General features: G+C 43.8%; 1 protein-coding gene across 1 annotated transcript; it reads right to left on the reverse strand.

Annotated features, from left to right (window-relative positions):
- Positions 1-21196: 21196 nt before the first annotated feature.
- On the reverse strand, positions 21197-186251 carry HMCN1 (hemicentin 1). The gene is made up of 107 exons (XM_054285795.1): positions 185993-186251; positions 155323-155393; positions 150933-151091; positions 150264-150386; positions 142648-142819; positions 141394-141500; positions 138763-138883; positions 138025-138288; positions 137622-137766; positions 133947-134068; positions 128872-129147; positions 123863-124004; positions 123344-123471; positions 122524-122637; positions 121714-121872; positions 120866-121060; positions 120086-120184; positions 118568-118695; positions 116793-116937; positions 115373-115485; positions 114024-114183; positions 113112-113286; positions 110780-110907; positions 109206-109478; positions 108242-108337; positions 107679-107873; positions 106558-106688; positions 105788-105935; positions 105195-105321; positions 104048-104202; positions 101826-102104; positions 100744-101025; positions 99710-99818; positions 98979-99148; positions 98525-98679; positions 97673-97796; positions 96269-96370; positions 94310-94462; positions 91090-91241; positions 90231-90354; positions 86211-86386; positions 85856-85952; positions 83701-83823; positions 81779-81940; positions 80860-81147; positions 80266-80433; positions 77628-77741; positions 75108-75194; positions 74508-74699; positions 73599-73772; positions 72557-72670; positions 70338-70483; positions 68623-68773; positions 67737-67940; positions 66049-66162; positions 65047-65237; positions 64522-64618; positions 61476-61637; positions 61174-61287; positions 60866-61068; positions 60549-60630; positions 60299-60430; positions 59932-60081; positions 58744-58903; positions 58056-58180; positions 56468-56651; positions 56199-56296; positions 55331-55609; positions 54495-54685; positions 53765-53846; positions 52741-52877; positions 49703-49844; positions 48564-48708; positions 47722-47849; positions 46917-47073; positions 46618-46739; positions 46275-46439; positions 45989-46096; positions 45711-45848; positions 45443-45577; positions 44944-45213; positions 44270-44460; positions 43703-43916; positions 43099-43233; positions 42432-42622; positions 41863-41944; positions 40593-40862; positions 39923-40093; positions 39219-39389; positions 37199-37369; positions 36404-36574; positions 36066-36236; positions 35511-35681; positions 35141-35290; positions 34833-34970; positions 34392-34513; positions 33362-33599; positions 32266-32328; positions 31098-31217; positions 30697-30831; positions 30221-30334; positions 29837-29962; positions 29040-29168; positions 25493-25843; positions 24074-24193; positions 23586-23712; positions 21197-22483 (listed from the first exon to the last, which is right to left on the reverse strand). Exons 1-107 carry the CDS (start codon positions 186249-186251, stop codon positions 22117-22119), a joined length of 16896 nt encoding a protein of 5631 aa, XP_054141770.1. The 3' UTR covers positions 21197-22116.
- Between the last annotated feature and the right edge of the window lie 94914 nt (positions 186252-281165).

The following is a 281165-nucleotide window of genomic DNA, read 5'->3' on the forward strand; positions in this document are numbered from 1 at the left end:
AAAGTAAATCTTCTTTCAAAAAGAAAACTTTGGATTTTCTGTCCCAGTTCCTGTTCTCGTACTGAAGAAGAGCTCTGGGTAGAGACAGGTATAGCACTTACCTAGCAGAGAGTGTGTCTGCTCCCAGGGCTGTTCCAGAGTCCTTATATATTGCTTTGGAGCTGTGCTGGGGTCAGGTAATTAGGCAGTTTGTTAAACACACCACCAATGACAGCTCATGACAGCAAACTTTCCACAGGGCTTGGAAGAGGGCCCGGATGACTAGACTAACACAACATCTGGAAAATACTCCCATTAAGAAAAACGATTACAGAAAAACTAAATAGGGACTTACTAGTCAAAACACATTTTGATTACTGAGAGAAATGAACAAATTGTCCTCAATGCAGCTGGAAGGCATTAGAGAGTATTGCAGAGTAATAAAAAATCATCACAGGCAAATGCTGAGTGTATTTTCTTTCCTGTCAAATGGAGCTTAGGTGACAGTAGCCTGAAATGATGCAGTTTTATCTGCTACTGATGGTATATCTTCTCCAAAAAGTTGTGAGAGCTAATTCATACAGACATAAGTAATTCACTACTTGCACTGAATATTTTGTACTTTCGCCTGAAGTGAAGGGAAACGCTGCCAAGGCATTGGCTAGAAATCAAAGAATTGAGTCAAATCACAAAGTTATTGAACATATGATATGTAAGACATCAAAAATGAATGAAAGAGTCCTTAATTGTTTTAATGGTCTTTGTGTTCATTGGTTCCAGATTTGGGATAGTGGAAATGGTCATTTGTAACTCTCAGAGACAGAGGAGGTTTTAACTGAAACTTTTACAGTCCTCACTGTTGGTCTTTAGGAGGGATCTTTTATTCACAAATTACCCTAAAGGCCAGGAAACTTTATTACGCCTCCTTTATTGTATTACTTGAGTCCCAAAGTAGTTCTGTTAACCCCAAAAATAAATTTGGCATAGTACACACTGATCCCAGTTGAGGAAAGCACTTCAAATGAGAATAAGTCACTTAAGGAAAATAATGCAGAACAGGAGTGGGTTTAAACATGTGCTTGAATGTTTCCCTCACTTGATTTATTGACTGAACAGCTTTAGTAATTTTATGCTAGAATTTCTAATTTCTGTATTATCACAATAGAGAGATTTCTATTCAGTCTTTCTGCGTGGAATAACTATTTATTTCAATTAAATGGAGTAACTATTACTTTGTGGGAAAGAGGAGACTGAGTTATTATGGAGTTTATTCAAGGTCATTCAAAAAGAAATGTATATTACATGTCTTATAATAAGAGTTTCAGGGATGTCTTTAGTGAATTATAAGCTTGATAAAGAAATCCTGGCTTGGGTAGAATAGTACCTGTCTATGATTATTTGAAGCCTGGGGAAGAAGTACTTGTTAGAGTAGCCAAATAGGATCAGCAAGATGAGAAGTTTCCTAGAAAAGTACTGAAATACTTATAACTTAACTTATCATTTGATCAAGCAAAACATTTAAGACCAAATTAACTGAGTGTATCCTTACTTTGATATCCATGACATTGAGGAGATTTGTTTTCTTTTCCATAAATTCACAGCTGGTGCAGCTGTGAGTCCCAGTAAATACTGGCTGGCTACCTGAGGTGAATATATGTGTGTGTGTGTGTATGACTCAATCAAAAAACTCAGAAGATCAAAATTATTATCATTTTTCTGTTGAGCCAGGGCTCAACTGAGTCATACAATTGGGAACAGACACACTTAAAAAACAGGTAGCTGTGACTGGCTGCCACATTGTGTTATGGATGTTCCTTTTGGTAGGATTGTGTTTTTAATTTCTCTTCTGAATTGAACTTTTCAGTTGTTAGAGGTCACATGGAGTTGCAAAGTTTGTGTGTAAAGAATTTCATAAGTGGATCAACAGGCTGTGAAGAGCACCTAAGTCACCTTAAACTTGTACTGTCACTATGGCATTGAGATGAGTGGGCAGATAACATTAAGGTAAGGGCTGATCCTGACCAGCTTTTGCTGGTCTTCCCTTTGTTTTTAGGCATGGATTTTGAAATCCTGTTTTAAATTATTGTTATAGATTCTCATAGGTGGCAAGAAAAGCATTCAGGGCACACGTGCTGGGCAGGGTGTGCTCCTGCTGCTGTGCCCAGGTTGGAGTGCCAGGGAGAAGGGCCCAGAGAGGAATGGGGAGCTGCATGGGCAAGGGAGGGAGAGCTCCATCCCAAACACAGATATAACATAGGGTAAGTACAAAATGTTCCATTTCCTTCTTTTGAGTTCAGCTGCCTTTAGGGAAACAAGACTCATTACATTTGCTCATCATCCCTGATGAGTAAATAAGGATACATGGCTTCATCAGCATTTTATTTTGTCCTAAAGAAGCACTTGGGACCTAATATTGTGGTTAGTCACTCCAATTAAAAAGAGAAAACCTTATTTTTTATCTGATTTTTATTGCTTCACTTAATATCAACTGGCCGGTCATTAATTTGGCAAGGCTTTCAAGGCAACGCAAACCCTTCATCAAACCTTGGCATGTGTATCCAAAATCTTATCTGTACTTCCAACTTCTCTAGTAGATTGCATTTTGAAAAAAAGAGGAGGTAAAAAAAAAAAGCCCTTCCTTTGCCTGTGTACTGCAAGGATCCCAATTACAGCACAATTGCTGCTATTTTTTATTTCTGGATGAACAGATTCCTTACGCTGGTACCCGTGACCTGGCGGTGCCTTTTCAGGCCTTGGCTTTTCCACAAGCTCATCAGTCAGTCACATTTATGATAGTGGTTTGGGGATGTGATCATATCCACTGGGATCACATGGAAAACAGAAGTCAGTGAAATCCCAGACAACAGTTGTTGGCATGATCTGAGCCTGGTCTGACAGAGACCTTACTGCTTTTTCAGTTCCATCATTGGTCCCCTTTGTAAACCCGTCAGGATCCTTAGAATATCCCGTGACTTTTGGATGGACAAGAAGTTACCTCGGGTGCTCTGAGTCCCTGTAGGACTCAGGAAGAGCTGCTGGGCAATCCCAGCAGAAGTGATACAAACTGAGCTGAGCAACAGGAAAGGGAAAAGGTATTTGGAGTAGTGTTGGCCTGTTAAATATTCACTGATTGGTGAATGCTTATTTCACATAAAAGGAATAATAGAAGGAATGTAATAACAAGTTAAATGAGAATGCTGGAGGTCTCACTGAAGTTACTAAGAAAAATTATCAAGAATCACAGAAAAGTTTTGGTCTTGCAGGAAGGACTGATAGACTTTCAGGGCTGGGGTCTTGGTGGGGCAAGGAAGGGGATGGTGTAGAGGAGGTAGAAGCCTCCATGTGGGATGCTCATGGGATTGCAATTCTGGGACAACTGATAATTGATCAAAGGTGCTTCCTTGTCTTGCCTTCTACAGTCTGTCACTTTCTTCTGTGCACAACTGGCTAACTTTCACTGGGATTTTATCTGATTGTGGGGGGGGGGGGAAAGAGTTAATTTGAAAGAGCACCTCTTGCTTTTAAGAAAAAGGAGTACCAACACCCTAGCTTTTCTGTGGTTTACAAGTAGCAGTAGTACTGCCATGAATTCTGCTGCACCAAGGCTCAAAATGTTCCCATACATCTTCCAGTTGATGTAAATACAGATTTATTGTATTTCCAATTCTGAAAAAGGTGTGATTTATTTTTAAAAGTAAGAAGTGGAGAGTGATATTTAAATATTACTTAGATACCATGTTTGTTCTCACAGAAATCTCAGGCAAGCCCATAATGATAGGTGGAAGACTCGTAGAATCCCCAGGTCTGTATTATTTTTATAGTACTACCAATATCAGTAGCAGAAATCCTTTTATTCCAGAAAAGCCTTTAAAATCAGCATAGCTGCAGACATTATGGAACATCTTGAAGAGCAGTAGAAGAAGCAGATTTGCTGGCTGGTTACATCTGTGGATGTAATGGACTTCTCTGGAGCCTTGGCTGTAAGTGCATCACTTTATAGATGTCATGATATTTCTCAGTGGGTCCTCACAATTTTCTATAAAATAATTTTAAAGGTTTTTATCCCAAAGCTAGAGCATGGATTTATCTGAGCTAGACTGGAATCTCATTTTATGTGGAATCTGTGCTCTGATTCATACAACAGGGCAGACATAGTGGCAGAAAATTACTGGGTGAAATCTTTTGGGGAATGTCTGTCAGAACAGGACCTCATTAAATAAGAAATGTTGAACTTCTCTTTCTCTTCAGGAATAATTCTCTACAGGAATTATTTCTCTCTGAACCTGGGCCTTGTGAAAGGGTTAAAGATTTGAATACAGATAGCTGATAAAAATGAGTTTTATTTCATAAAAATGCCTCACAAAATGGAATATATTCATATTGTTTGTCCTTTTTTATTCATACTAGTTCTACTGAATCATAGCTGCAAGAAAACAAGAGATTTAACTACAGGAAGAAAAAAAGTCAAGCAGCATTTCAACATGAAGGCCCAGGATCAGAAGAAAGAAGAAAATTACCACGAGAAAGGTAAGGAGAGTAAGAAGTTCCATATATGTCTGTCTGTAATGTAGGAAATTATGTTTAGCAGTTAAACCAGAATTCTCAGTTCAACAGTAGGAGCTGAATTAGCACTGGCTCCTGGAAATCTTGGAATGAAAGATGCAGACAACTCTTTCAGTTTAGTTATGTCATTACTCCTTCAGGACAGATGGTAGAGACTCCCAGAAAGAGTCACCATTTTTCATATGGCTGACAAATAACACCCTCAGTTTGGCAAAAGAGCAGTGAAAAGGTGTCAGATGGGGGTTTTCAGGCTTGGTGTGAAGTAATTTTCTTGTAACATGAAGAATCATGTTTCTTAGACATCACACTCAGGCGACCATAAATAATTCTTTTAACACATTTTCAAGCTTTCACTTCTTATGTATTCATGCAAAAATAATCTGTTTGAATGTGTATATGCAAGGGGGGAAATCCTCCTGGATTAGCATAATTGTATAGAAGAGTGATGAGTAGATTTTAATGTATATGGCTCTGAGAAGAGGTTTTTTTTTCTTTTTTGGAACTTTTCTGCTGTTGTTTGACTTCAGAGTGAGAACTGAGCAGTAACTTCTGATGCACATTCAACAGGAAGCTCTCAAAGGTCAAATATCAAGCTCCTGTACAAAAAAATTCTCCTGTCACTATTGAATACTGTATATTAATGGTAGTGGAGAAAGCTTTGGTTAAAGCTGCCAAAGGCTTGTGGGACCTGCTTTCTTTCTTACTGTAAACATTGTTTTACAGGAATCTGAATTATTTCTGTGAAATGTTCAGTACTTCTGTCTATTCAGATTCTGTTGTTTAAAAGACACCTACAGTGAACAAGGGTTACCTGGGTGTTTGGCAGAGTAACTTGTCTCAGCATGATAAATCCCTTTTCTTTGGCAGAGGTAAAGGTATTTAAAACAGGAGAAAATGTTCATTTCCCTTTCAGTTTCAATGACCTTTGAAATTGTTGTATTCTCTTTTAAATACTTTCAACATGAACTATGCCTCTAAAAAATCAGTTTTCTTCTCAATCCTCCTGTAAGAGTTGCACAAGCACAGCATGACTGCAACAGCTCCAAGCAGGGCACTGAGGCTCAGCAGCTCTGAGTTTATACTTCAAATATAACAGGAATTTATGTCTACAAATGAAACTATGGCAAATATGTAAATTATTCAGCAAGGCTATGTTATATCAGAAGTTGTGCAGTGTTGATCTGAAGCAGGAATGATCTGCAGCAAAGGCAAAATTCTTGACCTTGACTGGTGAGGAAAAATAAAATTCAAAAAACCCCCAAGCTGTAGTTGTTATCCAGATATCTTTCTGATATCAGGAAATTTCTAGGCATTGGCTTTTGTTTGTCTATAATTAAGTCTGGGGTTAGAGCTGAGTATTAGGTTTTAGAAATCTAAAACTGAAAGCCCCTGTAATTCCCTGTTTCTCAAGGGCACCAGCGTGGGAGCTGGGAGCTCCCTTCTGGCAGGGAGCTCCTTACCTGTCCTAAGCAGGTCTCCTTCACAGCATGGGCTGCCAGCACTCACAGCTGTTGGGGCTGGGGATATAAACTAGTCCCCGTATCCCTCCTGAGGGGTGACTATGCTGGAGGCTGGGGTCAAGGTTTAGCTTTGGAAAGATGAGCCTCTGTGGATTTAGAAGTCCAAGGAGTTAAGAGGGCTGGCAGCTTTTCTGTCTAAATGATTCATCTGCCTTCTAGACTTCAAATTAATTTTATGGTTTGAATTAAAGTTAGATTATAAGTCAGTGATTCAACTTTGTGGTGTTCAGTTTTAGGGAGGTGCCTGGCATGGCCCTGCTGCTCTCATTTACTGTAGGGATTGATCAATATACTGATATTACTAAGCATTTCTTTGGGCTCACAGCCAGGGCTTCTGGTGTTGGAGCTCTGGCACTAGGAGGTTAAAAGGAGGGCTGAGAGCTGACACAGATCAGCCTTCTGCATTATCATAGGAATTGGTCTCCACTGTAAAACTTAATTTGGAGTTTTTATGATGTTAAAATTTATGGCTAACATTCAGTATATGCTTAGTAATAGCATTTCAGTGTATTTTATTAAAGTTCAATTTGTATATTTCAATTTTGGTCTAAATTTTCAGAGATTTGTGTGTTTTGGTTGCTTTGCGTGTTACTGTGGGGATTTGCCTTATTGCGGTTAGCCTAAGGGGGTGGGCTGGACTCAATATTTAGGCTTCTACAGCCCAAAAGATGTCAGCAGATATGATCCACAGCCACGTATTTTACTTTTATAGAGAAACTGATCTCTGCCTATAAGGAATATTTGATTTAACAATTCAGCACATAAATATATACATTATCTGGGGATTGCAGAGATAGGATTAGAGTTAGGAGAAATCTAATCTGGTACTTAAAATCAGGGTTAGGATTTCAAATTAGGATTATGAAATTTGGAGCCCTCTGTGGTATAGGTATTTGGCCGTTGACATGTCTGTTTTTAGTGGGGATTGCCTTTGTGTTCAGAGTCTGGAGTCCCATAACTGCTTTTCTGGTGTACTTTACAGAGCTATAATTTGTACTGATGTCAACCTTTGGCTGTAAATATTTAAATATTTATTGTATTTAATATATTTAAATATATAAAATATTTAAATATTACACATTTAAACATGTAATAATATTTTTAACTGCATAGATAGGTATGTTATAGTCTGGTTTACCATTTAGGAAACTACACTGTCAGAAACGGATTTTATTGATTGCTGTTATTGGTATTACTTATCCTACCAGGGCTTAGACTAAACCCATCACAAACTGTAGCCTTAATAACAGCCAGGGAGCAAATCCTTGTCATGTTCCCAGGAAGAAAAAGCAGAAGCATCTCTCCATCCCAGTTCACTCACCCCCATATAGAGTGTATGAACATGATGCATGTCTAGAAGAATGTGGGCTATCAACTGCTGTGCTCTGGGACATGTTTAATCACCAGTCAGCAGCAGGAAAAGGCACTTTTCCCTTCCCCAAGGCACAGCATGGCAGTGCAGGTGCATCTGCCAGGCTTTTGTACCTTTATTGGCATCACTGTCGAGGGAAAAGGAACACCAAAGTCTGGCAAGAGTTTTTTGTATTTTCTGTGACTGACACCTGAGAATAAGTTGGTGTCACCACACATGGTCTGCTCTGTTTCTGTCACAGTGTTCTCTGTGCTGATGGCTCTTTAACTCAACTTTTTGAGGGACTCTGAGCTGTAATGAGGACTTAAAAGGAAAAAATCTCTGCAGCAGAGAACTGAGCAGTTTGCATCACTCTGTGATGGGCTGACAGGTTTATAGATAATACCTGCCTGTAATAAAAGCCTAGTTTGAAGAAAGACTCTTTCCCTTGGCTGGACTGTGAAGGTTCCCTTTCTAGCATAGACAGGGAAGGACCCACTTTTTATCTGGTTTTTTTTCCCCTCTTATCCCAAAAGATTAGAACAGGATGTCAGATTCTGACGTGAGGAGGGAGGTGCATTTGTAAAGGACATCACAGGAGAAGGTGTTTAAGGGAAGTAGAAGGTCATCCCTAAAATCTTCTCCCAAAGGAAAAGGAAAGTGCTTGGCAGACCAAAAAAGAAAAAGTCCTTTCCTTCAGCACTTAATAATCTTGTTTCAGTACATCACCAGAGATGTATCTGGAGGATGGGACTTTTTACAGTCAGCCTTCTTTTATTCACTTTGCAATGAGTCATATGTTTTTGTGACCAAAGCAGTTGATTTGAAGATGAAAATTATAAATAATGCACCACCCTTAAGACAATTCTATTCCTGTAAGATTGAGCTCAGGGTATTGGCAACATTCTTTGTTCAAAGTTAGTTTTCAGAAAATAAGAGAAAATCCTGGGGGTGCTGGTAAAGAATATGGGTTGACATAAGCATATTCTTACAAGAGAACATAATTTATCCCGTGTTTATGGGTGCTGTGCCTGAGAAACAAATATCATAAAGGCTCAATCAGATTGGAAAGAAAAGAATTTGCATAACTATGATAATATACAATAACTGCTGCTTAAAAGCATGGCCTTCCAGAAATCCTGTCAGTAACAAAATTACATTGCTAATTGCTTCCTTTTCTACTGAGGAGTGAAAACCTTGAGCATGGGATGGAAATGGAGGTGCATGTGCCAAAGTACTGATAATAAACATTAGTGCCCCTGCTCTGCCTGAGCTTTAGTAAATGATTCAGGCCAATTCTTGCTGCTGTTCAATGCAGGACATTGTGAGAAATGAGCAGGATAGAGAGACACAATTGATGGGAAAGCTCAGTGTAACAGCATGCCAAAGCCAATCCCACAGGAGCTTCATGACTACACTGTGATGTCAAATAGCAGTGAAAATGAACTCTCAGATGAATGTGGGGCCACGTGAGGAAAAACAGCCCAAAGAAAGATCCTACCATGGTCCTTTCCTGGTACCTGATCCTGGGTCCTTGGTTGTCCTGAGTACACTGAAAGGAAAAAGAAGCTGGAAAGGGAAGCATCTTGCTCAGCCTTCCATGCCAAGCTCAGTGGAAATTCAGATCTCTTGATGTTTTAATTATTTTTTTTTTTCTTTAATTCTTCAAGAATATAGCATACATTTCTACTAAGGATATGCTCCAAACTCAGGAGAACAGCAAGTTTCTGAGTGTTTAGCATAACTCTTAGATTAGTGTTTAGCATAACTCTTTTATTAAAGTAATTTGATGTAACTGTGATATGAACATCACATTTTCCTTAGAATCCATACAGTGGACATCTACTAGAGGAAGAATTGCTAGAAAAGGTTTAAGGATGAAGAAGCTAAAGCAGTGGGACTGCAGGCTATCAAATTCTAGGAAATTTATTTCAGAATGCCCAAAAAGATGCAACTTTTGTTTTCAGATAAAGAGTTCCTGTGACGACACTGTATCTTGTATAAAAACGTTCTCATGTGAAAATATAAGATGAGTTTAAACTAGAAGATCTAAATTATAAATAGAGATAAGGTGCTTCTTGTGTCTTGGGCATGTTTGATCTTTTTAGTTGGGTTAATGTGCTACATAGTCTCATCTGTTTCTGTGAATATCTTTTAGCTCCATTAAGCCTAGAAAAAATAAATTAGTAACTTTGGCTTGAGTAAAATTAGTTGTATAAGCTAAGTGTTCCAGATATCAGACATAAGTGTTTAAATTCCAAATGTATTTGAGGTTTACTTTTAATTCATTACAGTGATTTTTATATACAAATACTAGAGCTGTGAGCATAGGCTAGGTTAAAGGGGTTTATTTCTAAAATAGAACATAGATAATACAGGATACTTTTCCAAGCTTATATCAAGCTCTGATGAAGCTTGAATATAAATTGTGCCTGTTTTGCCCAGAGTGAAGACCAAACAGAAAAACTCAGTTATTTGCAGTACTTTATAAATGTGAGGATAAATATTTCCTTTAGGCTCTTGCAACAAGTAGTTACTTAAATGATCCTAAGAAAGGATCATGTAACTAGACAAATTTCATAAATTAATTATTTATGTCAGTAAAATATATACATAAAATAATAGATGTTATTGGAATGTATTCCAGCCTATTACCTCTAAGTGAAAAGCCACAAAACATCCAAGGTTTTTTCCCATCTGTATCTAATAAATTTTAAACCTTAGGATGCTTTTAAATTCCCAGTTTACAGTTTCGCAGTGGTTTCAGAATATGTACAAATCCTGAATATTGTCTTGAGGCTTTGCTGAGATGGTTGTGGTGTTCCTTTGCAGTATTCCTGATGTGGAAAACACGAAGGATAGACTGTTATTGGGCTATCCTGGTTCGTAGGTGGTGTCCATATGGGATGAACCTTTTTGTTTCACCTCAAGTTTACTGAAATACAGGTGGCTAGAGGGTGCACTGTGCCAGGGGTGGCCTTGTGTTTTAACCAGCTGCATTATTAGATCCAGTGAGAAATGGGGCCAGTTCAGGTGAATTTTAAAGATGGCATTAACGAGAACTTAGCAGGAGGCAAGCTGAACCCGGGCAGTGAAGATCAAGGGGACTCTGGAAGGCATAAGCAGAGACTGAGAGTCCCTGGGCACTCAATGAGTCCCTCAGTGTTGGTGGAGATGATGTGCTGGCTTGTTTGGCCAGCGGGGCGTTGATGGGAATGGGCTGGGCTGCAGACACAGGACATGAGAGCAGAATGAGGATTTGGCGTCAGTGAGCAGCTACCAGGCCGTGGGCCGCCAGCACTGCCTGGAATTCTCACTCATGGAGGGGCTGGGAATAGCCCTCCCTGACAGCAGATAGGCTAAAGTGTTTTTGTCTTTGGGAATCCTGAGGGATGGGGGAGATGGCTGTGGAATTTGCAAGGATTGCAGAAGTTTGGCACCATTTTCGGGTTGATGTTATATTCATAACATTCTGTTCCAGGGCTCCGGCTGGGGCTGATGACTCTGCCTTACCTCATGGCAACGCCCTGGTGCTCTGCTCCTCAGGGCTCAGGTTACTCAGTGAGCTTCACTGTGTGGCCAGATAAAACTGCCCCATTATTGTGACACAGTGTTCTGGTGACATTTAGACCAGCACAGTTCAGAAATTCAGGGGCCTGGATTCAGTGAAAGCAGACCATGGGGCTTGGTTAATATTTTTATACTGATATGGGATACTGTAAGCAACTTTGGCTGCCTGAGCACAAGGTACTGAATGTAAGACAAATGAGAAGAGGCTGCAATAATAAATAAAGTAATGGAAAGATGCAAGAGGAAAGCATGGAGGAGTTCAGTTTGTTAATTCTAGCAAAGAAGGGCTTTATTTCTGTGTATAAATACCTCCAGGCAATAAGGATATAGGGCACCAAGAGAAGAGGATTATGTGTACCTTTAGTTTAATAAAGCCTTTAGCAACAGCAGCCAAAGTCTAATCATTTTAAGCACTTTGCAAGTAAGATTGCAGGAAATTAGAACAATGTTCTTAAGCATTATATCACTGAGACTTGGCAACAGCCTGATGACCAAATTTTAAGATGGAGTTGGATGCATTTTTGAATGAGGTGGGAGAAGGATCTTGGTGGCAGGAGTTCCTTTCCAGCGTCCCTCTCTGGCTGCATTGCTGTAAGGGTGCAGTGAAGCTGAGGCTGGAACCTGAGGTGATTTTGGAAGGCTCTTGCTGTAGGACAGCAGAGCAGGGACAGTTCTTTTGGAGACATTACTTCAATGTAAACGGATCTGATGTTTTTCCATTTACTAAGCCGTCTATCACAGCCGTCTGTCAGTCTTCTTTGGGCAGCCAGTGAAACCTTGCCATTTCATCATTAATGGAGAGGCAGCAACACTCATTTCCCAGCTTCCTGCTGCTGCAGAGCAACTGCCAATGGCCCCAAAATCTTACTTCAGTCCTTCCTCTGCTGGGGTATTTCTGCTTTCTCAGTGGCTTGGGGTGAGAGGGGAGAATGCCTCAGTCACCCTTCCGAAATTTGTCCTTCCATGTCTGTGAGCTCTCTCATTCAATTATTGGTTTCTCTTGCTAACTGTGATATTTAAGCAAATTTTGATGATAATAATAGTCAGAAAAATCACTCAGTAGTTGTAAAAGATAAGGTGTGGAGCATCTGCAGCTTTCTGTGTATGAAATTGTGAAAAATTTTAATTCCTGCTGCTCAACAGTTTCCCAACCAGTGGTTTGTTTTGGGTGTTTTCACTTTCAGAAGCAATGTTTAAGTAGATGATTGTAGCTGCTGTTAGAGCATTTAGATCACAGTACGAATTTGCCTTTTAACCCCGTTTTGAAACCAAAGCTAAAATTTAAACTTATACCTCAATGACAAAGATGATCTCTCTGAAAGACTACTTTAGGTTAATGCAAGATAATTTAAAAGCAGCTTGTCTAGTTTGTAGCAAAAGCACATCATTAAATAGTGAAGAATGAGAAAGTGTAGATATTTGCCATTAATTCCTCCTTATAACCTTATAACTCATGTACTAATGAAAGGAAATATTATTATTGGCCTAATGATAAATAAGAGTATGATGATGTTCTTTGGAAGTCCATTCCAACTTTGCATTTGTTAATGAAAGCAGTTTAATTCAAAAGTATCACCCTTAATTGTCTCAGTTAATCTATGAACACTCCCTTGAACAATTGAGTTGTCCATAGAACATGATAGTCTGTAGGTTTTGCTCCATTTTTCTCTTTTCTTTTCTTTCCCCCATGAACATCATGCAAATTCCCCTTCTGGGACCTTTACTGTCCTGCCAAGACAGTAGTCTGCTTGTGATTCATATGTGAACTTCAGAAAACAGGGACACTTGCTGATGATTTCAGGGATATGATGTTACTCCTATCCTTTTAGGCTTTTTACATTTTTATTATCACTTTATCTGGCATAATATTAAACAGCATTACAAACGACATTTATTTGGAGCGATTACTCTTGCACAAGACTGTCTGGCAGATTGCAGGCATTTACAGATGTTCTGATTTACAAGTACTGTTGCTCATCTTATTAAAATAAATGTATTTAATGCAGAACCAGAACAGCTTAAAAATAAGCAATGACTGCATAATAGATAGATGCAAACAAAGATTATGTTTACTTTCAAAATCTGTCTATGGAAAACTGAAATAGGAAATGGACTGAATAACTGACATATCAGTTCTGCTGCAGACACAGAAATTATAACTCTCAAAATATTTGATGTTTTGTTGTTGTTGTTGTTGTTAAAACACAACAGATTTAATCTAAAATCTCATTATTCTGAGAACATCTATCAATAGAAGAGGGCTATCTAACCTGTGACCATTCAGGCAATAGCAGTGGTTAGTTTTCATGTCAGTCTCTCTCAAAGGGGATCTACAGATCACTTGGAACCTGGGAACACAGAATATAACAATCTGGGTAGTAACTAATGAAAAATAAGAATGCATGGCATGTAGGCAGTGCTTTTTTCATGTGTAGGGAGCTTTTTCCATCTCTGTGTAAGAACATTAACTCTCAATTTATTAATTAATTTGTTAGATTGAGCTTATTAATATAACCATATTTCTGCAACAGTCTTGTAAACACTACAAGTACATATTGCTTTTGTGCTAGAGACAATACTGAATGAAATAGAATTTCATCCCAGAGATTCAGAACTATGCTCAAACCTGTAACTGCAGGCTTGCTTGCTAAATAGCAGAGCTTTTTGATGTTCTATGTTCTGCTATCTTAAGAAAAATCAAAACAAAATAATGAAATCCCAATTATATTTACAAAAAATACCTTTGCACTGTTTCAGCAGATATGGATCTAAATTCTGGTTTCTGGTTTGAAGTTGTCCCAGTGTGCTGTGGGCTTGAGGGTGCATTGATAAGTGCTCATGTACTCCAAGTAGCTGCTCAGGATGTTGTCGGGAGTTGGTGACAGCTCTCACTTGAACTAAATCCATACATCCATGGTGTACAGGAAACATGACCTGGTGTTTGTGGCTGCCCTTTCTGATTTAAATGTACCACAGGTGTGTCTGTGACTCCTGGGGGTTTGGTGCTGCTGAGTCCCTTGTGTTCATGGATGTCTCTGACCTAGGGAATTCTTGTCTCTGTGAGCAGCATTTGAGACCTGCAAGTGCTGGTGGCAGCATCTGATATTCATGGCAAGCCTCACTGGGTCACCTGCAGTCCAAGACTTCTGATGCCAGTGGATCCTTCCTTTGGCACTGCTCTGTCACTGTCCCCTCCCATGGAGCAACAAGGGCTCCTCCAGTCAATCCTGCCAGCTAAAACTCCAGCTTTTTGGTAGCAGTGTTCATATGTTCAAGAATATTCTCCATCATGGGTTTTGGTGTGGTACCAGTGCATTCCTTGTAAGATAATATATAAGATTGTGAGCCAGAGGAGCCCCCTCTTCCTCCCCCATTGTGGAATAGGTCCTAAAATCCAAGCACACACACCTTTGTAGTGGAATGGAGTTTGTCTGGACAGAGTTTGTAAAACTGGAAAAAACAGCTCAGTAACCAGCCCTCTTATAAGGGAAATCATTGTGAAAGTGCTGTTTACCAACATGATGTTATACTGGAAGGTGTTTAATAGCTTCCAAAACTAATGTTTTAGATAACTGGTACAGAAAATGGTGTTGGACTCATTTCCTGTAGTTACGCATTTTGCTATCTTTCTTGCATTTATCTCCAATGACAGCCCACAGAGGAGGACTCTGGAGAAAGAGTTGAAAGAGCAAAATGAAGTTGTTCTGTGCAAGGAGCAAACTGCTGCCAAGTGAAAAAAGGCCAATTTGAGAGGAAGAGCAAACAGATCTGTAAGTGTAGCAAGACTGATTCCTGGCAGTAAAGACAGTCTGGAGAGGACTTGAAAGGAAAGGAGTAGCTGCTTGTGTTTGTAGACTAAGATCAAGGTCTGTAGCACCACTAAGAGTTATTGTGAGTGGGGGGGAAAGGATTTGCTGTAGTCAGAGGAAAGGTTATTGCTGTAATTGAGAGGTGGTTGAGAAGCTGATGCTCAGGTACATAAAGCTCAGACTTTGACTTCAGTGTAATTGGGACCAAATATCTAATTTGAACATGTTGTCTGCATGTATATCTGAGTATCAGAAGCATTTGTTGAAAGACACAATTGATGACAGAAAAGTGAGAGAGTTTGGGGTTTGCCAAGTGGAACAAGCATCCATTGTATTTTTCTCAGTTCAGGTTTAGGTGATCAAAGGACTTTGTCAAAATACTGAAAAAAACTGTGGAAATGGGCAATTTACTCATGCAGCTCTAAATCATGAAAATGTCTCAGACTTTAGCATGGCTGGTTTAAATTCCAGTTTGAGGATGGAGATTTATTGATTGTTATTTTCTATTGATTTCTTTCTAGTACACAAGATGGGAGCAAAACCAGTGCTGTGTGATTTATTTAGATAACCAGCAGGGCTTTGTAAACAAATGGGCTAATCCCGCAGTGCTGAACTTCACTGTGAACCTGACTGCCCAAAAACCAGCTTTTCTTCTCCAAAAAAGATTCTCAGCTGGGTTCAGCCTGTTGCCATTAGCTGCTCTGCTGGTGTGTTTTTACATACTGTGGTAATTCATTTTGCAATGGGCCCTTCTGTCCTGTTTATCCGTTTCAAATCTTTATCAAGACCATTGGGTTTATATCAGCTCTAAGTCAAACCGAGCTTTTGCTATTACTTGTAGTATCTGCTGAGACCTTTTCTATGATTAAGAGAGATTTTGATTAGCTGAGATGCCCAATTTGAAGGCAGTTGGAGTTTTTTAGGAAGGCTGTGATTGGCTTTCATTAGAAGTGACTTTTTGGTAATTGCTGATGGCTCTTTGCTTGTCTGTAGTAAAGCTACTACAGGTGGTAAAAACACCATGATATTACCTTGCTGTGCATTTGGGCTAGTGAATACAAACCACTTCTGTCTTAGAGCCTCATCTTTTAAAGGACAACATTGTTTATGCATCCAAAAAATTTTCAAAACATGAGCTGTGAAATGTTAGCAGTAATATTTTGGCACAGGCTTTGCAGGGTTACACCCAACTTGAGGTTCTCTATCAGTCTCTGCATCACTGAGAACATCGCAGAGTAACCAGTAAGAAAACCACCAATATTTCCTTTTCAACAAGACCACAGCAGCTGAGAAAAGCAGGCTGGCCTGAAGGGTTGGTAAATAGTGAATACTGGTGAGCTAATTCTGCTTGCAGACAGATGAGGAAGGATGAGACAGATGAGGAAGGATGAATAAATTTGATGGAATCAGAGTTATTTACAAGGTTTATATTTAAAGTCCAGTTCTTTTCAGTAGAAGAGAAATTGAAGAAGTGATGGTTTTGTTGCAGAATTTTTCAGCTCGTCTCTTTCCCATAAGCTCTCAAGCACGGGACTTGCTAGGACATCTCAGCAAAACCCATCTGGTTCTGGTGCAAGGAAGCTTTGTCCTCCCCTGCTTATCACTGGGGCTCCTGCAGTCCCTTCAGTGTATGTTTTAATGTTGTCTTCTCATGTTATTTTTGCTTCTTCCATTTCAGTCAGTCATGCAGTGGCACCAGAGACCTCTGCATTTTCCTCTCTGGACATGGGGAAGTCCTGTTCCTTTGCCTGATTTATGTGAAGAGGCAGTTGTAAAGGAACCTTGATGCTGTTTGGAACTCGGCTTTTTTACATGCCAAGTAAATACCACTGTGTTTATCAGGGACAGTGGTAATGGGGAATACTCATGGGATTCTTTACTTCAGGGATGCTGGTGACCCAAATAAGATACATTCCTTTTTTGAAGTTTTTACATACAACTTTGTGTTTGCCAGTTTTTCTGGTACAGTTTTGCATAGCAAGAGTTTGGCCTTGCTTGAATTATGGGCTGTGCAGTGCAGATCTCTTGGTATCTCTCAGGTGCTCTCTATGAGTGGAGTCCTTGAGACACTTCTTGTGATGGAGCAGGGGGGTAGGACTTGATTTGTGTGACTGCTGTGCAGTAAGCTGTTCAAAGGTGTGGAGGGGAGCTTGTCTCAGTCCTTAGCAATGAGAAGTTATTAATAAGGAAGCCAGCTGCATCTCACTGCATTGCAAGACCACTGAAGCTATCCAGAACCACAGGAGATGTGCAGTGCTTATATTTACTGAAAATTAACAGATCCTCTTCTCCTTGCACAGCATTACTTCAGAGCAGTTCCTAACCTTTGCTGTGTACTCTGAGCAACCCCTTGGCTTGGTGATGTTTGGGATGCCCCTATTATTTAGCTATTCATAAACTATAATCTGAATCCATGTTAGTGCTGAAATGTGCCTTTTTTATCCATATGCCTTTATCTGTAAGCAAGTCTCCTTTGCTTCCCTTTCTAACACTAAACTTTATCAAAGCAGAATAATCTGGCATCAGTTGTGCACTGAAGATTTGAACATTGAACCCAATGATCTGAGAGGTGAGTTGTGCTAAGTGTGTCTAAACATGCAGATGTGTTTATAAAAACCTGCAGCCAGCTAGGGATTACATTTAACCCTATTCAGAGGGCCTGGCTGGATGCACTGCTTGGATCTTGAGATGATTAGAGCAGTGCTGCTGAAGGTGTGATGTTTGAGGACCCATTTAGCTCTGGCCATCGGCTGGCACTCTCTGGTGTTTCCTTGCTGTCCCAGCTCACACCCAGAGGCCTGTGCCTCTCAGTTTGCCCAGGCTTACAAGGGGCAAATGAAGTAATTCCCTAAGAGTTCTTTTAGTCCCTGTGGAGCAGCAGCTCTGCATGAATGGGGAGCTTCTGCATGTGCAAGAGCTGAAAATGTCTCTGATTTCTCCTCAGGAGCTGCACTTAAGCCATTTAGACTCTCCAGCATTAATGGAGGTTGGTGAAGAAGGTGCTTTAGGTTTCCAGACTTCATTGTGGTGCTGAGTGATGGCAATGAGATCCATCTGGTTTTGGGCTGAATTAAAGCTCTCTGCTGGATTAGAGACCAAAGCCCACAAGGCCAGAGCAGCCTTATCTGCCTGCAGGATTCTCCACAGAAACAAAGCATGGCAGCCCTCACCCATCCATGCATTTGTACATCCCATATCCTGACAGGTAAGTGGAAATGTGCCAGGTGCCTCCTCTGCACCCCGGCCGGGGGATCCCACAGCCAGTGCTGTGTGTGCTGCTCCCACTCGTGGGCGACAGCGGGGCAGGCGCTGGGGTTCCAGCCTTGTAAAATAATCCATGGATTTCAGCTGTTGCACTGTGCCAAGTTTTTATTGGCAGCAGCCCTGGATTTGAGCTGCCAGAACTAGAAACGCCTCTGAAGGCAAAGGGCTCCAGAACTCCCCCCCGGACCCTGGGAGCAGTGTCCTGCCTGGAAGTGCCCCGCCGATGCGGGCAGTGACGGCTGCATTACTCAGCATCCGCCTGCTTTTGCACCCACTGTCTGGATCTGACTTGGAAGTGGACATTTCCAGTCAGGCACAGCTGCTCTGGTCTTTGCTGAGCATCCATCTCACCTGATGACATGTTTTCCCTTTAGCCAACAGCGCTGTGCATCCAGCACACGCTCATTACTGTACCCATGCAGTAGCTTTTCACTTCGGCCAGTGTGTGAAGGAAAACAAAACCCCAGTGCATTTCCTCTCTCCAGGGGCTTGCAAGCTGGATCCCTGCAGAAGGTATGATGGGCATTCCTTACCTGCCCCTGGTTCCTGAACACCTCTTATGGTGGGTGTGAGATACCTGATGCTGTGGTGGGGTAGGCATTAGGGCATCAGTCACCTTTAACAGATGCTGGTTGTGAATTTTCCATCCTTTCTGGCCCCAGTTGGCCTTGGTTTCATCCCTGAACTCCTTTTCCTGCCTTACTGCTCTCCTAGACCTTAGACTTGGAAGGAATCACATGGGTTTCTCCAAAGGGCTGTATTTAACATGCAGTTTCTTTTGGCTTTACCAAGAAAGGATTGTTTTTGGGAGGAAGAGTGAGTCTGGTTGTGTTCTGGCAAAGGCTGGGGTTTAGCAGATGTTTTCCTGGAATACAGGCATGGGCTGAGTGCTCTGGGCACTGCTGCAGCAAGCAGGTGGCTGGGATCCAAGGTGTGCCCACCAGGAGGTGAGCTTCAGGAGGCTTGTGCCACCAGCTGTCACCCTGAAACCACCCCTATGTACCAATTCCTCACCATGGGAGATACACACCGTGGAAGATGGCAGAAGAGGATTTGTTTGATCCTGGTAAGTGTAGTTAATGAAATGTTGGTATGTTTGCAGAGGTGAGGGCCAGGAACAGAGGCAGGAGCCTGTGGCACAGGACAGTGTTTCAGGGAAAAACAAGCCAGGAGAAAATGCTGCTCCAAGAAATCCACTAAGCAGGGGGAACAGTAGGCTTGTGCAGAAGGAAGGTAAGCACAGGCCTGAGGTAGCAGTGCAGCATTGACTATCTGTTCATTAACTGCTCCCCCTAAGACCTCCCTTTATTTTTTAAGTATTATTTTTCTGGTGGTATTGCTCTGAGGATGCTGTTATTAGAGAGTTATTAAGTTGTCTGTGATAGGAGGGCATTTGCAAATAGTTTTGTGACAAATGATGTGGTGACCATATCAGCCTTTTATGGAATGGTAGTGAATCGTTAACAGTGTAAATATTGCTGCAGACTAATAGAAGGGCTTGGACAAAGTGACTGCACAGCCCTGGGACACTGAAAATTGCATCTAAGGGTTGGGCAGCCTTCTCCAAAGTGGTAATATACACAGTAGAGTATTTGTTGTATTTAAAATTTGGATTTATGAAAGCAGAAGTTTTAACCTTGAGCAAACACCCAAGTTCATGGGGGCACATAAACATGTACTAACCTGCCTCTTAAGTTAGACTAGGAAAAGTAATGATAAGCAGCAGCTTTTCCAGCCTGTCAGCAACAGGTCTATGGAGATGGAGCAGCAGCAGGTAGAATTGCTCTAATTTAACATATTGCAACTTTTTTAATAGCACAGAAATGAAATTTGTTACACAGCTCAAGACGTCCAAAGACAAGAAGGCCATGGCAGAAGTTCTCCTTTACTCAGCACTTCCCTTCTGAGGCCCTGAGTGAAAACCACCACACCCACAGTGACCCACATCTCACTGGTCCCTCAGTCCTGGTGTCATCTCAGGGTAAGGAACACCTTCCACATGGACAAGCAGCTCCTCCTTGAGCTGGCTCCTGGAAAGCCTGGATGAGAAAGCAAACTTGGAGCCATGGCTGTGATTAAGTGCCGTCCACCTGGTAAGTGACTGTTACTTCTTTTAGGGTCAGATTGGTCAGAAAGGCTGTCAACGCTGTTGGGGTTTTTTCACTTCTCACAAAATATGTCAGAGTAGAAATTTTTGTGTTCTGGAAGTGGAATTAGATTTGCTTAAGGACATCACTTTCAGTCTGATTCTCATTCCTAAAAGACACTGAGCTAATTACCTGTACCTATTATAACTTACTCTCATTTCTCCTTCCCTCACGTCTTTTCTATGGGATTTATCTTCTTTGAGCTGCTTTTATTTTTTGAGTCAGGTTTCAAAGCAGCAAGCCCTTTCAGTTTAAAGTCTATAACTCAGATAAATCTGTATAAAGTGCAAAGCAATTTGAAGTCATCCTGGTTTTGCAGGACGGTAGGGGGATAAAATATAAGAAAATAAAGATAGTGTAGAAAGTAATCTCAGCTCTAAAGAGTTGCAGCTGGGCCAATTATCAAAGATTAGGAACAGGCCTGACTTTAACAGGCCACAGCTGTAACCAATGAGAAGAAGAGTGCTATAAAAGAGTGGGGTGGCTGGGTGAGAGGGGAACTGGGGTCAGTTGGCTGCTTTGTGAAGAAGAAAGTGTCAGTGCTCTGAGGAGCTGTCCACCAGAAACACCAAGGTATGGAGCTTTTGTGGTAAGGAGACAGCAGTATGGAACCCCTGCAATAAGATGACAACACAGGACTACTTCACTTGGTGCATTGGAAAGGGAAGAAAAAGCAAGGGGACAACAAATGGGGATGTCTAACATTAGTTAATAATATACAAGAATAGAGACAAAGTTCTACTGGAAGACAATTTGTTCTTGTGGCTGAAAACCTACTTTAAAGCTGGTGATAGTCTCTTACTACCCCAGAGTGCCGAGAATAGGAAAAAGAGCTGCAGCTATTGCTTGGTTTGCTGGGCATGGTACCTTCTGCATTGTCCCCTGGCACTTAGGGAAAGAACTTTAGAAATGGAAAATTTTTCAAAGATAAAACTCCCAGCAGTCTCAAAGTTGATGGGAACCTTTATTTTGATTATTTTCATTGTACTGACATTGTCCTTTTATGCAAGCTTAACTGTAAAACTCTCTTGAGATACTGCATAGAAAATACACATAGGAAAAACCACATATATACATGTCCATAAAAATAGAATACATCTTGGCAAAATTACTTGTGTACAGTGTATTGACATTATTGAACCAAACTTACATCACCTTTGGAGAAAAATGTTCCATGTGCGTAAAACCCCAAACCATTTACTGAGCTGGGAGTATGGCAGTGGATATGGGTTTGGGTTAAATAAATGGCTACACCAGAATGGCAGAGTAAAAACAAGTTATAAAATACCTGCTCTATAAAGTAGAAGAAGCCATTTTGGTTTTTTCTTCCAAAAAATAGCAACATCTCTACATTTGCATGGAAACCAAAGGTACCAGTTCCAAATTCTCCTGTAGATTCGTTAGCTGCAAACAAACTTTAATGTCATTCATTTCAGCATTTGCAACCCTTGGGCATAGTGGCATTTGCTGGGTTGGAGCACACAACATAGCATAGCACAGCCCTAATTCTATTGGGTAATTGATAAGGAAAAAAATCTAATAGATATAAAATTTAAAACACTTAGCAACCTTTAAAATATGTAGATCACTTGAAATTATGGGTTTATTTTCTTCAGTTACTTTCAGTGGAGGCTGCTCCTTGCTTACTGCTTTGCCTACATGGATTTCTCTGCTGCTTTTCAGAACATACTGTGGAAAGTGACTATTCCAGTGTAATAAATAAAGCAAGTGGTAACAGGTCCTCAAAGCCATGGATCTTCCTCTTGAATTGGAACAACAGAACTGGAGAGGCAGCCTCCGGGAAGCAGGGGAGGAGAAAAGAGCACAGCACCCTTTGAAGTGAGGTGGTTGCCCGTGTGGGGCAGGCAGCAGAGCCGGCTGGAGCAGCCCTGGCCCTGGGCAGGAGGCTGAGCTCAGTAGGGGAAGGCAGACACAGCGATGTAGATGATGAAGGTGGTGCGGTACTCGACGCTGCCGTCGGCGCTGTAGGACAGGGCCCGCACGCCCATGCGGTACGTCCGGGGCTCCCGCAGCGCCCGCGTGGTGAACACCACCCCCTTCCAGTTCTCATCCCGCAGGGCAAACGGCACGGCAGGGTCCTCCTCCGCCATCAGGAAGGTGGTCCTGGGGTGCATGACTCGGTCGTGAGTGTAGGCCACCAGCCGGATCAGATCCTGCCCCGCAGCGATGCCGAAGGGCAGCGACAGCAGCTTGTACTCCAGGGCGTAGGTGCTCAGGTCACACTCCAGGTCGTTGGCCGGGCAGCTCTTGAGACAGAACCTAGGAAGGAGCAGAACACTTTAGCCCAGGGAGAAGGCACAGTATCTTAAGTACTGAGATAGGTCTTAGAGGAGAAATTCTTCCCCTGTTTACCCTGCTGCAGATTAAAACGTCTCTAGAAGTGCTCATGCATTCTTCATCCACTGTTCCTTTATCCACTGTTTCCTTATCCACTGCAGCCCAGTTTAATGTCCCTTTTTGCCTCAACAGGATCATGTCAGAAAGATGGCTGGACAGCACTGATGTCCATAGGGTAAGTTTTAGAGACTGTGTTCTTAAACATTAGAATAGTTTCAAATGTTCTGGGCAGCAGCTGAGGTCTGCGTCTGTTAGGTCATAAAATAAAGAATTTGGAATGAAGGGCAGAATAAAATTTACTTCTATTAATCGAAAGATAAGTATTAAATCTTTGCTAGTGCAGTTTGCCAGTGCTAATGGAGGTCGAAGAACGTGACCTCCATGTCAATGTAGATGTCATTGCAGTTGAGTTTGATCTCAAAAGATGGTTTCTGACTATAAAAAAAGCTATTTTTCTTTGAAGATATTGAAAGATTAAAAGAAATCAATATGGGATTTCTTCCCAGAACAGGGAAATAAAGCTTAACAGGAACTAAGAATTATTTTCATGACTTAAAGAATATATCTGATGCTTTGAAGCTGGTTAGCAAGTCAAGCCATTAGAGAGATTCAGATTAGATTTTAGGAAGGAATTCTTCCCAGGCAGTTAAGGCAGTAGCACAGATTGCCCAGAGAAATTGTTGCTGCCCTCATCCCTTGGAAGTGCCCAAGACCAGGCTGGACAGGGCTTGGAGCACCCTGGGATAGTGGAAGGTGTCTCTGCCCAGAAGAGGGTGGAACTGGATGTTCTGTTAAGGTCTCTTCCAACCCAAACCATCCCTGGAGTATAGAGAGTCCCAAGAGTACGCCCTGGAGTACAGAGAGTCCCAAGACTCTCTGACTCTATGACCTCCAATGTCAATGCCTTACCTTTAGCTACTGTGAGCTCTACTAGTGTCAGGCAAACTTAAATTTTCTCCTTTAACAAGCACAGATTAAGGAGCTGAGCTTGGGACAGGTGAGAAGGGGCTGAAATAGAACATACCCAGAATGTGGCTCTCGCTGGTAGCTGGGTGGACAAGGAGTGTCTATGCACTGGTAGCTTCCTCTCATGTTGAAACACATCTGATTTGATCCACAATTTATGTCCTCTTCAAGACACTCATCAATATCTGGATGGAAAAACATGCAAGGGATCAACTGCTGGTAGAAGAATTAAAGGGTGAAAATCAAAGTAGGTAAAGGCTGAGCAGGGCTCAGAATTTGCCTCTGTTTGACCCTAGAGCTTGAAGCTCATTGTGTAATGAGAAAGTCACAGGGGAACTGCAGAGGATTAGAAGTTGCAATTGTCTAGTTTGCTGATGTTTTGTGAAACGTTAAGTGTGGCATGTAAAAACTTCTGAAACCTGAAATTTGGAATGCAGACTCTCACATAGCCAATCCAGAGAGGTGGCTCAGCCCTGTGCTGGGGCTGGTTGGTGTCAGGTTTCTCTGCAGAGCCCCCCCAGAGCCCTGCAGGGACGGCTCTCCTACCTTGGCAGGTTTTGCCGTTGGGCATGAGGCGGTATCCGGCGGGACAGACACACTGGAAGCTGCCCAGGCTGTTCCTGCACTCGTGCTGGCACGTGTCTCTGCTCTCACACTCATCAATGTCTGTGGAGAGAAGCACCAACACCTCAGCATTCCCTGAGCCTGCCATGAACACAGGTACTTTTCCCCATTTATGTACTGCAAGTGTACAGACAGAGCTGGTGGGAGCTGGCTGGAGCTCTTTTTCTGATGGGGTTGAACATCTAAGACCACAGTGTCCTCTTCCCTTACCTGTGCCTTGTAACTCTGCAGGCACTAAAGTCAGCTTTGAGGGGCTCCTTATGTAAAGTTTTCAGAGCACATTAGCATGATTTAGACACAGATAATTTGTAATTACAATGGCTTTTGAAACATCTGCCTAGTTCAGGACAGCAGTAAAGCAATCTCAAGCAGGAGTTCAGACTTGCACGGCCAAATCAGTGGAAGGAAGGTCTTTGCTCCTCTGTCTGACTGGCAGGGGTTGCATTAGATCAAAATGCAAACAAAGAGAAACATATGTGATTACAAACCTCTGTGCTGTCAGCAAATCCTGATAGTTGCCTATTGAAAAGATTTTCTTTAGCAAAAGCATCATTTGGGGGTATTTTTCATATTAAACAATAATTTTAAAATTTAGATTTATTTATTCAATAATAGCTTCATGGAATATTAATATAATTAATATTCATGGCATATTAACTAATTCCAACTGGAAACTGGGATGAAGATCAAAATTTGTAACAAACCCTTCCTTCCCTCTGAGTTGTATTCCTGAGTCTCTCAATTAAATTCCTATACCATAACAATCCACATGGATGTGACTACTGAAACCCCTCTGTAGCTTAAATACAAGGTTTGATGTCTTCTCCATGCTCACTGAATTACACTGCAATCCCTCTTCTCACATAAAATAGTAATTTCTCTGCCTGTTGCCTGTGTGACAGTGGCAGTGCTGGCAGTGGCCCTGGTGTGATCAATTCTAAAATATTTATTCCAAATCTTTCTGACAAAGATTACTGTTGCCAATGGGAGTCTGACAGAAGCACTGTAACTAGGCTGGGGCTACTGGTGGCTTTTGGAGTGTGAGAAAATTCACCAAGGTGAGCTACCATGATCAGAAGAAAGACAACAGAGGGAAATACTTTGCACACAGGTAATAAGCAGCGCAAATAAAACAAGAGGTTATAAGGAGGTTTGAGAACATTTTTGCTACAATGTGAGCCAAGACAGCAGAGACCAGAACATGCAGAACCCTCTGAATATTGACCAGGGTAATAGAAAACACAACCCCAGCACCACAAACCCTCAACCCCTGGTATATATCACACAGTAACCTAAGAATAAGGCCCAAAACAGAGTTGCATAGATAGGACTGACATTTACCTACACATCTGGCATTTCTTGCCTCATAGCCTTCAGGACAAGTTTCTCTAAGGTTCCTTCTAGTCCTGGAGAAAGGTATTCTGCTGTTCCTATACTCTGAGAAGGAGCTGTAGAGATTTGAGGAGTGCCTGTAATAGTGCTGCAGTTGCTGGTTGTCTCTCCCAGGGGAGAACTGAGCATAGTTATAGCTACTGTAAAAGGCACCCGAATTTGGCACCCTCTCCAATCCGGCGCAAGATTTCCCATCACCCAGTAACTGTTGCCCAGGTGGACAGAAACACTTGAAGCTGCCGGGGGTGTTGGTGCAGTGAAGTGCACAGGGTTTAGGCACTTGTTCACATTCATTAATGTCTGCTCATGTGACATGATCCAGAGCCCCAAACCATGTGGAAAGGAGAGAAAACAAACAAACAACAACACATAACTATACGTATATATACACACAGATACTTATCTCAGTGTCAGGAAAAAGCTGAAGACATAAAAGCAAGGTTTGGAGGCACTAAACAATGGAGAACACAAGGCCAAGCAGGCAGGATGCACTGTCCTGGACTGTAAGAGACCTTCATTCTCCCACAGGCTGATGTGACTGTGCTCACCAGGAGAGGAGCCCTGCTGAAGGTTTGTTTCAGCCTCAGCTGCTCAATACTCTCTCAGTAATTGGGGTTTTTCCTTAAGTGCTCCACAGATGAGTGGAAGAAGCTGTTGGTCCCTTCTTTAAAATACAACTCTTAGGACAGAGCATTCCAGAGAAGTACAGTGCTAAAATTCCTTACACCCCACACTAAGGGATGCACAACAGGCTCTGATGTGGTTATTGTGCCTTGTGCTGGGGGAATTATAGAATCATGGAATGCTTTGGGCTGGAGGAACCTTACAGCCCAGCCAGTGCCACCCCCTGCCATGAGCAGGGACACCTTCCACTAGCCCAGCTTGCCTCAAGCCCTGCTCAGCCTGGCCTTGGACACTTCCAGGGATGGAGCATCGGGCTCAAGAACATGTTACAAGGCTTCTGGGGCAAGAGGTTGTGTACCTTCTAACTTTTGATGCTGTTATTGGTCATTCCAGCTGTGAAAGGTTGGAGACTCAAGAGGTATTTAAATAGTATTTAAAAATCAATACTGTCAGAAATATAGTAGAACATTAGGCTGCATTTTTATGAAGTGGTTAATGTTTAATACATTTAAGGTTTTAAATGGATAGGGCCATATTAATATTTAAATGCTTTAAGAGTTGGAAATCCAGAAGTAGTAATTGCAGTGTGTTACAATATTTTCCAGCTGTTATTTGGCAAACACACAACTGAAACTTCATATTTGTGGAATTATCCTTAGGGTAGAATTTTCAGGTGTTACAAATAAGAATTTCACTTTAAGTATGACAATAACTAATCTGAATTTTAATTGTATTTATCTCAGCATGTGCTTAAGATGAAAACATTATTCATATACATGTAAAAGAAAACTAACTCAATAATTTCATTAACACTCAAGTGCTGACTTTTACATTCTGTACCTACCTAAAATAAATTAACACTGATGTCTTTATGACAACCAATGTCCGTGGAACAAGTTGTGGATAAGCAATAGAAGATTTTAATAGAAATTATGAAAGACAACAGGTGAAAATTTGAGCAATTTCTTTTGCAAGAGCAGCCTGTGCAATACAAGCAGAACTGACTGCAGGGAGTCACCAGTGCTGGATCCAGGGCTGCCCCTGCGAGAAGAGGCTGCTGAGGCATGGGAACCCTAATATTTATAAGAACAAGGTAAAATTACTTTGAAATTGAAATAGCTACATTTTCAGGCTTTCTCTAATTTGAAAAACAGTACCTGATTTTATATTCTAGCTAGCCTTGCATGTGTAATCTGCATTGTAGCAGCTTTTAGCAAAGCCCTTCCACCTATGTGGAAGGGAGAGAAAACACCACAGCTCCCAGAAATACTGTAATTCAGGTAAATGGACAGACAGAGCTCTGTGGGGGTCACAAAGGAGCATCTTATCCCCATCCAACAAACAAAAAAGGGAATTGTGGCACAAAGGGCTTTAGCCAGGGTAAAAATGGCACAGGCAGGAACAAAATTCACTTCTTCTGTTTTAGTCTGAGCCCTGCTTAGTTTTCAACTCCTCCCTGTGCTCACTGTCAACAATGACAATAAAAACTGAATTTTATTAACAAACTAATACTTTGGATGAATTTATATTTTAAATACATTTTTAGGAACATAAAAATTCAAAGGATAAAAATACATTAGGAGGGAGCTTTTAGTGGCCCTTGGTCAGAAGGCAGCTTTAAGGCTGCTGGTGTTTTGTGAAAACCTACAGTCCTACACTTTACCTGGCTTTTTCCTGTCAGAAGTTTAAATGGCTTAAATATAAGTTAAGAGTCTGGGATTGGTTTTATTTCAGTACAGAGGCAGATGGCAGAAGTAATATAATATCTTATATAATGTAATGGTCTACAGCCAAACACTTCTTAGTGCAATTTAATCTCTTTTAAAAAATCCCAAACATTCTGGCTTTTGACAATCCAAAATCTTAGGTTGTTATAAAAAACAAAATAAGAAAAAACTATTTATCACTCAGGAAAGCTATCTTGATGTAGTCATCCGGGAGGAATGCTTTTCTGACATGATACGTAACAGCAACCAAAACCGACCTCACTTGGTGGCACAAACTCACATTCAGAAATCCTCACTATCAGGGTAGGTCAGCTCTTACATTTGAAATATTTGACATAAATGCAGTAAAGGTGATTCTAAATAATCCTACTGCCTTCCTGAAGTCTCTTAAATGCCAGGGGAAGTGCTTGTCCACTTGCCCTGGCCCTACATATTAAACTCACTTGCCCCCCACATCAGAGCTCTGGAGTCTTCCATGATGTGGGAGAAAACCCTGGGTGGCTTTATGCCAAGATGGACAGGGAGTGACTGCATGGCTGGCATTCCTGTGAGTGCCAGGGATCCTATTCCTTCCCTGCTGGGAGCCACCCATGCCAGGAGGGGAGCACTGAGGGAGAAATGCAGATCAGGTCCCTGTGCTCTGCCTGCTAGAGAACACCCCTGGCAGTCCTGACTGGGGGGACAGGTGATGTTCAGGAGCCAAACTGAGTTCTGGGTCTGCTGGGCCTCTTGCAGCTCCATGGGGTGTGCTCCCTAGGGTTACCCACATGACTCCCTGTGTGACTGCCTTCAGGGGAGAGCCAGGGCATGATGACCCAGAGATGAGCACAGCCAGGCACATAACAAACCCCACCTGATTTGTATAACCAAAGCCTCCTGTGGAGCGGTCATTTGCCACATCCATCCACGAGTGCTCTGAGACCCTCTTGCACCTTGTTTTCAAAGTACAGCCCCAAACCAATCTGTGTTTGGAACCATTTAGCTCCGACTGTTTGTCTAGAACGGAACACTTTGTTTTAGATGGTCAATCTGGAGATGCAGAGCAAACATGTCTCTACAGCACGGTGTCGCCCAGGGACAGCACTGCTGGAGTTCTGCAGCAGAAAGCCAGGCCAAGCAGAGCACAGGAGTGAGTGGCAGCTTACCCACGCAGGGCCTGGCGGGGCCCTGGGCGCGGAATCCTCGCGGGCACACGCAGCGGTAGCTGCCGCGGGTGTTCTCGCACAGCTGGTTGTAGCGGCACTGGTGCGACCCCGAGCGGCACTCGTCAACATCTGCGGCACACGGCAAGGCAACAGTCACAGCTCTGCAACAGTCACAGCTCTGCAACAGCCCCACTGCAGGAGGAACCTGGGGCTGCTCCAGTCCTGCACGTGTCCGAGGACAGGCTGGCATGGGGCTTGGAGCCACCCAGGATGGAGGATGGTGGCCTTGCTTGCAACAAGGGGTAGAAATAGGTGATTTTAAGGTCCCTTCCAGCCCAAATCATCCCATGATTTCACTGGAACAAAAGCTTTGGTACCATCTACAACATCAGCTGTGCTTAAAACCCTCCCTGATAAGCAGCAGAGACTTGTGATCTTGATTGAGTGCTCCTAAGCCAAACTCTTAAGAAATCATGCCCACAGAGCAAAACAATTCAGTCAATGAATAACTGAGAGAAATTAAGGTTCTGACACAGAAAAGACACCAAGGGAAATCTTACTGTTCTTGCTTAAGAACAGTGGAAAACTAGAGGCGGCAAGGATGCATCTGCTTTTTAATACCAACTACAAAGAAAGTTAAATACAGATGCTCCATAAGCAAAAAGAAGTTGGTGCTTTACTATGTACAAATATTAATAACTGGAGATGGACAATCTTCAGGATTATTTAAAAAAATAATTATCATCATTGTCCCTGTGTTTCCCATAGCCACACAGTGCATTAATGCTTCTACTCACCAATGCATGTGCCATTCTCTGCTTTGGTCATTCCACTGGGACACAGATCAATGCACTTATAGCCACCACGGGTGTTCTTGCAGAGCTGATCAGGCCTGCACACATTCTGCCTGCACTCATTGACATCTTATTAAAACAAAATAAAAAAAAAAAAAAAGCAAGATTGGACTCAATTATGTAATGAAATTACCCTGTGTCCACACATTGAATCATTTCATGCACATAGATCAGTCAACCCAATTCTTGCTGCGTTTGGCTTTCAGTACTGCTTGACAGATTCCAAAATGTACATCCATAACAGCATTTTCTTTTATAAGACAACAGAGCAGCAAATAAATGTTGAACTTTGTCTACTGGAAAGAGGGAATGGACATTCATCCCTACCTACACACTTTCTGCCCTTCAGCTGGAATCCTGGGTCACAGCCACAGTGGAAACTTCCTATGGTATTGAAGCAACGCTGATGGCAGGAGTTGGACTCTTGACACTCGTTAATGTCTGTGGAACAACACAAATCCTTGGCACCAGGGCTGGGACTTACCCTGTGGGCACTACCTGAGCAGGCTTTGGCTGAGTTCTGCTCAGGAGTTTGCTGCTCTCCCATCTTTACACAAGAAAATTCACATGGGACACAAACCCAAGAACGTTAATTTCTTCCCTGACAAGATTTTAAATTTATTTCTAAAGACAGAAGAAGCAAAAGATTCAAAAACAAAACAAACCTAAAAACCAAACCCCCCAAAATCCACAACCTTAAGAATGGAAATGTATAGACAGGTACTTGGAGGCTCCCTCTAAAGTGAGTTTCAGCTGCAGAGAGCAGCATTTCCAGCTGCAGAGAGCTGACCCCTGAGGTGTACCTTGGCAGCTGAAGCCGTCGGGCGTCCGTCGGAAGCCGCTCCCGCAGCGCAGCACGCAGCGGAAGGAGCCGGGCAGGTTCTCACAGTCCTGTCCTGCATGGCAGCTCTGCCCCCCCAGAGCACACTCATCAATGTCTGCAATGGGAAACAAGCTGCAAACCCTGCCCAGCCAGCAAGGGACACACCAACCTGTGCCTTCAGCACCACAACTAGAAACACGTCACTGCAAGTACATTCAGCTGTGAAACAGAATATCACCAATAAATTGTGTCCTTGTAATGAGAAAATGGCCTGAATAAAAACTCTCCTTAGCAATTTAATTGCCTCTTAAAGCATTTTAAGGCCTTCAATTGTCTAAGGGGCATTTGTATCCAAGCTGTCCCCAGCAGCACCTTCCTTACCCTGACAGGTTCTGCCATCAGCAGAGATGGTGAAGCCTTTTGGACAGGAACAGTAGTAGGATCCCACAGCATTGTGACAGGTGTGGGAACAAGGATTTCCAACAGCACATTCGTCTTCATCTGGAACAAGAAAATGTTTGAAAAACCAGTGAGACTTCTCAATCAGTCAAATTACTCCAATCTGGTCCTTCCTCAGAGGTGTGCAACTAGTAAAGCCCACAGGACAAAATCAGATCCAGTAATTCCCTCAATTTGCAATCTTTTAAGAGGTAATGAAATAAGTCCACAAAATTATCTCAGATGATTTCTCCCTAAAACAACCCTGACTCTTAGAGAGACAGGACTCGTGCTTTTCTCCACCTCCATCCCCCAAGCAGGAACACGTGGGCTCCTGTCTGAGGTGCCAACCCTCAGCTTTTCCTCCACACGTCACCCAAGTCCTTCATTGCTCTGCAGGCTCAGTGTCCTCCAGGTGTACCTGGGGTACTGATTTAAAAGCTCTCTGGGCACTACTCCTATTGTAGCTGAGGACAGAATTAACATCTTCAGCTGCTCTTGGACCTACACCCTTTTAGCAAGGATCACTCACACTTTTTGATGTGCATACTTTGAACTCTAAATAAAGGGGATGTAAGTTCTGGTGGTTTAATACTGTGTCCAGCTCTGGAGCCCTCAGCACAAGGTGGACATGGACCTCTTTGAGCAGCTCCAGAGGAGGCCATGGAGATGTGCCAAGGGCTGGAGCCTCTCTGCTCTGAAGCCAGGCTGGGAGAGCTGGGGGTGTTCACCTGGAGAAGGGAAGGCTTCCTGGAAACTTTAAAGCCCCTTCCAGTGCCTAAAGTGACTCCAGGAGAAGTGGAGAGGGACTTGGGACAAAGGCCAGCAGGGACAGGACACAGAGAATGGATTTCCACTGCCAGAGGGCAGGGACAGATGGGATACTGGGAAGGAAGTTTTCTCTGGAAGGGTGGTGAGGCCCTGGCACAGGGTGCCCAGAGAAGCTGTCCAAGAAGTGCCCAAGTTCAAGCTGGACAGGGCTTGGAGCACCCTGGGCTACTGGAAGGTGTCCCTGCCCATGGCAGGGGTGGAAATAGGGGATCTGTAAGGCCCCTTCCCACCCAAAGCACTCCAGGAGTCCATGGTCACACCCAGCCATGTCAGTCCTTACCTGAGCAGTAAGGCCCAGACGAGTCCAAAGCAAACCCTGCAGGACACTGGTTGCTCCTATCCCCTGTATGATAAAGGAAGCACATGTCACTTGTGTGTATTTATTATATTTCAACACCAAACCAGAAACTTTTAAATCCAGCCTTTAGTGTTTTTTCTACTTTGGCACTAGAAGTCAGTACTGCATGGCTTGTGCTGGTTTGAGTAACAATGGGGTCCCCTCAGAGTGAGCTGCAAGTCCCATCCCAGCCTAATGCATCCTGGAAAGTTTCTTGTTGAAAGAATAGAGACCATTCAGTTTTACTTCACATAGAAGGAGGACAATAGACCCAAACCAAACAAATCATCATGTCACAAATCTTAGGAGGTCACTGTAGAAGAACACAACCATGTACTACAAACTGCAATGAAAAACTCAGGGAGAGACTCCTCAAAGGACACAGGGCTTTGGCTGCTTGAAATCTGAAATTTAAAAAATGAAATTTAAAAAAATCCCAAACACCAGCATCTTAATTGTTGAAGGAAATAAATGCTAGTTCAGTAAAGGCTTAGCCAGATCTAATCACAGGCATATCTTGACCCAGAGACTCCCTTTTATCAGAGCTCTTTTTAAATTAGAAAAAATGTATTTGGTTTTCAAATTGTACAATGAGCCCCTAGTCTGGCAAGAGGGAAAACCTTATTTTACTTAATTTAGAATCTTGTTACTGAAAAGAAAGACTGAGGCAATCCCTCTGTTTCTTTTACTTCCAAACCAGAGTAATTTCCCTACCACATTAAAAAAAAAAACAAACAAACAAAACCAAATAGCGTTAAAAGAAGTAACAGGCCAGTTTGCTCATTAGAGCTTCTCAAAGGAAAATCTGTTCACACAAATCCCTGCCCATCTCCTTTGGTCACTCATGTTCATAAAAGCCAGAAGTTATCAATGCTAATTAAGAGTTACATCAACAAGACTGTTAGGTGCTGGGATCTACACTAAAGCTACCCAAGTTTCACAGAATTTCCTTTTGAGATTATGGGTGACTCAATGAATCCTAGGAAGAGAGGACAGTCTTTCCCCATAGTTTGATTGCTGGGAAGGCCTAGAACAATACCTTTTGCAATGGAAGCCTGGATTTTGAAAGCCACGGCCTCCTGCAGCGGGTGGTACTCTGTGGTGATGGAGGCAGCATGCAGGGTCTGCACCAGGAAGGGCATCCTGCCCTTGGAGGGGTCGTAGGTGATGGAGTGGTTCCACGTGTAGGGAACGCTGACCCCGTCTGCCGCGAAGAGCCGCGTGGAGTGCGCGTACAGCTGCCCAGGGCCCGTCTGGATGTAATCCTCTGTGTAATCCTGCAACACAACCCTGGCCTTCAGCTGCTCCCACACCAGCACCACCTGGGCCTGGGCTTCAGAGCTGGGAGATGTGCTTGGAGAAAGGGGCTCCATCTTAACTGCTGAACAAAGGGTACTGCACATGCACGGGTCCTTTTCACCCTTATTTTAACTTTTGAATCTTAACACTGCCTGGTCTGTTACTTTAAAAAAAGATACAGACTGATGTATTGAGGATCCTCATAGTGGAAGCCACAGCAGAGGATTTCTAAAAAATATCTTGCTCCTCAATAACAATCTTTTGAGGTCTGAATATCTGGCTTTTATTCTAAGTCAGATGCTGAAAAATGTGCTAAATAAACAAGTGATGGAGAGAAATCCTGCCACTCAAGAGGGCATACTGGACATACTATTATATTGGACATACTTCATATTGCAGTTTTCCAAAATATCAACAACTTCTGGTATATTTATTGCATGGTGGGATTAATACAGTAAAATACTGTTACTAATTACTAAGAGAGGCTGAAGATGCACCTTTCTAGCTCTGCCCAAAGCAACCCTCAATAACTGCCCTGTAGACCCTCCTCAATACTACCTGCCAACACCTCAAACTCTTGAGAGACCAACACCACCCTCCTCATGAGAACTTTCTGCTTTCAAAGGCAACATCAGCATCATCAGTTCAACCAGGCCCAAAAGAAGTCACATACAGCACAGCAGGCTGCAGGACTCAGTGTTTCCTGCTTTCCTCTGGGTGAGAGAAGTACAGATGCACGAGGGCAGGGGTGGTACCTGAAGCAGCTTTACCTTGACACTGACATCAGCCACCGACTGGAGCTGCAGCACGTGGCCACTCACAACAACATCCAGCAGCAGGGCCCCGTCCGTGTCCAGGCCCCGGGCGACGTGCGTCATGCGCAGGATCTCACCTGGCGGTTTAACAGCACACTCATTTGGCACACATTCCCAACAGTGACTCCCACATGGAATCAAAACTGGAGTCCCCTGACCAGTTATTTCTACTTACATTTTGTAACGTGTACTACGCCCATGAGAAAAAACAAGACACATTTCAAAGTACAGCTCTAAAAGGTGGAATAAAGCCTAGAAGGCTACAGTCAGTCTGAAAATATTAGTGTAAGCACAAGACCCAAATCTCAGCAATGGTCCTCTGCTGTCTTTTCAGAAATGCAGCCTCTGTCTGGCTTACTGGACACAGAAAGAGCTGATCTATGCCAGGCAACTCACCAGTTGCAAATTCCACTTGAGTTTCTCTCTTGAAGACAGCGTCAGTGAGTGTAAACCCATTCATTGCTTCCCCAATTTCTTTGGCAGTTGTCCAATAAACCGGGCTGAGTATGGAAACAAGCTTTCTCATCGCTGTGCCTGAAGGAAACATCACAGAAAATCAGGGAGCTTTGATCTCATCACAGACCCACATGCACAGGAGCTGAATATGAAGATCTAGAACTAGTGTAACCCTTCAGATTTAAAGCAGAAGACCATAGGTATTGGTGCATTCAGAGAAAAAATTGATCCAAGTCAAAGAGGCCTACCCAGGGTCCGAGGGACGTTTGTGATCTCTGCCTGTATCACTCTGGTGTCAGAATCTGGGCTGTCCATTACTGTGGCGTTCAGGAAAGCAATCCCAAATTCCACATCATTGATATTGCCAATGATGCTGCCCTTGGCACGTGCAGGCCCACCTGTGCAGGGGATAGAGGAGAGGCAAAACACAAGCCCATGTGATAAGGTCTGTTGGGTATTTTAAGGGAGAGAGAACTGGGCTTTAGCTGCAGGGCAGATTTAAACCCAAAAAATTAAATTACCCAATCAACTGGCCAAGATGAGAGCTAGCACCAGTGAAATCAGGAGTGCCACAGGCTTTCAGCACACTGTCACTGCATGCAGGCTGTAAATACTCACCAGGACACGCTTGGGTGTTGCACCTGGATATCTGGGAGGAGTCCCCAGGGCAAGGACGGCCACGATTCAATGGGGCTGGGCTGCTGCACAGGCGCACCCGGGTCTGCTCTCCTCCTCCACAGGAAGCAGAGCACTGGCTCCATGATTGCCACTGCCCCCAGTTTCCATCCACTGCAGAATAAAGAATGAAGAAAGGAATTTTTCAGTTTAAATGCTTCAGGCTGCATTGGTTATGCTGAAGTCAATTCCTTCCTTGGAGGAATCAAGGTTCTAAAGGAATAGGTCAAAGGACAACAAAACCATTGTAACAAGCAGGTGTTGAACACTCCTGCCATCAGAAACAATCCCAGACTGGTTTGGGTGGGAAGAGACCTTAAAGTTCATTCAGTCCCACCCGTACCACAGGCAGGGACACCTTCCACTGTCCCAGGTTGCTCCAAGCCCAGTCCAACCTGGCCTGGGACACTTCCACAGGTGGCCTACATTCGTCATGTGGCATATCCCCTGATGCCTTCCAGGGAAAGCTGCAGTGCCGCTGCTGCTGTGAGCACTGACCTGGACACAGGTCCGTGCTGCACCTCTGGATCTGCACGTCAGCCCCAGCACAGGCCCTGCCGCCGCTGGCCGGCCGTGGGTTGTCACAGCTCCGGTACCGCCTTGTCTGGCCCCCATTGCACGTCCGACTGCAAGTTCCCCAGCTGCTCCACGGGCCCCAGTTGCCATGAACTGCAGGAATAAGTCAGATTTGATCTTCCACAGGGATTTAAAACCAGTGGAAGACAGCCAAGCTGGGAAAGTATTTTTTTTGGAGAGTAACTTCTTGGGGTTTTTTCCCTCAAAAGAAAACAACCAAGCCCAGAGAGTGGGCAAACAGCCCAACTCAAAGCACTCACCTGGGCAAGGATCACTGTTGCAAAAATCCATTTGTATGTCACTCCCCTCACACTTATGTCCCCCAAACTGTGGGGCCGGGTCAGAGCAGTGGCGCGTCCTCTGCCTGCTGCCTCCTCCACAGGACACGCTGCAGGAGCTCCAGCTGCTCCATGGGGACCACTTCCCATCCACTGGGGAGACAGGCACAGCAGTTACAGCCCCTGACTCCAGCAGCAACACAGCACAGCAGTGCTACATTGGGGAAAGCTGAGCATGGATGGCTCTGCCTCTCTACAGCATCTCAGCTACTCAGGGATTTCTCCCCAGGGACCTGGGGGTGGGAGAGAGCTGGACCAGCCCTGACCATGTGAGGTGGAACCAGAACCTCCCATGCCCTGGGCTGATCCCCCAGTGTGGGTAGCAGGGGAGAGAGAATTCTGCCTGTCTGCCCTTCTCAGGTGAGACCCCACCTGCAGAGCTGCTCCAGCCCTGGGGCCAGAAGCAAAGGAATGGAGCTGCTGCAGAGGCTCCAGAGGAGGTCCCAGAGCTGCTCCCAGGGCTGGAGACTCTCTCCTCTGGAGCCAGCTTAGGGTTGGAAGAGACCTTAAAGCTCTCTCTCTGGGAGAGTTAAGGGTGTTCACCTGGATAAGAGGTGGGGTCCATTTGCAGGGTTTATAGCAGATGCTATGCAGTGACAGTCAGTGACAATAAAAAGCTTGAAGGGGAGTTTTTTCAGGGATTAGACTTTTAGAACCAGAAAGCGTTAACCACAAGCGAAGCAGAACGGGCAAAGGGAAGGAGAAGTTCGGTCTCACCTGGGCAGCGGCGGCGGAAGCAGAGCTGGAGCTGCGTGTCGGGGCCCGGGCAGCGGGGGCCGCCGTGCGCCGGGGCCGGGCTGGTGCAGAGGCGCGGCCGCGTCTGGCTGCCCTTCCCGCACGTGGTGCTGCACGGCCCCCAGGGGCCCCAGGGGCTCCACTCGCCGGCCACTGCAAGGGCAGCACAGCTAGGTGAACACTGCCCAGAACGGGCACACAGCCGGGATATCCCTGATCCCATACACTGCCCCAGAACGGGCACACAGCCAGAATATCCCTGATCCCACACACTGCCCCAGAACGGGCACACAGCCGGGATATCCCTGATCCCACACACTGCCCCAGAACGGGCACACAGCCAGAATATCCCTGATCCCACACACTGCCCCAGAACGGGCACACAGCCGGGATATCCCTGATCCCACACACTGCCCCAGAACGGGCACACAGCCGGAATATCCCTGATCCCACACACTGCGCCACAACAGGCACACACCCGGGATATCCCTGATCCCACACACTGCCCCAGAACGGGCACACAGCCGGGATATCCCTGATCCCACACACTGCCCAGAACACACAGCCGGGATATCCCTGATCCCACACACTGCCCCACAACAGGCACACAGCCGGGATATCCCTGATCCCACACACTGCCCAGAACACACAGCCGGGATACCCCTGATCCCACACACTGCCCCACAACAGGCACACAGCCGGGATATCCCTGATCCCACACACTGCCCCAGAACGGGCACACAGCCGGGATATCCCTGATCCCACACACTGCCCCAGAACGGACACACAGCCGGGATATCCCTGATCCCACACACTGCCCCAGAACGGGCACACAGCCGGAATATCCCTGATCCCACACACTGCCCCAGAACGGGCACACAGCCGGGATATCCCTGATCCCACACACTGCCCCAGAACGGGCACACAGCCGGGATATCCCTGATCCCACACACTGAGCCACAACAGGCACACAGCCAGGATATCCCTGATCCCACACACTGAGCCACAACAGGCACAGCCAGGATATCCCTGATCCCACACACTGCCCAGAGCACACAGCCAGGATATCCCTGATCCCACACACTGCCCCAGAACAGACACATTCCTGGGATATCCCAAATCCCCCACAAAATGCCATGAGCAGTGGCCCAAACAATCAGCACTTTGACAAGCAAAGATTGACCCTTCCCTTTCTGTTTTTTAGCTGCACCACCTCACCACCATCATGAAACATCAGAACTGAACACTTAATTAAATCTGGAGTTTCCCAATTCCCTGGGTAGGATGGAGGCCTGAGCAGGGCCAAGGCAGCCTGGCTAAAAGCTGCCAGAGAGCAGCAGCCAGAGTTGATTTTCCTGCCAAAACCTAGAGAAATGAGTCTCAGGCCTATGGATGAGTATTTGGCATCACAGTGGCAGCAGAGTCAGGGAAAAACAGAAAAATCAAACATTGCAAATTGTACAGAAGGGAACATGACAGTGGTGAAGGCTCTGAATAAACTACAACCTGTAAAATGTGGGAGATACTTATGGGACAGGAAGGAAATTTGAACATTCAGGTAGCTGGGAGCAAAATGTAGCTAAAAATTATAACAATAGAGGAAGATACACAGATAAGGTCTTAAATTATTAACAATCATTTTTACATAGCTTTAAATAGTTGGTGGTTTGGGTTTGGTTCTTTTCTTATTTTAACTGCCTTTGCAGGATAGGTTTAGAGTAGAGAAAATTTACATTGTGAGGATATGGGTAACAAGTACTGGAAAACAGTAAAATACAAATTAATATTTTTAGTGGTGTAAAAATAATTTAAAGAAAGAAATTGCTGAGATTTCTTACAATTACTTTTGTGATTCTTATTTCCAAGAACTTGTGCCATTCAATTTCAAAAAAACAAATAATGAAAAACTAAAAAAAAGCTGAGATAATTTGGGTTTGGAGAAACAAAGAGACCTGTATGTGAAGCCCCTCATGCAAATAAAGTTAAATTACTCTTCTCTTACCTGGGCAAGGCCTAAGGTTGCACATGACTGACTCCAGAGCGCTGCCCTCACAGGGCTTCCCTCCATGCTGAGCTGGGGGGTTGCTGCAGGTCCTGCTCCTTGTCCTGTTCCCTTGGCCACAGCTCCTTGAACACTCATCCCACAGCCCCCACTCCGACCAGCTCCCATCCACTAAGGACCAGAAAAAGCCCAGTTTTCATTAAACAATATTTTTGCAGTATTTATTGAACTTTTCTCTTTCTTTCCAAAATTAATTACAACTACTTGGAAAAACTAATCTGCCATCAAGATCCATGGTGATAAAAGTTCATTGTTTGGGCATTTAATGCAAGGCACATTAAAAGTGTCAATTCATTGTGGTTTTTCAGGACTCAAACGGGGTTTACAAAATAGAGGGAGGGAGACTTAGATGGGCAGACAGCAATAGGACACGGGGGAAAGGTTTTAAATTAGAAGAGGAGATATTTAGATTAGGTATTTGGAAGGAACTGTTCCCTGTGAGGGTGGTGAGGCCCTGGCACAGGGTGCCCAGAGAAGCTGTGGCTGCCCCTGGATCCCTGGCAGTGTCCAAGGCCAGGCTGGATGGGGCTTGGAGCAACCTGGGATAGTGGAAGGTGTCCCTGCCCATGGCAGGGGTGGCACTGGATGGGCTTTGGGGTCCCTCCAACCCAGACCCGTGTGGGACAGTGTGTCAGCAGCAGTACCTGGGCAGGGCTGGCGGTGGCAGCTGCGCCGGTCGCTGTGGGGCCCCTGGCAGCCGCGGCCCCCGTTGGCCGGCACGGGATTATCGCACTGCCGGACGCGCTCCTGCACACCCTGGCCACAGGTGACGCTGCACGCCTGCCATTCCAGCCAGCTGGAGAACCCGCCGTGCACTGCAATGGGAGCAGGGATGCTGCTGGGCACTGCCGGGGCCCCAGCTCCCTTAGGCCGGCACAGAGAAGTGAAATCTGCACCTCCTGACCCCTGGAAATCCACCTCACTTCATGTCATTACTGTGCACAAATCTCTGACCATAGTTCAAAGACAATTACTGGATATGGACCTATTTTCTTTAGAGGCACAGTTCAGTTATGACCTGTTCTGAGGACAGGATCTGATTCAAGATCCTTTAGTTATAATTTTTGTCTCTCAGCCTTCACAGCCTCTATCTCTCCCAGCTGGACGAGTATAATAGAATAAAATTTAATGAAAGAGAACCCCACTGACACTTTAGACTAGGCTTACCCTAGACTTAATGCTTATAAAGAAAATATTATAAGATCAAACATCTCATCCATAAAACATGGGCAAGATGAATGTTGACCACATTTGATCCAGATTAATGCTGTCATCTCCCAGCTTGAAAGTGACTCTGCTGTTTTGTGCACTTACCCTGCACAGTGAGGGGCACTGTGACGAGGACAGAGCCCAGGAGGTTCCTGGCCACGCACTCGTACTGGGAGGTGTCCTCCCTGTGCAGCGCGGCGATGCGCAGGGAGCCGTTGGGCAGCAGGGTCACTCTGTCACTGTCCAGCAGGGGCTGGCCCTGGCGGGACCAGCTGATGGCAGGAGGGGGCTCTCCCCTGGCCTGGCAGTCCAGCACCGCCGTGGCACCGGCCTCCAGCATGGTGCCCACCGGTTCTACAGTGATCACTGGGGGGCCTGAAGAGAAAGGGCTCTTTGGGTGACAGCACACGGGCACAGGCCTGATTGATTTAGTACTGAAGTGAGTGCAGAGAAATCCCCAGTCAGTTTACTTTGACTAAAATTATTATTGCTGATCCCCTGCTGGCTAAATAGAAACACAGAATCCTTAAGGCTGGAAAACAGATCATCAAGTCCAACTATCAACCCAGCACCACCACTGATATTCACCACTTAACTGCGTCCCCAAGTGCCACCAAACAGACACGCTACAATGCCAACAAGCTGGTTTGAACATGCAGCAATCTGAGGACTAAAGCAGAGATTAAGGCCCAGCTATAAGAGCCCATGCTCTTCTGTATTGCTAAAATGGGTTGTTTTTCATAAAACCCACAGGAAGATGTTATTATTCATGTCCAGAGTCAACCGAGGGGTAAGAAACAGACCCACAATGCTTGAGGCTACAGTAGGAAAGGCATGTTTAGAAATTATCCCACTAGCAAAGAAAAACTCTAATGCATTTTTTTTGCCAAAACTAAAGTATTGTCAATGAGAATTAGGATTCACATCATATAAGTTGAGAGTTTAGTTTATTCTAATTGTATTGAGTGAACTAAGAGAAACAGGCCCTTTCAGAGAGTAAATCAGTTCATTCCACACTGGTTTCTACGATGAGGCTCAACCACTCTTTACATCCCTCTCTTCTTTGACTTCAATCACAGCTTAGACCAGACTCTCACATATTCATAATGAAAGATGCCCAGAGAAGCTCTTGGCTGCCTCATTCCTGGTAGTGTTCAAGGACCAACCAGCTCTAGTGGAAGGTATCCCTGCCCACAGCAGCTGATCTTTAAAGTCCCTTCCAACCCAAGCCCTTCTACAATTCCGTGAAAGAGGAGATTAGTCCAGGCCTCCAGAGCAGTGCCCAACCTGAAACACTCCCCCAGGAGCTGCCTGCACCTCCCCACAGGCAGTTTTCACTCCCTTAAGGGGCACGAAGCCTCCCTTTGAGCCTTACTCTGCAGGGTCAGTGTCAGGCTGCGCTCCACCACACCCACGTCATTGGTTGCCACGCACTTGTAGTCACCAGCATCTTCATTCTGAGGAACAAAACAGGGGCTCAGTCTTCAAGGCCCCTCCTGGCAGGGAATTTTAATCCCAATTCAAAATACAGACATGAGTACATGGGGAGAAATAGGAGTCTTGCTGTTCAGATTAGGAATTTAGATTTGGAATAAGAGATTTGCACAAGGAGAATGCAATTGCTTTTCAGATGACCTGTAGAAGCCAGGCTCTCTTAAGGCCAGGAGCAAAGGTCCCATTAACTGGTCATGCCCAGGATCTCACACGCCAACAATTAGTATGTAAATTCAGTCCTTCTGACAAGCAGGGAGAACTCTGACCCTGTCAGAGGGGATTTTTGCCTCAACAATTTGAATCTAATTCCAGTCTGAATTAAAACATTTGTTAAAGGTGAAAGCAAAAAAGGATAAATGTCTAGCCTGACTCCTTCAAACCAATATGATCAGGAACACCTTTATCAATCAAGTTCAAAGCAGGCACTCACAGTACAAGGGCAGGACTCACCACGGTGCCATAGATAGCAAGGGAACCATTGCCAAGCTGTTGGATCCTGTTGCTAATCTGAACTCCCACTCCTTTTCTGCTCCACTGGATGGTTGGAGGGGGATCTCCCCTGACTTCACAATTCAACATGGCATTGCCACCCAAGGGCTCAATTCTGCTGGAGTGATAATCCCCTTTGAAGACTGGAGGCTCTTAAAAAACAAGAGACGGCAGAGAAATAGTAGAGCCAAAATAAAATGTGCCTAATTGAGAACTGCTGGCAGGGATCACTCCGCTCTGACTTTCTGAATCTGAAAACCTGTTCAGATTTTTCGCATTTAGCCATTGGCAAGGTATTATATACTAGGGGGAATGGCTTTAAACTGACAGCAGGCAGGTTCAAAGTGGATACTAGGGGGAAATTCTTCCCTGCGGAAGGTGGTGAGGCCCTGGCACAGGTTGTCCAGAGAAGCTGTGGCTGCCCCTGGATCACTGGAAGTGCCCAAGCTCAGGTTGGATGGGGCTTGGAGCAGCCTAGTGGAAGGTGTCCCTGCTCATAGCAGGGGTGGCACTGGATGAAAACCTCATAAGGTCCCTCCCCACCTGTTCCATTCCAACTCCACTATCCAAACCCAGTGGGTTACATGGAGCTGTCCAGCAACAAGCACAGCTGCTGAATTTCATGTACCTTTGACATACACAAAGCCAATGGCCTTGATGGAGCCCACAGTGTTCTCTGCAGAGCACACATAAGTCCCAGAGTCCTCCTTGGACACCCTCTCGATGAGCAGCTCACTGTGCCCGTTGACATCGTCGTACTGTGCTGGAGGGAGAGCAGGGAAAGAAAGGGTCATTGCAGGGATTGACATGTACACAGCTCACAGACTGCTTGGATCTGTGCACTCTCAGCAGCACAGCCATGGGGTCTTGTGCATCCCTGAGGCACTCCAGGAATGCACAGAAAGTCACTGCTGTGACATTTGCCCACATGCACCAGTTCGCTTCAGCTACCCCATGATTTTGAGCATCAATTGCTGGATGCTGAGTAAATACCATCAGATAGGAATGTTTTTAATGTGCTACATTATTGGCTACGGAAGAGGGATCATCTTTTAATCACCTTACAGCTCTGTCTCAGAGGCCGTTTAATTACATAATTGCATAACACTAAAGCTATTCCTCACACAATCACTAACAGTTTATTCCAGCTACAGTTTTCTTCTTCCCTGCCCTAAAATGCAATGCTGCACAGGGGAAAATAATCTGCAGCCAAATGGCCATCAGGGACTCACCAGGAATGATGTTATTGTTAAAGGTCCATGTTATTCTGGGGACAGGTACCCCAGTTGCTTTGCAGGTTAACCTGAGCTGTTCTCCTTTGGTCAAGGCTACATCTCCAGGAAGTTCAGTGAAAGCTGGGAGCACGTGAACTGTCAGGGTGACCGTCTGCGTGTCCTCCCCAGCAGCGTTGGTGGCAATGCAGGTGTAACTCCCAGAGTCTTCAGGCTGGAAGGAAACATGGTGGGGAAATTTCAGCTGGGATATATCCTACAGCACATGCCACTTCTATCAGTAAGATAATCTTGAAAAGCTTGGAGCAAGCATTCAGCCAAAATGCTCAGCTGAGTTCTTCCACATCTCTAAATCTGAAGGATGACTAACACTTCTTTTTACCCTTCCTCTAGATTTACCTACAAATTCTTCACATATTTTACTCCCCAGTGGAAAATGAAACTTCTGTAATTATTTTGGAACATTAAGAACAAGAAATAATAAAAAAAAAAAACAATGACTAACCCAGAAGTGGCTCTTATCACTGCCAAATGTGTCCAGTAATAGCTTAGATGCAGGGAGCTTACCACAACACTGTCCAAAATGAGGTCTCCACCAGGCACAGTTTGATATTTTCCCACTGTGTCCTTTAACAGCATGTTGTCCTTCCTCCAGTTAATTGTTGGTGCTGGGATTCCCTCAGCCACACAGGACAGAACAGCCTGGGAGCTCTCCGTGACCGCATACTGCGTATCCGTGCTGCGGATCCTGGGGGGAACTGTGGGGAGGTCATTAGAAACATTTCCTCCGGGCATTATCCAAGCACAACACTGGACTGAAGCAATCCCTTGCCTGGACATCCCGGATTGTCCATTTCCATCAATGACTGTGTGCTGAAATTCAAGCAACTTGCCAATATTACAACTTAGTAACACTCCGCTATATTAAGTAGCACAGTTTTCTGGAACTCCCCCCTGTACATCCCTAGCTCCTTACTCCCTGTGGGGTCACAGTGGAGTCAACACACATAATTTCCCTACAATCCCATTTATCATAGAATCACAGGATGGTTTGGGCTGGGAGGAACCTCAGAGGCCATCTCATTCCAACTTCCTGCCATGCACAGGAACACTTTTGACTATCCCAGGTTGTTCTAAGTCCCATCCAACCCGGCCTTGGACACTTCCAGGGGTGGGGAGTCCTCAGCCTGTCTGGAGCAGCTGTTGCAGTGCCCCCCATCTTCCCAGGAAGAGCTCCTTACCGTGCACAGCCAGCTCCGTGCTGGAGGTGCTGGATCCAGCAGGATTCATTGCTGTGCAGGTATAGCGGCCGCTGTCCCCGGGCTGCACAAACAGGATCTGCAGAGCTCCTGTGCTCAGCATTCTCCTTCTCATGGACTCTGTTATCTGCTGCCCATCCTTGTGCCAGCTGATCTCTGGCCCAGGGTAGCCTTCAGCCTCACACTGCAGAGTGACAGACTGATCAACAGCAACAACATATTCCTCCACGTGGGACTTGATAACAGGAGGAACTGAAAGGAACAAAGACAATTAATGAAAGAATTAGATGATATAAGAAGCAAGGAACTCTTTTGTTATTGGTGAAAATAAATGTAAAAACATGCCCTAAAGCAGCCATCGAACTAAAGGGAATAAACCTCCTGAGCTTTGTTCAGCATCACATCAAGGAAAGCACCAGGTCCCTTTCTATCGCTCAGAATTGTATTTGGACCAAAAGAAGGAGTTTAAAAGGTGATTTACCTTGAACTTTCAGCTTGATCTTCCCCAGAGCAGTGCCTGCTGGATTCTGAGCAACACACATGTAAGTGCCAGCATCTTCCACAGCTGCTCTGGCAATCTGCAAACTGCCACTTGGCTGGACCATGTAACTGTTCCCTAAAACAGGTAAAATTGAAGTATGACACTTCTGGTTTGGTGAACCAGAGGAGAAGAGAAACACAGATTCCAGAAAAGAAAATGGGTGTCTGTGTCACAGGAGCAGGCAGGGTCCCAGGCTTTGGGAGGATACCTGTGGTGATGATGTTGATGCCCTCCTTCTGCCATGTGATCACGGGCTGAGGCGTGCCCATGGCCTCACAGGGCAGCACAATGGGATTGTCCACGATGACATCCAAAGCCCCCGGCTGGGCCTGGATAACGGGTGGCTCTGTGGAATGAAAGAAAAAGGGAAAAGCAAACATTCAAGGCTAGGACAATACAAAAGAGCACTAAAACTGTACAACCTGAGCAGGCTGAAGTGGCAATGCTGGCTGCCAGGACAGCCTTGCTCACCAGCCTCCAGCTTACCCTGCACGTGCAGAGTGACGTGCCTGTGGGCAGAGCCCGCGGCGTTCCGGGCCACGCAGGTGTACCTGCCCCCATGGGCCAGCTGGGCAGAGGGGATCTCCACAGCTCCTGGGGCAGAGAGAGCACCACAACATGCAGAGCATCCTTCAGGCACAGGTGCTCCCTTACAGCATCCCTCATTTAATTCCAAGCCATCATAGAGGGAATCTCTGGGGGATTGTTTGCATTTCTGTAATTCATTACTTATGGATGTGCCTGATTGCACTGATTTCCTGCAGCACGTTACCTGAAGAGAGAATTCTGTAGCCATCTCCTCTGGGAAGCAACTTGATGCCATTTTTGGTCCACTGAACTGAGGGGATGGGAACACCAGAGGCGGTGCAGGAAACCACGACTGGAGAGAGCTTTGTCACCAGGAGCTCTGTGGCTTCATCAGCTATGGATGGGGGCACTGAAAATCAAGAGCAGGGCAAAGGTTATGCACCCACATTCATTTGTTAGAAATTCTTGGAAATACCAGAGAGTTATGGATATGAGCATCAAAGAGGAATGAAATAAAAATCTCAACACCAGAACACCCCAAAGAAGTTCTGGGTGGCACACACATGTAATAGCAATATCCCCTCTACCTTGAACAGTGAGATCAATTGCCCTTTGATCTTCTCCTGCCTCATTTGACACAAAGCATTCATAGACAGCAGTGTCATCCACAGTGGGAGAAATGATTACTAAGGAACCTGAAGACAGAAGTCTGAACAAAGGAAAAAAGAAAGTAAAAGCCATTGAAATACTTCTTTCCTTCTCAGGTAATCAGCACATTGCATTTGCTGGCTTGGCAATGTAGTGTTTAAGCACAGATAGATTTTTCAAGTCCCAAAATCATCCCTGAAAACTTGAAAGCCACAATGAAAAAGAAAACACCTCTCACCTGTATGTATTCTGGTTCTGATCAACACTAAGCAGATGTCCATTCTTTTTCCAGCTAATTGCTGGTCTGGGAATTCCAGTGGCTTCACAAGGCAAAGTGGTTTGCACATTTACAGTAACTGTGATATTTGTCTGCCCAGGAGCAATAGTTGGAGGAACTAAGAACAAACAAAGCATAATTATTTAGAATATGTATATGTGTGTGTGTATATATATATATACATACATATACACATTTCTTGTGAGAAATGGATTTGTAAAGGATTCTCAAAACCTGACTGAAAGTTCACATGGTCTTGTACATTTGTATGCAAACTCTGAGATAGAGTGTGCTGACTTAGAAAGGCCATGGAACAGAGATGATATTGTTGAGAGACTGAACTAAAAACAAGTTTCAAAAGATGGCCTTGCAAAAAGACCAGATATTTTAGAGAATTAGAGCTGTGAAAGATGCATTGTAGGAAGACCATGTGGGGTAAAATAATAGGTGATTGGTGTTAGAAGTATTAGCAGCACTGTGTGCCAAAGGTAACAGGCTGAAAAACATTTATAAGGTATTGTAACCAGGAAATAGGTTGGCTTCTGATAGAATGGTGTTAAGTTTTACATCTCTTATGTCTCACCCTTCAATGAGACTGATAGTGGAATAACACCTTTTAAAACACCTCTCAGTTGCCTCGTCTCTGTAAAGCTGGGACTTTCCAACTATTTCTCCCCTTTTTTTTTAACCAGAGCAGCTAAGAAGGGGCTAAAGTGAGACTGCCTGTGTCAGCAGCAGCCTGCAGCCCGTGGACTGGCTGCCCTACCGAGGACGTGCAGGTCGAGGCGCTGGCGCTCGCTGCCCGCAGCGTTGGTGGCCATGCACACATATCTGCCCGTGTCAGCCACCTGAGCCCAGGGGATGTGCAGGGAGCCATCCTCCAGCACCAAATACCTGCAACAGAGCAAACGGGCCTGCCCACCAGCCATCCACAGGGCACCCTGCCAGAGCACACAAGAGATGACTCAGGGGACACAACCAACGGCCCAAATAAAGCATGCATTAATTGGGGCACAGTTCTCTCACTAATCTCACTCTTTCCCAGCACATGCATTTCCCAAAGAAATGATGAAATCTGGCTGACATGGTGATGTCACATAAGTGATACTGGATTTACAGAAAACAGCCAATCTCCTTTTGTTTTGGATTCTGATTTAACCTTAAAAATCTTAATGCCTGTATTTTTCTTTGCAATACAACAGAATTGCTTAGTATTTGCTCAGTTCTAGAAAATGCCAAACTTCTTCCTTCTAAAACAGTCAGGAGACAGGAACCATTCACTATAATAAAAGTTGATACTAAAACATGCATAAAAATTTTCCTCTATTAGAAAATACAGAATAGCTTTTGGTCTGCATTAAATTGCTTGGCTTCATCCCAAAACTCTGTGTATATAAAAATCTAAAGATCTTCCACATTTACTCTTCAAAATCTCTAATGTCAGAATAATTATATTTGGTTGCCAAAGGCATTTTTTTTATCTTTCTTAACAACAAAAAGGTGAAATCTTAGGTGCTGCTACTTTTCTGTAGAACAATTTTATTTTCTGTAATAAATACATTCTTAAGTAGCAATGAAGAATATTTATGCTAAAATTCTGGACAATACCTGGAATTGTTTCCAGTAAAAACAGCCCCATCCTTCCTCCAGGTGATCCTGGGGGCTGGAACTCCTTCTGCAGCACACTCCAGCAGGGCAGAGGTGTTGATGTGCACCATGACAGTCTGGGGGCTGCTCCGGATCGTGGGAGCCACTGCAAGGGAGAACTGCTGATGACATAAAGTAGTAACTCTACACTGCAGTGATTGAAACTGAACACATGAAAAGAGCTGCAGCAGTGGGTCTGGGCTCACTGCAAAGACAGGAACAAGTTTCTTACCATTCTGGGTGATGGTAATTGCCAAGGTGCAGCAGGAAAGGAGAAAGAAAGTTTGGCTGAAACGCATTGCAAAGGTCAGCTCTGCAAGTTACTGCAAAGGGTACCACTGAGCTAAAACAGCAGGAGTTCAGCACATGGAATTCAGCAAGCTAAGGCTGTGGGGATATCCTTGCTTCCTGATTACACACTAAGGAGAAAAAAGGACTTTAGCTGGACCAGGTAAGGCCAGTCACTGGGGGCACAGGGTAAGGCAGGGCCCATGTGACTGGGCTGGAAACAGAACAGAAAAAGGGGGAAAAGTTCCTTCCAGTCCCCTGAGTGTGAGAGTAGAATAACTTCTCATCAGACTAGAGGTGAGAAAATAAAAAGGTTTAAAATGGAGCTCAGGGCTATGGTAGCACAGGACAAGTATCAAGCATAAGGCCCCTCAAGCCCTGTCCTCTGCAGCTGCAGAGAAGCTGCCACAACTCTCAAGCCAGGTGAAACCTTGTCCCCAGGGTGCCAATCAAATGCTTCAAAGAATTGCTCTGGGTTTGTTCAAGAGCATTTGACAGTGTTCACTGATAATGTGATGTCAGTGGATATGGGTGTTCACTCTGGATGTATCCTGACTCTGTGTCAGGATGATGTCTGGATGCAGCCTCTGCATCCAGGAAGCACAGACAGATGGAGAGTGAGACATTGCAAGTGCCCAGTAGTTCCCTTGCTCTGGGGCCAGCTGTGGGCTCAGCAGTGGGACATGAGGCCATGCACATGGCCCTACAGTTTGGGCATGGCCTGAGGGGCCAACGCATCGCTGGAAAGTGACCACAAATGCTCAGTTCCTGCCGCCTGAACTGCTGCAAAGCCCAAGGTTGCCCGAGGTTACCGTGCACTGCCAGCAGGAACTCCCTGGTGGTCTCCCCTGCCACGTTCCTGGCCACACAGGTGTATCTGGCAGCGTCCCCCAGCTCGGCGTTGTTGATCTGCAGGTACCTCCCGCTGGACAGGATCCGCAGCCGGGGCCCTCCCTGCGGGCACACAGACACGGGCAGGGCTTTAGCCCTTCACTGCTGGCCCCTCTGCACAGAACATCTGCACTGCACAGCACTGAGAGCCAGCAGAGAAGGGCACCAATGAACCAGGGACTGAGCTCACTCCTGCCTTTACATCCCTGAAGAGAAAAGGGTGAAGAAAGCTTTTAAAACTTAGCATTGCCTACTGGTTCTCCATGGAAACCCCTAGTGAGGCTTGTGCCTGAAGGAGGCAGCTGTTACAGAGCCAAAGGGCTTTGGAGCTTTTATGGAAAGGGGCACCTAATAGCACATGATTAATTTCATTTATCTTGTTATCTATGCACACTACAGGCAGAAGGAATCAAAGTTTCTCTACACTTCCAGCATCACAGTCTGGCTCAGCTAGGAGGCAGCACAGGCTAAGCCAGCTCAGTTTACCAGCCAGGAGTTCACCAGCCAGCAGTCCTGGGCACAGGCTGCCCCTCTTCCCAACCCTGCAGTGACTCCACAGCCCCTGCCAGGAGCCAGTTCAGTGAGAGCTTCACCACACCTAGCCTGGGTTGTGTCTGCATCAATCACTGACAGCAACATCAGCTATGAGTGCTCAGAAACCTGACTGGACAAAAACCAGCAGGAAAAAGAGTACAAATGTAGCTTTTCCAGTATGTGCTGCCCACCCTCTGGAACTAAAGCTGACATTCCCTTCTACTCTTCTGGGTAGAGGGTCTGAGAAGGGCACCCCAGAGAGATGAAACTCTTCTGGCTCTGCACTAGCTAGCACCCTGGTACTCTGCTCTCACCCTAGGCACCAAGGCTGCAGTGCAGGGCTGGAGCTCTCAGGTGACACAATTCACCACCAGGGTGGGTTACTGGCAGATTCTGGGCTATCACTGGCCTTTCCTGTTGAGAACACAACCTGTGTGATGGTTTCTAAACACAGAAACCTAGAGATAACAGAAGACAGAGGATGAAGCTATAACTTAATCCTTAGGCTCTACTCAAAGTAAGCCAGAAAACTCAAACACAAACTCAGAAAGTATTTTAGTGTTTGAAAAAAGCCAGGTTAGGCCAGGAGGCTTCTATTCTTAAGTCTCAATGTGCATTTCCAAAATCCCTCAAGAGTGCCACAACTTCAAAGCTGCTGGAGGCCAGATCTTTCCATAGTTCTGCTGCACAATTCCATCACTCAGCACACAGAGATGGACTAGGGCAGGCCTCACCTCAAAATCTGCCCAGTGGAAGACAACAAAAGCGGGAGGAATGACAACCTCCACAAAGCTGCTTCACAAAACCAGTGATATTTGAATTGAAATAACACTGCAGGCTGAGAACCTGCCTTTCTCCAGCCCTCTCCTGTCACTGTGACACCTCCACTTTTCCAGGCAAGGAGCATGATTTGCCAAGGAGCTCCTCACCTCTCCTCCCACACCCAAGGATACCCATTTCCAGCTGCTCAGGATTAGTCAGCTGTTACATTTCTTTGGGGCTGAGAAAGCAGCTGGACACTGGGGAGAATATTGATTTCTCCTGATGTCTAGCATATGAGCTCATGGGTGGGAAGGCCCTGGCACAGGGTGCCCAGAGAAGCTGTGGCTGTCCCTGGATCCCCCAGGAAGTGCCCAAGGCCAGGTTGGATGGGGCTTGGAGCAACCTGGGATAGGGGAAGGTGTCCCTGCCCATGGCAGGGGTGGGACTGGATGGGCTTTGAAGTCCCAAGAAGCTTCAGCCCTCACATTCTGACATGAGTTTATGAGGCAGGAGGAGAACTAACAGTGCAAAGATAATTCCCAGGTTACCATCTGAGCATCTCTGGCTGTCACAATGTTCCTCTACTTTTGTTTTCTGGTGAATATCTTTAACAGGAGCCGCTTTTCATGGTTTATGTTCCCTAAGCACTGCTTTCCAAACACAAGCTTTCCAATGAAGGCCAAGGCAAAAAGCATTCATGTATTTAATTTCCAAGCTTTGTTCAATCTTGTTTTCATTTAAAAACCTCACCACCCAATTAGAGAATTAACTGTCCAGAAGTAGAATGGTCCTTGTAAATTTGTTTCCAGTTGGTTCCTGGGCTATATTAACATCATGGTCCCTGGCAGCACTTTTTAAGACATGTTCACCCACCAGATCCTTCTTCCGGTTACATGTAATTCTTCTAAATCAAGCACAGAGAAATAATCTGAGGAATGACATGTCAGAGGAAAGCAAACAAGCAAAAACTTGGGTGAAGATTTAGTGATGGATCACAGCTAAAGGAGAAAATTCATAATCTGTTTCTTCTTTATTAATGAGCAAAGGTTGAGAGAAAATTTTTAATTAATAACTGAACCTTAGTGTTCAGCTAAGAAGGACCTGTTCTGTGAGTGGTCCCAAGGATGGAAAGGAAAAAATTCTTTTCTTACAAACCATCCTCACCTTATTAATTGTCTCTCAACCAGCAAGGACTCAAAGACTCTCTGCCTTGCCATGGCACTATGGAATTCTGAGCGGGAAAGATGCACTTGGTACAAAACCCATTTTCTTTTAAAGAACTTCAATTCCTTTCTAAATGCTACTAGAGTAGGAGGATGCATAATATAGCCAAAGGAAACATAGAGTGCAGTCTTGTCTCAGCTACCTTTCCTGGGAAGCCATTCAGGAGTTTACCGAAGGCTTCTACCATTGCTCAGAGGATCCAGGAGGAGCAAGGGATCCCCCTAAAGGAAAAAAGAACAAGTAACAGCGGGATGGCCACTCCACCCACTGGCTCTGGGGGCTCATTGGGGCTGACTGCAGGCACTGGGGCTACCCAGCTGCTCTGAGCTGGGGGTATGTGACTCGGGCTGAGGGCTGCGTGAGCAGAGCAGGACACCTGGAGCACTGCTGTGACAATGCAGCGAGCAGAAGGCCAGCACCAAGGCTGGCAGCTCAGTACCTCCAGCAGCTCTCCATTCTTCAGCCAGGAGATGCTGGGAGGGGGCACAGCATCCGACCTGCACTCCAGAATAGCCTGGCTGTTCTGCAGCACCGCCAGCTCCTGGGGCCCTCCAGTACCAGCGATGTTGGGGGGGACTGGGACAAAAAACAGAAAACAAAATCAACACCACACATATGAACTGTCAAGAAAACTACTGATTGAAAATTTCCAGTTTATCTGAAGCTTAAAATAAATGCAAAGCTGTGGTATCATTAATTAGTTCTTCCTCTCAATACCTGTGTTAAATACAGCAGTATATTTCACATGTCTGTAGAGCGAGCATAGTAAACTTGATCCAACCAATACTGACATCTGTGAGCTTCTTGGATATTCAAAATAGGACTTGGAATTATAACAGAAATCAGGTGGAACCTCCCTTCTTATTGTGTTGTCACCACGATATTTTCTGAAAAATCCTCTTTGCCCAGGATTTTCTCCTGGGAAGGTGAGAAGCCTCAGAGAGGAATGAAAACAATAATTATCTGATTGCTGCTCCTGTGTTTGCTGCTTTGAAATGTGGCTTTGACATCGTTTACCAACAGGTGAATGTTTGATTGGTTCCATGTGAATTGTTCTAATTTAATGACCAATCATGGTCCAGCTCAGCCTCAGTGTTGAGGCTCTGAGGAGTCATGGGTTTTTCTTTATCATTCTTGTTAAGCTTTCTGATGTATCCTTTCTCTTTCTTTAGTATAGTTTTAGTATAGCATTCTTTTAATATAATATCATATAATATCATAAAATAATAAATCAGCCTTCTGAGACATGGAGTCAGATTCATCTCTTCCCTCATCCTGGGGACCCTGACAAACACCACACTGTGTATCACATTCAGAATAACCATCTTTAATGAGAAACACTATTATGATCATATCACAGAATATTTCATCTTTAGGAATATGTGTTTGTTAACTGAGATGATGACATGTACCTTTGCAGTTTAGAGTTTGAGGAAATTTTTTTTTTCCTAAATTAAACTTACCGTGCACTCGTACTAAATACTCCTTATCATCATCTCCTGCGGGGCTAGATGCTAAACATGTGTATCTTCCTGTGTCCTCCACCTGGAAACACAGGAACAATTTCAGCACAAACTCCACATTATGGGAAAAATTCAGCAAAACCAAGAAATACAAACAGAGTAACAACATACAACAGGCAGCACTTGAACACAAGCACAGGAGACACAGAATGCCTGGAAAGAAAGTAATGGAGTTGTTGAATACTTCTTTATTTCGCTTTGATGGGGTTATTCAGAGATAGCTCAGGAGTTGCAGGACTCCTCAAATCTCACTGGATAATGTGTATCCAGCACTGAAGATGGAACTGGCTACAGGGATCCACCTAAGGAAGGCTCAGGTTTGGGTACTGAGGAAATCCTTTTGTGCACACAGTCATTAACATCATCTCCTTCCTATGAACTCCTCATTGTACAGCCCAGAAGTGTTTCTTTTACAAACAAAACAAGCAGCAATCAATCCCAAGCTTTATCTCACTTCTGTCTGGGGAAATTCACCTGGGCATCCACAGCTGGACCCAGACTTAGGTTATTGATGCAGGTTTTTAAAGGTTCTTTGACCTGGGCCCGTCTCTAACCACAAATGCAGGTGGGTGAATTTCAGGGGTTTTTAGGACACCTCTGAGGATGGTCCTAAGGTAGGAACCATTTTAGGGATTGCAGAACTGAGCCTATTTTGAAACAAACACTCTACCTGAGCACTGGTTATTCGGAGGGCTTCTCTTAGCACGTGAATATTGTCAGTCTGCAGCAGTGGGCGCCCATCCTTCATCCATGAGATTTTGGGCACTGGGATGCCAGAGGAGATGCAGAGAAGCTCAAGTGGGTTGTTAACAATGACAGAGAGCTCTTCTGGTTCATCTGAACCATTGATATGAGGAGGCTCTGCAGAAGGAAAAACATTCCAGTTCTTTATGGACTCAAAACACCTGTAAAAACTGACTGATCTTGTGAGTAGAGTCCATAAAATTAGTCTATAGTGAATTATTTCTGAATGTATCATGAACTCACTGAGGAACTCAGGTAATTTCTATCTAACTCTGCCTATTAATTTGCATATTTTATTATTTAGAATTATTAGTTAGAAAAAGTTTTAAAAAATACAGATAAAAAATTATATAATTTCAGCAAATATATTTATCAGCCTTTTAACTGTTGTGCTTTCAGCTGTGCATCTCCCTGTCAAGCTGAATTTCTGCTAAGCAAAGTTACTAATTTATAGCATATAATTATATGAATTATAGCACATTTCAGTACTTGGGAAATACATAGTGTAATTGCACATTCACACATCTTTAGGTATCTTTCATTTCCTTATTCCTCTCATTTATCATTATAAAAATGACCAGGCTGGACAGGGCTTGCAGCAACCTGGGCTAGTGGAAGGTGTCCCTGCTCATTCAGGGGGTCACACTGGATGGGCTTTAAGGTCCCTCCCAACCCAAACCGCTCTGTGATTCTGTGAGCCTATGGAAACGCTCCTTATCCCTGGAGGTGTTTAAAGTGTCATGCTGACAGGTGAGCACTCACCCAGCACCTTGAGGACGAAGTGCTTGCTGCTGTGCCCAGCGGCATTGGAGGCCACGCAGGTGTATCTGCCCGTGTCTGCAGGCTCTGCCCCCAGCACCTGCAGCACCATCCCGCGCCTGCCGGAGCTCAGGCGGGTCCCCAGGGGCAGGGCCAGGCCGTCCTTGAGCCACGACACGCTGGGGACAGGGGAGCCATCGCTCACACAGCCCAGCACGGCCGCGTCACCCCGCAGCACCAGCACCTCCTCCGTGCCCCCTGCATTGTCCAGGCTGGGCGGCACTGCGGGGACACAGCTCAGTCACACACAGGAGAGAGGCACTGCAGGGACAGGGCTCAGTCACACACGGGATAGGGACAGGGGACAGAGCTCAGTCACATGACAGGGGGACATATCTCAGTCACACACAGCACAGGGACAGAGCTCTGTCACATCCAACACAGGGGTATTCCAGGCACAGAACAGCTGGAACAAGCTGCCCTTCTGCACTTCCCCACTTACATAGCTGTATAAGTGTACATATTCATAAAGTGTACATATTCAACAAATTGAATGTTATTGTTTCTAAAAAAAACCTGTGACACATTATGGGAGTTGGAACTAGATGAGCTTTAAGGTCCCTTCCAACTCAAACCACTCTGTGATTTTATGGCTATGGGTAACAATTCAAGTAAGGACTTTCTAGTGTTAAAACACTTCCCATTTAGGAAAACCCCAACACTTTAAAAAGTTAGTATTTTCCCAGTGATCATTTCTAAGATATACTTGTGGCTGTCTCCAATACGGTGTTGGTGAGAAAGAAAACTAAAGAGTAGGTTTAAGAAATCAAGAATTAAGATTCTTTACATAAAACATTTCAGAGACACTCACCCAAAACTTGCAGGTTGTAATGTTTGTTGTGCACTCCAGCCCTGTTAGATGCTACACAAGTGTACACTCCAGTATCAGATATCTGCACTCGGGTAAGCCTAAGGAAAAAGCAATTAAAGCAAGCTGTAAATGGAATACATGGAACATATTACCTTTATTATGGGTGGTTTGGATCAAATTTTACTCTTGCTTCCAAAAATACAGCAGAATTATGCTGGTACTGCAAAAAAGAACAGAAAGTCAGCCAGTTAAAAGAAAAGAAAACCAACCTGAGGATCTGCCCAGCTGAGAGGAGCTTGATCTGGGAGGAGACAGACAGAGGAAGGCCATTCTTCAGCCAGTGGAGCTGTGGTGGGGGGGTCCCAGCAGCAGCACATTCAATATTTAGGGAGGTGTCCAAAAGGGCAGTGAGCTCCTCTGCTTCATCTTTACTATTGGCTATTGTTGGAGGAACTGCATTTTGTAGATGATGGAAAAGAATGCATTAAAACAGGCTCTTGAAACCATTTCACCCTGCAGGAAATCCTGCCCCTAATGCCCCACTGGCAACTCAGTAAGAGGATCCATTTTTGGTAGAGTAAATCCTCAGACAATAATATTGAGCACTAAAAATCCTCCATCTATATATTTCAAATCAGAGGCACTGTATAATGACAGCAGACTTCTCTTTGGTTTGCCAGCCTGCGGCAAGCAAGAATAGCTTAGGGCCTGAAGTTCCTGAGGAGAGAAGGACAGTGCAGGAAGGGATGGGCTGAACCCATCCAGAAGGGCCAGAAGGGACCACTCAAACTCACGGCCTTCAATAAATACAGTGAAATCACAGAGGAGGAAAGTTAATTTACTGGTGTCTGGATGCATCTGCTTATTTCATTCTTGAATGGAGAAAGTTCAAAATGCCTAGGTAAGTATTCTGGATGATGACACAAACTGCTGCTTTGGGGCTCTTTGGGGTTAGAGGTTAGTTTGAAAGCCACAGCCTTGGGGGGTTCACCATGTAAAGAAGCCCAGCCAGGTGTAGCTCCAGGCACTGGCTCAGTTAGAATCCCATCACTCACTGTGACAGTGACACCAACAAGACTTTTAAGTTGGTTATTGCTTGAACTTCAGCCAATGCAAACTGAGCACAAACTCCCTGCTGTTGTGCAGAGCCATTCTGTGCCAAAAAGATGTGATGTGATCATTCAGCACTGTTTTTTATGATACTAAAGGTCATCTCTCACTGCCCTGCTCGTGCCTGTGTTCCCAGTGACTGTGAGTCTGTGTAAGGGGGACAGACACCTACCCTGCAGAGAAACCCAGCCTGGGCAGAACTCTCCTCTCCTCCCTCCACTTAATGACCACATTTTCCACAACTTAAAATATCCACTCTCTATGCTGCTAAAGGATTACACTCACTAGCCACTGGATGTCAAACTGTGCAATTTCCTCCAACACTCCCTCATTTTTAAACTCTCGGGACCTTTAACTATCAGCTCCCTTCATACCACTCTGCTCATGGCTGATGTGCTTTGATTGGAATTAGGGAAGACAATACAACAAAACAGCAGGGTCACAGGAAATCAGCACAAATATAATCTTCCCCACAAGAAATTAAAAAATCCCCACAAGCAGAATCCCTCTATTATGAAATCCACCCAAGAATTAATTCCTGTTTATCGCAAAACACATTTACCAGCAATTTCAACCCTTTTGTCATTGACAGAGCATCCTGTGTAATATCTACAGCAGAGGCAATTGGAAACATGTGCATGCAGGATTCCACTGCAGACAGGCATTCCTCCCTGGGCTCTCCCTTGGGAGCACTCCCAAGGATGGGATTATGGAGCAGGCTTGGGTTTCACATCTGGCAGAACTCACCATACACATTCAGGTTGAAAATCCTGTCCTCCTCTCCTGCAGGGTTAGTAGCCACACAAGTGTATTTTCCTGTGTCTGAGGTGAGAGCTCTGGAGATGTTCAATGTGCTGCCATCTGGAGTCACTCTACAAGGACCATCACAAAGCACAGGGAGTTTGTTTACTGTTCCTCTGACCTAGCAAATAAACAATCTGCTCTGGACATTTCAGTAACTACCTCTATCTTCCTGGGAGCTTGATGAGAGAAGCATTGTGTTTTGCAAAATATTTCTGTTAGAGACAGGCTAAGAAGTTTTTCCTAAACATGTCCTGTTTAACTTGGTTTTAAGATTCAACTCCAGCCAGGCTTCTGAAGGACCCATAATGATAAGCTTTAAGTGAAATACTTCCATGCCTCAGATCTTTCCCCTCCAAAGGAACTAAATGACCTTAATAAACTTTCATGAAGCAAATAAATATTTATGGAATTCATTAACTGAGAAAGACATAAATATCATGAACTTATCTCTGTTAAGAAAATGAAATTTTTAAAAATCAAAGGAATAACAAATTATACTTAATTTATAGAAGCTGAGGAGGGAGATGATGTTCTTAACCTGGCTAAGCTCCAGTTTAGGCTCTCCTCATATTCCCCCCTTAGGGCCCTTAAAATTATTGAAGAGAATGCAGTGTCTGCTAGTTTTTCTTGCCTTATCCTCTGTAAATCATCGCTGGCAACTGTTTTTCCATCCTTCAGCCACTGCACATCCGGGGAGGGCACTCCAGTGGCATTGCAGAGCAGCTGGACACTCTCTCCCAGGAGGACACTGACCTCGCTCGGCATCTCAGAGCCTGCAATACTGGGAGGAACTGGAAATGCACCACAGAAGGATGAGATTCAGCAGCAAGAAATGTAACCTGAACTAGAAACAGCCTCACTGCAGTAGCTCATGGGCATCAGCAGTTAGTACAGCACCTGGGGCAGGCTCTCAGCAGCTGTGGCTGCTCCTGGACCCATGGAAGTGTCCAAGGCCAAGATGGACCGGGTTTGGATAGCAGAAGGTGTCCCAGCCCATGGCAGGTCCCTTCTAGCCCAAACCAGTCTTGGATTCTGTACCCAACACCATCATAGCCCTGTGAACAGCCACCCTAATTCCATCCTAATCAAAGCCATTTCCAGCCTGCATTCCCAAGGAACAAGGATGAAAGTCCTGCTATCCATGAAGTCAAGACTGTCAGTTCCACTAATAAGTTCTGAGCATTTCAAGCAATTTCAGACACATTTGATCAAACAACCAGCTTGACATTCCATTCCTAAACTTAGGGAGAAACTGGCAGGCAGGGGTACACCAGTGCAATTAGTGGGGATGAGTCATTAGGAACAGAGGAAAACACAACAGTTGCAGATTAAGGGTGATTCACAGCAAGGCAGGAGGCAATTCCATAACAAATAAGGGTTTGTCATTTGAGGTGGGGGTGGGGAAAGTATTCCTAAGGAAATTCTGGCAGTAGGTCTTTGCTAACTCCTGCCATAGCACAACGGTACTACTGCTCCTGAATCCATCTCTGTGCGCTGCTCCACAACCAACCAACGCAGCTCCAGTGCTCAGCAGGAGGAAGGATGTGACCAGCAGCAGACACACACACACACACACACACAAACTGCAGAACTCTGTTCAAGTTCCACAGTCAGGGCTTAAGGATATTCTTTTCCATGAAAATTTTGGACTAGAAGTATTGAATTCTCCAACCACTCTCCCCTCTGGTTACAAAAGTAACAGTCCAAATTCTCCACTTTTCTATGTGGTTATGTGATCTGAGAGTCCCCAGCACAGACAGTGTCACATTTACCTGATGTTCCACTAGCTGTGTTCCCTACATCCTCCCCCATCCCTTACCTTGGATGGAAAGCACATAGGATTTCTGAGCTTTCCCCTCTGGATTGGAGGCAATACACGTGTAGGTGCCACTGTCCAGGAGCTGAGAGCGAGCGATCTGAAGCTTGCTTCCACCAGATAAAATATGAACTTCAAGGGAATCCAAGTTTTCTGAAATACATAAACAAATCATCATTCCAAACCAACTACAGGGAGCAAAAGTCTCTTTTGGGAGAAACTGTTCCATCAAAGTTTCTAAACAAAGATTCCAATCAGTTCTCATAAATGTCTAGAGACAAATAAAGAGGAAACACAAACCAGACAGCAAACAGCAAAGTGGTGCCTCAAAGAGGGGAAGATGAGGAGTGAAAAGCATGAGAAAGGTTACCTATAGGTTTTCCATTCTTAAGCCACACTAACGTGGGTGGAGGAATTCCAGTGGCATCACACACAAAGGTGACAGGATTACTGATGGATTCACTGACCAGCTCTTGCTCAGAGCCTTCTATACTTGGAGGCACTGTGAATGGAATGGAAGCAGTAAGAATGTTATGTAAACTGATTTGGAAGTGCCTAATCTGCTAAGTTAAGTTTGTGTTATTATAAAAACTATTGTAGATGATGCAGAGGGTGCTTACCATAAACATTGAGATGGAAATTTTTATCATCTCGTCCCGCAATATTTATGGCTTTGCACACATACTGTCCTGTGTCAGAAACCTGAAACAAAAACAAGTTTTAAAAGAAATCATTATGGATTCTTATTTTCATGCTACAGTTTAGAGACATTAACAACCTGTGCCTCTGCCAACTCAAAGTGCTTCTCACAGGATGAAAAGCCTCCAGGAAACACATGTCCCATGTACAGCAAGTAAAACACACCACTAAAGAGTGAAATAATTGCTTGGCAGAGGCAGAGCAGTGGCAGATGCAGCCTCCCCCCAGCCTGGCCCACCTCTGCAGCCTTTATCCGCAGGGTCTGCCCGTCTGCCAGGACCTCCAGGGCAGCAGAGTCGGGGAGGAGGCGGCCGTTCTTGTACCAGGTGATGACGGGGGCAGGGATGGCGTTGGACTCGCAGTCCAGGGTCACCGGGGTGCCCACGCGCACGGTCAGCGCCGTCACCGACGCTCCCCCCTGCGCCTTGATGCTCGGGGGCACTGGGGAGGGAGCCCACAGTCAGCTCTGCATTGAAGCAATGCAGATAAACCTCCCCACACTTCCCAAGCAACAAATACTATTTCAGAAAACAGTAAAACACAAACCAAGGACAGTTAGGAAGCTCTTCTTCTGACTCTCCCCAGCTTGGTTCCTGGCAGTACAAGTGTACTCGCCACCATCCGACAGCCTGGCTCGGGGAATCTGCAGCGTCCGAGCACCTGGAGTGAGGAGAGAAGGCTGGAGTTTGCTCTGTGCTGACTGTGCCAATCCCAAAGGCTGGTTTAGAATGCAGGTGCAACAGGCTGAGCACAGGCACTGTGCTCCACGAAGAGTGGCCATGGGCCCTGTCAGGACAAACCAGACAGAAGCTGAGCCCAAAGGCTGCAGAATAGCTGAGATTCCTCACCAGGCACAATGAAAGTGTTGGAATTTGAACTGATAGGCTTTCCATTCTTGAGCCAGATGAGATCAGGAGGTGGAAAGCCCGTGACCTCACAAGTCAGAGAGATGAAATTATTCACCACCACGGTCAGATTCTCAGGGTTAGTCCCAACAACACTTGGAGGAACTGTGGAGAGAGAAACACATTAATAGCACCTATTACTGCATCAGCACCTATTAATCATTAATAGCACCTATTACTGCATCAGCAAAGGATTTCCCACAAGATCATGATTTACTATATTAAAGCTGAATTGCTGCATTTTGCCAAAGGGCTAGGCTGCAAAAATCTTTCACATCCTATGAATGGATTCACTGCTTTTTGGATGCATCTGCAAATAAGACTGAAACAATCTGAAAAATTGTCGTTCCTGCTCCTGTACTTCACAGCAATGTCAATTACTCCATTTGCAGTCCTCCTGTGCTGGAGGCTTGGGAGGGCTAATGAACCTACAGGAGATCCTGGCAATGCACTGCCAATTTTCTAACACTGCTCATGGACATTTGCTGTGTGAGGCAGGACAGAGCAAATTCCCACTGTCAGGATATGTAGGATGACTATCACTTCTTCCTGATTCCTTGCTGCTCCTGTTCTCTCTGGAACAATCAATTTTCCACCTACAGAGACCCCAAACTTATTCCTCCCAACACAGTTCAGAGTGGTTCTGTCAACCAGACAAACCTGTTGCTTAGCAGTGAGCTAAGCACTGGAAAATCCTGGCATGTAGCATTGCTCCAAGGGGTGCATTCCTTAAGCTTACAAGTCCCAGAATTTTTAAATCAAGAATAGTTTGACATGTGACCTTTCTACAAGAATGATTTAGAATGAAAGAACTGTAAATCTCTTCCTTTTAATAACCCCCAAGCTCCAGTTGCCATGTTTTTGCAGTGGGGATATATAAAACACTTAAGAGGAAGGCAAAAGCATGTTCTTGGCTTTATTGGGTGGAAAAATCATTCCAAAGAACACATGGAATCCTCCTCTTCAAAGACAGAAACGCTGAAGTATTTTGGCCCATCTCCCCCTGAAATGCTCCAGCTGTTTGCTGCCACTTGAGTGACACAAACCAGTCATTAAGGCAACTTTATGGCTCCTCTGGGCACTGCACAAACAAGAGCAGCCCATGTAAATGGGGAATTCAGCCTGTATTTTTCAGCTTGGAATAACTGAAGAATATTTCCCTGATAAAGAGGATAAAATGGTTCACCAGAGCAAGTGGAGAATTCTGATGTGACGGCATTTGATAGTTATTTATATTTATTTACTTTTACAGTTCATCTTCCACAGATGTGATTATTGGCAGTGGGTAATTTAATGTACAGGGCCAAATCTCAGCAGTCTTTAATGGAAATTGCTTAAATTGTGGCAGTGTTGATTTCAATTTCTGCAGCAAAAAGCACCCACAAATGTACCACAGGTAATCTGCTTATGCAAGTGTATCTGTATGTGCATAAAGTCACAGTCAGGGGCTCAAATACAGCACTCAGCATGAAAATTACCTATTATTTCCCTACTATTTTAAATCTGGGTGCTTATTTCCTATGTTTTAAAAGGTGTTATATTTGTTTTATTATTCAGATAATCTTCAGTATTTTATTTAAATTTATGGGAGCAGTTCTATTAGAAACACATAAAAATGCTGGGAAACAGTCTTTTGTGACATTGACAAAACACAGATCCTGCTGCTTACTGATAATGCATTTTCCTTAGTGCTTCACCCTGTGTGGTCTTTTCCTGAACAGCTACACTCTAATTTTTCAAATTAAACTGCATTAAGAAAAATAGACCTAAGTTGCTAATACTGTTGAGTTAGAATTGAAACTTCATGCAAATATTTCTTTTAGGAGAATAGTATTCAGCCATAGTCACTAAAACCAGATGTTTTTAAGACAGAAGTTTAAATTTAAACACAAATGTCATGAAAAGTGAAATATTTTGATTTAAATGCAAAACTCACACATCAGGAAATCTGGGCAGACTCCACTGTCTGACCAGAAAATAATTTCTCAGAGAGCAACTCTAGAGCAAATTCTTCCCACGACAACACTATTTTTGGCTAAGTGCATTACTGAGTAGCAAAAAGTGTTATAAATCTGTGCCATGTAGTAGGTAAATTTGCTGCATGTGTGACAGAGGAAAAAATTCAATTATTCTGGGTACAATCATTTGACTCCTCACTTTCCTGGGATGCTGGTACTGTCTTTAAATGGGAGAAAGTACAGCCCTTGTTTTCTATCAGATAAAGCAGAAAAACATGTGGCTGCCAGTATTCCTTGTTGGGTTGAAACATGGAATGGAACAGAAGAATTAGTGGGAATGATACTTCTTTTCTCTTCAGGATGCAAATCTGAAAGTGGGCAGAAATAGAATGGGAAGTCTGGGTTTTCTCTGAAATGTTAATTAGAGATGTCTTGATTTTCTGAAGTTATCGGGAGAGGGAAGGGGAGGTAGTGGAAACTGTTTTATGAAAAATGCCCTGATTGTATTTTTCGTAGAGTTCTGATGCCTAAAGCCAACATTTACTTTGACCCTATTGTAACTTCACAAGAAAACCAAAAATAGAGAACAGAAAGGAACCTCAAAGGGCACATTTCTAAACTCCAAGCTTTTACAAGCTATGTACCTTTGTTTGATGCTTTCTATCATTTATTTCTTTGAAAAAATGCATTTTCTGAATATATCAAAACAGGCTATAATCCAACCTACTTATAATTCATGATTCCAGGGCTCAGCAACTCCACCTGGGTGAACACAGCCACCACACAAGGCTCCCTCAATTACAATTCCCACCTTTCTGGAACACAAATGAGGAGCCAAAGCCACATGGTATCAAGAGCCATATGTTTTCAAGGTACTTTAAACTGATATTTGAGTTCTGGTCTGTCAGAATCTCCATCACACCCAGTATGGCTCACATGAATGAACCTGAGGGGGTCTGAGCAGTCTGCTAAAAAATAACACACCCAAGCTGAACCAGCATTTGACAGAAGTTATGGATGACCGTACTTACCGTGAACATTGAGGTTAAAATACTTCTTGGCACTTCCAGCTATGTTTTCTGCAATGCAGACATACCTGCCAGTATCTGTTATTTGGGAATTCAAAATCTAAGGCAAAAAAAGACAAAATACAGCTTTGGAGCTAATATATAGACAACTCACTGCCAAAGAAGCAAGTGGAGAGGATTAAGCCCAGCTCTCTGCTTTCACTGTTTTATTCAATTTCGTTCATCAATGGGAAGGGAAGTTCTTCAGCATACACTATTTTCACTATTTGCTCAAAAAAAAGTCAGTAATATTTAAAAGTTAGTGATTTCAAGTGATGTGGTTCATAGCACGATCCCACAAATGGTTGGATCTGAGGAATTACATGACAGTGACAAGCAGCAGGTGAGGGACAGGAACAAAGGACAAAAACTCCTAAGGTGCTATTTGCAGTAACTTGTAGAAAGAAGAAAATACTTCCTACTCAGCAAAACCAGACAGTTTTTTGTTGCCAACCCCCAGTTTTTCCACTACAAAAAAGATGACACTACCTGTAACCTCCTTCCATTGGACAGCAATGTCATCCAATTGTCATCCTCTGCCAGGAGCTGGCCATCCTTCTGCCAGGTGATCCTTGGGGAAGGGCTCCCAGTGGGAATGCACTCCATGGCTGCCTCCTTGCTCACCAGCACAGTCACCTCCTCAGCCAGGTCGCCGTCAGCCCCACTGATGGATGGGGGAGCTGCAGGGAGCAAAAGTGAGGAGAACACTCACTCAGCACCTCTCAGGTGGTTGTGAGATTAGAATGAGTTTGAAGGAGGAAAGAGTGAAACCAGTGACAGATAAAGCCATCCCATGAGTAGTTCAGCTGGAACAACTCAGCCTAATTCCAAGGACTGCAGCAGAACTACACTTATTCACAGCATACAGAGAGAAAGAGAGGTGAAAATGTATCTTCCAAATATTCCACTGTGTTCTTTGCCATCAAAATAGAAGATAATTTCCAAGGCAGGACCCCTTTGTAACAATAAATCAGTATTTTCAGTGGTATAACACTGCCATAAAAGCAAAGTGTTACCCAAGGCTAAAGCACCGACACATCAACAGACATAAAAGGTCATCCAAATGGTTGTGCAGGCATTCATTAACCTAAATCCTCAGTTCCCTTCAGGCTTTGGGAGTTCTGCAGGAATTGCAGAAAATGATGGCCAAAATAAAGAAAGAGAGAAAAGTCTTGGTCACAATTCTCAAATGGGAAGCTGAGGAGAGAACAAGAGATACCAAGATAAAACCTGGACTTTTACCTATGCTTTTCTTTCTGGTGAATGGTGAGAGCTGTAACACAACTGAGCTCCTGTAACAATGACCTACACAGGTGGAACTAAAACCATCAACACTCTGTTCACACAAATCAGTACAGCTCCAGCACCCTAAACACATTAACGTCATCGCTTACAAACACACATTAAAACACTAGGAACTCCTGGGCTGTAACGGTTGGTTATTTTGCACAGAACCCTTTTTAGGGCACTCAGAGGGGAAGGGGAGCTCACAGAGCACTCGGACGTCGTAGTGGATGGAGTCCTGCCCCGCCTCGTTGACCGCCACACACGTGTATCTGCCGGCGTCGGCCGCGCGGGCCCGCGCGATCTGCAGCACCCGGCCTCCTGCAAACAAAAGGCCAAGGCAGCATCAAGCACTCTCCATCATCTCCACACCACATCCCACCAGAGGCCTGAGCAAGCAAATTTATGAATGGTCAGCATTTGGTCTGAATTATAAGTAGCTGACGGTTTTTATTTGCTGGCTACTTTTTCTACAGGCAGATAGTTGGAGTGCAGCCATGCTCATACTGAAATGTTAGAAAAGAGCAATTAATTCCACATAAAGGAAGATCATGCCACAGCAATACGTAGCCAGGCATTATTCTTCCACCAAAAATAGAAATATTTCTCAGTAAGATGGCACAGAACTAATAGGCAAAAGGAAATACAAGCACAGAATATTCTGTTCCAAACTGAACAGATATTCACTTCTGAGGCTTAGAGGTACTTTTCACTCTATTCTTCATAAAAGCACAGTCATATACATATCTTCAGAAGGAGAGGAGTTCTTAGGAATACACTTAGGGAGTATTTGTCATTGCTTTCTCAAGAGATGAACAAGATGAAGAAGCAGGTGCTTCCCTTTTACCACTGCCCTTCCTTAAACACTCCATCCCAAACCATCTCTGCATAGCAACACTCATGACAGTAGGCAGCTCTTTTCCTGCCCCACAAGCTTAACTACAGGATTATGGTCATTTTTCTGCTGCGAACATGCTTTCCATGCCTCACTCCTTGGTTAAGAGGCTTTTCTACTCCAATTATCTTTGTGTCAAAGCAAATTTAATAAGGACATAAATCAGGAACACATCAGAGAGAAGGTATCATTGATGCATTTCATCTTGCAACACACTGAAGTGTCCAAGGCCAGGCTGGATGGGGCTTGGAGCAACCTGGGCTAGTGGAAGGTGTCCTTGGCCATGGCAGAGGGTGGAATGAGATGGGCATTAAGATTCCTTCAAACCAAACTGTTCTGCAATTCCATGTTTCACTGTGAGAGTTCAATGATGACATTCACACCATTTTAGGGACTACTTCTTAAATTATAGAAAAACAATTTAAGGCCAAGGACTGGAGAGAAACATTTCCAGCTAATGAAGTCTGAAAAAAACATTAAAGAAACGTTCTGAAGGGGAGAAGTGTGTCATCACTACACAAATACCAGCACTAAGGCCACTTCTTAATCACAGAATCATAGAATGGTTTGGGTTGGAAGGGACCTTAGAGATCATCCAATGCAATCCCCTGCCATGGGCAGGGACACCTTCCACTATCCCAGCTTGCTCCAACCCGGCCTTTCAGGGATCCAGGGGCAGCCACAGCTTCTCTGGGCACCCTGTGCCAGGGTCTCCCCACTCTCATAGCCAAGAATTGCTCCCCAATATCCCATCTAAACCCATTCTCTTTTAATTTGAGTCCCTACCCCCTTGTCCTGTCCCTCCATCCCTTGTGAACAGCCTGTCTCCATGTTTCCTGTCAGCCCCTTCAGGCACTGGAAGGCCACACTGAGGTCAGCCTGAAGCTTCTCCTCTCCAGGCTGAACAATCCCAGCATTCCCAGCCTTTCCCCACAAGAGAGGGGCTCCATCCCTCTGATCAGCTCAGTGCAGGGCCAGCGAGTGCCAGCTGGACACCCACCTGGCAGGATGAGCACTCTGTCACTGGAGCTCAGGGGATGCCCATCCTTAAACCACGTGAGCACAGGGGGAGGAACAGCATTGGTCTCACAGTACAGTGAGAGGGGGTTGTTGACAATCACATCTTTACTTTCTCCACCTCTTTCTGCATCCACCATGTTCCCAGCTTCCCATTCCCTGTAAGACTTTTGGAAGCTAGGAGGAACTACAACAAAGAAGAGGAATAATGTTAGCATTTTGCAGTAGAAGTAGCTCATTTTGAAGTAAAGAAATAAGAAGGTATTGTAATGTTCAATAGCAGCAATAAAAATTAAGTGTATTAAATAAAACCCTCCCCCACATTAAGTTACCCAGGAAAACTCTAGTTCTTCTAGAAGAAACAATTGAGCAATTTACTAAGTATTTTTTGAAGAGTAATAAATAACAGTGTAAGATGACCTGGTAACAAACACAGAGGGTATTCATCAACAAAAATACTTAAACAATGTGGTATCTGGTTTCACTCAAGCTCTCATTTAGTCTAAATTTTCAGAAATTATTCATGATTGTTTCCTTGTATTTACACACAGTAGGCCAATAGGATGCTTATGTCTGGGGCCTCTAAATACTACTTGAAACAGAAAAGTAAAGTATGTCTTAGTTCAAAACAAATGAAAATTTTTCATGGCATTTAGAGGAAGATCAGAGTTCCTATGTCCTTGCACTGATTTCACAAACACAACTTAAAAAAGAATAATCAACTACATGTCAGCAATTAGCAAAATATCCCTAAAAACACAAAAGCATTGGGTTTGACCATGCAAGGGTAAAGGACCTAAAATTATTAATTCCAACATCCCAGAACACTAAAAAAGCAGGCTAACAGGAGATTTTTATTACCCTTTTACCTTGAATATTTACATCAAATTCCAGCTCATCCTCCCCAGCAATGTTGGAGGCCAGACAAGTGTAGCGCCCCGTGTCTGACACCTGGGCCTCCTTGATGTGCAGGGTGTGGCCACTGCCCTGGATCAGCACATGCTCATCTGCCTGCAGTGGCTGCAATGTCAATTCAAATGACAATTAATACTCAGCAAAGAACACACCAGAAATAGCCACATTTGTGGCGGTGATATGAGTAAACTCAATCAAGCTCCAAGTTCCTGGAGACAACTTTCTTTTCATGGTTGTCAGAAACTCTGCATCTTCATCCTTCCACTCGTGGTGGCTGGTCTCCTCAAGGATGTGATTTTCCATCACTCCTAGCCCTAGTATGCTGCTGAGACGAGCAATGCCATCCCCATCAGGCCAGTGCTTTTGTGGCATTGGATCCAATCCCTGACTCACTGGCCAAGCTTCCAATACCTGGAAAATTCCCAGCTTTCTGTGAGGTGAACAAATGGATCTAACCCATCCTACAGATCCGCTGCCAGCAAGGACAGGGTTTGAACACAGAATGGACAAAGCAACAGCACAGAGAGACACAGGGTTAGATATTCCTGTGCCCAAATGTGGCCCACAGGTGACAGCAGAGGCTGCAGTGACACAGCCTGTGTGTCCAGAATACATTCATTACATGTGCTCATCTACATCAGCAGCCTGGTCTAGTGGGAGGTGTCCCTGCCCATCGCAGGGGTGGAACTGGATGGGCTTTGAGGTCCCTTCCAACCCAAATCATGCCATGACCCCATGCTTCCATGATTAGGGAGTCAGCACTGGACTCCAGTCCTGCAGGAAAGAATTCATTCAGTCCATGGACAGGATTGAGAGCCTTTCACCCAGGGCAGCCTAAGGAGGAGGAGCTGCTGTGCCAGTGGCCGTCAGGTGTGCAGAGTCACTGCCTTTGGGAACCTCTTAACTCCCCAAATTGAGTTGTTCTTTGGCAATACAGCCAGGACTCCCAGAACAGCAGGGGACACCTGAAACAGCCAGTGGGTGATGATCCACGTTACTCCCACATGCTCATTAAATCCAGGAAGAGCTGTTCCACAATGAGTGCCCTACCAAGAATAGCTCAAGTAAAAGATTACACTCTCCTTTCTTACAGAAGAGCAGCACAGTTCCTTTTTAATTCACCCCCTGTGCTGTATTTCAGTGTGTCCCCGTGGCCCTGCCTTTCCCAGCTCCCCAGACAGATCCATGGAGCGCTGTGTGTGGCAGGACTTGTGCCTCAACCCCCCCGGAGCAGCCAGATGCTCTTGTGGCTTTGTGAGCTCTGCCAGGACCAAGGGGGAGGCTCTGCAACTTCTGCAAGGGCAGCACTTGAGAGAACCATCTGTAAATAACAGGGCCTTTGGGGGCTTTACACAACAGCCACAGCCCTGTGGTCACACCATGGGATGCTCCTGCCAAGAAGGGCACTCCCTCTCCCAGCACAGGCCAGTGCCAGGCCCGGAAACTCCAGCCCTGGTGTCCCAGGCACTGCCAGGCACCCAGCAAAAGCCAGAATGTTGACTGGCAGAGGTCTGGCTGCCAGCAAACACCCCAAACTGCTGGGCAGTGCTTCTGCCAGCAGCAGGGAGTGAGAGTGACTCCCTGCATGGATGCTATTTCCAGGGACAGGGAACAACAGCTGTTCCTGTCCCACATCTCCTCAGAGGAAGGAATTGAGTTTGTGACTGGCCTGTCCATCCTTGTACCAGCTGATGGCAGCAGCAGGAATGGCATGAACTTCACACTCCAGGGTCAGGCTGTGGTTCACTTTGATCTTCACCTCCTTGGGGGACAGCCCTGTCCCTGAGACATCCCCTTTGGCAATGGTGGGTGGAACTGCACACAGACAAAGGCAGAGAGGGGAGAGACTGTCATGGCTTACCGACTGCTGCAGCATTTCAACATTAACTAAGATCATAACTTCCTGGAAAGCAAGTGCATTCCCCCAACAAACTGCCTCTGGCCCATAGCCAAATGCCAAATGATTACTATATCTATATATCTATATATCTATGTATCTATATCTATATATATATATATATACGTATGTATTTTCAGCTATTTTTAGTACAGTTATTATGTACAAAAATACACAAAATTGGGTTCAACACTTCTAAACATGCTGGTTTTTAAACAAGCAAACCTGACTACAGCCCTACCTAACTACAGCACTTCATTATTACATGCCTGGCTTCAATTCTATCAAGTTCAGGGTATTGTAGTCATTAAGGAGCATTTTAATGGAAACTAATATTCCCAGAAACATGTGTTTGATCACAAGTCCACACTCAGGGTAACTAGTCAAAACTCAACATTTCCACTGAAATCCCAGTGTTGCAAAATCCTGCTTCTTTCTGAATCAGAAGGAAAATAGAATGTTTCAAAATTCTTCAGCTGCCCCCCAGCTTGGTCTTTAATATTTTTGAAATTATGTAAAATGCTTTCAGAGAATTTTCAACTCATCTTTTCCACTGGGAATTTTTAATTTTTCCCCTAATACTTACAGTATCCTAATAACAACTGGCAGTTGCAATGGCATTTGGGGGTGGAGGGCATTACATTCCCACATAGCCATGCATTAGTAATGAACTCATTTGTCACCTTCTCGTTATTCCAAATCCAGAGGGGGCTTATTAAGGACTTGGTGTAATTAAATAACAGTATGGGTACTGTAAGGGAGAAACCAATTCCAAATCAGACTGGGAAATTTAAATAAAGTTAAAAATCATGCTTGATGGAGCCTATAATGAAGAGTTTGTGCATTAAAATTGAGTAGGTAGAGATTCTCAAAGGAAAATGTGCTGACAGAAAGATTCAAATAGGAAAACTCTTGCACATATGAGATGTTATGGAAGGATATTAAAATAATATCCTTCTGTTTTGCCTTCCTCAATAAAGCGTCCCATTAGATGTTAGAGGCCCTCTCCTGTTTTTCCAAAATGGTTTCTGTGGGATCTCAGCCTCTCAGGACTGGGGTGCAGGGTGACCAAGACCACCCCTGGGGGGCTCGGGAGTCCTGGAATGCTGCCAGAAATGTCTGGTGGCTAGACTTTGATCCCACACGAGAGACGACATCAGTATGAGGATAGGAGGATTTCACTGAGGTGAATGGTGAAAGGATAAGTTAATTGGAGTGTGAGATACAGGGTTTAAGATTTCTGTACAGGGGGGTCTAGAGAAGTAAGATGGAGGAATTGGGGCATGCCCTTCTCCTTCTTCCTCTTGGCCTCCATCTTCTGTGGTGATGTTGGCACTTTGAGATTGGTCCTTACCAAAAGTGCACTAGTTAATAAAAGTAGAAGGTATTGGAAGAAAATGATAAATATTGTATACGTAACTCCGAGTATAAAGATAAGTGACCGCCCCGAGGGCTCGCAGTGTGTGCCCATGGCTGACTGCTGAGCAGAACTCTGTCAGGCCCAGAGAAAATCTTTTAGATAAGCATTTAATAAACACCGAGACCGAGAAAAGATCTGAAGTCCCTTCTCGTCCTTTGGAGCGCGGGCTGCCCAAGGCCACCTCGGGCCTTCCCAGACCATCTAAACAGCCGAAAATCCGACAGGTTTCTGTGCTCAGGAGATTCTCTGCTCACATCTCTCATTGTGCTGCACTCATCTGACCTGAAAATCAGCTCCAAAAGAAGCATTTCAGAGGAAACTGGAGTTCAGTGTTTCTTAAATGTCCTCCCCTGAGTGACATAAAGGTTTTTAGCACAACTGCAGCATTGCAAAGGATGCAACAATCAGCTTTTCTGGTGTCTTTCCACCAGCAACGCCAGAGATAATACAGATGTCTGCTCAGCAAAGCCATTAATAGGAAATCTTGTATTCATCAGGACAGATAACACTGCAATGGGGAAAATGGAAGAATGCAAAATTAGAATTTCAAAAACTGAAAGCATTGCCATACTGTAGACTTTCACTTCATAGTGCCTCAGTGTCTCCCCAGCCTCATTTGTGGCGATGCAGGTGTATCTTCCAGCACTGTCCTGCTGGGCATTCAGGATCTGCAGGGTCCGCCCACCTGCCAAAGACACAACCTTTAACAGCATTCATGCCAGACTCTTGCTTCCCAGTTATTTAAATACTTCCTGCAACATATTTCCAACCCTTTGGTCCAAAATCTACTCTTTGAAGAGCAGAAAACCTGACTGCTTACTATGCTTACTACCATGTGTAACAAATGAGTGCATGATTCATCATGGCAGTGCCGTGGATCACAACTCCTGTTGCTTATGGATTCTTGGGAAATTTCTTAAGAAATTTTGTCAAGAAATTTGTGCAGGGAATTTCTTGAAGATATTTAGCCAAGACTCATTCTTTCTCTGAACACTTGCAGTTAACAAGGTAAGGTACTTGTACATCTACAATACTCCAGTCTTCCCTCTGAAGCTTGCTCCCCTTTTCCACTTCCACAGGTACCAGGGAAAAGTTATTCTACTGACTAAAAATGGCAAACTACTAATAACCTAGAAAAATCCCACCTCATTCTCTTTATTAATTTGTATCTCTCTCCATCTAATTTCCACATTTAATTGCAAGTCATTTATATTCATCATTAACTCATATGAATTTTCCCATCATTTTGCTTGTTGGTACAAAATAATAAATACATAATAAAACACAAATAAACAATCAGTCAATGTGAAGTACTTAAAAATATTGGAATGGGAAGTGCTAGAGAAGTACAGAGAATCTGAAAATGGGCTGGAAGGAACTTAAAGCCCATTCATGGGCAGGGGCACCTTCCGCTAGCGCAGGTTGTTCCAAGCCCCATCCAGCCTGGCCTTGGACACTTCCAGGGATGGGGCAGCCACAATTTCTCTGGGCAACCTATGCCAGTGCATTGCACTTAATAGAAATATATAATTTGATTTTTTTAAAGAAGTCTGTAACAGAAAAACATACAATAAAAGGATCAGGTGTTATTTCTCAATAAGAACAGGGTTTACCTGGCAGAATGCGGATGTTTCTGCTGGACTCTAAGGGATTCCCATCTTTCAGCCAGGTGATGGCGGCTGGGGGGTAGGAATAAGCTTCACAGACCAGTGAGGTGGGGCTGTTGAGGATAACGGTGATATCCTCTGCATTTCCTTGGCTGTCTGCTCCCACAATGCTTGGAGCCACTGGAAACAACAAAATCAGTAACCACAGGGAGGAAAGCCCCTCTCTGAAAAGCCTATTTTGTGATCCCTGTTCAGTCCAGGAATCTGGCGGCAGCCTCAGCTAGCTGGGGGGCAGTCCTACAAGAAGCACCAAAACCCAGACCCAGATAACACTCAGCAGGTTTTATGTTTTGTCCTGAAGTCAGCAATGATCCCAAACCAGTGGAATTCACTCCCACCCGTGCCTTTGTCAAGCACAGCTCCCCAGGAAGCCAGCCACCACTCCTTGAGCAGAGCTGCTGCTTGATGATCCTGGAAGGAGGGATGAGCCTAGGAACAAGGGTGTGGAAAACAAACTCACCATTGTTTGCACTTCGTTGTGCAATAATCCTCATGGAAAAAAAAAAAAAAAAAAAAAAAAAAAAAAGGAGTGCAGATGGTTTCAGCTTTTCTGAAGAGATCACAATCTGAAATGCTCTTCAGATGCTCCTTCCTTGAATCACAATAAGCCAAAGTGCTGTCCTGCCCGTTCCATAGGGACAATATCCTGTGAAGGTTCCCTGTGTTCCAGCTCTGCTGTCTAAAGCTCAGCACTGGTGTTTCTATCAAACCACTATCATCTATCAATTACTAAGATGTAAAACTCTAATCACAGATAGGCAACCTGTGCACTGCTGCCAAAAAAGCCCTACAGAATTCCAACAGGACTCTTTCTGAGCTGCCTGCTCCTGCGGCAGAGGCAGCCCAGCTGCTCACCAAGCACGTTGAGGCTGTAGGTTTTGCTCCTGTCCCCAGCAGCGTTGGATGCCACGCAGGTGTAGCGCCCCGTGTCCAGGAGCTGCGCCTCGGAGATCTGCAGGGATCGCCCTCTGGACACGATCCTGGCATCTCCAGCCTCAGCCAGAGCCTGACCATCCTTCAGCCACATGACCTGTGGCACAGGGTTCCCTTGATGGAGTTGGGAAAATGGCAAACATGAGTTGGTGCGCAACCTCTAGGATATACCAAGATTTCTGAGAAACAGGAAAATACAGTTTCAGGTGTGCTTTTCATGTACATTCAAGAAGGGAAGTTCTGAAAAATGCATTCTGAAGTCTTTGAACCTTCTGAAGTGATATATACCTTGTCTGAAATTCCACAGGCCTTTGAAGAAGAAATATCACAGCAACATCCCCCTTGGTTCATCTCATCCAATATTTACAAGGAGTGCTTAGTCCTGCTCTAAGCACCACTTTTAAATCTAAGATTTAAAAATCCCACTGAACTGAAATCCTGTTAAAAACAGGCTGTGCAGCACCAGTAGTGATCTGACCATGGCTTTGATGAGCAAAGGTAAATCATAACCTGTTCATTTACCTGTCACCTCACATGTCAGGGTAACTCCGTGCTTCTCCTTCACTTTCACATCTTCAAGTGCATTTTCCCCCACAATCCCTGGAGGCACTGCAACAGGCAAGGACACAACATCAGCATGGATTCAGCAACAACGAAATACAACAGGCTGCTTGAGGATGCTGCCAAGAGGGATGAGCCCAGGAACACAGGACTAGGAGAACAAATTTACCATTGTTTGTGTTTGGTTATACAGTCACTGCCATAAAAAAAGAAGAGCAATACAACAGATTCCCAACAAATGGATGCTGTGGCACAGCTGATCAGTGTTCTCTGCAAACAGAGCTAATTCCATATGGGAATGAACACACTACACAGGTCTAAGGCACCTTGCTGTGGGACAAATTACATTTTTCCAGGGAAGTAAAAGATAAAATCCCTAAAATACCTATCCCAGCCCCCCCAACAGCCAACCCAAGGCAAGGAAACTCCAACTGTATGGCTGATGTGGCTGACATGTTTCCCAACTGTCCTGGTCAACTTATGCTTTTGGATGTGGAGGGCAGATCATGAGCATGCTGGGGAGTAGCTGCGCTGGTTAAAAGCTGTGATCAATTGTTTCTTTCAAGGTAGAGGCATTTGTAGATCAGGCCAAAAGAAATTGGCACTACAAGTCAAAGTAGGCATGGAGTGCAACAGTCTGAAAAGGAGACCTGTAGTAATTAGAAAGCAGCTCCGTCTCCAGGAGATATAGGAAATTTTGTAACAAAAACATCAGAGTAAGGAGCCTGATTTGTGTTTTATAATCCTGCAAAGTGCAAACTTTCAGCCTAGATAGAAGACCTAAGAAAAAAGGAATTAAAATATATTTAATATGTTTAACAGCTTGTTTGTGATCTAGCTTGTTGCTGGAAGCAAACGTTTTACAAAAGTAAGAATCATGGAAATATGCAGAATTCATTGTCAACAGAGACAAGAATGTTACATCAGATTTCTGATAATTAATGAAGGGTTCAAACTTGAGTGAAGGAAACAGATGGGGGAAAACAAAACTTAAAATCATAAAGTTCAGCACTTAAGTCAGGCCAAAAGTTACTACTATTCATAAACAAAGACAGCAACTCATTGCTTTGACTCCAAAATAATACAGTAAGTCGTCAACACATCTTAATTTCAAAAATATGGCAAAGCCACACCAAACCCTTTTCAAATATATAAATATTGTGCTTATTCCACCAAGCTCTGCCTGCAGACTGCTGCACCCCCTACAGTAACCCAGAAAAACCCTGGCATGTCTGTGTACAGCTCCCACTGACAGCAACTGGTGAGGATTCTGCACCACTGTCAAGACCCATTCCAGTAACTTTCCTCTAGAAAGACAAATTATTGTGGGGAGGGAAGAGAAGACTGAACAATGGAATAATGGAATTTTCCACTTGAAATCAGCTTCACTGAGCATTTTTCTTCAAGGAAAACAAAGCCTATGCAATAGAGATTCCCAGAACCCTCAAGAACACCCTGCTACTAAAACCCTCCAAAGAAAACAGTCAGACAATGAGTGTTTCCAGTGTTTATCCATCTCATCCATTCTACCACACTTACACTTCCATGAGCTCATCAAATAAACATGAACTGACTTGAATGGGAGTTATCATTTACTGGCTGAATATGCCCAAATCAGCTGGAGGCAAAGGAAGATGAAGGTGCTCAGCACCTCAGAGAAAGGAAAAACAGAGAACAAAATTCTTAACACCTCAGAGAACAAAATTCTACACAGAAATGCTGAGAGAAAACTTGCACTGTGCCAGATCTAACAGTTATTGATAAAAATAAGTTACTAAACCAAAAAGTAGTGTTTTCTGGAGAAAATACTGATTTGCAAAACTAAGCAATACATTAATGGTTCTAAATAGCATCTGAGGAGCCTGCTGGACAACTCCTGGTCTAAGTGCATCAGCAGGATCACCCCCTACCACATTGGTTTATATCCTTTGTCATACTAAAGGCTCTGCTGACTAAAGGTTTCCACTGTACTGGAGCTGGGATTTCTGACCCTGGAGAAGATCCAGGAGAGCTGGAGAGGGACTTTGGACAAGGACCTGGAGGGACAGGACAAAGGGGAATAGCTTCCCACTGCCAGAGGGCAGGGATAGATGGGATATTGGGAGGGAATTTTCCCCTGTGAGGGTGGGGAGGTTGTTGCACAGGTTGCCATGCCTGAAAGTACCCAAGGCCAGGCTGGGCAGGGCTTGGAGCAACCTGGGGTAGTGGCGCTCATGGGGAGGGGGTGGGGCAGGTTTAGAATGAGATGTGCTTTAAGGTCCCTTCCAACCTAAACCCTTCCAGGTTTCTATGATTCTATGCAGAAGAAGCTTCTCTTTACAGCCCAATTTTCTGTCTGTGGCATCAAATTCATTTTTTTCCCCCCAAGGATGTGTGTTTTGGCATAATATTTTTTAAAATACCAGCAAAGTATAGAGAATGCCCTCCCCTTACTGTATAAACCCCTCTCTTGTGCTGCCCCAAACCCAAGCAGGTACTCACCCAGGACAGAGAGGTGGAAGTCCTTTCTGGCCTCTCCTGCAGCGTTGGTCACCACACAGGTGTAATGTCCCTCATCTGCCACACTCACGGGGCTGAGTCGCAGTGTCCGGCCCCCTGAGACAGCCAAAACAGCATCAGAGTCCTGCTCTGCCAGCCAGCACCATCCCAGGGCTGGACAGGGCACACACACCCTGCTCTGCCAGCCAGCACCATCCCAGGGCTGGACAGGGCACACACACCCTGCCCTGCCAGCCAGCACCATCCCAGGCTGGACAGGGCACACACACACCCTGCCCTGCCAGCCAGCACCATCCCAGGGCTGGACAGGGCACACACACACCCTGCTCTGCCACCCAGCACCATCCCAGGGCTGGACAGGGCACACACACCCTGCTCTGCCACCCAGCACCATCCCAGGCTGGACAGGGCACACACACACCCTGCTCTGCCACCCAGCACCATCCCAGGCTGGACAGGGCACACACACACCCTGCTCTGCCACCCAGCACCATCCCAGGGCTGGACAGGGCACACACACACCCTGCCCTGCCAGCCAGCACCATCCCAGGGCTGGACAGGGCACACACACCCTGCCCTGCCAGCCAGCACCATCCCAGGGCTGGACAGGGCACACACACCCTGCCCTGCCAGCCAGCACCATCCCAGGGCTGGACAGGGCACACACACCCTGCCCTGCCAGCCAGCACCATCCCAGGGCTGGACAGGGCACACACACCCTGCCCTGCCAGCCAGCACCATCCCAGGGCTGGACAGGGCACACACACACCCTGCCCTGCCACCCAGCACCATCCCAGGCTGGACAGGGCACACACACACTCTGCTCTGCCACCCAGCACCACCCCAGGGCTGGACAGGGCACACACACCCTACATCCCAGGCTGGGCAGGGCACACACATCCTACATCCCAGGCTGGGCAGGGCACACACATCCTGCTTCACTGCACGGGATTCATAGATTGGCACTTAGGACATGGCAGGAACACTGTGCTTGTAACACACACTGCTAGGCAGGAAATTGGGATAGCACACAGGACCTCAGCAGAGTTTTCACTCACTAAAGTGCTTTGCTGTACTGAGATTCTAGATGAATATTCAGGAAAATTAATAATGCCTCATCGGTGATTATTATGTATGTACACATAAAAATAAGCTTATCTCTATAAATACCTTGTTATATAAATACCCTTAAGGTATTTTCATAGATAAGGAATAAAATTTCACCTCTCCCTTCTAGCATTTGCACTAATTGTGCTATCAATAATAAGAGTAACAGCTGACAACAGCAGTGGTTTACATGCAATGGTTTGAAAGAACAGATTCTTCTTGACTCTGTAGTTGTCAAGTTACCTTTGCACAGACAGGTTCATTTAGAAGGAAGATTTGCAAGTATGTTTAAGGCACAGGCTGCATGGGAAGCAGGTGAGGTACAGTGGATTTTTTTTTTCTTTTTCCAAAAGATAGGCAGGAAGGATCATCAAAAGCAAACATCAGTATCTGGACAATGCTCTCAAGCACTTGGTGGGTCATTGGGGTGTCCTGTCCAGGGCCAGGAGTTGGACTGGATAGTCCTTGTGGGTCCCTTCCAGCTCAGGATATTCTGTGATTCCATGATCTTAATTAACTGACTAAAAGCTGCCAGCAGTGTGTCCACACACTGAAATTATCCACAATGCCAAGTATGTTTTCAGTTAACAGAACCAAAATCTTGCTTTGGCAAAGTATTTAAATCCAAAATTAGAGGAGGATTTTTGTTGTTGCTGTTGTTTTTTACAGCTTTACAAGCACAAATAAAGCTCCAAGTGCCATGCTGGCTACAGTTCACTACCACAACATGTAGCTTTCTGAAGCACAAAGTTTGGAGGAAAACAAAGGCCTGAGCCCTGGCGTGTTTCCCCTCCCACACAGCCAACATCCACAGACAATAAACATCTTTTTGTCTCTCCCTTCCTGACTCTCGATCCGGGAGGTGAGATTAGTGTGGGTGTAGAAAGCAACAGACAGGACAGAAACAATCAAGCCCAGAAGATGTTATTTTTGTTGATTGCAACTTGAAACAGAAGGGAATGCAGAGCAGCTCCCAGAGCCAGGTTCATACAGGGAAATAATCACACTCCCACTCCTTTTTCCGCACACCATATGCAAAAATGGGAAAGCATAGGACAGGACTATCTGTGACATTAAAAGCTGCACTGATTAAAATACCCTGAAGCTTATCAGCTTCAAATGAAGCTGAGCTCTTAAACACCTTCCACCTCTTTACCTTCTGATTGTTTTCTTAGGTTCATGATGCAGGCTTTGTATGGTGGCTATCATAAAACTTCATAAAAAGTTATTGTCATGAGATTTCTACTTGCCAGTGGCAAATCCAAGGTCAAAGAAACAACACAGCCAGAAATGCTTTTACATGCACTCATTTCTGAGGCTGTCTTTGGTTTCATATACAGACCCATAGAAATTAGAGATGTGTTTTGGTTTTTGTCATTTGTTCTTTTAAAGATTTTTCCTCTTTAAATGGTAAAACAACTGTGAAGAGGAAGAGGTGGAGAAAAATAAATAGGAGAGATAATGAAGTGCATTTCTGGGCATGACAAAGTGAGATGCCCTCCACCTTTTGTACCTGAGAGGACTCGCACTGAGCTGTTCAAGGTGATGGGCAATCCATTCTTGAGCCATGTGATTGCAGGCAAGGGGATTCCTGAGGCTTCACAAACCAGGGAGATGGGATTCTTCTCCACAGTGCTGATGTTTTCAGGCAGCTGCAGGTAACCACCGATACTTGGGGGAACTACAGCAAAGAATAAGCAAAAGTCATACTTCAGAGCAAATACAAATTCATTTTGCTCACAATATTAGTGTCACCCAAATATTAGTTTACTGAGGGTGAGTAGCAGGGTGGTCTTGGTTAAACATTAATTACTCTTTCTCCAATAACAGAGTATTTCCCACCATGACACTCACCCCAATATCACGTAAAATTGTACCATATCCTGGTTATCTTGGAAGATGAAGTAATTTGGGACAGATAGATGTTAACAGAAAGAGGGCTACAATTTTAAATTACTCAGGAGTTATAAACTAGGCTTTGAGGTTTTCCTAACGGTGCAACTAGAGCTGCGTGCCCTGCAGCAGATCCAGGAGGTGCACTGAGCTGCACACCACGGCTTGGCCACGCAGTGGTGAATCTCCACGTGCCCCAGGTGGCCCCACTCACCGTGGACACTGAGGTCATATTTCCTGTCGGCCAGCCCGGCGGCGTTGGTGGCCACGCAGACGTAGCGGCCGGTGTCGGACACGCGGGCGCGCTGCAGCCGCAGGACACGGCCCCCGGCCAGCACTGCCACCTCCCTGCCACTGCCACTGCCCAGCGCCCGCCCGTCCTTCAGCCACGTCACTGCTGGCTCAGGAATGCCCTGAGCCTCACACTCCAGGGATATTTCACTTCCCTGGGTGACAACGACCTCTGACGGGTGGGGACCGCTGTTGGATATAGTTGGTCGAGCTACGGAAGAACAAGGGACACAGTCAGTGTAGGAGTCAACTGGGAGCCGCACTTCAGCATCTTCACCTGCTGCTGAGTCAATTTCCAGAGCAGAAGGCAGTAAAAAACAAATCAGCTCCTTTCCCCCTCTCCCACAGCATAAAGTAAAAATGTTTTTTAAAATGTTAACTTACAGGCAATTTTTAAAATGCAAACAAAAGAAAAAATTAAATTAAAAAAGACTGTCCCCACACTATCAATCCCTACAGATTTTGGAAGATTTTCTTCTCTGTAGGACTGTTTAAAAATACGTCCTTTTAGTCCCAACAAAAGTATAGTAAAGTCTAAGGCAATTAAGAGAAATCTAAGTTCATTCAGTTGTCATCACTACTGCAGCTTGGGGACAAGAATAAAGGGGTTACATCAGTGGATTGTGCACTTTCAACAGGGATATGCAATGTCTTGGTCAAGCTATGGGTCCAAATTTCCAAAATTTTAATGACATAACACTCTCCTTGAACTACCTCTACTAGTCCTACAGTCAGCACTCCATCTCTGGAGAGCCTGCAGCTCAACATCACTGCCCAGCTCACACTCCCATAACATTAATGCCCAACTGGTAAACCGTGATCAGAGTTTTCCTGGCACTTACTGTACACTTGCAGGCTGTATTTTTTGGTGGCACTCCCAGCCACATTTGAAGCAATACAGGTGTAAGATGCAGCATCAGATCTGTCAGCAACTGCAACCTGGAGCTGTCTGCCCCCAGACAGCACCCTCACCCTTCCCGATGGCTCCGGCACCACAGGCGAGCCTGCAAGACACATTCTGTCACATAAAACCACACAAGTGGCCAGGAGCAAATCAAAGTCATGTGGTGCGAAGTCCACTGGCTCATTCAAAAGGACTGAGTTGCACATTTGCCTATTTTAGATGTACTCTGTCAGAGTTTTTCCAGAGAGCAGGAACTTGGCACAAGCAGATCCTGATGATTTTTTGTATTAACCACTGATTTCATGGCATACCCTGAGCTAAAGCACACTGACTCTCACTCACACCCATCCAGAGTTTGGAACACCTCCACTGAGCAGACAGCCCAGCACTTGCAGTAAAAGGTGACTCATTTTTCAGTGTACAATTGTCTCACCCAGCACAGCAGTGCTTAGAAATATATAGTTTAGGTTTCACACTATGTGCTGTGTGTCACAGGCTTCTTCTCAGGAAATCTGCATCAGAAACGTGACAGCAAACTCCCACTGCATTCTCTGAGCAGATTCTTCAGTCTTGGAGACCTCAGGTTACCCATTTTCATCTTTCCAAACTGCAGGGAGACTTCCTGACAGAAGGAATGCACCTGCCATGGATACTTCTAACAAGCTGAATCTTCGTTTCCCTCTTGTGCCTTTACAGTCCTCTCTACAAAGTGCACCAAATGTCAACGTGCTGAAAAACAGACTCTTCCTTTCTAACTTCTTTTCTAGACTTTATAGCAGGTTTAAGTCTCCTTCCTGCCATTAAGTGTACACACATTAGCCTTGCAGTGCATTTACATGTCATACAAGGCCTTTCTAGCTTCCAAGAGACAGGGTTCAAAAAGAACTTCCTCTGAAAATGTTATGCATTGGAAAAAGTGTTCTGTAATTAAAACCTGCTCTTTCCATGAGCCAAAATTAATTAAAACAAGTACATACCATATTGAATTGTTCTGCTTAGAAAAACAAAAATATAAGTAAGATTGATTAATAACACAAGAATTACCACACGGGAAAAGTAAATGATCTTATTTTGTCCTGTATTCCCTCTCCAGCAGTGCTAAAAGAAGGTGCTGAAAATAGCTGGCTTTGTCTGCCAACTCCTAAAGAGGTGTTTGGCAATGTAACTGACCCCTAAAGCACAAGATGTGCAGACTACTCTTGAACAAGATAGGAGAGAAAGGGTTTGGTGAATCCCCAAAGCAATGACTACAACTACACCTATCTTCACCGCTTGGCAGGATGCCATGGCTGTAGATTTAAAACCAGCTCAGAGAATCTATGTTATGCAGTGGATCACAGGGCAGAAACTCAACTTCACACCAAGGGACTCCCAGTGACCCTGGCCCTGACATCTGGGATCCACAAACAAGTCTTACAATCCCAGAATGGTTTGGGTTGGAAGGGACTTTAAAGATCATCTCATTCCAACTCTCTGCCATGGGCCCAGACACCTTCCACTTGCTCAGAAGACATCTACCCTGGTCTGGAACACTTCCAGGCATGGGGCACTGTGCTGCTGTCCTGTTGCTCCATGGTAAACAAACATTTTAAGTGCTCCACAGTTCATTTTTGAGCAATCTCAGCGCTGCACTTCTCTTGCACCTTTACAAACACCTAATCCAAGCAGAGGTGAGATAGACAGAAGGGAATAATCTACTCCTGGAGCTCACGTTACTTAATGCCAGGATTATGCAGATATATCTGCACATTTGAACTCCTCAGAACACACCATCCAAAATATACACAAGATGAAAAGCAAACCCAGAAGGTCAGAATTATCCCATTTGCTTTATAAAACAGACAATTGGCAGTTACCCACCATCCTTTTTCCAGGTGAGGCTGGGTGGTGGGATGCCACTGGACTCACAGATGAGGCTAATCAAGCTCCCTTCATTGACTGTCAGCTGAGAGCTGTCATCTGAGCCAGAAATACTTGGTGACACTGCAAAGAAAAGCCAAATAAGTGCAGTCTTTGAAACAATACTTTATTAGCCAGCAGTAAACCCCAAGTGACCCTCATGCAAATCTCTCCCATTCAGCTCTGAAGCAATGACAAGGATTGTCTCCTCAATGCTAATCAGGCCCTGGGTAGGGAACAATACACTTGGGAATGACTGCATCCATCCTTCTGGGCACTAAGGGCTGCTGCATGCACAGGCTTTAATTTGGGCTGCCTTTAATGGACTTCACTGAACAAAGATGGTTTGGGGAACTTTGTCAAGTGACTCCAGCTCTAAGAGCCTGCCTCATTCATGGCCTCAGCTAATAAACCCACAGAGATCATCATCATCAGTGACTTTTAAAATTCAGCCTACATTTTTCCTTTGAATGTTTCCTGCATCAGCACGCTGGTTGCCACATCCAAAGCTTTGGATCCCACCCCTCTGATCACCCTCCTGCAACAGAAGGATCACTCTGCTTTACAGCTCTGTGACTCTAAACCAGCTGCAGACAAAAGGGACCAGTGTTTTACTCTGATTCTCAGTCTTAAAAAACTTCGGTTCAATCCCTAGGGAAGAGCTAATTGCCTCTTAGGAACCAGGGAATCATTTTCATCAGATGAAAATAGAGTAGGTAGAGACCAAGAAAAAGCAGAGGAGAATGTAGGTTGAACCTGGCAAATAAAACCTCCCAGGTGAGCAAATTATGCAGCACTTTTTTAATGCATGTGACAATATCCAGTTTCTCCTTCTGACACCTCCAGCTCTCCAGCAGCAACCAGATGTGTGGGGTTTGAAACAACAAGGGCATTATGGTACTGTCTGCTTTACCCTTGATTTGTCCTGCTTCCAGCCAGGACAAGCCTGAGCTATTCTCTTCATTTAACTCACAGGCTGGCTCCTGGATCCACACTTAGCTCTCACAGATCCTCTGAAGGATACATTTCCTGGATTTAAAATGTCAAAATATAGCAAGGAGGACTTTGGATGTGGGGCATAAATGAAAGCCATAATTCTAAACAATTATCCACAGATGGCTTTCACAGGCAGCCTGTGGTTTCTATCAAGCTTATCCCATCAAAGCTGCTAACTAGCAAAGAATTATTCCTCCATTCAAATCCTACTGGAAAGGCCCTACTGCACAATGGAACAAATCTAAATCCCTCCAGCAAAGGTCCTGTGCAAAAGTCTGGGAGAAAAAGAGGCAAGCAGAGGCTGACCTGCACAGCAAATGGTATTTGCTTCAGAATGGGAAAATGGCATGGTACTACAACATCCACCTCTAACTCAAATGCCATGAATGGATCTTTTAATAATGTCAGACTTGAAAACTGAACTGAAAAATGTCATTTTAGTGTTACAAACTGTCGTATGTAATTCTAGTCTTGTGACTCCAAAGTAAGAAATTGATTAACAATAGTAAAACAGGCACATTTCAGTTTGAGCATGAGAAGAAAATGATGGTGCAGAAAATCTCCTCAAAAGCAATTATTAAAATAATGTCCTAAGCCATATTCATCATAGAGCCATAGAAAAAACTATTCAAGCTGTTTTTATGATGCAGCACTAATAAGTTTGTAAGGTAGCTTTTATTTATCTGAATTTTCAATGCTTCAACATTTCAGTAAGTGGAAAGTTGGCATGTTACTTTAAACGGAATAAAAGCTATGGATCCAAACCCAGGTAGAATCATGCTCACAGAATGGTATGGGCTGGAAGGGACCTTAAAGATTATCTTGTTCCAAGCCCCTGCCATGAGAAGGGATGCCACTCGCTAGTTATAGTTCTAACTACTCTCATTCCTGCAAGCTCAACAAAGGCCTGTAACTGGTGTTAATTTAGAACTAAATTAAAGCAATTTGAAAAATGTGTGCACTGCCTTAAGCCTGCTCAACTACAGCAAACACAACAATATATCCCTGTACGAGCCTCAGCAGCTGAGTGTTGATGAACTACAGAGGATTTCAGTGTCTCACATCATAATTCAGCTCTGAACCTTGTTCCCATTTCTGGAATAAGCTTAATTAATCTTACCCCAAATATTGACATTATAGTTCTTCTCAGTTTTCCCAGCAACATTTGTCGCTTCACAAGTGTAGCGTCCAGTGTCCTGCACTTGAGCTCCTTCAATCTGGGGACAAAAGGAAAACCTGAGTTTCTTCTTCCTACATAATTATTCATGAAATGTGCAGCAAGAGGGGGCTAAGGTTTCAATTTTATTTTTACATATGTCTCCCAGAATATTAATAATACAGCATGAATCCAGCAAGCTCTGTACCCAGCCAGCTGTGGTACATCTCTGCCATCCCTCCCTCCTCCACACTACTCTGCTGTCCCACCTCCATGGAGGGTGCAGCTCCCCAGGGCGAGCCCAGCCTGCCCAGCTTACCTTCAGCACGCTGCCATCTGCAGAGATGCTCAGGCCTGGCTTCTCCAGCAAGGGCCGCCCGTCCCTGAGCCAGGCGAGGCGGGGCGGGGGCACGGCGCTGCCCTGGCACCGCAGCTCCAGCGCCTGGCCCAGCAGCACTGACACGTTCTGCTCCTCGCCCACGATGTCAGGAGGGACTGCACCAACACAATCACACGCTTGGTTACCTTGGAAAAGCCCTCTGAGACCATCCAGGCCAACCATTCCCCAGCACGGGCAACATCCACTGGTCTTAAACCCCTCCAGGGATGGCAACTCCACCCCTGCCCTGGGCAGATGTGCCAGCGCCTGACCATCCTTCCTGTGAAGAATTTTTCCTAATATCCAACCTGACCCTCCCCTAGCACAACCTGAGGCTCTTTGCTCTTGTCCTATTGCTAAAACCAAGGGACCTTTGGGCACTGAAGATTCCACAGAGCATACATAATGTGGAGTTAAGGGACTTCACTGTACAAAGATAAAACCACATGCCTTCAGCTACACACAAGTTCAGCCTCCTTTATACCACAAAAACGACAATAATAATTTTTGATATTTACAGACTACCTTTCACACAAAATAACACTAGTGAGGTATCAGCTACAGAGAAATCATAAGGATAAGCCAAGAGTAGCAAAAAAACCCCTTAAATGTAGCTAGAAAGGAAAATGCCCAGCACATAAAAATGGGGGAATGCATTCCTGGAAGAAAGAAAAAGAGCTGCTGATTGAAAAAGATCATGAGATAACAATCAACCCCAGAAGTAAAAAATGTCTTAAGCTGTTCCAGACAGTGCCAAGAAGGATACTTAGCTTTAAGGAAAACTCTGACCTACAGATAAGTTGTCCAGAGATGGCCAAATACAGCTGACAGAATAAGTCTCATACAGAATTCATGGTCAGCAAGTAAGTCAATAGGTTAATGACTTAATCGACAAATAATAATCTACAATTAGCTCATGTATCACATTTGTAGTATCTACCAATTAATGCAGTTGTTGGCACTGAGCACTATATTTACATTTTTCCTGCAGTTCAGTGATAACCTCATTATTACACTATTATTTCCAAATCAGACAGTAGAAAAATCTCCTTTTGAAAGGAAAGTTTTCTGTGTAGAAATAAAAAACACCAGAACACCGGACACTTCAATTGAAACCCATTAGCTGTTCTTGAACAGTGCCAGGATTTAAGAAAACACATTTTCCCCCCTATTTTTTAGTTCTGTGTTTCCACAAGCAGAAAAACAAAAGTAACTGAGAAGGCAATTAAGAACTAAACCTTGAACACAGCAAATCAGAAATTTTCCACAGGGAAAGTGTTCATGGCTGGAGTCAAAAAGAACACAGACAAAATACTGCCCCCAAGCAGTTGACCGGGACCAAATATAAGAACCTTTATTGTGACATTTCCTTTGTCCTTTAGTTTTGGGATCCATGACCCCAGACACTGAGGGTCTGAGTGCACAGAACTTTGGGGTGAGAAGGGAGGCAGTGGGGCCATCTGTGAGAACAAGCACAGTAAGTTAATCACACATGGGAGAGCAGAACAGGTCCCAAAGTGGCACTCAGGGGACAGCAAGACAGCTGTCGAGGTGGCCTGAAAGACCAGGAACAATCAAGCTTTGTGTTTCATGCCCAGAAAGTACAGAGCAGAGCTGCTGATTTCACAGATTGGAAATAATTTAGGGAAAAGCCTGGTCCCTGTGGATAAGAAATATAGTAAGTGAAAAAAAAATCTGTTTATCTTTTTATCTTTCTAGAACTCACAAAGGTCCAGATTCTTTATGAGTATTGTGGAACTGAGACTTGGAAGCTGATCCATTCCTGCAGAAGGCAAATTTATTTCCAAAGACTTTTCAACCATTTACTTTTCCTCTCAGCTCAATGAATTGAAATGTGCTCAAAAGGAAACTGAGTTTATGACACAGACACTAAAGCACTTATTTCTGAAGGAACGGGGTTTAAAATTAATCTAATTATGCTCATAGTAACTGTAAGTAACCCAGGTTGTTCCAATTCCTGGCTCAGTGCACATTTCCAACCAACTCAGCTCCAACTCTACCCCACATAATTTTCCTCCTGTGGCTTCTTAATTAGATTGCTCTTATGAGGCAAGTCTGAAGAGCAATATTACTTTTTGGTGACAGCCTCATTCAAGCTGGTCCTGCAGCTGAGCTCAACCCTGGCCAGCTTCTAATACAACATTAATTTTAAACACACACAACTCCTAACTCTTTTCATTTCCTCCAGCTAAAATGGACAGAGGTTCCAGAAAATAAAAGAGGAATAATAAATATACCTATGTCACATTACACAGACATACACACCTGTCCTCAAAGTCCAAAGGAGACCGTGACATTCCTTGCTCTGGACATGAAATGTTCCAGCCTATATTAGCTTTGGCTCACTTGCCACAGCAGAGCCCTGGGTTTCTAACTGCCCCTTCCAGATGCAAAAGTCACCAGGACTTCAGTTAGGAGTACCCTAACCAAGGGAGACATTTCTGAAAGTCAAACTCAGGAACAAATAATTTGCCAGCTGCCCCTTCTTAGAACTCATCAACCGAACTCCTAACTTTTCTTGCAAGGTTTGCCATAATGCTAGAAGATTGCCATAATGCTGGAGACTGGCAGAGTCCACTGACCTACTGAAAGCAGAAGCAAAACCACAAAGGTGCCTCAATTCCAAATGCCTCTCTACACATGTGGAACTGAAACATTTCTAAAACAAATGTCAGATTATTGTTCATCCTCATTTCACTGCTGGACAAGTCCTCTGAGACGTCCAAGGGAACACAAAACCTGCTACAGTCACACCCCCTGGCATCCCTGCTGGCACAGCACCCACGGGCTCTGAGAACACAACATGGGTGACCTCAGGGACCCTTCCAGTGCCTGAAGAGGCTCCAAGAGAACTGGAGAGGGACTTTGGGCAAGGGCCTGAAGGGACAGGACAATTAGAAGTGCCTTCCAGAGGGCAGGGTTAGATGGGATATTGGGAAGAATCCTCCCCTGTGAGGGTGGTGAGGCCCTGGCACAGGGTGCCCAGAGAAGCTGTGGCTTCCCTAGAAGTGTCCAAGGCCAGGGTGGATGGGGCTTGGAGCAACCTGGGATAGTGGGAGGTGTCCCTGCCCATGGCACAGGGTAGAACTGGGTGAGTTTTAAGCTCCCTTCCAACCCAAACCATTCTATGAATATGAAAAGGCATCTGATGCAAGTTACAAAAAACCCAGGATGAAATTCATACAAGTTACAAGAAAGCACAGAATCACAGAATATTCTGAATTGGAAGAGACCTGCAGGGATCACCAAAATCCTGCACAGGATAATCTCAACAATCCCACCAGGTATCTGAGACCATTGCCTGAATCAGAAGGGAGGATGAATTTACACAGGTTCAGGCAAAAAAATTCAGAATTAACTCACTGACAATCTGGAAAACTGACAAACTAAAAAACACCTCTTTCCTGCTCCTTTAAGGAGACAGAGCTGACTGGCTGGACTCAACACAGTGTCACTATTTAGCACTAAAAGAACGCCCTCCATTTAGGCAGGCAGAGCAAGGCTTGGGAATGGCATGGGAACTGCAGAGCTGGATGGAGAACTCCCAGTAATTCCTTCTGATGCAATAAACACAACAGAGCACTGGGTCCAAGAATATCTCTCACCTGACAGATCTAGCTTTACACAAACACATATTTTCTTTTATCCTTCATAAATGAGCTTTTTTATGCGTTAAACTTGAAAATTCACTGCTGTAAATTCAATGTAGTTACATTTCTTCAAGGATACACAGAAGGACACACCTACACACTTTAGTAAATGAAGGTGAATGTGCATATATGTTTTAACTTCCATACACAAACCACTCCTCCTCACTTGGCTCTCCATTACAGGCTGGGACTACTTTTACTCATCACTGCTCAGGGTCTGGGTCCAGTGTGTTACATTAAAGTTTGAAGAGCAGCTCTCAGAGCCAAAAGGAGGACGTTTGTCACTCACCATACACGTGGAGGTCGATGTCCCTCTGGCTCTCCCCCGCAGCGTTGACTGCCACACACGTGTATGTCCCCGTGTCACTGAGCTGGGCACTGGGCAGTGCCAGTACCCGGCCCCCTGACAGGACCTGCAACGGGAGCACAGCACCTTCAGGCACACCCCAGTGCCAAACACAGCTGGGGGAACTCCTAGGGCTCCTTGCAAAATGGAACACTTGTTTTGCCACTGCCTTCCACCATCTCCCTGCACTCCAGTGTTCTCTTCTAATCCAGACTTGCAAAAGCAAAATCCTGACTTCATGCCAGTCTCTAAGGAATTCATGGCATTCTCAAGACTCTGCAGGATCTGGACACCTCTCCATCCCACCAGCTACAAACATGCTATCACACCTTTTGTCTGTGCCCTGAGCACTCCCCACAGAACACAAATTCCCCCTCTTCCCTTTCAGACCATAAAAGCAACTTCCAAAAACCAATCACGGCATCTCATTCTACCGCTGAAATATCTCCTTACAGCAGAGGTTGGTTTCCTTTTCTGAATTACTGTTGTATGTAAGAGCTCTCCAGATCTCTTCAGCAGAGGAATCTGGTCCAATTTCTTCTTCTGCCCAGTAAGTGGAAAATTTTTTGATGCAAATTTACTCAGTATGACATCAGCTGAAAGGACCAGTTTATTTCAATGTATCTCCATCTTCCACTTCACACAGTACTGGAGCTAAATTCACACAACCACTCCAGAGCAAAAGGCCTTATATTATTATTATTCCAAATTATCCATCTTATTCTCTTCCATTAAACTGCCCTGACTTAAAAGCCTCCTCCCACAAGAGGGAACACCATTGAGCAGGATCTGTCCCTGGTACCTGGAGGCCATTGCTGACACTGGACACAGGGCTCCCATCCTTCAGCCATGTCAGGATAGGGGCAGGGATGCCTCTGGCTTCACACTCCAGTCTCACTGCATTATTGACCACTACTGTCACCATGTCACTGCTGCCAGAGATGGATGGGGGCACTGAAAAAAAAAAATACACAGAAAAAGGGCTGTAACAGCTACATAAGCATATTAATCACAATGAAATGAAACAGGCTGCCTAGTTTTGGATGTTATTTCTCTTTTCTCATGTTACTCCTGCTGAACTCTTGTAATGTCTTTGTTCTGTGCCAGATCCTGCTCTTCCCTAGCATGAGCAGGCAGATAACTGCAGTGAAACTACTGTGAGCAAGGTATGTGGGACTGGGCCCATAGCCCAGAGGACAGCTGTGAAACCCAGGAACCACAGCATAAAGCCAGAAAATATTCCCTCAAACTCTTCTACTATTCCATTTAGACCTTGTGAAAGACTTGAGGAGTGGTAGGGATTAAAGAAAGGAGTTTACCATATAGACCACATAAAGCAAATCCATACACAGAATGATGAACTGCCCTGGCACAGCATATGGAAACGTTTATCAGATTAGACTGGAAAACATCTGCCTCTCTGATGACATTGCAAAACATTGCAATGGAACATCTAAAGCATTTACTCTAGGCACACAGTCTAGCAAATGTTGTAGGGCTCTGGTAGAAAGGGAGACAAGAATAATTTAGAAAGGAAGATGTTTCATGCACTAGGAGAATCAAAACTATTCTATTTGCTACTACCACTAATAACTTAGTGATAAAGTTTAAAAGTCAGTATTAGATAAAAACTTAATGTTTAGGTCACTCCTGCAAAGAGATGAGAATGGTGTGAGCTACTCATACATATCACTCTGTGTGAGCGGAGAAAACATGTGAAAATTCTGCACTGAAAATAAGATTCATTAATGAATTTAGCAACTTCTAAGAGCCTGTACCTCAGGTTGTGGCTGCCCCATCCCTGGAAGTGTCCAAGGCCATGCTGGACAGGGCTTGGAGCAATGTGGGCTAGTGGAAGGTGTCCCTGCCCATGGCAGGGGGTGGAACTGGATGGGCTTTAAGGACCTTTCCAACCCAAACCACTCCATGATTCTGTGACTCTCCTCACTCATACATATATTTCAGCAATAGCAGTAAAGGCAGAAAAAAAACACAGGATTTTATCATTTTTTCATCTTTTTCCCACACAATAGCGTTCCTCCTATTGCAGTGCAATGCTATTCATTGTTGTCAAATGCCTGAGAAAGCTATAGTGGGGAGAAAGAAGTGAAAAAAAATTAATGCAAAGAAATCCTATGAATTCAGACTAAACTGGAATTCCACTTAATTCCTTCAGTTGGCCTGCCTGTTTCCATTCAGTGTTAAGCCTGAGGTACCAAGCATTGTTTTTTAATGTCAAAAAGATCTTATAACACTATTAGCAACAGAAACTGGTGAATAAGACCAGTAGTTGACAGAGGCAGATGCTCATGGAAATCTAGAGCATCCTTTCCATAAATGCAGCACAACTTTCAGTACTTGGCATTTGAACCTGCTCTCCATTAAAGAGTCATTACTTCCACTGGTAAAGAGGGCAAAACCTTTAAGTTTTGTCTTCTCAATCTTGTAAACCCTAAGGACAGTGGAGGATGAACCTGTGGATGGTGAATTCCAGCACCTCTCTACTGTAGGCCTGGCAGGACACCAGCTGAATGAAGCAGGCTCATGGACAGTTCAATGCAATTAGTTCTTTTGATGCCATTACTTGTGCCTGTAACCGCATATACTCTGTTCTAGAAGGGCAACCTCTGTGTCCTAGAAAATTTCATTTCCCTAGAAAACTCTGGATGTGTTTGCTGAAATTCTGCCATTACTAAAAAGACACACATGTACTCAAGGGTTATTTTCCATTTAACTAGAATAATGACCTTAGCTCTAAGGATTTCCCGGGAATTCATCACTGGGTGGGGTTAATTGCCTTTGACTGTGTCTTGTGCCATCAGTTTTTCCCATGATGGTCATTAAGTGCATGGAAACACACTGCCCAAGTCATTAATTAACATTAATAGGAACTATATACTGTGTGTGCATCTCAGCTGGGGACACTGTGCCAAATTTGGGCCACAGTTTTGCATGGAAGACTCCCACAGAAAACCGGCTACATGCACATGGATGTATCAAAGGTAAGAATTTGGATTATGGCCATATCCAAAAGCCACTGAAATCAGTGGAAAAGCTCCAGCTGGGCTTTTGCTTAGGTGTCTCATGTCAGCAAACACCCACACACTTCCACTTCATCTTCTTGGACACAGCACATTTTTCTTTAAAACTCTTGGATTATGAAAGAGCATTTGATCTGTGTCCTTTGTCTACTGTGAGCTTCAAAGTCACCTACAACAGATCCCAGCAACTGCCCAGGCCTCCAAATTGCTCAAGTGATCCCTTAAACAAAATCCCTCTTCCATAAATTCATTCTTCCTAGGAATGCCTTCCCTTGGCACATTTTCCACATTCAAAACACGTATTCCAATATCAGCTAGAAAACAGAAGAGTGAAGAGCATGGAGTGCCAGGACAAGGGGGAATGACTTCCCATTGCCAGAGGACAGGGTTAGATGAGATACTGGGAACGAAATCTTGGCTGTGAGGGTGGAGAGGGCCCTGGAATGGAATTCCCAGAGAAGCTGTGGCTGCCCCTGGATCCCTGGAAGTGTCTCAGGCCAGGCTGGACAGGACTTGGAGCAACCTGGGACAGAAGGTGTCTCTGCCTATGGCACGAGGTGGCAATGGATGGGCTGTGAGGTCCCTTCCAACCAGAACCACCCTTAGATTCTGTAATCACGTGATGAAAGACACCAAATCTGTTAAGCAGACTGGAAAAGGAGGAAAGCAAAGGTGGAGTCTGCATGTATTCTTCCTAAGTGTCACAATACAGGGCAAGAGGAAATGGCCTCGAGTTGTGTTAGAGGTAGGGAGGTTAATCTGGATATTAGCACAAGTTTCTTCATGGACAGGGTAGGCAGCAACTGACAAAGCTGCCCAGGGCAGTGGTGGGATTTAAAAGCCGCATGGACGGAGCACTTGGGGACATGGATCAGCGGTGGCCTTGGCACACCGGGCAATGCTCAGTGCTCACTGGGACTCAATGCTCTCAGAAGTGTTCCCCAAACCCCAGGAGTGTCAGTTCCGTGGTTGTGCACTCACCATGCACCTGGAGGCTGTAGAGCAGCTCGGCCGTGCCTGCGGCGTTGGCAGCCAGGCACCTGTAGAGGCCGGAGTCGGCCACCTGCGCGCCCTCGATGCGCAGCACCTGTCCCCTGTCACCCAGCGCGCGCCCGTCCTTGGACCACGACACGGCTGCGGGGGAGAGCGGGGACAAATCACTGACAGCCCCGACAGATGTGGCACCACTGTGGCACGCTGGCCACCTCAGCTTTCACACACACACCAACGTTTAACAGTCAATGGCAGCATTAGTCATGATTAAGAATAACAAAATGGAACAGAAAATCCGGAAATAGGAAGATTTGCTGACTGTGCCCCACAATTTAACAGCAAATCTGACACCATCATCCACATCCCCCATATATTCATGGAAAAGTGTTCTGAAATTGAGAAATTATAACACAAAGTAAATTATAGGAAATTTACTTATCCTATACCAAGGGAAAGAGCAGCTGTTTAAAACCACACAAAAATAAAAGGTGTCCCTGCCCACGGCAGGAGGATGGAAGGAGATGAGCTTTTAGATTCTTTCCAACCCAAACCATCCACGGATACTATAATATACCTAGATATTATAGAGATATATAATACGAGATAGATAGATAGAGGATCTATCCAGGGATTCTATAACATGTACCAATTTTTTTTACCTTTTACCTTAAATTGTCACTACATTAAACTGAACTACCTGGGACAAACAATCAAAAAATAAGCAACCAAATCAAAGGGCAACTGGCAGATCAAAAAACTGAACACAAAGAGCAGAAAACTTGGCGTTACTGCAGAAGAAAATTTTATAGGAAGTTGACGACCAAGAAAATCTGCACATTTTGCATCTCAGCCAAAAGATGGCACCATGCATCAAGAGAAAGGGTCATTGAGGCTTTGCTGGCACCACTTCACTACTCAGATGAAATTACTGCTCATGGAAGGATTATCTGTTATACACATGGGGGTTTTGTGGAAAGACTCACACCCACTAAGTGCTCTGGCCTGACTGATAGATAAGACTTGCACACAGCTTCTCTCTTTTCCAGTGGGATGCTGTGCTCTGACTTTCCTGACTCATGTTATATCTTGACAATAGGATGTACCATTGCATCACACCAGGGGAGACCAAACTGTTCTTATTGCATAAATTATCTGAAATCCATTGTTTTAGTTGTTGATAACTAAAATAACTGAAAATTTGGAGGATAAAGGAAAAAAAAATTAAAAGGAGCATAAAATAGACATAAAATTCTTATGCTTTTATAACATTTTACTTCCTCATGTAATGTAAGTATAAATTATTCTACAAAATAATACCTTGCTGTGAATTAATTTTTAAAAAGGCAGAAAAGGAGAAGCTGGATGCACATCTGAAATGTAATAACACCTTCATCTGAAAACGTTGCTATAATCAGCATGAGAATAATTTGCTATATTAGATATAAGCTCTTATTAACAATTCCCCCTGTTTTGCCCTACAATAATTAATACAGCAAATTACTCTCATAATAATATATCTTTTTATATCTTGCCAGGTAACAAAACCCACACATTAAAGAAATCCTAGACATGAGCACACGTGACAGGCACACTCAATCCATAAAGTATTTCAGGTCTGCCTTACACTAACAAATACTGAATTGACAGGAGATAAAAGTGGATGTGTTTAAAACTCAGTAGAAATCAAATAGTGCTCTTGCCTGTGGACAGGGCATCACAAGGGAATAGATTATCCTTGTGATGTGTTTTCACTCATTTATCAGTGCGGATCACTGAATTCCTCAATCCTTCCTCAATGTCAGCCCATACATTGACATTTCCCATCACACAGTTTCTAGCTGGTTTAAAATCACACAACTAGCTCCACATTCAGCATATCCATTACTTTCCAAAGACACATGAAGGTGATACCCTTGATGAGATGTTCCCCAAGGTGCACATGTATACCTGGCACAGGGTTCCCAGATGCTCTGCATTCAAGATGGATTGGATTATTCACCACCACTGTTTCATTTAATATTTTTCCTGCATCTTCCAGACTGGGTGGTTCTGGGAAGAGACAAAAGCAGCAGGTTTCCATTAATTCAGCCACCCAGCTAGCAGAGCATATGATTACAAAGTCATCAACCCTTGGAGAAACTTTGGGCAGTGAGTTGCACAAGCTTCAGCTGCTGGGTGACCAAGGAATTTCTCCAGAAATTCCATCTCTGAAATGGTAATACTCTCTAATTATATAATCTCATTAGTGGTAAGAGGAAAAAACCATTATTTTTGCTAATTTTAATTTTTTTCCAGGAAAAATGGAACTTAAAGATTTGCAAGTAATGGGTACACAACACAGAACAGCAATTCTTTCTTGTGGCAAGCTCCTCTCACTTCAGTTGGTGATAGTAAACTGAGTAGTGTAGACAGCTTTTACCTTCCTGAAGTTCCAAAATCTGAAAAATGACAGAAATTCCAGATAGTAAGAGCTTGAACATGAAGACTGACAGCAAAGGAGAGATTTATGAGCATGGGACTGACACTGAAGTTGGTTGTGATGCAATTATCACAGTCTGAATGTGGCTCCTCTTTCTAAGTCCCACCCACAGAGACTCTGCAACCTCTCCTCGCTTCAGTTTAACACCTTCCAGTTACTGGCTAGGTTTGGCAATAAAAGTCAACGAAGCCATACTCTGTGAAAATATTGCCACAGTCTATTCCTGCACCTCCTGAGGATTCCCACTCCTCCTTTGAGCACTGGGTCACATCAGCAATGCACAACACTTCATGACCACTTCTAAGCCAAATACATGTAAATCATGGTGAGAGCATTTATTAAATTCACATGCAAACGACAGCTTCTCAAGTTTCCATGATTCTTTTTCTATTGTTTTTAGCTGGAAAAGAAAATTCCTCTTAAACAGGGTGAAAAATCCCTGCACAAGAAAAGATTCCTTTCTCAGAAAAGTTATTCCTGTAACAATTTCCCATTTGCCAGGGTCACGGGGAATACCAATATCCACAAAAACCTTGGATGAAATTAGTAATGACAGCAGTGGTGTATCACAAATTGATTCAGAAACACAGAGTGCCCTTCTGAGGAGTGGGTTAGTAGAAATGTGTTTGACTTTTTGGGATACCTCTGAGCAGCAGAGGTACCTATAAAGACATTCATTCATTTCTGTGTCCTTTGGTATTACAGGAGAGAGGTCAAACTCCACAAAAGCCAGTTTTTGCCCTCACTCCTTACTAATGGAGTAGGACAGAGAAAGAGAACCGAGAGGTGGATGTGCAGAGGCAGGAGAAAAGCCAGAGCGAGGTGAGCCCAGGTGCAAGAGCCGCGTGGACAGCCCGGTTTGGGCGCGTTACCGTGCACGTGGAGCCGGGTGTGCTGCTGGGCCTCCCCCGCAGCGTTGGTGGCCACGCAGGTGTAGCGGGCGGCATCTCCGGGCAGGGCCTTGCCAAGCTGCAGGACACGGCCCGAGGCCTCCAGCTGTTCCCAAACACAGAGAGGAGCCGTGTGACACCACTGCCCCCAGCACAGCCACTCACTCGAGATGAGCGGACACGGCCGGGCTCATCCCCTCCCAACCCCAGCTCATGGAACAAGGATTGCTGGGTCAGAGATTTCAGTGTCCCTGGGACAGCAGCATGAGGAGCTGTACAGGTGTAAGGAGACCTGGCTGGTGAGGGGTAGGCAGGCAAAGGAGACTGCAGGCAAGGTACCAAAAACTGCTCCAGCCATGGGGAATCAAAGCCACTGCAAGCACTCACCCCCGGAACATGCGAGCACTGAGCAGGGCTCTTCATGGAAAGGCAGGATCTCACCAGGAAAAGGGAATTACAGGTAGCTGCTGCAGCGATCACAGAACAGCTCAGCTAATCCAACCTCACAGGGATGAGTGGCTAAGAGGCATCTCACAATCAGCAACAAGCATTTTTTGACCTTGAAAGGCTAAGTACAACTGGAAGGAGACAGATTGTGAATTTCCAGTCATGGACTCTCCTGATATGAGGTGATTAGTGAGATTCAGTCGACTGAACACTGCTATTACCTGAGACACCACCCTAATCAGGCAGAAAGTCCCTGACTCTGCAGGATGGCTCTTGAGCACTTTTGTATTACAGTGTGAGAGAAGTGAAAGGAAAAGAAGCACTAATGTGTATAACTTACAGCAATTATCTTCCATGGTTTGGATCCCATAAAAGAATCATGCTTACTCTGATATTTCCCCTGGCTGTGTTTACTGGCTGTCCATCTTTTAACCAGGTTATGGAAGGGCTGGGGATGCCACTGGCTATGCACTGCAGTGTCACAGGCTTGTGGAGCACAACTGCTCTCTCGGAAGGCCCAGCTGATTTAATGGTTGGAGGAACTGCAAAAAGCACCAGAAAAAAAAACATTGCCTCATTTAAAAATGTACATTTACATATACAGAAGCAGTATCCCAAAGGTAAGTGCAGCTTTGCTTCTACTTCCAGATCTAGTGGAAGGTGTCCCTGCCATGGCTGGTGTCCAACTCAAACCATTCTATGATTTTATTTCATCTAATCTCCTCTCCAGTTTTACAACCTGCTAATGCAAATAAACATTTATAAAAAGTTTGAGCACCTTCTTGCCAGCAATTTGAAACAAAAGCAGTCTGCTGCCTCCTGCCCACCTTGAGTAACCTACCGTGAACTGTAACATCAAATTCCTTTTCATGTTCTCCTGCCTTGTTTGCAGCCACACATTTATAGCGGCCGCTGTCTGGCACTTGAGCTTGAGAGATGACAAGTTTCTGTTCATTTAATAAGACCTTGTGTCCAGCCTCTTCTCCAAGTGGCTGACCATCTTTGAACCACCTACCAAAAAGAAAGTTCCATTTCAGCTGTCATTGAAAGTAAGATCACAACAATCTTAAAATATGCACAATTCTATTAAACAGAATGCCTCAGTAACTCTGTTTGCATTTCTAGGGAAGTCTGGAAGTGTCAGGTTGTATTCCCCTTGTCTGAGTGCCATAAATTAAAGGGTTTATCAGAAGGGAGTATTGGGGAATGGCCACTAAAAACAGTGCCAGAAAGGTGACAGCAGATACTATCAAGGCAGACGGGAATTCTCAAAGCAAAAGCAATTATGGGTGGCAGTACAAAGGGGACGTTAAGTTGCATTAGCAAAGGACTTCAAGTTTTGTCTGGTCTTGTTTTCTATCCTCATCTCCAGGACATGGATACTGGCACAACAAACCACACTACTCTAAAATGAAATCCTGATGTTGCCAAGCGATGGTGCTATCAGTGGAGCCAGGAGTTTGTCCTCTACTCATTAACCATCACTGATTAACACTGAGGTGGCTCATTAAGCTCACCTAACCAATCAGCAGGTTAATTTCTATTTTGCTACTGTCATACCAGTGCCCTTACGTGATAGTTGGTGAGGGTGTCCCCCTTGCTGAACAATCCAGCTCCAAAGGGCTATGGAGAATCACAATGTAGCCCAAGAGCTCATCCCCACCTTCCACAAATGGTGGCACTGTAAGAGAGAAAAATCCACCAGGAGAAACATTTACACATCAGAAATATCAAACAAGTCTCTCTCAAATAGCACTGTTAAACACACACTGATTCATTATGAACCACTGTTCATTTCTGAAGGGAAACATCTGCCGAGTGACATTTTGTGGCTTCAAATCACTGCTCTCACCTTTTTACTGTTTTTTGTTTGGTTGTGTTTTCCAGATTCTGTCAGAAGAACCTTGTGAAAGGATTAGGGGGGGGGGGGTTGCTTTTGGCACCCTTCGTCAGCAAAACAAAGATGCAGACACCCTGTCTCATCCTATCTGGGAAGGAAGCACTGGCACACAGCTCCTCCACTATCAAGACCAATGACATTTACCTGCAGAAGGAATGCTCTACATCTGCATTCAGTATTATGTTCAAGTGAGCAAAACCTAAAAATCAGCTCTTTGCAGTTCTCTTCCATGTCAGGATAAGACCTCAAGACATGCAGAAGGGATTCAGAAGGGACTACTGAGATACAGATTGTGTAATGGATTCAAGGGATACAGAAGAAAAAGTATTTTTTTCAGTATAAGGTTCAAAACTTGCACAACAGAAATTCAGAGAAAAAGTCCTCTCCCAGAGGCAACTACTAAATGATATTTCTAATGGATTTCTGTGATTTTCTTCTCTGAAGACAAGTAAGAAGAATTTTACAGGTTGCTGAGAATATTTACCTACCACATGCACAAAAGTCCTTCAAGAACTAACCTGAAAGTACAAGTCTTCAACTGTCCTGTAGCCCTGGACAGAAAATTTGTGCAGTGCTACTTCAGCTAGATAGAGAGTATGACTAACTCATCTTAAGATATTAATAGCAACAGAAATAAAACCATAGGCTTTATGGAACTTTTCCACTTTAGCTTTATGGGAACCTGATAAATCTGCAGCTCACACACCTAAGATTTCAACATCATACTTGATTTCTTGTTCTCCAGCTATGCTTGTGGCCACACACCAGTACTGGCCCTGGTCAGCCTCAACAGTGTTCAGGATCTCCAGCTGCTTCCCCCCAGCCAGGACACGGAGCTTGTCACTTGCTTTCACAGGAACTCCATCTTTTAACCAGGTCAGGAGAGGGGGAGGGTTGCCAGCAGCCTTACACTCCAACGTCAGGGAATTCCCAGCAACCACCTGCCTGCTCTGGGCTGTGTCAGCATCACCCTCAATTACTGGAGGAACTGCAGAAAGGAAGAAATATATTGCAAGCCATTAATTCTGTAGCCAGAAAATGTATTAAGAGAAAATGGTTTTGTTCCACCCACTCTGGCTCCATCTGCCATCACATCACGCACAATTTCATGTGAAAATTTGCTGCTGGGGCAAGGCAAAGCGGAGAAGTCAGATGATGTAGCTCAAAATTGACCAGCTGTGTAAAACAGAGGATATGCAGTACTTTGAGAGGGAAGAACTAGACAAGAAGGACTTAAAGGAGTAGAGTAAAGATACCATCCAGAATGGTTCTTTCAACAAAAGTATTGCTTAGCATGCAGATGTGAGATAGAGAATGGAAATACATGGAAGAGAAATAGCTGAGTAGAAGAAAGCATGGTACCAAGGCCAGTGAAGGGAAGGCAGGGTTAGATGGGATATGGGGAAGGAATTGTTCCCTGGGAGGGTGAGGAGGCCCTGGCACAGGGTGCCCAGAGAAGCGGTGGCTGTGCCTGGATCCCTGGAAGCATCCAAGGCCAAGGTGAATGGGGCTTGGAGCAAATCTGGGATAGTGGAAGGTGTCCCTACCCATGGCAGGAGTGGGACTGGATGGGTTTAAGGTCCCTTTCAATCCACACCATTTTATGATTCCATGAAGTCAAAAGCTGTCAGAGAGTCCCATAAAGCAGAAGGTCTAAATCTCCCTCTACACAGCCCTGCCAACAGAGGCCAGAATTTAATCACAGGCACTGCCAGGCAACAGAGGCTGGAGATCTCTTCCACAGCCGTTGTGCAGGAGCAGTAAGGCAGCCCAGGAGCTGTCCCTCACCGTAGACATCCACGCGGAAGAGCTTCTCTGCAGTCCCTGCAGTGCTGCTGGCGCGACACGAGTACTGGGCAGAGTCTGACACCTGTGCCCGTGGGATCTGCAGGAACTGCCCTCTGTCCACATACAGAGCCTGGGGGCTGGAAATCACATGTTGCCCATCCTTGTACCAGGTGATGGTGGGCACAGGGATTCCCTTGGTTTCACATTCCAGATTTATCAGGTTGTTGAGGAGCACAGATACCTCTGTGGTAATGTTTCCTCCCTTAATACTGGGGGGGACTAATTCAAAAGACAAAAACAACAACATTAAAGCCTTAGAGTACAAACTATGTGCAGATTTAAACAAAACATTAGAATGCTGTAAAAATAAAATATCTTCATCAGCCCTCCAATGCTTCCTGCTGTGCTTTGTTTGGTTCTTTGCCCAGCAGAGCTCATCTATCACCTGTACAGTTCTTCAAGGCACACAGGGTAGAAAGCATGAAGAGAACACAAAAAAAAGGCCACCAGGCTCCAATATGAGGCAGGTTAGAACAGCTGGGCCTCCATGCCTCCTGCAATGCACTTGGGTAGCCCTCTTCCCCGTCTCCAAAGAAAGAGCAATCCTTGGATGCCTTGGGAGGTGCATCCTCCCAGCAAGGATCCTGCTATTGAAAATACCAAACACACCCAAGGGCCTCCACAACGTCAGTGGGAACTGTTCCATGCTCCAAACTTTTGAGGGTGAAGTCAGTTACTTTGAGACTAAGTATGAGCTTAATAGTCTTGCTTTATGTTCCTATTTTTGAAGCTTTTTGGCCCATAGTCATTTCCCTTGCTCTCTAGGCAGCAGGACTTGGATTTTTCTAGCAAACAAGCTCTTGTGTAAATCAGCCAATATAAAGAGTCCGTAAATCTCTATAGAAGCAATAAAAACACAGTGCAATTGGCAACGACTAAATTTACGGCTGCTGAAAGGACCAGACACATCTGGCAGACACATTGACTCCTCTGCTGCCAAACATGCTCAGTACATCCACAGATTCCTCTGACTTCCACAGTGGTCATTGAGAACACCACTGCAGAAATGCAAAGCAAAGTGTCTGTGAATGGACAGATCTCCACAGGAGACAGGTCCTGCAGTTACCAAAACATAATGAAATATTTACTAATTAAACATGTTTTGTATCAAAAACCCCAAATCCACTGAATATGCTGAAACTGAATATGCACCCAGTTCAAAGGCAACTGCACTTCTCTATTAGAGATGAGGAATGGTTTTAATACGGTGTTTTGGGAAAATATCAAAGGCAAAAGCAGGGCTAAACAGCTGAAACAAAGTAAGAACTAGCAAGAATTAGCACTGAGGTTCCTCACTTACTCTGTGGGCTTCTGTTTGTCTAGCCAGGACTAATGAGAAATACAAAAGTAAAGACAAGTTCCATTCTTCTGTCACAAATTCATCTTTCCTGAAGAACCTGAAATAAATCTACTCATCTGCAAGGATTTTATCTGTGGGGAAGCGGGGGAAGCTGTTTTATTCCTCTAATCTAAGAACAGCCACAATCCCCTGCAAGTCCTTCCAGCATTCTCTTTGTTCCTGATAGAAAAGGGTCTCACCAAGACTGGTGTGTAGCCACATTCCTGTGCCTATGTGTGCTCTGTGCTTCACAAATGTCCCAGATGAGGGAAATAATGCACATTAAGTTGACAGAATCACACACAACGCTCAGGAACAAATCCATAGCAAGGGAGGACTCGAGAGCTAACAGACTCAAATCCCTATCATTCATACTCCAAGTACAAGAGTTTCTGAGTCCCATGAAGTACAGGGTGTTTCCTGGCACCAGGTTAAGAAAAATAAGACCAAATGTGTATTAAAATCAAAATCTTAATAATTTTCTCCTCCCTAAGACAGATCAAAAATGAAGACAATGTGATAATAAAAATTCAGTTGAAACTAACAGCAGAACACCCTTCAAGATTTTTTGCTTTCACTAATTAGAAAAAGAAGCATATAAGCAACATTTCAAGGTGTTTTTCCAAGCATGCAAAGACTACATCCATACTTAACTTCATACATAAAAACACTTGAAAAGGTCATTTTGGGAACACATGATAATTAAATTTACACACAAACTTTGTGAGACTAAATTTGTATTTACCTGAGTATCTCCATTCAAAAAGAAACCTTAAGAGTAGAACAAGAGGATCTTCTGGGATCAGGCATTCCATAAACTTACCATGGACAATGAGCCTGACCTCCTTCACTTGTTTGCCAGCAGTGTTGGTGGCACTGCACTGGTAGCGACCCTTGTCAACCCTGCGAGCACTCTTGATCTGGAGAACTTGGTCCCTGTCCAGGAGCTCAACGTTGGGATCACCCAAAAACAAGGGTCTGAAACAGAGACCATTTTGCCTCACATAATTCTGCCCTCACCCCTTCAGCACTGATTTCAACTGACAATAAGAAGAAGAGGTGCTTTGGTTGCAATAATTGTACTATTCCAGAGTGTCATCTAGCACTAAATTAACAGCTTCAACCACAAGAACCAACATGCAGTGACAAGCTATTATAATTAACTCTACTCCTAACTTCTAAAAGAAACCAAACCACAAAAAGTACTTTTCTTAGACTTCCAGGATGCCAGCTCCAGAGCCAGAATTGCACACCTGACCTCAGCTCCTTTTCCTAATTTAATCAGTCATGCCAGGCCTTTGCTGATAACAAAATGTCAACTACTACACAGGAACAATATATCCTCCATAGCAAAGGGTAAGGAATTGTCACAGCAGAGTATCTGTGAGTCCTGAGCAATGCCTATACTGAACCACATTGTTAAACACCAAAAAAACCCAGCCCAGCTGGGTTTTAAGCTAATGTTTAAGAATTCTTCTGCTGTGCTTTCCTGGAAGATGAGATGAAGAATTGAAAACATGCAGGCTATAAATGTTTTCAAACATATATATGTACATATAACCTTTCAGACCCTTAATGTATATATGCAGAACTGCACAAGGCACTAGCCAGCAAAACATCTGAGTTCTATCTACCACTGAAAAAAACAACTGCATTTTAACTAATAATGTGTGAAAAATAATCCAGGTATAATAGCCCACAGAAAAAAATCAAAGACATGGTTCTGCTTATCTTGCTTCAACCATCATCTCTCTCCAAACACCCAAAATCTGCTCTGCAAGTGCCAATAATGGATGAGTTCAGAAAGGAAAGTGGGATGTTTAATTTTGATTAAAGAATTTACCAACTCACACCATCTCAAATTCTGTTATGCTAAGTTAACACGAAGTAGTTAAACATTGCACCTCCTTCCTCTCTGCTGTAGGGGAGGAAGAGCCTGGCACAAACCACAAAAGCTGCCATATACTCACTTGCCATCCTTGAACCAGTGAACGTCAGGAACAGGGAAGCCTTTGGCTCTGCATTCCAGACGGATTTCCTGGTTGAGGATGACTGCCACTTCACCAGGGCCATCAGCACCTATAATGCTCGGTGGAACTTTAAAAAGACAAACATTAAGGAAAGACTGGTATTTAGCCAGAGAACCTGTGCCCTGTGACTGAAGGGAATTGCAGCTGGATCTTACTAGTCCCTTGAAACACCTTTAGTGTTCACTGCAGAGGGAATTCTGCAGATCACAACAGCGTGTCTATTGTGACAAGCACTTCCACACCTGCACTGGTGAACTGTACCAGGGAACACCCCTACATCACACTGCACATCCCAAATACAAAACAAAGCACCAAAGCCCAGAAATCAAAAGCAATATTTTGTCTGTGTTGCTTCAAGAATGGCAAAGTTTAAGCACTCAGTGCATCAGCAGCCAATAATTCATGGGCAGCGAGTAGAAGAATCTATTTATAATGAGTTAAAATTTATTGGCTTCTTAAATATGAACTGCTTTTCCAATCACCAACTAAAACCCAAACCAAACAAAAACCAACCCCAAAGCCATGGAACTAACCAAGTATATGGAGGTTAAACAGCTTCTCAGAACTTCCTGCTACGTTTATGGCTTTGCATGAATACTGTCCTGCGTCCTCAGTAGTGGCTTTCAGGAGCTTCAGTATCTTCCCATTGTGCAAAATCTGGAGAGCACTGCTTTCCACAACCTTAGAGGAACCCAAGACATTAGCCTTATGTGATCCAAGCTACAGCAGCCAAGTATCACAGCTGGATTTTTATAAGAAAATGGTAGTTTTAGTGGAAGGATAATCTGTTTCCCCTTTCAGTTTCAGCACTGATCTCCTGCCCTGCTGCAATGTATTCAATATGGTTTATAGCTCAGCCTAGGACAGGGAGTGGGAAACTCCAGCCAGCAGCAATGGGCAGTCCCAGGAGTGCATAAAGGGACCTCTCCTCATCTAAAGCTACGACTTATCAGCTACAAGTGGAAACAGCGGACTCAAGGATAATCCTGAAGAATTCAATTCACCTCCAAAGGTTTTTATTTCTCCAGCTACAGAATGAAAAAAATGGCAATACTGGTGCCCTCTGCATGGATTAGAATCTACAATACTGGGGGATTGCCAAGGTCAATTCCTAAGGGAATATTGAAAATAAAGAGTTTACATTTGACTTACAGAATTAATGGATGAGTCGCATTTAGCTGCCTTTTTGTGGGGGTGTTCTTAGAGCACTTACAATTTACATAAAGGCATTAACCTGTATTTATTCTGAATGAATTCTCATACCAAGCCCTCCAAAGTCCACAGTTAGATTAATCCAACATACCTGGATATCATCCTTATGCCAGTAGATGACTGGAGAGGGGTTACCAGTTACTTCACAGAAGAGACTTACAGCATGATGAACAACCACAGATGTATTCGTCACCTTATCTTGATCTCTAATTTCAGGAGGAACTGCAAGAAAGCTCAACATTATGACTTAAGTCTTCCTATTACAGTGCTTTCTCCTTTCTTCCTTTCTGTCCCAGTCAAGGACTACTACAAATCAAAATTTCTCTAACCCTCCTCATTCTCTTCCCAACATTTCTATTTGTCTTTAGGCTCTGGACATATCTCCCTGCATCCTTTCTTCTCTTTGCCAAAAACAGTCCTCTCTTGCTCAATAACAGACTCCCAGGGAAATTCACTCAAATATATGCACCATCAATGTTTTAAGAGAATAATCTTAAAATTAATCTGTAATTTAATTTTGAAATCTAGTGTTATTTGTTTGCATATGAAGGAAGCCTATTCCAGAGTCATCCTTCCTCTTCACTGGTCCAGTCATGCCCAAGAACCCCACCGATCATTTGTCCCACTATGAATGCAGAGAGAATGGCCTTAAATTGTGGATTAGAAAGTTCCAACCCCACTGAGGAGATGGAATTCCTGCCCTTGTCAAAACAAGGATATAACCCTTCTCAGGCTCTAGAACTTACTGTCATGGGAAGCGAACAAGTCTGGAATAAAAGTAGTTTGTAGGGTTTCTATTTACTAACTAGGATTCTGGGAGAGAAAGAATATCAGCAAATAGAAAATCTCCTAGTCTGTGCTCACTCTGATAACTCTTCTCTCATTTGAAATGCAGATCTAGCCCTCAATCTGTAACTTCTACGGCACAAAGCTTCATTTGTTATTCACATTAAAATTTTGAAGTAAAACAGAAGTTTCTACCAAATAAGATCCTTGAGCAAAACAAGGATGGCTTGAGCATAAAGTCACAGTGAACAGAAAAAACAGGGAAAAGAAAAACTACAGAGAGCATAAAAAACTCAGAAAAATAGGAAGTACTCAGCTGTTATAATATAACCGCACAAGGGCAGATTTGGGCCATGAAATCTGCAAGAAGAAAACAGAAGATCCTTTCCCCAAGGCAGCTCCCCACGGGCTGTATGTATTATTTACCATGGACTTTCAGGCTGTATCTCCTCTGTGTGCTCCCTGCCTCGTTGGCTGCCACGCAGACATAGTCCCCACTGTCTGAGGGTGTGAGGGCAGCTATGACCAGCAGGGTCCCATCCTCCAGCACCGAGAGCCCCGGCTCAGCCCCGCTCAGCTCCCGCCCGTTCCGCAGCCACTTGATGGCAGGCTTGGGAGTACCTGCAAGGAGAAGGGGAAACGGCCACAAATGCTTCCCTCAGCTCAGAACAAGATTGATTCAAACAACTCCTGCTGCTTGCTGGAAGGACAACACACGGGGAGGCCAGGAGCTTCCAAGAGGAAGCTCCAGCTGTTACAGGATGATTTTAACATTAAAAATCTTCATCCTAAACACTGTAAAATCCTTGTTGGCTAGCAATGACTTTCCACAGGACTTCCACACACAGTGGTGATTTAAATCACTGTTAGCTTGAATTTTTCCATATAAAGATACATGGAAAACACTGTGTGGATTGGACATTTTTACAGCAGTGTTGTAATGTGCAATGGTCAGCAGATAAAGATCATTTTGTCACCAAGACACTCACCTTTTGCAGGGCATGGGAATGCAATGTGCTGGTTGGCCACTCTTTCTTGGAAAGGGCTGTTGAATGGAGGGTCCAGGTCCTCAATAGTGGGAGGCTCTGAAAGAAAATTAGACCCAAAAACCTGCCTTGATCTCTGCTCCAAACAGAAAAATACAGTTTGACAATACATAACACTAAATCTCTCTCATTCACATGAGGTCACATTCCAATAACCCTCTTTACATTGACTGGAATGGGTACTGCACAAGTAGTTTCCATTTCAGCGGCAATATTTAGGAAGTAAGCAGGACAAAGAGGCTTTCAAACTTGACAGAAAATAGTTCTCTTTAAATCCTGCTAAATTTATTTTGAAGGCAATGTTTCTGCATTATCTCAAAAATATTATTTTAACTGTTTTTTTTCCCCACACCACATATTTTAGTGCTACTGCCATCCTTTGTTCTCAAGTCTCACTTTAAACTCCTGTGCTGACTGAGACCATATGAAGCATATTCTTTATAATTGAATAAAGTTACTGAGAGTTCTTTGTTGCCTGTAGGAAGCGTTTCTCAGCATCTCTGATCCAAAGGGATCAGAACATTGCCTTTAGACTTTTGCAAAGAAGAAACAATTCCTGCTTAGCTTAAGTCAGTCATGCTCCATTGACATCTGTCAGCCCTCAGGTAAGGAGCTGCACTACGTATTTAAATTGGCACATTGACCACTTACCCTTTTACCATTTCAACATCATTTTTTAATTTAAATACAGAGAGAGTGTGTGCACACTTCTTTTTTTTTTATTTCTGCAACCTCTCCAAAGACTAGTTGCTCACTCTAACTCTCCTCAATTACCATCAGAACATAACATCTAAACCAGATGTGGCTTTTGCATCACGTAACAGTGGGTGAGAGAAAGCCCTGTCCTGCAAGGCCCCAACCCCACACCAGTCTGGGCTACAGCAGGAGCGTGTCCCCAAATGAGTACCTTGCACTTGTACTGTGACCTCTGCCGTGTCACTGCCAGCACTGTTGGTGGCCACACAGGTGTAGATGCCAGCATCAGGGAGCTGGACACTGCTGATGGCCAGAGCTCCATCTGGGCTCTGCAGGAACTTCCCCCCGTCTGTGGGCACAGCACTTGTGCCTCTCAACCAAGAGACCGAGGGGGCAGGGACGCCCTGGGCACTGCAGGGAAGCTCCACTCGCTGCCCCGCCTGCACTTTCAGAACTCGAGGCCCACGCTGGATCCTTGGAGGAACTGGGGAAGACAAGTTTAGTCCACAGAAATGTTAAAGAAACAATGTACAGGATCATTCTTCAGACTGGGAGCGCTGGGGGTGTTCAGCCTGGTGAAGAGAAGGTTCCAGGGAGACCATAGAGCACCTCCCAGTGCCTAAGGGGGCTCCAGGAGAGCCAGAGGTGGACTGGGGACAAGGGATGGAGGGACAGGACAAGGAGGAACTCTAATTTTAAACTAAGAGAGGGGAGATTCAGACCAGGTATAAGAAATAATTTTTTATGGTGAGGATAGTGAGGCATTTGCATAGGGTGCCCAGAGAAGGTGTGGCTGCCCCTGGATCCCTAGAAGGGTCCAAGGCCAGGCTGGACAGGGCTTGGGGCACCCTGGGATAGTGGGAGGTGTCCCTGCCCATGGCAGGGGTGGCACTGGATGTCCTTTTAAAAGTCTCTTTCAACTCAAATCATTTTATGATCCTATGAAATTCTTTTCTATTTTTATCATTTTACAAAATGTTCCTTATTTACTGAAATCAAATGCCCTCAGGTGACTACAAGAGCAGCCCTGCATGTTCTCTGCACAGAACAGGACGGGAGACACCCTGGTGCCGAATTTATTTGAACAAGCCACACTGCACAACTCCCATGAGCACTGCCATATTCTGAGCACACTGGAAGAGCTGTGGGTACCGGCTCTTCATAATACAAAACAATTCAAAAGCTTTTATGATAGAGCTTTTAATCACATTTTCCTTTTGGAATTTTAATTTCCTTTCCCTAATCCCTGATCTTTGTATGTTTCCAAACACAAGTTCAGACAAGGGAGACAAAATACGACTGGAAGCGATTTTGCCGGTCCTATAGAATAATATCAATTCATCCTAAGTCTTTTGCCACAATATTTTTTTCCCCTAAGGATCACTGTCAATAAAAAGACTTCAAGAAATGCCTGAAACAATAACAAGTGACATTTTTCCAAACTTGACATTGTGTGAGTGTTTAAGAGACAGTGGTTGGGCCCCAGTGTGGGAAGAGCAGGAGAGAGACAAAGGAGCAATATGAAATAACGGTAAGGAAAGAGAGAGGGACACAGGTCCTGGCTGTAGCCACTGGATACCTTTACACATGTCTATGTATTTGTGGGTGTTTATACAATATTTACTTTCCACAAAATCAGTAACTCACATATGAAGATAATACAACCTGAAAGAACAACAGCTGAGAGGATTTAATGTCAATTAGGAAAAAACTTTGGAAACCTCTTAAAGATGCTCAGTTCCATGTGGAAACTTGCAGATGATGAACCCTGGAGTTCCAACTCACCATGTACACTGAGCTTCACTGACTGAGTCACGTTCCCAGCAATGTTTGTGGCGACACAGACATACATTCCACTGTCTGAGACTTGGGTCTCGCTGATCTTCATCGACCCTGAGGGGAGGAAAGTGTGTCTGGAAAAAGAAGAAGCAGATAAACTGTATAAATATGTATGGAAAGGTGAATGACCTCTCCTTGCACACAGCTAATGTTTGCTATGAGCTAAAATAACACCACTCTTACCATATTACACAACTATGACTTATATTTACTCCTTTTCTTTCTAACTCTTTATGGAGCCCCCATACTCAGAATACACAGCAAATACCTAAAATTTAAGATCCAAATTACAAAATTTGGTTCTAGCTATTTATATGACGTATTAAAATGTGATAGAGGCAGAGAACTTGAGCTCTTCACCCTCTTGTTAAATTTTTTTGCTCAGCTCAGGTCAACAGGGTCAGAAAGTTAAAACTTTTATTAGTGTTTCATCCTGGCAAAAAAGTGATGTTACATTGATTCAAGATGGAAGTCAGGATTTTGATTCAAAACTGCTAGTTCTGTTGTTTATAGGAATTGCCATTATTCCCCAGTAAACAATTCACTACACAGCATTAAGTTCTCCCACAGTTCTGGTCACAGATCTGTAACACCAGAAGCTACTTTGGCCAGCTAAGCCAAAAGCTTCTGTAAGAGTCAAAGGTAATAGAGACAGAGAAAATAAGTGAGGAGGAAAGAAAAATTACAGCTAAGGATTGATGAGAAGAAATCCAAGCCTGCCACTCCAGAATTGACACTACTTAGGACAACATTATCACAGGGACATAAATGGTGAATTTGGGGATTGCAAGGCTGGAGAGATGAATGAAAGCGAAATGTATTTTCTCCAGTGTAAAATCTGCTTGATTCTACAATTCCTCCTCTGCTGCCTGTATCTTTCCAAACTTTTTCGCACTTTTTTTGTAAGCCCAAAAGACAAATTTCTGAGGCAAATTCTCCTCCTTGATTTCGTCCAGTAATTACATTTGCTTTCTGATATAAGTTCCTTCATATCTGATTTCCCTCTTCCTTTGTTTACTGTTCACATTTCTAACAAGATCTTTGGGTGGTCTCAAACAGTTCTGTTTGGACTAATCTGTAACTTTTGCTGACATCTGTAAACAATTTTATGGAATGGGCTGAGCTGGACTTCTGTTCCTCTGGACAGCTTGGATCTCACCACAACAGCCACGAGCAAGTACCCTAATTTATCAGTGTCTGCTGAGGTAAAATGAGGACAAGTTGAGATGAAGAATGCAGATTTGTTAGTGCATGCAACACGCTCACAGGACACAGCAGAAAATCCCTCATGGATTACTGACAACAGGCCAAATCCCTGCACACGAGCCTCCTTCAGCAGACACAGTGGCAAAAGATCTGCTGAGGCTGTCACAGGCTCCCTGGAATGACTCCAAGGTGCAGGTTTGGCCACAAGGCAAAGAGGATCTCCAGTACAACTCCTTAGCTCAGACGCTGGCTGATTCCATCGTGGGATCACTGGGAGACACCAGCAAGCACAGTGTGCCTCTGGCCAGCCTTGCCATTCCCTGTTTTATGGACACAGCTGGTGCCTGGCCCTTCTGAGGGACCCTGAGCAGCAGAAAGCAGCAGCACAGTTCGTGACACTACCTGGCACTCCAATGGGGAGTGTCCAGGGAACAGTCACCAGCTCATCTCCCTCTCACTCTGTGCCACATTAAATAATAAGGGAGAACTCTAACACTGTCCAACACAGTTCCCCGCTCTTCATTCTCTAAGGCTGTCAGCTCAACATTTTACAAGTATTTAACTGTGCTTTCACATGTTCAAGAGTCTCTGGTGAGTTTTTGGATCCAAAACACAGCACACAACATGCCCTTGTCAGCACACCCAAACATTTATCATCATCATCTGTATCCTACTGGCAGCCCAGGCTTCATGTAAATCACAGACAGTGCTCCCCTGACATAAATGTGAAGTACATAAGAAAAGAAATACAGTTTTTAGACAATTACAATCATGCACACATGATGTAGGTCTCTGGGCACCACCACAGCACAAATGCCCAGGATCTCTTTTCTCCTGGCCCCCTGAGATTGGATATAAGCACAAGTTGGAATGGGAGCTGTGAAATCATGCACAGGCTTAGCAGGCTTGGGCAAGAGTTTCAAGACCCACTACAAGAGGTCAGGCAGGACAAAGTAACAGAGGAACACCTTCTGAGCAATCCTGTGGCAGTCAGAAATCACACAGCCTTCCAAAATCCTGACAGTTTAGAGGCAATTTCAGTTTTCTTTAGTTTTATATCAAACACAGTTACCTTGGAGAGAATGGAGATATGAGCTGCATTTCTTTGGCCCAGGTAATTATGGGGGGTGGCAAGCTCCTCACTTCACATGGAAGTGTGGCATCTTCCCCTGCAATTACTGAGACCTCTACGGGTTTATCATGTGCATTTCCTTGCTGGTCTCCAGGCCGGGACACTCTGGGTTTCACTATAACATGGAACACGTTAAGAAGCTGCAATGAATATACATATTTGTACAAATGTAACATCATACAACATCTCTTTTTTTATCATGTATAAAACATTACAATCCTGTTTTAATGACCTGTCTGCAATAGAGATAAATCCCTGCAATGCTGATGTACAGTGCCTGTAGCTCAGACACAGACTGAGCCCACATGGAACACCACAAATACTAGACAGCCTTGACTAGCCATTCAACAAGATGGACACAACAAATGGCTGTAATTCCTATATGTGCTGAGCTCTGTACTGCATAGGTAGCTTGCAATCACTCCCTCAACTGTTATACAACAGCCTCAGTAACTCCAAGCCATAAAAGCCTTGCAAAGCACACCTACACCTGAACCAAATTCTAATAACATTGGATTGATGATGACAGGAAGGCTTGGGACTGGTGGAATTAAGGGATCTTCATTCCTCTCCCAGCAGGAAATTCTATTCCTGTACAGATGCTTCCTATCCACTTCCATAAAGCTGAAATTATGCTCAGCCCAAGGTCTGTGAACTTGAGGTAAGAGGGATAAGGAGGCTTTAAGGGAATTATACTGGCTGAGGGACAGGCCTTTTGGGATCAGCCTGGCTTGGGGATCCAGAAGCGCTAACTAGAGAAGAGTTCCCATCCCATGTGCTCTGGGTGTGCCTATCTCCCAATGCACTGGATGGGTGGCAGGGGTACTGCAGCTGAGCTGAGGTGACACCCACCATAGACAGTCAGCTGCACCTTCCTGGTGGCATAGCCAGCAGCATTGGTGGCAGTGCACACGTATTCCCCGCTCTCCTCTCCCCCTGGGGACACCACATACAGGCTTCCATCCGACCCTGCCGAGAACCTCACGTTGCTGGGAAGGATTACCTCTCCTTTCTGTGGAAAGAAAAATAATCAAAGTCCACAGTGCATAGATTTTCCAAAATAAATTACAATTATTTAATTCTAATAATTTAATCCAAATTACAATTATTTAATTCGATAAAAGCTGCTTTTATTTTTAGAAGACTGATATGATATGAACAAAATATTTTATATTAGCTAAGAAACTTAGCCCTAAAATTCCATTTACACAAACTAATTAACTACAATTAACTTTGCACAGTCCTTGAGTATCATTTTCTAAGAAGTAATAAGAACAGATGCACAGGGATTCTTATGTAGAGAACTTACTACATTTTACACACCCAAAGTCTTAAAAGAAAATCTAAAAAATAATAGTCAAGAATAATAATCAAGACTTCAAATGAGTTAATTTTGACATTGATTTCTCATGTCAAAATGAATCTTGTATATGCTACACAAACTTGTTCTTGGTCAGTTGCCTCCTCCTTGTCTGTAGTTGAATAAGTGATAAAATAAAGAAAAAGAAATCCTCCCATATTCTCCTCTCTATCAAACCAACAGTTTTTTTAACAGTTAACCATGTTGCATTCCTTCTTTGAAACAAAGCTGTTCCCAAGGCCCCAATCAGTTACATCTGCACAACTTCTGAGATCCAAACGTTTCTTCACACCACATCATGTGAACTGTAACATACCACAAATAACTGTTACTACCAGAAATTATCCTGTTCAAGGAGGAAAAAAACCCTAAAACTGGCTTTAAGACAAATCCCTCAAAGGCTGAGGCCCTCCTCGGTGCACATCTTGTCAAGGCTAACACTGAAAAGTCATGGGTTAACCCCACAATGCCATTATTAAATACATGTTCCTCAGAGAAAAAAGTCAGAGCTCCACAAGAAAAGTGAACTCTCAGTCTGTGGCAGGCTGCCTAAAATCCAATTATCAACTCACAACAGGAACAGGAACAATTTCTAAAGTGTAAACCCCATAAAGATACAGCGATAACCTAAGCCCTGCCAAAGAATGGAACATTGAGCTGTGGCAGGACCACGGCCAAAAGTTCTGCTCTAAGAAACAAAAGCAGCTCTGAACAAACAGAGATTTCCAGGTCCCTCACAAGTGCAGTTTTAGGCCATGTTCTTCAAATATAGTTTTTATGGCAACTAAATTATGTGTTCAGCCCATTTTTCAGCATGATCAGCTCAAAGGTGAGGGGTTACCTTGGACCAGACAATGGATGGCTTGGGAACTCCACTTGCTTTGCAGGGCAGTGTCACTGGGATTCCTTCGATGGTGCTGAATATCTGCTGTCCGTGCTGAATGACAGGCACGACTAAAACACAGGCAAATATTAAAGACATGCAGAACACATTTCAACATGGAACAACTATTATGATAAAATATAATATAAAAATATAAAAATATATAATAAATAAATATAATATAAAAATATAAAATCCTTATATTCAATTACTACTTTCTACTGACAAGGAGGTTTGGGACCTTTTGGCCTCTTCTCCAACCCTAACAGGGACAAGGAGCCACTTTCCAGCCTTTCAGGACAGAATAAAACCCTGTTCACTACAGAGCCTGCCAGCCATAGGGTCATCAGTGCATTATGTACACGCAGTTTTAAACTAACCGCAGGTATTTCACTGACTGAAATTATTTTAGAAAGGCTTGGTCACATTATCCTTTGATAACATTTTAGGCTTTGCTTCACAAAATCAGTAACAGGAAGACAACAAAAACCTGAATTCCCTCACTCAGTTGAGCTGCCTTTGAATTAACAGAAAAAAATAAGGTAAGATTTAAGGGTACAACACCAAAACCTAGATATTTCTAAACACATACAAAGATATTCCTTTTTGTTCTCAAGCTCTGAAACATCCAAGAAAACAGTGTTGACATGGAAGATCTTATGAGTACTTGCCTGTACTAAAAATTTATAATCATTCTTTATATAAAAGGAGGTTTCAGCATCTTCAGTGAAGCTCAAAATAAATCTCCCATGATTCATTTAACATGTGAGAAAATTTAACATGTGAGAAACTATGAAGTGATTGTAGCCTTGCAAAGCTAGCACAAATATGCTCAGCTGAAATACAGATGGGTTGCCAAAATGCTAACACTTTGTCTTGCTGTCAGTGCAGTTTTTGGTATGTTTTAATTAAAGAGAAAAAAATAAGCAGGAGGAGAATGGGGATGACACCAAAAACAACAAACAAATTATGACTTTTGCCAAACTCATAATTCATTTCCTTTCATTCTAATTCTCCCATGAGCTGTGCTTCTTGACACCAGTTATGAAACATTCAGACAGCACTTCTCATGGTTTTCTAGCCAACTCCCATTTGCACCTGTTTGTTAATTAAACCAGATGAAGATTGCACAGCGCAGCCTCTGAACGAGGATCTTTTGTGAACACAAAATAGTTTTATTTGATTTTGCTTGAAAAAGAGTCTTGATCACTGAGCTCCTCCCTGCGCAGTGGACCCAATCTCCCCTGTGTTCCCTTACAAAGCAGCATCGTGACAGGAGAGGCACCGTGGGCAGCTCTAAGTGCAGCGAAGCAGCGAGAGCCGCCGTGGTCAGCGCTGCCCCTCGTGCCCCGGGCTGCAAGGGCAGGCTGCCGCTCACCGAAGACGTGGACAGTGGTGGTGCTGTTGCTGGCGCCCGCCACGCTGCTGGCCATGCAGGTGTAATCCCCCCCGTCCTGCAGCCGAACCCGCTCCAGGTGCAGGCTGCCGTCGCTGCGCACGCTCACGTAGGGATTGGGAACCAGCTGCCAAAGGAGAGACGGAACCTTTCACTGGGAAATACTCCTGATACACCCTGGGATACGGTGTGGCTCTGCTTGGCTATGCCACATTGTTAAACATTATGTGCGCCTGCAAAATTTTACTAGAGCTTTTCCCACTTTCCATTTTTAATACAAAACTAATTTTACTTAAGAGTTTCAGTAGCACCTCGTATTTACTGCTGGAGTGAGAGTAAGAACTGCAAGAGACACTCTGCCACAGCATATCCTGTGCTGCCACTCCTGCTTTTAATGAAGCAAACCCAAATTTAGCTCAATTACTTCACGGTATTTTTATTGGTTATTCCAGTAATTGATAAGTGCAATGACTTGTTCTTCTTCCACAAGCAGACTATTTTCCTTTACAGTTATCAAAACCTTCTAACTTCCATATCCATCAAACAGACTGGCTCCGAAGCAAACCATTGTGCAAGAGAATTGTAACTTTCACCAAGGAGTAAGCCTTGAAGAGTTATATATCCTACAGCAACATCAAACACCCTGAGCTTGGCAGCACAGCCCTTCCTCATAAAGAGTTGTTAGAAAGCAAATCTGTTCCAGTCACACTCAGAAGCAGCTGAATTCTTCTCTAAATATAACTTACTCCAACACTTTCCTTGGAGCACAGCATTTCCCAGCAGTTTACAATGACAGGAAACCAGCACTACTAGAGAGAGGAATTAGCAACTCAACAAGGAGGATCCTGCCAGTATTTCTCACAGAGCTTTACAGCCTGTGCTCCTTGCACGGCCTAAGGAAAAGCCAGTGATTCCCAGAGACACCTAAACTGAGCTGGAAACCTGAACGGGGGTCAGGGAGCACCAGGTTCTGCTTTGTGACAATACATTAGGCATTTTGCTACAGTATTTTAATTCCAGTTGTGTAGAAAGGATTTTAGGGAGAAATTAGGAACAAAGATAAAAAACAGCTTCATAGGGTAAAGTCAGAAATTTTAGTATTAAAGAACTGAAGTTTCATTCACACAACCAACCCAGGTGTGGTGTCTACAGCATCTTTCTAGAATCTCTGAGTGATTTGGGTGGGAAGGGATCAAAAAGATCACCTAGCTGTGTCTGCAGGAGATACAAACTGGCAATGGTATGTTCCCAAGGGGGACAGAAAACACACTCATTCATGCTCTGAGTAGAGCACCACCAGGAAAGGAGAATATGGAACAGGGATACTGGTATTTAATTCAGCCCATCAGCAACAGGAAAAGGCAAGATGTTAAAACATCCTAAATCTACAGAAATTTTCTGGTATCTTTATTTTGAAAAACCCACTTTTGTCATTCCAGCCACTAGCATTCCCATATTCAGAGTCCAAGGCTAAAGTTCATGAGCTACAAAAATGCATAAAACTCCTTTGAAAGCAAACAAAATAGAAGATAAAAGAATAACTCACAAATACTTTGGTTCAAAGTTCTTTTCTAGACCTCCCCATCCCTCACTGCCATCTCCTATTCCTTGATCTGTACATCAGGGTCAGAAATTTCCTGGCACAGGCAGTGATCACATTAACTTTGGCAAATTAAACCAAGCTGTTATCATGCCTTCAGATGTCAGTTGTAGCTTTCTTCTGCCAATAAATCTTACAGGAAACAAAGTAGTCTTACCACCATATTGTTTTTAATCCACCTCCTCTCTGGAATGGGGTTCCCAGCAAGCAAAACACAAGGCAAAGTGAGCTGCTGGCCCTCAATGACATTGGCTGTGGCCGGGCTTGCTCCAATCAGAGGAGAGACTTGAACAAAAAGGAAGAACAAGAAGAAATTACTAGGACTTCTTATATATTCATGTAAAATATTAAATTAAATCAGTATTAAATTGAAGATATGAGAAAAAAAGAAACAAACGCAGGGGTAGCACAGGAGAGATGGGAAGCTGGGGAAATCCACCAACAGTGATCCTTAGTCTAAGGAATGGGAGCAAATGGAAGATGCTGTTCAGCTGAAACTGGATCCAATCAAGGGTTTCCCTGTGAACTCTGGCACCAAGTTGATTTATTATTTTTCCTTACTTGGGCAAAATACCAAAGAACAGATGTAGTGGGTTTGGAGAGAACAAAAAGTAAGTTGCAATTTCCACTGGGCATAAAATTGTGAAGGATCAGAAGAGAGGTCACAGCCCAGCAGAAAACCTGCACATTCTGTGAAAAGCCAACAGCAAACATGACTGGGGACATGGCTGAGAAATTAAATTAAGTACTGGGCATTAAATAATACTTCTAAACAGGTAAAAACATGTCTATCAAACCCTGCCAGTATTACTGGCTCTCGCAGTAAGTTTGAAGCTAACAAATGGTTTCTTTGATGGCAGGGAGACTCTGTTCTTATCCTCATGCAAATGTACACATTCCATTGCATTATTTTTTTTTTTTTTATTGCCAGATGTCAAACTGAGATAACAACCAAGCCTCTAGCAGCATGGATATTTGCAAGAGAGTAGGGTTAGATGGGATATTGGGAAGGAACTGTTCCCTGGGAGGGTGGGCAGGCCTTGGCACAGGGTGCCCAGAGAAGCTGTGGCTGCCCCTGGATCCCTGGCAGTGTCCAAGGCCAGGCTGGATGGGGCTTGGAGCACCCTGGGCTGGTGGAAGGTGTCCCTGCCCACAGCAGGGGATGGGACTGGATGGGCTTTAAGGTCCCTTTCAACTCAAACCACACTGTGGGATTCTGAGGTGAAGGCCACATATTTATTGTCTTCTTGGATCACCAAGATTCCTTCCCACCTATCTCAACACTGACACAACTACATTCATTGCTGCCTTTATTTGTTTGTTTTAAGATTAATTAAATGGCAGGAACCCCATCATTAGCATCCATTTATAGTGATTTTTCATTCCTTAGTAAATTTGCTTCAGAATAAGAAAAAATACACAGGATAAATCACTTCTCTAAGGTTCCAGCTAAAAGTGCAGGTGGAATTAATTCCAGTTAGTGCAGACATTCAAAAAAATGTTCTAACAAGCAAAATCCACTGAAATAAATTACAATATTCCATTCCTAATTCAGTTTGTATGGATGACACATAAATACAGCACGCAGATAGGTCAGCATGTATGGACACAATCCCCAGGCATCCTGCCTGCTGCCCAAACCCCAACAGTTCCCACTGCCATGCACTGCTCTTACCCAGTCCTGTCACTGTGACCGTGGCTGGCCGGGACTGAATCCTCCCAAACTGGTTCTCAGCTTCACACACGTAAGTCCCTTCATCACTGACCCACAGATCTACAGGGGAGAAAAAGCTGACTGCAGTATCTGAAATAATACTGCCCCTCCCGCTCCCCATGGACACCATGTCCCTGTCTCTCCCACCTTCAAACACTCAGTTTGAAACAGAGCACTCCTTTCCAACAGACACCAAGTACCGAAGCAATGAAAATACAGAAAGGAATTAAAAGCTAATTAAGAAAACAGAATAATATTGCTCAGCACAAGAGTTACTGAAATGCTGCAAAATAATCAAAATTACAAAGCCACTTGCAAAGTTTTTATTATTACCCAAATTAGGACAGATCTAAAACACTGAGTTTGGAACTAGTTCTCTACCAAAAAAAAATCCAAAAAAACCCCCACAACACAAAAGAAACCAACCACACCAAAACAAAACAAAATCCACCAAAAATGAAAATTTGTGGCTCCTCAGGATCAGAGACTATAGCCTATGTATATTTCAACGAAGATTATTATTAATCTTGCATGAAGAGTGAAGCCAATGACTAGACACAACTCATAGCAAAATGAACTGCATATCAACAGCACTGATGTCACTATCGCAAACACAATCTGTGATAGAAATCCAGTCTCTTTACACAGCTAACTTAATGTAGTCATACAGTAAAACTTAAATGCCTAGCAAATGTCTTAGTTCCTCATGGAGTCTGCTCTTTTAACATTGAGTCTACTCACTCTGGATGGCCAGAGCACCCGTCCTGAGCTGGCTGCTGGAGCTGAGCGCGAAGGGCCGGGAGAAGAGGGGAGCCCCATCCAGCCTCCTCCACGAGACCCTGGGCTCAGGGTAGCCCTGCACGTAGCACGGCAGCGTCACGTTAGAGCCCAGATCCGCGGATTCGTCACCCGGCTCCTGCGTGAAAACGGGGGGAGCTGGGGAGAGAGCACGCACAGAAAGTGAGCACTGTAACACAGCCATCCCATTCTCTAGCACCACTGATGACCTCAATTTATGCCCCACTGTGCACAGGTTTTCTTCTAACATTGCCAACTCTACAAACACTTTAGGTATCAGTGTTACTAAATTCCTTGTCTTCTGCAAGCAGTGCCATGCATTCAGAAAGCAGATGTGCCTGACAGGAACATTTAACAGGATGCAATGTGTCAGGCCACAGGCTGATGGAAAGAATTAGGAAAGGAGGAGAGGAAGGGCTAAATTACTATAACCTCACAGAGTAACTCAAGTTTCTGTAATTAATTCTGTTTGAGAATTTTGTTAGGTTGAGGTTTTAACAGCTTCCTCCTCCTGTGCCTCTCTTCCTCCCCGTAACTTCTTTACTTTGAAAAAGAAGTAAGACTGGGCTGGAAACAGATGGGTTTTAAGGTCCCTTCCAACCCAAACTATTCAATGATTCCAAGCTGGAGTCCAAATGGGACAAGGAAGCTGCTTAACCAACACCACCAAAAGGTGTTCCCAGCACACACACAGATCTGTTAGAAAGAACTGGGAAGCCAAGGCACCACTCCCTGACCAGTACAGCAACTCAGCAATCTGAGTGTGCCCCATGCAGGTTTTAACTACTTACACCCAACGTCCAGAGTTATCTTGCCAGCAGCTCTCCCTGCCTCATTGGTGGCAACACACGTGTAGTCACCAGCATCCAGGTCTTGTGTTTCCTGGATCTTCAGAAGACCCCGGTGAGTATCAATAACGAGAAATGCTGATGCCCTCAACTCTAAGTCACCTAAGTCCAGATAGAAAAAAGGCAATATAACTGTTTACATCAAATATATACCTATATTTATCAAAATTATCCCCACAAAACAGTGTCCAAGTTTGAGTTAGCTCACAACATAGCAGCTGTACGAACTCAGCAGAGGAGAACTCTGACTCCCACTCAATTGAGAGGAAATGTTCATTACTACATTAAACACATCTTTTTTAAATTTATTGGTTCCACAAGGCAAAGACAAATCCAAGTATCTCTGGGCAGAGATCAGCATTAGGACAGTGTGTCAAGGCTGTACTTCTTCCCTAATTAGAGGCTACATGAAAACACAACAATAAGGGCTAGAGAAAAATATTTTGTGATTTTTGTAGCATAAAGCTAAATGTTTTTTGAAAGAACAAACCTCATGTAAGCAGGCAGGAGGCTCAGCTTTCTTTTACTATTATTATTAGTTATGTTACAGTGTGTTAATTCAGCATATTTAAATAGAAGCAAGAATCTATGCCCTAGAGGTCAATGCCATTTCTTCTAGATTTAGAGAATTTCACAGGTCTGTCACTGGTTGAATACAACATAATGCTCTTGAGAGAAATGAAGTCACTTCCTGATCATTGTTTAAAATATTGCTGCTAAATAAATGACTCAATCACCAAGCAATGAGCACACCTTTAAACCATTTCACTTGAGGGGGTGGGATTCCAGTTGTTTTACACTCCATAACAGTCGTGTCTCCAAGACCAACCAGAATTTCACTCTGGACTACGGTCAATGTTGGGCCCTCTAAAAAGAAACAAGACAGAAAAAAATAAGCTCTGCACCCAAAGTACAGGTAATTTTTAAGATATAAAGCATGAAAGACTCTAATTTTCTCTTGTTATATGGAAGAATGTCTGCATTAAAAGTCAAACAGACCTTAAAGTGGAAGATAAACACTGGGAAACAAGGAAAAGTAAAGTCTGGTCCAGAGCACCTGAATCATATGTAAAATGTACATGAAATATAAGGACAAGATCAGAAAAGTTTTATCATGTAGAAAGTAGTAACATGAAATCATTCTCCTCCTCCAGCTAGATGCAGGTCATAAAATAGTTTAATACTCTGCTATCAATATTTTAACACAGTATTTTGATACAGAAACAAAATTTCTTTTCTAAAGGACTCAGGGTTCCCAGTCTATCTCATAGTAAGACCCCATTTTAGGGTTTTTTTAACCTAAAAAGTTTTCTTTTAGGGGTTTTTTTTTACCTAAAAAGTTTTCTTTTTAGAAAGAAAAGAGCTCCAAATATTACCTAACAATACTACTCAGGTTTGAACCAAAAGCAAAAGAGACATTTGTGAGCTGTTCAACATATCTTCTGAGGTTTTTGAAATTTCTACCAGAATGTTCTGCAGGGTACTACTCATTTGAAGAGCTCCTCCTCCCTGATGATGAATTAGTTTCTTTTTTAAATTTTAATACATAGTTTTTCCTCACTTTCTCACTTACCGATGTATGTGAGGATGGATGTCTGTTTCTCTGTCCCAGCTGAGTTACTTGCCAAACAACCATAAATTCCTGCATCTCTGGGAGTTGCCTTTCTTATGATTAAGGTGCCTTCTGGGGTCATTCTGTACCTGGGAGCATACAAGGGACCAAGCAAAATGATTAGAAAGAACAATGATTATATCCACATTGCAAGCAGCCACAGCAGCATGAGCAGATGGTTTATAAATAGGTGTTTCTGGGGTTTATTTCCCCATGATAAACAGCATTAGTACTATTACATCTAGTACTACATTTTGTGAAAAGTACATAAATTAATCTTGTAAAAAAACCTGGAAAATAGAACTAAAGTGTTTCTCTGTTAGAGATGAGGTAATACAATTAAAGAGTTATCGAAGCAAAGACTAAGGTGTACTGTTTCCAAAACTGACAGACTCCTGTTGAAGTAGTAAAATATATTGGCACTATTCAAACCTTCTTTCATATGATATTAAAATAAATGGAGACAATTTCAAGTCCCACCTGCTGGAGCCAATGATAAACATATCGTTGAGTGTCCACACAACCGTTGGCTTTGGGTAACCTGTGGCAGAACACCTGATGGACACTTCAGAACCTTCTGTAAAAGTCTGGTTCTCAGGTGAAATTACAAGCCTCGGAGGTTCTACCAAAAGAAATTAAAAACAGCATTTAAAAATGTCTTGTTAGAAAGCACAGGTTATGGTAAGAACTTCATTGTCACTTTCAAATAGCTACATGGTGAGAAAGCAACCACTTGTTTCCACTAGCACAGTCAAAGTCTCAGACTAAACCACCTTTGTATGGGACATTAGGTCAAAATTCAGGAATTGGCCTTCCTGAGATGGGGTTAAAAAGCAGCAAAAGAGTGAACTTCGACAAACACCAGACAATGAGCAACATGGAAGGTGTCCCTGCCCACGGCAGGGGTCAAAACAAAATGAGCTTTGAGGTCCCTTCCAACACACACCATTCTTTGATTCTATGAAATTTATTCAGACTACTGGACACTAAAACCCACAAACCTTCAGGTGGATCAATTGTCAGAATGCAGCTTGAGGGATAAGAATGAAAGTCACAATATATGTGCAGACACACAAGTGGAAGAGAAGTGAAACTGCAGTGTTAACAATTGTAAAGGATGTTATGGATTTCAGGGGTGTTTTCACTAGAAAACCAATTGGTGAACTCAACAGAATTCATTCATTTTTAACCCAGAGAAGTTGTGGACTCCCCACCCCTGGAAGCGTCCAAGACCAGCTTGGACAGGGCTTGGAGCAACCTGGGATAGGACAAAGCGCCCCTGCCCATGGCAGAGGGTGGCACTGAAGGGGCTTTAAGGTGTCCCCAACACAAACCATTCTGTGATTCCATAATCCTTAGACAGATTTCCTCAGTAAAAAAATGACCACCAAAGCAGCTCACTTGGGCAACAGACACTTTCTATGGTAGGTATGACTTTGTCTTACAGTGGCAAGAAGATCCACACCCGTGGATAAAGTTAGTTGAGACCAGTCAAAGTGGCTGTTACAAAATAAGTACTACCATTCTTCATCTTTGGAGCTTTGTCTTTTGCTCAGCTCTCTGTATTTATGAATTCCTGGACAAACCACAGGACAAAAGCCTAAGTCCAGCTCCCGTTTGTGAGAGTCCAAGAGGCTGAACACATGGAACCCAGAGGTACTTCACATGTAGGGCTGCTTTGCACAGCCCTTCTTTCTTTGTCCCAGTGGGAATACCCCATCCCACTGGCCATGGGGACACTTGACACATTTCAGTGGCTGCTAAGGAGCAGTGTGTGCAAGAGCCAGCACACAGCACGAGTGGGCAGGAAGGGGCCAGAAATGGTTCCATGTTACAGAACTGTCCCCCAGTGATTCATGATGTGCACAGCTGGCTCAGCTATTTTTATTTGGTTTGATATCCTGCCAAGAGATGCTGGGGGTATTCTGCATGCTCTGGTCACAGGAAGGTCTCCTCTCCTGCTGGGATTAGGAAACTGGCTCTGATGGCAATTACACACCAGGCTTTGACAACACACTACTGTCCATGCCAGTATTTTCACATGGTATTAACAGGTAAGCAGAGCAGGAAAGAAAGTTTAACTTGTATTATATTTGTAATAAAATTATTAGAAAACAGTCAATATACACAGTTGTAATAATCAAGATATTGACTAAGATCAGTGAGGCCCCATTTGCCACCATTTGACCATCTTGTCTTGCCCAAATGCCAGGGATCAGGCAGGCAGACAGAAGGGCTTTCTTGTATGTCAGGTACATTTAATTTCCTTTGCTTTGTTCTCTGTATCTCAGAGGTGAAGATTTGTAGATAAAAGGAGAAGCACAAGCTCATTGCAGTGCCCATCTCATTCAAGGCTGCACAATGAAACCTTTTAAACAACACAGATCACTTGCGAAGCTTCTCAAGAGACCCCACCTACAGAGCTGCCTCCAGCTCTCGGCCTCCAACACCCGAAGGACAAGGAGCTGGATGGAGCAACTCCAGAGGAGGCCACGGAGATGCTCCCAGGGCTGGAACCCTCTGCTCTGAAGCCAGCCTGAGAGAACTGGGGGTGCTCACCTGGAGAAGGCAAGCCTCCAGGGAGACGCTGAGCCCCTTCCAGTACCTAAAGAGGCTCCAGGAGAGCTGGAGAGGGACTTGGGACAAGGGCCTGGAGGGACAGACACAGGGAATGGCTTCCCACTGTCAGAGGGCAGGGTAAGATGTGATACTGGGAAGGAATTGTTCCCTGTGAGGGTGGGGAGGCCCATTTTCAGAGTGTTTAAAAATCTCAGAGCAGTATAACCAGTTCCTCTCTGCCCATTATCACAGTGTGCATCCACAGACCTAAGTATCAGTTAGAGAGAGATCTGAAAGACCAGGATGTTTATTTCTGTATTGTATCTTTTCAGAGAAAGGAGCAGAAAAATTTTCCATTGGGAAAACGTGATCTACTGCCAGCTTTCCCAATGGCTGCATACAGAAGCTGAATGGCATCTGAAGGGTTTGCAAGAACTGTTACTTGAGATCATTTTAATTTGCCTGGAAAAAATGATTTCCATCAGATTTCTGGGGGTACTCAGTGTGTGATTGTCATGTACAGCTTGCAGTGCTTGTTAGGGCCTGGAGCAGTTTTCAAAAAATAGTTTTTATTTGGTAGTTAAGAGTAAAGGGTGGCCAGATGTAAGAGCTACAGCTTTATGGGCTTGTCATTATTAACATGCCAAAGAGGGAAATCTGAAGTCTTGTTAATTGATGGAGATGGGTCTGTGCTTTGTGTAGTTTTAAGTAATTCAGAATGTCAAATTAAATTCATCCTGAAGCCCTTTATTATTGTTGGACCAGCTCCATGTAGATCTCTGAATTTCGGATCATAGGAGAATAAACACTGCTTTCATCCCCATTTTCTCTCTGGGGTGATTTAAGGCAGAGAACAAATACTGGTGGCTCTAAAAATAACCCAGCATCTTCTTTTCCTGCTGAAGGGGGTTGTAGTAAACCCTTGTTTTGAAAGTGTTTGGTTTGATGTTGCTGTTTCTGAAATGGAACGTTGATGTGCCTCCTGTGCCAGCACCTATGCAAACACAGCCTGGAGCCTTCATGGGGCTGAGTTTGTGCCCCAGTTGTGTGCTGTGTTCAGGAGAACACACTGTCCCCGTCTCTCACTGCTCCCCACGACCAGGACACAGGTAGGGCACAGCCCTGTGTGAAACTTGGGCCTCTCTGTAGGCTGGGGGTGCTACCCAGACCACTCAGAAAGGTCCTGGAATGCAGTTTGATAAAGCCCATGGAGTGCTAGGACTACAAAGTATGTGCTCAAATTTGGAGTTGTGCAAGAGTGGCTATGTAGTGTGAGTTGCTCCAGTCCTCCCATCAGATTGGTCTTGAATGAAAACATAAATGAATTTATGAGGGGATTCCTTACTTTTTCAGGTGCCTAGAGGACTATGTTGCAGCTTGATGGAAATAATTTTTTCCAGGCAAATTAAAATGATCACAAGTAACAGTACTTGCAAAACCCTTCAGATACCATTCAGTTTCTGTATGCAGACATTGGGAAAGCTGGCAGTAGATTACTTTTTCCAAACAAAAGAGGCAGGCACTACTGCAGAAAGCTGAATTCAGCTGCAGCTTAGTGTTTCCTATGTATTTATTCTGTTCTAAGCATCCTTTACGAAAAATATGGAAAACTCCACTCCGACTCTCAGCTAAGGCTGTCTGAGCTGCCCAAGAGGGTTCTCTCAAACATGCTTGAAAGCTGTTAGCACTACCAGGACGGGCCAAAATGTAATTCCCAACCGTTTGATTCAATCATTCCACATATATAAGGGATTTGAAACTTAATATTCTGTTGTGACAGCAGTAAAACTCTGTTAGATTCACTAGAAAAAAACACCAGAAGCAATTTGGTCAATGTATTAAAGCTCCCAGCAGAGCTACAGACATTAGGGAGGAAAACCTAAATCCCAGGAAAAGAAGAACGAGGGAGAAGCATTTCTCTTGATGCCTCTGACATGCTTGAATGAGTGTCTTGATGGAAAAATACCGTACAATTCAAAACTAGGTTTTCCAAATGCATGGGGGTTGAGGTTTTTTCATTACTTTTTTCCTTTCAGCTTGGTTAAAGATTTAGGTTAGAGACATCTAAGTTAGTTAGAAATTAGGTTAAAACTCTGCTGTAGCAATCTAAGGGTAATTCAAACAGATATTGAAAAACCACACTTCATTCTGCTGTATTTTGTACTAGGCCCTACCCAAGTGGTTCCACACCTACTTGCTCTACCTTGGTAAAAAATATAGGAAAAACAACATCCCTTTAACAACTTTTACAACTCCACCTTCAACCTCTGTTTTGGAGCACCTCAGGTCAAGTTATTCCATTCAAAACTTTTTTTTTTTGCATAATTCTAAGTTTTCCATTAGCTAACAAATTACTACAATTAGAGCAGAAAAGTTAAATAACGATGGTACCCCCTCCGCACAGAACATGGCCCAGCAGCATCGCAAGCAGAAATCTGTTAGAATCACCTACAAGTGACAGCACTTTTCTTTCTGTAAGATTTTGAGCTCTGTCTCTCCTCACCCATAGACAGGCACCAAAGAACCAAGATTCAAACCTCCACACAATCAAGGCAAATAGAAAAAAAATCCTGCAGTGCTTCAAAATCTTAAAAATATGTGGTCCAATAGCAATTATTGCATTTATACATATTTGTTCCTGGTATACAGCAAAAGCCCAGACCTAGATTTGCTTGGTCTCACTCATGCTGCCTTTTTTAGTTCCGACTGCTTTTTTATGAAATCACACAATGGTTTTGGTTGGAAGGGATATTAAAGCCCCTCTCATTCCACCCCCTGCCATGGGCTAGGACACGTTCCACCATCCCAGGTCGCTCTGAGTTCCGTCCAGCCTTGGACACTTGCAGGGATGGGCCTGTCCAAGGCTGTGGGCAGCCTGTTCCAAAGGGAGCCCTGCCAAGTGAGCCGCGTGCGCGGTATCCCATCCTTACCTTGCACGGTGAGGAAGACAGAAGCGGTGGCAGATCCGCCCTCATTGGCAGCAGTGCAGCTGTAGCTGCCCGCGTCCGAGAGCCGGGCCGGCCTCAGCTCCAGGGACAGGTTGGCCAGGATGCGGAGGCGCAGCGGGTCCTGCAGGCGCGCGTCGCGCCCGTGCCGCTGCCAGGTGAGGTTGTAGCGGCCTGCGCTCAGCACCAGGCAGCTCAGCACCGCCCCGGCCCCGGCCAGCACCGTCACGTTGGCGGGCACCTGCAGCACGGGCGGGGGCTCTGCGGGAACGAGAGCAACGGGCTTAGAGACATTTCAGCGACTGGGGCATTCACATTCTCTGAAAAAATCCCTTCGCCCAGGATTTTTCTCCTGGGAAGCTAAGAGGCCTCAGAGAAAAAGGAAAACAATTCTTATCTCATTTGCTGCGCCTGTGTTGCTCACAAGTGGAACGCATTGTGGAAGATTGCCTACCTGAAGGGAATTGATAACTGGGTTCTGGTGTGAGTTGTTTTGACTCATTGGCCAATTATGGCCAAGCTGTGTTGAGACTCTGGAAAGAGTCACGAGTTTTCATTATTATCTTTTTAGCATTGAGTAAGTAACCTTTCAGTATTCTTTAGTATAGTCTACTATTCTTTAATATAATATAGTATTATAAAGTAATAAATGAGCCTTCTGAGAACATGAAGTCAGGGGCATCATTCCTGCCTTCGTCGGGGCATTCCCAGCAAATACGAGTGACCTTTCAGCATTTGCACATTCCTGATGAACAACTCTAGGCACACTACAGAACAAAAAAAAAATTTAGTATTTAAATATTAAAATATTTATCTATTATGTTAGGTGTCAAATAATTTAATGAATTGAGTTAATTAATAATTCTGGTTTAATATTTGGTTTCATCTCACATTCTGAAGCCACGAATAGAACCCAGGGCAGCAGCCTCATTCTCTGATGCTCAGCTACCTGCCAGGAGCTCACATCACAAGGACACAACTTGGCCTAGATCCAAACTACCACATCCTGTAGGATGGAAAAATCACATCCTGTATGAGAAGGGGCAGCTCTGTGTTTTTTGAGCACAGCCAACAAGGGATCATTGTCACAGCAACAGGAGGGAGGGAGACAGGACCAACACAGGCCTCCGAGTCTGATCTCTGCCCCTGGTGGCATCTGAGCTGTGCAGTAGATTTTTACAGGTTGTATATGGAAAAAAATACAAGTAGTATTTTTTAGTTAGTAGGAAATTCTTCCAGCAGCAACAATGGAACCAAGTTAACACCATTAGTGAGCTCTTTTCAGGATGGATTCTATACAAAAATGTGGAAGGAGAAAGCATCCACACTCTGATTAAGGACCTCATGAAATAGGGTAACAAAAGGGGAGGTAATAAACAGTACACACAGAGACAGACAGCAGACAATGCCAACAGCCACTCCTCCTCATGCTGACTGAAGGGCACCAAAAGTTACCAGCACCACTGCACAGAGGGGCCAGCCCAGGCTGTGCAGCTGGTAAGGACACAAACCCGAGGTCCCTGCTACGGTGGGGGTGAGAGGCAGCTGGCAAACTCATGAAGCAACATACACGGAAGTGAATCAGAGAGGAGAAAAGGGAGGAATAGGCAGGAAGGGGCGTAAAAGGGCACTACCAGCCAGTGCCCTGTCTGCCCCAGACCTTGTCCTCTCTCACTAGTAAATCCCTTCTTTAAGTCTCCCAGGGTAACCTCATTCCCCGTCCCTTCTCTGTATCCCTGCAAATACTAAGTGCCAGCTACTGGAGACTGGTGTGAGTAGACTGGCTGCCAGCTGCTGGAGTCAGACCAGGGGTTTAGGAACCCCATGTCAGTGGCACCACCCCTGGGGGCCTGGGGTCCCAGCCCCAGCTCATGGAGCCCACAGTGACCTCAGGCAGTGCTGTGCTGCTGCACACCAGGTGTCCCTGGGCACATGGGATGAGCTCTGGCAGCCAGGGAGGAGGAATTCCTGCAGCTATGTACAATATCCTTCAACTCTCACTTCCACTCAAATCTCTGGGAATTTCGTTATCGTCTCCTGTACATATTTTATGCTGTAACGCCCAGTATTTGTTATCTCCTTTCTACCTGACCCATCTGTACAGCTCTATCATGTTCCCAGAAAAAAGCAGATGCACTAATACTCCACTGAAATTGAATTTTGAAAGCACAGATGGTTAAAATAGCAGCAGTCATTCTGCCCCTCAAGATATTACTGATCAAGGAGGCAACATTTCAGGAAAGAGAATAAATTATTTATGACTTTATGCATTCCCATTAAAAATATCACATGTATTCCATTTGGTTTTCCCCAGACTGGTTCTTGAACAAAGAAAACTCTGTAATAAATAATACTTTGAGAGGGATGCTTGTGCAGAAATGAGACAGCTGTAAGAGCAAGACCAAATCTTTATCAGTACACACTAAAACACAACTATCCTAAAAAAGCAAGGATAACAAGAAATTTTAAAAAAAATCTGTATTTATTAAGGGTTAAAGTTACTCCTAAGCCCTGAACCAGCAACAAATCCTCCTCCTCAAGGTCTCCAGGGGGGTCTCAGATGAGGTTCACAAGCTCAGTGCTGGATCCCTGCACAGCACTATGTGCTGGGTGTGCAGCTCTGCCTCCCTACAAACAAAGTCCTGACAGCAATCACCCCATTGCCAAATCCATAGACTTTAACCCTTGCAGAGGACAGTCAGGGAAAGTTATACTTGCTTACTGAATGGAGTTTCTCCCCTGTAATTGTGGGTTTGGGAGAAACAATAAATCTTCTGCTTTCCACAGGCTTATCATCAAATATGTTACCTAAACTCAGGAGAGAGAGATGAGGCCAGTACAGGACTGGAATCCTCATCTTTTGAGTGCCAGCCTAGAGGGACAACACAAGTTTTGGACTACCCCAGGCACTGCCCACAGCAGTGCTCACACTGAGCCATCCCCCAGCACTTCATGGCCCTTCAGTTAGGGTGCTGCACAGGCTAACGAGCCATTTGACACTTTAAAGATTTAATAGGAGTAAGAGTCAAACTCAAGTGCTTGCTTTCTGTGAAATGAGAAAATGTTGGCACAGCTCCAATACCTTTCACACAACAGTTGCCAGAATGGATTATCTGTGCTATACTGTCTGTCAGCTGGGTAAACCAAGAACACTTGAAAAGATTGTTTACTTTGCTTCAAGAAGAAATTTCAAGTAATTTTCTTGCAAATATTTGTACACAAGGATTTCAAAGCATCTCCCTCCCATTAATCCTCTGCATGGCTCTGAACAGAACAAACTGTCATGTTTACAGAGTCACTCAGTTCCAGGCCATCTCTTGTGCTTTGTAAACGAGGGGATATGGGATTTTCCCCCTTATTACTCTTGGCTTTCAAGTGGTACCAACATCACAAGAAAAAGGGTCAGGATTCTTTCACGTTTCTTTTTGATGAAGAGAATAGTTGCAATTTCCAGACTGAGACTCTTTATGCCCACAACTGCTTGCCCTCTAAGCCATGGTTTGAAACAAGCATCTGGGAATATCCTTTCTGCTTGATTTTTGTGGCTAAAATATAAACTACTGCTCTAGAACCAGGACTTGGGTTAGGACAGATGTTACTGTTCCCTTCTACTCACTACTTCATGTGAATAAAAGGATGTTCCTCTCCTCAAATGCATCCTTTGGTCTAAGAGGACTCTTTCTCTCCAAACTTTGCCTTGCATAAAATAAATGCTATCACACTGGTTTCTTAGAATTTGCTCATAGTACAATGAAAGGAACACCTTTGCCTGGAAAAGGGAAGGTGAAGTGTTATGGAGCCACCCTCTTCAGCTACTGAGAGTGTTGTTTTAGGGAATACACAATCAGAGTGTTCTCAGGGCACAGGAGAGGGAAAAAAAAAGATGATAGTCTTTGTTTATAACATGCAGCAGGGGAAATTCCAACCAGATATACAAAATATTTTCCTAGTGGGGGTAGTTAAGCACTGAAGGCTGCCCACGAACTTGTGAAATCTCCACCCTTGGGGACATTCAAAGATTGACTGGACAAGTTCCTGAAAAACATAATCAAGCCTGGAAGCTAATTCCCTTTGAGCTGTGAATTGGACTAGATGACTTCTAAAGGTGCCTCCAGCCTGAATTGTTTTGTGATTCTGTGATTCATAATCCACCTGCAGTGGCTACCTGGAGTAGCTACTGCAAGAGATAAGAGGCAAGACAACTTTAATTTCAAGCCATTAAATGAAACCCTGAGTTGAAAATGTTGTTCTAAGTTCTCCCATTCCTCCCTGTCACAGATTATCTGCTCCAGTATTTTTCCAGCTCACCAGCAACAGTTTTCACTTGCTCCAAGACTCATATTTGATCAATACCAACACAAGGCTGTAGAGAATTGATTTTTGCTACAAATCAGAAATTAGTTTTCTCTCTCACTCTGTCTACACTGCTACTGAAAAATTAAGTGACAAAATTTGCTATAGTATGGGCAGGGGTCTCATCCATCCACCCACAGACAGAAACAAGCGTACTATTTATTCAAAATTATCTTTGTGATAAGCCCTATTTTTTACCTCATTCGATTTCCTCAAATTTATTACCACTTTTAAGAAATTCAAGGTAATAGATGAGATTTCCAACAATTTACCAAATTTTGTATTGTAAAAAAGCAGAAATTTGAACACAAGTTTCTTACTTCCTTGTCTATCAGATAACACATACATACATTGACATTTTAAAGGTTTAATACATACAATCATACATACATACAACCAAGTCAACATATAATTGCTACGAAGTGAAATAAAAACAAGAACAGTTGAAATCTAAGATTTAGGCCTTGGATTCTACAGGTCAGATCTATTCTGCAAGCCCAACTGATAGAAGGAACTAAAACAAAACCAAATTTAATATTTAAAACAGGTTTCTTGAATAAACCTCAGCTCACTTGTGGACACAGGTAAGGAAAAAACACAGTAATTAAAAATACATTTTAAACTGGGAATGTATTTTATCAGCCCCATGTGCCTTTCTTAGGTGTTGTACCCAAGTAACCCGCCCCAGAAGGGCGGCTGGGACGCACCTGACACGTCGAGGAACGTCTGCGCGCGCCCTGTCCCCGCAGTGCTGCTGGCCACGCACTCATAGAAGCCCTCGTCGGACACGGACACCTGGGCAATGTCCCAGCTCATGCTGGATGATTCTCTGCAGGAGAAAAGGGCACCCACTGAATCCCTCAAGGAACCAAGAGTTACACCAGCTTGGTTTCCTGACTGCAGGCATAGGAGAGTTTCACAATCACCAAGAGGCATGACAGACCTTCTGATGAATCAAATCAGATGTCACTTTATGGATGGTATTTTCTCCTAAGATTTTGCAGAATGTCCCACTTGCACATCAAAAAATAAACCTTTAACAAGTCAGCAGTTGTCACACAATACCCAAAGGCAGTGTATTTGCTGTCATCCCCTCAGCTGCCTGTGCTCTGTTGTATTTACCACCTGAGATGACACATTCCCTGAAGCCAGCAAGTTTCTGTGCAGAGCCAGTGTGTGGTTCCAAACCCATGCCTCTTACCAGCAAAGGCAACAAAGTCTCATCCTCCCACCTGAGCTTCCCAAACTCACAGATACAGCAATCCAGAGAACCACTGCAGGTGTTCTCTAGACCCTAGCAAGGCCGAGGCTGCTGGGCAGTAACACCATGTTGGTATCACACACAATGTGAAAGCAAGAAGGGAATAAAATTGTAGCTACATAGGCTGCTTACATGTGCCTCAAAACAAACATTCTCGATCTCTCATGATACAAAACCACATTTTATAAACTTCTGGGGCTGCAGACACACAGAGGATAACATAAATGAGCAAACCAGTGGTTCTGCAGTATCCCAGTGCTCCCCATGGCCTGTTGCTATAGCACATAAACAAAACTGATAAGCACCAAAATATCTGTGAGAGCTTTGGCAAGTCATTGCCACATTACAGGAAAACACTACATTAATGACCCCTTTGTTTGTCTGAATAGATTGATTTATCAGCCCTTAAAGGATACAGAAGGAACAAGAGACTTGGAATATGCATGGAAGGTCAATGCTGTAGCACCATGAGACAGACAATCCAACCACACCACAAATTAAAACAGTCTACAGTGACCTTAAATGGCTTTCTACTTGTTCCCTCTTACTTCATACTTACTCTAGATAACCTAATATATCATACTTCAAATCTATGACATTTCCCACTGCAATGCTGGCACATGCACATGGCAGCAACTGCCAGCAGTAAAGAATAAGGTGGTGTTTCTTCCAAATAATGAGTGAGAAACTCCTTTATTTCGTGCAAAGTATGTTAAAAGTGAGGTTAGGCAATCCTGTTCTGCTTCCTTCCTGACTTGTGCTACATGCCAGATGTCAAACATGGAAGCCTTGAGAACAGAAGCAAAAAGGGAAATGTGCCCAGGGGCATGGAACAGCTTGGCAAAACAAAGACCTGTGGTGGACTATTAAAGAAAAATTTAGAAATCAAACCAACACTGGCAGCAAGGACTAACACACAGCTCAGGGCATCTGCTCCACACATGGGCACTGGGTGAGGAGCTGTAAATGCACACAAATCACAGCACATGTCATGGGACAATTCAGTACCTTCCAGCACCACTGCTATCTACCAAATTCATTTTACTGTACTAGTAATCTGCTGATTGGGCAGTTTGTGTGGGCAGCTGGGCAACTACAAACACTCAAACTCCCCAGCCCAGATGAACCCCTGGCTCTCAGTCATGCAGACAGCACGGTGGTGCTTGGGTTGTGTCAGACCTCACCTCCTGGGCACCCCCACCATGCTGCTCCAGACCCAGCTGGGAGCTCACCAGCAGAAATGAAATCTGTAATTTCACTTCCTAGCACATGGTTTGGAGGGATATATTCTGCATAGTTTACTATACTTGAACAGGAACCACAAATAGCAGTTGATTATCAGTGAAATGTTTAATTATCATGACTGATATTTTGATTAACTACATGAATTGCCTTCCTTGTCAGAATTTAATGTCTTATTTTTGCTGGTTCTAATCTCTGCAGGATTAGTGGGATCTGCTATTTCTAATTCAGAATGGACTGCCCACTGGAATGAGGTGCTCAACTACTGCTCTTGACCTCCTTTATCAGGCTGGTAAAAAGTTCACTGGGATATTAAGCAAAACACAAATTTTCTTACTATGGTACCACAGGATGCAGAAATGTAGAAAGACAAAACTGTTAGAATTTGACAAAAATTTCTTCTTCCTAACCTATGTTCTTAATTTAAAATTAGGAATTATTATTGGAGCTGATAGTACCTCTGGAAATAAAGTAAAAAAAATAATTCAGATTTCAAAGTCTGTTCTCCTCATGAACCTTGAGCCTGTAGTCATTCTAAGGGTATTCTCACATAGACAACTGTCACAATAGAAATACAATATTCAACTCATAAACCATTTAGGTTTTAAAATAAATATTAAAACAGTTGAGTGAAGACATCTCAACACCAAAACAAAACTCATTCAATGCAGAGGAATACCACAGTTCAAATCTGCACTGAACAAACCCTGCTGGACAAACCCTGCCTGGAACTTCACTACAAATAAGAGGCAAACAAGCCAAGCTGAATTAGATCCTATTTAACTGTGACTAACAATATCTGGCTTGAGATATGTTTTGTTAAATTAAATTGGATGATGTGTTCATTCATCCGCTCTGTAACAGAAAAAAGAAAACCACGGCCAAACCAGCGGTGCTGGATGTGTGAAGAACAAGGAGAAGTGTGGGGTTTGATACCTGAGGAATGGAAAACATTACAGAGTAGCCCAAGTATGTGCTGTGCTGGGGCTGACTGTGTGTCAGTGGCACCTCATTAAAACCCAAACCACACCAAACTGCAGCATTTCCCACTGCCAGCAGTGCACAAGGGAGCTGCAGGATGTGCTCACTTGGGTATGCTGTACCTGCTGGGGAATGCAGAGTTTAGCCCACAGTCTGCCCCTGAGGTGCTTTGGGCTGCACAGGAGGCTGCTGACAGTGTTTGCTAGGGCACACTTCCTTTTTGGTTTTAACAAACAGAATCAAAAGGGGCACTTTATGAGTATTTTAACTAATTAACCTTTTCTTTATTATTCTCTCACCCTACAAAGAAAGGGTAAACAATTCTTTTTCTATACAGAAATCTGAAGAGCCTTCTGGTATATCCCACATAAATTTTGCTATTTTGAGAGATTTTCTGAAGATGAAGGTTTCTAAGGCAAGTCATAGGACATACTTCTAGGGCCTCCATGAAAGGCATTAAAAATCAAACAAATTAATGTATGCCCAGTGATCTACATATCACTGGGGCCAGAGTGAGGGGTGTGTTTAATAAACAAAGCTAGTTACCAATTTTGCATAATATTTAAAAATATAAATTAAAACCATTTGCCTTCTAGACTTTTAGATCCAGTTTATCATAACTTCAGGGCACACATTTGAGGGGAATTTAGGCCAGAACCTTATAAATCCCATCACACACAGAGTGTACATCCTCGTCTATACATCATATATAGATATATCTCTCTGTATATAAATATTATCAATATCTCCATAAAATACAGCTTTCCTGATGAAGAGCAGCAAAAATAATAGACTAGAAGCAGCAGGATGTAGACAGCACATAGCAGTAAAAAATAATAGAATTCATAAGCTATAAATAGGAAATGAAGCAGCATTGTGAAAAAAGGTCACTACTTACTTGAAGAACTGATCCACTCCCAGTTTGACTCCATTTTTAGTAAATCTCTGAGTAAAAGGTATAAGGCTGTCAACATGGCAAGGAACAGAGCCTGGCTGTAAATAATATCCTGGAGTCTTCATGGGCATTGTAACTTTGGGGGCATCTGAAGAAAGAAAACATTCCCCAGAAAGTATATTAACAGCTACTCACACACATCCCATCCTTTCCTTTTGTTAAAAAGGAAGCTCAATTTCTGATAAATCTCCACTTAGTGGGTATTGACCATTATGAACTAGAGACACAACTTTGGAAGGAAACAGCACAGAAAGTACTTGCATAAGTTATAAAAGCATACAAGAACTCAATTTCAACTGACACAGATGAGACAAATGAACAGTCAATTCAAGTTAAAGTCACTTACCAGGAATAATACTAGAAAACAAAACACTTGAAACTCTCTGAAAAAGATAACCATCCTTGTCATAGCCCGTAATTTTAACAAAAAAAGCTTCATCTGGTGGAATGAAGTCAGAAATATTCCACAGTCCATAGGGCTTTCTGTCAGGATAGTATCTCACAGGCAAGGTCTTAAGGAGCTCCCCTGTAATACTCAGAAGTTCCAGACGGTCTACTCTAGCTGGAAGCAGGATCCCTGTGGTATTCAGCAGCATGAAGGTAGGAATCCCTAGAAAAACAGAAACACACTATTTTAAGTGCTAAAGAAAACAGATAATTAAAACATGAAAGATTAAATTCCATCTGCATGGCTCACTACCCCATGAATGCAGCATTCAGCTCCAGCCTTTACCTACTGAGTAGGGAAAGACTAAATTGTGCTCAGCTGAGCTCTGCTTATTAGCCATGAGGAGACACAGCTGGGGAGAGTTTAAATTACTGATTTCCAACAGGTGTTTCTGAAAAAGCAGCTTCTTTATTAACTCCTCACCATGCCTCTAGGTCAAAGCCTTTTTCAGAAGCTCCAAAAATAACAGAAACAGCACTGGATTCTGAGGCATAGTTAAGAATATCTGTATTTATGTCACACAAAGCCCCTTCCAGGAACCAACCCACAGCATCCCCAAAATTATCACAAAGCTCATCATAGAGCTGTACTTGATTCTGGGGGCCTGAAGGTATTTAACATGAAGTGGAAACAAACCTTGCACTGGCCTGCTGGATGTTTTTTTGAAGTCCAGGGTGGGCTTTCTGGAGAAGCCAGCTCTGAAGTCGATGGTGCTGAGCCCCGTGATGCGCACAGAGTGCCTCCCGCTGCTCGAGGTCTGCAAAACAGGCAGCACATGGAACCAGCACTGCAGGCACAGAGCTGAGCCAGTCCTGAGCTCAGGGACTGGCTCCAGCATGGCTCACAGCAGCACAGCCTTATGGCTAAGTGGTAAGGAAAAACACCTTGAAAAAAGCTTTGCTTTCACACCCAGCCCTACAGTTGTGGTGTCAGCAAAGACAGCCAGTTTGTCTTGGAAGGAAATCACACCAACAAATCCACAACTCCTTGCCTGCAATGACACTGGTCTGGGAGTTAGGACCTGACCATTACAAACTCCACTAGACAATGGTGAGTGAATCAGAACTCGACAGAAAAATCTATGCATTAAAGGTGCTTCTCTTCCCTGGCCAAGGGAGAACAGAGGATGCACAGGTACCTCTGTTCTGTATCCTTGTACCCTCAACTGGTCATTCTGCTTCAATCAGCAAAAAGCAAATCAGAACAACCCCCACCCATCCATCACCCTTGAACAGCCTGAGCTTCGTGTTCTGAAGAGTATAGCTGCTTTGATGCATATCTTTTATCTTAAAGAAGACAAATCAAAGTAACTATAAGTTAGTTCCTATGATTCTATGCAGAGAAAGAAAGGCCAGGTGCTACTTGCCAAAGGTGCACAGGAACCCCTGGTTTTTCCTCCTCACCTACTTCTACACCCTTCACATGTCTGGAAGCTTCCACTGAGCTTTCCCTGGAGTTTTACCCGATCCCTTCTCAAATTCCTGTAGCTCTCTGGGAGAGGTTACTCCAGAGTAACCCCCTCTGCCACTGCTGCATGTCAGTATCAAATTAAACAGTTGTTTCTTCTAACTAACAGCCTTTGGACAGGCATTAGACACCATGACAAATCAACGTCTATGTGATTAAAACATATTTCCTTCTATTTAGTTAGCCTTTCACCTCAGAAATAGAACCACTAAAACCTTTTTTATATAAGCCAGCTGTTAACAATATAAAGAAATATTTAATTGTGCCAAACAACTCAAGGTATCAAGCGTTAATTGCCAGTTAAAATTTCATTAGATAAATTCAGTGATAAAGTTCTGTTTTTATAGCTTGGTGCATCTGTATAAGGAGTTTATGGTGTGAATAAAATTTTCATAAAGCTTAAGTCTTAAAATGTTTGTGTAAATAAACCAAGCCAGTTACTAAAGCCAAGTAAACAATCCACAGAAAAATATACTGGGAAATCATTTCTCTTTATGAATTACTCAGACCTTTGGATATTTGCAAGTTTTAAGGCCAGAATAACCTTATAAAATTTTACCATTTCCTAATAACAATAAACACATCTCTCACTGTCCCATCTAGGAGCTGAAGGTGTTTAGGCAAACACAAGGAATTAGTTTTATCACACAAGACTGCTTTCCAATTATTATCTTTAGGTCTCTTTTCATTATTTGTAGTTGAACATGGATTACAGAGACTGTCCATTAGTGTTTCCCCTACCAGGCTGGATGAGTATAATCAAAAGTGCAAATACATATTTGTGAAAGATGCTTTCCTGTCTTGCAAACAATGTCAAAAAATTGCCCTCACCCGCTAAGTCTCCAGCAAGTGACAGAAGTGAATCCTAAAGCACTGACTTGTAGGAAAAGGTCTCAGGACTCAATGTGGATCACATTACCATGTCCAGCAGGATCTAAACCTTTTTCACTTTTAGTAGCCCACCAGGTTGTCTCTGTACTGATTTTCAGCACTTTTGGTCATAGAACCGTGGAATTGGAAATGATCTTAAAAAGTCACCCAGTGCCACCCCTGCCATGGGCAGGGACACCTCCCACTACCCCAAGGTGCTCCAAGCCCCATCCAACCAGGCCTTGGACACTCCAGGATCCAGGGGCAGCCACAGCTTCTCTGGGCACCCTGTGCCAGGGTCTCCCCACCCTCACAGGGAAGAATTCCTTCCCAATAGCCCATCCAGCCCTCCCCTCTGGCAGTTAAAAACCTTTCCCTCTTGTCCCATATATCTGCCCATATAAAAAGTCCCTGTCCCTCATTTGATAAGCCCCCAGTCCTAGACAGACATTCAAACAATTCTCCCCAGAGCTGCTGAGCTCAACATGCTTTTGTAGCTGCAGTTCTGCAGCAGGATCAACAGCTTCCCCCAGGGCTGTGTGTGAATTAATGGTCCTTTTCAAAGCACCTCTGTGCTTAGGGCAGGGACAATGCACAGCAGGATCCATTCAGCACTGCCTATAAAGTGCCTCACCCGGGTGCCTTCCCCTCCAAAAATGACTATAGAGTATTTACACTGCTACAATGGACTAGTTCAGTCAGAAAGGATCTACACCAGTAGGATTGTTTCCACATCTATTTAGGAAAGCTGGGATCATGCAGCTTTACCTACATAAAGAGGTATACAACAATATTAAATACAAGATCACAGGACATTTACTGTAACACAGACTCAGCTGTAAGTATCTATGACAAATAACACAGCAAATCATTATACAACCCCCTTATATGCTACAGGACAATCATACAGAAGTTCTGCAATAACTTTACCTTAATTGTCCATGTTCCAGGCTCTGGATCTTTGACATTTACTACCTTTGCAGAGTTTTGGATATTTAGCAATTCATTCAGTCCTGATGCCTTACTGAGCTGCTTGCCTGAAAAAACAGAAACAGGAACTAAATACAGAATGGAGTAAACACAGCATTGCTTTTAAAAAACAGAGAGTAATAACTTTGGTTTGGACCCATGTATTTCTATACTTGACTTATTACTTCGCAATCAATGACATTTACAACAGTCGAAATTCCCTATAATTCTCTGAGAGAATACTGAAAATGTTCATTTATATGTGGGTGGTTATGTGCAGAAATTGGCTCTCTAGAGAGGGATTTTGTTCCCTAAAGGCGGACCCTGAAGAATCATCAGCCCTAAACTCATCTGGCTCTTTCACAGCGCTAAAGGGAAAGAAGAAGTGGAGACTGGGATGTCCCAGTGCCCATTTTCAAAACCTACTAGATTTGCCTGGAGTAATTTCAGTGAACCCCTGTGGATTTGGATGCATGGAGCTGATTTCTGAAAAAGGCCAAAAAGAGGTGGGGTCACAGCTTCAGGGAAGCCTGACACTTGCACCCAGGACTTTGTGTTGTCATGGCTTGAACACAGACATTGAGCAAATCTCTTTCCTGTAAACAAGAATGCCTCAGTGCAGGACAGACCAGATCAGAGCATATTGCAGGGAACCCATCCTGGGCATAAAATATTTCCCAGCTACTCAAGCAATATCCTTAGGCAAAAGTCATTCAGAGAATACAAAATATGATCCAAATTTATTTCTGGAGTGCTGTTCCAAGTTCCTAGGGCATCAACTTAATAATAAACAACAGATTTGTTCAAAATAGCTTCAATTACAGATTAGCTCCAAGTCTGTCATTGCATTCCCCATCACACACTGCTCAGCTGGAGATGGGCAGGGGAGACAGGTTTGGTTCTAAATGTTCTCAGTTCAAAAAAGCTAGACCATGGCTGAACTTTCCTCACATAAAACCCAACCAGCATGTACAAGCCTTAAATGATGGTTGAGGGAATACAAAAACAGATGAAAGACTCAAGTGTCCAGTAATCCAGAATGAAAGGACAAACAATAACAAAGAAGATGGAAGTGAGATGAAGTGGACAGAATAAGGAAGTTTTCCAGTTTCCTCCAAGTGAAAACAACCCATGGAATATTGGAAAAAAAAATACCAGAAGAGATATTTCCTTCCCTTTTTCCACTATCACCAAACAAAGTATAAAGTACTTCACCTAGAGGATTATGAATCTCCATTGCTGGCGAAGGACCGCTCAAGGACACTGTAACTTCCTTCAGACTGGGATCAAAAGGGATCTGCCAAGTATTTACAGCCATGGACAGATGGTCTGTGGACAAGAGATGCACTTTGGAGGCTTGAACTGCTTCTTCAACCCATTTTAACACCTAGAAGAGAAAAGAACAGTTGCTACTATACTGTCAGCAGTACTGGCCGTTGAAATCTTTTCTGCTGAAATGCCTCTCTCTACTATCTTGTAGAGATTCCATATTGATTTATTTTTTAAAATGTGAATATTTAAAGGAAATGCAACTTTAATAGAAGATACTAGCAAAGCCATGGTCAGCATCGTGTTTAAAGGAGTACACTAGCACACCTGGATATATCTCTACACAACAACCACAGGTAAATTTTAAAAGGAATTAGGGATACAAACCTGTGGACATTTCTGTTCATCAATTATTATTTGCATGAAGCAACAAGGAAAATATTCTTATCCAGATATACTGAGTAATTGCTATCTCTGGAATCTCTGGACTTCTCCAGGTTTTTCTCCCCTAAAACACCTAATACAAGTTACTGTTAGGCACAGCACAGAGGTGGGATTGGAGGGGAACACAGCTTTGGATAGTATGTCCCTGCAGGGCACAGAGGCTCCCACAGCAGGGACAGGACAGCAGCCATGGGAGAGCCCACAGTGAAGGAAAGGAAGGGTGTGAAGAGGCAGAGCAGCCAAGAGAAACCTGTATGTACTGACCACAACCCCATTCCTGATGGCACTGGGGGAGGGAGAAGGAATCAGGGGAAGAGTTGAGTTGGACAAGTGGAGGCAAAGTGGACCTGTCCTTGCTTCCCACCGCCTGACGGAGTAATTGAATATCTATTTTAATTGGCAACAAATTAATTTTCTTTAAGCCAACTTTGTCTTGCCCTCAACAACAACTGGTGACTTCCCTGCCTTTATCTCAAGCTTCCTCAACCCATTCCTCCTTTGCAAGGGATGGGTGAGTGGCTGAGAGAGAGCCTGACAACCAGCCAAGGGAAACCCACCACAATCAATCCAGAAATACATCTGGTTAGTCAAACTATATGATTTTGCATCACCTCTGTACATCATAGAGCTGCAGCATATTTTTTAAATCCCACTGAAGTAATATCAGGTTTGTGTAGCAACGTGAATGTGACTCACAGTAATACTGAACCATGGTTTAAAGCTGCAGTTGACCATGGTGGCTTGGGAAACATTTTGTAAAGGAGAGCTGTCTTTTGGTTATGTCAGTTCAAGACTTTGAAACCAGCAAGAAACTAACCTGATGTGTTACCTGTCAGTACTGGGGGTCTCCAGGGCAAGTCCTTCAACCTAGGACCCAATTCAACACATTGCCCAAAAGAACCTCATTCCCCTGGTTTATTCTGCATTACTTGCCTACTTTATCATTTAAGAAATAGAAATATGCCATAGGTTTGTGTGTGAGATGACTTTGGGATAGAAACTAGATTCCAGCCTCCTACAGAAGTGTACTTGTTCTCATAAGTAACAGCATGAATGCCCAGCAACCTTTGTGGAAGGATAAAATAAGTTTAAATAAACGTCATTGAAAACACATTTGAAATGGTGGGGGCAGGTTTTCATCAATCATTGCTCTTCCACTCTTAGGAATGTCCCACCTGAGCTGTGCTGAGTGCTCCCAGCACAGGGTGAGGCAGCACTGACCAAGTGTCCCCTCACCAAGGGTGTGCACAAGCGAGCTGCTTGGGCATGTTTGCAAAACAACATACCAGAAAATCACAGTAAAACTGCCTGGGCTGCTCAAAGCCCTGCAGCAACGTGGCCCAAGAGAGAATTGGGGTTTGTGCAACAGCTGGTGACACCAGCTAGGGAGCAACTTGTGTCTGCTTTAGACAAGCCTGGAACAGGAATCACAAAGCTTCAAAAAGATCCAGCTCATTTACGTTCTACTTTAGAAATTATACATCTGGGCCCAAAAATGCTTCCAGAGAAATTTCAATGTTCTACTCCCAGTGAGATGAACATGACACTTTTTTGTATGAGGTATATGGAAAAGTTCCCATTTAATTCCAGGATATCATCTCCACAGGTAAGTTTTTAAATGGATTGTAAAATTAAATGAACCCATATGAACTTCAGTTTCTGAGAGTTTTTCAAGATCAAAACTGAAAATAGAAGGCAACAGAACAACCCAGCTGTCTGCAGTCTGGCAGCAGCTTGCTTGTGTAAGTTCAATAGGCAATTCTGGGAGATCCATTTCCCAGCCCTGTCATTCCAAAGAGCTTTGCAATAATGCTGTAACACTGGTTTAGAAGTAGGTTTTTTCTCCTCTGAGACCTTTACAGAAAGCCCCCAAAAGAACAGCAGCTTTTGTTGTTCTGCCAAAATGTGACGTGATGAATTTTATTAGAGGGGGAAGGGCAAATAGAGCAATGATTTATACCTTTTCCCCAGAAAATTTGCTCTTGCAACCTGCCCTGCTGTCAGGTCATTTCTTGGAATGCATAGTGAAACCTGGAAAATCTGTGGAGCATGGCCTCTATTCCCATTTGTTTATTCTGGGACTCAAGAATATTTCTCAAGCAGTCAAAGCAACAGGATTTCAGATTAACCGTTTCATTGCTGAAGTAAATTTAGGTTCATACTTACAGCCAAAGAGGAAAAATGCTCTAATAATGATTTCAAATGCACATAAAAAATATAACTGAGACAGTGCATGAGAGAGCAATACTGTAAAAATAAACCATGAATTATATATATAACATGTATGAAAACCAGACAACTGAAAAGTTTTAGTGTTGGATCTCAACCTCTTCAAAGTTAGGAACCACAAGAACTAAGCCTGTCTGCTTTCAAAAGCCCTTCTGCAGTTGCTTTATGACAAAAAGCCTTAGGTACATGATCACGGTTTATTTTTTCCACAGACTCCAAATTCCATAGAAAACAGAGAAAGACCAGCTGTAACTATTTGTTTTTCCTTAGTTTGTTTGGCATTCACTGTACATTATGTATCTTCAGAATAGAAGCATTCAGCTGCTTCTCCCATGAAACCTTTTTCCTCTTTTTTCTATGAAAATGGATAATGCCTGTTTGGGACCAGGGACAAGAAAAGGCAAGAAACAGAGGTATGCAAGAAACTTTCATTCTATAATGCAATTTTGAACTTTTGACTTTGTCACCTGTGTTGCATCCTTGAAAAGTAGTGGAGGGGCCTTTTACACCTTAAACTGAGCGAAACAAGATTGGAAATTGCTTCCTCTGCAGTATGATCCAAACACACACTGGTCATGCACAGCAGGGACCTGTAACACCAACCCCAGCTGTGTTGGAGTAACCCTTGTGTTGCCACCCCCTGGGAGGAGTAAGAGCCAGCAGAAATGGGATGTTCCCAGTGGGTTTAGGGACCTCTATCTACAGCAGAGCACTTGTGAGTGAACACCACCAGACCCCATTCCCTGTGATCTTACAGATGATACTTTCCCCACAATAACAACCCCTTTTGCCTCATCTTTTGTAAATGTTCTGTCACCAGTCCCCCCTCAATCTCATCTCATCCACAGCACCCCTTTCATTCACAGGCTTGTCATCCAATTCCAAACTCTCTTTTTTTCCCCATATAGGTTCATCCAGCTTTCAAGTCACTCAACAACACCCCCTTTCTTCCATCAAAGTCCAAGCTGTGCCTCCACGTCATTCTCAGCTCTCCTCCCATCAATATTCTATATATGGAAGATCCATTTTTACTTATTTTAAAAATCAGGAAGAAATATGTATTTTTAGGCAGTTTAAGGACAGGAATTCTTCCCTTCTTACAGAAAGGTTAGAAGTAAGAAAAATCAAGTGCTTCAACACTAAAAGAAATGGAAAAAGACCACTCATCAGCTCAGTCCTTGTGAACTCCTAGCTCTACACTGATCAATCCAGTTCATCAGACATAGGAATGACTCAGTTTTGCCACAAACAATCAAAACGACCTGGAGACATGACCTGAACTGCCAATGACTAATATCCTAATACTTATATGACTAAATCTCCACTATTTTCCACAGCACCGTATTCACACTCTGCTGATCATCACAGTTCATCTCAACACCCCCTCTGGCATCATTACAAACCCTTGGGCATCACAACCATTTACAGGAATTTCCTTACAGAAGGATAATTAGGTGTGGTGGAATGTAACTTCAGTTCAAGTCAAAATTAGTACCTTTTGGAAACTGGACACAGTTATGAAAATAGAGAATCTACTCCTAACAGGGAATTTAACCCATGCTGGATAGATCTTGTCAATGCCATGAGAACAGAACCTGAGGGAGCAGCTGGAGCTGTGCCAGGGCAGGGTCAGGCTGGAGCTCAGGAAAAGGCTCTTCCCCAGAGGGTGCTGGGCACTGCCCAGGCTCCCCAGGGAATGGGCACAGCCCCAAGGCTGCCACAGCTCCAGGAGGGTTTGGACAATGCTGCCAGGGATGCACAGGGTGGGATTGTTGGGGTGTCTGGACAGGGGCTGGACTCAATCCTTGCAGGGATCCTCTCCAGCTCTGGATATTCTGTGATTCATTTAAATTTCAAGCAATTAGTGTAAATTAAGCCCTGAGTCTACAAAAGCAACCAGAGAAATCTTGCCTAAAGAAACACTTTTCAAAACCAGGACTTCAATGCTTTGATAAAGCACTTTGATAAAGGCTTTCCAAGACACTGGGGACAACATTTCAGAATATTATGATCCTATAATGGTTTGTGTTGGAAAGAACAGTAAAGCCCACCTTGTCTCAGCCCCCTGCCATAGGCAGGGACACCTTCCAATAGGCCAGGTTTTTCAGAGCCCCAACATGGGCCTTGAACACTCCCAGGGATAGGATCTTGATACTATAACTAGATAAATACTCTCATTTATCTAATGCACAGAAATCACAGTGAGTTTGTAGAAATAGGACCTTCATCCCAGACTCTTAGATGAGCTACCTTCAGCAGGTAAGTGGAGATACATATGTATTTCATTCTTTGCTGGACTGAACCAAACACAACTTTGTCAATCACAAATAATTTTGCCCCAGTTCATTGTAGTATTTGAAATTACAACATGTTTTTCAGAAGTAAAAAAAAGGCACTAAGTTTTCATAGTCTTCTCAGTACACAAGCATTGGATGTGTATCAAGTACTGTTTTGCTGTGTTTCCTTGTATCTAGCTTAGAATATCGCTTCATTCTGCACTTAATGCTCAAAGGGCAAGAACAAGAGGAATGGTTTGAAACTATATACTAAAAATAGCTTTGTTTGAGCTTTTGGGGGGTAGAATAATCAAAATGTTTTAACAAAACAAGTCGTTGGTTTGGCAGGGCACTCAGCAGGGACTTTGTAGCTACTCCCTAATCCCCAATCCAGCACTGGCTGTCTCTGCCCACAACGGTGAGTGTGCTTCAGCATTTATAAACTGCATTCTTTACACATCATCAACTCCTCAGAGAAAAAGGAGGGCAAGAGTGATTGCTTGATTGGAGCTGAATCCTGCCTGAGGGGTATCCCACAAACAGCTGATCAGATCTCTGCAAGATGTCCTGTTTGTTTGCATCCACCCACTGGTGGATGTGCTTCTTGGAATCAATGCTGATCCAGAACTGAAACCACAGAGAAGGTTTTACTGGGGATGGCAGCAATGTGGCCAACTCATTTTTACAGTCACTTGGCCCAGACACAGATTTATGTAAGGTCAACAATCACTAAAATGGCAGCGTCTTTTGGGTTTGGCTTTAACACAAATTGTTCAGCAGTTATTGTGGAAGACTTCTGAAAGTTATTTAGGGTTTGCTTTTTTTGCACCTTAGGCAATCTCTTACACTGTTTAAGCATCTATTCCCAGTGGCCATAGGCCATATTTTTCCCTCTCTCTCAGGAAAACACTGCAAAAATTTCATCTACTAATTTTACCCTCTGCTCTTGTGCAGAGGTGGGAAGGCCCTGGCACAGGGTGCCCAGAGAAGCTGTGGCTGCCCCTGGATCCCTGGCAGTGCCCAAGGCCAGGCTGGATGGGGCTTGGAGCAACCTGGGACAGTGGAAGATGTTCGTGTCCATGACAGGGGGTGAAATGAGATGATCTTCAAGACATCTTGCAACACAGGACATTTTAAAACTTTACAATTCCATGATTATTTACTCAAAAGAAATGTTGCAATGAAGCTGGAAGGGGGTGAAATCCCCTGCTTAAAACCTTACCCAAAACTCCAAGGCAGTCTATCCTTACAGGCAGAAGCTGGTGTTCTGATAAACAGGGAAGTGCCAAGTTCAGAAAGCAGCACCACGCACCCAGGAAAGGAGCTCATGCCAGCTGAACTCCAGAACATGGTGCTGTCTAGCATCTACAAATGACTTAATCTGCTCACTTCTACGTCCCAAAAGCAGAAGAAAACAAAACCACAACAATCTATCCTAACCTTTACCCTAAAACTACAGTCCTGGCAAAGAGCATTCCCCACTGGCAATATCAGGGGGTCGCAGAATTGGTTGGGTTGGAAGGGCCCTTAAAAGACTATTTTGTTCCATGATGATCCCTTCTGTAGAAAGGGATTTCATGGAGTATCACAGAGAAGTTTTACCCTTTATACAAAATAGCAAAATGCAGGCCAGAAGCAGACCAAACAGGTAATTTCTTCTGAATTTTAACCTAATTTTTGGAGGATAAATCTTCTGGGAAGTTTCTCCTTTTGATCACCCTCACATCACTGCCAATAGCTTCTACCATTCCCAGTGAGAACTTCGGTTTTTCTAGGCAACAGCTGTAGAAAAATGCAATTTATCTCCAACATTTATCATTGTCAAAATTTTAGAACATAAAGAAGAAGGAACAAACCAGGGTAAATTTTTATTAAAAATCTTCGGCTAGCTATTGCCTACACCGGGAATTCAAAGGGGAATGTTTACAACATTTATAAACAATTCCAGCTCTCCAGATAAATACCATGTGATTTCACCTCTCTCCAAACTGTTTTCTCATGCACGTCTGAAGTTTCATTCCTGTCTGAGACTCACCGAAGTTCCCAAAGCAAATAGTCTTTCATGGCTGTGGGTCAGGAACCACAGTTAGCAGGAGGGCAGCAGAGGTGGCGATAACCTCAATTGCAGTTATTTCCATGACTCTGTGAACAATGGAAACCTGAGAGTTCACATTATCTATCCTATGTGGGGAACATTTTTGCCCAGACTAAATAGCAGTCCTTTGCTTGTTCACAAAATGCTCATTTAAAGCTAAATGTGCACTCTTGTTTTGAGCAAAAACACCACTACATTACACAGAGCCCAGAACCCCTCCTTTTTTAAAGGCTTTTCTCCTGGAAGTCTTCTGGCACAGGCAGAGGGAAATCGGGGAGGTTCTAGCATGATACGTCACTTCACACTTCCCTGTTGTCAACAAAAGTCACAGAGTTGCATCCTGACATAGAAGATGGAGAAAGAAAGGAAAGGAAACATGGAACAGAGTCCACATACTAAGACCAGAACATTTAGAAATTCCCCCTCTGCTCCCTAACCCACCACCAAGTTTCTTAAAGATTTACAGTGCAACTCTTGCCTCATTTTCTTCATTGATTGCAAAACTCAAGCAAAGTTACCTCATTAACTTGTTTTTTGTCCAAGTGAAAAATTTGACCAGAACTTGTTGAAGCAATTTCTTCATAGACCTTGTAACCAATATGATCCCTGTCATCACAGTCTCCAGTCAGCACAAACACCACCTGGATTTAAAAAACAAAAACAAAAAGCAGTGAATCATTGGACACATGGTGCACAGGTGAGGAAAACACTGCCACAGGAGCATTAAGGCAAGACAACAGAAGAATATGTCACTTGAGATGGGTTTGTTACTCTACATGGACAGAGGCATTGCACTCAGTAATGATGGAAAAAGCAATGCAGAAGAAAAGGAATAGATAAAAATCCCTTTAAAAATCAATCAACCCTGTCATTCACACAATACCTCTTTTAGAGCAACAACAACAACAAAAAAAACCACATAAGTGATAAGCTGCCAAAACCACATATACTGGTAGAAGACTCAGTTACATTATTTAATACACAATAATAAAAGAATATTCTACTAAGTTTTTCCTTACTCAGATCAGTTAACTGTATTAAAAAAAATTAAATACTTGGAATGCAGTATTATGGTCCCTTCTGTAAAAAGATTTCACCAAGTTTTACACAGGAGAAGTCTACCCTTAGTCATTGAGAAAACAGCATTAAACACACAATCCAGCTGGGAATGCAAATACCCTCAGTACCTGTGACTGTTTCTGTTGGATGAGTTGAAGCACTTCATGGGTCAGTCTGTAATCCTTGGATCGGGCATCAGTAAAGACATAGATGAAAGAGCCAGGCAGGGAAATTTCTAGAGCAATCTTTATTGCCCCAATGCTCATCTCTGGACAGTCTCCACCACCCTGTTCACAAGCAGAAATAAAACATAATTTTTTTTTAAGAAAAAAACCATACCAAATAAGTTACTTTCTTTTGGGACATTCAAGACAGATACTTCCCCAGCCTCTAATCATTTATTCACCTTTTCTACCCTAAGAATTTTATGGTTTCTGCAGAATGCTGTAAGACACTCACAAGCAGCAATTGCAACAATTCCAAAGGGGAAATAAAGTCAAAGGAAGAGACCTGATGTTGGCTGGCATCACAGTCACTCCTATCCACATCCTACTCAGCTCCAGATTTTGTGACAGCCCCATTTCCCACACTCACACGTTGTCATATACAGCAAGAGTTCTATTTCCCAAATTACATTGGGGTCACCTTGTGTTGCCATTGTAGTGCAAGAGTTCTATTACCATTACATTGCAAAGGTTCCATATTGCTAGAGTTTCATACCTCCTTGATGTTTCTCATAGACAGCTCCTCCAGGCACTGACTCCTCCTTATCCTCACAGTACCCAACTGACTCCAGTTCTTCCCTCGGCCAACCAATCCACTCTTTATAACACTCTTCTTATTGGCTACAGCTGTGGCCTGTTAACATCAGGCTTGCTCCTAAGCTTTAATCATTAACCCAGCTGCAACTCTTTAGGGGGTACAATTACTTTCTATACTACCTTTATTTACTTATATTCTATCCCCCCACACTCACATGCTCCCTTCCTGGCTGACATCTCCCCTGCTCTGGTAGCACACAGCAGCCACAGAAGGCCAGGGGCACAGACAGATGGGAAATGGTGCCAGGCAGGCAGGGCTGAGCTCCAGGAGCACCTGTGGACACCACAGCAGCCAGAACCTGCCCTGGACTCCACCCTGGCACAGGGAGCTCAGCAGAGGGCACAGGTGCTGTCCTCCCACAGCTCTGCACTGCAGCAGCTGCCAAGCTGGAGGTTTTTCAGACCATGTGTTCAATCAAAACGCTTCCAAATATGACTTTATCTTTATAGGAAAGGATTCATTTTTCTCACTGAATTAAGAAATTGGGAAAAATACTGTTTAAATAAAAGCTAACTTACATAAAAATTAACTTGGCATATTGAAGACAGAACTTTCCAAAGAGCTAATGCAAACTGTAAAACTTGCCCTGTCATCTACAATAGATCTCTGCATATTAAGTATTAAAAATAAAATTGATTTCTTTTATTTTTACCATCAACGTGCCTTCACACAAACATATGTACAAATCTACACATGCTGGAAAAGAAGGCAAAAAGAGAGCAGTCCTTCAAACTTAAGAATTTTGTTTGTCCTTAGTGAAATGTTCATATTGGGAACAAGTTTAACCTATCAGTATCCTTAATTCAATTTCAAAGCAAGAATATTAATAAGTTTCTCATCTATGCTAAAGAATAACCATGTGGTCACTTTTTCTGTAAGTCATATAAGAACCACTGCTCTTTTTCAAAGTCAGTTCTCCTAAATGTAGCCATAATTTTATGGGAAAAGCAAGTGGTAGACTCCAGACAGCCTGAAATTCAAGAGAGAACTCTCCAAGATTTTTGACACATATCAGAACTTTATCTTGGCAATGCCTATACAGTCCAATGGGACACATCAGTATTTCCAAATTCTTTCAGCAGAAGACTCTTCCACATAAAGCTTTAATTTGTGGGCAAAGTCAAAATAATACCTAATTTATGCCGACATCTACTTGAAACAGGAAAATTTCTATCCCACTTCAAGTCTACTTGATTATCATCTCATAATATTCTCTATGGCAGCATCTGTTTTCTACATAGAACACCAAAAGTACTACTGAGCTAAATGGCTGTTCTGAGAACAAGCATGGACTTTTTTATTCCTATAATGTAGAATAATACTGTTAAAAGTCAGCTGGTAAAACAACAAAACATCATCATCATGGAATGGTTTGGATTGGAAGGACCTTAAAGCCCATCCAGTGTCACCCCTGCCATGGGCAGGGACACCTCCCACTATCCCAACTTGTTCCATGCCCCATCCAACCTTGCTTGGGACACTTACAGGGATCCAGGGGCAGCCACAGTTTCCCTGAGCACCCTGTGCCAGGGCCTTCCCCCCTTCACAGGCAGAATTGCTTCCTAACATTTAACATTAGTATTATCTTTACTTAAATTTTAAAAAGTAGAAAAATTTCCATCCAGTGCATTCAGTATTTCCTGCCTTTCTCTCCAAATTGAAATTAAATACAACTACCTCATGAAACTTTCTGGAAAAGCTGAGGTGAGTGAAGCTCATGAAGCTTCATTTTCCCTTCAGTTTGAACAGGCCCACAGAAATACACAAAAAATCTGCTTAACCAAAAAAAAAAAAAGTCCACCAAAAAAAAAAAAACCCCAAACACCAAAAAAACCCCAAAACATCAAAAAACCAAAACCAACACTAACACTAAGGAGCCATTGCTGCCCAAGTCCATGTTCTTATCACACTGTCTGTAAGAATGATTCAAAGATAATTACAGATGAAATACAGATGATACCTCCTAAGCTGATCCTGTATCCATGGCACATGTCTTTTATCACACTGAATGTAAAAGGAACAGGGCCCAGTTTCTGCAGTGAAATGTACACAGCCCTGTTTTTACCTGATGTCAAATGTCAGCCAAAAGACCCTCCAACTATTCTGTGACAGATGAATGGAAAACAAGAGCTGGGGTTACCCTGATGTTCAGGGAGGACAAGTTGAGCATATTTTGATATAATATGTTTTATACACAAGATGCCTTGAAATATTTATCTTCACCTTAATTTTAGCTTTGTTCACTAATGAGAATATTTGGTCCATGCCCTTTCTCAAAATGAACCCAGCTCAAAATTTCCTCTACCTCCACAACATTCTTGAATCCTTTATCAGTCATTTTGGAAAAATACTGGTAACAAACCTGCAGAAAGTGTTTATATTTTCTCTACTGCAATATGACCTATCAGTCCTGTTCTAATAATTTTTTTATTTCTGTTTTGGTCCTTCACCACTACAATGGCTGAATACAAGTCAGTGAGAGCCTTCATATAGCAGAATGAGCATATCTTGAAAGTAATTATGAAATATGCGATCAACCAGCATTAAAGAATGAAATTTAAAATTAAGTAGACAGAAACTTTTAAACAACTTGATTAGAAATTAAGAGTTTGAAATTCCCCAAAGCTTCACCTAATACATCCACCTTTTAGAAACAGCTGCAATTACTGTCCAGTACAACTACTGAGGAAACAAAACATGACAACTGGATGGAGTTTTAAACCTTAAATTTCCCCATGAAGAAGAAAACCGCAATAGCTTTTGTTTTCTCTGGATTTCAAACCTCCCGCCAACTTTTAAAGTAATCTTCAAGCAATCTGCTCTTACAGGGACTACATCATGTGCCAGTTTCTGAGGGAGAGCCTGTCTGGCACTACTGACTCCAGCAAGGTTCACCACAGGTCAGAAGCATTTTCCTTGGTTAAAGACAGGACAATAGGAGCATATGTTCTGTCAGTAAGGATAACTCCACTCCAGTACTTCCTCCTTTCTTTCTATCAGCTGAAGGAACAGCTGGAGCAGTGGAAGGGAAAAGTCAGGTTGGATCTCAGGAAAAGGTTCCTCCCCCAAAGAGTGGTGGGCACTGCCCAGGCTCCCCAGGGAATGGGCACGGCCCTGAGGCTGCCAGAGCTCCAGGAGCATCTGGGCAACACTCTCAGGGATGCACAGGGTGGGACTGTTGGGGTATCTGGGCAGGGACAGGGGCTGGTCCTGTGAGTCCCTTCCCACTCAGGATATTCTGTGATTCTCAGAAGCCTTTGAATCATTAAGTGCCAAGTAATGCACAGCAGGGAAGGCAGCACCTATGGAAAACCTGATGGGAATGAGAGTCCTCTTGCTTGAATGGTGTTCATGGAATGTAATATCCATAATACAGTAAAAGCAAAATAATCCATAAACGTCTCTGTGGACAAGTGGCAGGCCTAATGGAAATGCCAACTAAATGTTAGCATTATCTAACTATTCCTTCTTGTGTTATTGGACCAAATCTCCACACAATGATGTAAACTAAGACAGAGGAATGAATCATAACCCGAAATTAGGACGAGCAGGAAGCTGACAGTTTGTGCAGGCAAAATGACAGAGAAAAGTGATCTACATCTTCATGAATTCCTGCAGCAGGAATAACAGCACAAGAGGAAAGATGGCGTGAGGAAACAGTCTTTGCTAGAACCACATAGGAAACAGGTTACTCACCTGAACATAAAGTTCCCTAAGTTCAAATTGAAATTTCTTGGGATCTGTGGTTATTGTCACTGGACCAATTTCTAGAATGAAATACAAAAAAAACCAGAGTTATCCAAAGACATAAGGTAGTAAAAAAAAATTGAAATTAAAAGCATTCAAAATAGTAGAGAATGATATCCCCAGTACTGAAACCTGTGATTTCAAATCTGGTAACTTCAATCTTCCAGTATTACCAACCTCTATGTGCCTTAAACATTCATAGGCACATAAAGCCTTTCACCTTTGATTTTGATCAAACATTTAATTCTTCTTAGTAATAAAAAGAGAACAAAAATTCCCAGAACAAATGTTGCTGGACCAAGAAATAATGTATTTTTCCAGAAAGAGCCTCTTCAGACTAGAAAAAACGAGGCTTTGGGAAAAGGTTATAGTGGCCTTCCAGTGCCTAAAGGTGCTCAGGGAGAGTTGGAGAGGGACTTTAGACAAAGAGGGCCTGGGGGGACAGGACAAGGGGCAATGGCCTCCGACTTAGAAGATATCAGATACTGGAGAAGCAGCTCTTCCCTGTGAGGGAGAGGAGGCCCTGCCACAGAGTGCTGAGAGAAGCTGTGGCTGCCCCTGGATCCCTGGAAGCATCCAAGACCAGGCTGGATGAGGCATGGAGTAACCTGGGACAGTGGAAGGTATCCCTGCCCATGACAGAGGGGGAAACGAGATGAATTTAAGGTTCCTTCCAACCCAAACCATTCCACAACTATGTGACTGTAGGTAAACATGAAGAGATCTCTTTGGACAGAATACACATACTTGGCTTTGCAATTTTACACCTGTAAAAAAAAAAGATGGAAAAAAACCACATGTGCTACATCTCCTCCCTGAAAAAAAAAATCTACCCCTGGAAAAATCCCAGTGTGAGCCCTATCCAAAATCCAGCACATCTAGCAGGAGCTGTCAGAAAGAACCAAAGCAGAAACAACTTCATTCATGGCATTTGCCATGTCTGGCTACTGAGGAAGGGCAGCACATCCAAGTGAAGTTGCCTGGGGTGTGTAACAGCAGCACACACATGAGCATTTCCCAATCCCATGGAGCTGTCCCTCTGCCCCTCACACAGCTGCCTTCCTGACTGGTATCAATGTGATTCCAGCCAGCTGGCTGCTATGCTGTGATTTCCTGCCTGTTCACCTCAATCTGCCTTGGCACCAGTGCCCTCCATTCTGTGCCTGGCCCGGGCAGGCACTGATGCCCTGGCCACGGGCACTCGCCCAGCTCAGCGAGCGCAGTCAGGGTGCTATGCCAAAAATCAATAAATAAACACACACACACAAATGAAGAGATTTCTGCCAGCTGAGTGCTCCAAAGCACTCAAAGAGATCAGCTGAGTCCCGACAGAGCAAATGGGGCACAATTCTGCTGTCAGGGTAAAAGCCAAGCATGAAACTGCAACGGTGCTGATTTAATACAGCTGCAGCTTACCAGGAAGTGCTGCCTCAGCAGACCTCACAACACTTTCCAAGCTCTATAAAAGTTAATATGCACTTATCTTCCATATAATACAGACATTTTTCTTTTTTAAACAACCCAAAGTTTTATTTCACTGGAGTTACAACAACTGCCATCACTAAGTTCTACTCTAATCACACCAGTATTTGCTGGGCAAGCTCTATTTATGGATGTCTTTTGGTTTAATTTCTTTCAAAGTCACCCACGAGATCACACAAAACCTTTCCTAGAATATTAAACTGTCCTTGGGGATTTTTTGTATGGCTGTGAGTCATTTATCTGTGAATTCCATGTACTAAAATGCTGCACTACCAGTAAAAGAGCCATTATAAGGACTCAGTGTTCCTTCACATACCTCATCCTGCTGTGCTCCTGCTCCCCCTGGCACTATTCTCCTTTGAGGATCCTTTACAGCAAACACCTGCAATAAAGCTACCTCCAAATTGTTTTGCTTCCAATCTCCCCCTTGCCAAGCACTTATCTAAAGCACATCACTGACTGGAGTTTATCCATACAGTAACCCCACTAGCTTCATTATTCCCATCCTTGAGGGATTCAGTGTTTCAGTCTAGAGCAGTAAATCCTTTGGAAAGGCTTTCTTACCCTATAAAATAAAGATCTGAAAGGCAAGACTCCTTCAGCTAAGCTAAAACAGCCCATCAGGTCAGTTGGGCTGAGAACTTGGCCTTATTCCCCCACAGGCAGCACGGGCTGGCTCCAGCAGTGCCAATGCCAAGCAGAGCTGGCCAGCTTCCTGCAGGATCAGGGCTCCAGCTGCCCTCTGCCGAGACCTCAGCTGGGAAATGGCACCCGGGCCATAGGAGCCAGGCAGGCTCAGTCAGCATCAAGTGCTGTGGGCAGGACAGAGCAGAGAGCCCCACAGGAGCCATGCAGGGCAGGTGTCCTCAGCTGATTCCACAGCCAAGGCCATGTCTGAATGGTGATGGTGCTCCTCCACACCGGCTGAACACTCACCAGCTTGTCCCAAAAAACACGGCAGCTGTCCTTCACTTACTGCTGTGCCACCAGCTTATGTCATCTGCCTGCCAGAAGAGCTTTAAAAGCCTTCACCAGCTTCAGTTTCTTTCATCCTCATTTGGTGACCTCCAAGTACAGCCCAAATAAGGCTATTTCACCAACACAGGTGAACATAGGCCTTCAAAGTGTCCAGAATATAAAAAAAAAGAGCATTGTGAGAAGTGATTTAAATTTACATAACAAGCATAGTTTAAACAGAATATTCACTCAGACACTACACCCTGTAAACACACCAAGCAGAAGAAAATAATAAATTTTTTAACCTTATTACCTTTATGGTGAAGCTTGACACATGGAATACTCTAACAGAATACAGAATCACAGAATGGTTTGGATTGGAAGAGACCTTAAAGCCCATCCAATTCCATCCTTTGCCATGGGCAAGGACACCTTCCACTAGCCCAGGCTGCTCCAAGCTCCGTCCAACCTGCCCTTGGACATTTCCAGTGAAGGGGAGGTGTGGTTTCCCATTCTCATGCTGCAATCTGAATCCATTTTTAGGGTCTGATATAGGAATAATTGGGACTGGTTTGTTGTGGAGGTCTCTCCATTGCTCACTACTCCAAAACTTTCATGGTCACCCAGAGGGAGCTGTGCAAAGGTAAAAAAGCTGACACAGCCCCAGAATAGCAGCAAGTCTTTTTGAGGCACCAACCCAATCCTCTGGCCTCACAAGTACAGTGTAAATGTCAGCTCTTCCAGACTTGGGTATCAACAGTCAGATTTGCACATACACAGACTGGTACCAGCCAAAAGGAAATGTTTTAAAGGAATGGCTGCACATCCCTGAGCAAAGCCTGGACTTCCAAAACTGAAATCACAAAAGTCAATGTAGCCACTGTGGCATCTAAGCTTGTACCTAAGCAATAAAACCATGACAACATATGACTGAATAACACAGATCAAGGATTTTGATGCTTCCTTTCTGGGGAAAGTCTTGTAAAAACCATCTCACTGGTAAATAAGGAGAAAAGCCTGCAGCAACCTGAGAAACTGGCCAGTCCAAAAGGCCCTGCTGTTTTTCCATGGCTTTCTGCCACACCTCAAATGGCCACATGTTTATGTGCAAGCTGAGCAGCAAGCATGTTGGGAAAACCACAGATTTCCCCATGACACACAATCACACATAATTAGCACTGACGGTGATTGCAAGTTTGGCACTCCCCTAGTCCTGACCACGGAACACATCTGCACCAAATGTCTGCTTCGGACAGCTGGGTGCTTTAGGAGATCTAGCAAAGGAATATGGAAGTCTTTTGCCTACCTCTCATCAACTCAGAACACTGGATTTGTTTATTCCAGAAGGAATAAGAAAGCTCTAAGCGATACATGGTAGTTGAAGGAATTTTGGCAGAGATGCTAAACCTTGTGGAGTGCTCTCACCCACAGAATTCCTTCTTCTAATTCACAGCAAGGATGTTTTCCTGATGCAAAACCATATCCAGAATTAAAACTAACTAACTAAATGCATAAAGCAAAGATATACCCCAAAAAAGTCTCCACATCTTTGAGTACTTCCAAAGAAATATCAATTTCAAAATTATGACACCACAAATGAAAGAGTAAAGTAGAAAAAACCAAAACCTCAAAGCCTACCACAGAATAGCAACAAATTCCTGATACTCCAATGACAATATTAATATTATATATAATACCAAAATAATTACAGCGACATTATATAACTACATTAATTAGATACTAATAAAAACTAATATTATAGTTAGCATATGTAGTTATCTCTATAGTTATTAGTATATTTTATAAGTTATCTCTTCATAACACAGTAGGCACATAAAAAGCCTGTGTGACAATTATCTTCCACATTCTTTTTTATTTTTGAAGTGGACTCACAAGTCTAGCACTGGACAATTTTGACAGTTTTTGAGATCAGAGGATTACTATGGGTTTCACATACCCACATATACAAATCCTCACCCTCACACTGATATATGTGTGTGTATGAGTACACGTATATAAAATAATTTTTAACACAAATGAAGCAATGCTCAAGGATTAGGAGTAATCACATTAGACTGCTGAAATGCCTAAACCAAGATCCCTGCCAAAAGAAGCTGGTGTGCAATTATTCCTTAAGAGCCATTTCCTGAGGGTGCTGAGCACAGAGGTTTATCTGATTTAATGTTCTTTTCAGAGAAAGAAGAGAACTGTATCCAATCCATTGCAAAGCTCTGCTTATAATGCCTCTGAAGACCTTTAGGAACAGCCACTGCCAACAATTCAGAGAATAAGAACAATGATAGAGCAGCTCCAGCCAGGCTCAAGCCAGCTGTCCAGCCTGAGGGCACAGAAACAGAAACCTGCAATTTTCCACCAGCAAATTGGGTCCTGCAGGCTCTTCCCTCTACAGACCCCTCATGAGCTGCCACTGGAAGTGCTTCACAGGGCTCTCCTTCTCCTTAAAGAGAGAGGCATCACACAGGTTAAACCACATAGAAGAAAACCACTTGTAACTGACATCTCAAATAGTAATGAGCAGTTTTGTTCCTCACACAGCTGACAAGTACATGAACACCGGATCAGAAGCTGTTTCATAGCATTATGTTTTAATGCATCAAAAAATGCTGCTCCATTTGAAGTGATTGCAAATTTCTGTTGTAGACTCCACCATGGAGTAAAACAGACCTAACTTAAAGCCTTGTGCTTCATGCTCTGAAGGGAAGGACACCCCCAACTGCCATTCAGACGATGGGAGCTGTGTGGATAGAAACCTTGATGAATTTTTCCAGCAGCACCAGGCAGCACTGGAGATGCTGCCTACAGCCATGAGCCCTCCATGGCTAACACACATCCCATGGGAATGACCATCCCAATGGATTCAGTGAGCACTGAGTAAGCCAAGATGCTTAGCACTAGAACCTGTAACAGAGTATTTAAAGTTTCCTCCTAAATGATATTTCCTCATGACTCAGCTGCTTTCAGATTCTAACCTGGCTATAATGAATTTTTTGAAGAGCCCAGAAACTGCAGCGAGCAACTTTTACCAGATTCTTAACCAGAGAGAAATGAGCCAAACCAGCCCAGAAAGCTCACATTTCCTTAATACACTCACTTTTTTATTTCTTAAATCAGTTTTCAGCCTCATGACTTATGACTACTAAGTGTTACAGCAGACAAGAAGGAGTCAGACTGCTCAGAGTTTTTCACCCAGTTTTTCATGAGTTGGCTGTTCACAGACAAACCAGATAGATTATCCTGGGAACTGCAGAGCCCTGCTAAGCAGTCCAACCCAGCACCAGTGAAACTGATGAAGCTCCATCCCCATGGATGGCAAGGGCCACCACCCTCATGCATCAAACTCTCCACCTCAGGACAGTGGCCAGAGCCTGGCTGAAACTCAGTGACCAAAGACCTAACACAAGCTTTAGAAGCAATGTGCCTTAGCAAGTGCCACGTTTGTGATGTTATTTCCCATTGTTTTAATAGTTATGAGCTCATGACTTTTTTTAATAAAAATAACAATGAAAAAAAAAAGTATTATACATGCTTCATTTCTTGGAAAAGAAAGCTCACTTGGAGACCCACAGTGGGTAAAATCTATTATTCTCATCTTTTGTCTATTGCAACAAGCACTAAGTTTAGCTTATGAGCCTCAAGTGTAGTTGTCTAAAAGTTATTAACCACATGCAGTAAGAAACAATAAAAATCAGGGACAGATTTGCCCAGCACACTGTTAACTCCACCTTCTCAGAACTACAGTCACAAACCACAGGGTGTGGAGAGTAATCTCCTCTACCCAGAGATGGTTAAAACAAATCCAGATTTGCTACAAATGCTTTCTTAAATAGGTGATGCACTAAACAGTCTTGGAACTTCTCAAACCCTTTGCATGAGTGGCACATCACGTTAACCAAGGAGTCCTACTTAAATAAACTACTCCCTTGGAGTAGGCTGGAAATAAGAAAAAGATAGCTTCAGTGCAATAGAAACACAGGTTGATTATTGTTCTGAGGCAGCAATCCATCTGAACATCTCCTCTAGCTCCACTGCAAGGCCAGAAGTTTTTGTCTATTTCTGGTGCACAACTATGGGCAAAGAGACCAGAAAACTTGAGTCCATGTGGTTCAGATTTAAAATAATGACTTTAGTGTCTAATAAATGTCCCAAAACAAAAGGACACAAAGCAAGGTTTTTTCCTTTCTGGGGACAAGCGAACATACTGAATGCTGAAATCTGGAGCAGCCCCACCTTCCTCCTCCCTGCCTCAGCCTTTAGCACAGCCTGGAGGTCCGTTCCCAGCGGGGCCACAGTGCCGTGTCTGAGCTGGCTCTGCTGCCTCTGGCCAGCCCCCCATGGATGGCTGCCCAACTCCCAGCCCAGCCACGGCTGGCAACTTGGCTGACAGGCCCTGAGAGAGGCCAAGGGCTGAGCGAGCCACGGAAATTATGGGAAGCTCTTACAACTAGGTGGTCCCTGACATGCAAGCCTTGAGCTTGAGCTCCATCCCAGCACTGAGTACATCCAGGACTGCAGCCTGTGCTCTCGTGCATCTCCTGTGTGCCCAGAGCTTTGGGGTTTGTGCTTGCCTGTCCGGCACTGCCACTACTGCAGGCGTCCATGGGGCTGCTTCGCTTTTCCAACAACAAAAGGCACGAGCAGACACAAGGGGAAAAAGCTTTGAGCAATTTGCTTTACTCAGCCTACAGTAAAGGACAAACAGCTGATAAGGACTGCAGACACAGCTTCCTTACTGTCCAGCCTGGGAGCAGTGCTGGATCCCAGGGCTGGCCCACGTTCCCAACTCCCACTGAACATCTGAGAAGGTCATCAGCTCACTTTCTGTTTGTGTTTATTTCCCCTTGTTAACAACAGGCTGAGCAGAGTAAAACTCAGTTCATAATGCTCTTTAAATTTTTTCTCCAGACTGAACTCCAGTTCAGTCCAGGTCTATTTCTGTCTCATCTCTGGGTCTGTGTATTTTGGCACTGCTCCTTCTACACTTGTAATGGCACTGGATAAAGAATGCGCACTGAGGAATCGGGCAGGAACAAATGCAACTACCCATTTCACAGTGCTGCTTTGTGATTAGTTACCTTACCATGCTGAAGTCAAATCAAGAAGGATTTAAAACACAATTTTTAATTCACAATTTATACTTAACATTGCATTACAAAATGAACTTATTTACTGTGACATCTGGCATGATTGATTTTGAGCTGCTGTCCACGCCGCTGTCGGCCAGGAATATCCGAGCTCAACCGTCGGGAGCCTCCTGGCACTGCAAGGTAGCACAGCCTCGTCCATAAAGCTCCTTCTCCTTCTTCATGGAACTCAGGCTCCCACCGTGTCCCCAAGTGTACCTCACCATAAGAGGGGTCCAGTGGCCAACTGGCAAAAGAAGTGACTGCTTCTTTTATTTGCAGGATAGATTAATTCAATTACAATAGCTAATTAAAAACTTCTTCTGCTTGGAAGATTATATTCCCAGATTACTTCCTTCAAAGAGATGTGGAAGATCCTTGGAGAGAGCTACCTTACTGAAGCCAAGTCAGCTTTTTGATCTTGAGACATCAGCAAACTGAAAAGCAACTGGCTCTTTCCTGCTGAAAGTGCAGCTGCATTGCCTTCCCACAGGATAAGGAATAACTAATGCATTCAGAACCCACAGCTGCACAAAAGCAGACCCTGCAAGCAAATAAAGTCACCATCAGTAACCCAAGCATCCTGGGAGCAGGATAACCCAGTCCTGCTCAGTCTGGGATGAGGGGAAACATTCTACATCCCCATCATGTAGCACAAACCAAAGTCCCAAGGCAGGAATGGTACTTAACAGGGGTAATTACCCCCCAGTTATTAATAAAGCAGCAGTCAGTGTTTTCTTCAAGAAGCCATTCTCCTAACAAGCTTTATGGAGACCATGGCACTAATCCATCAGTCCTTAAAAGTGCCAAAAGACCATGGGAACACAAGGACCTCCCAGTGTATGTTCCCATATTATCCCTATCCTGCTCTTTAACAAGCTTATGTTGGGGGTTGCTTTCACATGGTAAAAGTTCATTTTATTTTAAACCACCATAGAATCATAGGCTTAGGTAGGAAGGGATCTTAAAGCTCATCTAGTTCCATCCCTTGGGCAGGGACATTCCACTGTCCCAGGTTGCTCCAAGCCCTGTCCAGCCTAGCCTTGGACACTGCCAGGGATCCAGGGGCAGCCCCAGCTTCTCTGGGCACCCTGTGCCAGGGCCCCCTCACCCTCAGAGGGAACAATTCCTTCCTAGCACTGAATCAATGCTGCCCTCTGGCAGTGGGAAGCCATTCCCCCTTGTCCTGTCCCTCCATCCCTTGTGAAAAGTCTCTCTCCATCTTTCCTGTGGGCTCCTCTCAGGCACAGTGAGAGCTCCTGTCACCACAAAGCTTCTCATCTCCAGGCTGACCAATCCCAATGCTCTCAGCCTTTCCCCACAGGAGAGGGGCTCCAGCCCCCTGATCCCCGTGGTGGCTCTCCATCTGACCATGGATGCATTATGGTCTATTAGGTTTAAATGGGTCTCTGGCGGTTTCTCTGGCTGGAGGGAGTTACATGGCCTGGGACAAAAACACCACTGTTGGATATGAAGCTCAAACACAGTGTGGTAAGTTCTAGGCTTTTTTCCCTAAAAGAAACACAAAAAAAGGAAGGACTGAGCTAGAATTCCTTCAGATGCCAGACACAATCCTTGAAACACTAATTAAACTTTGCTCAGCAAAGTATCAGCAAACCACATAATTACACAATTAGCCCTAAACAAAGGGAAAAGATAGACACTAAACACAGACCTACCTACTTGAATAATTCAAGCACTACTAAACAGAGCCCCTCAGTTTTCATACCAAGCTACCAGTCTCTCAATAGAACACAAGGAATAAAGAAAAAAGTTCAATTTCGAAAATTCTAGGGGAATAAAACCAAGGTTCTAGGAGATGACCTGTGTCTGCCTGCACACATATTCATGTATGTGCATGAATGTCATCATTTAGATACTCAAAAAGGCTTTAGGATATATCCAGCTGCCATCCTTAGAGAATGCAGATTTCCAAACATAACAAAAATCACGTAATCTGACGCCAGCTGCTGGGAGAAGGAAGTGTCACATTCAGTACAAAATTCAGATATTCTGCATGAGGTTACTCTGTACCTAAAATATTCTTTTTTTCCTTTTTACTACTAGAAATGCATCTGTCTTCTTTCCAAGTAACTGACAGAGTTTTTATTGATTTCAGTCAGAACAGACCCTAGCTGCCGTCCAAGTATTCCACTATAAAGTGAATTGCTAAAGGATTACCAGTGTAAAACCATTAGAAACCCCAACCCTGTCCTTTCAGGCATTACAACTGTAAATTCAAATCTCTGTATCATTCCAGCTAAGTCTCCACTTCACAGAACTAATCCATGTGCAGCTGACAGAACACGGAATGTTACAGCAGATAACACTGTCCATGTACACCAATTATTCACTCTGACAATATCCAATTGGGAATATTATCCCTAGGGCTCTAACAAGGGTCCAGTGTTGCCTCAAATACTGTTGTGAATAAAGAGGCATCAATTTGTTGAAATTAGACCACTCATTTAAGGACGTTCAAAGAAGGGCTGTTACTGGTGGTTCCAGGTTAACATGGACTTTCTGTTCTTTTTAAAAAGCTATTACTAACTTGAACAGTGAAGACTCTAAATAATCCATTTTCAATTTCTACCTATCAGATACATTTCTTACTCCTGGTGAGGCTCTGTTGGAGAAGTTGGATCAGATGGTTTTTTCGAAGTGCCTTCTAACCTGGGCTGTTGCAGGACTCTTACTGTACAAGAAAGCAGTGGGAAAAAGAAGCAGAAAATAAGACTGCAAAATAACTTATCTGACAGAGCCAACCCAGGAAAAAGAGGATACTGAAACATTTTCATTCTATTTTTAAAAATACGTGGTTTGGATTGAAATGCCGATTTAAAAAGAAAGATATAGCAAGTTTTTCATGGCCAGATGAGCTCTCAAAAGCTTCATTACAGCACTGTTTACTTTGGTAACTGGCGAGTCAGCTGGAAGCAGCTCTCTCCCATCCCTTCACTTTTGCCTGTATCATTTGTAATTGTGTCATTTTCTAAATGGCACCAAGAAAAACATTTTTAAGCAGAAACCATTCAAGTAAGGGATAAACTTCTTGCGGAAGTCTAGAGAACCAAGGCTGAGAAACTGGAACGCTCACCACAACCCAGGGGAAGGGGAAAGGAGTCTGGCCAGGCTGAGCAGAGCCTCCACACTGCCAGAATAGCTCAGTGGTGACCGTGGTCTCACGTGTCTCCTCGCTCTCCATGGGCCACAGCAGTCAGAATGCCTTGCCTCTGGTTCTTCCCAGCTCTGAGTCTGGCCCAGCAGCACACCCAGGGCTCCCTGGCAGCTCTGCTCCCTGGGACAGGCTGCAGCCCCTGGAGCTGGGCTGCTGGGAAGAGGCACAGAGGCTCTTCTCCCCACTCTGCAGCACTGCACTCATTTCATGCTTCTAATCTGCCAGGAGAACCTAAAACCAGAACTTCTCCCCACAGTAGTTACACAAACCCTGAGAATGACTACTTGGTAAATGAATCCTGTTGCACAGAAGTCTCACACTCAGTGCTGCTGAGGATCTGGCTGCAAGACACACATCTTTAGCTGTCACTTTGGAAAGGCAATCTGCACATTCACTGACTTATGTAAACTGTGTGGTATGTAAACAATCCCCCAATCCATGCCTAAGCATCATTTCTGCCCACAGTCATTTGTCATATAAAATTGACATCTCAGTCAGAGAGCAAAGCACCTTATAATAGAGAATCATAGAATCATTTAGGATGGAAAAGCCCTCTAAAATCATAGAGTCAAACCATTGACCCAGCACTGCCAAGGCCACCACCAACCACATCCACAAGTGACACCTCCACAGCTTTTAAATCCCTCCAAGGGATGGTGACATTTCCCTAGGCAACCTGTTCCAATGCTTGTCAACCCTTTGAGGGAAGAAATTTTCTTAATATCAATTTAAAGCTCCCCTAGAGCAACTTAAAGCTGTTTCCCCCTGTCTTATATAACAATATAGCTATAAATGTCAACTGAGCAAAGACCAGAAAGAAGCCCAAGAAGAGCCATGCACTTCTTCAGGAAGAATTTCAGGTTGCTTCTCCAGCTCTGAAACAGCAGCTCTGACGGTTCATCACCAGCAGCTCAGCCAAGAACTCAGAGCATGTCACTGTCTCAGTGTGGCCTGGATCCATGCAGGACACAGAACCCTAAAAGCTCATCAGGTCCTTTCTTCATCATCCTTCAGAGTCTACCCAAGCCCTCAAGGCTATGAGAAGTTTTCAAAGCAGATGAGCTGCCCCAGCAAGCTGAAGGACTTGCCCTGAGAGGCCATGGCTGTCCCATTCCTGGAAGCATCCAAGGCCAGGCTGTGCCCCTTGCATGGGACAGCTGGGGATGGGGGACGCTTGTCCCAGGGGGAGCTTGGCACGGTAACTCCTCACCTCCAGTCAAGCTGTGAGAAGGACTCCACCAATGGATGATGGAGACTGGCAGACTTTGGGAGGGGCCAAGCACATATAAGAAAAATATCAAAATATGTATGACCACTCATAAATATTCATGTTGCTGATGCAATTCCCAGGTGTATAAAAGGCAGAGCCGCCATTGTGTAAACGAGCCCCTGGCATCAAGCCATGCTCCCAGTACTGTCCCTTTTGCTTTGTGTATTTTTATTAGTTCTCAATAAAACTTTTTATAACTCATCCCTGCTCAGGGTCTGAGTCGTTTATAGCAAGCTCCCTTACAACCACGCTGCCTTTTGCCAGCTCCTCTACACAAGCAAGAACTGCGGGCAGCTCATTACAGCAGGATCCACGAGAGCTTAACTGGGGAGCTGCTAATCCGGGCAGCTTTGCCCAGCCTTGTCTGCCCAGCAGCAGAATCCCAGCTGTGCAGATCTCTATCACCTCCCCACATGGGCCCAGTGCCCCTGCACTGACCCACAGGCACAGCACAGCCCACGGGAGCGCTGGGACACCTCACTAGAAGAACGCTGTTTCAGGGCTTTGGAAGAAGAAAAATAAAGGCATCAGAATATTTCTGCTCTTGATGCAGGTTTCAGTGCTCAGTAGTTTTTAGGAAGCTGTGGAAGAGAGGGAAAAATTAAATATTATCTGTGGGTTGTAAAATTCCACTGAGTTTTCCTGGTGTAAAAATGCAAGCATGCTCCAAACTCAAAAAGCAGATGTGAACAGAGAGGAGGATGAGAACATTAACTTTTTTGCCCTAATCAGCTAAACAGGAATACATTAGGCAAAACCTTGTTTTCTGTTCACTCATCTTGTAAAATTTGTTTGAAATAATGCCACTATTTATGTTTCAATGTAAATTAATTTAAACTAACTCATTCATCTTGAACCTTGTATTTCCCAGTTTTACTCTCCATCTGGCCTAGCCCAAACAGACTGGAATGTACTCAGCTGACTACTGGAAAAACATGGAACTCTCACAGGGCAATGAAATAACCAATTGCTAAATAATTACCAAACTTACTCTAAAAGAATGATTACAGTTTAAAAACAGAAGCATTTACCATGATGATTGTTTTCACTAAACTAGTTCAGCCTGTTTATACAACACAGAGCACAAAGATATCTTCTCTGGGGAATTTGGATCTGTGACCATAAAGCCATCAAGCTCCAAAAATCAATGTTACCACCTGACTTGCACTGTTTGTGTAGGTCAATCTAAAGCATATTTTCTCAGGGTCTGCATTGTGTCTGGAAGAAAACCCACTCTCTGAACTGGCAGGTCCTTTCAAATACAGTCTGACAGCTCACACTGGATATTTGAAGTGGTTGAGAGGAGTTGACTCCCCTCATGAGTCAACACGAGTAAAGGGTGAGTGCCAATTCCTGAGCTGCTGCAGCAAGTATAGTCACTGAGGATGCCACCAGTGAATGGCATGGAATCATGGAATGGCTTGGGTTTGGAAGGGACCTTAAAGCTCATCTCATTTCAGCCCCCGCCATATGCAGGGACACCTTCCACTAGGTTATTCCAAGCCTCTCCGACCTGGCCTGGGACAGTTCCAAGTATCCAGGGGCGGCTCCAGCTTCTCTGGGCACCCTGTGCCAGGACCTCCCCACCTTCACATGGAATCATTTCTCCCCAGTATCTCATCTAACCCTGCCTTCTGGCCATGGGAAGCCATTCCCCCTCCAGCCCTTGTCCTAAGCCACTCTCCAGCTCTCATGGAACCCCCTTCAGGCACTGGAAGGGGCTCTCAGGTCCCCCCAAAACCTCTCTTCTCTAGGTGAACTCCACAGCTCTCCCAGCCTGTCTTCAATCCTCCCCTTAAAGACTGGTCCTGTCTTTGCCCTGCTGTGCTGCTCAGTGCTCGAGCTGCAAACTCTCTCTGGACCCCAGTCCAGTGTCTTAGAGACATTCACAAACCAACATGGAATTCCTGCATACATCAGGAGTCAAGGCAATTTTCCTGACCTTGAAGGCCAAGGAACAAAGATTGCAAGGGCATCACTAATTCTTTAAACAACAGTCTGTTGGGTAGGCTCAAAGCACTATTTTTTTGTGCCAATTGTCCACTGGAATGGTCACAGTGAGGACTTGTCATTTCATGGAATTCAGGAGCTATTCAGGTACAGACATGGATAGTCATCCAGTCTCTCCTAAAGATCTTGTTCAGGTGTCTGCAGTACAAAACGGTATCCAAATGATTATGGCAGGATGGCTCAGGTTTAAATCACCAGCTCTGCCAAACATCCCCTTGCAGCCAGAGGAAAATCTTCAGGCCTCACTCAGGAAAACACTTCAGGATATGTGAAAAGGGTATCAAAATCAACAGAATATATATAAAAACATTCCAAAGTGTTTTGCTTAACTTTGTGCCTGAGGTCTCCAAACTAAATGAGGTGACGTTTCCCATCTCCTATCCCTTCTTTATCCCTAGAGCTGGGGCTGGATATCCTGGGCAGGATTATTTATCATCACATGAATGTAGCAATACTATACCAGCATAAACCCAACAGTAAAAATGTTAAGACAAATGTTATAGATTAATTCTGGAATGATTACGAGGCCCGAGACCCCAGTGTCCAGCTAAACTATATAAACACAGATAAAACTGTCCAAACTGCAAACCTGAATAATAAACCCTATTTAACTAACAGAATAGCCTAGATGAAATTCCAGCTGTCCTTCACACATGATAAATTAAAATACTCTGTAAGAAAGTTCAGTGTACACTTCTACAAAGGAAATATCAACAAAACCAGGAAAAATTTAATTCATTTCATTCTCCGAAGTCACATCTCACATTTACTGAGCCCTTCCAAACAAGTTATGTTGCTGATTAGCAGTAATGCCTTAAGGTACACTTTTTTCCTTTTTTCTGATCTTTGGAGTTAAAAACTGCTTTAAAACATCACTGAGGCACATAATTCTTACTGAACGATAATGTCGGGGAGCACCCTGTAATTTAAAACACTGCACTTCTAATGGACAAAACTGAGTCAAGCAGGAAAAGCAGGATGGATCCACATCCCAGCCTGAGCACAATCAGACTTCAAACAGGGCTGAAAAATGAAAACCAGCTGAGCTAATAAAAACCAGACCCTGCTCAAACAATCTTTCATCAAGTAAACTTCACCTATGTTGTTACTCTTGGAATTTGGTAAAGTAGGAGGAGCCAGCAAGGTCTGAAGACAAGATGAGAAAGGATATTTGGGAAGGATGCAATATTTAGCAAAATAAGATGGCAGACAACCAAAGCCAGACTGAGCTCAGTTGTACTGGTGTAAATCCAAACTAGCATCACTGACTGTAATGGAATTACTCTGGATTTACTCCATGTTAACTGAGATCAAAACCTGATCACAGATAGAATATCAAACTGGGAAAAAAAAGCTTTTATATCTATAGAATGGGACATTTCATTGCAAGTAACTAAGCAAGTGTTTATTGCTTAACATTAAACAACACAAGGTGAGATGGACTTGAGTTATCCTATAAATACCCACAGCCAAAATTCTCTACAGAGCGAAAAGTTTTATGTATTTCAAATCTACCTCTAAGCAAGATTTATGCAAATTAATGAGTTAATTCAAAATATGCTTCACTTATTCAGTGCTTTCCTTATTTGCTTGTTTCAAATGTACTGTAGAAAGGACAAGTTGAAATTATTTGCTTGTTTCAAATGACTGTAGAAAGGATAGCTTGAAATGAACCAAGACTCATCCCCACAAAGCAGGAATGCAACAGCATCTCTTCAGTTGCCTCCCTTGTGTCCTTTCCAGAAAGGAATACAGACTCTTACCATTTGGTCAGGTGCAGCTCCAGCTCCAGACTGTACCATACACCTCTAGACTGGGGAGTATTTCTGTGCCTTCTCTCTAAACAAAGTCCCAGCCACAGGTACACATCATACCAGTGGCTGTGACAAACCACCACGGCATTAAAAGATTTGCTTGATGTGGTAAAATTGCCAATTCTTCAAAATGCCATTTAGCCAATAGTTATTATTTTCACCTCCCTATACTATGGCTCATCTGGGTAACAGAATGACATTCAAATCAACTTTGGAAGGTAGAGAAAGGGCCAACGTTTTACAGCAATGACATGATCCCCACTTTTCACACCCTAAGCATAAGCCACAGCAGGAATATTGAGAACAAAGCTTGACACACAAAGCAGCCACATTTTCCTCCCACTGTCAGCATTCACAGAGACTGTCCAGATTCTCCCTCACACACAGATCCCATGTAACTCAATACTTCCAGTTCATTAACACTAGGGATGCTCCCTCCCTGCTGCAGCTCTGCCAGCTAAGCCCACTGCCAATCCTGCTGGCCAGAACCACCCCAACACAAGCCATCACCTCCTCTGCTCAGCACCAGGGTGGCTCATGCACTCTAACCAACCTCCCAAGCTGAAGAGCTTCTTCAGCCTCTGCTAACCTGGGCTGCTTGGGACTGAATCTGGGATTGCCAAGCAGCACTCATGGCTGGGGATCAGAAAAAGCCATGACCTTAAAGAAGAGGGAAGCAGGAAGCACTGCAGAACAATAATTATTTTGTCTGCTACAGTTACAACTTTAGGAAAGTGTAACTTAACAGATTCAGCACAATTTCAGAAAACAAAATATCAGGGTCAGTTGGTCCAATTTTGACCCAGAACAAAAGGCTGGGTCACTCACTCCCATGGCCAACATGTGAAGTGGGAATGAGATGTGTCATAGCTACCAGCCTCACTGAGGCTGAGGCAAACACCACCTGGCAGGTCAAGAGAGGGGGATTCTCCCCTCGACTCTGCTCTGGTGAGACTCCATCTTCAGCACAAGAAATACTTGGGGACATGGATCTGCTGGGCAGAGTCCAGAGGAGGCCACGGAGATGCTGCTGGGGCTGGAGTGCCTCTGTTCTGGCACCAGGCTGGGAGAGCTGGGGGTGCTCACCTGGAGAAGAGAAGGCTCCAGGGAGACATTACAGCCCTTTCCAGTGCCTAAAGGGGCCAGGAGAGCTGGAGATGGACTTGGGACAAGGACTTGGAGTGACAGAAGAAGGGATTGCTTAGAGCAATCTGAACTAGTGCAGGGTGTCCCCACTCACAACAGGGAGCTGGAACTAAACGGTCTTTGAAGTCCCTTCTAACCCAACCCATTCCACAATTCTGAGTTCCCCTGCACAAACCTTTTTGTGGGTAACACAGCACCTCTTTCAGAGCAAGAATATATTGTCTTTAGCACCAGCACACTTCACCACCAGGATCCAGTGCATATATACAAAAAATATTCCAGACTGTCAAGAAATCTTGAGATATGGAGGGGAGTACTGAGAAGGGACACTGAACCTCTGAGGGAAAAGGGTCAGTGGAAATTTTGAGGAAGTGATGGGCTGAATACAGAGACAATGAAGATAAAAAGATGAGGAGTCAGACAGACTAGGAAAGAAATGAAAAGAAGGAATAAACATTTCAGGGAGAAAAAAGTGATTTGTGGTTTTGTGGTTAACACAGAGAACTGTGACTCAGGGGTAGGTCACATGAATTCCCTGTGATTTGATTCAGCTTATGTAAAATTTAAAAAGGGAAAGACATGACCAAAATGAAACAAACAAAAAACCCAAGACTCAAAAAAAAGGCCAAAAAAAACCAAACCGGCAAAAAGCCAACCACATAGATATCTAAAATATCCTAAGACACTGAGATGTAGGGGTTTAAGTGGTGTGCTGTTAAATCAGGAATAAACAATCCTGGCCAAGCACCACTGCCTAAGCACTTTACGTTCTCCAAATGCTGTAGGAGAGTAGCCAAAATGTTACCCCAGCCAGTGCACACCATGTCTTATTTCAACAAAGTACCAGGGCATCACCAGGGACATCACTCTGGGTTCTTGTTGTGTTTCTGGTACTCAGGCACTGGAACATGACAGCAATTAGAGTGCACAGGGATGCTAAAGTTCTCTAATTAAAAATCACACCACAATTGTATTGGTGTAAGTAACAGAAAATGGGAAAAGATCTGCCCAAAGATGGGCAGAATCACAGGTTCTCTGCCTGGGTGCTCCAGCTATTGCTCTTTTACCTAAAATTGTGTGCTTGTCCAAACATTTCCCCTGTTTGCAGCCTAAAAACCTGGCTCTGACACAGTAGCTTGAAGTCACAATCTCATGAAGATCATAGTAAACTGAAATACAAATTAATATGGGGGCATAAAAGAAATTACAGTACTCCTAGCTGTCCTAAGACAGAGCCCATCATTTTTCCTGCACAATTTTCCTCCTCTTCTTCTGTTCCTCACTAAGTTCCAACAGCAAAAGCATACTACTCAAGTGAACTAAGACCTCACTAACTAAACAAAAAGCTCCATCCTTTGGAAAACAGACTCGGACATACCATTGCAGAGCTTAAGAGAACTCAGGAAATGTTTCAGAGATATTCAGCATCCCCAGAGACACTTCACTTCAGCTCATGAAAATACACTGGTGTCCAAGGCATGAAAATTACAATGGCTTCCTGCTGACCACCCCAGCCCCCGGGCTAGGAATCTAATTTAAACAAGCTGGCAGGAGTCCAGCAGTAACCTACAGTCACAGCTCAGAGCTGCTATCCCGAGCAAACAGCCCAGACATTTAGCAGTGACTACAGCAACACAAGACATTCCTTCATTTTCATTCCATGCTGCAAACCCACCCCCACTCACTCCACTTCAGCAGCATTTTTCCAGGCTGAGAACTGGGGTACTGCTCTGCTTTGGTTACCTCTCATTGCTGAGCAAGTTCTGCTGGTTGTAACTTATCCCATAAAGTTGATATTTGGCTCCACTATGCATCAGGCTACATGAAATTGGCTTTTAATGCTGCATAATAATCATTCATTGTACCTATATCACACACTTACTGGCCTATTCCCAAGAGCAAATGGTAAGGAAGCCATGATTCCAGCGAGAATGGATGAGCCTGCTAACAGGGACACATCACTGAGAGTAAATTCAGCCCTTTCTGGTTGTTTGCAATGTTTGACGCATGCTGGCTCGCTGTCTGGGAATATGTCATTTCCAAAAATACATAGATCTTACCAGTAATGCCTGCAGACTGAAATCCAGGCTAGGAATGTTGTAGGAGAAGGGGTACAAGTTGGCAAAGCGGCCAGAGTGAAGAGGAGTACCAAGGTGCCAAAGCAAATCAAGATGGAGGAGCACAGGGACACAGAACGGTGCATGAACACACACAGCCTGTTTACACTGGCAGCACACAGCACCAGGTGCATCCCAGCTCCCACTTGGGAATTGTCCCATGGCACTGTCTGTCAGCCTGGGAGCTGCCAGTGTCACTCCTTCAGCTGACACAGACGGGGTCTCTGAACAGCCAAGGTTCAAACCCTGCCAATAATCTGGGGAGAGGGCAGAGGTGCACGAGCTCCTGAGCAGCCCCGTGATCAGACACACACCAAGGCCCTGGTGTGCCATGGGAGCCAGGGAATCACCATGTGGGAATAACCTATAGCCCCCAAGAGCCCTTGGTATCCATGTGGTAGGATGAAAACCTAGGTGTGAAACAAACCTCAGGGACTATTATGTGGACAGTGAGCCCAGTGCAGAATGTTAGAAAGCAGAAAGCCTCTCAATTTACTTCCTGTGTTCTAAATTCAGGGCTTTGACTGAACTAACCTTTGCTTCCCCTACAGCCAGTGAAAACAAATGAGATCTCCAAAGAGTATTTCAAAATTCACAGGGGATTAATTGCTCCTTAAGGTGCCAGTTTAATTTTGTGATTTATAGAAAGAGCCTCTGGGTCACCAGCCCCTCAACTGAGAGTCTTCAGTGAAGTGACTGAAGTGAAATGGGATTACTCCTGTCCTCAGTGCCAAGGCTTCATGTATCTTGACATAACATGATCCCACCCAAGTGCTTCAGAAACATGAAGTCATTGTGCTTCTCCTCTGGCAAAACCAGTTACCAAAGAGTAGGTTGCTCATGTTCCTCAAAAAGCAACAAAAGAAGCTTACCCATAGATCACAAGGGGATATGCCTGACCTAAACCATTCTGATCCCCCTTAAAAATGCAACACTGCAAACAATCCCTTTGCAAAATGCAAATCTTGGACCCAGAGTTCACCCAACAACAACTGCACGGCATGAATCCACTGCCAGCATCACTGAAGGATCTTGTAAATCTGATCTCAGAGCAGCACACCTCAAACAGGAAATCCTAAACACCAGCACCAGTTATAAAAAACACATTATGTTCAACAATGTAAGTGAGGGGTAAAACATTCTCCCTGGCTGGAGTCATGAAACACAAAAAGCAGCCAGCCCAGAGCATATTTCATTGAATCCATCCTACTCCCTCTAACAAAGCTGCTGATTACCAAGGCATGGTGAGCTGATCAAGTAACACCATCACTCTCTTTCAACAGAGAAACTGTTTTGCCATTTGCAAACTGAAAAACATATGTTCTCAATATTTCCTCTGATGCATGTGTCTCCTTCAAAACCAAAGCCACAGCATATGCCAACAATTAAATCATTGACTGGAAAATATATACCAACTGGCATCTGAGGGCTCTCTGTCTAAAGGGTTCCTCCTGGCAGGCTTTAGGCCACATTCAAAGTACATTAACTGAATGAAATATCTGCTCCTTTTCCATAGTCCTTAATCTGGTTTAGCCAGATCCTCCACTGAGCAGAATCCACTCTTAGTATGAATTCCAAGCAGCCTCTGATACACACACAAAAGATAAAGCCTAAGTAAGAAAAAAGATGACAGGAACCTCAAGTCACAGAATCACAAAGTACCCTGAGTTCATAGGACCCACAAGGATCATCCAGTCCAACCCCTGGCCCCACACAAGACACCCCAACAATCCCATCCTGTGCCTGAGAGCATTGTCCAAAAGCTCCTGGAGCTCTGGCAGCCTTTGGGTCCTGACCATTCCCTGTTTTCACAGCACAGGGGAAATAGCCCTAAGGTTTCTAACAAGTTGGTCCAGCAGGATGCAGAATGAACATTGCATGATGCATTGAAAAAAATCACGAACCTAATAGAAACTCGTTTTGCTCCCCATTGGTTAAGAAAAGCTCAAACACAACTTGTACCAGCACAGGGAGCCCCATCACTCCATGCCCCCTCTGCAGGACATAAACACAGAGTACACCTCTGCATCACCCAACAGGGAGCTTTCAAAGGCACCTGGGCATGGCCTCATGCCTCATCCTTATCAAGGCAGTACTGCTGGACAGCAGCGCAGCACACAGAGCAAGGATTAAGGACCACAGTGTCAGTTTCATCAGTTTTCAGGTCTTGGGTGGTTCTTTTCCTTTGTTCTCCCCTGAGAATTCAACTTCATTCTCTTCCCTAAAGGCATTCATTCACTATTAATTCATGTCCAGGGAAGGGAACAGAGCTGGGGAAGGGGCTGGAGCTCCAGGAGCAGCTGAGGGAGCTGGGAAGGGGCTCAGCCCAGAGAAGAGGAGGCTCGGGGGGACCTTGTGGCTCTGCACAGCTCCTGACAGGAAGGGACAGCTGAGGGGGGTCGGGCTCTGCACCCAAGTAACAAGAGACAGGATGAGAGGAAAAAGCCTCAAATTGCTCCTGGGGAGGTTAAGATTGAATATTGGGAAAAATGTCTTCAGCAGGCACTGGAACAGGCTGCCCAGAGCTGTGGAGGAGTCACCATCCCAGCAGGTGCCCAAAAGACAGGTCAATATGGCACCTGGGGACATGCTTCAGTGGTGAATATGGCAGCACTGGGTTAGTGGTTGGACTCAATGATCTTAAGAGGTCTCATCCAACCTCTCAATAATTAACCTCTCTTAACAATTCTATTATTCTGATTCCCCACAACAAAGACATATTTTTTCCTAGTTTTCCTCTAGGATTGGCACTTGAAAAGAGGAAGCTCAGCATTTCAAGAGGGAAATACTGATTGGCCTCTTTTTCAACTTTCCTGTCATATTTCTGTGACAATTCTCTTTACAATCAACACTGTTGCCTCAGTTAAAATGAGAGAAAGATATATACAATATTCATGGCTCCTTGTTCACTTCATTACCATGCATTCTCAGAAAATAGTTGTTTTCTACAGATGAAAATGGGACACTTATCAGCCTCAGGGAGGGACAGCTTATTCATAGCTTTAAAGTACTTGAGGATCTGCATCAACTATCTGCTTTTCATACAGCAGTAGGAATTTGATTTGGGTGCATTTAAACCAATGCAGGAGATGCACACAGCAGCAGAAATTGCTCTTTGCTTTCCATACCACAGAGCTCCCATCAAGACCATAGCCAGTGTTAAACAATTACTGCCATGAATGGGATTCATTGGGCTTCTCTGTGTGATTGTGTGAAATACAAGCTGCTGTAACCCCTGGGAGATGAATTCAGAGTGCAGGAAAGAAGAGAGGAAGGTGAATGAGGAAATTTCTTTGTTTAAAAAGTGCTTAAGAAACTGGGAGGAGATCCCTCTGTGAATTGTACCTAAAAGTTAACATGGGCACTGTGACTTTCACATGGGACACAACAGGTGAAGTATCCTCTATGCAAATTCCAGAAGCTCTAGGGAAAAGATGCACACTGCTAACATGCTAACAAACAGCAAGGCTCACCTGATAAATGACATCAGAAGTAATTAGAGGGACAGAATAGCACTGGAATACATTGTTACTGAGCTGCAGGGTTTCCCTTGGAATTATAACCACTTGGAGCAGAAGACAGCAAAGCAAAATAGAACAAGTAGCTTCTAAATTCTGTAGGCAACAATCTCAAATGTAACATGAAAAATAATTTGTAATTCAAAGCAGAAAAGAATTAGGTATTTGAGGCATTATCATTTTTTTCCCAAGGAAAGAATCTCTACTGTATCTTCAAATAAAAACAGGGAGAATAATCCCTTGCCAGAAGGATTCAAGAATCAGAGGGGAAATTCACTCTTGTGCATATCTTCTGGGCTGGACATGCAGAGTTAAGACAGCAGAAAAATAAGTTGTAAGTGATGCTCTAACAGGCTTTTGGATCATGTCACAACATTTTGGCTGCCTCACAGATTTTGGAGCTTCTGGCACTGGCAATACTTACTGTCATCTCTAATCTATATAAGCAGCTACTTTTAGAGGGACCCCAGATAAATCCCTCTAGAGGAACAAGAAAACATCCATGCAATCACAGGGAATTCATTTTACAGATATCACAATGTCTCTGTTAAGGGTGACAATAAGGTTTCACACACTCATTTCCCACAGGCTCACTACAGTTATCCCAGAAGCCTCAGAGATGGAAAATGTGTGCAAGTGCTTTAGATTTCATCCTTATCAGCCCAGAGCTCTTCACTTCCACACCACTGGTGACAGCCACTCATCTGATGACAGCAGCAATAACACTTGGTAGTGGTAACAACCCTGAGCAGTTTTTGAGCTTTAGGGAAGCAGTACTTCCCATTGAAATTGTCACTTGTGAAATATTAATAGCAATACTTCATCAGTTTTAGCAAAAAACAGCAGAATTCCCAGGTATTATACCCAGGTCTGCTTATCATTCACCCTCAGACATACCAAGGCAGCACTGAACAGTTGTACCTTTACACTGCATCTCCTGAAACACCAAGGAAAAAACTCAGAATTTGGACATGCACTCATTATTGCTGTCACTTTGTATCTAAGTCCAAGACAAACCAGCTTCTAAAAAACCCCAAATCCTTACACATCCTTGAGTTTTCAAATGGGATGTCCACAAATTTGAGGCCACCAAAACACAGAGCTCTGACAGATCAGCTGTCACCAGCTTTAATCTGGTATTCTGTGATCCATCAGAAGAAGAGGGAGATGAGACTTCCTAAATTAGCACTTTTTTTTCCCACTTTCAATATTGGTAGCAATATAAAAGCCACTCAACTCTCAAATAACACAACAACTTGAATTAAGTGGAGAGCATAATTTTCTTGGCTTCTGACCTTACTCTTTTCAAAGAGAATTGAGGCAATTCTTCTCTATCTATCTGTTGTGGTTTGGCACTGGCCCAATGCCAAGCACCCACAAGAGTCACTTGCTCATCCTCCCCTGCCACAGCTGGGCAAAGGAGAGGAAGAAAAAGTTAACAAAGTCTTTGTAAATTGAGATAAGACTGGGAGAAAACACTTCAAGGGCAAACCTAAGGTTGCAAAGTGAACTTTATTACTAACAGAACCAGAGGAGGATAATGAGAAGTGAAATAAGCCCTTAAAATACTTTTTCCCCCCCAGTCCCTCCCTCCTTCCTACTGACAGCACAGGGAGACAGGGTGTGGGGGTTTTGCTCAGTTCATCACCAAGATTTTCTCCTGCTGCTCAGGAGAGGAATCCTTTCCCTGTGAGACCATGGGGTCCCTCCCACGGGAGACAGTTCCCTGTGAACTTCTCCAGCTGCTCAAGAGCAGCAGCCAAACCACACCTGCCACACGGTGAGTCCCTCCCACGGGCACACAGCCCTCCCAAACTGCTGTGGCGTGGGGCTCTCTTTCCATGGGGTGCAGTGCTCCAAGGACAGGCTGCCCTTGAGAGCGCCCCTCTCTCCACATGGCCAGAGGGCTTCCTGCAGGGATCCACCTGCTCTGGCATGGGCACCTCCCCCAGGGGCTCTGGGTGGATCTCTGCAACCCCCATGGATCCCCAGGGGCTGTGGGTGGATCTCTGCATCCCCCATGGATCTCCATGAAGGGGCACAGCTGCTTCACCCTGCTCTCACCACAGCCTGCAGAGGAATCTTGACTCTGGTGCCTGGAGCACCTCCTGCCCCTCCCTCTCCACTGACCTTGTTTGTTGCCATGTTGCATCCCTCACATGTTCTCACCTCCTCCTCTTCTCTAACTAGGAGCAAAAACCCATTACTTTGTTTTCATTTTCTTCTTAAATACATCATCACAGAGGTGTTACCAGCTCTCTCATTGGTCCAGTATTGACCAGCACCACGTCCAGCTTCAAAGCCATCAGAGACTGGCTCTGCTGGACATTCCAGGAGTTTTTCACAGGAGCCATCTTTGTGACACCCCTGCCACCAAAAACCAGATCATGCAAAACCAATACATTATCCTATAGAAACTATAGGATTTTGGTAAGTACACAGTTTTCAAAAAATACTTGCCCACAGAAAGTTGACTGGTAAGCACTTTATTTCTTCTAATCAACCCAATAATTTGTCTAGTCCAAACAGAAGACAGTTTTCAAACAGTTTTAAGCAGTTTTACCTACTAAGGAAGGTAAGGAGGCCTCCCGAATGTGGACAGGAACACAGGGTCATATTGCTCTCCCTCTTTCAGCTGTCTCCCTTTTCATTAAAATTATAAAATCACAGGCTGGCTTTGGTTGGCAGGGATCTTAAAGCCCACTAAGATCTTCCTTCCACTCTCCCAGGTTGCTCCAAGTCCTGTCCAGCCTGGCCTTGGACACTGCCAGGGATCCAGGGGCAGCCACAGCTGCTGTGACACCAATCTTTTCTCATGCTGCTCCCATCCCACTTTTGTGGCGTGGGCAAACTCAGATACCAGTACAGAACATCACTTTTCCCTTAAACTTGTTCTCCCTGCTTTGAAAACCACTACTGCAATCGTGTTTCTCCACAGCCATGTTCCTGTTCCTTACTTAAACCAATAACAAGTCTTGAAGCACTTCTTCCACCCCACAAAAGAAGCAGAGGGTATGCTGAAGACAATGCCCCTCTTCCCAGGCTATACCAGAAGGGCCATTCCTCATCATCTCCAACTGATTTACACACAGGCAGCCTCTGCCTGAGAGGTTTAGACATCCATAAATCTGAGAGTAAAGCCCAAGATCAAAGACCTCAAGAGACAGAAGAATGCAAAAGTGCAGGGCAGCACACGGGAGAAGGGCTATCAGGAGAGCTGGATGTGAGAGGCAGAGGCAGTGACATCAGCTGTGACAGCACCCAGCTGAGGGTACAGCAAGGACAGGGGAGTGCCCTCCCCTCTCCCTTCATTACCCATCTGCACACCCACAGTACTTTTTCTGTCAGAAAGTAAGAAAAACCTTAACTCCATTAATAGCCTGATTTTAATTTCACAGAACTCCTCCTCGGGAAAAAACATTACTTCTTCATTATAACTTCTAAAAAAAACCTATCAAACCTGCAAAACCCAAAGTTCCCAGAGTTTTCATATGACCTCCTGAATTTGATCCAAGCTAGAATGTGGCTCAGCAGCCTAACCATGTTACAGACACAGCCCTGCCAGTCTGTTAAAGGAGACTCCAGTTAAACATAACTACATGCTTCACTATGTGCATAACTTCAAGATAGGAAAGAGCTTTACTCTCTCAAAAGAGAGGAGTGGGATCAAGGAAAAAACAATATTCCTTGTTCTCCTACACACTTACTATGTGACTTAAGTTCAATACTGTTGTCCCATCTAAACTAAGCATTATTAATGTTTTCCCTTTCCTCACACAGTGTTTTCTCTTTGATTTGTAAGAAAAGGGTCAGGAGATGCTCAGAGTTCTGTAGATATTGCAGGGTATGAACAGGCAAACACCATTCTCTATCCTAGGAAGTCCAGAGGTTACATATTCCTTTCATTTTTGTCTCAATTAATTACTGGAGTTTGGTCTATAGAATAGCCATTCACACTAAAGGAATGCTTGATTAAATCACACAGAGTGAGTTATGACTGGTATAATTCCATTAGCTTTACAGAAGAATAATAGGGATGAATTAGTCCTCTCAGGCTTATTTTCCATTCCAAAATTCCTTAATGGCATAAAGAAAAAATAGCAAAGCTGGCCACAGATGTTAAATAAAGACATTCCAAGTCCAATCCCATTTCCACAGGATACAATAGGAGTTAGTAGGACATCAGGACCCACAACACATAACTACAAAAGCATTTGCTGATCTCCAGCTTTAGCTCCAGTTCAGAATTTTCCTGTGCCAACTCTTCTTAAATTTGGGACAATTTTCCACCCCCCACACCAGTTTTTCCATTGAACACAAGTCTGGCAAGAGCTTTCTTAGTCAACTGCCCTTTTCACTATCTACAGTTCTGTGATCACATTTAGGCATTGAAAGCCCACAATAAAAAAATTCCCTGTAATCTGTTAAAGCCCTGGACATGGTTATTCACAAAGTAGAATCCAAAGCAAAAGGTTTTTCCAGAGTTGAACTCTCTGCATCCCACCAGATGGTACACGGTATAGAAACGTGAAACCCATGACAAATTTTTCCGTAAGCCATAATTCTGTGCCAAAAGCCTCAGGTTTGATGCTAAAAATATACCTGTATTCCTGTTCACCAAAATCCCACTGCACTAGCGAAAACACAACATTTAAATCTACCATCCCACACCCCAGTGCATTGGCACATCCCCATCATGGGATCACAGAACCATTCAGGTTGGAAAAGACTTTTCTCATCATCAAGTCCAACCATCAAGCCAACACCACCACTAAACTCTGTCCCAAAGTGCCACATGCACTTGGTTTTTGAACACCTCCAGAGATGGGGATTCCATCACCACCCAGGGAAGCCTGTGCAAATGCTTTACAGCCCTTTCTGTGAAAAGGTTTTCCTAATGTCCAGCCTGAGCCTGCCCTGGCCCAGCCTGAGGCCGTTCCCTCTCCTCCTGTCCCTGTTCCTGGGAGCAGACCCTGACCCCCCGGCTGTCCCCTCCTGTCAGGAGCTGTGCAGAGCCACAAGGTCCCCCCTGAGCCTCCTTTGCTCCAGGCTCAGCCCCTTCCCAGCTCCCTCAGCCACTCCTGGTGCTCCAGACCCTTTCCCAGCTCCATTCCCTTCCTTGGACAAGCTCCAGAGCCTCAATACAGGCTCAATAATGCCACATTTTTGAGTTACTTAAAAATCCTCCCATATTCTGCTAGACTACATTTATACCAAATAATTTACAATCCAGCTTTACCCTGTGGGATGCCAAGTGTCCTCTGCAATACAAACTAGGAAAACAAAAGAGTTCAAAACCAAATCCACACCCAATATAAACTGCAATTACCTACCAATAGTGTATCTGCATCAGGGCACCTTTATACAAAGAGAAGCTCCTTGGACCTGAGCCCCAAGTGTATCTGTACCCCTTGTAGAGTCCCATCTGCCCCAGGGACCACAGCACCTCATCCAGAAAATCTGCCTGTGAGGCAACTACATAAATACCTATTTTTTTGGGAAGAAGAATTGAGTGAGTAACAACACATCTTGTGAATAAAATAGTTTCATGCTCATTAATTCAGTTGAGCAACCATCAGAAAGAACAACACTAGGTAAACGAATTGGATGCTGTGAAATAGTTGCCAGTCAATATTTTTATGAGGTTTTTGAGTAAAGTTACTTCTCTATAGATTAAAAAAATGAGGCTGAAGTGGTCACAACAGCATTTCTTACATTTTCTTTTCAAGTGCCTCAGCACAGTCATCATCAGGTGTACGGTACAGATGATCAACAGTCATCTGGACCTTGCATGAAATTCAAGACATTGGGCTGTGGTGTGTCTTTCTAACTCTGAGAAAGACCAAGAAAGTAGTTTTCAGAAACCAGGACAAAATGAAGTTGAAAATTGTCCGTCCTCCACTTTCAGAGAGCTCCCTGCCCTCACAAGTTATCCATCAGTCTAAGAAGCAAGGCCCCCTCAGGGAAGCTGGACTTCCACACAGAGAGGTGTAACAGGACACTCTGAGGCACGTTTGCCAGCAGCTCTGGGCTCTGCAGGTCAGTTCCCTGCAGGTTTAAGTTTCAGTCACTCCACTGAATGAAGTCTAACAGTTGCCAAGGAAAGGGATCTCCTGTGCAAGGAGAGGGAATGGGGGAGGAGGCAAGGAGTCAGTGAGTGGGAAAATGTGACTCAAGCAGGGGAAGGTGGCAGTGGATTTGTTGATGGTGAGGTTTGTACAGAGCAAGGAGGGGTGGTACAGCAAAGCATGGTCAGAGGAGTCAGTCTGGAACACAAGCAGAGAGCCTGGAGAGGCACTGGGAGCAAAGACAGTGAGGAGGACACAAAAAAGGGCTGAAAAGGTGAAAATGTGCAGAAGAAAAACTGAATGAAAACATATGAGATGAGAAAGAAAACGGGAGCTATTGAAACAGATGAAGTGAAAGCGTCTGTGATGAAAACTAAGCACAGGACTACCCATGAGAGAAAGCTGAGACTTCTTTCTACTGAGCATGCCCAAGAACAAAGGACCACCACACAAACCTGCACATTAAAAGTGCACCACACAAGATCTTCTTGCTCTTGTGCATGGACCCAATCACTCTGAAAAAGAGAACTATCAAATCCTACCCTGAACCCCTTCCTGCTCACTAAAGATAAGCTATCATTGAGAGAAAATCAAACCAAAACACTTCTAACCCATCCTCTTTGATTTTCTGGTCATTCCATGGAAAAAGAGCTCCAAAGAGGTGAACTTGATTTTCCAGAATGATATAAAAGAGTTCTAGGTTCTACACTTGACCCAAATCTTCCCCTTCTTGTTTATTTCTGTGGCATGATGCTTTTTAAGTCCCATATAAGTTTGTTCCATAAAATAACAAAAAATGCAGGGGAACAGGGGGAACAGAGGGAAAACAAAAAGAAAATTACACCAAATGTGGAAACAGTAAGGACCTATTTGTGGTAGAACACTCTGATACTACAATGAAGAACTCTTTGTAAGAAAAAAAAGAGAACCTATACAAGCTATTCCCTCTAATTTCCTAAGCACTTGGTTTAAGGTATTTATACCAATAGCAAACATATATCTTGTAAGCAGAAGTATCTGTAACGGGGGAAATAGAGAGAGGATGTCCACTTTTTTTGCTGACATTCCTGCAAAAATGGAACTCTTAAGCATTGAACATGTCCTGAGATATTCCATGGGAACTAAAGCCAAAAGATAATTTTCAAGGGCTTTTTCCCACTTTCTGATTCTTTTTTCTTAAGAGAGTTTTTACTGCACAGTACAGCACACATCACCAGCCTGAGGCATCCTGTTCCTATTTCCTCTTCAAGTCAACAGAAGAATTTGACAAGCAAAGAGGAAGAAAGCCAGAGAAATTGAATGGGAAGAGAACAAAAAACAGATGCTGAAAGAGAGGAACACACGATGTACAGCAGAAGGAGGGAAAAAAAAAGAAAGAAGACCCCCCCCCAAAAAAAAAAAACACAAAAAACCCACCAAAAACAAAACAAAAAATAACCACACCGTGTTAATTTCACTACAAGTTTCTGAATGTAAACATGGGATCATAAAACAAGAGGAAGAGTGCAACTGCATTATTCATGTTCTTAAGTGCGCTCCCATGGAAGGGCATAGGAAAATAACTCAGTAGCACCGTTACAAACTACACGTGCAGTTCAGTGACGCTACTTCAGCTCGTATCTGCACAATAAAGGGGAGTATTTGATCCCTTAACTACTCCTTGGTGCACAAAGCGCACTTAGAGCCCACTCCAGAAGCCTTTGGGAAGCTTCGTAGGGAGATAGGGAGGTAGGGGTCACAAAATGTTACTCGCCCCCGGCAGAGAAACGCGTGCGGCAAGAACGACTACGATGGGACAGGAATACTTCGACTCCAGTCCCTGCAAGCGCAGGAAAGCCAATCCCTCGCCAGCCCTCTGGAGCTCCCTGCTGCCCTTCCCGGCTCCTGCCCGCCCCAGCCAGGTCCCCTTCGGCCCTACCTGGGTCGTGGAACGGCACCAGCGCGAAGTTGTACAGCGGGCGCTTGGGTCTCTTCAGCGATGTCTCCAGGATTTTGGATGCGCCCTCGATAACTTGCACCAAGTCGTCGTACATGGAGCCGGTCACATCGAAGACGAAGGCCAGGGTGGAGGCTCCCTCGGGCACCGCCTCGGGCTCGGGCACGGCGCGGGCGCTCAGGGCGAGCAGCAGCAGCAGCAGCACCGTGCCCGGCGCCCCGGGGCTCCAACCGAGAACCATCGCGGCGGCACCCCCGGCAAAGGCACCGGGGGCACTCGGGCCGGGGGAACGGAGACACACCGCGGAGAACGTGGGGATGGATCCCGGACGGACCCGGCAGAGCGCGGGGATGAACCGGGACGGACCCGGGAGAACGCTGGGACCGACCCGGGACGGAGCGGGGAGAACGCGGGGATAAACCGGGACGGAGCGGGGACAGACCGAGGGGAGCAAAGACCGAGCGGGGAGAGGGAACCCCGTCGCCCACCGCCCGCTCCCCTCAGGCGCGGCGCAGGAAGCGCCGCCGCTTTTGTCTGCGCGCGGCTGCGGCCCCGCTCCGCCTTCCCTACCGGGCAGGGCTGGGGCAGCGCCGCCCCGAGGGACAGGGCTGAGCCCCGACCGTGCCCCGGGGCCGCTGCTGCCAGCTGGGCTGGGGATGGAGCTGCGCCTGCAGCCCCGGGAGCGCCGGCTGCGCATTGAAGCAGCGCCCGCCCCGGTCCCGCCTCCCGTGGCCCGCTGCGGCCCCTGCCCTCACCTGGGGTCGGCGACCTTACGCCGGGCTCTCGCCCACTCTCGGGGTCCCCCCCTTACCTGAGGTCACTCCCTCACCTGGGGTCCCTCCCGCATCTCGAGGTCGCCATTCTCACTCCGGGATCCCGCCCTCACTTGGGGGTCCCTCCATCACCCCCGGGGTCCTGCCCTCACTCCGGGCTTCCATCCCTCACCTGGCTCCCTCCCTCACCTGCGGTCCCTCCCTCACTCCGGGCTTCCCTCCATCACCCCCGGGGTCCCTCCTTCACCTTGCGGTCCCTCCCTCACTCCTCGCTTTCATTCCTCCCCTGGGGTCCCTCCCTCACGCTGGGGTCCTTCCCTTACCTGGATTCCCTTCCCTTACCTGGGGTCCTCCCGGCCCCTGCCCCGGGCAGCCCCAGCAGCACCTGCCCCTCCCGGCCCGGGGTCTGTGCCCGCACCTGCCGCAGGTGAGGGTGGCGGTGCCGGCTTGTCTCAGAAGAGCAGGGTCAGATGGGATAAGGGGAAGGAACTGGTCCCTGTGAGGGTGGACAGCCCCTGGCATAGGGTGCCCAGCGAAGCTGTGGCTGCCCCTGGATCCCTGGCAGTGTCCAAGGCCAGGTTGGATAGGGCTTGGAGCAGTAGGGATAGTAGGGGGTGTCCCTGCCCATGGCAGAGGATGGGACTGGATGAGCTCTATGATCTCTTCTCACCCAAACCATTCTGAGATTCTGTGATTTTTTTAGTGTTTTATTATTGGAAACGTGATACAAGACTGAAATCACTCTGGCATGCACTACCACCCTGGCTGTCCTTGGCTTCAGTTACACATCCACAACTACTACTGAAGCCCTCCTCAGTGCCCATGAGCATATCCCTAAATTTAATAGTTTAAAGGGAGTAGAAAAGACTCCAGACTGTGACCAGGACAATGGCACCAGCCACTGTCAGTTTTCTGGTGCAAGAAAAAGCCTAGAAAACAAAGGAAGGGAAGTGACTAGAGTGGAGTTTCAACTCTGCTCAGGCAATGGAAGAGATTAGAGGTTTTATATTTCAAGCCTCATTTGTTAGGGATGCAGCAACGTCCCAGCAGGCATCATTGGAAAACTCAGTCCTGACCCAATGCCACACAGAAGGGCTCCATAGAGAGTCACGAGCCAAATTCCCTTTGCTCCAGCTCACCTCAGTGCTGCTGTGTAAGCTTCCTTTCCATGGGCTGCCTCCTGCACTGTGGGGAGTAACAGGACATCATTTTAAAAACCAAGTGGGAGGGAAATCCCCAGCCTTTGCACAATATTCAGTGCAGCTCAGAAAGGTAGACCATGAAGGAAGATATACCTCATTAGTTTCCATCCTTATTTTACTAATCTTCAAACTGCTGCTAAAACTGTGCATTGTTGTGACTGGAAAATAAATCATGTAGAAACATTGCTTATCCTAATCAAGTTATAAGCCTGGAATTGAATTATAAAAAGCAGATGTTTACATTCTTTCTCCCCTTCAGCACTGATGTCATGAGAAGGGAGCACATAACCAGAGCTGTGCGAAGCATTCGCAATAAAACCCCAAACCATGGAAAACTTGTCTCATCTGTAACTCTGCTAGCAGAAAACTAGGACCAGGTTTGTCAAAAATACTCACAAATTGTGAAAGGAGAGATGCACTCACGCCATTAAATAGGAATATGTATTTCCAACATCCCAAGGACTGGCAGCATTTGGATTTAAGGATTGCCTTCAGTCCTTTAGGAGGACAAACTCCTGTTATGTTTTGCATCATAAAGAAAGCCATCGTGTTCTTTCTGTCTCAAATTATTTCCCAATTTGCTGTGAACAAGAAAGAACAAACTCAATGACTGTATGAAAAAATAACCCTCTGGGGTACCTACTTCTGTGTCCCAAAACACACATCCCTGAACACGGCTTTAAGGTACCACATAAAGCAAAACCTTTATTTTGTAACAGTGGAAACTGATTCTTATTTTGGTTGCCTCACACTTTCCACTATAAAATAGCCTTGCAGCTTGGAAGCTCTGACACTATTATTCACAGCAGGCCTTTGAAATTTGCAGAAAGTCCTGTAGCAAGAGGAACAACTTTTTTTCTTCTTCTCCAATGAGATGGTTCTCATAGTTTGCCAAAGATTCATCTATTGAAAAAAAAAAAATCCTTGTTTTGATTCTGACATGCTCTCCAGTAAGGTTTTGACTTGATGCCAGAATGAGAGGGAAGCACAGGCACTCTGAGGCCAGGCCAGGCACTGTGGGAGTGCTCCATGGCAGGAACACCTGGGGATTGTCAGGGTAGGGGGGTGTGGGCAGGGAATGGAGGGGAGCAGGATCAGGGTACCCCGGAGGGAGCAGCCCTGCCTCTGCCACTGCAGGTGCCACCCTCACGAGGTCCACTGGAGTCTCCTTTGTATGCACAGATATTTCAGTTGTATTCACACTTCCCAATTCTGAGCATTTCTAGCTTCACCTTCATCATATTTTTGTGCCTGTTTTGGGGCTTGAATTTAGCATTTTCTTCATGCAATTTGGGAGCATGGAAGAATCCAACAGATGTGGTCTTAATAGTGTAACCCCCAGCCACCACACTGCTGTACTGTCACACTGAGTGTGGGCAAGGTGTGGGCCAGCTGACCTTTAGAGGTCCCTTCCAACCCTAACAGTCCATGAGTCTTTCCCTATGTATTTATCCTGGACACTTGTAAAGTATTAGCTGAGGTGGAGTAAAGAATTAAGTAGTTTAGTTCCTCTTTCTAGTTCATTTCAGTTAAAATGAATAAAATTTGTACACTAGCTTAGAAGATTGGGAAGGAAATACTTTTCACCCTTTGTGTTTCTGGCTGAATCTGCTGCATTTTGTAATTTGCAGCTAAAAATAGTTCCTGTCCAGTGGCTGCTAATGAGGAAAGAGCTGACTGTTTCATCCTCGTTTATAATAAACAAGACTCCTCTTCAAAACTCCAGGTTTCCATCTGAAGGAGAACATCAAAATGATTGTTTTTAAAGCTGATGCTGCTCTCTAATTACAGAGCAACTGCTGCTCCCAAAACAGATGCTCCTCCTGGGATCCCATGGACCACTCACAGCAGGCTGCATCCACCAGAGCTCTTTCTCACGACACCTCTCTCCTGGCCAGCAAGTTCTGCACGTATCCCAGATACTCTGGGCTGCCTTGTCACAGACATTTGACAGTATTTTGTTTCCTCTGGAACTCCATAAAGCTTTTTGTGCATTTATGCATTTAAAGCTTTTATTCCAACTCCTCCTAAAAGTCCCATCCCTCCTTTCCTTTTTTCTTTTTCTGTTTGAACTTGATTAATTGTGGAAAAGGAGGGAATGGGTGCTGTTTGTTTTGGGTAGGTGGCTTTGGATCTCCCTGTGAGAAGTGTGTGTATTGTAGAGTGAGATCTCTCCAGCTCACTGACTGCATTTTCTTAGCCAACCTTTAGTCCTGTGTTTGTATTTTATGTATGCAGACACTCTAGTCCTGTATATGAGAGCTGCAAATTCACTGGTCTAAAACTAAAAATAACATTTTTGTCTCAAATTCTTGCGTGCAGGCAGAACCTATGCTGCTTTTGGCAAAGGCAGGGTTAAAGTGCCATCCCAGGACAGGAATGCTACAACAGGAATTAGCAGGTATGTCAGGAGTCTGAAAGCAGGTAATGAAGCTCACTGGAGCTGCTGCTTAGAGATCTGCAAGGAAAGATAAGCAAGGTGCAGAAAAGAGAAAGGGCTGATAGATTAATCTGTAGTTATAATGTTATAATCTTCAAATTCATCTACAGAGACCATGAAAAGACCTGCCCAGTTTCTGGGGGAGATTTTGAAATGTGAATGGCATTATATGATGAGTGTTCAGACTCTGAAGGGATCAAATAACCCCTGACCCTTTTCCAGCCTGTGCCCTGTGGATTCAGCTGTGCAGCTGCTCTCACACGTGGACAGTGTGTTTTTAGTACTCATCTCTCTGCTCTGTGACCAAGGCATCTCACTAGACATGGTTAAAAGCTGTGCTGCAGACAGAACCAGAGAGCCTCTATACTGAACAATCTCAAGACCTTTCAGTCACAGAGGATTCACAGCTTCCTGTGAGGTATCTCACCTTTGCCAACAATATAAAAACTGTGATTTAATATAAAAATGGGATGTATGTAACTTTGGTTCTACTTCTGCCTTCTGACTCTTCAGAAGAGTATTACATTTTAAGTTTTCCCAGACAACTTAAGTTTTCCCAAACAACCTGCTCTAGTTAAGGAAACTAACCCTTGAATTCTAGCTTCTGTGTAGGAATTAATGTTTTTATTACATAATCCAGGTGCTGAAGAACTGCAAGTTTCTGATCTCCACTTTCCCAAAAGGTTTGAATCTGAAACTATGCTACAGGCTATGTTCCTTGCTCCTACCCTACAGCTATAGAGAGATGAGCTGGGAACTGAAATCTGTTTTGAAATGTTCACACCTATAGTGCCTGGCTGAATTGTGGCCTTCCTGTGTTTTATGGTTCCTGCTTCCTTTCTAAACTCAGTCTGCTGTATTATTTCATGGCTTTGCCAATTAATGCATTCCAGCAGAATCAAAGCAGACAGGTGAATGGTAGCAATTCCCTGTGTCCTACAAACATTTCTGATGACAGGCAGTTTTCCATGTAAAAGTTGTAAAAATGGGATATTGTAACATGCTGTGTGCTCTAGATTGTGAAGAATCTCGAAGTCCTGCAGAGACACTTCTGCCATTTCGAATCTTCTTTCTGTTCCACAGAGATTTCCTGAAATACAAATGTCAGTTTGATTCACAGTTCAACACATTTCAAACTCTCACATCCCAGTGAAAAAGAGTGAGACACAGGCCTAAGTAGCTGTAGCAACTGGAGTAGTTTGTTTAACAAACCCTGTGCCTGAGCCAAGAGACCATTTCACCCCACTGTAGCACTGAATCATCTCTCATCTGCAAGATGAAATCACTTTGGTTTTGGTTATAAAACATTTGTTTTATAAAACAGTCCATCCTGTGATCATGACATAGAAGTCAGGGGTCGAAAGTTTTGTTTCTGGCTCAGAAGCAGAGTTGCTGCCTTCATTAATACAATTATGGAGCAAGACCAGGACCAAGTTAGGACCTGCTCTGCTGCTTACTTGGAAAAACAAAAGAGAAGATAAACTGACAGATGGAGATTTCAATATATTAAATATTTAATGAGAAAAGTAATGTATTTCTTTATTAAAACACTGGGAACATTATCACACACTGAAAGCAAAAGAAGAACCATGCAATAAAGATCATTTTTCAAGTTCAGCTCCATCATGTACTTAATTTTTTTTATTCTGCACATGGGGAATTCATGCAAATTATCCATTATTCCAAGCTATTTTTACCCAAAGCCATGTCATCATGCAAACTTTACTTGTGGTTGTATATTAAATACAGTGCATCAGGCAGTGTGGGGTTCATTGCCCCTAAAAAATCAGTATCTCCACTGACCATGGGTGTCCACATCCACCCTAAACACCTGGAGCTCCTTTTCCAGTCCATGGAGACCTCCCATTTGATTTCTCCAGAAATCCCCATGTATATGCATTAAATTGCACACATGAACTTTACATCAAATTATATTTATAGAGAACTAGATGTATAGATGTAAAAAAACAAGGATGAGAGGAAATGGCCTCAAGATGCACCAGGGGAGATTTAGATTGGAGGTTTCTGGGGAACATTTCTTCATGGAAAGAGTGTTCAGGCATTGGAACAGATTGCCCAGAGCACTGGTGGAGTCTCCATCCCTGGAGGTGTTCAAATAATGTGAGGATGTGGCACTTGGGGCAGTGGGGAATGGCTGGACTCAGTGGTCTTGGATGGCTTTTCCACCCTAAACCATTCCATGATTTATGAAAACAGATAAAACTACTACACAGTTACTGCTTCCACCACTGGAGTAATTGCCTGTTGCATATAGGAATTTTTTGAAAAATAATTTTTAAAGGCGTTTTAAATTTTTTTCCTTGGCAAGGATCGTATTCTGGAGAATTTCAACATATTGCATTGGCCATGTCAGGGTTATCAATACATTTACAATTAGGCAACCAGGCTGTGTTAGGAAAGCAAGAGGAAGAACAAGAACGTGATCTCCCTCTGCTGGTACATCACAACGAAATGTTATGAGAAGGGATTGGAGAAAGGATGGATTTTTACCCTTATTTTTAATAAAGTTAGAGAATATAAAATGAAATGACTTTTCACATGTGAGATTGAAAACAACCTTAAAATAGCAGCAAACACCATAGATACACACAGACCCTCCCTATGCCCAAATGTTTTGTACTTAATATTTACATAAGTCTTTTCTATAGGAAGGTTTTCTGAAAAGTAAATTAAGTTGCACAGAGAGATTCTAGTGATAGGAGAATTCAAAAACCAAGAATACTTTTTATATTGGGGGAAAAATGTATTTACTTAGAGTATATCAGAATTAGTCCAGAACATAGCTCTGCAATCCCTTATCTGTCAGGCAAGCAGCAATATTTCCTGGCTGACACCCAGAATAGGTTCTGAAAGAAGAGGAAATTACTTCAAGTATCATAATCCTGTTACAAAGGGCAGCAGCTTTGCCACTTTGGCTCTACAGACAAAAACTTGTTTTGGAGTCAATGACAGACACTCAAACCATAGATAAAATCACAAAGCATCCCATTCCTCTCATAGCTGGAGCTATCCTCTGGAATGCAGTTGACAGATGAGCTTAATTACTGCACCTCATGCCTTGGAATGAACTCTTCTAGTTTTAACTTCTCAGGAGGAGTGAGTTAGGGTTCAGCATCAAATCAACACCCCATGACAGAAATTAGATAGAGCTGTTCTCTGGGTGTGTTCTGATAAAGTTGAAGTGAAAGAGATCCAGGCATCCTTGATCATAAATCATGAAATAAAACTACTTCATGGAACGACAAGCCATAGAATCCTAGGAAGGTTTGGGTTGAAAGAGACCTTAAAGCCCATTCCATTTCATCCCCTGCCATGGGCAGGGACACCTTCCACTAGCCCAGGTTGCTCCAAGCCCTGTCCAGCCTGGCCTTAAACCCTGCCAGGAATGGGAATGAGTTTGGTGTTTGTGCCATTTGCATAGTAAAGAAGAAAATAAATATTTAGTTCTCCAGAGTTGTAGTTTTGCTCCTTTTAAGCCTGTCAGAAAAGTATTTTGTTTTAAACCAAACCTAAGTCCAGGTTCCAGGCACCTGTCTGTACAGGCTGAGACTCTGATGAAAATTGCTTGGCACTTCTCTCCCCACCTATCCTCATTGGCATGGAAGTGTTAGCTCACAGTTCCAGTCTCAATATTATATTTTTGTGTGTGTGTCAACCTGGCTAATTTAAATTTTTCTCACATTATTAAAAATCCTGCTTTAGATTTCTTCAGCCACAGAGCACTAAATGTCTTCAGGCATGTGAGATGTGTTTTCCCAGCATTTGAAGAAACCAAGTTCACCCAATTTATGAGTTCATAATTTTTGAGTAATTTTTTTTTAGTCTGCAGTCTCATTTTTTACATTTAAGCTCATAAAGACCAAAGCATCCTTTAAAATCCTGCCAGACTGTAAGTTAGCACCTCCCCAGTAGTTAACAAGGATAACTTTCCAAGACCTCTAGGTTTTACTACCAATATGGACTATATTCTCCACAGTCACACTCTTCTTGGCATAACAGAGGTATTCTTAAAACTTGGAATGTTTTGCATATAAATTCTTTCATTATTGTCTGTTTCTCTTTCTGCTGTGAAATGTGAGCCTTCTGTCAGGCATAGCATTTTCTAGGATTAAAGGGATGAGTTAAGTAAGAGTGGACTTGAGCCTTTATTCATAATAAGAATAAAAATCCTTTCATAGGAAAGAGTGATAAAAAAGGTTTCCTCTTATAAAACATAGTTGCTAATGCACACACACACGACAGACAGAAATGGCTAATTCATCATTTGGCATCAGGTTACCTACCTGGCAGTTTCCATTCCAAACCTACTTTCAGAGCTTTATTGTTTTGCTAGATTCATGGTCTGGTTTGAAATTTTCCAGATAAAAGTCTGCTCTGAGGTGATTTTGTTGGCTTTCCACTGAAAGAACTCAGGCATTTCCAAGAGCACTCACTGGCCCAGACAAGACCATCTGTACCCTTCTCTGCACCGTTCTCTGCAAAGCACAGTGCAGGGAGACAAATGGTGCCCAAAGTAGGAACCAGCAGTATCAGGAGCTCTGCATCAAAGATGGAAGGAATCTCAGAATCAAGAAGATTGGAAAAGATATCCAAGACCATCAAGTCCAACTTTTGACCAAATCCCACCATGCCAAGCGAAGCATATCATGAAGTGCTACAGATGCTCAGTTTTTGAACATCTGCAGGAATGGTGACTCCAGCGCTGCCCTGGGCAGCCTGTGACAGTGCTTCACCACTCTTTACAAATTTTTCCTAATATCCAATCTGAATATCCCCTGGCACTACTTGGGACCAGGCTCCTGAGTCGGCACAGGTGAACTGACACCATTTTGATTGTGGTGGCTCTTTGGTCACAGACAGTGAACCCAGCACAGAGCAGGGCTCTGAGATGGGGCTGGCTGAGGTGCTGATGCTCTGAGCCTGATGCTGCTGGCAACAGCCAGGCTTGCAGCTCTGCAAACTGGAGACCAGGAGCCACAGGTTTATGCTGCCAGGATTTCAAGCTTATTTTCTGACACTTGAGAATATCTAATTGTTTGCACAAATACCCACAGCTTCAGCTGCAGCTGGTCTGCACAGCCCTGGCAGGCTGTTCAGCTTTACCTTATACATGTACCAAAGCCAACCTGCTGGTCTGCAGCTCCAGTGGGTGTCAAATGAGGTCCTGAATGGACCTCAGGAGGTTGATGCAGCAGCAGTGTGGGGCTAAGGCCAGTTGTAAGCACCAGAGGTCATTCCCCTGTGGTCACCAAATCCCTCAGTCACAGTCTGAGCACAGCAGTGGTTCCTGTCACTACTCTAAGACCTCAGTCTTAAGTGAGCTTTGCCAGTGCCCTGTGACAGGCTGAACTTCTCTTACAAAGCCTGACTTGCAAGAGAGAAATTTGGTTCGGAGCCAAGCCACAGCAGCATGTGAGACAAGCAAGCCCATTCTGCTCCAGCGCAGTGGAGCATCAAGTGATGCTCTGGTCACTGCTTGTAGTTTGTCTCTGCTCCAGAAGAGTGAGCAGCAGATTCACTTCATGTAAATCAATGCCAAACCCTTTCTGAAGCACCACAGTGAATCTTGGTAAATTCACATCATGAGTAAATGACATAAGCTGGGAAAATGAATTGTTTCTTGCAACTGCAGCATCTGGCCGATACACAGGGACAGCTCCTGTAAGGAATGATCACAGCTATGCTTAAAAAGACAAATTACTATCTCAACGCTCCAGTCCTGTGTAGATTTACCTCCTGCCTTCAGGCTCCTGGGTCTGAGAGTCTGAAAGAAAAACATGGACTGTTATGCTGAAAGTTGTCAGAAATAATGTTGATTCCAGTTAAATAAAACAATAACACATTCCTGGCCTGAAGAGGTGAACAGGCTCCTTCACTTCCTTTCCAGCCATCTCTGGGTCAGCCCATCCCTGTTTAACCAGGCAATGTGTTCAGACCCAGAATAAGCTGCTCCTTCACTATGAGAGGCCACACTCCAGACTAAAGCAGCCTGATCAACTTTCCCATTTCTCCTGCTGTGTATTAATTTCCATTGGGAGATTTTCTGAATCCACTGATTAGGGTGCCATGTATATTGGCATGTATAATGATTCCAAAAATGCAGGGCCTAGATTAGCAGGACTGCTGCTGAAGCCCATAGGTCTGCTGGCAAAGACCTGCATGACTCCTTTCTGTCCCTGTCTGTGCCCAGTAATTAACATGTAAGAACAGTAATAGACTAATTTTCATGAGTTTAGAATCCAGTCAGTATAATACAGAGAGATCTCTCCTTTCTATGGCTTTTAGATGAGCTGAAGGTGAGAGGAAGTGCACTTCCCATGTATGCCAGCCACAGAACATCTCAAAAACACATATTGTCTTTTCCCAGCCTTCCTGAGCTGCTGTGAAGATTTTTAAGATACTCACACTTTAATAACTTAAAATATAAACTTCTTTGTGTACAATAAAATAATTTACAGGAAGGTAATGCATCATATTTTTTCTGTTACATTTCTTGAATGCCAAGATAAAATGTATTCTTGCTTAATAACACCAGTGCCAGTATTGCAAGGTTTGGGAATGTTCTTGTGATCAAAGCATTTCTGCAGACTTCTTGGAATGCCTGTTACAGTCATTTAGTTCCTGTTGCTTGCAGTTACAGAGTTTTTATTGTTGTATTTTTTGTTCTGGTTAAAGTACTTCTAAATCCACTCCTCAAAACCAGAACAAACAGAGAGAACACACTGCTGAACTGCAATATTCAGCATCCAAATAACCTTTTCTATAGTGCCACTCTGTGAAGCTCAGTGTGATTTTCCTTTTCCAGGGTGGACCTTCTTTGCAAATAAATAAGTACTAGTAGGCAATGTCCTAAATGTATTTTAGCTGTACTGCAGATGGCCTCATCAAGGGACTGTTCTTGAGAGTCTTCAATTAAAAAAATAATCTGGAAGCAGAAGATGTACAGTCTCTTGCAAAAGAAAATATTCTAAGGTTTCAGTAATTGGTTTTAAGCATAGGAGTTTTAGCTCACTGATGCCACCATTGTTCTGTAGAAGGGACCTCCAAGAAAGTTGGGGAAAGATTTTCTACAAGGGCATGAAGTGACAGGACAAGGGGACCTGACTTTAAGCTGAAAGAGAGTAGGTTTAGATGGGGTATCGAGAGGAAACTCTTCCCTATGAGGGTGGGCAGGCCCTGGCACAGGGTGCCCAGAGAAGCTGTGGCTGCCCCTGGATCCCTGGCAGTGTCCAAGGCCAGGTTGGATGGGGGCAATCTGGGACAGTGGAAGGTGTCCCTGCCCATGGCAGGGGTGGGACTGAATGGGCTGTAAGGTCCCTTCGAACCCAAACCATTCTGGGACTGTATTATTTTTAGCTATTTAACTACCAAGACAGCCTTTAGAAAAAGGTAGGCAGTAAGATTTTGCTTTCAGGGCAAGACATCAGATAGAAACTGCAGTGGTACCACTATAACTTTTGGGTTAGTGCTTAGAGCTGGTTTCTCTGTATATTGAATGAAGTTTGGATGTACAGAGCTCTCAGGTAAAACAATTGCCCTCTTCACAAGCAGTTGTGTTATTTCATGGTATTCCAGAACGGTTTGGATTGGAAGGGACCTTAAAGACCATCTATTTCTACTCCCTGTTGTGGCAGGGATGCCACTTACTGGGTCAGTTTGCCCAGGGCCCCATCCCACCTCCCCTGGTTGCCCTTTTGGGCTCAGAATCACCTGTTACCCTCTATTCTGATTTGAAAGTGACACAGCTGTAATGATTACTGGCTCTCTAAAATATTCATTTTTATTAATCAAGCAGAAGCTGCTGCACCAAATATTGCTCCCATAGCACAGTGACAGCTTTGCTTTCAATGAAAGCTTATCTCCCAGTGGCAGGCCAAGGTAACAAAGGCAGAGATTAGATTTGCTATCTTGGGCAGAGACATTTCCTGGAGCTCCTGGGCTGGAACAAAGGAGCGTGTGCATGAACCCAAAGGCACAACTCAGTTATTAAACCACTGGGAATTCTTCTCCTGAGCACTGAAATGGGAATAGTGGGTTAAGAATGGGCTTTGACTGTCTTCAGACCAGGGCAATTTTGTCAGTGAATTGAGAAAGAAACTGGGAAGAAAAACGAGTTATCTGTACAAAAATGAAAATTAGTTCAATATCCAAGTTGTTTACATTCTCACTGGATTTGGCAAAAAGGTAATTTTGAAACAAATACTTTGACCTGCTGAAGGATAGATAAAATCAAGAAGTGGTCCACGGTTTATTTTCAATTATTATTAGTAACTACAGTATTTAGATTTGTCACATTCTTTTAAAAGTAACCTGGCAAAAAAAGAGGATCTGTTTGGATTTTATCTACTTAAATCCACTTAGTGTCTTGATGAAGATTGTGGTTTTTCTTTTAGACAGCAGGAAGAAGCATACAAGTGGAGAATATTCATGTGACATCGGTAGCTTGGGACTTCCAAAGATCAATTTTATTTTACTTTTTAAACAAAACTCTCTTTTCAGAATATATTCAAAGACCTTATTAAATGGGAAATGAGGATTAGTACAAACCTCAGCAGAACCCCAGCTCTCATGATCAAATAGAAATCTCTGATCTCTGTGGAATACCAACCTTCAGGATCAAACAGCATTGTTTAAACCACAGCTGTGTGCAGTCCTGGAGAAGCAGCTCATATTTCCTTGGGGGCAGGGGCCAAAGATGGAGGATGTGAGAAAGAAAGAACAAGTTCTGCTTACAAGGGGTAGCCTAGTGCAGCACCATTGTGTTTGTCCTCTTGGGAACAGCACCTTTGGGACCAACATCACTGCCTCAGAAGGTTGGGCTGAGCAGGGCTGGGAAAGGAAGTGGGAATTCAACCACCCTCTGCCTCAGGCTGCCCTCTCTCTATCACGTGAGGTGCCAGAATCTCACTGAAGTACTGGGGAGAAGGGAGCAGAGGGAAAATCCCATCCTGGGGGCATCACACACAGCCCTGATCCAGAAACAGCATGGTCCTCCTGGTCTCACCCGGAGCTCCATGTGCAGGGCTGGCCCCAGCACTGGGGAAGGATGTGGAGGTCTTTGGATGCATCCAGGGCTGAAGGCAGGTCCTGGGAGAGGCAGCGGAGGGCTCTGGGCTTGTCTAGCTTGGAGAGAAGGAGGTTGAGGACCAGCCTGAGGAGGGAATGTGCAGAGAGAGGTGCTGAGCTCTTCTCCATGGGATCCAAGGTCAAGATGGGTGGGAATGGTTCAAAGCTGTGCCAGGGGCACTTAAGACTGGATATTAGGAAGCATTTCTGTACTGAGCAGGTAGTCAGACATTGGAACAGGCTTCCCAAAAAAGTGGTGCATGCCCCAGGCTTGTCAGTGTTTGAGACATTTGGACAATGCCCTTAACAACACGCTGCAATTTCTGGTGGGCCCTGAAGTGCTCAGGCAGTTGGGTTGATGATTGTTGTGGTCCATTCCAACTGAAATACTCTATTATATTCTAAAACTTCTAAACTTGGCCAGTCATATCTAGTCAAAAGGTTTCTACAAGCAGTTTTCAGTGTCTCCTCTCAGCCAACAGCCATTTACAAAACCAGCCTGTGTCTGAGCTCTTTGCTGCCATCTGAGGTATCTCAGCTGTTTTACCCCTTGCCCAACCAGAAAGCCATGTGTCCCACAGCCTGATGCAGTCCTGATCTGACTGAGATACCCTGAGATACCAGTCTCAAGGGTACAGAGACAGGATCACAGAGCACCTGGGCATGGCCAGGCCAGACTGGTGTCTCTCAAGTCTGCTTAAGGCCCACTAGAGGTTAAACAAAGTGCGCTCAACATGCAAAGGAATGCAAGCAGCATCCTCCTCTTTCTCTTTTCAATTTCCTTGAGAAAAATCCAGAGGAGGGACATGAAGATGGTGAAGGATCTGGAGGGGCCACTGAGGGCACTTGGCTAGTTCAGCTAGTTCAGGAGGATACTGAGGGGCTGGCTGCAGCTCTTCCCAAGGACAGCTCCAATCTCAGTTCTCTGTGCCCAGGGACAGCACCCAGGGAATGGTTGGAGCTGTGTCAGGGGATTGGGAGGGGTATCAAGGAAAGGCTCTTCCCCAGAGGGTGCTGGGCATTGCCCAGGCTCCCCAGGGAATGGGCACAGCCCCAAGGCTGCCAGAGCTCCAGGAGGGTTTGGACAATGCTGCCAGGGATGCACAGGGTGGGATTGCTGGGATGTCTGGGCAGGGACAGGGGTCAGACTCCATGATCCCTGTGCATCCCTTCCCACTCAGGATATTCTGTGGCTCTGTGACCGGGTCAAAGGACAGCCCAGGACACCACTGCTTTAACACCATCCCTCACATTCCTCTCACACGGTTTTAAGATTCCCAAAAGGCTCATTAGGGAAGTTAGCAAAACGTGCAAAGCGCCTAGCATGACCGGTAAGTTAAATTCCAGCCATGCCCGGTGCAGCCGGCTCCTTGCACAGCACAGCACAGCCACGAGGTGGAGGCCTTTACAACGCTTAGTGCAATTACAGCAATTACCCCAAAAATCCCTTTTTACCTACCCGAAGAGCCCCGGGCTCGCCTGGCGGTGTGAGGGGGACACGGCCCGGCTCCCCGGGGAGCACACAGCACACGGGGGGTGGCACAGCGGGGACACCGTGACCCACAGGGCCGGGTCAGTGTCCCCGGTCAGGGGCAGTGATCAGTGTCCCCCAGACAGGGTCAGTGCCCTGCGGTCAGGGTCAATGCCCCTGGTCAGGGATAGTGCCCCCGGTCACAGTCAATGCCCCGGTCAGGGATAATGCCCCCGGTCAGGGGCAGTGATCAGTGTCCCCGGTCAGGTCAGTGCCCCCCGGTCAGGGTCAGTGCCCTCGTCAGGGGCAGTGCCAGAGCCGTGGCACGGGCAGGGCAGAACAGTGCCCTGTGCTCACAAACACAGCTGTGTGGCTGGACACATTTACACTTTTGTGACAGAGATTCTTAGTCAGGGATTAATGTCTTAGGACTGAAAGCTTTGCTTCTGAAGGCATAGAATGACAAAATAGTTTGGGTTGGAAGGGATCTTAAAGCCCATCCAGTGCCATCCCCTGCCACCTTCCACTAGCCCAGCTTGTCCTGATCCTGTCCAACCTTGCTTTGGACACTACCAGGGATGGGGCAGCCACAGCTTCTCTGGGCACCCTGTGCCAGTGTCCCACTATCCTCACCAGGCAAGAATTGTTTCCTAATAGCCAGTTTAGACCTGCCCTGCTTCATCTCAAAGCCATTACCAAAGCCTGAGCTCCACAAAACCCCCTGACTGCATCAGCTCCATCTTTAGCCTGTAGCGCTTTGCTGATGCTCTGCCCTCCCTTGCCCTGGGACTCTTACCAGAACTGACACTGAGCAAACAGCCCACAAACATTCTGGGTCACCTGTTTATCCTTTCAAAAAATTCAAGTATATGGCAGACCTCCAAACCATTGGTGTTTTCCCCATTTAAAATGGCAAAACCTACAGTTCTGAGGAATTTCAGAAGGTTATTGGTTAAATTAGAAACAGCTGAGCCAGCCCGAATGGTTTCAACTTCCCCCACATTTTTGCCTTAACTTGAATAACATTGTATTTTTGTCTTACATGAAGGGCAGAAAATTAGATTTAATACTCTTGCGTTTGATTTTTTTGCTTTGGCATTGAAACAGCTGTAATATCTCTAACTGGGATTATAAATAGGCTATATATAGGAAATAACAGGCCATGGATCTAATGCAGACTCAAGAATTAAGTATATAAATGTAGTGGGAAATAGTATTTTTTCCCAAATGCTGGAAAGAACTAAAGATTTTTGTGCCATAATCTGATTAAACACAGAAAGTCTCCTTCAGGAGGAAGAATCTCTTTCAATATAAGTGGTTGACAAACTGGCAAACAAAATAGGCAACTCTTCCAAAGGCTATGAAATATATGGTATGTGTAATGCACAAGAGATTATTATTTATGCTACAATCCCCAGAAATCCTACTGTGACTTCTTCAGAGCCGTTACATCCATAAAACCAATCTCCATGCCCCATTCTTTTGGGAATAACCTACTGTTCCTCCTAACCCCCACCACCATCTGCTCCTATTTAACCCCCCTGGCAATGGCTGAGCAAACTCTTTATAACTGGCTCCAAATCTCAGATTTAATTGATCACATAACAATAAAAACTTTGATAAATAAAAAAGAGTCCAGATTGTAAAGACCTCCTACCTTGAGAGCATTCATGTGCTTCCAAAAAAGCCAGGCCAACAGAAAAGAAAAAAATGAAAAAAAGCAATTTTAAAATAGTTGTAACATAGTCATAACTTACTTGTTTCCTGTGTACTTCCAACTGATAAATCATGGGATCCAAATGCAGCCACATCTCAGAGACAGTCCTTCCAGCTCCTCCGGAAGGCACTTGCAGCAGAGGGCAATAGAGAATGTTCATTTCCTCTCACTGCCTTTGATTTCCTGAGCAGGTAAGTCAAAGGCTGGAATGTCCATTTTTTTAGTCAATACAAATATGCTGATGAAGAACAGTTTTGAGACTACAATTTAATATTTAAAGTGTTCCCCTACTATTATAGTATTAGAAATATTGAGAGAAAATCTCTTGTGTCATTTAGAGGCACAAATCTTTCTGTAATGCTGAATATTCTGATAAGAAGATAAGAATGAAACAGTTACTCAGCTCCTTACAGAAACTAATCTGGATTCATGCCTTGTGTTTATCTTGTTTTATGTGTTTTCCAATACAAAATATTCATCCTTATAAGTCAGCTTTGTATTCACTGACCTTCAATGAAGTGCAGGCCTAGACATGAAATAGTATTAGGGATATGAATAGTAGGGATATGAAAATAGTATTTTCACTTTAAATTCAATGCAAAAACATGATATCAGCAGGAAAACCAAGTCACAGCCAGATTTGTTACATTAACTTTTCCACATTGGTATGTGATGAGTATGACCATTGCAAAGAATCAGACTCTTCCTAGAAGTTCCATTAGACCCAGATTCCTAAATGCACAAATTCTCACCTACTTGCTGTAGAGAGCAAGGACTGTTCCATGATTCCTTCACTAGCAAGCAGAAAAGGAATCCATGAAAGTCCATTTATGAACAGAAATGAACAGGTAAAGTGTTCATAAGTGGCCACAAGCTGCTTGTGCCAGCAAGCAGGTGGGTGTCTGTGCTAAGCAAGGCGCTCTTTTCCTGAGTGCTGGGTGTATATATTTAATAAACCACAGACCAACCTTGCTCCACAAGAGCCTGTCTTGGACCAGCAGCAAGGCAGAGGTTTGCACACAACCAGTTCCTCTCCTTTTACCATCAGCTTTGTGTACAAGACACTTTGGTATTCTAAGCACACAGGGATTTTACTCAGTATCTTATTCATGCTCACAGCACATCCTGAAATCAGGAACTGATAAGGTGAGGAAATTTGATATGTACAAGGTTCAGGGTTTATTTAATCAAAGGGCCAAAATGCATGATATTGGCTGGAATCAGAAAAGAAAAGGAATGGGGATAATAAACACCCCAGAGGCCAGAGCAAAATACAAACTGCTTAGGTGAGGTTGAGTCACACTTTGTGAGTGAAGTGAAAATGAAAGATTTTGGATTAAAAGACAAAAAAAAAAAAATCAACCACTTAAAATATTGGCTAAAGGAAACACAGGCCTGTTCTATCACTGTCCATTAGTGATGCCAGCAAGTAATCTCCATAAGACAACACAGGAATACAAACTCACAGGTACACTCCCACACTTGTAAGGGAAGTAACAAGTAATGCAGAGGAAAAGAAAACAGAACCATTCAGGCTAATTGTTTACCTTTCAAATGCTGAAAATAATAATGAAAATAATACTGTACAATAGGCACTTCATTAAGTAGAAGATAGGCTTGTTAATTGGCTCAGATTAAGGTGCACTGGTCGTTTAATTTATTGTCTCCCAGCTTTCAGACAATACTTTTACATTAAAACAGTCTCCATTGTCTCTCTCTTTTCAGAACTTTCATCTAAGACGGAATGTTTTTCATTTAGGGATCTAATTTTTTCCATGAAGATACTGAATAAAAAATGCAGCCAAAGAGCTTGCAGGCCTCCCAATTTGCAGTTCATTGTTAAAACAGAACCTGTGCACCCAATTCCCTGCTCCTCAGCCCACTCCTCCTCTTTTACAGGCACCTGCCTCAACAGTCAGGAAAACTTTGGGATGGCTGTGGATGTGGAGGGCAGGAAGGGGGATAGGAGCAAACCCTCCCAGGGCACAGAGAGTCCTGCAGCTCTTCAGGAAATGTTAATGTTATTGCAGTACTGGAGCAGCTTTTCTCCTGCTTTGCTTCCTTAGAAGTGTTCCTGCCATCTCTGCCCATCTGCAGGCAGAATGTTTCCCCAAACCATCCCTGGGGATGTTCCCTTCCCAGCCTGCCTACATCCCTCAAGCTGCTAAGGTCAAAATTTCCTTGGTATCTCTTTCCAGCAGGAAAGCGTTTTCTGTCCACTGAAAAACGCTGCACATCAGGAAATGTTGTGAAGTAGCAAATAGTTATTGATCAAACAAAGAGAAGCTCAATGAAATTCAAGTTATTTTCAAAACAAAGAACCCATCACCAGCAGCTAATACAGATTATCTGCATGTCTATATTCAAAGCTGCATTATGAGTATTAAGGAAGAGAAAGAACTGGGAAGGTTCCCAAAGTTCACTAAATCCTTTGCATTCCAGAAAGAGATAAATTTCTCATTCATATCTCCATCATGAGCTCTGTATATAGAGAGGACACAGCTCTGCTTTCTGTGAGCATCAACATGCCTCACATATTTTTTCTCCCCACTTGTGCCAAATCATTAAAATGTGAGAAAAGAAACACTGAGCACAAAATGCTTGGGGATTAACAGAGACATTTCCTCTCTCCAGTTTCTGTTTGTGCCTCTCCTTCCTATCGGACTCCATCTTCTGTTGGAGTCATTTTGCCTGAGGTTTGATGATATTTGAATAACTTAGCTTAGTCTTCTAGGGAGATGGACTCAAAATTTAGTGACATTTCTTTGCCCTGCTTTAATGACTCCAGAGCTCCTGCTAAAAGACAGGACCTTTAATTCCCTTTACTGGCCCATGGAAAGCTGTCCTTCCACCACTGGGAGGAATCCAGAGGGGAACCTGGCACCAGAGTCCAACCCCCTCATCCCCATGCCCAGTGATGAATTTGTCCAATTAAGCAGGTCAGAAATATCTCCCTGACTCCACCTAAGGATGAGGCTGGAAGCAGAGGAATCTGTAACTCTTCACTTCTTGCCAGATAACTGCAAAGTAACTTCTGGAATAGTTTCCTGCCATGTAGAAAACAATGCTCTGGCAGCAGGGATGTGTGTGAGTGCTCTGCAGGGAGAGCATTGTCTGGTGTGTCAGTGTGTTTGTGTACACAAATATTAATGAAACAGAGGCCAAACAGGAACTCAACTCTCTCTGGGAACTGCTCCCTCATGGCATACCCAGGGAAAAAGGGAATGAAATATTCGACAACTGTGCAAAAACTGTTGGAAAACAAACACCACTGTCTTCTATTGTGTTTATCTTTTGGGAAAATCACACTGAGAAACTCTGCAAGTGTGTTTATGCTGCTCTCAAGTGGAGTTGTGAGTTGTGTTATTTTGTGTCATTCCAAACTCCAGCACAATTCAAGGCCAGATGAAATGTTTTGTAATTTGCTTTGGATAATTGTTGGAGGCCCACAGTGACTGGATTCTACAAGATCTGGGCAGCCACAGCTTCTCTGGGCAAGCTGTGTCAGAGAAGGGAGGGAAGAATTCCCTTCCAATTTCCCACCTTACTCTGCCTTTGGCAGCCCATGGCCATTCCTCCTTGTCCTGTCCCTCCAGGCCCTTGTCCAAAGTCCCTCACCATGTTCCTGTAGGTTCTCCTCAGGCACTGGAGGGCCTCCCCTTCTCAAACATTTACACCAAAACATCCAACACACAGATGATGTTTTTATTTTGGAGGAACTCCACTTCCCCTACCTCACACGGGAAAAATGTGCTTTCTAGGGATGAAAATAAGTAATTTCTTTTAAAAAAACTTCCTAAAGGAAAAGTGGGTTCCATGGTTATTGTTTTGTTATAAAACTGATCAAGAAAGAAGAAACTGAACAAGTGCCAGGTCTTGAGAGAATGGCCAGTGTGCTGAGTGTGAGCCTCTTTTGGAGGTTTTTGGAAGGACCCACCTTTTAAAAATCTTACTTTAATTCTTGCTGTGACTAGAAATTCTGTAGCTATGACAGCAGTGTGCCATCTGTATAACAGGACCCTGTTAGAGTACTCATCTGGCAAGGAAAGGATTACTTCATCAAATCTTACAGTTTAAAATCCTCATGAGTGGGCTACATATTTACCCTGGGTGCTGTGAAGGGGAGAGACACAAGGCAGCAGAAGAGCTGGAAATTTCCCTGCCCAAATGACCAGACCATCAGCATCCACTAAGGTTTTGAGATGGTTTAAATGGTTAAAAATGAGCCATTACTTCATTTTTTATTGCATTACACCTCTCTCTGGAGAGACCCACCTCTGCCAACAGTGTAATGCAAGGCTGGGGTTTTGAAGAGCTCAAGGCAACACCTAAAGGAATGGCAAAGCAGCTGTAGAAAAGCCTTGCTAAAGAGGATGCTATTTCATTTTCATATGAAAAACAGAACCCTGAACTCTGGCTTTGTCAGTTTTTTCTGTTCCCATTTATTGCTTGAAAGACCAGGCTAATAGTTACACAGAGGATTCATTAGTGAATTTTACAGGAGGATGAGAACACCCAGAACAAGGAAAAGAATCTATTGTGCTTTGAGAAGAAAATCATGGGGGGAAGAAGAGAAGCAGAGAGAAAGGGAGAGTGGTGTAGCTTTAAAGAGAATCAATCCAGTGACTTTTTGAATAATTAAAATTAATTTTTAATCTTTCTCAAAGAAAAATGAGATGGGCTCTATCCAAGCAGTAGGAAGGCTTAAATATATCTTGTATTGGACTAGTAGTTCAGCTTTAGTAGGAGGGAAAAAGTGAATATCTCTGAAAGAGATAAAGGCAAATAAGCCAAGAGAAATTGAAAAAAACCTGTACAAACCTTTCAGAGAGCACCATGGAGAAACCCTAGCACTGAACCAACACCTCCCAAGGCTTACAGACAAGCCAGGATCAGCAAAGAGTCCTGGCTGGGGCACACAAAAGGGAAAGGGCCAAAGGCAGCCCATGACAGTGGGGCTGTCTGGAATGCTTGGTGAGCTTCCCAGCCAACTGCTTCAGGACCTCCAGGCCAAATTCACCTGAAAATTCATGCCTAGGTGAACTCAACAGCTGATTCTGCATCAAATGCATAGGTGGAAAAAATGCATTTCTACTACCCAAGCTACTTGAGTTGTGCTCTCAGCAGGTAGCACACACTTACCACATTGTGACCCATTACTGAATTTATTTGAAATGGCTTTTACCAAGACAAAGTATGAGAAATCTCCATTTTAACAAGAAGGAAGGAAATCTACTCCATTCATAATTAAAACACCTTTGGTATATCCTGCCTCAAAAATAATTTTGTTTTTAAGAGTATTATAAAAGGAACATCTTCATGTAGGAGTAGTTCTGCCGACCTGCTGTTCTTTGTAAAGTGAAGGAGAGGAATAAAAAAAATTGCCTGACCTGTGACCACCTTTGGATGAAGCTTTCTGGCACAAAAATCACGGTGCCAAAGGCAGAATTTCCACTGTTCCCTGGTGCAGGAGCTGATTAGTCAGTGCCCTAGGGGCAGAAATGCAGTGTGACTTCCAAGGCAGGCTCAGGACCCTCCTCATGGACAAATTCTGCACTCCAGGTACAATACATTTTCACACACAGATGTTAAACTGAGGGGCAAACAGGAAAAGTCAATAAGTACAGTCTTCTCAAAGTCTGCTGGTAGGAGGAATCCTCTCAGTTCTGTGGGATACAGCAGCTGCAGTAATATTGGAAAATAATGCCTTGGTTTCACAGAATCACAGAGGCTGGAAAGGACTCCCCAAGACCATCAAGTCCATCCTTCAAATCCCACAGTGCCCACTAAACCATATCATGAAATGCCACATCTACTCGTGTCCTCAACTCTTCCAGGGAAAGGGAAAGGGATTTCCTTACAACTCACTTCCTGATTTATGCAGGCATCAAAATGAGGCTTGCTTGTCATGAATTACCAGAGTTTGATGTGCAATAAAATGTTCAATCTCATACACAGACCCAGAGGCAGCTCTCATCTCTGAGCTGTTGCCTCTGCCTCTCCCCAGGCATCACTTCCTTTCTCATCCATCCCAAACCCAAAGAGAGGGAATTATACCCAGGATTTCAGAAGGAAGGCAATGGGAAGGGAAGGGCAGCTTTTCCCACTGCTGGCCTTGAGCAGTTGACTTCAGTGTGAGGGAAAGAGATAACTGTGTTTACATTTCCATTCCCTGGAAAGATCACAAGATGATTTAGATGATGTCTAGACAGTGCTCTGAACAGGCAGAACAGCCACATAAAGCTCAGCTTTATGAGGAATAGTCTCCCCTTTTTTTTTAATACTCTAATTTCCAAATGCATACAGGCAGCCAAAATGCAGGGCTGAGTATGCCAGCAATGCTGGGTAAATCCCTGGCACCACACATCAATCTGCTCTTTCATGTGAAATTAAAGTGTCCTCTCTGAGCAGAGTGGAAACAAAAGGCGGGCACGGAACAGTCAAAGGAAAAACAGAGACTGGGGAAAGAGGGATTGGAACAAATTGGGCTGAGTTAACCTGTCTGCTTGACTCTAACCACAGGGCAGATAAAGAAAACCATTTTCTGCCCAGCTGATGAGCCACAAACATCCCAAGAGGCTCCCCAGCAGGCCCTCACCAGCCACATGCCACATCCAATGTCCTTCATTCCCCGCATGCAACTTCCAGAGGGTGTCTCCCACCTAAAAATGCAGTGTCACAAGGTTCTGTGGCTCACCCTTACACAGCTGTCCTGGAGTGACCTGGGAGAAATCACCCTCTTTTCTGCACTCCCCAGAAAAAATACAATTTACATTCTGAGCTCTGCAATATTTAAGACAGTTTGGATGGTAAAGCAGCCTGAAGTGTTGAATTAAAAGGTATTACAGAAACATTATCAATTTTAAAGTAAAATATTCAATTTGTTACTTGGTTTAATTGCCCTGAATTTTCACACATTAACATGCAAACCACATTGAGTGTGGTGCTGTTTCCAATTACAACAGCTGATTTATCCAGGATGGAGGTTAGAGGCATGATAACACTTTCACTTGGCTTAACAACCCACCCATTTCACAGAGTCAATGAAGCTCTGCTCGTCCTCAGTTACACCCTGCTTCCATAGCTGTGCTCCTGCAACTATAGAAGGAAATTAAGAGGAAATTAGGCTGGAAATGGACCTCCCTGTTCATCAAATTCTCTTTCCAGTTGGCACAATCAGTGTTTCTGTATCATTATGATATGATCCCTTTCTTAATGCATCAAGTTCCCTCCTCCTCCCAGGAAATCTTCTAAGAACCTCATTACTGCTTGGAAGCCTCCATGCAGTTTCCAGCTTATGCCTGGACAATTCATATCCTTTTGTCCTTTTGACAGCCTCACCTCCAGCTTCCCAGCTTTTCCCCTGCTGGCACAGGCCCCCAGCTCTCTCCTTAGACAGGAGTGATCCCATGTACTCCCACAGGTCCCAGCTCCAGCTGAAAGAACCACAAAGGAAACCCAGAGACCAGGCCAGGCAAGAGCAGGGAAAGCCCAGTTCTGTGGATGGGCACTGAGCAAAATTCACGTGGCCCTGCTGTGTCTCCTCAGTATTGAAGCTGCCTGAACCCCTAAAGGCCTTTTCTCCCTTTCCTGCCAGGGTTGCCCAGGCAGAAGGAAGCCCCTTGCTGCTGCCCTGCCTGCTCCTGGGATGGAGGGTGTGCAGGGTGGCCCACGCTGGCCACACTCTGCTGCCCTTCACCAGAACACCGATGGGGCTCTGTCTGCAGCAGCAATTCTGTTCTCCAAATAGCACAGCATGTGCTGTCTGCATCTTGGGAACCTCCTGGCAGCCTGTAGGGCATCAGGTGGGAAAAGGTGAATATTATCAGGACAAACAGCAACATAACTCTGTGCTGGGGCTTGGTGGGGAGGCTATTTCCCACACATTTGAAGAAAACAATCCCAGGGGATTTAAAAAAAAATCACAGCTTTTTTTTCTTTTTCTTCATAAAATCTACAATAAAAACAGACCATATTAAGCAGAAATGAGCCTACCAGAACTTATGAATAACTTGAATTCTTCCACTGGAGCCCAGCCAGCTGCCCTTGGAAAAAAATCCTGTTTACTTTGTAGTGAATGTGAGAGACATGCAGTCTGCCAGAAGCTGCTATGACAGTAAAAACACAGTCAGGGGCTGTCACAAATGGGGAAATCACAGAGAAAGTTAACTTTTTAACTTCAAGGACTAGATTAAAATAATATGTATTTGGTTAAAAGTTATTTACTTTATCACACAGAAGACTTAAGTTGCCTTTACATGAAAGCTGTTTTAGTTCAAAGGCAAATTTCATCTGCTTCTTCAATAGTTAGCATGGTTTTAAACATTTTTATTAGATTTACAAGGGAAATGTCTTTCCTTGTTGTTGTCAGTTGGGCTGAGATTAATATTTTGCCCTACAACTGCATCTTTCTTTCCCCAAGCCTCAGGGAGGATGGTTGCACTAGGAATTCCTGAATGTCCTCACCCAAGGTGCTTCCTAAATCCTGGGGGATGATTAGACAGGCCTGACCTTGTGGCTCCTCAGCACTTTGATCCTAAGGTGATTCCTACATAAATCCTGCCCTAAGCTGTAGGTCTGTGATTTCAGAAATTGCACAAAACATATTCCCAGTGCCCCCAAGCCTGAATACTGAGGCCTGATTAAGTGACAGGCTCTTTGAGACAAAAAGAGGGTAATAACCCTAGAGCTCCTGTGTTTTGTGCCGTAAGTTGGGATTTCTTCCCTGCTGATCTCCAACACAGCTGGATTGATTTTTTTATCATTTCCACTCCTTTGTATACATTATTTGTATTCCTTCTGTATTGGCAAAGCTTATTGTAACCTTAAATTGAACATGATGGCACTTTCTCCTGTTCATTTATGTTCTTAATTAATCTTTTCATTTACCTTATCTTTCACAACCAACTTTCCTTTTGTCCCACAAAGCAAAGCCCCATGATCTGCAGATGTCTCTCCTCCCACAACAGCCCCTGCACCCCTGCTGTCACAATCCCTCCCTGTCTCTTACAAATTTTCCCATTGTCCCTCTCATCCCTTTAAAGCCCATTTTCTAGGCTTTGTTGTTGTGCTTTATACTTGAGACCAAGAACATGTTTAAGTCTCTTCCTGCACCCAAATCCAAGAACGGCTGCCCTGATAACCCCAGAGCAGCAGTGAAAACAGGAGATAAATGTCACCTCAAAGGGACACTTGAGCATATCTGGCTCTGTCAGGAGCAGGAAATACCACGAGTCTTACGTCAAAGATTTCTAACCTAAATCTGCAGACCCAAGAGGGCTGGAATGGCTTGAATACGTTTCAGATAAACATCCAGACCTTGTGATGATTATCCAAACTCTTTGGGAATGTGGAAGTGGTGAGGTTCACCCGTCAGCAGTACCTTGGGCGCATCCTGCACCTTGAGGCCAGCCCTGATAAGGCTGTTTGGCGGAAGCCAACTGCAGCAGCGTTAATTAAATCACGTTGGGAGGAAGCTGGGAGCCAAGGGATGCTGCAGACATTGCCAAGTGGCCCAGGAGAAATAAATCAGACTTGTCCAAAGCACAGCCTCATACCAGCCACTGGGAAGAAAATTAACTCTGCCCTGGCCAAAACCAGCATGAGAGACTATAAATATTTTCAGAGTAAGAATAGCGGTAATTATTCACTGTCCTAGAAAAGCAAGATCTTCAAGATGGGAGAAAACATTTTGAGCACCTCCTCATAGAAATTCAAGAGTCTAGTAACTTTAATTTGACCTTGGAAATTAAGTCAACTATATCAAATTAGGGCCAGATTAATTCTGATTACAATTAACCACCCAAAGATTTAATACAGTTTGATTAATACATGTTAAAATCACATGTTAGTGATTTTAGTTAATTTAAATCATTGCTTGAGTGTTCCCACAAAGGTGAGTCCTAAATCTCAACAATATTAATCAGCAAAAGAAAGGAGGCTTTCCATTTACCTGATCTTTCTCTATTTGTTTCATAACATCTTCATTGTGAAAACTGCTCAGCATAGTGCTTTAAAAGACCTGTCAGGCTGCATTGGAAAAACCCTGTCAGTTTGATTAAATTACTCAGGAGAATAAAAAGGACAGGTATTTTCAGAGCTGGTTGGTAAACACACCTGGCTCAAGGATTTCAGCAGGCAGCCTGAGAATTCAGTTGTGGTTACACACAAATGGACTAATTCAGAGAATCTTAGGATGGTCTGGGTGAAAAGGGGACCAACCCCCAATTAATTATTAACTATGATTTGCAATAACAACATGAAAATTCACTGTCTCCAGATTCTTAAAGAAAAGGGAAAAAACACCTAATTTTCCATTGAGTCTCAAAAGCCAATTTCCACACACATGGGTATTATCTTTAGTGGGCAAAAGTCTGGACAGGCACAAACTCCAGTGTCCCTCAGGCTGACTCTGTTAGCAAGGGATTCACAGGGTGTCTGAGCAGCTGCTCTTCCCTTCCAGCTCCCCAGCAGCAGTTCCTACCCCTGATGCACCATCACCCACAGACACAGCAACCCATGAATTCATTCCCCCTTGTTCCCTGGCCTTTGGCATCTCCCAGGTAGTGTTTACAGGTGTAAATTATCCAATCTGAATCAAAACTGCTCAATCTGGAGCACCTCTTGCCAGTTACTGCCTTTAAGGAGCAAAAAGCCATGAGCAGAGTTGCCTCATCACACCTCCAGAAGGGCCTGGCTGACCAACCCTTTGGCTATCAATCACCAGTTACAGTAATTGGTGTCCCAGAGGATATTGACCCTCCCTTCACACCCTGCTTGCTTTTCCTGGCAGGCAGCTGCAGCTCAATCATGAACACAGACAGCAATGGCCAAAGGGCTGGTGCTCCCTTTCCTCCTGCTGGGGTTCTCACAGTTATTCAAAACATGCACAACTGTCCATCACAACACAGCACCTCTCATCCCACAGACCCTAAATGACCCTAATTACTGATTATGCCCATTCCTAGAAAGAAACAGCATTTATTATAGAATCCCAGACTGGCTTGGGTTGGAAGAGACCTGAAAGCACATCTTGTTCCATCCCTGCCATGGACAGGGACACCTTCCACTGTCCCAGGTTGCTCCAATCACCATCCAACCTGGCCTTGGACACTGCCAGGGATCCAGGGGCAGCCACAGCTTCTCTGGGCACCCTGTGCCAGGGCCTCACATCCCTCACAGGGATTCCTTCCCAAGGTCCTACCTGACCCTGCCCTCTGGCAATGGGAAGCCACTCCCCCTCATCCTGTCCCTCCATCTCTCATCCTAAGTCCCTCTCCAGCTCTCTTGGAGCTCCTTTAGGCACTGGAAGGGGCTCTGAGGTCTCACCTGAGCCTCCTTTTCTTCAGGTGAACACCCCCAGCTCTCCCAGGCTGGCACCAGAGCAGAGGAGCTCCAGCCCTCAGAGCATCTGTATTTATCATCATCATTTATAATTCTTACTAGTCAGGATTCTATACACTAGCCCTACTGGATTTTGTATTTTTGCAGAGATGATTGAGAGAAATAAGGCATTATTTACAGAAAATTCCCCAGAGGGTCCTAACAGGCTCTCATGAAACACATTGTTTTGCTTTCTTATTTGTTGTCCCTATGGAACTATAACCCACTGCTCCAGATTATTCACCTCTATCTATTCCTATGCAGCAATGACTGCAAAGACACCCAAGGCTGGCTGCTGGTGCCAAAATCCTGTAAGGACATTTACTGCCATTTGGAATATTTTTACTTCAAAGGAAAGGATTAATGAAGATTATGGAAATGATCCTCAATCTCTGCAATTCCACTGACCTGCTTTTCCCCAGATACCACAGAATGATTTGTTAAGCTATGTGTCAGCCATATGAGAGAAATGTTTAGTGCAGTGCAGAGTGGGAAGTGCAATATGAGAGATGTACACAACACTTCCAAGGTAAAAATACTTGGGAAATGCCCCTTTCCCTCAGGGATAGCCAGGGCACACACTGTGCACAGGGAAATGCCCCTTTCCCTCAGACACAGCCCTGGGCACACACTGTGCACAGGGAAATGGCCCTTTCCCTCAGACACAGCCCTGGGCACACACTGTGCACAGGGAAATGCCCCTTTCCCTCAGACACAGCCCTGGGCATGCACTGCACAGGGAAATGCCCCTTTCCCTCAGACACAGCCCTGGGCACACACTGTGCACAGGGAAATGGCCCTTTCCCTCAGACACAGCCCTGGGCACACACTGTGCACAGGGAAATGCCCCTTTCCCTCAGAGATAGCCCTGGGCACACACTGTGCGCAGGGAAATGCCCCTTTCCCTCAGACACAGCCCTGGGCATGCACTGCGCACAGGGAAATGCCCCTTTCCCTCAGAGATAGCCCTGGGCACACACTGTGCACAGGGAAATGCCCCTTTCCCTCAGAGATAGCCCTGGGCACACACTGTGCACAGGGAAATGCTCTTTTCCCTTAGACACAGCCCTGGGCATGCACTGTGCACAGGGAAATGCCCCTTTCCTTTCCCTGCTCCCTTAGGAATACCTTCTGTGAGACAAACACAGCAGGGCTTATCCCAACACATTTGATGTAACACTGTAAGAAATATGAATAATGCAGCTCACTTGCAAAGGAGCAGAACTGGGGTGTTGTACAAGTTCCTGGTGCACTCTGTGAAGAGCTGTTTCCCTTCCTAAATCAAATTAACAATCTTTAGTACCTAAGTTAGGTACCAGCCATCTCATCCTTAAACCCACAGTTTCTAATTCAGTAAATATGGTTTCCCAGACTGGGAAGTGCTGGGGTTTCCAAGTCCCAGGGTTTCCAAGTGCTGGAGAAACACTTGGGCTCTGTCCTGTTTAAATGGAGATGTATTTGCAGTTTAAAACAAGAAAAAAGACCCATCTGTAGGAGTATGTGAATAGCTGCACAGCCAGTTTGGGACACAGCTATTGCAAGGTGAGGATTCCATCAGCTGCATCACCAGAGCACCTTGAGAGGGCTCTGTGCCAGCTGGGGGACTCAGAGCTTGGTGCTGCCCCAGAGTTGTGCCATCACAAATGTCATAGACTAAGGCAAGCTGGCTTTTAATTTCTGATAAATAAGAAATGGAATGAGCAGCTTTTTTGCCCCTGCCAATCAAGCGTTCTGTGCCCTGCAATTACCATTGACAACAGATGGAAAATTGCAGTGACTAAACCCCAGAAGCTGGTGTTTTTCTACTTCTAAATTAGTAGTTTAGTAGATTAAGGTAAAATATTTGCCTATTGCTGTATCACCCTGAAAGCATGTGAAACACTCGGTTAGGGAACAGTGCTGTGAGTAGCCAAGGAAACACAAAATCTGGAACTAAACCTCTATTTGCAGGTATGTACCAAGAGATCAGAGAGACACAAACAAAGCTCCTACACCCACAGAGGAGCTGCTCTATGTTTTGTTAGAAGTACCATGTGAGAATATGCAAAATAAAGTGCTAGTGAATAATTTGCACATGCAAATCCAGCCCAAACTGAAGTGCTGACTCCTGATCTCCAGGAGCAGAGCTCTGTGCAATGCCCATCCCTCCAGGCCTTGGAGCCACACTGCCAGATTTGCCTCAGTTCCTCATGGGGGTTCTTTGTGCTTCCCTCCTGGAAGCCTTTTTTTCCACCACAGAAGCTTAATAGAAAACTGGACTTTGGTATGCAGTGGCTGAGGAATGCCTCCTTTTCCACCCTAAGGTGGGAAGAGGGAAGTGGTATGGAAAACCAAAAGGAAATGCTTAGACCTGGACTGCAATTCCAGCTGCCAGGAATAGTTATGAAAACAGAGGCAGATCCTGCCCTACACACTCCACTCCTTTCCTTCCACTGCGGCAGCAAAATAACCCAGCAAGAGCACAGCAATCCTGCTGCTGCCTTAAACCATGGAGTGCTTTCCCAGTGATGGTTTCTGCGGGGAGACAAAAGCCACACAGTTCTGAGGACTGTGTTATGTTCCATTTTCTTTGGTTTGACATCTCCTGCAGCCTTCAGGAGGAAGGCAACCAATCTGAGCCCTTCCTCAGCACTCTGGCAGCCACCACATGCCATGGACAGCAAATATCCTCAGTTCCATAGCACCAGGATTAAGAGCAAGCACAATTCAGAGGGGACCTCTCCATTTGCACACCTATTCCTTTCCAATATGTTGAAGCTGTCAATACTGCACCTAACATTTTAATACTCTAATTAATATTCTCTCTGCCCACATACCTAGGGCAGAGCAGAATCTATGGCTGCTTGTTTCTTTAAACAAGGAGATGTGCAGGAGAAGCTGCCAAGAGCTGCAGCAGGACAGAGCAGCAGGAGCACACCTGAAAGGGTGAAGGGAAAGAGGAAATCTCTTGGGTCAGGCTGGAGAGAGAACTGAGGCTACAGGAGCCAGAGGAAGCAACATAGTGACACAGGCAATGCAAGTCTAAATCTTTGAGTTCAGGAGCTTTCATAATTCATACCATCACGAATTCTTCTGTCTTGCATGACTCTCAGCTGGATTTACAGGATCCAAGAGTGAAGTGTTGGGGAGGAGACTACCCAAGCTATAAATAACTGAACAGAAAAGCAACAGGAGATTTCAAGGCTTTGCTGATTCAACAAGAAGGCATGAAATTCCTCTCTTTCACTATTTAAACAGTTATTCAAAATAGAGCTCTTAAAAGTAAGGAAATTTGAATATTACTGCCAGCAGGATATGCTGACAGCCCTCATACTCTCATTTAGTCCTTATGAAGTTCAGGAACAGGAATGTGCAAACCATAAATTGCAAAGGTAGCATCTGCAAGCCTTCATTCAAGGTTCCTAATTGCTCTGTGATTCAACCAGACATGTGGCTCTTTTTATTTATTATTTGTGCACATTCAGGCAAACTGGCTGGTATTAGCAGATGCCTGGGGAATGGCCTTTTTCAGGGAAGTGTTGGCATATTTTGTTTTTAGGAGGTCAGTGGTTTGGGACTGGACTGAAACATTCCAAAGCCAGCATAAATAGTTCTTTTCTTTCAGATTATCCTCAGGGAAAAATAATAGTCTGGCCATTGCAGCTTTAAGAATTACAGCCTTACTCCTGCCAGTGCTTTAATCCCTGGCTTACACCAACACCAGTACAATTCCACAACCCTCCAGGTGCACTTCACCCCTCAAAGAGATCAGAGATTGATTTGGAGCTCCAACACCAGAGGCAGATGCTGTTTGAGAGCATGTACATGTAATACAAGGAGGACAATCAGTGCTACAGAACCAGTCCTCAGAGCCTGCAGATTCATTTTCAAGAGTACAGTAATGCTCCAGGTCACTGGCTTTGTATCCAAAGATGGGTTGTGTTTTAACTCCACAGCTGTGGTAAACATCTCCCCAACACTCCCTGAGAAGCAAAGTACAAGCACAAAACCAACTGCAAGCACAAAACCAACACAGGGTGAACCCTGGTTTCAGTTCTCTTCTAAGCCAAAGAGATACACATTGTCATGAGAGGATGCACTAAATAGCCAAGATCTCCCAAAAGTACATATCCAGGTATCCACTTCAAGAAAACAATACCCTAAAATATGGAAAATGGGACTCATTTACCCTGTGCAGGAATCATACACCTCTCTGGGGGAAGGTGTCCCTGCCCATGACAGAGGGCTGGAATGTGATGATCTTTAGGGTCCTCACAGCTCAAAGCACTCTCTGATTCTGTGATTTTATTAACACTGCAGATGTAACCTTGAGAGACACGGAGCTCGGGGACCCTGGGACAGCTCTGACTTAGGTTGCCTCCTTCTGTTTCTGCTAAAAGGCTTTATTATGACCACTGGGGTAATAAAATCCTTTTGCATGATCTCTAAAGATCTCCTAATTTGTTACTAGGTCACTGTTTTGGTTTGGTCTGCCAAGGAAGGTGGGGACCTCCCTTGGAATGGAGAACACGACCTCCCTCTCTCTGAATTATCATAACTTTGAAATTAAGGGGCTTTCAGGCAAAGATATGAAAAAAGGAATAACAGTTCTTTAATAGTATGTATGTGCACCACGAGGCAAACAAACAACAACAAGAAAGAGAAGAAATCAAGGATAAGGCAGGAGCCCCAAAGAAGTCTCTTCCCGCTCTGTAGGCAATGTCCCTGCGCTGCAGTTCCGGGCACAGCCGGCAGGGGCGCTGCTGCTCCCGCCGGGCACGGCCTGCGCTGGCTCCCCCGGCCTGCAGGGGGCGCTCCTTGGCGAGCACACGGGAAATGGCGGGCAGGGGTAGAGGAGAGATTGTGCTCCACAAACCCTGGGACAACCGAGTCCCGTGCCCCAGCAGGACCTTGGAAGCAGCAAGCTGGGACAACAGGAATGAGCAAAATCCCAGGGTGGTAGATGAGATGGACCAGAAACGCTGTAGCTGGAGCCATCCGGCAGGCAGGGGTTGCATGGCTGCAATGGAGCGAATAACTGCGAGGATGCTGGACAGAAACAGCCCGGCTCCCTAACACGGCACAGGGAAAGGGGATAAGGGATTCCAGGGATTTTCCCTGAGCCGCCCCGGCAGATGGTGAAGGGTTCTCTGTTTGGTGAGGTAGGGTGTTTACAGTAAGGTCCCAGTGCCGCAGCTGCTCTATGAGCAGAGCTCCATTCACGGCAGAAGGCAGCAGAGGACAGAACCCCGCAGTGGTGGCGAATTCGTCCCACAGCGAGCGCACCCTCCTTCCCCTCGCAGTGCTGAGAGCTCAAGAGAAAGTTGGCAGCTGCCTAAGCCCCTTTTCCCCAGCCCAGTTCTCGGGGTATCTCTGCCCCCCTCCACCTAGAGAAGCCCTCAGGTAAGAGAAGTGCAGCCAGATGCCCTCCTTCCCTGAGCTGGGCAACTTCTTTTTGTCTGGGTCGTTATTGTCTTCTAGCAACATATGGGAGAAAATTCCCTAAGAAAAGAAAGAAACAAAAGGAAGAATCCTAAACTCCAACAGTCACTAAAAGGAGAGAATTAGACTACTGGGATCTTATTTTACTTAACTGATATCCAAGCAAATCACTCAAGAGACAGATTATTTCATAGATGGGGGGAGAATGGTTTTAGGTCACCTGAAAGCCAAGTTTGCAAACTTGCCCTGCACTCCCCCCACTGACATTGTGCCAACACCCAGAACTCAAAGCTCAAGGATGGCCTCAAGCCATCCTTACTCAGCCCTCGGCTCAGGAGACAGTGGCAGAACAGAGGGAATTTCTCCCGATGAGGACTGGGGGGTGTAGTACCCAAGGGCATCTCCCATGACTTTCTGTATTTCCCACAGGCAGCAGCTTTGCAGTTTTGTAAAACCATTCAGGTTTTTCACCTGAGTGCTGAGCTCTCTATCCAACATCCTTTCTACAGCCAGAACACAGCCACAGAGCAGAGGTTTTTACCCTGGCAGGGCTGCTCAGCAGTTCTGCCTGTACACACACCAGGCCTCTCTGTCTCTTGCTCTCAGCAAGATCAAGTCTCTCTCTTCCCCTTGAGTGTCTCAACACCCTCCCCCTCACATGCTGCAAACAGTATTACAACACCCCAGTGTTATTACACCTTCCAGCTGCTGCAGACTTTCTTGCTTTTCACTTGTTCCCAGCTTTTTGAACACGGAATCTCTATTTTCATTGAAAAAAAACAAAAACAAAAACACACCAAAACCACATTGTTGAAGACCTGATCTTGAAAACAAGAACATAAGATGCAGGACTTACACTGATCTTGACAGCAGCCAGCTCTTACTGCAGCAATGGGCTGCAGAAGTCCTCCTCCCTGTAGGGAATTGGTGATTGCACGTGCAAGAAGACATTTTTCTATGGTCATCCTTTAAAAAGAATTAAAGTGAAAATAGATGTGATAATTATAAATGGCTTAAGCCACTTTAAATTCTGAGCACTCAAGCAACAAAAACATTTTACACCCTGTACAATTCTGTTCTATTTCTATTTTAGAACATGTCCTGGGCCTCTCACAGACCCCTTATAGAAGCCCAGATTTCAGAAATATGCAAGCACAGCCTTAATCCTGAGAAAACAAATAACAGCATTTTCCAGCATATTCAGTGAGTATTATTGCCAGCTCTGCAAAGTCTGCTTTCTGCAACTTAAAAAAAAAGCCAACAGGCACAACACAAAATAGGAAAAAACAGAGGAAACCATAACTACACATAAACAGCCTGAACTTCCTCCTCCTTCCTCAGCAAGAGGGCTTTGTTTTTCCTCTCACAGCTGTTCAGATGTTAGGAGAGGTCACTTGAGTGCTCAGGCAGCTGAGAATGATGAAAGTCACTGCTCCTCTCTGTGTTAGGGAGCAGGGAACTCCCTCGTTTTCAAGATGAATTTCACAAACTACAAAAATAGGTGCTGAGAGCCTGAAGAACTCTTGACATAGTCCTGTAGGTGTCAGGAGAAAATCTGCAGCCTGTTTCACTGGGGAGAGGCTGGATCCAGAGCAGAGTTTCACATTCACACCGGCCTTCCCTTGCACAACTGATGGTTTGGCTAAAGGCTGCCTTGCCCTCAGGAAGAGGGGCAGAGCCATGGGCAGAGCTGAGTGAAGAAAACAGAAATCCTTGGGGGTGAGCAGGAAGGGGAGAAATAATTTCAAGTCACAGAGTGTACAGGAGAATTAAGTCCAATGTATGATATGTGCAGCCGTGACCATGGCCTGTGTGACTGGGAGCACAGACCCCATGTCTGACTGACAGGAGCTGTGGTTGTTTTTCTCCTTGCCTTTTGTTACCTGTGCACACAGTAAATCCAGCTCAGGAGCAAAACTAAAAAATATTTCAAAACAGTTTAATAAAAGGCAACACCATAAGCAAGATATAGTGGTAAATCTGGAACAAACCCAGCTGTCTGTTGGAAAAGACTCCAAACCCTTTCAAGGCTGGCACGTGTAACACTTGTCTTAGCATTGGTGCAAGACACCCATAAACACTTGTGCAGGAGTAACTGGGGGAAATAAATGTCAGAAAGCCCTGCAGGCCTCTGTGAGTCTGTTTGGGAATGTGAGCCTGGGGATGAGCTTGGTTGGACATGGATACAGGTGTGCACATCCAGAACCATGTGACATTCCTGCTGTGTGCAAGACTGGGATGTACGTGACAGAGGGAAGGGGCTGGGGAAGAAGAGCTTTGGGAATGAGGAACTGCAGCCTTACACAACCACAGCACTGCCTGCAGTGTGACCTGAACAAGGGGCTGAACAGTGAGTTATGGATCAGTAAGACCAGCTGAAAGAACAAACAAGCCAAGGAAATGACCCTTCAGCACTCTGGAATATGGGATCTTTATATACCTGGATGCAGCCTTGCTAGTGCATAGTACAAGAATACAAAATATATGAGACTTGCTGGTCCATAGTATGTGATTTCATCACAAATCTCTCCAGACACATCAGCTGATGTGCAGGACTCCAGGCTGTGCCACTCATGCACCCTCCACTGGATCAGTTCTATCTGTAGGGCATGAAGCATTGCAAACACCAGTGTAGGTGCACTGATCTGGGTAGAAATATTTCACTGATTCTTCAGAGCATGGTGCTTTCACTGCTTGTAGAAGTTCTTACCATGCTAAAAATACTGAATGCTTCTGCTTATACAGATACACTGCAGGTAAATTAATCAGCAGCAAGTCAGCAACAGTTTGATTTCACCAAAGTAACCCTCACCAAATCATGGATTTCTTGAGCTGGGAAGCTGTATGGGCTTAGCTAGGCCTGACAGCCAGCTGCAGAGGATGGATATATATACCACAATAAAAACCAAGCCCACGTGTTAGATGATTCCATAATTTTTTCAGGATGCACAGAAACCTTTCAACACATTATGAACCAATATTTCCAATTTTGCATCAGAACAATGGGGGACTGAGTTTGCCTACAGCAACTGATGATCCCCAGAGATTCCTGTGTGTGCAGAGCCTGTTCTTGCATTGTCCAAACAGAGAGGGAAAACAGCCTGATGTGATTCCAGCCCCCTGCCCCTTTCATCCCCAACCTAGAGCTCTTTGTGTATCCAAAGGAAGAACACACAACGTGCACTCAACCAGACAGAGCTGAACTGCCTGCAGCCAAAATACAAAAGATTGGATATCTGATTTTTTTTTTTGGTAGTTTAATCATTCTTTCATGTATAATGGATGCACAGGCAGAGTTTGGGCTTTTGAAAACCTAGAGCAAAGCTTTACTTTATTCCTGTAAATCTCATGGGCTTCAAATTGAAGCATTCTTTTCTGTCAGCAGCACAATGCTTAGCAATGAAATTCCATGGCTCCAATTGGACACTGAGGATTTAATTACACTTGGAAAATAGAGTGCTACCAATGGGTTTGCTATTTGGGGGGCATATAAAATTCATAAGCCTTTATATAGCTGTAAACCCACTCATAAAGGGTGGGGGAAGGAAGGGACCAAACGGATTATCCCAAAATTGTTTTCTTCATTTAAGACTGAAGATTCCTGGAAGTCTGAGAGTGGAGGAAGCTAAAGGTTTTGGGGGTGGGGGGGGGCAGGGTCCAAACTATCTGGATGGGAAAGGAATTGGTGGGTATGTTCTCCAGCCCTAAGGAATTAATTGGGCAATCCTTACCAGTCTGCTCCAGGGAAGAAGCAGTGCAAGGATGGGGAGTTGGGGTTTTTTGATTATTGGAGGTTGGAGAGGTGGGGGGACAGCACAGAGGTTACAAGAAGAGATACTGTGAACCCTCCCTAACCAGAACAAACAAAATAAATTAAGGTAATGAATATTTCATATGGAAGTTTAGGTTCTCTGTCTGACAAAGCTGTTAAGGGCTCCTAATGCCAGATACCAAATTACCCCTGCTATGCTGCCCCATCTCTGGAAGTGTCCAAGGCCAGGTTGGACAGGGCTCAGGGCAACCTGGGATAAGGGAAGGTGTTCCTGCCCATGGCAGGGGATAGAACGGGAGGGGCTTTAAGGTCACTCCCAACCCAAACTATTCCATGATTCTATGATTTTATGAGGTTTCATTTTCCTCCCACGACATCATAAATGTTGTCAGCCTTGTTTTACAGAAGCAAAGAGCAGATGACATGCCTAGGGTCAGCTAGGGGCACAGGTGGGGACGAGGCCATGCCCCATCTTTTTAGGTGACCCAGCTGCAAGGTCACAGCTGCTTTCCTAAACAAAAATCAGATTTCCATAGTGATGAGTCTGAGCTGCAGAGCTCAAATTGTGATCAAAGGTTTGGATGCCTGGCATGTAGGACATTCAGGCCATTAGTGCAGTGTGACTCATGGCACTGGAAGAGGCTGCCCACAGCAGTGAGATCCAGATTTTCCGGTTTTGATGTGGTCAGCACTGAAATGCTGGTTCTGAAAGCCCCTGCTCAGGCTTGGTCAGGTGCCCTTTGTGTTGCCATAACCTCCACACAACTGATAAGAACCCACAGGCTCTGGCTGTACCAGGACCTCCAGGAGCTCCCAGAGCCCCTATTGCTCGCTGTGCCTCCCTGCTCCTCACCACAATCCAGGAGCAGCACTGTAACTTCAGCCCTGCCGAGCTTTTAGCTAAGGGAGGAAATTCCACCAGCACAAGCACTCCGAGCTATCCAGAAGAGGGAGTGCACAGCATGCACACAGGGACACCAGGGGCTGCTGTGCTGTGTCCTCACTGCCCAGCACAGGGGCTCTGCAAATGTCCTGCCATAGCTCATCTGCACATACTGCTCCTCCTGGACATGTGTCTGCTTGACATTTTTCCTGGGGGTTGTATAAGAAGTGTATTTTTGCTCTTTGATAAGCTTGCTCTACATATCAGCTCTCTAGTCAAAGTTAATTAAGTACGTTTTGTTCCAAGTCCCTTGCTCCCTGATTTGACAAGTAACTTGTAGGCAATGTTGCAGAATGCAAACTCGGAGATAATTTCTCAGACTTAGTCAAGAGTGAAGTTTAAAAATTCCCTTTCTGTGAGCAACAGCGTTTTTCCAAGTGGAACTTCCACTCGTGTTTATCTGGGTTTGCAGCAACAGCCCAAAACGGTGCCTGAAGACTGCTGTAGGTGCCCTTGACAATTAAAAATGCAGTCAAGTACAGGAACAGAGCCACAGGCAACCACCATGTGCAGTGATTAACCAGCCAGACTTACATTATGAAAAGGAAGCAAGAAATGGGCAGCAAGTTTATAAAGCAAACAATTCTGATAACGTTTCCATGTTTTTCTCCTTTCTTCACTGGCACATCCCCTTCCTCCCCCAGCACGTGCTGTTCAGCTGTTCTCCTGCTGAATTGCCTTCTTTTATATTGGCCTAAATTGCTGACCTTAGTTTGACTTTTTTCTAGTTTGCTTATCTTTGTCCTTCACTCTAGTTAAGAAAACCCCATAAGACTTAGCTCTGGAAGGTTTGAAAGGCAATATTAACTCTGTTTAGCTCCCAGTAACAGTGTAAACAGCAATAACATGATTCTTTAATGATTATTACCTGATTTTATGTGCCTTCCTTACCTAACCTTTCTCTTTTTTTTGATGTCTCTTACAGATTATCAAAAGCCAGGATTCTGTTGACTTTTGTTATTCATTAAAAATGAAGTTCAAGGTCAACTGATAAATACATGTTGCTATTACAGTTTTGAAAGCAAATAACTTCCATTGCAATGCAGTGAGAAAGATTTCAAAAAGAAAAAAAAGGAAAGGAACTTCCTGCCTGTGCTGCATTATTATGCAATTCTAAGTGGGATAAAAAGAAATGCACTGCTGTACTTTGAATTATCAGTACAATAATACACTGCTTTATCTTGCTCAACTTGCACCATCTTGCTACAGAAAAGTCAAAATAGCAAGTTCAGGTAATAACCTCTGGTTATCTCCAGGAAGGTAAATACCTGAGAAAGTAATTGGCATTAACTTGCAGTTTCTTAACAGTGGTTCAGCTCTGTTATCAAGCCCTGAAGAGGTTAAGGTCCAAGTGCAGCCCAAATTCGCCTGATCCCTGACTGTGTGAGGAGCAAAGGCAGCCTGAGGAAGGCACAGTCTGGGCAGCAGCACAGCAGAGGCACCTCCTGTAATGTCCTCAGTGCAGGAGGCCAGGCTGGACAGCATTGGGAGCACCCTGGTTGAGTGGAAGGTGTCCCTGCCCGTGGCAGGGGCTGGCACTGGAGGGGCTTGAAGCTCTCTCCCATCCCAACAGCAATGGCTTCCCCTGTCCCCCACGCCATGTGCCCTGGGAGGGATGCTGGCTGCATCCCACCTGAAGGTGCTCTGGCTGCCAGGGGCTGCAGGGCAATGGTCACAGGTGACACAGGTGAGCACCAAGGGGTGAGGGACTGAACAGCACACTGGGGCAATTTAACAGCCCAGGCCCTGCAGGAACCAGAAGGATGTCCATGGACACCTGGAGAGCAGGAGATAGATGCCAATGTGTGCTCATGTCCTCTAGCAGGCCCAAGGCAGGGGCTGTGAGAGCCTCCAAGGTGCCCTTTAGGAACCAGACTGCAGCCATTCTGCTTGCTGGTACAATGGGCATTCTGCCTTCTTTCCACAAAACTCCCAAGGCTTTTCCAGCATAAGGATGACTGGGCACACACAACTTGCACTGCAAGGCTTGGCAAACACACCAGCTTTTGTTTAGCAGGGTGCAAAGGGCTAATAAACCACTTAATGATTTATGTTCAAACACTGAGCAGAGCCATCGACAGCAGCCATCAGTGCTGGATCTCCAGCAGTGCCTCAGCCCTTGGCTGGGCTGGGAGTTCAAAGCCTGGCCACCAACAAGGGCTGGAAAAGATCTAATCCTCCCTTATTTACATGTATAAATATTGGAACAAAGGAAGGAATAGCAGCAAATGACATCAGTGAACAACCAGGATCAATAAGAAGGGTCATGGAGAGTGGAAATTAACCTGAGTGGAAAAGAGTGCAATGGATCACCCTCACCTGACTTTGGTTTCTTCCAACCATGAGGGTACACTGTTCCTTTCATGCCCTGCCCCAAGGATTGATTGGTTGGTTTTCTAGCAGCTGAACCTGTTTTGAAAAAGAAACAGTTGTTATTTTTATTTTACTTAGTGGTTGAGATAAGCTGGAAAAAACACCCCAAACATAAAAATCTATGCCATGGTGGAATCCAGTGCAAGCTTTTCTACAGGAATAGAAAAATTACAAGAAAACAAATCCCTATTTATTGATCACATTTCTGAACTGCAGTATAGGAAGAACAAAAACCCACAGAACATCTTGTTGGACAAACTGGCCATTCTTATCTTAACCCAGGAGCTCTCTGTATAATCATTCCAGCCTTCTGAGTTACCCAAAGCATGAACTTAGAGGCTTCTTCTGCTGAGCCCAAAGGGTGTCTTTGTTCACAGGGTACAACAATACCTTCCACAAATACTTATAAAATAGTTCTGTACAACACTGCAATTCTGACCTCCTTTAGTTTCTTTACTCCTTGAGTTTTTGCAAGGATTTGCATAACCATGCTAAAAGCAGGGCTATTCACCTGCCTGATCTGATAAGAAAACTCATTTCCTGCTACAGTAGGAATTTTATTTATTTTTTAAATACAAATGCATGATGCTGGCAGAGTAGTCAAAGATAAGGAAGTATCTAGAACTTCTGAGCCCCTGACTTTAACCAGTGAGAAAACATTAACACTGACAGTCTGTACCTGTTGTTTTCAAAGTTGTTTAACAAACTGCATGTTTTCAAGGAGTTTAACAGCATATCTGATGTCCTACAGGTTGTTTGAAAACAAAATTTCAATGTACCTTTTTTTCCCTTTACAGTCTCCAAATAAGCACTACACAGAGAGGTTAAGCCAGGACAGGGAAGAAAGAAAATCAACAGAAATTCAGATCATTTGCCATGCCAACAATTGCCATCCCACATGTTTAGAAAGATCACAAATATTGGATCAAATGAAGACAACAGGAAGCACTGCACACTCTGGCAGCTTAAATGCAAAACACAAATTGAAAATAAAATATTAAAGCAGGCCACAAGAAAGGTTTTGAAAAACAATTTTTAAAGGGCAAAGAAGCAGTTATTGATAAAGACAAAAATGAACTGTGACATGACACAAGGGTCATGTTCATAGACAGCCTGGGGGCAGATTCTGAAGGATTTTGGTGATCCATCCAGAGGACCTGAAGTCTGTTAGAAGTCAGTGTAAGGCACAATCTTCCTGTGGCCACACTGCTCTTGTGGTTCCCCTCCAGCATGGATGACTGGATTGGAACAGATGGGTTTGGGGTTATTTTCCAAGGGTTGCTCTCCTCTACCGCAGTTTTACAGTACAGTCTTGATATGACAAAGGCTTAAATTACTCTGAGTAGCTTGCTGGTCTCTGAAATAAAGAGCAATTTCTTCTTCTCCTTTCACTCATCCTGGCAGTGCTACTTCAATGTTTGATTTTGGTGACTTTAAGGTGACCACATACCAGAGCCATTCAGAGGGTTCCTGTTTCTCCAGTTACTTCTGAATATATATGGTTGTGGGTTTTTTCCCTTCTTTCAAGAATTAAGCATGCATTCTGCCTCAGAACTTTATTCAGAACTAGTTCTTCATGATTTGTGATGTGTAGAGCAACTAAATACCCTTAAAAAAACCACTATATTTCACCTCCAATTTATCCTGGTTGGAATCTGTTTCCCACAAGTTATAAGAAAGCATGGGGTCTTGTTCTGCCCTTTCTTCCAGCCAGGGTGACTGTAATCACCCAGAGAAACATCCAAAATCAGCTCATACTGTTCCAGTGAAAGTATCCATCTGAATGTTACCAGCACAGCCTCAGACAGTGTCCCACAGGGATAAGGAATTCCTGGGACCAAGGCCATTCAATAGTTATGTTGCAAATGCAGATGTACCCCCAGGCTGACAGAGGCTCAGTCTATAAACCAGACTCCTGCACAACAGACTGATCCTACTTTAGCAAGGCCTTCTCTGGTCCCTGGTTTAAAATTCACACCAAAACTGGTCCACAAAGGTCCCTTTGTAATTTTCTCCTCCTTATTAGTAGATCTTGGATATCAAGGTCTTAGATATCACTCTCATTTATGCTGTGTAGTAACCTGGATTTCTCTTGATTTCATATGGATGAACTGCAGTTAGTTTTGAGATGGGGGAAAAAGGGTACAAACTTGTTTAACAGAAGTTCAGTTTTGCTTCATCCAGGATGTTGAGAGCACTTGGGGCCATTGCCCTTGAGACTGTGTGCTTTTATGGAATGGTTTTAACAGCTGTTATAATTACACAGAATTTAAATGCACCATAAATTTGTGCACCACTATATGTATTTCATCTGCTGTGTTGACCAAAATGGGTGTGGAAGCAGAAATACGGGGAAAGCTGTTCTTAATACTTGAAAACAATTAAAAAACAAAAACCAAAAAAGCCCACCAACAAACAACAATAAAAACCAGAGAGAGACTAATTAAAGTAAATGTACAAACCCTTAGTCCTGTGAGTAATCCTTTCCCCTGCAAATCATTCACTGACGTCAGGTGACGCTCTGTATGTGAGGCAGGATTATTTACTTGTCCCAGGGCTTGCAAGATTAAGTCTGAACACTACTCCAGAAAGAGTCCTCAGAGGTCTCCAACTTTATCTTCATTGTTCTGCCTTCTGTAAAGCAGTCATTCAACTGAAATTCTCTCTAATAAGTTCAATTTCTTCTCTGGGCTTTCTCTTACTTCTGGGTTGGGTTTTAGTTGTTTTCCTGCAATCACAGGGACTAGAACAGTGACCTAAAGCTGAATTTGGCATTGTAAGGTAATGCTGTTGCAGGAATAGCTTAGGCTGGGCTTCTGGTATAAAGTCTGGTTTTAGCTCATCACTGTGAAGAATCAGAGTTCAAACACTGATATATAAATATAGTAGATACTGGTACACACCCAGTCTTTCACTGAGTTCAAGCAATGCCAGTACATCACTGTTTCCCTTGAACTGCTTGAGACAAGATTCCAGTGTCAAATTATCTCATCATCGATGCAGAAAGCTGGCTGGTACAAAGCTTTAAAGCTTTTACTATACAAATGACAAAAAACTCACCTTTTTCCATTTCTTTTCAATTGTGTGACTCCACAGGAAAAAAGATGGTCTAAATTGTAGTACATATCAGTAATGTATCACCATAATAAAGTCACATATCAGATTCATCCCTGTTCTAGTGAATTTTTAGCCTTGCTCCAATATAACACTCTTTTATTGAGTTATATAGTAGTATATTTGGAAGATCACTGCCTCAATCTAAGATCAATAGTGTCTATGGTTTTTATTATGCATCATGAAAAGGAGACAACAAAAGAGTTTTTAGTTCAGAAGCCATATTCTTTGACACTTGTTGAATTGAACTGCCCCTTAAAATTAAGTGTATCAAAATACTCATGCACCAGAATACTGTAAGGTAGTGAATGATATTGTTCCTCTTGTGGCACTTTGAATCCCTTCTCTTAGGCAGTACATGGAGCTGGCCATGTCTCTGTGTTCCCATCTGGACATGGAATACATGGATGAGCACATTTGTACCCTGTGCTGAGTGCCCAGATGCACAAGTTTTCCTGGAAAATGTGGCAGTTTTCAGTTTTTCTGCCTCCTGCTGTAGTCCCAGCACTCAATCGAGTTCCCCACTGCTGGGTTTAAGATGAAGAGAAAACAGGAGCTCCTGCCCTGTGAGAGAGCAGAAGTGTGAAGTGCTCCCAGAGCCAGCTTGAAGTCATGGAAAGAGGAAGTTCTTGTCAGTGGATCTTTAGAACACACCTCATGTGGCCTCAAAACAGAGAAGGTAGCAGAAGGTGGCCTTTAAGGGCCATTTTGGTTTGGCTTTGATACAGAAGTGTGCTCTGGCATGCCTTACCAATTAACTCATCATCTGCTGTCCATTATCCCCCAGGGCCACACAAAAACTGGATCAAGTTCAGGATAAACACAACCCTGCCTGATTTCCAGAACAGCACCAACAGCAGGACTGATACAATTGAGGGTTGCAAGAGAGAAACTCAGATCAATCTGTGGGATAGATTTGAAGCCCAGATTTGCAGCTGGAGTTAATCTGGGTTATTTAGGCCATACCTAATGCTGTTTCTAGATTCAGCATGCACACAGAGGTCCAGGAAAATCCTGCTGTTGTGGGAGTATTATACTGAGGAGGACTCAGCCTCCAGAATTTTGTGGTGTCCATTTCAAAGGGACATAATTTGATCCATGATTTTGATCCATAATTTGATCCAATGGCCCATCAATCATTCCCACAAGGACTAAAAACCAGTTGATGCTGCACAGTCCTACCCAAGGGCAAAAAGGGATGAGTAACAAGGCATGTAACATCATTTTTTTTTCTGAGGAACTTGAATATAGAAGGAATTCATGTGGCACAAATCCTCATCACTACTACAACAAGCTTATAAATGACAAGTATCCACCATGGCAACACTGGATGATAGCCTCAGCACAAGCAGCAGGAAAACCCTTCTCAATTCAGAGTCCATACCCATCTCAGCTGGATTCCCTGTGCAGTTGAAGGTTTACTTGTTGTCCTTAAACCAGATGGGATCCATAGCTTGATGCAACAGCCAGTTACCATTGTGTTGTGATGCTCAGATCCTGAGCCTAAAGATTTTTTTTAAGAGATTCACTTTCTAAACAATGATCAGACTCTATAACAGAGTTTCATGTACCCACAGCCTGTCCATTTGTGACTGGTGAAACACTGGCCTTAGTAGTGAAACCAAGGTATAGATGTTCAAGTGAGGAAGATGCCCCTGAAAATGTAGGCTTTTTTATGGTTTAGAGGGGGAACAGAAATTGCATCTTGCCCAGAGTTCATCATGAAGGATCATGGCACAATTCATGGGCAGAGAATGAGGAGCAGGTGCAGAAGTCCTGCCCAACCAGCACCTCTGCCCAGCACAGCCCAGCCACTCTGCTACAGGAGATATTTCTCCTGAGAACAGCAAAGTGCCAATGCTGCTACTTTCTCCTGATGGGCTTCCCCTGAGAAAGGGGGTGGAAGTGAGAGCTGCAGACCTACTGAAGCATCCAGAGGCACCTGCTTGCCAGGAAGTGCTTTTTCCTCTTGGATTCCTGTCAGTCCCCTCTTCTCCAAAGGTGGATTTTAGTGGTAAGACCATAAGCCATGGCTCACATTTACACAAACCACTGTGAACCCCAAAGGGAACACAGGCCTTTGGGAAATCTGATCAATGCCACAGAGTAAGCCTGCAAAGAAGCCAAAATTCAAGAGTTACACTTCCAATCCTAGTGGGATTTGATCTCATTTTTTTAGACAATCATAGAATTTTAGAATTGTTAAGGTTGAAAAAGACCTTTAAGATCACCAAGTCCAACTGCCAGGCGGTACCAACCCCATGTCCAACATGCACATGGTTCTTGAACACCTCCAGGGATGGGCACTCCACCACTGCCCTGGGCAGTCTGTGCTGGGCTTTATGGAGGGGTTTTGGTTTTGACTTGGTTTTTAAAGTACTAAGAGCTGTAATTCTCACCCAAATCACAACACTCTAGACGTGGATGAGAGGGGGGAAAATATCACCACAGGTTTAGGGACACTGACATCCATTCTGTAACACTGCTGGAGCAGCTGGCCAAATAATTGAGCTGTTGCATTTTAGCATGAGTCACTTGTTTGTTGTCAGTTTTAGCAGAGGAATCAGTGACCCTGTGTGTCAAAGTCTCTAATGTTGTTTTTTTTTGATACTTTCCTAAAATGTTAAATTGAACCATCTATTTCATTTGCCAGGTAATCTTGCAAATTATTAACGCTGCAATCCATAATAAAATAAATCATCAACAGCAGAAAAGAAAAGTCTTACCAGGACAAAAACAATCACTTTAAAAAGCCCCAGGCTCTAAACATTAAGTTATTTATTTCTTTCTATTTTGAGTTGCTTGTATGTCTAGTTAGGAAAATGCAATCCCAAATGCAAAGCTCTCCCAAAGAAGATCAGCAGCAGCCCACTCTCTAGCCAGCATCTTTAAAGTTTGAGCTTCTCTGGAAACTGCAAACTCCTACTGCAGGAAGAGAAGGACAACAAATCTCCCCAAATCTGTGCTGCGTGTATCCTCCCAGCTCTAAGTAACTGATAGACAATGAATCACAATGTTCTTTGCCTTCCTCCCTCAATAACAGTCTTTAAATTCCACTAACATCACTTCAGAGAAATTGTTCATGGACAATTTTTCTGGACCTGTGCTGTTACTGCACTAACAATTGGTCCCCAAAGCCAGGCTGGCTTATCAGCAGAATAACCCTTTGAGAGACTGAAATGCACTGTTCTAAGAGAAACCATCAACCTCTGAAAATACTTCTGGGACCAACACAGTCATCTATATCAATATAACAAAGAAAACATTTACTATGAGAAAAAGCCTTCACTATATTATGAACATAATAAATCAGGGCCAGTTGCTTGGAATTCCAGTTTCATTTAGGCCACTAAAATAAATCTGCAAACATTTGCCTGAGCTCTGTTTGTTCTTCCTCTGAGGACATTAGTGCTGTAAGATCTAAAACTCCCACACATACCTCTATTTCTTTCTATTTATCCTTTAAAAGTAGAAAAGGTCTGAGCAGGAATGCCCTGTGCAGGCATCCCTCACTTTATCAAGCTCCTTAGGGACAGACAAAAATCCCAAAAAGCTAAGATAAGGCTGCACACAGGATTTAAGTCCATGACTTACTGACTTCAGATCAAACACATGAAACAGATACTGACTTCCAAGTCTCCTCTACTCTTTTTTTAAAAGTGCAGGCTTTTAAAATGAGATTTTCATCTGCCTCTGCTCAAAGTAGATGCACAAATGTCGCATTGTGCCATTTCAGGGGCACTGCTGCCAGGCTTAGACTGAATTTTCAGGCTCAGGAATGCAGGAGTGGGCCCCAAAACACTTCCCTTGTGTTCTGTGAGGATTCATTTCCAGTGTAGCCATTTCCATCCTGAGCACTTGGTCTGCAGGAGAAGCCCACTGGAACTGTCAGTGCCTTGACACAAAGTGAGCTCCCAACAGGGGTCTGCCTGATCCTCACTCCAGCCCCAGCCCAGGGGTCATTTCCAGCATCTCTGCAAGCTTAGATCCAGTAAATAGGGAATAGCTTTTACTGAGAATGTGTCTTGGCAACAGGTCCCAAGGCTTTTAGGCCATCCTGCCTTACAAACCCTAAGGAAACACACACCAAGGCTGTGTGTCACTTTCCATCTGTAGGGCTTTTCTATCTATTGGTGCCCACTGCCATGGGTTTGAACTCATACCCAGCTGTGTCTCAGAGGAACAGTGAAAAAAATTTTCCATTAGGTGTTGTTAATATTGATTTACTATCAATGGAGATTTACTATCAATGTATTTCCATAACAGCTAAACCCAGCACTGTGGTAAAGGCTCTATCTGCCAATTAAGGGATTTCCTCTGTAAGGCTTAGAGTACTTTAGATTTGTACTTATGTATAAAAGGAATATCTTTATATAACTAATTACATTTCTATTTTTGCAACAGTTCACTTCCCCCCTCACAAAAATGAAAAGTTCTCTGAATTGCTTTCCTTTAACACAACAAATATTGTTGTATTTCATCAGACTGAAAGTCTCATGTATTTTGTCTACCTGCCTTATTGGACTTGTACACGTGGCCTATATAATGTGTCATACTTTTACAAGAGTGAATTTTTAATCCACTGCAGTCTTGGTGACCTCCTTTGGAGCATTCAAAGTACAAGTCAGGCTTGGTTTACATATTGATAGCCACTCCAGAACATGATCAGTGAGCCATGGAGGTGTTTCCACATGAACTATGCTGCCAGCAGTTGGTCACACTAAAGCACACCCGGTAACAACTCCCTGTCCTGGCAGAGCCTGGCACAGACCTCTCTGGTGCAGGCAGAGCCAGCTCTGCCCCACATGATTTTCTCTGTATGCAGGCTGACTCCAGTCCCTGTTCCTCCTCAGAGGATTTTCAGGCATGCCTAAGCACAGACCTGTCACAGTGGAGACAGCCATGGTAGACAGAATATCATCATACAATTTCAGAAAGCTTCAACCCATACAGAGCAACACATTACCACTACAGAAGGCTTCAAGCAGACACCCTTCTTGTTGTTTAGCCCAAGCTTTTATCCCCCTCCTGTTGATGCCCTGCCCCTGTGTGCCCTCTGTTCCCTTTGGTGGCTGCTCAGTGCCCCTGGGCACTCCATGGCTCATTGCTGTCAGTGCTGCTCACCTGCTGCTCACAGCTGCACCCACTGGGGATGAGGCTCCAATTACCACAAACTCTGTACCTACACAGGCCTCTTGTCCAGGAGTGTTCTATGCATTTAAAAACAGGGGCTAAAACACCTCCACTGTACAATAACAGACATGAAAGTGCTACTGCTCTCTTCAGGCATCTGGCAGCAGGTGGGATCTTTGATCCCAGTGGATTTACTGATGTACATGAGATACAAGTGAAAATGTTGGTGGAGAGGCTGCCTCACCTCCTGCCATCCCAGGACATGGGAAACACCAAGGAAAGGCAGTCAGGCTGTAGGATTGAAGGGAAGGAGGACAGGCAGAGCACATTCCAGTGACACACACAGCACCATTTCCCAGCCCAGAGCAGCAGAAGGTTTCCAGGATAGTTGGAAATTGTTTCTTTTTGGCAGCCTGGAAGCCAGAACTGAGTGGCCCTAAGGACACACCACAGCCGTCAGTAGGGAAGGGCTGCATGGTTTGTCCTTAGGGAGTTGTACCCGGGGAAGGAATGGAGAAGAAGCCACACATACAAAAAGCACATAATAAACCCCATAAAAACACCTACATATTATAGCAAGCAGTGCTATTAAACCAGGTGAGTAAGCATCAACACATCTACATAGAGACAAGGGGAAATATGAGCACAGAGTCCTCAGAGGAAATCAGAAATTTTCTCTTTCTGAACAAATAGATTATCCCTGCTGAAATACTTCTATCTTGAACGCAGACTGAGCAGAAATATGGTTTCTTCTGCTTAATGGAAGAACTTCCCCAAATCTCTAGCCAGTTTATTTTATTTTCTAGAAGTTTATATAAAGCAGCTCTCCAGCTAGTTAGAGAGATGGATGGAAATCTTGCATTTCCATTGTTTTAGGCAGTTTGTTGTTAGCTACTTGCAAAGTCTTCTGAATATCTGATGAATGGGAAAATATGGATTACTAAATAAAATTGGACCTGCTTCAATGTCAGTTACCCTGTGCTACCTAGCACCACTTGTTTTGTGTATAATAGATAAATAGTAGCAAGAGTTTGGGGGTGTTAGTAAGGGCTTGTTTCTGTGACCCTTCTCAAGGTTGCACAGAGTGTTCCCTCAGCCTCACACTTCACCTACTCCTTGTGCTAATATTGTTGTTGATGTTTTTAACCACCTGAAATTGATTTGTTTGAATGACCCACATCCCAATGTCTACCTGGCCAAAAAATCAGCAAGTTCAGAAGAAACTGCTTGGACACAGAAGGTAGGAATCCACAGACAGGAATTTCTGTCTCACTGGCAGGTTTCCAGGGAGAAGTGGCTGTGTCTTGTTGACACAGAGCTGAGCAGACACCCAGTACCAAGGGGGACACTGGACAGGCAGAAATCTGGAGGACAGGAGGACACCCAAGCACTACCCTTCCTCCTCATGATTTTTTTTTCAGTCTGAATCAGATGCACTCCCAGCACATATAAACACTCATATTTTCTTTTAAATACTTAAAGCAGAACAGAAAACACGAGTTTTACTGCCTTTGCCCCAAAAGTGTGCACAACCACTGTGCAGTTACAACATTAGTGCAGTCTTGGACTCGGCTCCTTCCCATCCAGGACCTTTCTGAACCATTCCTTTATTTCACACAGCTCACTCAATGAGCCCTCTCCAATCCAACCCAGTTCAGCATGTGCTGTGTCCCTTCATGGATATGGGCTGTTTACCTAAGCTTGATAAAACAGGATTTGACCTGCAGCGTGTTGAGGAAATACACCACTGTCTTCAAAAAGAAAAGGTTGAAGGAAATCTGAGGTAATGTATCCCTCAGTCAGCCTTTAATCCCTTGGAAACTCATGCACAAACAAATATGAGACAAGAAGGCAAGCAAGTTATGTCAAAGCCACACACGTTCTTGGTGCAGTGAGTGGCCCAGGGGCAGGAGGGGAAGCCACAGAGGTCCCTTCCCTTCCCTTGGTGAGGCACATTGCCACAGGACATTCTAGGAGGGAACTATCACCTGGAGTGTAGCTACCAAACCACAGATGTGCAACTCACTGAAAAAACTTCCTCTCCAAATGTAGTCTTTAGGAAAAGATTCACTGTCAGACCCCAAGGGTGTTGCAAGTAGGATTGTATCATTTAGGGTGAGCCTAAAAGTTACATCTTACTGCAGTGACTGCAGTGAGAACAGAGAAACTTAATTTACAAAATGTGCAAAGCAATTGCAGATGCTCTGGAAGCCAGGATCAAAATTCAAAGTTGTCTTGACAAAATTAAAATTAGGTCAAAAAGCAAAGAACCAGGACCCTCAAGAGACTATCTTATTACCCTCTGACCATAGGATCAGTTATGTCAATACAATTAATTCCAGTAGTTTGTCCAACTTACTCTTAAAATCCTCTAGTGGTATTCCATGTGCTCCCTCTGTGTTTTGGATTTGTTTCCAAGGTGTAAGTACATTTATGCTTTTCCAAAATCAACCCAAATCTCCCTTAATGTAATTAGTCTTTTTTTTTTTGTCTTGTCTGCTTCTGGACATAGAAGACATACTGTTTCCTTTCTTTTTGCAGCAGCTCTTTAAGGCTTTTAGATTTATGTCCCACTCTCCTTCTTTCAATTACTTTTAAAGTGAGAGAATAGGGGCTGTTTTAACCTTGCCCTGAGAACTGTATTTCTTAGATCTCTGAGCACAGCCTGTGTCTCTCCTGAAACGCAGCATCCAAAGCTGGACCAGGTCCTACTAATGCTGACTAGAGCACACACATTACACTTTTTCAAATAATGCTCCTTTCTTGCACACTCTCACATGATATTTACCTTCTCAACCACAGCAGAGCATTATTGATCAGCACTTGATTGATTGGTTTTTAGACTCCCCCTCAACTCCTTCTCTGCAGAACAGCTGCCTTGGGGCAAACTAAACCTCTTGGAATCAAACCAGAAGCTGAGGGCTCCAAAGCCAGGTATCCATGTCTCCATTTTTCCAAGGAAAGGCCAAATGACAGGGAAATTACGAGCATGGTTGGCAGCACAGTTTGTTTTAATGATTGGCAAATACTGTTGGGGTTTGGATGCCAGCAGGCAGAAGAAGTTTTCCATTTTACACACATGGATCCATCACTGTGACATGGAGTTGATTTCCCAAAATGCAGACAGTGCAAGACCAGCAAGATGCCCCCTCCCAGCACCTTCTTGAGCATGACATTTCCTTCTAGCACCTTCACAAATGTGATCCTGATCCTGCTGGAATCAAAGCGACAAGTGACACCCTGCTTCCCAAGGAGCTCGATTCAATCCCAGCATGTCACCTGGCTGCAGTCCCTGGCCTGTCCCCTGGGGTCCTGCAGGGAGACCTTTGTGCAGGCAGTGCCTCCTTTGATCCCTGAGCTCTGGGCTCTGGCAAACCAGCTGCGTCACTGGGTCAGCTGAGGTGACCTGAACCTTTAGATCTGTTCCTTTGCTGTTGTTTCCCAGAGCATTGTTTGGGAGGCTCCTTTTTAGCCACTGCACTGCTGCCAGGCCCTGAGCAAGCAAGGGACTGCACAAGATATTTCTCCCCATGTTGTCTTCCTTTCCTGTACTTCCTTTTTTCTTTCCCCCCTCTACTCATCTCTTTCCCTTTCTTCCTCTTTCTCTCTTCCTTCTGTCGTGGTTTGACCGGAAATGGGACATCTGGGATATTTTGTTTTGCTGTGATTACCAATGGGTAATTGGAATTTAAGATGGGCACTTAGTTTGACCAGTGGGACATTTGGATCCGCCTCTTGAGACTACGAACCCAAGGGGTTAAAAGCAGGGCTCTTGGCCTTCGGAGCTCTCTTGGGATTTCCGGCGTGAAGAAGTCTCTCCCCCGGCCCAGTTGCTGGCTGGGCTGGGGGAGGGGAAAGCCACGTGGGCCATCTACGGTAGGCCCGGGTTCGGAGGAAGGGTGGCAGACCCTTGAGCGACCTGTTTATCCCCCCCCCAGAGAATGCAGCCCGTGCTCGAACTGTATATCTTGAAACTTGATATCATGTGCCGGCAGGCAGCACGGCTGGGAGGAGAAAGGGGGGGGGGCAGCGGGCAGTCCGGCCGCCTGGGAGACCTTTTAACCCTTTGGGGAATGAAGGCTTCGCAGAACATTGCCTTTCCTGGGAAAGGGACAGGAGTGGAAGATGAAGGAAGAAAATTAGGCCAGTAAGGAGGGTCTGGCAAAGGGAGAAGAGAGATGTTGAAGGAATGGAGGAAGATGGAGTGGCAGTTTTTGCTGGACTCTTTTTTGTTGTATTTCCATGGACTGTTTCCTGGTGAGGCAGAGGCTGTATTGCAGGGGGAAGCGGAGGCTCGGCGTCAAGAGAGTTTGGTTTTGAGACCCCTCGGCCCCAGGGGGTATAGAAGACATGGGGGGGACAGAGGTCCCAGGATTGTGACTGTACTCTGCTTGGAACGAGACGAGGCATTCTTAAAAGGCCCTGAAGGCAGGCCCCTGCCCCATCCCATGCCAGGTGGTGAGAGCACCTCGGCATGGAAAGGAGATGTCACGAGGTAGCAAGATACCGGGCGGATTGCTGATTGTGACAAGAAGTCCGTGGCACAAGGAAGGACTCCGTCTATCCCTTATGAGCTGAAGATTTGATTTTTTTTTCCAAAGGGTGGTGCCAGACCGAGTGTGGATAATTTTTTGGGAAATGTAAATGTGTTTGGGAATTTGGTGGGAGGAGGATAAGGAAGTGTTTCTGTGTAGTTCTCATTCTCCTTGTTTTTTTCCCTGTGTGTGTGTAGGTTAGTAATTGTGTGTGTAGTTTAGTAATTGTGTGTGTAGTTTAGTTAATAAACTTCTCTTTATGTTTAAGTTGGAGCCTGCTTTGCTTATTTCCTGGCCACATCTCACAGCAGATATCAGGTAAAAGGTATATTTATGGGGGCCTTGGCTTTGCCAGGCCTTAAACCATAACACCTTCCTATACACAGAATAATAGAATGGTTTGGGTTGGAAGGAACCTTAAAGATAATCTCATTAAACCCCCTGCCATGGGCAGGGGCACCTTCCACTATCCCAGCTTGCTCCAAGCCCTGTCCAGCCTGTCCTTGGACACATCCAGGGATCCAGGGGCAGCCACAGCTTCTCTGGGCACCTGTGGCCTGCCCACCCTCACAGGGTGTTCCTTCCTATACACCCTGCCCATTCCCATACATCCCAGCTACTGCTAACAATGCTAAGCCCAGCCCATTAAAGACTCAGTTATTCAGATATTCTCCTTTCAGCACAGCAAGCCAGCACCCCATTTCCCATTTTCAGTGATGTCAGAAAGTCAATGCTTTAAAAGCCCACAGGCACTCTCAGCAAATACCATAATCCCATTTCAGATGGGATTTCTATTTAATTGGAAATAAATAAGCAGGCAAAATAGCTCAACAGCCCTCCCCTACCTCCAAGCTACAGTGTCACCTACCACTATTCCAGTTTAAAATCCATACCCCTTGTTAAAGACATTTGGGAAGTGTGACCATGCAAGGCTCCAATGCTACACTTATCCATGGAAAGGTGACATGGAGGAACAAAAGCTTTTCCTCATTGCCCTGCTATGGTCACAGGCAGAGAGGGAAGTCAGCCCCTGTCAGCCGGAAGGGTTTTTATCAGGGAGAGCACTAAAGGCAGTGCCAATCCTGCTGGAGAAGGAAGGCTGGGATCAGTCACTCCCAGTAATCCCCACTGAGCTCTGCTGGCTGACATGTGGCATGCTCGGTCACTGATGCTGAGATGGAAATTGTGCTGAAGCATCCATGGATGGGAACTGTGTCCAGATGCCGAAGTGGAGAGAAAATATGTGATGTAAACCACACAAAGAGCTGCTTCAGCTGGAAGCTTTCTACCACAAAAGCAGGATTCCAGACATTGTGAAATACATCAAGTTTTGCATCAAATAAGGTGTTAGCAAATCTTCTATTTAAATCTTTTCTTTCTCCCAAAGATAATAAAAATGTCCGTTTGCCACTTTTTCATTTCCCTCTCTTTTCCCAAAACGTCCTTGCCCAACTGTCTGTCCAATACTTTCTGTAAAAGTAATGATTTCAAAAGGAAAACATGCAAAGGAAAATATGTAAGAGATCTAAACATCATCCTGCAAGCCTCATCCAAAAGAAACAAACAAAAAAAAAAAGTAGAGGGAAGGCAAGGAAAAATGCAAGAAATAGAATATTCAGAAAGGCAGATATATGATTATAGGACCCATAAGACAATCCAGTTCACTTTCAAACAGTTGTTTTATCATACAAAGCTATACAGGAGAGTAAAAGGAGCACTTCATTCATTCTTCTGCAGATTTTTAAGGGACCCTCAGCCCCAAACTGCAATGCCCAAGAAGAGAGTACATATAAGAAATTCTCCCATCTTACTCCATCAGACACACTAAAGGCTTGAAGTTTTTGCTTGGAACCTTCCAAATCCTGCAGCACTGCCATTGCTCAGGTTGGGTTACACAATATGAAATCAACAGCAGACACCAAGAAACACTATTGGTCTTATCTTCCTCTTCATTATAAGAAATCAGACGACAAATAGAGCCTATAAAAATCGAGCCAGGACAATTCTGCAGCTCTGTTTCACCTGAAAAAAGTCAGGGGGGCATTGGCTCACAGAGCACCTCACAGAAAACTAAAGGAGAGTTGGGAGAGGAGTCAGGAAGCACAAATTGAGAAGCAGTTTTATAGCAACCTCCTTGCCAAATCTTTCACTTCTCCTTAAGTCTTCAAGCACTGGATCCTGTTTTCATCTATTTTGTGATGCTCTTTTGGAACAGAAATAATTTATTCAAGGAAAATGGGGACAGAAGGTGATTTTAGTCTAGGAACAGTCATTAAAATTACTAAAAATACTCTAGGAAAGGTTAAAAACAAACCAAAGGTTAAAATCAAACAAACAAAAATCAGGAGATTATCTGTACAGATTAGGAAGTGGTGAAATGTTTACAGGAGCTCCACTGAAATGGCAACATTTCTAGTAGCTTTTGTTATTTCTACTAACTGACCAGGATTTGCAAATACATTCATTTGAAGTTGTATAAAAACTACATGCATATATGTTTATTTGTATAAAAACAAAATAAGTGAGGGCTGCAGAGGAAAACCCCTGTGAATTAGATGAGCATCTACATAAAATATCTGAACAACATCAGATTTGTTCCTCCTCAGTTTTAGCACACTCAAGAAAGCAGAGTTAACCAAAAATTTCCACTGAATGTTTCCCAAAGATCACATCTTTAGTTTCATAGGGCTTGCAGCAAAGAATCACCAAATCATTGTGTGCTCACAGTAAGTACTGGGGACTAAAGAGGAAAAAAAAGCTCCAGGAAAATGACTGAGATTTAGCCCTCAGGGGCCACAGAACACATGGGGTGCATGGAATCAAAATACAAAAGCTTTGCTACTGATCTAGGGAGAGTAATGTATAGATGAGCATTTACACCAAGACTTGTGGGTAACCTGTGTCTGATCTGGGATACCTGCAAGAATGAAGAGAAGCAAGGCAAACAAACAAACCCCACTGCAAATCTAGTCCTATAATCTTGTACAATGCAGGTCTAAGCCCATCAGTGGAGCTCAGGAAGTTCTAAGTCAGTTTGCTATTTTTAACCATCCAACATTAAACAGCAATAAGAGACAGCATTCCAAGGAAAGGTTTATCCATGTTAATCATTCTCATGGAACCACTGCCAATTTAGTAGGAAATAACAGTGCTATAGACACCTACATGCTCACTTATTGCTCACCAGTCTTGGATCTTAAGAGCTTTTAAGCAGGGACTCTAAGGGAAGCAAGGCAACTGGGAAGTTGTTTAATTTGTCATTAAGAAATACTAATTTATCAATAGATAAAAAATTGAAAATCATTGTGACTATTAAATGGAATCAATGTGATTATTAAGTGGAATCAATGTGATTATTAAATGGTATCAATGATTCTGTGAATTTTACAACATATCAAACCCTATGATTCTTGTGGGTCCCTTCCAACTCAGGATATTCTGTGATTATAAAATCCTTGTATTAATGTGATATTCATTAAATGGTGACTGGTGTTTAACTGTAATGGCACACAAAGAAACAGTGCTGCATTTTGGGCAAATAGGACTTCAAGCATCCAAGGGAGTTTTTTAGGAATGGTATTAGGCACTTTGAGAACTAATCTCCTCCAGATCATTGTTCATCCCCTGAACAGGCCCCGTGCCCTGTACCAACTCCCAATATAGTTCCTGACGTGACAGGATCCCCAAGCCCCACAACAGCCCAGGGAATGGGGACACAGAAAATACCAGCATGTTTTTATTGATTTAGAGTCAGCAGTGGCAAACCAGCATTGACAGCTGGAGATAAATGTAACCTACGTCTGGCAGGGGACACATTGGAAAAAAGGAAGTGGGGCAACAAAAGGCCAATCTCAATTAGCTTTTATTGACCCTGTTGCATAAACAGGCCAGACAGCAGCCTCAGTGCAGAGGTCTGGATGCATTTTTCCCTTCAGTTGTTTTCCAAAAGATCCAAGGATATTCCATCCCAACTACATGTGGAGCACAGCACGGAGCAGCCTTAACACATTTGCACACAGAGCAGCCCAGAAAGTAGCTGACTAATAGTCTGGCCACAGGGCTGAGCAGCTTCTGGGGATAAATAACAACTGCACACTCACAAATTAATTTCTGGAGAAAAGCTTTCATCAGTTCCACAATATTTTAAAATGCAAATTCTATTTTTACCATGTGTCCCCTTAGTATGCTAAACCACAGTGAGAGTCCACTACCAATTCTGACAATAAAAATGGCATTTCTAAGCAGTTCTGTGTGCTATAGGAGGTATTTTCTTCCAGAAGAGACTTGCAAAAAAAAAAAGTAAAAGGTTTAAAAAGGCACCAAGAAGAGGCTGACATTCATAGAAACATAGAATCCTGGAATTATGGAATGGTTTGGATTGGAAGGAGCCATCTCATTCCACCCCCTGCCATGGGCAGGGACACCTTCCACTAGCCCAGGGTGCTCCAAGCCCCATCCAACCTGGCCTTGGACACTGCCAGGGATCCAGGGGCAGCCACAGCTTCTCTGGGTAACCTGTGCCAGGGCCTGCCCACCCTCACAGGGAAGAACTTCCCAATATCCCATCTAACCCTGCCATCTGGCAGTGGGAAGCCATTTCCCCTTGTCCTGGCCCTCTTTCCTGGTTCTTTTCCAACCTGTCCCAAGTTCCTTTCCAGCTCTCCTGAAGCCCCTCTAGGTACTGGAAGGCTGCTAATTAAAACACTTCTAATTAAAAACAGTCCCAGAGGAGATGCAAACAGTGATTGGATGCTAAACTTATCATCTGAGGAACAAACTTCACAACCAGCACAGACCCACCATCAACTAATTTTATCTAGCAAGGCAATGTTCATTGGTGAAAATTCATGCCAAACTGTCACTGAGACCCTCATCTGGCCAGGTGTTAGTGGAAAGCCAAGAGGTGAAGGAGTGATGATATTTACTGTTCTAAATAGTGTCTGTAACAGATATTAAATAATAAGTCTTAACATGGAGGCCAGTAGAGCTGGGAAGAGTCACTGCCACTGCTTTACAGACCTTCTGTTCCATACCTGGAGAGAGCAGCACCCTTCACCTTCTCCACAAGTTCTTTGAGGAAGCTGAATTTTGCTTTTTAATTTTTTTAAGCATTCTTTTCCTGACCTTCCCCTCCTATTTCACAGTGTTTTCACCCTGCTGGTAGGAGGTGCCTTTGTGCTGACGTCCATTCTGACTCATCCCTCCCTGACAATTACAGCACTTGCCACGTTTCAGCTTAGGCACAAAGCCTAAGGTGAGGTATGTCAACTGTGCTGCAGCCTTTCCAAGGAGAAATAGCCATACCTAATGTGCATTTTACAGGGCACCTCTTTTTCCAGCCGGGCAAGGAATTCTCTTTGAAACAAAGTTTTAAAACAAACCAAGATAGATTTTGGCCACATGACTATGGAAAATAAACATCTTCAGCAAACACACCTCACTGTTCTGAGTGTGTTAAACATGCCAACTGGCCTTTAATGGAGCTGCAGCACTGTCAGAACTTTGCCTCAGACAAAAGCTGGCCAGTTCTAATTCCTTAATCATCTTAACTGAGATACTTTAAGCCCGAAGCACTGATTTCTTGGCAATGTTAGAATTTCCAGGTAATTACAGTAATAGGTATTTGGAAATCAAATACAGACTTACACTATATAGGAAGCAATTCTAGAGCCTGATTCTGATGTTGTACCAATAAAAAATACCCTGGCAATAGCTCTTTAATAACTATTGACTGCTGAAGAACTGAAAATGACCCACACAAAGGACAAGATCAGAATTTAAATCAATTTCATGACCAGCCATAAGAATATCACTTATAAGTAGCAGGCAGGTGATGTTTTGGCTCTCCAAAGTGCTTGACATACACCTTAGATAACAAATACCATCATCTTGTAAGCAGTAGGAGCATTGTCCATCATATATTACAAATGTAGAAAAAAAAATGCAGCACTAGAACCAAAGTTTATCCCAGCTGAAGCACCACAGACAAGGCACAGTTCAGTCCCACCCTCTGCAAACCAGCAATTTTAACTGTGCCCTCAGCTGACAAATTCAGACAAGTTTAGGCCAGCAGGAGTAGGAAAATTCACCATTTTTCTAGGTTTAGATCCTATTATCAGGAAAAAAAAAACATATAGTTATTGCCACTGAATCTCAGGTGCTGATTCTTATAGAGAAAGAAAGGTAAGACCTCAAGAAGCAAAACTGGGATGGGAGAAGGGAATCCAGTATTGGATATCTGTGATCATCTAACTCTGGAAGACACGGCTTTCCCAAATAAAAGCAACAACAGAAACTTAAAGGGAAAAGAAGTATAAAAAAAGAGAGGGCTCCTCACAAGTGCTGTGGTCACTATGCACCCACTTACACATTGGGAAATGTCTACCCCACCTGCACAAACCCCAGAAGGATCCCAGGAAGAGCTCAGTGGAACTTCCAGAATTTCTTACAGAATTTTCCTTTTTTCAGTGTGCATTTTAGAAAAGGTTGTAGTAAGATTTCTATTTTTACATTCAGTGCCTCAAGACACCAAATTAAGCTGTGCATGAGCTCGTGCATTGTTACAGCCAAACAGGAAGGGAGACTTGCTGTGTTTTCTGCTGTGTGTCTCTGCCATGGCATTAGAGGGGTTCATTAAGAGCCCATTTAAAAGCACATCACTTTCCATTAAACTCCTTGATTCTCACAGAAGCTCAATTGTTTCATCCTCATTAAATTCTTGAGAACTTGTCCATGAGAGTATTCTAACAGAGGCTGACAAACTGTGAAGATTTCAAAGATATTCTAAGCATTAGATTATTTACATCCCTAAGAACACTCTGCTCCAGACAGTGAAATTAATTCGAGCTGGCTTGCCCTAAATTTTTTTCCAGCTCCTCAAGAGATTTTGCTACTGGGTTTAACAATATCAAGCTGGTAAAGAACAAAGTACCACAAGATTTGTAGAACAATCTGTAAATTGTATGTAGAATAAGAGTTCATGGAATTAGATCTTTTCGAAATAAAGGAAATATAATTCCTTTATATTCAAATAATAAAGTGGAAAAAAGAGTGATGTTCTTTCTACACAGTAAGTCCAGATATCTAATTGGGTTTCTTCTCTACAAAATACCTTTGGAAAGCATTATTTGACTACTTTTGCCAGCTACAGGTAGGGCTGGGAAAGTATGCAAGAAGCTTCACACAGCATTTGCTATTTGAAAGCCTGCAGAAGGGTGCCCCAATACCAAATACATTTTAAACTTGCTCCTTTTTCACTAAAGAGCACATCAAAACTCTTTGACAGTGAGAGCTTCTCCTGGACCAGCAGCAGCAGTTTTGGAGCCACCATTGCCACTGCAAGGATCAACAGGGTGTTGGTTCCATTTCTGTGAGATGTGGGAATTCCAGGTGTGCTGAGGTTCTTACTGCACTCCTGATTCTCCAGCTGCTGCCTGCCCTCATCACAGGAATAACAGACCTTTCTTTCCAGACCTCTATGGTGAAGACATGGCAGCTGCCCAGAAAATTGCTGCAAACTCATCATGAAATGCACTATAGATTTCACAGACAGGGAAAACACGGTAGTATCTTTGCCCTTACCACAAGTTTTTTGTCCTCAAAAACTTTGGTTCTTCTTCAGTCTCCTTTTCCTTTCTCATGCTTTTCTTCACAGAAAGGGTTCTAAAACATGGGCACAGGCTGCCCAGGGCAGTGGTGGAATCCCCATCACTGGAAGTGTTCAAAAACCAGGTGGATGTGACACCTGAGGACAAGGTTTAGTGGTGGACATGGTGCTGGTGCTGGGCTGATGGTTGGACTTGGTGATCTTTAAAGGTCTTGTCCACCCTTAATGATTTCCTGATGCCTCAGACACCTGATTTCCCATATCCCTGATAACTCCCACCACTCAGCTGGGGACTGCTGGCATTGGTCCACCTCCATCTCATTCTTGCAAGGCACATTTCAAACACTGAAAATTGAACAACTCCCTTGACTGAAGGCCTTGTCAAAGGCAAAAACCCCTTCCCTGAGACCACTAAGGAAGATTTACGGGAAAAAGGGACCCAGACCTTGGATTAGTGAGGCTGAAGTAAAGGAATTATGGTCAATTCTATAGTGAGAGAATGCCAAAAAAAAAAAAGAAATGTCAATATTACTTTTCAGCTGCAGATTTTGATGATTGGTTGTGTGTGAAGATGTTTTCAGTACTTGAAGGTCCCTTGTTGATTATCCATTACAAAGCATGTGCAAGTGCAGATGGCACAGCTCTGTTTCATATATGGTGTTACACAACTATGATTGGAGTGACCCCAAACTGCCACAACAAGACATTTAAGCCTCAAATGCAAAAAAGATATTCAGATGCCTAAAGATGCAGATTGAAATCATTCAAATGATTAAAGCAAATGAAATTCAGCATGCATATACAAGCATGATCTTGTAAATAGTTGTAATGAAAACAGTGTTCATTAGTTTGGGAATTATTAAATCAACATTTTGAACAGCTTCAGGAAAACAGGCACAGCAAGAACTGAGCTTAGATGAAGCCTTACATAAAATCATCAACTCAGAGGTTGGCAGCTGTCAAAAAGTAAAGTTTCAGGAGTGGTTACAAAAGCAGTACAGCATGAAACAGGTAAGAAGATTATACCATTATATACATCTGTGGGTCTTTCATACTGGGTACTCTGGGAAGCTTTGGTGAAACACAAAACATGCAAAGTGGAAAAGGGTCAAAAGAGAGCAAAGACAATGATGAAATGTATGGACCAACTTCCATATGGGGATTGACTGAGCAGAAACCCTGCAGCACAGGAAAGGTTTGACTTACAGGGAATATGTTAGAAGGTTATGTATTCTTGAATAGCCTGGAGGAGGTGAGTAAAAATCAACTGTCCCTCCAGTTCTTGTGCTGGAAGAGGAAGGAAAATTAAAAGAAGTCAGGTTCTGAACAAACCAAGGCTGTTGGTCTTTCCAAAGCACTTGTTCAGCTCTTTCAAAGTATTGTAAATTTTGTACATCTACAACATCCTTTGGTGAAGAGTTCTACAAGTCTATGACAAGCTACAACAACGTCTCCCTTTGTGTTTTGGCTGTGGAGTTCTGCCCAATCAAACCTCACATGGATGTTATTCTGCACCTTTGTTGTCCTTTGCATTTGCTGCCCTTTTCCATTTTTAATAAGCAGAAAGCTCCCAAAGCAACTGGACAAATGCTTAGCAAGGGCTGTAGTTGGAATTATAAAAGTGACAAATCCCATCAGCCCTACCTAAAAATATGGCTGGGAGATCACATGGGATTAGTCAGAGAGAATAAAAGGAGCAGGAAAGGTATGATACACACCCTATCTTTACTTTCTTCTTGGCATTCATCTCCTTCTGGCCACTTGGGTAAGAGTCAAAGCAGTGGCCAGCTTGGTCCCAGTCAGCCTGTGTGTTCCTATATTGGCTAAAATCAGAGTAAAATTTAAAAAACAAAATAATTTGTCTTGTATCCAATAAAAAACTAAACAGTATTTGTTGTTCTGCCTTGAGCTGTTATTTTTATAGCACCATTAGCTAGGAATTAATTAGTAGTAATTGGTGAACCCTTACTGTGAATCTTGCTGCAGAGTTTATTGTTTATCCAGATGTTTAGTGAAGATGCATTCTCATGACTCAGATGTGAGGATAATGTTTTCTTTCAGGACTCCTGCAGGTTCCCTGCCATGACTCAATGCTGTTATTTATTCTCCATGCTAAGGGCACAACTGGTTTGTGAGAACAAGTGCCCAGACTGGTGGATTCTCATCACAACCAAAACCAGAGGGGATGGATGGCTTCAACCTCTCACATAGTGTTAATGCTGTCACACAAAATGCCCATAAACTGAGCTAAAGACACAAACAAGTCACTCCAGATTTTGGAGTATGTCCAATATTCTGACACACAAATGTTGTGAAAACATCTTACTCCTTATCTTTGATAGGGCAGATGCCAGAAACCTGTGATTTTGTGTTATAAAAAGCTGATAAGCACACACAGATGCTTCCTGCTTGATACTGTAGGGTTCAGCAGAGCCCTCAGTATCAGCAGACATTGGCGAACAAACTCTTTTATCTCTGTTGGTATTTTGAGTCCTTTGATCCTCTTATTTGAAATCTGGATCCAAAAATTCCCAATTTATCTTTATTTTAGGCTCCTGAGAGAGAAAACAATCCTTTAAAACCCATTAAACTCCTGAGTAGTGATGAAACTCTGTGTTTTGAAAACATTTTTCAATCCCAGCAGCATTCTGAGGTTAAGGCTTGGCTCAAGAACAGGATTACTGTTTCTAAAGAAGAGGTGGTTCTCTGTTGTATCACTACAGGCTCAAAGCTTATTAACATTTTTACCCCCTTACCTCTACAGAAAAGTTTGACTTCAAGCATCAGGCAAGCCTTGGGGCTCCTCTGTCCACGTTTACTCTGCTATTTACACACCAAAAATATCCACCTTCAAAAGAGAAGCGTGAGCCAGTGCTTTGGTGTTTTTCTAGCAGGAACCCAAATAAAAGAAATCAGTGCTTATATTTGCAAAGCCATTTGCTACATCAGATTACAGGCCAACATGCTGCATTTATAAATTCCTTTGCCTGGCAATTTTTGGGGAGCAATTTTTGGCAGGAAGAAAACTTTAAGTAGACAAACAAGCTCTGTGTAATCAGGAAGTAAACCCTGTTGTGGAACAGCAGCATAAGCTGCATAACACTTCTACATTTCATGACTGACAAACAAAACAGAATTCCTAGATTTAAAAAGGGAACAACTAACAGATCAAAGTGAATGAAAAATGCATTTGCTGCCTGCCCTTTGGAAGTTCCCTGTCTGTGAGCCTGCAGGCACAGCCACCAGCATTCACACACAGCCAGCCAGGTGCCTCTATGAACCAGGCAACAGCAGCACCTCAGAAAATAAATAAAAGGAGTAAATAAAACCTTACAAGGTTTTATGTCCCTTTATTCATAAGGACTCCACAAGAACTGAGCCAACCCTTAAACCCATCAGCACCAAGACCTTATTTTGAGTATAAGCATCACGAGTGACATCACGGAGGAGAGACTTCGCCTCCAATCCAATTTGCATTGTCTGATCTGCTGCAGACACAAACGCTCTGAGTTCCTGCAGGGGTAACCTGGGAGCAGGTTCCCAGGCTGATCAGCTTGCCTCTGTGGGCCAGGCCAGCTCTGCCAGCCCAGGAGCTGTGACACTGACCTTAGCTGGGCATTTGGGTCACTCCTGGCTGGCCTCGGTGACTGCACACTCAGGAGCCCCACAGCAGCTCTCTCATAGGAGGGAGGAGCTGAGGAGCCTCTGTGAAGCTCAGTGCTCAGCTTCTCAGCATTGAAGGTACAAAACAACATGGGCTGGCAACAGAACAGGCCTTAGCAGGAGAATACATTGGATGGCTTGAGATTTTTTTTCACAGAAAGCATGACCCGCCTTTTTTTTTTCTTTTCTTATTTTTTTAGCAAATGCTGTGCTATTATAGAAACTTAAAAGCTTAAATCTGATTTTTTCCTGAGCTGAAAATACAGTAATTCCCCACCCTCTTTATTCAAAACTGTTGCTTGCTGTCAGAGACTTAGGAAACACAGCAATTCCCAAAAGTCTATGGAAAAGTTTATTTTTACTTTGCCTGCTCAGACAGTATTTCCCTTTAGCCCTGTCATACTGCTCTTTCCACCAGATGGTTTGCTGGTTCCTATTCTAGCTAAGAGGGATTTAACCAGCTTGAATTAATCCTTACAGTTGTCATCGACTAAGTGTTAATGCTCTGACACTGCTTTAATCCTCAGGGATTTCTTTCCCCTGTGCCCCCACCCTGCCTGTCCAAAGGAGGGAGGAAGGAGGGCACTGGGGATGCTGAGCTGACAGAACAGCCCCGTGCTCCAGTTCAGTGACAAGGTGACAGGCACTCACCTGGATAATCCATCCCAGGACATTCATAAGGGACATAAACAACTGCCAAGGAGCTCCTATTACTGCAAGAAAACTCAATAATTTCAGTGATTATATGTGAAGCAGGAGCACATGTACACATGTAAGATTTGGGTTGTCACTTTTTAGCTTACCTGGGGTATTTTGTGTTTTCCACACAGCGAATTTTTAAAAATTTTTCTGCTTTAATGCATTCCCTATTTTCTGAAAAGTAGAATCTGACACAAAGTAGCTTTCACCCTGGCAGGGGGGTTTCTTTTCAGAGTCCATATTTCCTGTTGTACTGCTGAGCTCCTGAACCCAGCACACCTGCATGCCCTCTGTGTGCATTAGGAACACCTCCTGGAATTTGGGTCATTAGCATATCACTAATCTCCACAAACTCATTATTATGAGCACACCCGATTCACACTGACCTTTTCACCCAGCTGCACCAGTGACACACTCCCACCTTCCCCTTCCCACAGTCCCTCAGGAAATCGTGGATTACTGGGTGTTCCCAGGGGGTGCAGGGATCACCTGGCAGGCATTTACCACTCTGGAAGAGATGGTAACATTTGCCACTTGGTTAGCAACAGAAAGAAATATTCAGGGGAGAAACTAATTCAATTAGAATTTAAGAAGTTTTTTGCTACTGATGGAGCTCCTCTATGGCAAACTTTGCATCCAAAAAACATGTGAGCTCTTCTGCAGGGCTACAGACAGCAGTCTGGGAAGCATCATTGAAAGCTGGGTGGTTATTCAGGGGGCACTGCTCCCACTGCCCTTGCAGGAAAGCTACACATAACAAAGGCATTATTTGGACTATTACATCAGAAACCATTTACTAGAGGAGTGATTTGAAACTACGAAGCACCAGCTCTAATTGTGACAAAACAAACAGTCAACCTGCCATCCCCAGATTTGAAAGCAGCTGTATTTGAATATTTTTGAAAAATACTTTTGAGAGGCTTATAAATTGTCTCAGCAGCACCCAGACAGCCCTAGACATGCTACATTCAGTAAACTAAACATGAAGTAATTCAGGAGAACTTACACCATGATCTCACATCCACTGAGCTTAATAAGCATTCACAAGTATGAAATTAATACCTTTACCCGTTTGCAGGGAAAAGGTTTTAAATAAACATTTCCAGGCAGTGAACAATTTCAAAAGAAAATATAAGCCTTCTCTGGTTAGGCTGGGATCCCAAAAGGGCCATTCATAGTTCCAATTTTATCTTTTCTGTCAGCTGGTTCTCTACTTTTTGCATTAGCATTTTAAGGAGCATAACCAAAGTAGTTTTACAATAGAAGTGTATATTTATTCTGTTTGCTACAGCTGGCACGAGCAGCCTCCACTGTTAGAGTTTGGGTTATATTTATATTTGTCTGTGTATATAATTTCCAAAGTGCTTTCCTACCCCTCCACATGTTTATACACTTTGTATATGCATTCCCTTTTTTTCCATATGCCCAACTTTACCTGGACCACATTTCTTCCCCTGTGCACATCTGGACTCTGGCCTCTCAGTCCTTCCACAGAGAAGATGAACAAACAACTTCTCAATCCACTTCTGTGAATCATGGTTCCAGAATTTATACCTCACGTTGTTTTTAAGCAAACTCTTGAACAGGGATACTGGAAGCTAAAATGATATGTAAAATGCAATTAAAGGGGGGAAGGTTTAGTGTGCTGGGATAGCTTTCATTATCCATTTTTACACTACACCAAAGCTGCTTGTGTACTTATAATTGACTGACTTTTTTTCCTCCTGTTTCTCTGTTCCACATAATGATAGAAACATGGAACTATAGAAATGTTTGGGCTGGAAGAGGCCTTAAAACTTATCTCTTTCCACCCCCCTGCCATGGGCAGGGACACTTTCCACTATCCCAGGCTGCTCCAAGCTCTGTCCAACCTGACCTTGGACACTTCCAGGGATCCAGGGGCAGCCACAGCTTCTCTGGGCACCCTGTGCCAGGGCCCCACCAAAATATATAATTATGTATATTATTAAATACATGTAGTAATATATGCAGATATCTACAAAAGTGCAAGGGTCCCAGCACAGCAAAGCAGGACTGATGACTGATGTTAGTGTCTCAGAAGGCCCAGTTTAAACTGATTCACAGCACTGTGGGATGTCTGCGGTGTCTGCATGAGGCACAGAAATCATGAGTCATCTCCTCTCATCTTACTGATCCCTGGTTCCTAAACTCAAAGTATAAATTGAAACATTAAAGGGAAAATTGGGGTTTCAGTCTGCCTTCCAATTTGGACACACACAGAGTCCCCACTGTTCTGGAGACAGCAGTGGCACTGCAGCAGTGCCTGTCCTCACCCACCTGCAGCAAGAAACTTGGTTTGGCTCAAGCTACTGCAAGCTGATCCCAAGAAGGGAATCATGTCCCTGGTATCAGGCAGCCAGGCAAAGTATTCCCACTTTGGATCAGTTTAAAAACACTGACATTTTGCTTGGACAAAGACACAGGGGCATGTGGGAATGTGAGTTTCACAGATACTCACTGTATGTCCCACCACTGAATTCCCTGTGTCCATTAAATACTGTAAGACTCTAAATAAAAAATGAACAGTAGCAAATAATCACATTGTAAATAATCACAAGAATTGGTGCTCCAAAAGTTATCATTTCTACATGAAACCCTTTTTAGAGGTCCTCAGCCAGTCAAAAATGTCACAGGTAAATTAAAATGCGTGGTTATTCTATATCCCACTGCACAAAGCCAGCTGAAGTCTTGGTGGCAATAGTTGTGTCTAATAAAAGTGCTGAACTACTGATTGATTTATGGGCATCTAATATTTAGGATTTCTCCAAAGTGCTTATGGAAAAACCTCCCCTTTAGGAGGATTATCACTCTCTAAAAATGACCTATCTCCTCAGGCTGAGTTCCTGACCCTTGTTCCTCTCTGCTGTGCTCCAGAGGTTGAGCAGATTTATTTTGATTATGTGTAATACCTTTACTTGTTTTTAAAATTATGGCCATGATTCTTATCCCCTAAAGACAGTTAATTAAAAAAATCCATTCATGGCAGAATTATTTTGCATGATGTCAGTGATTACCTCCGCCCTTACTCAGGACAACATCTTGTGCAAACCTGTGCCCCACAATTAGTAAGACAGTACTCCCAGTCAAAAAAAAAGGGAGGCAGCAATTGTTTTAATCACATCCTTCAGTGAATTTAAGCCCTGACACGTACACCTGCTTGTGCTAAATACCTCTGGTTATTGTCTCTCCATCAATTTAAACATGAATGTCTATTACTCCAACCCAACACAAAGCTCTGAGTAGAACATGTAGCAACTAAGTTTCTTGCTCGTGTTGTGACCTGTAATGATCGCCATTCTTTCCACCAGTCTGGTTTAATGTTTCTTTGATGAATATTTTCCCCTCTGCTCGCCAGCTCAAACAGCAGGAGAGTTGCCCTGGCCCAGTGGGTGCACGTGGTCTGCACACTGCCTGTCCTCCATGGAGAGGCAAGGACAGGGACAAAGGAGCTCACAGCAGGGTTGTTCCACAAGAAAAGCTACTCCCCTGTGCTGCAGCCTCCCCATCAAGCAGCCTCTGACAGAAAGGAGGAGGAAAGGCTTCACAGAGCAGCTCCCTCCCCTGCAAAGAGGGCAGGGATAAAGAAAAAGCAGCAGCAGAGCTATTCTTGCACTGAGGGGACTTAAAGCCTGTTCCTCTCAGCTGGACCTTGTAAATGGAAGTTCTGGAGAAGACAAGGGACAGCTGATATCTTCTCCACTAAACCCACCTGCCTGACCTTTACATATTGATGTAAGGAGGAAGGAAACAGGAATTCTGCACTTGATATTGCAAGCCCCTGTCTGGAAAATCCCTGTGCCTGAAGCAGCTGGCAGAGCTCCAGGGCAGCCCAGCACACCATCCCCTTCTGCTCAAAGAAATCCAGTAGACTCAGCCAACACTGTTTGATTCAAACCCCTCCCCAGATCTCACCCCATAAGGTTTCCAAGTCTCACAGCCCCAGGGTCTATTTGGGCTGGCAAACAGACTAACCAGCTATGACAACTACCTAGAGCCCTTTTTAGAGCTCCCCAACAAAAAAAAAAAAAAAAAAAATCCCAGGTAAATTAAAATGTATGGGTATTCTAAATGCCACTGCAGGTACTGCTGGAGAACTGCAACTTTAATCTGGTGAAATATGCTGTGATTAAACTGTGCCAGACTCCTTGTTCTGTCAAGTTAACAACAGGCCTTTCCATCCATGGCTTTATTGCAGGAATTCAGAGCTCTGCTTTCAAAGGAAATAGCTTTAGGCTGCATCACATGTTCTACCTCCATATGGGGATAGATATAAAACTTTTTTTCAACATATCCAGGAAAACTGAGTTGCTGTCAAGGCTGGCATAACAGTCTGCTTTATCTCCTCAGTGGATGAGCAGACTAAAATAGCCTTTTCCTCACAGAATGCTAACAAAGTTCTGTTTCTATATAAAAGCCAATGGATTTATTGCAAATCTACTGATAAAACTAGCACTACAGTAACTAATGCAGACTACTTGGGGATTTACTCCTCTTTAGAAAATTTGAATATACTAGTATTTTTTTCCTTTTAAATCTTTTAATAAGTTGCTTTAGGAAGACAACTTTATTTCCGTGCGTTTCCTAATTTGACAAGCACCTCAGAAAGCAGACATGAACCAAACAATGCTAACTCATGCCTTTGGTCTGCCTCTGTCAGCTTGGAAGGGATCTTGAAGGTAATCACACCTTCCACCAGAGCAGGGGAAATTAAATATATGCCTTAACTTATCAAATGTCCATCTAACAGTATTGTGGCCAGGTGAATTCCAGCTCTCTTGGCAGTGGTAATGTCTGACCCTGCCTGCTCAGATCTGACCTGGTGGCAAGTTTTTGGGAGGCTGCATTCCACTGCCAGTCACATGCACCCTGCCAGCTCCCAGACACCTTCCTGTCCTTTATGGCTTTGCCTGAAGCAGTAGGAATTCTTCCTTTTAGACACACATTCTGTAAACTGTTAGTAGCTGATGGTATGCCAACCCCCCTTCTCCTCACCTATTTCCAGTTCTCCAAACAAACATTTATGCAAATCTTTTTTTAGTAGCCTGCAAATGACCTTAGAGGTGTATTCCAGCCTAAATGAGTATATGAAAAAAAGAAAGAAAAATTGATTATTTAGGTAAGCATTCAGCAGTTTTTCTTATACTTCTGAACTTTTTCCTCCCTGCTGTAGTTACTGGCAGGTTCTAAGTACTTGTGGATTCAAGTTCAAGACCTGATGTAATTCTGACAACAACAGACCACACCTTTTTAAGGCTTCTAAGAAAGGTGTGGTCCAGACAGGTTCTAAGTTGTGGTAACTATTTGTGTGTCTTGTGCTTGGAGGAATGAGTAAAGGGGTGAAAGGCAGCTGCATTGGAAAGTGCTATTATATAATACCCCCAGCTTGAGCTCCAATTATCCAGTAATGCAGGTTTTTTTTGCTGTTTGTTTTTTTTTTTTTTGTTTCTTAAAGCTCATCTTTTTTCTGCTGTTAAATCAACATGGGCTTTAAATGTGAGAATTTTCCTTTAACACTTTTCAGCAACTGGTTTCCATTTCCTGGTAATTAGTAAGTGCTGGCCTAAATATGCCAGAGCTATAGAACAAAGCAGACAGAATCCTTGGATGAAGCCAGAGGGGAGGGGGGATTGGGTCTTGTATTCTAACTCAGCAGCTTGTTTATGCTGCTCCCTTCTTTGCTGCTTCTAAGGGGGATTTAGGGCTCATACTTTTTTTCTTTTAATGCCTTGATTTTCCCTAAATGCAGACAGTCATGCAATGATATTCACAAGCAGCTATGCTGGCCATCAGCTCTCCATGTTCACAGCAGGTGAAAGCCTGCACAGAAAGCCTGAAGACCCAGACATCTGAAGCAGATGGAAATCCAGGGGGAGGTGGGGTCAGATCTGATACAGTGACACTTGCATCCTCCTTTATTACTCTCACACTGACTGCCTAGAAATCCTTCTTAAATGGGATAATTATACTGTTCTTCAGCTCTGGTGTTTTCATTTAAATGCTCCTATGTGTTGCTCACCTTCATTTACTGAGATGTTACTGCTTTTTTTAAGAAGGCAAATTAAAAAGCTGTCACAGAAACAAGCTGAGGCACCCAGGAAAGTTCAAGATATTCCCTTCCCTGGGAAACATGAAACAGAACAAAAATGAAGAATAGATCTTGCAGCACAGTTGGTATTTCCCATTATTATTATTTGCACTCTCTGCATGTTGGGTATTGGAAGGGAAATTAACAGCTCTGAAACATCTCTTCATTGCTCCTGAACAGTCTAGCTGGTCTCATTAGTCAGCCAGACACTCCAACTATTTTCACCTCCTTGCTTTGTTTACCCATGATAGCATGATTGAATACATTTCTCCCTTACCATGCAAGTAGGTGTTATAATTTATGCTTTGTTTTCTTAAATAACCTCCTACAACAGATTCCTTCCTCTTCAAAATATAATCTCCACTGCACTTCTACTTTCCACAGGCACCAGCTGAGGTCCCACTCATGTTGTCATTGCTGTAACCCCTGAAGTCTGATCCCAACACAGGAAGGATGTAGACCCATTGGAATGAGTCCAAAGGAGGCCACAAAGTTGATCCCAGGGCTGGAGCTCCTCTGCTCTGGAGCCAGGCTGGGACAGCTGGGGGAGTTCACCTGAAGAAGAGAAGGCTCCAGGAACACCTGGAGCCCCTTTAGAGCATAAAGGACCTCCAGGAGAGCTGGACAGGGACCTGGGACAAAGAATGGAGGGACAGGACACAGGGAATGGCTTCCCGCTGCCAGAGGGCAGGGTTAGATGGGATACTGGCAAAGAATTGTTCCCTGTGGGGGTGGGCAGGCCCTGGCACAGGGTGCCCAGAACAGCTGTGGCTGCCCCTGGATCCCTGGTAGTGCAAGGCCAGGCTGGATGGGGCTTGGAGCAGCCTGGGACAGTGGAAGATGTCCCCACCCATGTCAGGGGATGGGACTGGATGGGCTTTAATGTCCCTTCCAACCCAAACCATCTAGTAATTTTATGATTCTGTAAGTGAGGCAGCCTTGCTAGAACTGGGCAGAATTTTCTCAGGACTCACTGAGAGCTACCTGTCAGCCAAACCCTGTTGTAAGAAGTACATTGAGGGGCTGTGGGGAGACAGGAAGAGTTCAGTCTTCAAATGTCTTCCACCCTTGTCCTTTCTATTGAACCTTCTGGGAGAAGAAATCTTCGTCTGTCCGGAATAGAACAGAAATCACATCTATCTGCCAGCCCAAATTGTAGGTTTATAGCCCATTCCAAACCTGAGTCTGCACTGACAGGTTTATAGATGAAAATAATATCATCCTTCAAACCAATGATTCTTTACCACTGAATGCTACATAGAAATAAATAATTGTGTTCTGCACATGTCTGCCCACAACAACTTCAGGTTGTAGCACTAATGCTGAGCTGTGAATCCACTGTTTTACAAGTCAAAATTACAAAAATCTTCATGAAACAGTGCAAGAACTTCCAAACCAGCTAAAAATTATGGACCTTTGTAGAAGAAAAAATGTTACCTCAGAAAAAAATTACTTACTCTGCAATTACTGCTGAATAAAGCAGAGTAAATAGAGGAGACTTAGTACACTGTACTCCCTATTGGATACACAATTCTCAATCAGGTCTGCTATTTCCCAAATACATGGATAGTATTTACATTACAGATTAACCTTGGAGTGAAAACATTACAAAACCTTGTCACTAGGCAAATATCTTTAAGCTAAATGTTGAAGTTAAATTTCAAACTCCTTTGTCCAGTTCATTATGTCCTACTGGGCAGTGTTTTTCTGTTAAATACCTTTCTGAGTTAGTTTTGCTCTGGTTCATTATTCCTAAACAATCTCCTGAGGAAGTTCACAGGATAAGGAATTAGCATGTCTTTCCAAACACAAATGCCTCTCAAACTGTGCTGTCATAAGAGTCACAAGGTCTCCCAGCCCTGTTAGTGTGCATGTGGTGAGAAACAAGAAAAATATTGTACTTATGTTTTGGAACTTAAAAACAGAAGCACAGCTGATCACAGGCTCTCTTAATTCAATTATCCCACACAGCCTGCCTAGAAAAGACCTGCTCTGCCACAAGAAAGTGCAGAGAGCTCTGTCAGAAGCAGACAAAGTACTTCTAGTTCCCTTCATCTTCAGGTGGCATCACTTGACCTCCTCAAGAGGCCACTTAATATTCCTTGTGTACAAAATATGCTCAGGTTTACCCAGAGTTCCTCTCTTGTAATGTAACCTCCTCAACACATTCAAAGAATGAAAAAAAAATGTTGCCATAATAAGGCAGAATCTTTTTTCTCTAAAGAAAGACCTAGCAAGTTTATATTGCTTCATAAATCTAAAATAGCCTGGACTCAACTAAAACTTTTGTAACCCAGTCTGTAACAGATCTGTTTTATCAACATAAAATGCCATTAACAATTAGATACCTCACTCCTCTGGCCATGGGAACAAAATTATGTGTACCATATAACATCCTTCATGCTGCAGAAATCTTTTAATCTCTGTGTTAGTTATCTTTTCATCACTGTCATTATAAAAATGGATATGGATTTGAAAATGGGTCATGCAAAATGAAAATATTCCAGAAATGATGCCCCAAGACATAATCAGAACCCTTACATCTTTATATTTCACTGGGTTCAGTGGAGCTATAGTGACTTAAGTAATTCTTTTCATAGTAGTCAGTGATCAGAAAATACTTCTGCACATTCAGTAATGCCTCATCATTCATTCTTTACACACTATAGTAGTTTCTTTTTCAATTTATACTCACGAGTTTGGTCTCAGGAGGTTCGTGGCAATTTCACATATTCATATAAGCTCTCAGTTTCATAAACGTAGGGTCATGAATAATTGTCATCACCCAAGAGGGATGTAAAGCCTACCAAGATTTTTTTTAAAACTGAACAACCCTTATCTCACACCAGGGATTTCTTGGTTTTAAGTGTCTCCAATTAATTACTGCTGCCTCATAGATTCATAAGCTATCCAATATTTCCTGGAGAGACACAGAGGCAGAATTCTTTCAGAGAAGCACATCCAGAAAACATCACAGATTCACTAAAGAGAACGCTCCCAACTGACTGCGCTAACAGATAATGTTTCTTACATCTTCAACAGCTTCAGTCTTGAAAATATTTACAACTTTATCTTCCCCCTTTCTCATGGTGCCATATGCAATCTCACTGGCATCATTAACTTTTTGAAATGCCCTGCATATCATTTGGAGCTGGACTATTCTCATGTGAAATCATTTTAATTGAATTTGAGTAAGAAGTTCTTACTCCATCCACTAAATCTGGTTTTAGTTCCACCTTTCAAACTGCCCAAATCCATGACATCTCCCAAAAATGTACAGTGTATATACTATGAGGTGATATCCAACTTAGTTTGTGCTATTGAAGTCTGATCATTTCCCATAGAAATAAATTTAAAACATTGTGTTAATGAAAACTGATTTCACCCTAGAGGAGTGAGACTCTGCTTATATGAACTCAGAATAAGGAATTTCTCTGATTGTTTAAAGAGAAAATGAAAATTCAGGAATCTCTTATTAGAGAGGAGAGAGATAAGGACATAATTCCAGTGAAGTCAGCAGAGATAAACTGATAGAACTGCTTTCAGATGAAATCTGATGAATGATGCAAAACCAGAGTAGCTGTTACAGCCTCAGGTTAAAACCAAGACACAAAATAGAGATATTTCACAAGATAGAGACAGTGCTGTGTTTATGAACATAATGACATACATTCAGCTCAGCATTTTCATTTTTTTCCTTTCATACTTGCATTTATGATCTCATCTGGGTTTCCTGCCCTTGATTTCTTGGCAGCCATAACCTGCAGTACTCCGAGCTTAGGGACTCGGAGTTGCCCTGGATTGTTTCAGCACCTGTGGGACACTGCAGCAGCACTGTCACCTGGACTTTTTAAGCTCTTACACTACACATACTACATGTAGGGCTAAAGAGTTCCCTGAAAAACAAGTTTACCCACCTCAGTCAAGGTTCAGAGGTCTTCCTGTAGTATCTGATGTGCTTTGACTCTCTTGGACCTTCCAGAGTGAAGGATAGCAGCTGAAAAAGCTGAATGAGTCTGTGTGTGACTGGGCTTTTGGGGGTTCCTGCAATGAGCTCTGAAACCCTTTCTGGAGGCTTCTATAGAGCAGGGACCAGGCTGAAGCTGTTACCACCTGGTGGGTGTGAAGGGGCACTCACTGCTTCCCTCCTTATCTAAAACTTGGCAGCATTCATCTCTAGTAGGAGAATTCCTGTGTATCTGCACCAACCTTTGGACATGACCACTCATCACCAATGAAATACTGAAGTAGCAATTCTAAAAGCTTTAAATTCTTTTATACTTAAAAAAGAGCTGTATACTCACACAGCATCTGGATTTTTGGAAAATCAGTCATAGAGTGGTTTTTGTTGGAAGGTCATGTCATCCCACCCCCTGCCATGGGCAGGGACAACTTCCACTATCCCAGGTTGCTCCAAGCCCTGTCCAGCCTGGCCTTGGACACTTCCAGGGATCAAGGGGCAGCCACAGCTTCTCTGGGCACCCTGTAATTCCACTTACAGATGAGTAAGCTCCACTACTGAAAATAAAGTAGCTGGGCCTCCAGCCACATTAAATGCTTTGTCTGTTTAATTGATCTGGTTTTGCAAGTGAAAAAGTGTATTGGATGTTAAAGCCCAGCTGCTTTTTGGTGGGACAGTTTCCATAATTGGGAAAGAGAGGAAAAAAATATTCCCATGTTCATTTCAACACTGAGGTTCTTCATTAAAACAAAAAATACATTAAGCATGGAATATAAATACTAATTTTAGAAGAAAGGGCAAATAAGGCACTGTTAATAAAGACAGTGAGTAAGGAAATATAGCTGAGATGGATTTGATTAATACATTAGGAATGACAAAATAACCCAAGCAATGTTCAGTTTCCCAGCATTAAGTAACCTTAATTACTTTGTACTTCTCTAATATGTGTTTGCCACAGGGCATCAATCTACCATGTTGAACAGTAAATTTATGTATTTCCTTATGTAAGTCTCAGTATCAGCAGCCTCTTTTAAAAAGCAAAGTTAAGGTCATGCAATGTTCTATATTTGCAGTCTACAGCCCACAGGAGCCAGATTCAGTCTCCCACTGAATCCCCAGCCACCAGCCTGAGCCTGGTTAATGTGAGATTTTTTTTACCCTGGGGAGTGTAATTGCTGTCTGGTCTGTCTGCCACTCACTGAAAGACTGCATTTACCACTTGCTCTAGGTGAGAAAGTGAGTAGCAAGACTATAACTCCATGTCTCTACCAGGTTTTACAGCTGTATGTATTTTTATATATGAACATTTATCTGCATTTTCCAGGGGTAGGAGGTGATAGAATGAGGAATAATGACTTTAAACTGAATGAGGTAGATTGGATATTAGGCAGGAATTCTTCACTCTGAGTTTGGTGAGACCCTGGCACAGGGTGCCCAGAGAAGCTGTGGCTGCCCCTGGATCCCTGGAAGTGTCACAAGCCAGGCTGGACAGGGCGTGGAGCACCCTGGGACAGTGGAAGCTGTCTCTGCCTATGACAGGGGTGGGACTGGATGATCTTCAAGGTCCCTTCCCACCCAAACCATTCCAGGATTCTGTGACATTGCCAGGAGGTTGTGGAGAGCAGCAGTGATGAGGGAAGATTTGCTGCTGCCCAACCTTAACCAAACCTTGTTGTCATTACATTACAAGAGTTCTATTACCATTACATTGCAAGGGTTCCATATTGCTAGAGTTTCATACCTCCTTGATGTTTCTCATAGGCAGCTCCTCCAGGCACTGACACCTTGTCCTCACAGCAGCCAACTGACTCCAGCTCCCCTCAACCAGCCAATCCACTCTTTTATAACACTCTTCTTATTGGCTACAACTGTGGCCTGTTAACATCAGGCCTGTTCCCAATCTCTAATAATTGGCTCAGCTGCAACTCCTTAATGGGGTAAGATTACTTTCTATACTATCTATATTTTCTTATATTGTACTCCCCTAGAAAACCTGTATCAAGAGCAAAGTGCTCTGAATTCCCCCTCTTGCCTATGCCTGGCAATGATTTTTGTCACGTGCAGAGGAGCCAAGGGCTGCACTGGTGTTCCCCAGCTGTGCTGTGCCTTTTCCCCCTTCCCAGGAGAAGGGTGGCCAGCCCAACACTGCTGTCAGAGCTTCTGCTGTGGCTCTTTAGACACAGCCTGCTGCCAGGTGGCCAAAGACCCCAAATGAACTGTGAAGGGATAAAGAAGGATAAAGGAAGAGTTAATATGAAGCATCTGAAACCACATTCCCCTATTTTCAAATTCTCCATATATTTCTCTCAATGTAAATTATCTGTAGAGAGAAAAAGATAATGGCTGTTTATAGAAGTGCCACTATTTGTTATCACTATGAAATAAGAGCAAATTCTGAAAAAAGTAAAATTATCTAAATTATGAGAGAGGTAGTTAAACCTCACAGTGGTGACATTTCAAACTGTAAATATTGGAATGAAGCAAGCAAGTGAATAATCCTTTTCCATAAAGCATTACCCATAATAGCTGACATTTTCCAGGCCCTATTTTAGCCCCTTGCTGTATGTCAAATACTACTGCCACATTAAAATATAAATTTCAACTTTGAAATGTTACGGAAAGAACTCCTCACTTACCTGAGGAAAGATGTCACTGTCAAATCAAACCAAACTAATTCACTAGCATAAACTAGCTTGTCTTCTGGTATGAATGGACTGCAAAGAAATAAGATTACATTTGTAAAAAGACAAACAGAATTGGAGTAAGGGGCCAGAATACCTTTCTGGAGGAATCTGATGGATTATTATTTTACATTACATTTTCTCTGTGTTGTATTGAGCCCATCAACTGCTGGGCATACAGTTCTGGGCAGGGAACATCTGAGTTTTACTCATCAGAAGCACTTTTAATATTTACTCTGCTACAACCAAAAGCAGTTTTGCATTTCAAAGGGATTCCTTATATTTATCCCCTCATTAAACAACCTATTTTTCAGCTGGAGACAGGTTTCATAGAGTGAAGTGTTAATATTTAAAACTAATATCATCTCGTTTTGAGGATGTTACCTGCTGATTAAACCAGGGATTCAGCTCAGCTGGGCAAGTTACTTCACATCTCTGAGATGTCAGCACTCATGGGTTCAGATTGATAGCCTCTCCTCTGTGGAAAGATGGGGCAAGGTTTATTAGGGCTTTGTAAAGTTTAGATGAACGATATTGATCCTGAGATGTGAGGAAGATCTTGCTCTTCCTCCCAATCCAGCATGAGATTTAGGTTTCACAGTCTGAGCCTGGGGTGGCTGGGCTGTGGCCTATTGACCCACTGATAAGCAGCATGTAGGTGAGCATTTAAACATCAAAGCCCTGACTGGGGAGGGTGAGATGATCCAGGTTAAGCAGCTTCCATGAAGTTTAGCTTTTGGGCTGCACAATGCCCTTACATACGAGGCAGAGCAGCTCAGCTGGAGTTTGGCAGCCAAGGATGGCTCCCTCAGTCTGTCACCATGCTGAAGGTCAAGATCCTGCTACTGTGATGCTTTTCGGGCTTAGGAGAATTTTATTTTAGCATTTGCTCTCAGGAAGAATTTGCTTAAGAGGTTATGAGCATGGAAGTGTACAAGAAATGTCTGGATGTGGCACTCAGTGCTCTGAACTGGGTGCCATGATGGGGGATCAGTCACAGATTGGACTCCATAACTTTGGAGGCCTTTTCCAGCCTGAACGATTCTGGGATTCTGTGTTTTCCACAGACAAGGTGTGTAAGTTGATTCTCACATTGCTTTTGAACTTAGGAGACCTCTTCCTGCTCACCAGGTATGTCTGAGCTACATTCCCAATCCCAAGCTCAAGCACAATAAGCTAATTGCTGAGACTTGCTGTACACAGAACTACTAGTTGCAATTAGAGTATAACACACAAGAAGGCTGACATTAAATTTTGCCATCTGGTCTCCATCAGCTCACATGGACTGGGGTTGTACACTTCATTTCCCATCACATGACTTCCCTGTGTATTCCATGGTAGTCAGCCTTCAAAGTCATCAGTTATAATCTACAAGCCCCATTAAATTGTCATAAATATTCAGCTTTGGTGATAACCTCCTGAACACCCTGTACTTGATGTTGTCTTTCACCAGGGAATAACTTTCCTTGATAAACATTGATGAAAATGCATTCAAAGTTAATTGATAGGATTTCTATTTTTCACTCTGAGCATAGTTACACTCGAGTTTGCTCTGTTGCACATGACAAGGATCAGTTGTCTCTAGAGAGGGACTCACTATGCCTGAGTGACTCCAGCATCTTCCCACAGGCATTTGTGTGACAGTCTCCTCCAGCCAGCCAGAAGTCTTTTGCCAGCCATTTGCAGTCTCAAGGATAGCATCAATCTTGTGGTGGGAAACCTTATGAAACTGAAAGCTGCTGTCACTGTCAGCAATCCAGACACCTTCCTTCCCTTTCACACAACAGTGTGATTTCTCCCTGAAGAGATGTTTCCCAGAAAACAGATGTTTCTCTTTGAACCAGAATTATTTTAAAAGGTACCTTTTAGAAGTTTAATTTATCTTTTAGGGGCAGTGGTATCAGGATCATCATCGTGAAGTCTGGCAGTGTTCCATTCTAAACGGAACTGATAGCACTGAACTGCCTCTAATCAAAACTTACTTGATATTTAGTGACAAAACCACCTTAATTAAAAATAACAGCACAAATTTGTCAAGGTTTTTGCAACATTTGATATCATTAGTTCAAAACAGGAAGAGAAACAGCAAATGTGTTTTTGTATTGCTTATTGCTTCTGATGGCATCATATCCACAGACTGCTTTCTGCAGACATGCCTCCATCTTACAGACAATTTCCTTGCTCAAAGCCCTCCAAAAATTAGTGACTATGTCAACATGGGTTTGTACAAGAGCAGCCCTCAGGGCCAGAGCAGGGTAGTTGTAAAGTTGGAAATGCTAAAGCAAAAATGCCTTAACCATATGAGTGTGTCACTCTGTTCTTAGTGGAAGTTAAAAAGCACCATCATTATATTAAGAATTCCAAATGTTTCCTGTTCCCTGCTGGTTTACAGTAAAATCATCACCCAGCTCCTAAAGATTCAGTGATTGCCAAAAGCTTCTCTGCAAAATTTCCCATTTTGTTCCTGTCCATTTTCCAGGTACCTTTGCTGTTTCCCTTTCCCTGTTCTTGCTGTAGTTGGAGAAGCCAACCTGGTTGTGTTTACTTTGCATGAACCAGACTGTGCAGAGGGAATCAGACACACCAACCTGCTGGGGAAAGGGCAGGGTCAGAGAGCATCAGGAAGATCTGAGGATTCTGTTACCTGATCTCATCTTCCAGCTCATGGATTGCTGCAAGGCCAGCTCTGCTGAGCTCCTCCTGCTTTGGGAATTAGGATGTCTGGGCACCTCACATCACTGGGCTCATCATGTGTAGGTTACCTGTGATCAAACCATAAGGGAAATCACCCCTGGTGCACATAAAGGGAAATAAAATGACAATTTATCCTTTCATTCTTGTTACTGGAATTGTACAGCAAACTAATCCACTCCCTATTCCCTGCTGTGAGGGTGGGCAGGCCCTGGCACAGGGTGCCCAGAGCAGCTGTGGCTGCCCCTGGATCCCTGGCAGTGCCCAAGGCCAGGCTGGATGAGGCTTGGAGCAACCTGAGATAGTGGAAGGTGTCCCTGACCATGGCAGGGGAGTTGGGTGAGGTGATCTTTAAGATCTCTTCCAACCCAAACCAGTTTGGGATTTTGTGATTCTATTGATGGGATTTTCAAAGCAAAGCCACAATTTTAGCATCCAAAGCTGATTTATTTACAATTAAATCCTTAATAGCAGGTGTTTGGAAGTATTTAAGCCTTGAACAAAAGGAAAAGCTGCAAGTGCTTGTGAAAGGGCTCTATTTTTCACAAGTTATCCATCAGCCTTTTTCCTTGGAAAAGGCACAGAGTTCAGTCTCTTTGTCCTAAAATTTCCAGATCAGGATATGCAAATAGTGGGGCTTGGCTGTCTTGTTCATCATTTGGGGAGAATTTATGCTACTTTCCATGGATACTGGGCCATGATGAAGCATATTGCACTCAAAAAATATAGAGAGATCCACAGAAAGAGATCAGTCCCTAGGGATTTACCCTAAAAACAGACTGGGATGTCAGTTAGATGCCTAATGGGATTTCAAAAGTACCTTCATAGACTCAGCATCCAGCTGCACTGAGATTTAGGCATCTCATTTTCTTTTTCTTAGATTTTCCTTTGAAAATGTGATGTCTGAGTGCTAATTGCATTTCTAGGGACACAAGGATCTCTGGAAACTGGGCTTTAATTAATTTGCCAGGCAGCACATGCTATGTCAGAGAGCAAGTGCAAGAGCTCTCCAGGCTGCTGGCTGTGGCTCTGTTAGAAGTTCATCCTTGGGCACTGAAGACATTTCAGTACATGAGAACATCTGACTGACATGAACAAAAACACTTGTAAATAAAGATATTGAAATATACCCTTATAGAACTATATTATGAAATAAATTTATATATATAATATAGATATATTGAAAAATATATCCTAGGCCTCTCCATTCCACATTAAGTGGAAGAAATAACATGTATCTCTAATTCCACCCATGGAGGAAAAAAAGGGAAAATTTTAAATTAACTTAAATTTTAGCTCTAAAAGACTGAATTAAATTATTTTTACCTCCTCTCTAGATCTTATTTGTTTCTTATAGTGGCTGAACTCTTCCTGTGCATATTATCATATTATTTCCTATTTATTTCTCTTGAAATCCCTCCTTCAGGGCTCTGCATCCTACGCTCCCTCTTATTTTTCATGGAAATGTTTACCATGAAAAAAAGAGGAGCAGACAGAGTTAAGGTAAAGAATACTTTATTTAACTTGGCCTCTTCCTGGACCTACATATTTGTTTATGATTTGCAAGATTCTTGCTTTCATCCAGGCAGAAAATAGTTGCTAAGAAGCAGCATTGCTTTATAAAAGGCAGAGGCAGGGCTTGATCCAGCCCTGACTTGTGCTTGTGGCTACTCCTCCCCAGGGGAGGGAACTTGGATATACCTCCCACCTATGCACTAATCTGTGTGTCTGTACAGCTCACAGTGTCCTGCTTTGGGCTTGGATAAAATCTGGATACATGGGTATATATGTGCAAACACACACACACATGTATATACACAGAGATAAAAAGGAATTATATTTTTGTTCTTGTGAGTATTTCTGGGTGCACTGGTGCAAATCAACTTAAAGCTTAGTGACTGCCTTCTTAAATGCATGAATTTAAGTTTGCTGGTGTATGGAGCTGGTCCACTGATTTTTGCCTTGGAAAAATTCATCTTAAAAACCTTGCATCAGATTTTTGAGGTTTTTGCCAGATTTCAAACACAAAAGTGAAAAGCTTCGAAACAAAGCAAATAGCTTTGTAATATATACAAAAACTGTCAAATAATGTCTCAGCCTTTTTTGCCTTGTCATGCCTCTGCCATTATTGTTACTAAAAACAAGTCTTTCATTGAAATTTATGCAAGTGTGTGAGGTGCATAAAACTCTAGAAATGTTTGGAGGTTTTGTTCATTAATTCTCACTCTATTTTTATATCTGATTTTGGACACAGCAGCCAGTAGGTTGCTTGTTGCTTCTCAGCTCATTAAACAGACCAAAAGCCTTAGAGGAGATGAGTGCAAATATACAGAGTTTATAAATCTATCATACAATTGTAATAGGATATGAAATGTGTGTATTATCTAATCAGTAATGTGAATTCATCTAAACTGGTGTAAAGCTACCATCCCACACAGACCCAGAGGCTAGACTCAGAGAATCCTTCAGGCTGAAAATTCTTTTGAGATCGTCATTCCCCCAGCACAAGGCCACCACTACCCCCTGTCACATTCACACATGTTCTGAACTCTCCACTGCGACAATGACTCCACCAATTCCCTGGGCAGCCTATTCCAACACTTGATCAGCCTTTCAATGAAGTAATTTTTCCTAATTACTAAGTGCTCTTACTCTTCAGAGTGCTTTACACAGGTTACCTGACTCCCAGTATTGCTCCTGAGACAAGTCCAGTGCCTGGGTGCTGGGACCACCTGTGGGAAGCCACCCAAAGCACTGCAGTGGCTCCTTAAATCCACAGGAATGAGCTGGATTGAGGAGAGGTGCCATAAATTCCTGACTTGATAGGCCTGACAGTAAATAGGCCGAACTTCAACCCCTAAACTTAACTCCTGAAATTCCCCAGGCATGGCACACATTGCCAGGTGTCTTGGGGCAATTTGCAGGGATTCTCCACACTCTGTGTGTAATGCAGAGGTCTGGCTCAGCTGGGAGATGCTGGGATCACAAATGGGACAACACACACATGCCCAACTGCTCCTCCTGGGGATCATGGCAGAGACCCAGGAGAGGAATGAGAGGATGGTGCTTCAGGAGAACACAGAGTTCCCTTTGGAGGCACAGCTGGCCCAGGCTGGATCCCTGGCACGGAAAGTCAGGGCAAAACAAAACAAGGTTCAAAAGCAAGTACATGGAGACCAGGTTGTTGCAGTTCTGAAACATCACAGAGAGGCCAAGGAAAAACTGGGTTTAGTCATCAGTGGTTGTTTTGCTGATCCAGCTGGGATTACACAAGGTACTTCAATGAGAATTTCAGTCGCACCCTCTACCTGTGTTTATTATTTTTTTGGCTTACCCACTTTCATAGGCCTTAATATTTAATTGACTAGAAATGAACACAATTCCCAAAAAATGAGAGTGTAGCCTGTGTTTCTCAATTTTTCCCACTGCTGCTAACATTAATTTGTTTCACTTTTGATTGAATAAGACAATTCTAGTACCTTCAACATGACCTTTGGATGTATATAATCAGATGTACAGCTCCCATATTCTATAATATCATGTCAATACCAGAGTTTAACCCAACTTCTCAGCACAACTTTCTTAGCATTTGAAAACTTAATGTTTTGCCCAAATCTCCAGTTCTCAGAAAAACTTACTGCTTTTTCTCTTTGGTGTTGAAAAGCAAAACTGATTGAAAGTGTATTTTTAAAAAGCCAGTGGGAAGCTAAAAAGAGAAGTCACACATGACTCGTGGTCCTGGAAACAGCTGTGCTGCTTTTGGTGACAAAGGGCTGGCTTAGGCCTTATATAACTCCAGGAAAATCAATATGCAGCAAACATACTGAGCCAGAAAGGAATCTGAGCCTAAATTTTAAAAATCATACAGGCTGTCTCCTCTCATATCATTAAATGGGGGTTCTTTGTCCCCCAAATACCTTATTTGCTGTCATGAGTGATGCATTGGCAGTAGATTGGGTCACTCATAGATGACAGGTTCAACATTAATCACTGCTGTATCTTAATAAAATGAGGAGTATGTTGATCCATTAAAAATTGCCAAAATCCAAGCTGCACTCTGCCTAATTGCAGGCATCTTCAGAAGAGATACAAAGGGCTGCATGGTACAGCCATTGCATTCCCATGGAAAGTCAGTCTCCATAGATCTCTACAAGTCCTTACAAAACTGTTCCTTTCCACACCTCAAAAATATCCAGGAAAACAAAGCAAGAATGCTGGGTGTCTCTTTAAGGCACAAATTCTATTTGATACCAAAAATGCTGGACCTTGAAAGAGTAAACTCCTCCTCAGCACGTACTTGAAATGGATATTGTTGTGCCTGGGTGTTTGTTTCCCAGTATTCCTGACAATATTTTATCTGGTGTTAATGTTCACAGTAGTCTGTTCACAGATTTTTGGGTATTTACTACTCCAAGGTAAAGTAAATCCAAATATCTGGGATACATATTTAGCAACCTCAGGCCCCTTAGGGCACTGGTCCATCTCAGACAACAGAGAACAGAAAATGCTGTCTCAGGCAAGGCCATGAGCCACTTCCTGTGGCTCTCCTAATGCCCCAGTGAGAGGATCCATCTCTGTATCGCTGCACACAGCACTGCAATCCTCACCCCATGGGCCATGGCTGTAGTAGCAAAAGCAGGGGCAAGAATCACCAGTCCCTGCCCATTCCTGTGCAAAATCAACCTGCTGAATGATTCAGGTTGGAAACAAGAAAAACTCCTCAGAAAGTTGATTCCTAGGTTAGGTGATTTCATTGTGCATTAGAGTGTGTCCCAGCACATAACCGCAGTGCTGCAGAACAGAAACAGTGCTAACATGTAATGTCTATCATATTTCTATTTTCATAGAAACAGATCTAGATCCTCCTAAAAAACTCTCTCCTTTCTTTGTTATGAACAGAATTACAGGTCACTGTAGAATACATCCACTTTGCTCCCTTTTCCCCCTCATCTGCAGAACTGTGTAAATCTAACTGAGGTGTGTCTTGATGTGCTTGTTGAATCAACCTTCCAAAGTTACTGCAGGTTTTGGACTTTTTTCCTCTAGTTTGGCTTGGCTTTTTAATTCTGAAGCTCAAAATCCTGGAAAGCTTGAGAATGTTTCCTTCTTTCATTTGCTTCATCAAACTTTTCACTATGACCATGCCATTACTTATTCTTTCCCCAAATACAGTTTCCCAGTCCCAACATTAAATTTTTCAGAGAGGTAGCTAGGAAATATAGGAAGACACCTGCACAGCAATACCTGCAGCCAGCCAGTTATTTTGGCCATCAGCCTCTATTGATGACTTTAAAAAGCTGAAGTTTTTAATCTTATCTAAATCATAATAATCTTTCTAGAAATATCTAGATGTGATCATATAGATCATATATAGAAATATCTCTCTGTGATCATATAGTAGATCATATGGTTTATCATATTCATAAGGTGGTCCTCTTCCAAATGGTTACACAGAAAAGACATGGTACATGCATGAGTCACATTGTTCTTTCCCTCATAACAGAACAGCTTTAGGGTGAAAGTGTTAATACAGGACTTGGATGATCCTAATTTAATTCACAGTTTTGCTCCATTCTTCCTTTCTAACTCAAATCAATGATGTGGCCTTTTTGAGCCTCAGCTTCTTAAACTGCAAAATGAGGTCTATAAATCTCTCCAAGTTGCTGTGAGACTACAACCATTCATCTTGGTGATGGGATCAGAGATTACACTGGGTAAAAATTAAAGAAAATAACTAGAGTAGAATTCCAAATAACAACAGGGCATAATCCTGATTCACTCATAAAAAGGAAGTGATCACAAACCCAAGAGGGATTCAGGTTTCACTTACAGCTTTTAAACTGGAGTTTGTAAATGGTTCTGCCATTTCCCCACGAAACACATTCAGATACCCTTCATGTATATGCAAAAGGGAAGATAAGGCATCCCACAAAAGTGTCACAAGGTAAAGACACTGGAGATTGTTCTCTCTACTGAAGAGTTGGTAATTTATCACCTTGGGGTTTGCCAAGTGCCATAAAAGCAGGCAATGGAAATTACTGAAGAAAGGACATTGAGAAGACAAAGCCAAAAATGAACAAGAGGCAAAAATTCAAGAGATGAATTCTTCATCCCTTGAATTTTCTCTCTTCATCTTCAAGACAGGAAGAGAGATTATCAGTTTTGGGGAAAAGCAAGACAACATTCTCAGTTTCTTTTTAATACTTTGGGCCTCAGCAATACAAAGTGGACTAATATAAAATGAACATCTGTTTTGTTTACTCTAGTGCCTACCAGAACTGACAAAAGCTGAATACATTCTCCATTTTTTGGAGTGGCTATGTGACTTTTTGGTCTATGTGTATTATCTGAACATGGTAGAAAACCACTAATGCCTTTTTCTCTTTTTCCTAAATGTATATCAGTCCTAATATAGGAGACCTGCATGGTAATTAAGATTGTAAAACTGTAAGTAAAACGTGCTGCAATTACCTGAGTAATTTGGTTCAAAATCAGCTCAGAGATTAATGAAGTAAATGCTTCTGCAGTCAATTATTTCCCACAGCTCCACACTGGGCCAGTTCTTGCTCCAACCAAGTTCAAAGGAAGACATGCCATTAATTCTGACAAGAGGAGAAATTTGCTGTTGACTGGTAGGGATGGATGGCTGCAGAGCTTTGAAGCTGGAATAAAACACACAAGGCCATCACACACCAGCAGTTGTCTTGGCACCACAAACATTTACATATCAGCATGCTACACACTCTTCATTTTATGTGTGACAGTAAAATAACTGAGACTTTAATATAAGGGGCAATGTAGAGTATTTCATCTTAATAAAAATTGAGTTTATTGTTTAACTTCCTCTCCTGACTATCCTGGTATGTACAAAAGGTAAGAAGGGCACAATGAAATGCACAGATACAGATGCTTGAGCGTGTCCAGAGGAGGGCAGCTAGGCTGGTGAGGGGCTGGGAACACAAACCCTGTGAGGAATGACTGAGGGGGCTGGGGGTGTTCAGCCTGGAGAAAAGGAGACTCAGGGGTGACCTTATCACTCTCTGCAGCTCCATGAAAGGTGCCTGCAGTCAGGTGGGGTTGGGCTCTTTCACCAGGCAGCACTGACAGAACCAGAGGACACAGTCTCAAGCTGTGCCAAGGGAAATATAGGTTGGATAGTAGGAAAAAGTTTTTCACAAAAAGAGTCATAAAGTTCTGGAATGGTCTGCCTGGGGAGGTGGTGGAGTCACCATCCCTGGATGTGTTTCAAAAAGCCTGGATGTGGCACTCAATGCCATGGTTTAGTTGAGGTGCTGGAGCATGGGTTGGACTCGATGATCTTTAAGGTCTCTTCCAACCCAGTCATTCTGTGATTCTGCGAATATATATTTAAAGAAATAAGCTGGGCATTTCCCTGCAGTGTTTGGGCAGCCAACAGCACTATTAATACTCCAGTGTAACACGAGGCAGCCTGTCGTGGTTCTCCCTCTCTGTGCTAAAAGGATGGGGCCAGAAAGTCAGATGCATGACCTTATAGTGGAATTTGCAGTCCTCAGGAGAGCAGATGACACTGCATGTGTGTCAAATACTCTTGTTGCATCTAGTCCATCCCCACTGGCAGCCATCAGGCTGAAATTTTAAGTCTCTCCAGCCTTTTAGTCCCCTCTCAAGGCTGGGCAGTAATTTAGATTCTGGAAGGGACACTGGTGCTGCAGAAAAAGTATTTCCCACTCCAAATGTGTTCCTTTACACTTTTCCCCTCTGCTGCTTTACCTTCCATAACCCTTCCAGTGCTCATCCTGTTTGCACTCATGTGCATATCTTCAAAGTGCACTGCATTTTCATTATGAAGATGCTCTGTGCCTGCATTACAAGATGTTGCAACTTGAGGTTACCTCTGTGCAATTAGTGATTCCTGATCCTATAAAAATATGCACTGACTAGCTCTAAAATAAGACCACTTTGTTCCTGTTTACTTCTATTTAAATAGAAGTATTCTTGTTAAGGAGAAACTTGCAATTACTCGTGTCCTTTTATTTTAATGTGATGATTTCCTTAGTAGAAACAGGTCATACTACAGATATTATACACAAACCTCTCCCCCTTAAATTGTCAGAGATTTGCTGGAATTAGCATTGCAACAGAAGCTCCCAGCAGAATATGAAACAGGAGCTGGGAGCAGTGACGTGCTCTGTTTTCAAAGGCAGCATGCACACAGAGCGGCCTCAGCTGCCCCGGCTCTCCTTTCACCCACCCATTAAAGCAAATCCTGCTGCACTAGGGAGTAAAATAAAGTTCTCCTTGCATTCCTGACACAACCCCTGTCTCCCAGATCCCTTCTGGTGAGCCCTAGGCTCTTCCAGGCTCCAAGGAGAGCAGGCACAGGCAGTTACCTCCCTGCACTGAGGGGGAGAGCTAGGCACTGAAGATCCACCCCCACACAGATCTCATGAGGGAGCACTTGGGTTGAAGCAGTTCAGCTAAAAATCAGGTAATTCTGTAACCTGCCCTTAAATAGCATTCACATTATCTGCTTGCTGCTGCAGCTCCCTCTCTTTACTCCCTCCCAGGTATCGTGATCATCCCACACATCAGAGACACACCATATGCTGCACTTGCAGAAGTCCCCAAAAATTCTGATGAGTGCAGACTGCCCTCATCTTCTTTTCACCATATTCTCTCCAGATTCAAGAGCTAGAAAACTTCATTTCTGTCAGCAATGCCAGTCCTTGCACTTTGGTGGTGTCATCCAGGTCAGACAGCTCTCTCCATGCGCTCCACTCAGCTGTGGAAGCAAACACCACTGAAAAGTGAAACATAAATATTAAATAGTTATCATCTCCTCTGCATTTCTATGCCGCAGAATTAATTTACATATAGCTCTGAGGTCTTCAAACAGAGTTACAGAAATGCAAGGTACTGTGAGTTATGTGAAAGAAATAATTTCCACACAAACTCTACCTTCAATTGAAAGACCTCTTTTCCATGGAAGCTTTCCTCAGCCCTATCCAAACCTACACTATGACAGGCCAGGTGTGGCACTCACTGATGCTTCTGGAAACAAATCACACCAATAAAAGACACCTGCCCCAAATGTTAAACATAACCCCCCAGTGCTGAATGTCCTCCTGACATGGGTGAAATCAAAAAGGATCCATGTATCAGAAGGTTTATTTTTTCAGACACTGCAAGCTGCATCATAATACAGAGTGTGCACACAGTTACAATAAATTTCTGTGTTCTTTGGAATAAATTATGAGGTTGAAGATCAATTCATTTCTGTTGATCAAGAAACAGCACAGTTCATCTCTGGCTTGCTCCTGTGCTCATTGGAAAACCAACCCTCAAGGCAGGGTTCTCATTAATCTGCCTTTGTGATAGCAGGGCTATACAGTGGGAACAGCTTTCCTTTCATGGGACATAAATTCTTCTACATTTTTCTCCTCTTTTTAAAATTAAATTACTCATAACATTACTATGGCTGGAACACATAAGCAGAGTTAAAGTGACATCAAATCTATTCTTCTGCTTGTGCATAGGTTACAAATGCACAGTCCAAGTCTTAAGTAATTTTGTCCTCATAGCTTATGATGTTAGTATAAATTAAAAAAGCAAATTTGAAGGATGCTGGGTTCTTCTGTAAAGGCAGAAATAAGAGTTCTGTTGGGAAAAAAAGCCTCATCACAGGAACTATGGACCTCTCAGTATAAATTTTCAGTTATTTTCTGGAACATTTTCTGAGCTGCTGATAGAACAGGATTCTTCATTCTCTTTTCCTGTCCCACAGAGCAGCTAATTCCCTTCGTGATCATCCTTTATGTTATTTTAGAAGCTCACCTGTCTCGCAGCAGGGAGGACAGGAAGTGCATCCCTCACAGCCAGGGATGTGTGGGAGCAGGTCTGTCCCCCAGGCTGTTGGTGCCCTCAGGCTGCTGCTGCTGCTGTGTTCTGGTGTTCCTGATTACAGCCATCCCTTAATGACCATGGCAGGGATGCAGGAGGCTGAAGAACACAAGGAGCAGCCTCTTCCAGCTGTGGTGGCATAACAGCAATTCCTGATGCTTCATCACAAGAGGATTTCCAGGTCTCCCTTTCCTCCCCTGGCACAACCCAGCACAGCTCTTCTTTGGGATAGAGGCAACCAGGTCTCTGTTTGTCTTCCAGAGACTTGCCACTGTTACCATTCTTAATTAACACTCTGATTTTTCACTAGGACCATGAGTGAAAGCAATGATGCAGCTTCAGAGGGAGAAAATTAAAAAGAAGTAAAAGCAAACTGGGAGCTACCAGGCTCCAGTACAGCCAGTGAACACTCAGTGAATGCAGCCCCAAGGACAAACAGTACAAAGCTCTCACTTGCATGCACAGTCAGAAGCTGGCAAAAGCTGAGGGGTCAGGAAGGCAAACAATTCAAGTGCAAAGTGTTTTACTGTAACCCTCTGAACAGGATGTTTCAGCCAAAGAAGCTATTGTCCTTATGGAAGCAAGAAAGACATACAGGTGTATGAAACGAGTCAGCGTTTTTGTAATGTACAACCAGAATATATTTGCAAATATCACTGCCCAGCAACCATAAATTAATATAGCTGAGAGGCTTTTAATTTTAACTAGGCCTCAAGTCCTAAAGAATCAATAACAAAATTTCAAGTTCTGTAGGAAAGCCACAAACTAGAGAATTTTTTAAAGGCTTATTCCTGACCAGGAGCTCTTGAGCATACATGCAAAATCACAGGGATTAGACTTTAGTCCACTCTCCTAAAAATCGCAGAATCCCAGAATGTTTTGGGTTGGAAGGGAACCTCATCTTGTTCCAACCCATTCCACTATCCCAGGTTGGTCCAAGCCCTGTCCAACCTGGCCTTGGACACTTCCAGGGATGGGGCATTCACAAATGTGCCACCACAAACGTTTCAAATCAGATCTGAATATCAACTTTGGATTTGTTTGCTTCCAGAACGATGACAGGACAGGTACTGCTTTGTGAACACACCCATACTTCTGAACTGAAGTTACATCTGGGTTAAATACTGTCCCAGGCAAAGGAAAAATAACTTTTAATAAAAATCAAGGTAATATCTCCATGCCCAAAATGGATCTGCTGACATTTGCCTAGGGAGAATTGTCCTGAAAGAGTTATAAAAGCTGTAGTTTTTCTAAAATTGTAACTGTTTTCTCTGTGCAAGATATATCTGGGAGTTCACATGAGGCTTCATCCCAAAAGCTGTGTCTTTGAGATGGAAAAATTGATCCTTCAAGGACAGGTAGTCAGAAGAAGAGGTTTTTTATGACCTTAACTAGTGGCTCTATCAGAATCCTCTGAACATTTCCTATGGACTTCATCCAATGGAATTAATTAAGGAGACTTCTGTTTGCTTAATGGAAATAAGACATAATTTATAGCCTTGGTGTGGCAGACAGTCCCTGGCTTTCTGTCCAACACAAATCAAGGAAGGTGACTGGTGGAAGAATGGTGTCTCCTGAAATGAAGGAGGGAAGTTGTTTGCATTGTTCAAGAAAGATGAACAGAGATTTGATAGAGAACCTCTTATTAAAATCTAAGGCCATGGCTATTATACTTGTGTCTTTTAATACCCCTTCATAGTGCATACAAATGTCCAACATTCTTTGCTCCTTTGTAAAGAATTTATCCAAGACTATCACTGCTTTGCCACAGGGAAGGAAAGGAGATGAACTGCCCTGCTCAGAGCAGCTCTTATCAGCCAGCCAGATGGCAAATGATGTGCCAGAATGCACAGGGAAAAGTCCAACATGGACCATTAATCCCAACCCATTCCAAACACCATTAAAATGTCACTGCTAAGAACTCTGAGAGCCAAGGCACTGACAAAATGTGTTCTACACAAGTACTTCTGCAACCAGAATGAATTACCAAAAACCCTTCTGAAGTGCAGGAGGGAAAAGTTATGGAATGAGTATATTGGTGGAAGTTATAATTACACAGAACACAAACAAACTGCAGCAGCAATACATATCTCTCTATATATATTTTTAAAATATATACGTAATAAAGGAACTAAATAGTACTTGGCTTCACAAAGCATTCTGTTCATTCATAAAACCAATTTTCAATTTAAAATAAGAGCAGGGCCTGGATTCTCTGGCTGGTGGTGCTGCACTGCACTGAGCTGTGCTAGTTTGTTCAGAGAAACACTACGTGACTCTGAATTTAAAGACATTTTGTAGAGCAGCTTATGAAGAGAGAAAAAAGGCCTTATTCTCACTTCTAAGAGTGACATACTTTTTCTATACTTTCTCCATTTTTATTGCAGCAATCCAAGCCACATACTTTGCTCTAACCAAATTCAGTATTTTCCCCTCTCAGGTGGTTTTAACGACAAAGCTCTATAGGAAGCAGAGTTTGGTGTTATAACATTAAGCATTTGCAATACCCAGAGACATCAGACCTTTGGATGAGACATGGTGGAGACCAGCAGAAGAGCCACATCAGGGACACCTACAAACACCTGGCTTAGGGGGAACACACCATTTGGATGACAAGCAAGAGGGCTTTCCAGGGATTAGACTGTATTTTCCATGGCAGGAGACAACAGGTATGCAGAACACCCAGAACCTCCACACACATAACAATTAGCTCTGATTCAGCTCCCAGTAACTCAATCACTTGGTATCAACTCAACCCACTAGTCCTTTTCATTAATGTGTTCTTCTTTACAAATCAATTAAGATTTAGCACAAGTTGCATTGGGAAGTTTTGTAAAGTTTCTAGCCATTTGAAATGAAGGTATTTGCATGCCACAGAAGTACCTTCCATCAGCATAGAATTTCATCCAGAGTAAAGGTGTTTAATGATTTAAAATCATTTCATGTCGATTGCACAGCAAGGAGCAGAGGAAAAAAACTTTTTTCAGTGGGAGTGAGTTTGGGTGACCAGAACACAGCTGGGCCAAAGGAGAACTGGGCTCCTGGCCTAGCCCTGGTCTGCATGGCATCCATGGGAAAAGAACAGGGAACACTCATCTGCTAACTGTGCTGTGGGGAAGCTGCTGCTCCTGCTCTCTGACATCACATGTGGTGGCTGACAATGAAAATTGATGGTGATTCATAAAGGCACCTCCATCCCCAAGAAAACTGGAAGAGCAGCTTGCGTAATCTCAAGATTTACTTAATTAAGTAACATCCCAGCACCGGTCTATTTGATCATCATTCCTTTACCTCCTGCTCCCTCCCAGCTTTGCCTTTGATTAACACAGCCCTGATAAGAAACTTCATTCAAAAAGAAAGCAGAGAGTGGGAAGGCAGCCCTGAGGTGTGGCTGGTGATTTAAAAGCTGAAAAGAGGCAGAAAGAATGTCTCAGAGAGGTGGGAAGTTGGGATTGCCGTTTGCTGCAGGCAAGGTGAGAAACTGGGGAGGGCTCAGCTGCAGCTGAGATATCTGTGCTGGTGTGGAATATCCCTACAGCTTAATGCCTCTGCCTGCTTCTGATGAGACAAGATCATTATTTTCAGTATTTTAAAGCACTTTATGCATGAAACCACCAAATGGCTCAACTTCAGTGTTTTGAAAGATGCTTCTCCACTGAGATTCTTGAAGTGTTAGAGAAATGGATACGTTTTATAATATATGACAAAATATCACATACATTGCACAGCTGAGACACTGAAAGTGTATCTAACATAATCTACAGGTTTCCTATTTCCTGACCAAGGCAGCCTCTGAATCTGGAGGAAGCACTCAGGAAAGTTGCACAGGGAAGTGTACACTGCCTTCCAGGTGACCTTGGCACTTTAAATCAGGAAGCAAACATGGATCCTCAGACTTTACCCGGCCCATGGATTATTTATGATGATCTTGCAGCAGCTCTCAGGCCCAGCCGTGAATCAGGAGCTTGCATGCAAACACATAACAGACAGGGCTTCAAATACCCCTCGTTTATCAGCAGGGATGTTTAAAAATTAATTTCCCTGGAAAGACAGAATTTATCCTGAAGAGTGTGTGGATGAATTTCTCATCCAGCTGTTGAAAATGCTGTTCATCTGGAAAATGCTGTTCCCAGAGGGACTCCAGGGTAATGGGGTGAGGTGGAATGGGGCTGTCATGGCCTCACACAGAGAGCAAGCTCCCAGGGCGAGCTCCCAATATTAAACACGGAACTTTTTTTTGTCAAACAGATACAATGCCTTGAACTACAGTCCAGATTGACGAGAGAGTGGCGTGGCTGAGGGGGAGCCGTGGCTGAGGGGGTTCATGACTGAGAGGGAGCCATGGCTGAGGAGGAGCAATGGCTGAGGGGGCAGCATGGCTGAGGGGGCAGCATGGCTGAGGGGGTCAAACGGGTGAAGGAGAGTCGTGGCTGAGGAATAATGACCGAGGGAGACCTGTAGCTGAGGTGCTGACATGGCTATGGGAGAGTCACGGCTGAGGGA

The sequence above is a fragment of the Melozone crissalis genome, unplaced genomic scaffold (assembly GCF_028551555.1).
Source record: "Melozone crissalis strain CALT ecotype California unplaced genomic scaffold, PUWL_Pcris_2 ptg000045l_1, whole genome shotgun sequence".
Classification (NCBI taxonomy): Eukaryota; Metazoa; Chordata; class Aves; order Passeriformes; family Passerellidae; genus Melozone; species Melozone crissalis.

Bases quoted from the DNA above. Each gene is read 5' to 3' on its own strand.
- HMCN1 (XM_054285795.1), bottom strand. From the start codon at position 186,251: ATGGTTCTCGGTTGGAGCCCCGGGGCGCCGGGCACGGTGCTGCTGCTG. The intron at 80,434-80,859 runs GTGAGTGGGGCC...TCTTTGCTGTAG, and splicing joins ATATGACCTCAGTGTCCACG to TTCCCCCAAGTATCGGTGGT. The intron at 70,484-72,556 runs GTATGGCAATGC...GTCTGTGTGCAG, and splicing joins CTATGAAGTGAAAGTCTACA to TTCCACCCACCATTGCCAAA.